Below are 288,358 nucleotides of genomic sequence, written 5' to 3'. Positions count from 1 at the left end.
GATATTGCTGGAATATTGCTAAAAGCGGCGTAAAAATATACTCACTCACTCACTTTTTACATACTGTTGCAGGAGTGACGGATTGTGAAATAGACGTAATCAGTTCAATTTTGAATTACATGTAAAACAAAATCGGTATTCTTTCTTTTGTCCTTGAACTAAATATGGATTTTTTTAGTAAAAACATGAACATAGTTAAGAAAATGCATATTATACAGAATATTTGTCACGTCTTGTCACGAATCATTGCGTGACCTGAACAAGTTGACATTCACCCGCGGCCGCGCCGCTCACAAACATATCCACTTTGTCACATTACGACATGAGATAAACATGTTATCTGACAAGATAAGACTAGAAATCCTCTATTTGAATACACATGAATATGTTCATTTCCATGTATCGTCAACAACTGGTCAAGTACACTTCCCGGTGAAAGAAGTGATTCACAACGAATTGGTTAGCGTGCACGTTGATGCTGCGACGAATTCCTAAAACTCTTGTTTTGTTCGAGGATTAAGTATTGATTATGATTAAATACGACACATCATCATCATCATCATCATCATAATAGTGAGTGAGTTGGGTTTAACGCCGCTTTTAACAGTATTACAGTTATATCACGGCGTGTCAGCTTAATGTGGGAGGAAAGCCCGGAGTGATGCAGGTCTCGGACGTTTACCACTTCGGTGAAACCCACGAGCACGGGTATGGTGCTGACAAACCTAGAAACATAATCGGGGCGAACCGGGATTCGAACCCACAATCATAGGTTTCTGGCGTGCCCAAGGGACGCAACTCTGCACAGCGAATCGCGGCGCCTTAGACGACTGGGCCACCCGTGTCCCCTTACAATATAATAAAATAGGTGAAGTTATTAAATTACAACAGGGTAACATCTATCAGTCTTAAATAGAGGTGCAAGCCAATAATAATGATGATAATAATAATAATAATAATAATAATAATAATAATAATAATAATAATAATAATAATAATAATAACCTGGAATATGAAGAGGGCGTCATGGAAAATGATAAATACAAAATCTTTTAGAATAGGCCCATTTACAGCCTTAGACGTATCCAGGCCAACAAACCTAAACTTGTCCTTTTTGATAAATCAAATGAAATCATTTATATCATTGAATTTTCTGTCCCCTTTGACAGTAATGTGATTGACAAGATTGACGAAAAACATGGCAAATATGCAGACCTCGCTTTCGAAATGTCACGCTTGCATCCAAATACAGGCTACACGTGGATTTCTGAGAGGCAGAATAAATCCCTTTTTCCCCCGCTTCAAAGCCAAAAGCCGCAAGCTTTTTCCGAGTCAATGGAAGCACAAGCTAACCTCAGCCTCAATAGAACAGCCGTTTCCTATCAATTTTGAATTTGTGTTAACTCATTTACAATGTCACATTAAAACGGGGCACGGGTGGCCCAGTCGTCTAAGGCGCCGAAATTCGCTGTGCAGAGTTGCGTCCCTTGCGCACGCCAGAAACCTATGATTGTGGGTTCGAATCCCGGTTCACCCCGATTATGTTTCTAGGTTTGTCAGCACCATACCCGTGCTCGTGGGTTTCACCGAAGTGGTAAACGTCCGAGACCTGCATCACTCCGGGCTTTCCTCCCACATTAACCTGACACGCCGTGATATAACTGGAATACTGTTAAAAGCGGCGTTAAACCCAACTCACTCACTCACTCACGCATAACTCCGGGCTTTCCTCCCACATTAAGCTGACACGCCGTGATATAACTGTTATACTGTTAAAAGCGGCGTTAAACCCCACTCACTCACTCACTCACTCACTCACTCACTCACTCACTCACTCACTCACTCACCCACTCACCCACTCACTCACTCACTCACTCACCCACCCATCCACTCACCCACTCACTCACTCACTCACTCGTACATGGGGTTTTACGCGTCCCTCGTTCACAACGCAGGCCTCCGACTCTTGGTATAAAACCCCACGTACCTCGAGTGATGCTGCTACGACTTAAGGTACACTAAACTAATTCTCTTTTCAACTGGATAGTAAGATTAAATCATCTAGACTTTTTTAAATACCAGTATCAGAAAATGTTACTCAGCAGACATCCCCAAGCATGTCAAAACATAATGTTCGAAACAATTTATGTATTGTGTGTATTCACGAATCACTGTCAATGATAGCACGAGGTATTCGTGTAACAGGACATCTTTGACCACAAACAAATATTTGAATTTGCTCAATACATCAACGGAGTTTATGATCCTGTCCTTACACTGATTCAAGTATGCAAAACAAGAACGTGTTAAGGATCATAGATATTTTGGGGAATATGTTCATGAACGTTTGTGCTCGGTGTTCATTATAAAAACTATCCCTTAAAGTATCCATGATCCCTAACTTTTATTGTTCAGGATATTATGGTATTACAGTAAACCTCGGTTATAACGAACTCAAAGGGACTTCTAATTTTAGTTCGTTATAACCGTAGTTCGTTATAAGCATATATACAGCATAACTACAGCAAATAGTCGGGACCAAAAAGTAAGTTCGTTATATCCGTCAGTTCGTTATAAGCGAGTTCGTTATAACCGTAGTTGACTGTACATGCTTATCATGCAATGGTGTATGGACTTCTGAGTTTAAATACCTATTTACATTGGTATCATTGTTCCTTGGGCTCTATGCTTGTTGAAATGTACCATTCATTATTTTCATCACTTTTTTGCCTTTTACGCCCTATAGAATCTGTTTCGGCAGATGATCGGTTAACCATTGGTCTTCAGCAACCCATGCTCGTCGTAAGAGGTGACTAACGGGATCGGGTGGTCTGGCTCGCTGACTTGGTTGATGCATGTCATCGTATCCCAATTGCGTGGATCGATACTCATGATATCAATCACTGGACTGTCTGGTCCAGACTCGATTATTTACAAACCGACGTCATATAGCTGGAATATTGCTGACTGCGCGTACACAACAAACAAACAAACAATGTTTCGGCAGATAATCAAGACTAGTTATTTCCAGGCTCTGACGTTTTGAATACAGATCTAGGTTTGTTTTAAAGCTGCAGTCTTGGTCGAATATAGAATATAGACACACAGATACATGGCTGTGATAAAATGTGGGTTTGTCATGGAGGTGAACGCATGCTCTAAAGAAACTATAGAATATACGAGAATAAACGTACTTCAGAGACCCGAAGCCTCATCATGGAAATACGACTTTGAGGGATAGCAGATTATGAGTGTATGGATCGATATTGCAAATATACACAAAAAGGTCTGAACCGTTTCCTAGGAAATTCCATTGCTGTAGATAAGAGAATCATGTATGCATGTTAGACATGATGACGTGTGTTAGACCTGATAAGTCACGCTGGACGCATATATGCCTGCTGAACGCATGTATTCATGCTTGACTTAAGTGTGCATGCTTGACTAATGTTTTGATGCTGGCCTCAAGTATGTATGTTTGACGTCATTAGTGAGTGAGTGAGTATGGTTTTACGCCGCTTTTAGCAATATTCCAGCAATATCACGGCGGGGGACACCAGAAATGGGCTTCACACATTGTACCCATGTCGGGAATCGAACCCAGGTCTTCGGCGTGACGAGCGAACGCTTTACCACCAGGCTACCCGACCGCCCCTTGACGTCATTAAGCATGCTGGACGCATTATGTCTGTTTGATGCAAGTATATACGTTGCAGCAAGCATACATGCTAGATGCAATGATGCATCTCAGAGGCAAGTATGCACGACGGGGGCAAGTATTCGTGTTAGAGGCAAGTATGCTTGACACAGGCAAGTATTGGTGTCAGAGGCAAATGTGCATGTCAGAGGCAAGTATTCGTGTTAGAGGCAAGTATGCTTGACATAGGCAAGTATTCGTGTTAGAGGCAAGTATGCATGACAGAGGCAAGTATTCGTGTTAGAGGCAAGTATGCTTGACACAGGCAAGTATTCGTGTCAGAGGCAAATGTGCATGTCAGAGGCAAGTATTCGTGTTAGAGGCAAGTATTCATGTTAGAGACAAGTATTCGTGTTAGAGGCAAGTTTTTCTGATAGAGGCAAGTATACATGTCAGAGGCAAGTATTCGTGTTAGAGGCAAGTTTTCCTGATAAAGGCAAGTATTCATGTTAGAGGCAAATATTCGTGTTAGAGGCAAGTATTCATGTGAGAGGCAAGTATTCCTGATAGAGGCAAATATTCGTGTTAGAGGCAAGTATTCGTGTAAGAGGCAAGTATTCATGTTAGAGGCAAGTATTCCTGATATAGGCAAATATTCTTGTTAGAGGCAAGTATTCCTGATAGAGGCAAGTATGCATGTCAAAGGCAAGCATTCATGATAGAGGCAAGTGTGCAGGGTAGATGCTTGTTAGAGCCAAGTACAAGTGTGCATGTTAGACGTAACTATGCATGTTAGAGGCAAGTATGAATGTTGTAGGCAAGTATTAATGGTGGAGCCAAGTACATTTATACATGTTAGAGGCAAGTATGCATGTCAGAGGCAAGCATTCATGTTAGAGGCAAGTGTGCATGGTAGAAGAAAGCATGCTTGTTAGAGGCAAGTACAAGTATGCATGTTTGAGGCAAGTATGCATGTTTGAGGCAAGTATTCATGTTGCTGTCAAGTGCATGTATGCATGTCTGAGGCCAAATATTCATGTTAGAGCCAAGTACATGAATGCATGTTAGAGTCAAGTACATGAATACATGTTAGAGGCAAGTATTCATGTTAGATGCAAGTATTCATGTAAGAGCCAAGTACATGTATACATGTTAGAGCCAAGGTAGTAGTAGTAGTAGTAGTAGTAGTAGTAGTAGTAGTAGTAGTAGTAGTAGTAGTGGATATGGTGATTGTAGTAGTAGTAATAGCAGTAGCAGTTGTAGTGGTAATGGTGGTAGAAGTGGTAGTAGTGGTAGTAGTAGTGTGATGGTGTTAATAGTAGCAGTAGGTGAAGTGGATGTGGTGACTGTAGTAACAGTAGCAGTAGTGGTGGTAGTAGTAAGGGTACTGTTAGTAGTAGTGGTGGTAGTATAGTAGTTGTAGTAGTAGTGTGGTGGTGGTAGTAGTAGCGGTAGTTGTTATGGATGTGGTGACAGCAGTAGTAGTGGTAGTAGTAGTGTGGTGGTGGTAGTGGTTGTGGTTGTAGTAGTAGTCGCAGTAGAAGTAGCAGAAGTGGTTGTAGTGTTGTAGTAATATTTGTCATGGTGGTGTTGGTGATGGTAGGGATAAAGGTGGTACAAAAGTTGTTTATGGCGGTAGTGGTGGTAGTAGTAGTAGTATAATAGTAGTTGTAGTAGTTGGTGTAGTAGTAGCAGTAGTAGTGGTAGTAGTAGTTACAGAAGTGGTAGTTATTGTAGTGATCGCGGTGGTGGTTGTAGTAGTAGTACAAGTTGTAGTTGTAGTAGTTGTTGTTGTAGCAGTAGTATGGAAGCAGTAGTGGTAGTTATTGTAGTGATCGTGGTGGTGGTTGTAGTAGTAGTACAAGTTGTAGTTGTAGTAGTTGTTGTTGTAGCAGTAGTAGTAGTATGGAAGCAGTAGTGGTAGTTATTGTAGTGATCGCGGTGGTGGTTGTAGTAGTAGTACAAGTTGTAGTTGTAGTAGTTGTTGTTGTAGCAGTAGTATGGAAGCAGTAGTGGTAGTTATTGTAGTGATCGTGGTGGTGGTTGTAGTAGTAGTACAAGTTGTAGTTGTAGTAGTTGTTGTTGTAGCAGTAGTATGGAAGCAGTAGTGGTAGTTATTGTAGTGATCGTGGTGGTGGTTGTAGTAGAAGTGCAAGTTGTAGTTGTAGTAGTTGTTGTTGTAGTTGTTGTAGCAGTAGTATGGAAGCAGTAGTGGTGGTTGTAGTAGTAATACAAGTTGTAGTTGTAGTAGTTGTTGTTGTAGCAGTAGTATGGAAGCAGTAGTGGTAGTTATTGTAGTGATCGTGGTGGTGGTTGTAGTAGTAGTACAAGTTGTAGTTGTAGTAGTTGTTGTTGTAGCAGTAGTAGTAGTATGGAAGCAGTAGTGGTAGTTATTGTAGTGATCGTGGTGGTGGTTGTAGTAGTAGTACAAGTTGTAGTTGTAGTAGTTGTTGTTGTCGCAGTAGTATGGAAGCAGTAGTGGTAGTTGTTGTAGTGATCGTGGTGGTGGTTGTAGTAGTAGTACAAGTTGTAGTTGTAGTAGTTGTTGTTGTAGCAGTAGTATGGAAGCAGTAGTGGTAGTTATTGTAGTGATCGCGGTGGTGGTTGTAGTAGTAGTACAAGTTGTAGTTGTAGTAGTTGTTGTTGTAGCAGTAGTATGGAAGCAGTAGTGGTAGTTATTGTAGTGATCGTGGTGGTGGTTGTAGTAGTAGTACAAGTTGTAGTTGTAGTAGTTGTTGTTGTAGCAGTAGTATGGAAGCAGTAGTGGTAGTTATTGTAGTGATCGTGGTGGTGGTTGTAGTAGAAGTGCAAGTTGTAGTTGTAGTAGTTGTTGTTGTAGCAGTAGTATGGAAGCGGTAGTGGTAGTTATTGTAGTGATCGCGGTGGTGGTTGTAGTAGTAGTACAAGTTGTAGTTGTAGTAGTTGTAGTTGTAGCAGTAAGAGTAGTATGGAAGCAGTAGTGGTAGTTACTGTAGTGATCGTGGTGGTGGTTGTAGTAGAAGTGCAAGTTGTAGTTGTAGTAGTAGTTGTTGTAGCAGTAGTATGGAAGCAGTAGTGGTAGTTATTGTAGTGATCGTGGTGGTGGTTGTAGTAGTAGTACAAGTTGTAGTTGTAGTAGTTGTTGTTGTAGCAGTAGTATGGAAGCAGTAGTGGTAGTTATTGTAGTGATCGTGGTGGTGGTTGTAGTAGTAGTACAAGTTGTAGTTGTAGTAGTTGTTGTTGGAGCAGTAGTAGTAGTATGGAAGCAGTAGTGGTAGTTATTGTAGTGATCGCGGTGGTGGTTGTAGTAGTAGTACAAGTTGTAGTTGTAGTAGTTGTTAGTGTACCAGTAGTAGTAGTATGGAAGCAGTAGTGGTGGTTGTAGTAGTAATACAAGTTGTAGTTGTAGTAGTTGTTGTTGTAGCAGTAGTATGGAAGCAGTAGTGGTAGTTATTGTAGTGATCGTGGTGGTGGTTGTAGTAGTAGTACAAGTTGTAGTTGTAGTAGTTGTTGTTGTAGCAGTAGTAGTAGTATGGAAGCAGTAGTGGTAGTTATTGTAGTGATCGTGGTGGTGGTTGTAGTAGTAGTACAAGTTGTAGTTGTAGTAGTTGTTGTTGTAGCAGTAGTATGGAAGCAGTAGTGGTAGTTGTTGTAGTGATCGTGGTGGTGGTTGTAGTAGTAGTACAAGTTGTAGTTGTAGTAGTTGTTGTTGTAGCAGTAGTAGTAGTATGGAAGCAGTAGTGGTAGTTATTGTAGTGATCGTGGTGGTGGTTGTAGTAGTAGTACAAGTTGTAGTTGTAGTAGTTGTAGTTGTAGTAGTAGTTGTAGCAGTAGTAGTATGGAAGCAGTAGTGGTAGTTATTGTAGTGATCGTGGTGGTGGTTGTAGTAGTAGTACAAGTTGTAGTTGTAGTAGTTGTAGTTGTAGTAGTAGTTGTAGCAGTAGTAGTATGGAAGCAGGAGTGGTAGTTACTGTAGTGATCGTGGTGGTGGTTGTAGTAGTAGTACAAGTTGTAGTTGTAGTAGTTGTTGTTGTAGCAGTAGTATGGAAGCAGTAGTGGTAGTTGTTGTAGTGATCGTGGTGGTGGTTGTAGTAGTAGTACAAGTTGTAGTTGTAGTAGTTGTTGTTGTAGCAGTAGTAGTAGTATGGAAGCAGTAGTGGTAGTTATTGTAGTGATCGTGGTGGTGGTTGTAGTAGTAGTACAAGTTGTAGTTGTAGTAGTTGTAGTTGTAGTAGTAGTTGTAGCAGTAGTAGTATGGAAGCAGTAGTGGTAGTTATTGTAGTGATCGTGGTGGTGGTTGTAGTAGTAGTACAAGTTGTAGTTGTAGTAGTTGTAGTTGTAGTAGTAGTTGTAGCAGTAGTAGTATGGAAGCAGGAGTGGTAGTTACTGTAGTGATCGTGGTGGTGGTTGTAGTAGTAGTACAAGTTGTAGTTGTAGTAGTTGTTGTTGTAGCAGTAGTATGGAAGCAGTAGTGGTAGTTGTTGTAGTGATCGTGGTGGTGGTTGTAGTAGTAGTACAAGTTGTAGTTGTAGTAGTTGTTGTTGTAGCAGTAGTATGGAAGCAGTAGTGGTAGTTGTTGTAGTGATCGTGGTGGTGGTTGTAGTAGTAGTACAAGTTGTAGTTGTAGTAGTTGTTGTTGTAGCAGTAGTATGGAAGCAGTAGTGGTAGTTGTTGTAGTGATCGTGGTGATGGTTGAAGAAGTAGTACAAGTTGTAGTTGTAGTTGTTGTTGTTGTAGCAGTAGTATGGAAGCAGTACTGGTAGTTACTGTAGTGATCGCGGTGGTGTTTGTAGTAGCAGTATACAGCAGTAATGGTTATAAGTCGGTAGAAGTAGTTACACAAGTGATAGATGTAGATGTAGTAGATACAATCAGTAGTCGTTGTCGTTGACGAGGGAGTATGGTCATATATAGCCCCGTGCTAAGACACACAGCAGCAGTGCTTGCCACCAGACCCGGTTGGGTCAAGGTATACCCCACTATATATAGGCTCTGGGAGGGAGACGTGACGAGGCGACCCTGAAGACTCCCACGCCGATGTTCTTCCCATGTCCTTCAAGGAGACAGTCCATTAGCGTCGTCTCTCGCCCCCACACAATAACAGCGAGGTAAACCTCCAGCTTGTATGTAGGACATCTTGACAGCTGGCTCGTTAGTTACTTGATCTTCCCGCTTTCTTGAACCTCTACGGTGAATATTACGGTTGAACGGCGCGTGGGAGTTTTTTGCCCCTTTCTGGTTGTGAAAAAGGCAGATCTGGGCATTGTCATATTGATCGGTTGTGGGTATCTTATCCAATCGGTTAGTTTCATCAATAGTATTGTCATAATTGTAACACGTCACCTTTCCCTTGTCGGGGGTTGCTGCCACCAGGATATGGCGCCATTGGTTGGCCTCAGATGACCTTTTATCAGACAACCTACATTAACGTTTGAGGATAATACCCGGGTGCACTGTGTCAAGGGTAAATGTACGCCAGAGAGCATACAGTGCGCTTAGGGACGGCATACTCAACCCTGAGAAAATATGTTACCGCTCGTTAATGCATACCTGCTTGTGAAGTTCTGGGCTAATAGATCCTGCGTTGTTCAGTACACCAACTTGAGGTTAGGGCTGTGATGTCAGGGTTTGGGTGTTAGGGGTGTATCGAGAGGGTTAGATGTCAAGGGTTGGGTGTGAGGGGTTCGATGTTTGTGAGGGGTTGGGTGTGAGGGGCAGGGTGTCGGGGATTGGATGTGACGAGTTGTATGTGAGGAGTTGGATATGAGGGGTTGGATGTGAGGGGTTGGATATGAGGGGATGGATTTGAGGAGTTGGATGTGAGGGGTTGGATGTGAGGGGTTGGATGTGAGGGGTTGGATATAAGGGGATGGATTTGAGGAGTTGGATGTGAGAGGTTATATGTGAGGGGTTGGATGTGAGGGGTTATATGTGAGGGGTTGGATGTGAGGGGTTGGATATGAGGGGATGGATTTGAGGAGTTGGATATGAGGGGTTACATGTGAGGGGTTGGATATGAGGGGATGGATATGAGGGGATGGATGTGAGGGGTTGGATATGAGGGGATGGATTTGAAGAGTTGGATATGAGGGGTTACATGTGAGGGGTTGGATATGAGGGGATGGATATGAGGGGATGGATGTGAGGGGTTGGATATGAGGGGTTGGATTTGAGGAGTTAGATGTGAGGGGTTGGATATGAGGGGTTGGATGTAAGGGGATGGATATGAGGGGATGGATTTGAGGAGTTAGATGTGAGGGGTTGGATATGAGGGGTTGGATGTAAGGGGTTGGATGTGAGGGGTTGGATATGAGGGGTTGGATGTAAGGGGTTGTATGTTAGGGGTTGGATATGAGGGGTTGTATGTGAGGGGTTGGATATGAGGGGATGGATTTGAGGAGTTGGTTGTGAGGGGTTATATGTGAGGGGTTGTATGTGAGGGGTTGGATGTGAGCGGTTCGATATGAGGGGTTGGATGTGACGGGTTGTATGTGAGGGGATGGATTTGAGGAGTTGGGTGTGAGGGGTTGGGTGTCAGGGGTTGTATGTGAGGGGTTGTATGTGAGGGGTTGGATGTGAGGGGTTGGATATGAGGGGATGGATTTGAGGAGTTTGATGTGAGGGGTTATATGTGAGGGGTTGGATGTGAGGGGTTGGATGTGAGGGGATGGATTTGAGGGGATGGATTTGAGGGGATGGATTTAAGGAGTTGGATGTGAGCGGTTGGATGTGAGGGGTTGGATGTGAGGGGTTGACTGTGAGGGTTTGTATGTGACGGGTTGGATATGAGGGGATGGATTTGAGGAGTTGGATGTGCGGGGTTGGATGTGAGGGGTTGTATGTGAGGGGTTGGATTTGAGGAGTTGGATGTAAGAGGTTTTATGTGAGGGGTTGGATGTGGTTGGATGTGAGGGGTTGGATATGAGGGGATGGATTTGAGGAGTTGGATGTGAGGGGTTGGATGTGAGGGGTTGTATGTGAGGGGTTGTATGTGAGGGGTTGGATGTGAGGGGTTGGATATGAGGGGTTAAAGGTAAGGAGTTGGATGTGAGGGGTTGGATGTGAGGGGTTGGATATGAGGGGTTGGATGTGACGGGTTGTATATGAGGGGTTGGATTTGAGGAGTTGGATATGAGGGGTTATATGTGAGGGGTTGGATGTGAGGGGTTGGATATGAGGGGATGGATTTGAGGAGTTTGATGTGAGGGGTTATATGTGAGGGGTTGGATGTGAGGGGTTGTATGTGAGGGGATGGATTTGAGGGGATGGATTTAAGGAGTTGGATGTGAGCGGTTGGATGTGAGGGGTTGGATGTGAGGGGTTGACTGTGAGGGTTTGTATGTGACGGGTTGGATATGAGGGGATGGATTTGAGGAGTTGGATGTAAGAGGTTATATGTGAGGGGTTGGATGTGAGGGGGTGGGTGTAAGGGGTTGAGTGTCAGGGTTTGGATGTCAGGGGTTGCATGTCATAGGCTAGATGTCAGAAGTTGTAAGTCAGGGGTTGTATATCATAGGCTAGATGTCAGGGTTTTGATGTCAGGGTTTTGGTGTCAGGGGTTGTATGTAAGGGGTTGTAAGTCATAGGCTAGATGTCAGGGTTTGGTGATAATTGTTGGATAAACCGAATCGGTCGCTCACTCATGCATTTAAAGTTGAGTGAAATGTCCTGGAAAACCATGTTTTGGATAATATTGCGGCGTCATACAATCTCTTTGTGGCCACACCAAGTGTGTCGCGTTCATGATCTCAATACCATCGTACATGGTTGACATCTTGTTTCAGTTCATCAACACTTGGAATACAAGCAGTTTCAAATGGGCAAAACAAAAATCCGTATTGCAAACCCACGAATATAATATTATCTATCAACCATTTCGTTTCAACACAAATCGTTTCCTTAATCTCGTTTGCATACATATAGGCTATGAGCGAAGTCTAGTTCCTCGTGTATAAGGGGCGGTCGGGTAGCCGAGTGGTTAAAGCGTTCGCTCGTCACGCCGAAGACCCTGGTTCGATTCCCGACATGGGTACAATGTGTGAAGCCCATTTGTGGTGTCCCCCGCCGTGATATTGCTGGAATATTGCTAAAAGCCGCGTAAAACCAAACTCACTCACTCCTCGTGTATGATCACTTACATATACTAGTGAACAAATCTTGTATTATTTAACAAAAATTCTAACCTGTTACAATTAGTTAGGATGTGTACAAGTCGACCTGGGCATAAACAACACGACTTTGGAATCACAAACAGACTTTCTCATTCTCAACTTTAAATGTTTGCAACAGGTGCTTTATCTATGTTGAAAATTTCAACCGACTCTTGACGTATACTTCAGAAGAAAATCGGTGAAATTGTTTTAAAATATCAAAAGTCAACGTAAGACCATCCGCCGAAATGAATTCCATTGGTCGTAAGAAGCAAAGTAGTTGTGGAAAAAATATGAATGCATCACTGAAAATCTGGGAACGAAGGGGTCACTGAAGAGTACATATTCCCATCAGCGTAAACAGTTAATTGTCATCATGTATAGCATTACTGGTTTGACGTCACAAGGCAAATTACGTCATAAGTTTATTACTTTGCAATATCCATAGTCTTTGTGATTGGTCAGGTTATGGAAGAGGGAGATATAGAAGTTCTTATCCAGTCGCCTTTACCGATTTAACACTTTGTGTATTCAAAACGTCAACGCCAGAGAAGAATCAGTCTCGATTATTTACCGAAACAAATTCGTGGGGCGTCAAATTCTATGAATGGATCACCGACAATCAGCGATGACACCAGGTGTCTTTCCCTACCGATAGCACCCGTCACTCACACAATTTTCATAAAAACGTTTTTGTTTGTTGATTAACGCCGCACCAAGCAATACCTGTAAACAATCGAGTCTGGACCAGACAATCCAGTGATCAGCCACGTTATCTGTCAAATGTTACACGTACACTTCAGAGAAGCAAACCAGACAATCCAGTGATTGACATCATGAGCATCGATCAACGCGATTGGGATCGATAACTTGCATCAATTAAGTCAGCGAGCCAGACCAGCCGATCCCGTCAGTCGCCTCTTACGACAAGCAGAGTCGCAGGCACATATAAACTCAAACATGTTCCCAAAATTTCGCAGTGATGAAGCAATATTCATTTGTACTTTGCAAACGGACATGTTTAAAGGATGTCTAAAATTCAGTGTATTCGTTCAAATGTAATATCCTCTGTCTGTGTACACCGACGCTGCTGTGTCAGATACTGTTCCATCATGTGCTACAACGCTATTTTGCCAATCAACCCTGTCCTTGCTGCAGGCGACCAGAGGTTACCAGTCAAAGAGTTCTTGTAAACAACGCATGAGTCATGTATAACTGGGATGCCTGTGCAGCGTCAACCTATCACGTGGGCGTGGGACAATTCCCTGGTAGTATTATGTTTTACTCGTTACGAGACGTTTGTCATGTATGTTAAATGGTTGTTATCAATAACTACCGTCTGACAACACTTGTCTCTCCAGTATGATACGGCATTATTATTTAACCCCTATTTTATATCTATAATTCATTTATTGATATCACAAATTCGATTGTGTCATATCTTAAATCCATTTTAAGATATTCTCAAATCCATTTTTAGATATCACAAATTCGATTTAGTGATGTCTTAAATCCATTTTAAGATATTCTCAAATCCATTTTTAGATATCACAAATTCATTTAATATCTTAAATTCGATTTTGTGATATCAATAATAATTTAATGATAAAAATTCGAATAATTTATTTGGTTATATCGTTAAGTGAACTGCTCGAGAGCGCATTAATACCGTGTCCTACTTGATGGACTCGATGTGAAGGCACCACAAGGCAACCGGCTAATAGGGAGAACGCGACGAATGCCGAGAGGAGATTCACACATTGCGTCCAATGTGACATGAACCCGATCTTGATTGTGGCGGTCGATTGTAGTTCGAAAATGCTTGAAAAAATACAAATTGTATGTTTGGCTCTGTTTGAAAAAAGTATGTTTTGAAGCGATGACTGCTGAATAATATGTTCTCTAACAAAAAAACCAACATAATTGCAATATCAGTAAATATTTCAGGAAGTATTGACGCGTGTAAATAGATTACGGGGTGTTTCATTCTGTATGTTCCCTGAGGAAATATTTCAAGATTCCAACTCAATGGGTATTCAAAAAAATCTATTTTGGATTCAGTGAAGTACTTATAATGTATATAACAGTAAATGCCTCACGGGCTTCCTGAATTGAAACTTAACCCTTGGTCCATTTGCGCCATTTGGAAATATGACATGTTTGTTTGTTTGTTTGTTTGTTTGTTTGTTGTTTTATGCCGCGTTCAGCAATATTCCAGCGGTCTGTAAATACTCGAGTCTGGACCAGACCAGCCTGTCATGAGCATCGGTCCACGCAATTGGGAAACGATGACATGCATCAACCAAGTCAACGAGCCAGATGACAGTTTACATCATACATTACAAGCAAATAACCCTCATGGTAATATCCCCATGTATTATATACTTACATGTGAAACACTGAGTTTTCCGAATTTGACAAAAGGGGTATTTTCATTGCAGTGAACATAACACTTGATATTTCACTGCGCTTGACGGAACTATTGTCTTACAAGAGTTACCTCCCCACAAATTGTCTCCCTTTATCGTAAATGTGTGGTCCGTACACAAACTGTTGACTTTCTTTTTACGTTAGTTCTTCATTGACGAGGCAAAATAATGACAGATAGTCATTTACACTTAGTGGCACAAGCCGAAACTCTCCCTGTTAGCATCCCCCTCTCACTGAATCTGATACTCTTCAGCCATGATCTTATCAGTAGTTTTCTTGCTCCAGTGAAGCAGGCAGGGGCAAGCCGGTCCAAGTCTGTTCACTTTGGGGCACTGATGGCATGGGCCAGCATGACACTCTAGGATTGAAACATAAACTCTCCAAGACAAAACAGTGAAACTACAGTGACCAAATCAACTCTTTGAAAAAAAGGTTTGGGGGTAATAACTAATAAAGTGTCTATTCACTGGGAACTGACATCACTTGACGAATATTTGAATTATGTTCAATGTGGTAAGCATTTATATATATCGGGTTTAAGCCCAATTAGGCAATTCATTAGCCATTACTAATGATGGTTTTGGGTTAGGCTCATACTTAGGTATGTTAGTAGACTAAGGCTTAGTCTTTGAAAATATTTAATTTTGATAGAAACCAATAACTCCAATAAATTGAAAAAGAGCCACACTGAGATGAGAGCTTTTGGAAAATGTAAGACTTGTTTCATGTTTTAGGGCTATAGCTTTACAGTAGAAGGTAGAAAGGAAACTAATAAGGTTCAGGTTCTGTGAGGCAGACTAGTGTTTTAGTAGTATTCTGTTTAACTTGCTCTTTCAGTGAAAAATTGAAAAATGGATTTATACCTGGACCAAATTTACAATATTGTCGCCACTACAAATAATGTTCAAAACTGTTTGACTTCCATGAACACACAAAGCCATTTAGAAAGTAGTCAAATGTAACAAATGTTATATTTGGGATAACACTCGTAGTCTAGATCACATACTTTGTGTACCCCTCTGACAAGTGTAAATTGGCAGGGTTCCCATGGCCAGTTTTCGGACTTTCACTTTTGTGGAAGCCTCGGTGGCTGAGTGGGTTAGATCGCTGACTTTGTACGCTGGCGATTAGGTGCCTCACTCTGGCAGTGTGGGTTCGAATCCCGGACTCAACTCAAAAAAGTACGAGAATCTGTACTCTAAAAAGAAAATATAACATTTGTTATGTTTGACTGCCACTTAAGATCATTAAATGGAGATGTCATATGCCTCAATAACTTCCTCAAAATCTAACGTAGACATGTAAAATGGTTCGTCAAACCTTTTTGAGAATAATATGATGGGTAAAATGTAAAACTTTATAATAAGTGGGTTTAGTAAGTAGCGAACATATTGCAAAGTTATACCCGTGCCAATGTACACTTGTCAGAGTGGTACACGAAGCTTGTGACTACCATTTGTCAAACTTTCATTGTTGTCCTATTACTAGGATTTGCACTTTACAGAGAGAGTTTTATTCCAAATATGACATTTGTTACTTTGTACTTATTTATATTTGTAAATACTCTTTGCCATCAAAGTTAGAAGAAATAGGGGTGACTATGGTATTTACATGAGAGGAAAACCAAGATGAAACTATTCCTATATAGTTTGTTTTAACTGAACTTCTCGCATCTACATGAATGTCACCAGAAGACCACGTGCACCATATGTACTGGGCAGTAACATGATGAACATTGTACCTGCAGGTTTATGAACACGCTTACAGCTCTTGAATGATATTTCTTATTATCTCAAATGTTGAATCCAGTTAGTATATACTGTTTCTGCTTCATGTAAAAAAGCGGCATTTTTTTTACTTGACCAGCGTGTGTTCATTCGCTTCCAACTGCGGTTTCGATAGTTTTCAAATGTATTTTTTAAACCTGATTTGGTATCCATACGTATGATACAGAATTTTAGTGACCCTAAATATATTTTGATACTTTTGTTTATATATTAAAGATTTTGCAAACTAATTTTATGGTCGCAAATACAAGGGGTGGTCAACCGCCCCTGTGTGTTAGTTAGGGAGAATTTACGTTTCAAGGTTTTACAATTGAAATGAAATAATTGAATTTTCACTCACACACGAAGAATATAATAAATAGGATATTCTATGTGCCACGCCACACGAAAAAATATCTCCTTACCCCGCCCCCCTCTGACGGTAATGAGAGAAACATGATATTTAACTTGACACGTGACATATCCTATATACAGCTGGGGAAAGATTTAAACCAAACCAAATGCAAAATATAGACCATGATTATAATTTATATTGACTAACATTTTTTCACATAAAATGATTTCTTTCTAGAGTTTTATGTGATGTGCTTAAAGGCAATCCAGCAGAAGTCACATTTTCCTTTTTAGGAGGAAGTACATCTTGACAGACAGATTTGCGAATATTCCGAAAAGGGAATCCACTTGTTCTGGCATTGTATTTCAAATGTCATCTATTAGCATATGTTACCCGTGAAGATCCGGGATAGAAGTCGTCTTCAGCGACCCATGCTTGCCGTAAAAGGCGACTATGCTTGTCGTAAGAGGCGACTACCGAGATCGGGTGGTCAGGCTCGCTGACCTGGTTGCTGCATGTCATCGCATCCCGATTGCGTGGATCGTGATGTCAATCACTGGATTTGTCTGGTCCAGACTCGATTATTTACAGACCGCCGTCATATAGCAGGAATATTGCTGAGTGCGGCGTTAAACAACCAACAAACATACTCACTCACTCTTACACGTAAATAAAAACATAGTTAAAACACACATGATTTGGCCTAGACAACTTTTTTAAAGATTACAAATTCCTACCTGTGTATTACAGGACTCTTCATTACACACACGCGTCTGGGTTTGTTCCTTCTTTCTTTTATATCTCTTGTTACTCTAAAGTATTCTGTTATATCAACCTCATTTGCTTCATATATTGCAGGAACATTTGGTCTTTCAGCTTTTGTTTGGAGTGACGATGTTGCTTTCTAAAGATACGTTTTGCTCTTTTATACCCAATGCATTCTGCATCCTCTATTTCATGGGATTAATGATTAGAGATCTATTCATCACGACGTTGTCGCATTGTATGATGCATCTAATGAAAACTATTTTTTTCATTTTTCTTTAAATGAGACTGGAATTTTAAACATGGCATACATAGTTTAGCAGCAGCATGTAACGATTGTAGGATATAGTCGTGATAATGTTCAATGTATTCACTAGGAGACGCGTACTCAGTCTCGTCAAACTGAGCTCATCTAAAATAGTTTTAAGTTTCATATCGGTATAACATACAGTCTACGTCATTAGCTTTACGCCAGTTAATGTGTTCACAGCCATAGTGGCGTGGACCGCCTCCGTGGTCTTGTGGTAGAGCGTCCGCCCGGAGAGCGGAAGGTCCAGGGTTCGATCCCGGGCCGCGTCATACAAAAAGACGTTAAAAGATTGTACTTGTTGTTACCCTGTCTGGCGCTCGGCATTAAGGGGCTAAAACAAGGACTGGTCGGCTCGGAGTCAGTATACTATGTCTGAGTGGGGTATTCATGTTAAACTGCGGCATGGTATCTCAGTGAGCTAGCACTATAAATCGGCATCAGTCCGGACTAGTACAAGCAGCCACACACACACATACACGTGCATGCACGTCGCTATATAAGTGCAATAATCTTGGACGCGACGTTAAACCCAATTTCACCTTCACCATAGTGGCGTGGCTGGGAATCAGTACTCAACATATGAATATTGCACAATAGTCAAATACAGAGTACTGAACTTCAGTATGTAATGTATAACCAACACCGTTACTAACCTGTCACACTTCTTAAAGTTTTAGACCCGTGAAGATCCGGGGTAGAATGGGTCTTCAGCAACCCATGCTTTTCGTAAAAGGCGACTATGCTTGTAGTAAGAGGCGACTAACGGTATGGGATGGTCAGGCTTGCTGACTTGGTTGATGCAAGTCATCGTATCCCAATTGCGTTGATCGATGCTCATGATGCCAATGACTGGTTTGTCTGGTCCAGACTCGATTATTTACATACCGCCGTCATAAAGCAGGAATATTGCTGAGTGCGGCGTTATACAAACAAACAAACAAAAAATCTAATTGTTTTACATTTGCTCGTGAGGGTGAAAGGGGTTACGATAGAAATGAGATTGTGTTCAGTAAATACGCTTTGCCGATATTTCGCTCTGTGTTTGAACATGGTTCCATGACGCAAGTCTGCATTAAAATCCCCTAGTAAAATTGTCTACCCCTTAATTAAAACATCTATCATAAATCTCCAGTACATTATTAAGTTCTTCTATGTACACACTATTTAATGCGTTGGGTGAGGGGAGGCGAGCACCGGTTACGTATGCAGGGCATTTACTATGAGGAGTTCAGCTCCAATGATATGCCTGCATGAGTGAGTGAGTGAGTATGGTTTTACGCCGCTTTTAGCAATATTCCAGCAATATCACGGCGGGGGACACCACAAATGGGCTTTACACAATGTACCCATGTCGGGAATCGAACCCGGGTCTTCGGCGTGACGAGCGAACGCTTTAACCAGTAGGCTACCCGACCGCCCCTATGCCTGCATGAAGGTATACTGTTTGCTGAGGTACTCGAACATGTACTTTTACGAATAAATATGCCAATACCAACTGCGCCTCTTTGAGATGAGTTGTTATCCTGACATTTAACGTGGTGAAACTACACTCCAATTCCCCGTCGTCTTGTCGGTGCCGTTTTAATTAGCCCGTGTTACCACCAGATGCCAATACGTGTCAGCAACCCAACAGAGGAGGCTTCGGATCACCTCGTTGACAGCGAGGGGAAATCCCCTTGAATCTTCGCATTTGATTGGATGAAGCTTACTATAACCTTTCACCTTGCAAAATCCGTCAGGGGGTGTGAATGTGTTAATGTGGTGTGCAGCAAGTAGTTGTTATTGTTATTGCAACAATGAAGTTAAGTTCATATATAGTAAACAGCAACGACCCTTATTTGTCAGTCAAATTGCATATAATTCAACAATTACTACTCCTTTGTTTGTCACCTGTGTTTATCATCCAAAACTGGCTCCCACAGGAGATATCGCTTGGATGAGATGAAGCGATATCTACACTGTAGATATCGCTGCAATGAAATTACATCACAATGCTTTGCAGACCATTGTGACATCACTGGTTACCATGACGTCACAATCAAATGACATCACTAATGGCTCTGCTACTGAAGCTGTTAGCAGTTCTTTTTACACTGAAGACGCTGCTAATTAATGTCTACAAATTGAAAAAGTTGGAAGAATGATGTTGGATGATAAATAAAATCTCACCCTAGTGTCTTTTGATATCAAATATATCAACACTCGTTAATATAAGGGTCAAATATCCTCGGCAAGCGTCGGAATTTTTCCACTTTTATCAACTCGTGTTGATATATTTGATAGCAAAAGACACTCGGGTGAGATTCTCTATTTCATGGTATTACCATACACCTGTGTGTTAGTCATTATTTACTTGTAGCTCAGTTGATGACGTTACTTTAGATAATTAGTGGTAGAACCACTCAGATTACCTGACAAAAATAACCTCAAATATGCCGGATATGCATAATATGCAAAATAACACAATAACGTTCACCCCTGTCTCTGAGGGTGTCAAGGATATTTATCAGTTAGTGATTCACATTTGGCATTTCTGTCTGGGGTTATTAATCTAAGATTTGGTTATTATTCCAGGTCTCATGTGGAGAATGTATCACGTGTTATGTTATATGCACGTGGCAGTGCCGCAGGAGAGGCATGGTCATTTGAGTAGGTAAAAAAACCATAGATCTTAGGATAAACCGACAATACGTTGATTGATTATTAACTGTTATCTTACACAGTTGCCTTGTCAAAATAAATGTTTATATATGTAGGTTTTACTAAAGCAGAAGGGATACACCTATATCTGGGCGTTAAGTGCCTGTGTGACAACAACATACTTGACTAGCCGACAATATTACTCATTATTATTTCAATTAATTCAATTGGTGATTTTAAAGAATCATGGACATCGTGAACTTATTTGTCACGTGTGTTATCTCAGCTGACCAATGAAACATCAATGTGAGACGACGACAGGTTATTATATCCACAAAAGCTTTACATATATTAAAATAGTACATTGTTACAAACACACCCGACATCTAATAAGTTTCTTTGTACGGCTCTAACTGTATGGGGGATATTGGTCCTTTATTTGGATATTGAAGGAGACATTTATCGAAGAAGGTAACTGACTAATAATTTCATATATTTTTCTCAGTTGTTTACGATATTTGCATTTTGTTTCATTCATTTGCTGTAGCAAGAACGCGATAGGTGTCATCGGTGATTGATAAAGTTTTTCCATACATAAAACATATCCGACAATTAATGGTTATAGTTTTGAATAAACTAATGTTCAAAAGAAACGATACCAACTATTTTTAAAATATTTTTGTAAAACGTGATTGATTTTATTTGAAAACATACTTAAACATATCCCACGTACCAAGCCAAATGTAATCGGTGGGAATAAACGGAAAACTATTGACAATTTACGTAAAAAACGTGCACTTCGCAAACGCGATGTTAGGTGCCGCAGCACGGACTGCACGTGCAAATCTACTGTCTGAAACGGCTGACTTGTGAGGAACACAACACCAAAAAGTAACACCAAAGAAATGGTACGCTTAATTGCGATAGAGAGGGAGATTGGCGCAACAGGGGGCGACGCACGCCGTCATTGCCAGAACGTTTTGATGCGCCCGTGTAAAAGTCACAAGGTTGATGCAATGGTTACGTCAGACAGGCCGGACAACAGACAAGGAGACGCGGAAGACCACGGGTGACTACGCCAATTCAAGACCGCTACATCCGGACAATTCACCTCCGAAACCGCTAACGGCAGTCACGGCACTGAGACAGGATCAGCCGACACACCGTGTACAGGAGATTACGAGCCCATGGTATCAGAGCGCAACGACCCTACCGAGGAGCGTTGTTAACACCTCAATATCTGACTTGCGCACGTGTTATGTTCTCCGATGAGAGCAGAATCTGTCTCTTCCGCAACGATGGACGGCAACGTGTTTACGGAAGAGTTGGTGAACGTTTAGCGCGAATTGCATTCATCAAGACAGGGCATTTGGAGGCGGAGGCGTAATGGTCTTTGGGGGATCTGCAGTGACTTGAAAACGAGTGAATGAAGTTTTGCGACCAGTTGTGGAGCCATTCATCAAGCAACAGCCCCGTGGAATTATTTTCCATCACGACCATGCGACGCCGCATACGGCATGGTTGACGCAGAACTTCGTTAACAACGCGAACATTGAGGTTTCACCATGGCTGTCATGATCGTCAGACATGAACCCCATTGAACATTTTTGGGACCACCTCATTCGCCAAATCAGAAATCGCCCAGTGGCTCCGGTCAAGCGTCAGGAATAGGAACAATGGCTCCTTGCGGAATGGCAACGTATATTAACGTGACATTATGAAGAGTTTTCAGATTTTTAGACACTTGCCTCGTCAAGCGTTATGACTGTGACTTTCATTGTTGACCCCACGCGTCTTTCTGGGCCTGTCCGTCTGCATGTTAGAGTTTGATTTAATGAATGTTTGGACACATGATGTTAAAAGATTGCTCTAATGAAATATGGTCCGATATGAATATTCTGCATGGTTATGCTTTTCTTCCATAACCTTTCAAACACTTGGTATTGTTTCTTTTTGACATTAGTGTATATACAGTAAAAGTTGCGACTAAAGTAACTCGAAATTAAAACATAGTATTTTTGATAAAATAATAATTTCACTGAGTAAAATCCTTTGAAGTTATATTTATTGGGTATTTTTAACCGAATCACTGGTAGATTAGTAGAAAATGTGCGTACATCTCATTGCTATTTCCAGCTTAGTTTACAGGAAAATGCACGCGGTAATCATTATTTCTGCATATAAAGCAATACCGAGCAGAACAGGTAAACCATCATATTTGGTCATAATTTATCTCAAATAACACATATTTATTGACCAAGTTCGTTTACCCGAATTCTCTGGAGGGATACTATGTAGTTTTATATTGTACGTAATATGATGTTGACAGATAGTCATGTATGCATTAATCAACAACCAAAACACATGTCAGTTTGGCTGTAGCTCGTTATTGTATACATGTACATTTGTATTTTCCCATTCTTCGATCCTCCCATAGGAGTCGCTTCTTGCAGCGCAGCGAAAATAGCGCTGAACACAAGTCGAACCAGTCGAAATTATAGTCCATAATACGCAAATTTTGAATCAGCTAATTCAAAACCAATCCACATTCCAAGACCTCCAAAGTTGGAGTGTTGTTTCCTTCTTTACATCATACAAGCCATAAAGATTCACGTTTATCGCCTAGACTGTAATAAAACCATAATGTCACAGCTTTTAAGTTTTGAACAAAGTCATGCGATTGAATGTCATAAGAATACGTATATATTTCATAAGTCTGTTATTGTTCATTTTCGGTATTAGTGTTCAAGCTCATCATCATTGTATCACACATTAGTCGGTCACGACAATTAACATTTCAGTCCAGAAGTAATCATCATCCAAGATGTTATCTGCACATTACGTTGAGACACTTATTCGAATGGTGTAGGTAGGATTGCGTCGCCCTTCCCAGTGTTTCACGAGTCTCACATTTGTAATCCTCTGACTGACTGACTGACTGACTTGCCGAACTAGGCTGGTATTATGCATTGTCCAATCAAAAATCGCGCAACGAAATGGAAATCCGGTTCGTGAACTGTCATGCAGATTTCGGTCGACTGCAGGATTTGCAAAGCATGTGCACCGCTAACTCGTTGTCAACAGATATTTTCCAAATCTTTTCATGTTTTAAATCAAGATGCTCACGTGATCTCATGCACTTCGCGATGTAAGACCCGTTTTATCACAATACAGATCTTGATTATCGATCAGATCGTCTTGACTTGGCGCCGCCATTTTGCATGAAGCAAATGCACGTGACACGAGAGGTGGAATCTGATTGGTCCATAGGAGAGGCTTAGAAGGGACATAACTCGTAATAGCCACTGGTGGCGCTACGATCGAGCCGTGGGATTCAAGCCCAGTTCGGCAAGGGTGGAAACTGGATTTTTATATTCAGTTAACTCCCTTGCATATGGAAGATGATTTGTAATTTTTACATCACGATTCTTAGCTTATTCACATATAGCATCTTTAACAACTTCAAATGGTTCTTCAGCTCTGACATCGCGTAGGACGTGGCGTTGTGTTTCTAATTCTCTAGACACCAGCAAACGTCTTTTCCCACTGAATGTTGATTGTATCATTTCTTGAATTTGTATTGTTTACAGGTTCAATCTAATTCATCTGGCAGTTGTGTTGAGTGTGCCTGCGTGGAAGTTGTTTGTTGTTGAGCACCGCACTCAGTAATATTCCAGCCATATTACGGCTGTGTGTAAATAATCGAGTCTGGACCAGACAATCCAGTCATTGACATCATGAGCATCGACCTACGTAATTGGGATACGATAATAAGCATCAATCAAGTCAGCGAGCCTGACCACCCGATCCCTTTAATCGCCTCTTACGACAAGCATAGTCGCCTTTAACAGCAAGCATGGGTTGCTGAAGACCTATTCTATCCCAGATCTTGACGGGTGTGCGCACAAGTACTCACTGTCAATATATAGATGATGTGCAGGCATTCATATTTATTATTATCCATTTCCACATATTGCTGTTGTATGCATCAGCCATATTTACTTCTGTCACATATAACAGTATAAACAGTTTTAGAGATGACATTATTCAGTTCAGCTACTCCATCACCTTCTTATATACTACTCAAGAGAAGTTAAGGATCACCTGATTCTTCCATATTACAATAGTTAATCTCTCATGCCATGACAGATTAACATTACCAATATGAAAGAATCGGGTGATCCTTAACTTCTTTTGAGTAGTATGATATTTTCGAAACTGATTATTGTCAGGTGTCATCGTGTCGTAAAACCCTTCTCGTCACGGTCCAGTGCATCTTCCCGAGGCAAGAGAGTTAACTGACTTTAAAAGTGGAAACTGGACTTTTATAGTCAGTTAACTCACTTGCCTCGGGAAGATGGGTCCAGTGATCTTAGGGCATCACCTACTTATCACTGTTCAGCGGTCTTCCGCTCGTTTTCAATTCTTAGACTTTGTGTTTGTTAGGCTATCGCTAGATTTTCTGTCTGTAAATTTCAATCTCTAGCAGTTTAATCCTATACTCTTATCATGTGTTGACTTGACATATGTTATCTCCCATGTGTGTGTTAGCATATTCACATGTTGAAAGTGTTTTAATAACTTTAATTTTCACGCAGCGGGATTATCTGGTACTACATAGATATTTCTCATGTATTTATAGTCATTTTGTCACCTTACTAATTGTACAAACGACCCGTGAAGATCCGGGGTGGAATAGGTCTTCAGCAACCCATGCTTGCCGTAAAAGGCGACTATGCTTGTCGTAAGAGGCGTCTAACGGGATCGGGTGGTCAGGCTCGCTGACTTGGTTGATGCATGTCATCGTATCTCAATTGCGTTGATCGATGCTCATGATATCGATCACTGGATTGTCTGGTCCAGACTCGATTATTTTCAGACCGTCGTTATATAGCTGGAATATTGCTGAGTTCGACGTTAAATAAGAAACAAACAAACGAACTATACAAACTGTACATATCTGGCTGTACATGTTTAATAGTACCTGTCGGTGGCTTATGTTCAGCCATTTATTGTGGCACCTATATCTCCAGGATTGGTTTAGTAGTTCGTGTTTTCCCTCCTTAAGAAGCAGAATTGTGATTGCTCACGAGTTTGGACAACTTTTTCGGAAAGCTAGCGGAGATTGCCCCCACTGTGAAAACCTAAATTAACACACACTAAGCATCACAGGCAAGATCTAAACAGGCACGCACAGGTGACTGAGAAGAACCTCACTTGCTTCACACATAGGTTAAAGTACTTTGGTCCATGCCGCAGAGAGTAGAGTGATGTGATACATGACCCCTACCAACAGGTTCTATTCTTAGCGTTAACTGATATTGGCATCACATGACTCAGTTTATGCCATGCAAAACTCTCATTTCCTTATCATCACCCCCGATGGGAATGTGGCTCAAAGAGCCTTTAATCTAACTATAGACATCGCCCTCACCTACATATCCTGTGCTCGATGATCTGACAGCCTGGAGCGATGATCCCGGGGCCTGCTGGAATGTCAGTTGTGTTCATATTTCCCTTGTGGTTTTGAGTGAATCCACCAATCACCTTAATTGTCATCATGCTGGAGTGTTGGTTTCCTGACATCGTTTATGTTACATCGGTTGGAAACATTCGAGATAGGGAAGCAGAACCGAAAATAAGTAGGCACTGTTAACCTGACCTCTTTAAATGACGTTTGTTTCTTATTTTGAGGGATCATGATATACTTTAACACAAAGGAAATTATGTTCCATATGCTGCATATATAAAAGCGTCAAAACCCTTTCCATATTCATAAGAAATGTCTGCTAAAAGTGCCTTCTGTTAGTATCGGGAGACCGCCTCCGTGGTATTCTGGTAGAGCGTCCGCCCGGAGAGCGGAAGGTCCGATCCCCGGCCGCGTCATACCAAAAGATCAAATAGACATCGCCCTCACCTACATATCCTGTGCTCGATGATCTGACAGTTGTCAACAGCCAGGCGATGATCCCGGCGCCTTCTGGAATGTCAGTTGTGTTCATATTTCCCTTGTGGTTGTAAGTGAATCCACCAATCACCTTAATTGTCATCATGCTGGAGTGTTGGTGTCCTGACATCGTTTATGTTACTTCGGTTGGACACATTTGGGGAAACAGAACCGAAAAAAAGTTTTGGTTTGGTTTGTTGTTTTACGCCGCACTCAGCAATATTCCAGTTATATGACGGCGGTCTGTAAAAAATCGAGTCTGGACCAGACAATCCAGTGATTGACATCATGAGCATCGACCCACGCAATTGGGATCGATGACATGCATCAACCAAGTCAGCGAGCCTTTCCACCCGATCCCGTTAGTCGCCTGTTACGACAAGCAAAGTCGCCTTTTACGGCAAGCATGGGTTGCTGAAGACCTATTCCACTCCGGAATCTTCACGGGTCCGAAAATAAGTAGGCACTGTTAACCTGACCTCTTTAAATGACGTTTGTTTCTGATTTTGAGGGATCATGATATACTTTAACACAAAGGAAATTATGTTCCATATGCTGCATATATAAAAGCGTCAAAACCCTTTCCATATTCATAAGAAATGTCTGCTAAAAGTGCCTTCTGTTAGTATCGGGGGACCGCATCCGTGGTCTTCTGGTAGAGCGTCCCCCCGGTGAGCAGAAGGTTCGATCCCCGGCCGCGTCAAACCAAAAGACGTTATAAGATGGTACTTGTTGTTACCCTGTCTGGCGCTCGGCATTAATGGGCTAAACAAGGACTGGTTGGCTCGGAGTCAGTATACTGCGTCTGAGTGGGGTATTCATGTTAAACTGCGGCATGGTATCTCAGTGAGCTAGCACTATAAATCGGCATCAGTCTTTACTAGTACAAGCAGTAACACACACACGTGCATGCACGTCGCTATATAAGTGCAATAATCTTGGACGCGACGTTAAACCCAATTTCACCTAGTATCGGGGATTAGAATATCAGTTGTGTTCCCATCAGTGAATTTTCTCTATGGAAATCTCAAACCGTCCTTAAATAACATGTGAGTATATGAGTGAAATTTGTTAAACGCCAGAGTCAGCCCTAATTTCCAAGTACATCCAGCTTGTAAATTAGTCGACTCTGGGTCAGTTTAACTTGTAAGTGAAAACATGAAAATCAATCCACGCCACCGGGTTACGACAACATTCAATCAGCCAAGCTACCGAGCCTGACCACCCTATCCAATTTACTCGCCTTATACGAGCAGCAATGAAAAGTCCTATCTGACACGAATTCCCACGAGTTCCCAAAATGCTGCATATTGGAGGAATATACCAACAACTTAATTATCTCAGCGACGCAAACATAGATGGTACAAAAGATTACATGCTTCATATTAGGAATGCACACGAGTGGGTAAAATAAACCAATACATTACAGTCAGTGCACGAACACATGGAAACACATTTCGTAACACATCCATAAAGAATTAGAGAACTCCAGTCACGGAGATGTCACACCAGATTGTTACTGCACGACGCGTTGTCCTTTCAACTACATAGTTAACTCCTATACATGCATGTCAGCCTTTCTGCTTCTTGTTAGCCTCCCTTCTGGAAGTTAGCCTCCTGTCTACATTTTAGCCTTCCCAGTATATGTTAGCCTCTCAACCTTCACGTTAGTCTCGATACTCTATGTTAGCCACCCGACTGGAAGTTAGCCTCCCGTCTACATTATTAGCCTCCAGGCTTTATGATAGCCTCTCACCTGCACGTTAGTCTCGATACTTTATGCTAGCCACCCGACTGGAAGTTAGCCTCCCGTCTACATTATTAGCCTCCAGGCTTTATGATAGCCTCTCACTTGCACGTTAGCCTCGATACTTTATGCTAGCCACCCATCTGGAAGTTAGCCTTCCGTCTACATTTTAGCCTCCCCGCTTTATGTTAGCTTCTCACCTGCACGTTAGTCTCGATACTTGATGTTAGCCACCCATCTGGAAGTTAGCCTCTTTACTTTATGTTAGGCACCCCTTTTTATGTTAGCCTACCATCTGCATGTGTAGCCTCCACATTTTATGATTGCCACCCATCTACACGTTAGCCTCAAGACTTCATGCACGGCTTGTTCCTATACAAATGACAGTAACAGCTTACGGTGCCAGTTTCACACTAAGCCACGACGACACCGTCATCCCCGCGATGGGAAACTATAAAGGCTAAAGAAGCATCTCCAAACAAATTATTCACTAAGTGAGAAATTCTAGCTCACATTTCCCTTGTGGTTTTAACTGTCATCAGGCCGGAGTGTAAGTGTCCTGAAATCGTTTATGCTACATGGAATGATTCCATTGGAAACATCCGAGCAGGGGAGTAAGATAAGGCGCTGTGAACCCGGCCTCTTTAAATGACGTTTGTTTCTTTGTTTCAGCATGTCATGATATACTTTGAAAAAATCACATTATGTTCCATATGCTGCACTACGGAAGGGCCACGTTGAAATTTTTTTTGTCTAAGTATCTCTTTCGTAGGACTTAGTATCTCCTACGTAGCACTTAGTATCTCCTACGTAGGACTTAGTATCTCTTACGTAGGACTTAATATCTCCTAAGTAGGACTTATTATCTCCTACGTAGGAGATACTAAGTCCTACGTAGGAGATAGTTATTCTAGGCCATACTAAGTCCTGCGTAGGAGATAGTAAGTCCTACTTAGGAGATAGTAAGTCCTACGTAGGAGATAATAAGTCCTACGTAGAAGATAATAAGTCCTACGTAGGAGATACTAAGTCCTACATAGAAGGTAATAAGTCCTACGTAGGAGATACTAAGTCCTACATAGGAGATAATAAGTCCTACGTAGGAGATAGTAAGTCCTACTTAGGAGATAGTAAGTCCTACGTAGGAGATAATAAGTCCTACGTAGAAGATGATAAGTCCTACGTAGGAGATACTAAGTCCTACATAGGAGATAATAAGTCCTACGTAGGAGATAGTAAGTCCTACTTAGCAGATAGTAAGTCCTACGTAGGAGATAATAAGTCCTACGTAGGAGATAGTTAGTCCTAAGTAGGAGATAATAAGTCCTACGTAGAAGATAATAAGTCCTACGTGGGAGATACTTAGACAAAAGAAACTTCACCGTGGCCCTACTACGCTTCCGTACTGCACAAATAAAAGCGACAAGAAGTAAGTGACATAAGAATTGTCTGCCAAAGCCATTTCCGACAATACCATTCCAAGACAATATCTTCTTTAAGCATTCCAGAGCAATATTAACTTTAGGCATTCCGAGATGATATCTTCTGTAAGCAGTTCAGAGCAATATTATCGTCAAGCATTCGACATGGCACTGTGAACCCGACCTTTGTTTCTTTGTTTCAGCTTGTCATTATATACTTTAATAAGAAACAAATTATGTCCCATGTGCTGCATAAATAAAAGCGACTAAACCCTTTCCATTTCATGAGAAATCTCTGCCAAAAGCAGAGTTAATTGTACGGTTGCAACTGTATCATGAGCATGTGTTTATGAATCACTATCAAATAGTAATGATACCAGGTTTTCGTGTTCAAAAGGTGTTCAAAAGGTGAGCGTATCCTGCCCCACCGGTGGCACCTGTCACAAACACATGTTAAGGCAAGTCAATTGTTCACCTGAAAAAACGGTAACATAAGATACATGTCAAAATAGGGAATTGCATAGGATTTCATTTTTGTTATTAAAAGCATGTCATTTTTGATGCAATATATACATTACATTATATCTTATATACTGTATATGCGGTGTGTATATTTCACAAGAAGCATCCATCCGAAATAAATAATTAAATTACCCAGAAAAGCAGAAGGAAAGCAATGTAGAAAGTGTGACACGTGTTTCCCATAGTTTCAAAAATTGTCGAAGCGATAGATCGTTACTATGCTCCATTGTTGACAACAATGCAATATGACGTCATGACTTAACAATGACGCCACAAACAGACAATGACGCCACAAATAGACTATGAGGCCACACGTAGACAATGACGCCACAAATACACAATTGTAAGTCAACAGTACAATATGGTCTGCTTCAGTAAAATTTCTTTGCTCAAAATGACATTGGGTTTCAAACAGAGGAGCCAACTTAAAACTCGTAGTCACAGGTAATTGTCCCAGGTAAATGAATGTTCTACGTCCTGCGGGAAAGTGTCTGTGTTTAACCCATTAATCAGACGGGACAGACAGTCAGCAATTCATCGTGCAATGTTGGATATAAGCTTCTGGTTATCACACTGGGTGTGTTTCAGCAGAATTTCTGCAAATGTTCGATAATTTAAATATGGTTAGGTCATGTCAGAATCTGCCTGTCGTAGGTGATATTGTAGGCTTCATTCATAACAGAATCTGCCTGTCGTGGATGATATTGTATGCTACATTCATAACAGAATCTGCCTCTCTTGGGAGACATACTATGCTTCATTCATAATAGAATCTGTCTCTCTTGGGAGACATTCCATGCTTTATTTATAATAGTATCTGCCTATCGTGGGTGGTATTGCATGCTTCATTCATAACAGAATCTGCCTCTCTTGGGTGGTATTGTATGCTTTATTCATAACAGAATCTGCCTATCGTGGGTGGTATTGTATGCTTCATTCATAACAGAATCTGCCTTTCTTGGGAGACATTCTATGCTTTATTCATAACAGAATCTGCCTCTCTTGGGAGACATTCTATGCTTCATTCATAACAGAATATGCCTCTCTTGGATGGTATTTCTGCTTCATTCATAATAGTGGGGCGGTTAAGGCTACAATTGTGCACTTTGGGTTAAAAGCACCAGACTTGGCACACTTATACATTGAACCATTCGGAACATTTTTGGATATGGATCCACCGCAGCAGACCCCCCTGGTGGTAGAAAATCCAAGATGGCTGAACTCTCTAATGGTATCAATATATACTCAATATATCATACTTATTTGATCCATTTATACATATATCCATACTAATGCATGCGGAATGAATTGCAGCAGAGCTGTATAAAATTCAAATATAGCTTGCAGCGCCCCCTGGTGGTAGAAAATCCAAGATGGCCACCAGCATGGCTGAAATCTCTAATGATATCAATCTATACTCAACACATCATAGTTATCTGGCAAATTTATACAAATTATCATTGTAATGTATTTAGGAGTAATCACAACAATCCTATATATAATTCAAACCTAGTATGCAGCACCCCCTGGTGGTGATGACAGTCAAAGATGGCCGCCGACATGGTTGAAATCTCTAATGACTTTAGTCTATACTCATTTATCATAATTATCTGGTCAATTCATTCAATTTATCACAGTATCTTTTTCAGGATCAATTGCAACAATGCTTTATGTAATTCAAATCTGGTATGCAGCGCCCCCTGGTGATGACGAATATCCAAGAGGGCCTCCAATATGTTTTAGTTATTTCTACAGCAGATATAGATATCATTTGGTATTGTTGGACTAAGGATAAGTTGATAAGTTTTGATATGATGAAACATTTCTAAGTGACATTGTATCAATTAATATGTAATGTCTATGATCTTTTCTCTTTTCTTGTCTACTGAGAAATGTTCCACCTAGTTTATATAAGATCACCCCAAAACCACTCATCTGGGAATGGATTCATATCTTAAAAGCAGGAATGTATGTAAAAGACATTATTGCCATGAACCTGTGACATTAACTTACTTCCGACTTAAGTAGGACCAGGAATATCAGTTAAATGTATGTGTTTACGGTTCCATAATTCACTTACAGTGAACACTTTCCTTCAAAGTATCACATAGCACTGTATTCAAAACAGGCAGTGTGAAGTTTACAAAGGCTTGCAAGACTTCTTACAGGTGTAGTATTAGTTTATAACACTTCTTTGTGCCTGACCAAGTGTTGTCTATTTGGGTATCCATATTTTCTGCAAGTCCTCTTCCAACCCCTGACTACAAGATTCTGTAGTGTAGGACGTTTGTCAAGCACCTGTCCCCATATATGCATTGGTGCTGTCTCAGAGCTGCCTCTTTGGGTTGAAAAGTCAATTGTCTGAGATCTTGAGAACAGAGATTTTGCCTTTCATTGACCTTCCAAATAAACCAGTGAGAACGACAAACCGCTCAAGAATCTGCATTGTGTTGTCAGAGATATCTGCTGATGATGGGAAAGCATTGGTGACTTCAGGAAATACTTGACACGTATCCCAAGCATATGAACCGGTGAAGGCATGAAATAGTGACAATGTTTTTGAATTCCGTGGGCCTCTAGAAGAACACTCTCGGCTGTTTCAGTCAATCCAACTGCACCTCCATCTCCTTTCATACGACACATTGAATTGTTCATGTGTCTGACCTTGTGCCACACAAGAGAATGTCCATTTAGTTTTGTGTGTCACTAAAATCCACCGGAACAATATTCGTGTTACAGCGGTGCTCGTGCTCTACTGTAAAAGGGACATATATGTGAAATGCAAGCCATTAATATAACAGCGATGCTGCAAACTTTTGGAAAACTGCTTTTTGAATTGGGTGTTCTTGTTCAAGAACAAGGGGCCAGTATTGAAACCGGCTGAGCAGCTTACTTCGGTGCACACCAGTTTCTGAAAGGATCTTCTGTGTTCGCTTCTGTTTCCTTATATCGCACATATGTCTGATGTTGGTAAGGTGGGTACACATGATGAAGGAATCAGCAAATCTGCCTGAGGCGATTCCAGCAGCACAGATTGCAGATTTCCATCTACTTCCTTCGGGACAGTTTCTGAGAATCCTGAAAGCAACTATTTCTATATGCAAATCTACCAAACACGATAAGGAAGTTCATCATATAATTTGTTTTAGCAAGTGTGTATAGTGGTTCATCCAAGGCAAGCACATGCATCTGACCAGGATTCAAATGCTCAATACCCTTTTTACCACATTAATTGAATGCTGTATCATAGCAACAGAGAGTGCACATTCCAGAACATTGGCATATGGGCAATTGGTTTTGGAGGCTATGTTTGTCTTGTTTTCCCAATACTTCCTTCATTTGATGTGACCAGTTTTACTCATGGTCAGGCATTGTGTTAACACTATCTACATCCTGGGTGAAAGGTCGTTTTAATTGAGGCACATAATTACCCATTTGCTAAAACAGGATGGGGGTACATTAGTATATACTATGGGCTGTTTGGAAATGATTTTCCTTGTTTGTGTGCTTTCTTCAGCCAAAAGAACAACATGTGACGTTCCTTCCTCTGTTGAACGCTGCTGCAATAGTGAAATGTTGGTACCATGAAGAACAGGGATTATGATAGATGTTATCTTTTGAGAATGTTGGTGGGTATACCACACCTTCGTTTTCATAAACACCACAAACGGTTCTATATCTGTTCAAATACACCATATTTTGAAATGTGTCAACAAGATACCAAGTAAACTGGGACTTTGTTTTACTCGGTCTCAGTGGTGTCTTTGTGTTGATGAGCTGGTGCACCTAGATTTCACGCATTGAAGACAAGATGTTCTGAGATACAGTAAACTACGTTTATAACGAACCCGCTTATAACGAACTGGCGGATATAACGATCTGGTTTTATTGGTCCAAGCCATTCGCTGTATAAATGGTGTATATATGTTTATAACGAAATACGGTTACAACGAACTAAAATTGGTGGTCCCTTTGAGTTCGTTATAACCGTAGTTTACTGTAGTTTGGAATGCTTGAAGATTGTTTTTTTCATACCTGGTCCTACAAATTTCATACTGAGTAGAGCTTTCAAAGAGGCAGGTACATACTGTTTATGGCAGTCAGAAGGAAATGTTCCTCTGAAAGTACTTTCAACCTAAATTACGTCAGCGGATAAGTGTTGCTACTTTAGTTAGCCTTCATGATTCAGAATCAAAAAGGCATGTTTCAGTGCTGGTCCAATATCTTTATCACATTCCAAGTTCAGTTACAGAATTTTAACTTCATGCAGTCTAATATATTCCGCAGATCTGCCTTACGGAATACAGATCTTGCTTCAAATGAATGAATTTTAGTACCAAAAGCTTATACATTCAGTAAAGCATTACTTGGAATTATTTTAAAGCCAGATTTGATTGAAATGATTGCAATGAGCAAATGATTCTGATATTGTGGACAAACATTTGACATTATTTGAAGATTTAGTCATTTTGGCGGCCATCTTGGATTTCCTTCGCCACCAGTGGGCGCTGCATATTAGATTCGAATGATAAACAACATTGACGCAATTAATTTCAAATAAATGACTAAAATTGACAAAATAATGATGATATATTGAATGTACATTCTCGTCATAAGAGATTTTAACCATTTTTGCGGCCATCTTGGACTATCTACCACCAGGTGGCGCTGTTGAGGCAGATCCATATGCAGAAATGTTCGGAATGTTTCAATGTAGAAGTGTGCCAAGTTTGGTGCTTTTAACCCAAAGTGCACAATTTTTACTAAAATCCAGCCTTAACCGCCCCACTATAACAGAATCTGCCTCTCTTTGGGGGACATTCTATGCTTCATTCATAACATAATCTGCCTGTCGTGGGTGACATTCTATGCTTCATTCACAACAGAATCTGCCTATCGTGGGTGGTATTGTATGCTTCATTCATAACAGAATCTGTCTCTCTTTTGTGACGGTGTATGCTTCATTCGTAGCAGGGGCGGTTGGGTAGCCGAGTGGTTAAAACCTTCGCTCGTCACACCGAAGACCTGGGTTCGATTAAGGGAACAATGTGTAAAGCTCATTTCTGGTGTCCCCCGCCGTGATATTGCTGGAATATTGCTACAAGTGGCGTAAAACCATACTCACTCACTCACTCACTCACTCATTCATAACAGAATCGACACATGAAGATCCGGGCTAGAATAGGTCTTCAGCAATTCATGGTTGCCGTAACAGGCGACTATGCTTGTAGTAAGGGCCACTAACGGGCTCGCTGACTTGGTTAATGCATATAATCGTGTCCCAATTGTGTGGATCGATGCCCATGATGCCAATCGCTGGATTTTCTGGTCCAGACCCAATTATGTACAGACCGCCATCATATAACTGGAATATTGCTGAGTGCGGCGTTATTCAACGTTGGTGATATTGCACGTTTCATTAATAACAGACTCTTCCTGTGTGGGTGGTAGTGTATGCTTAATTCACAAAAGAATCTGCCTATCATCGATGGTATTGTAGGCTTCATTCACAACATACTCAGCCTGCCGTGGGTGATCGTGTAGGCTTCATACACAACAGAATCTGCCTATCGTGGTTGGCACTGTATGCTTCATTCATAAAAAAGAAAAACACAACTCAAAGTATGTAATCATTTGTACAAAGTTCCCTTTTCATTAAAAAAGCAACGTCCTGATGGGAGAGAAGGCTTGTTGTTTGTGGAGGTGCGGCGTTGTCGTTTATAATTGCAGGGGCTTTCTTTGATCTGGCGTTTATAAATGTCACACGATCACGTGTCTACTTAGTCGCCAGCAACACACAGAGTAATGCCCAAAGCAAGATTGTAAATTAAATGTTGATGCACCTTGGAACATTTTTCAAGAGAACTGTGACTATCTGTTTGCTAAACAATTCCACAATGTCTACAAACGTTGTAATTCTTTCTTTTTATAGGGAGAGGGTCACTCATTGAGTGTTGTTCAACGCTGCAATAAGCAGTTTGCTTGTCCTGTGGCGACGGCCTGTTAATTAGCCTGACAAGGCACACCTTGGTTTCCTTTCCCTTTATGTCGAGCAATATTCTAGCAGCTCCAGCCTTTGGTGTCCAAATTCCATACTTTTGAGATACGACTCGTGAAGATCCGGGGTAGAATTGGTCTTCAGCAATCCATGTTTGCCATAAAAGGCGCCTATGCTTGTCGTAAGAGGCGACTAACGGGTGGTCAGGCTCTCTGACTTGGTTGATGCATGTCATCGTAACTCATTTGCGTGGATCGATGCTCATGATGTCAATCACTGGATTGTCTGGTCCAGACTCGATTATTTACAGACCGCCGTCATATAGCGGGAATATTGCTGAGTGCGGCGTTAAGCAACAAACAAACAAACAAACAAACAAACTTTTGAGATGCACTCGAATGTGCTCTTCATGTGAAGATTTCAAAGAGGATCATACGAGTCTCGCTCAAATGTTGTTTGATCAGGATTACAAGTTTTAATACCTCGGTAAAGCTTTCAAATGATGTATGATAGACAAATTTTGATTTGACGCATCAATGACAAAACTGATGTCCGATGCAATTCCCTATGTTGCCTTGTTCCTTATGCTCCGTGTTTTTGGTCAGATGGACTATTGACTTGTCTTTGCATGTGTTTCTGACGAATGCCACCGATGGGGCAGGATACGTCCACTTTTTTACAAACACCTGCTAACATCACTATTTGATAGTTATTCATAGACAGATGTACATGTTGTTTTTTTTGTCAGAGATCTCTTATGATTATGAAATGAAATTTGTCACTTTAATTTACAAGCCATGCCGTCGGGGTGCGATGACACACACATATTAGATATGGTGGCCAATAGATCCTCGTGTTTACATGTTCTATGACTAGAACACAGTACAAGGGCTTATTCTGCTTCGGGTTCCCCACTGGAATGTTTGTAATAGGTAGGACAGGAGAAAGGTATCATTAAATACTTGATGTATGTCTCCGTCGACTATTAGGAAAACATAATTTTGATAACAGTCTTACTGTGATGCTGAAATATTGCAAGTAGGCCAATATGAAATGGGAACAAACGCCTATGAATTTTCAGTTTTTTGTGAAATTGTTTAATCTTTTTCAAACAAAGAAAATGTTAAGTGGACTTTTAACGAGTGTGGGAGGTTCGGGGGAGGCTAAACTGTGTCAGAGTTTAACCTACTGACTTTTAGAAGTGGTAAGTCTGGAATTGTTTTTCAGTAATTACTTTGACATTTTCCATTATTTACCAATTTGCCCACGCTTAAAATCGAGACCATTATAAAAACCAATAAGTATTTCTTTTCGGGTTGTCATATCGTTGACATTCAGCCACTAATTTGAAATTAATCTCCAATCATTTTCAAAGCGTGTCTTATGTCATGAACAAAATGGTCTAACTCGTCTTGCTGTATTGTGACATATTATATCCCCAAGCAACAGTGCCAGAAAAGGTAAATATGTAATAAATATCCCCCATACCGACATCCACAACATCGCCATATATGGTATTGTCTATTTTGCCGCTGTGAAATCTCACCGTGGCTTTATAGGACAACCACAAGCGATAGCAGGTTAAACTCGTGACAGTCACGTGACGTCATCCAGCCTACTCACGTGCCGCTGGTCACCCGATCGAGGATGCTGCACGTGAATGAGTGACACACGCCTACGGGCCTCTCAAAGTAAACACAGCAGGGAGCTTGAACTGACGTGATGTCTTGGAGGGGAGGTTATTCATAGACTTGAGATGCCAATCAGCATAGGAAGTTAAAACAAACGTATAGTTTCATAGCGTTTCTAACAAGAATGAATGACTTAGACCACGAACAGCTGGTCAGAGAATGCGTAGGCGATGTTTTTCAGAGCATTCATATCTGTGGAACCGTCTGCCTCGTGGACAGATAACGCCATTGTGTCGTTGTTTTCGCAGGCGAAAATAGCACGTTCTGTTGGGAAAAATACATATCGAACTGTCACAGTTCCTGCCGCAGTCGACTGGAATGACAGAGAGGCTGATTTCGAAATACGCACTTGACAATTAATTTATTTTTTTCTTCAGTAAATTCTTTTGATAATGTTGTTTTTGTAAATAAGGAGCATGGTCTAAAGTCATTTAGGATAGTATATGTTTCATTTTGTCTTGGCTGCAAACGCAAGCATCTATATTTCTGTATATAATGATCAATGATGATGTTTACAAAATACTGAAAGGTTAAACCGAAGATTCGGGATTGATTCCACGTAAACATGGGCATCCGTCAGCGTTTAAATCAGTGGGTTTGGTTAAACGCCGCTTTAAAGAGTATTTGAGATGCATCGCGCATGCAGGCTTGATGTGGGAGGAATCCCCGAAGTGATGCAGGTCTCAGACATCAACCACCTAAGTGAAACCCACGGGCACTGGTATTGTGCTGATAAACCTAGACACATTACGAAGGCGAATTTCGGATTCCATCTCACGATCATAGGTCACTGGTACGTTTATAGGACCCAACGATGCACAGCAAATTGTGGCGCATCACACGACTGGGCCACCTGTGCCTCTTGTGAGCATGTATGTATACAAGTACTTACTGTCAACCAAAGTATGGATGCCCTGCATGAAAGGTTTGATCATGTTTACACTGAAAATGCCTCAACTAACACAACCATTATATGGAAGCGTCACTACATTAATTGTTTCATCAACTACTTGGTATAAACAAAATATATAATAATACCACACAAGGCTAGTATGTTAACTGAGTAAGAAATCTGCCAAAACCAAGCATCAATACTATCAAATTTTGACTTGACTCTGAAACCTGAAGAGATGCCCAGTCTGCTTTCGTACTGGGATCCAAAGCTCCATAATCATCCGTACAAAGAGAGATACAGTGATTGATCCAGCAAATATCCCACCTAATCCCTGTCTCAAGGATCAACCATAATCCTTAATGCAATCAATGAAGGACTTTCTTACATTCACAGTAAGTATTTGAGGCAAGTGGAATTAATACCATAAAATCTCCACTGAGTTTCTTGATTTTTTTTGCAATCTCAGAAAAGGAACTGGTTCAATTCTGTAAAAAGAAACATTTGATTATTTAACTTTGAACACCACTACCCAACACGACAAACGTGAGGGAAAAGTTTATTTCTGGATCCATGGGACATTTGTCACTAAACAATGCGACCCTAGATAAAGTTCAGGACCAATTGACATAAATGAAATTCAGTGTCAACTGAAATTGACTGGAAGAAAACATGTTGAATGCTGGACTTCTTCATGGATAACATCCATGTAAAATTTGGGGGTAGAAATTGGTAAATTGATGGGCAAATTGGTAAATAATGGAAAAATGTTTTCATGTAACATTTGTGAATAAGACATTTAGTCAAGAAGTAGGCATCCCCATGGGCATCAATTGTTCTCCCTTCTTGCTGATATACTTCTTTAAGCACAGGAATCAGCACTGCTGCTCGATTTGGTGTAATCAAAACAAGGGAATTTGGCCAGTACGTAACACTTAAGCTTCAGGTATATCGATAATCTGATATCGTTCAATAATGGTCAAATAGTCATTCCCGTTCCAAAGATATACCCACCTGGACTAGAAATGAAAGTGACCAGTGGTACCGTCTCATCTGTTTGATATTTAGATACATGCATACATCTCCACGAGACTGCATGACAAGAGGGATGACTTGCAGCTCCAGACCTTGGTGTCTACATTACACAACTGTTGAGGTTCAATCAAGTATGCTCTTTCTAACAAGATTTCAAAGAGCGCCATAGGACTCGGAAGTTGTTTTATCAAGGTTACAACGTTCAAGGCCCCAGGCTGACATGTTGAGGACATTTCCATTGTCAGTGACAAGAATGATGTCCGATGCAATTCCCCTGTTTGACTTGTACCATATGTTCCCATGTTTTTCAGGTGAACAATTGACTTGCCTTTGCATGTGTTTGTGACGGGTGCCACCGGTAGGACAGGACACGCCCACCTTTTTGTGAACACTTGTATCATCACTATTTGATAGTGATTCATAGACACATGCTCCTGATATAGTCGGAATCCTACAATCGACTCTGCTTTTGGCAGAGATTTGTTATTATGGAAAGGATTGTGTCGCTTTTATGTATTTCGTGACAGCTTACAGTTGGTTGAATAATGAACAACACATTTGTTCCTCTAGGATATTTGTGTTGCGATTATCTCATCGAGATATATCTGATATTATTCAAGCTTTCACAACTCTATGTATACATTTCTGTTTGTTTGTTGTTTAACGCCGCACTCAGCAATAATCCAGACGGCGGACTGTAAATAATCGATCCAAATTGCATGGATCGGTGCTCATGATGTCAATCACTGGATTGTCTTGTCCAGACTCGATTATTTTACAGACAGCCGTCATATAGCTGGAATATTGCTGAGTGCGGCGTCAAACAACAAATAAAAACGTTTTTATGAAAATTGTGTGAGTGACGGGTGCTATCGGTAGGGAAAGACACCTGGTGTCATCGCTGATTGACACAACTTTAGAGGAACAACTAACCATGCTCTTCCAACGAACGTTTTACGACTCCTACTGAAAACATGTTTGATCAAGGTTACAACATTCAAGGCCTAAATGAAGCTTTCAGAAGGTTTCAGGGATGACATTGCGAAGGACATTTACAAATTTGACGCATCAGTGACTAAAATGATATCAAAAGCAATTCCCCTTTTTGACTTTAATATGTTCATGTTAACAATTGACTTGCCTTTGAGTGTGTTTGTGACGGATGCCACCGGTAGGACAGGATGCGCTCCCCTTTTCGCGAACACCTGGTATCATAACTATTTGATTGTGATTCATACATACATGCTCATGATATAGTTGCAACCGTACACTAGGCTCTGCTTAGGGCAGAGATTTCTCATTAATATGGAAAGGGTTTTGTCGCTTCTATTTATGCAGCATATGGGACATAATTTGCCATTTTTTAAAAGTATATCATGACATGCTGAAACAAAGGAACAAACGTCATTTAAAGAGGCCGGGTGAACAGTGCCGTTTCGAATGCTTGACGGTAATATTAACACGGAATGCTTAAAGTTGATATTGCTCTGGAATGATTATAGAAGATATTGTCTGAGAATGCTTAAAGTTAACATTGCTCTGGAATGCTTATAGAAGGTATTGTCTGATAATGCTTAAAATTAATATTGCTCTGGAATGCTTATAGAAGATATTGTCTTGGAATGATTCAGTTAACATTGCTCTGGAATGCTTATAGAAGATATTGTCTGATAATGCTTAAAATTAATATTGCTCTGGAATGCTTATAGAAGATATTGTCTGATAATGCTTAAAATTAATATTGCTCTGGAATGCTTATAGAAGGTATCGTCTGATAATGCTTAAAATTAATATTGCTCTGGAATGCTTATAGAAGATATTGTCTTGGAATGATTCAGTTAACATTGCTCTGGAATGCTTATAGAAGGTATTGTCTGATAATGCTTAAAATTAATATTGCTCTGGAATGCTTATAGAAGATATTGTCTTGGAATGATTCAGTTAACATTGCTCTGGAATGCTTATAGAAGGTATTGTCTTATAATGCTTAAAATTAATATTGCTCTGGAATGCTTATAGAAGATATTGTCTTGGAATGATTCAGTTAACATTGCTCTGGAATGCTTATAGAAGATATTGTCTGATAATGCTTAAAATTAATATTGCTCTGGAATGCTTATAGAAGATATTGTCTGATAATGCTTAAAATTAATATTGCTCTGGAATGCTTATAGAAGGTATCGTCTGATAATGCTTAAAATTAATATTGCTCTGGAATGCTTATAGAAGATATTGTCTTGGAATGATTCAGTTAACATTGCTCTGGAATGCTTATAGAAGGTATTGTCTGATAATGCTTAAAATTAATATTGCTCTGGAATGCTTATAGAAGATATTGTCTTGGAATGATTCAGTTAACATTGCTCTGGAATGCTTATAGAAGGTATTGTCTTATAATGCTTAAAATTAATATTGCTCTGGAATGCTTATAGAAGATATTGTCTTGGAATGATTCAGTTAACATTGCTCTGGAATGCTTATAGAAGGTATTGTCTGATAATGCTTAAAATTAATATTGCTCTGGAATGCTTATAGAAGATATTGTCTTGGAATGATTCAGTTAACATTGCTCTGGAATGCTTATAGAAGATATTGTCTGATAATGCATAAAATTAATATTGCTCTGGAATGCTTATAGAAGATATTGTCTTGGAATGATTCAGTTAACATTGCTCTGGAATGCTTATAGAAGATATTGTCTGATAATGCTTAAAATTAATATTGCTCTGGGATGATTATAGAAGATATTGTCTTGGAATGAATCAGTTAACATTGCTCTAGAATGCCTATCGAAGATATTGTCTTCGAATGTTTAAGTATATGTTGCTCTGGAAAGCTTACTAAATATTGTCTTGGAATGGTTAAGTTAACATTGCTCTGGCAGATATTGTCTGAGAATGCTTAAAGTTTATAATGCTCTGGGATGTTTATAGAAAATATTGTCTTGAAATCATTAAGTTCATATTGCTCTGGAATGCTTTTAGAAGATATTGTCTCGGAGTGATTAAAGTTGATGTTGCTCTAGAATGCTTTCAGAAGATCTTGTCTTGGAATGATTAATTTGACATGGCTCTGGAATGCTTATAGAAGATATAGTCTTGAAATGATAATAGCTTTTACAGCTGGGGAATGTATTGTCACAGGAGGGAACAACCAGAATGTCGCGGTTATATCGAGGCCTTCTAATTATAGCTTATTGATTGATAACAACCACCGCTACAGCGGTCAAAACATGTAATACCCATATTCACTGCCAACCTTGACTGAAAGTCTCCCACAATACACATCTATGGCCCTTAGTATTCTTGGTCGAAAGCGTTGATCAAAGTATCCGTGTTTTGAAAATGAAAAATATACACGCCAAGTACAAATGAAGGTCATTCACGTCTGAACAGTATGAAACAGGGGGACTTCCAAGAACACACGACAAGAGATTTCAGTCCTTTGGCCACGTAAACAAGCGGATGACACGCAACGAACGGAAACAACTTGTGGGTGCAGATGTTTTATGGTCCTTCGTGTACCCCTCTGACATGTGTAAATTGGCACGGCTCCCATGGCCGAAAGCTATGAACACACAATGCCATTTTGAAAGTGAGGTGAGGTGAAATTGGGTTTAACGTCGCGTCCAAGATTATTGCACTTATATAGCGACGTGCATGTTCGTGTGTGTGTTTGTGTGGCTGCTTGTACTAGTCCGGACTGATGCCGATTTATAGTGCTAGCCCACTGAGATACCATGCCGCAGTTTAACATGAATACCCCACTCAGACACAGTATACTGACTCCGAGCTGACCAGTCCTTGTTTTAGACCCTTAATGCCGGGCGCCAGACAGGGTAACAACAAGTACCATCTTTTAACGTCTTTTGGTATGACGCGGCCGGGGATCGAACCCCGAACCTTCCGCTCTCCGGGCGGACGCTCTACCACTAGACCACGGAGGCGGTCCATTTTGAAAGTGGTCAAATGTAACAGATGTTATATTTGGGATAACACTTTCTGAGTAAAGTACAGATTCTCATACTTTTTAGGGTTGAGTCCCATTCTGGATTCGAACCCACACTGCCAGAGTGATCTGGACGGATCTGGACGACCAGTTGTCGGACTTTCATTTTTGTGGAGGCTTCGGTGCCTGAGTGGGTTAGATCGTTGACTTTGTGTGCTGACGATTAGGTGCCTCACTCTGGTAATATAACACAAAGAAAAGTTTTATTCGGCTATAAAACATTACCATCGTGGTATCTCCTAACAAATTCGTTCATCATCACCTTGACACTGGCCTCAATTAAAAAAGCACGATAACTAATGCTCATTTTTCATTCAACATTTCCAAAACGCGCACATGTAACTCCGTATAAGGCTTGCTCATAGTCAAATCGTGACGACATTTGATGGTATACGTCACCAGCATTCCCCCAGTGTGACGTATTAGACGTGGCAGTATGTGTGCACGTGGCAGTTCGCATGACCCGCTCTCAGTGACAGGAAACGGCAACCGCGGTGATATATGCAGGCGCTGTGTTTTACATACACGTGGGCGATGGTACTCGACAACAGGTTTCTCTCATTGTCTTGAACCAGCTATTAATACAGATCTCTCTCATGTGCCTCGTGAGGGTCACGTGATCTGATCAGTTGGTTGGTTGGAGGAATAGCGTTCACAATGCCAACAGGGATTGGGGGGGGGGGGGGGGGGGGGGGGGGGGGGAGTTGTTGGGGGTGGCGAGAAACAAACATGTTTCAAGAAAATAATGAGCGACCTCTTGCGTGTTAGATATATGCCTCATATATCAAAAGTGATTTGTCACAATTACAGACTGAAAAATGGCTCCGAACTTCATGTCAGGAGAACAAATATTTTAGGTATTATGTATAAGCCTTTCTCTAAGTGCAAGGACATGTCTATTACTCGTAATCCTCTGGGCAGTCGAAACCTTTTCTTGTTATCCGTAGTTAGGTGAGGTGGAGTGGGGTTTAATGTCGCGTTCAGTTTTATTTCACTTCTATAGCGTGGCTGCTTCTAGGAGTGAGTGAGTGAGTGGGTTTAACGCCGCTTTTAACATTATTACAGTTATATCGCGGCGTGTCAGCTTAATGTGGGAGGAAAGTCTGAAGTGATGCAGGACGTTTACCACTTCGGTGAAACCCACGAGCACGGGTATGGTGCTGACAAACCTAGAAACATAATCGGGGCGAACCGGGATTCGAACCCACAATCATAGGTTTCTGGCGTGCCCAATGGACGCAACTCTGCACAGCGAATCGCGGCGCCTAAGACGACTGGGCCACCCGTGTCCCCCTGCTTCTAGGAATCAGGACGTATGTCCGTTTCAGTGGTAGCGTACCAGGATACCATGCCACAGTTGAACATGAATACCACACTCAGACATAGTACCAGTCACGAGAGACAAATGAGGTGCACGGGGGCAAATTGGGTGTAACGTCGCATTTAAGATTATTGCAAGATTATTTATTTGAATATGAGTGAGGGGAGGGCGGGGATGTTTTAAAACAATCTATTTTCCGCAGCTACATCCAACTATTTATTTACTGAGCACCATTATACATTCTCTTTATTTTCACTATTAACACAAGCATATAGCGTTTGGGGTATTTCCGATTATTTCATTAATGATTCGATTTCAAGAAAATACAGTTATTAAAAACTAAAATTAAAAAGTCAAATAAACTTTTCATGTTTTCACCACTGCGAATAAACTATTCATTTGGGGCATATATATTCATTATAAAAACTGTGCCAATATTGATTCTGCTAGGTCCGTTACCCAAACCATGTATCGCGTTAATGGAATTTGATTTTAATGTTTCGTTGACATGACACGAGTCATCCTCGATGTTCCAGTGCAGCATATCTCTAGTATCATATATATCCTGGTACTATTCACAACCTTACCCTCGTTTCGGAAGTGACGTCACACTTTCTATCTCTCTTGTCACTAGAACAGATTTGCCCCTCTGAGCGTAATTTTAAAGGTGGTTATTTTTAGCCTCGCATCATTTGGATCGGTCTTATAATGACGTTATGGAATTGAATGGTTCCAGGGTGTTATGATAGAATGGGATATAATACACTGGATAATCGAGGATGCCTTACAGACGGATGATTACATATACAGTAAACTACGGATATAACGAACTCAAAGGGACCACTAAATTTAGTTCGTTATAACCGTAGTTCGTTATAAGCATATATACAGTATAACTACAGCAAATAGTCGGGACAAAAAAGTAAGTTCGCTATAGCCGTAGTTCGTTATAAGCATATATACAGTATAACTACAGCAAATAGTCGGGACAAAAAAGTAAGTTCGTTATAACCGTAGTTCGTTATAAGCGTGCTCGTTATAAACGTAGTTTACTGTACGGACTAATGACTTGGATATAATGAAGGAGAGAAAAGTCATGCACTGAAAATTTGAAAAGTAGAACGACGTGTAAATGGATCATCACAAAGTAAATCTTGAACATATTATCGGCTGAAAGTATCGAGTTCCCGGAGCTGACTGTGAAATCGAGAGTGCCAATTCATCATTAGTTACCTGGGGGGCAAAGGAAACTATACCTCTAAGTTGATTGTATCATATGTTTGATTATTAATTGAAAATATGTCTTACGTTACAATATTTGATTAAACAAATGAACTGTACTTGGGCTTTTTAAAAAAAAAAAATTTGATTTAAAACTTGTAAACATTGAAAACAAATTGGCTTAACACACAACTGTTGATAGGTATCAATACAATTGCTTTTTGTGGCACAAATTTACATTTCTAACATGGTAGGGCTCAAGTGGTTTCAAATTCATTTCTTACTTCTTCGCTCGTCACGCCTAAGACCCGGGTTCGATTCCGGACATGGGTACAATGTGTGAAGCCCATTTCTGGTGTCCCCCGTCGTGATATTGCTGGAATATTGCTAAAAGCGGCGTAAAACCATACTCACTCACTCATTTCTTACTTCAGTTTTCATTGACCCAATATATTTTTGCACAGAATTACCAAGCAACAGCATAGTTTATATCATATGTACAGCATGATTTATATCATATTACAGCATGATTTATATCATATGTACCGCATGATTTATATCATATTACAGCATGATTTGTATCATATGTGCAGCATATATTATATCATATAACAGCATGATTTATATCACATATTCAGCATATATATCATATTACTGCATGATTTATATCATATTACAGCATGATTTATATCATATTACAGCATGATTTATATCATATGTACAGCATATTTTATTGCATTACAGCATGTTTTTAATCATATGTGCAGCATGATTTATATCATTTTACAGCATGATTTGTATCATATGTACAGCATATATTATATCATATAACAGCATGATTTATATCACATGTTCAGCATATATATCATATTACTGCATGATTTATATCATATTACAGCATGATTTATATCATATGTGCAGCATGTTTACATCATATGTACAGCATATTTTATTGCATTACAGCATGTTTTTAATCATATGTGCAGCATGATTTATATCATTTTACAGCATGATTTGTATCATATGTACAGCATATATTATATCATATAACAGCATGATTTATAACACATGTGCAGCATGTTTACATCATATGTATTGCAGTGTATCTTTATCTTCAGTCACGTACTATGGGAAAGGGTTTCTAATCAGGAGGTAACACTACTGTGGAAGCCTAACTGTAGATCATATTTCAGGTTGAAACCTGTATCATAGAGAACAAATAAAGATCTAGAATGATTTGGCAAGTCTTGTGGGATTCTTTTAGATTTTGTTTTTATTTTGTAGAATTTTAAATAGTAAGACGAATAGTCGCGTTATATATACAGTAAACTACGGTTATAACGAACTCAAAGGGGCTACTATTTTCAGTTCGTTATAGCCATAGTTCGTTATAAGCATATATACAGCATACAGTAAACTACGGTTATAACGAACTCAAAGGGGCTAGTATTTTCAGTTCGTTATAGCCATAGTTCGTAATAAGCATATATACAGCATAACTACAGCAAATAGTCGGGACCAAAAAGTAAGTTTGTTATATCCGTCAGTTCGTTATAAGCGTGTTGGTTATAACCGTAGTTTACTGTAATGAAGTTTTGCGTCCGGATCAGACAAAGAAGTGATTGATAATTTGAACAACGATCCACGCCGTCTGTCTCTATTCACCCAGCAGTTGATGGGTACCCGAGATTATTATTATTTACAGAATTAAATAAAAAATGCAGCATAGAGGTTTTGGGTGATCCTGGCACAGTCAGGCCGGTTAGGCTCATCGTCAGTTCAGGGCCCTTGCCCCCTCTATACGAAGCCCAAACAGCGAATGGGACTTCTCCCAGGAGGCGCTGCCAAGTCAAACCCACCCAGACCTTTTCGGAGAATGCGAAGACTCCCCAACACTGCAGCCTTCTGCATTACCCAGGTTGTCAGAGGGGCTGTTTTCCTTGTAGCAAACCCGGGTGCGCTCCCGATGTCAGTCAACAGATTGGGAGGTACCAAACCTAAGGCACCGAGAACGATGGAGAGTCGGACAACTTGGTACTGATGCAAGCGTGACATTTCGAAAGCGAGGTCCGCATGCTAGTATTTGCCATGTTTTCCCTGAATCTTGTCAATCAGATTAGTGTCAAAGGGGACAGAAAATTCAATGATAATTTCATATTTACATTTTGATGCAAAATCGCACAATGACGGTTTCGAATGGGAAGCGACTGGTCCTGAGCAACAAACAGAAAACCTTCTGTTTCACTTTTCAGGCCAGCCGACTTCATCCAAGCGAAGGACACTGCAGGGTAAAATGTGACAGTGTTTTGTGGCAAAATGTGAAAAACGTTTTGTGGTAATATGTGACCGTTTTTCCATGGTAAATTGGGACAGGTTTTTGTGGTGAAAAGTGACAGTGTTTTGTGGATGTCAGTTGTCGAATGATGATACATTGAAATTTGCAGGATTTTTATATTTTGGGGCAAAAATCGTAAGGACTCGTAAATACTCGTAACTAACTCGTAACTATTCGTAACAACACGTAAACAGGTCGTAACTAACACGTAAAAGCTTCGATGAATAGTAACATTCCCTAATATACTCGTAACAATCCGTAAAAAGCTCGTAAAATGCCCGTAAGTTGCTCGTAGTTATCCCTGACAACTCGTAACAAATCGTGGAATTTTGCCGTAAATACATCGTAATAACTCGTAATAATCCGTAATAAACCGTAAATAGCTCGTAATAACTCGAAACAGCTCTGGAATCGGTTGTAAAAGTGGCCAAGTCGTAAGGATCCATGAATTTGTGCGATAAGTAAGGACTCGTAAGAATAATCCGTCAAGGGGGCATAGGGAACCTAACGCATGTCGTCGATAAGGATTTGACATCATATACGTTTATGTTTATGAAACGTGGGTGAACAAAACCATGCCACTGCCTACAAGTGGTTTCCAAATGATCAAGTTGATGCCCCAAACATACCGCCAGGAGAAAGGCAAACATATTTACATGCTGGCACTTCTGAAAACGGATGTGATTTAGTGTTTGGGGCAAAGTCTGATGATGGTGACTAACATCGCGAAATCATTCGTCACCACTCGCCCCTTTCCGTAACCTGCAAGAAGACTCGTCCCCCTCTCGATGAATGTTATGTGCGAAAATACGACAAACCAATCAGAATGCGCGTATGATTTCGAGTTCTTTGTCAAATAATCCCTCAGAAATAATTTTTGATTTTATATATGTTTCGCATCTAAAAATATACCCAAGGCACAGTTAAATGTGTTCAATCATACTGTATAATTCCGCATGTCCCGATGTCCTTTAAATTGCATCAGAAATATATATAATATATAGGGAAATATATGTGAACCATTACGCAACGAGTTGACAATTTATTTAGGTATGCCCGTTTGCACTAAGACGGAACCTAGTCGCAAAAATGGCCATGAGAGGGGCACGAGTCGCTATTCGGCTTGTCCCGGAATAACACGAGTTGGTCACGAATGATCGCGAAATGAATGGAACAACTTTTATGCATTGGGTCGAGCATCAACTACTGACACGACTAGATAACCCAAGTCTGATTGTTTGGGATAGTGTCCGTTACCATAATCTGAAGATTCCCGAAAAGATGCCTCCAAATATGGGTTCAAGAAAAACTGTCATGGAAAACTGACTAGATGACTACCGTACATCTATCTATCCATCGCAAGGGGATGCGGCAGAAAACATTTTTAGAAGATATATCTAAGGCCCAAGAATATCAAAAAGTGTGTCCCTTACAGTAGGAGTGATGCGATTTAATGATGATGTCAGCAAGATCATTGATTGGTTCGGTGTTGGTCCGTCAGCTGGAGATGTATCATAATGGCAAACCGACGTATGACAACCAGTATACTGTTACGAGAGCATATCGATCTATTCTTCTACGTCTTGTCTTGTCATTGGATGATATTGGAGCAGGAAGTATCAACTAAAGTGCTTTATGGGTAGACGATGCTTTTATGGCGTACTGTCATTTTGGAATAATTTTTTTGAACATTGTCCAAGCGTGGAGAAAGCTGAACGAAATGTCAGGACGGGTTTCTTTGTTAACACGTGTTAGTGTATGTTAGATTCTCCCGCCTTAACGGCAGAGCGGCGTGGCCATGCTGAACCCCGTGCTCGAACTTCAATGGTGGTGATTTGGAGAGTTCTTACAATAATTTTAACCAATTTTCTATTTGTACGCACGAAAACGGTTGTTGTTTTTGTCGTTGAGATGAAAGATTTCGAAATAACTCCTCATATTTCACGATCGTTTTGTTGCAGACCACACGAAAAGCCAACATCGTGTAACAGCCACTAAAATACATCCCCAAATTGAGTTTTGTTTGTTTGGTTGTTTGATGTTTAACGCCGCACTCAGCAATATTCCAGCTGTCTGTAAATAATCGAGTCTGGACCAGACATCGTGAGCTTGACCACCGGATCCCGTGAGTGCTCAAGAACAATATATTTATGTGCTCAATAACAACACACACACACACGCGCGCGCACACACACAAACACACACACACACACACACACACACACACACACACACACACACACACACACACACACACACACACACACACACACACACACACACACACACACACACACACACACACACACACACACACACATTTAGGGGGTTGCCATTTAGGCCAGAAGTAGGCATCCCCGTGGGCACCAGGTGTGCTCCTCCTCCAGCTGATCTGTTTCTTTATGCCTTTGAATAGGAATTTATGCTCTGATCGGTAATTTGGCCTATACGTTTAACTTAAGTTTCGGGTATCTGTTTCATATGAGTAACCTACCGGAACGAGATTTAAAGGAGACCAGTGAGACGGCCTCATTTGTTTCACATTCACATCCACGCATGAAGGTTGAGAGTAACAAAGCACTCGCCACAAGACAGTACGACAAGTGGGGTGACTCCAACGCTTCAATAGCAAACTTCCCCTTACTGTTGAGCAATATTCCTGCAATATTTTTGTTGAGCAATATTTTTGTAGCCAGCCAATTAAACGGTAATTAAGTATTGGATTACATTACTTAGAATGATGCCTGATAGATACCTATATCAGTGTTACAAAATGTTAAACGTACTTGATGATAATGGTAAAAATAATTGGGTTTCAGATGTGAGCAATATTTTTGTAGCCAGCCAATTAAGAGTAATTAGGTATTGGATGACATTACTTAGAATGATGCCTGATAGATACCTATATCAGTATTACAAAGTGTTAAAGGTACTTGATGATAATGGTAAAAATAATTGGGTTTCAGATGTGAGAAATCTATTATTTGTTGGTGGCTTTTCATATGCATGGATTTCCCAAGATGTGGGAGATCCACAGATATTTTCATTTAAGCAAAGACTAAAGGATATATTTTGTCAACAGTGGCACCAAAGTATTTCTGAATCACTTCATCTTTGCAAATACAGCAAAGTAAAATCATTGTTACAAACTGAAAGATATTTAACTTGTTTAAATGACAAAAGTTTAGTCAGAGCTTATTATAAACTTAGAATTTCATTGCACAATTTTAATGTAAATGTATATCGCAGGTCCAAAGACGGTGATACTGTGAACTCTATTTGTACAAACTGTTTATCCGGAGAAGTAGAGGATGAATGCCATGTCTTACTTATATGTGAAACGTATTCCCATTGAAGGTATAAATTTCTCCCCATGTTGCAAGGTATTTTAAAAGACCGTCAGTTAATGATAAATCTGCTAAACTCTGTAAAATCCTGATATAATCCATGCTGTTTCTGTTTTCTTAAAACATGTCTTATAATGAGGAATGTGTAACTTGATTTAAAATCTAATCATATACATCACGTGACAAATGTTAATATCTAATCTGCATTGTACTATGGGCCTTGATGCCTAAATTACTGAATTATCTGTCTGTCTGTCTGAATATTCCTGCAGCTCAACCCCTTGGTGTCCACAGTTCAGGTACAATAGAGCACATTTGTTTTATTCAATATACATTATTTCTTATGCATATTCTATGTTGATCTCCCTCAGACAAACCCTAAAAGTCAGCTCGTAACTTGATCAACGGCTACTCAGATGACAAAACACGTCATTACCAGAAGATATTTCGGGGCAGATTACGGTCACCGTGTATGTCATCGGAGCCGACTGGGGGAGCACTCATAAACATAAATTTCGGATAACAAACTAATATTCCTTAAGTTTTGAGAGAAACCCACACACTTAATTATGAAAGTGTTTACATTTTCAGAAGAAAGACACACCAGTTGTACAAATCGCATATCTACAGGGTATGGGGGCACCGATGTACACAACAAATTTGTGAACTAGAACGATCTTGTATAAACTCGTTTTATCGACTATAGTGATGCTGTTCTTTTCCAGCGATCGTAGCACTATGACGATCGAAAGTCTATGTTAAAGTATAGGTGTTACGATCACCTCAGCGCTACCATCGCCCCGTGGAAAACTCCTTGAAAATTTTGTCAGATTGAAAAATCGCAGATTTGCTGTCGCGGCGTACAGCAGCATGCATTTACTAATGCATGTTCGGCATCACGGACAGAGAATAATGTCTGTCCTTTTCAACACTCACTTTGGCGTTAAAAGGTAATCAAAATACATCACGCAGGCACGCAGGCACGCAGGCACGCAGGCACGCAGACATGTCGAGCCCTTGAACCCACAGTGAACCGCCAGATTGGATAGTGTTTCGCGTATGCCGTATACTGGTATTTTTTTCATTCTTTATCGTAAAATTCTTAGACGAAATGAAGAAAAACAAGCATATACTAATGAACAAATACATATCCAAAATATATTTACTTGTTTTGAAATATGTTTTCATTTCTTGATCATGCAAATTTGATGCATAACAGGTGCAGGTTTTGTCTAATTTGATACGCGATCAACCTAATCTTTTTTCAATTCAAGAATTACATGGTAAAAATTGTATTAATTTTTATGTTGAATCTAAAAAGAACCAAATTCTGTTTTACAAAATGAGATGTTTCTTACTGTGAACGAAAATTAGATGCGATATATTAATCAATATACCGATGTCGTCTTTCTCCGACGTCAACAAATGCATAAAACAAGCAATGACGTCAAACTCTAAGGTATCACATTTTCTGTAATTCATTACCTTCCTCAATAATTGGGCAACATAAGTCATTAAGGTGCATGCGGGGAATCTAAGAACTACTTTAAACCTTAGATAGGACCATCTATTTCTCTGTTGCCTTGTATGTTACGTTGCACGAGTTTATCATGTCGTAATTCTACTCCCTCTCAGTAGAATTTAATATTCTACATCGCTGCGTAAGTTTAAAGCTGGCTATACACTTTGGGCGCGGGTGGCCCAGTCATCTGAGGCGTCGCAATTCGCTGTGCAGAGTTACGTCCCTTGCGCACACAGAAACCTATGCTCGTGGGTTCGAATCCCGGTGTAGTAGGCTCAAACGACTCCCCCTTAATCTGACTCTAGAGTCATATGGGCCTAGGCTCAAATACACAAAGAAATAATTTCTGATTTCTAATTTCTCACTTTAAGGTAATTTGACGATACAAATAACCTCAAAAAAGGAAAATTATTAACATATAACATAAGGTAAAGTAATTAATTTATCTCATAAAATCTTATAATGCAAAAAATCTGGTAATTTCACAATATGTAGAAAAAATGGGGTGCAATTACCGAAATACTGTGCTGTATCGTGGAAAATATATTATTTGTGTACGATATTGACAGACTGTAGCACAATTAGTGTCAAAACATTTGTATTCTTCAAAACAATTGGGAGAGTCATTTGAGCCTAGGGAATTATCTCAGCCTACGACGGGGGAGTCGTTTGGGCCAAAGGGGAGTCATCTGAGCCGAGGCTCAAATGACTCTAGAGTCGTCTGAGTCTTGGGGGTCATTTGAACCTCCTACACCGGTTCGCCCCGATTATTATTTCTAGCGGTTTCAACACCATACCCGTTGTCGTGGGTTTTACCAAAGTGGTAAACATCTGAGAGCTGCATCACTTCGGGCTTTCCTCCCACCATAATCTGACCCGACGTGATATAACTGGAATACTGTTCAAAGCGGCGTTAAACCCAACTCACTCACTCACTCACTAGAGGTACACCTAGGGCCGCTACCGCAATTTTCGCACATTTGTCAGGTGAGATAAATATGTCATTTAACAAGAGATGAATGTCCCAATATATAACTCGAATTAATTTTACACTACTGCTGTCCATTGTGGATATGAGGACTCTCCCTCATGTCGGCTTAACAGTGATTGCAAGAAACCTCGAACTTCTTTACACTCCCCCAAAACTGGGTTATTGTTCATATTCAAATTGACAAAAAGAGCATAAATTGCCATCCGTCTTGATGTTAAACATACATTTAGTTAGTTGAATAATCCTGTGGATATTTCTGAACTGAAACCATTTCAAGTTGGAGTCGAAAGAAGTCTTAAGTGGTTTTACAAACATTCATCCTCAGACTCAGCGAGAACACATTCCTCCCACTTGAATTAAATTTGAGGTGAGTATAAGATGCATTCACACTTTCTAAACTTATAGCAATTTCCTGACAACAGGATTATCATCAAATTGAGCAAAAGATGTGGGTTTACATATTTTCAACTTATCTTGGTATTTCCCTACATCTTTGAGTAACACATGATAATTAAGGAAGCTGGCATAAGTCCAAAAGTGTGTCTGAATTGCTCAAGTCTTAGGTAGTTTCCTTCAGGGTTAATAAATTTTAGTACTTGGCTGACACCTCCATCAAATCACTTTGAATAGAAGACAATCATCAATGGTGATGTCTTTGTTGTAAAAGATAGGTTCCATAATAAAGTCATTAAATGATTCAGGCTGTATTTTCTGTGAATACTCATCAAAGGCAACTACAGAGCCCGAGCAAAAAACATCATTGATTTCTTTGAATGGTTTAGCTGGAAAAGCATTGCCAAATACAAATAGATTGTGACAGTGGTGTAAAGAAGTAAAAAACAACATATTCCATTTGAATAGCTCCGTTAGGCATTTGCCCAGTTTAAAAATTGAGTGGAATTCAGAATATATTTCAAATTTACAAGGCCTTGCGCATTTCAAAATTGAATTATATATTTCTTACACTCCGTAACCCTCCTGGTTATTTCCTACAAGATATTAATAAAATGGTATTAAAAGTTTTCTTTCGAGCGGAAAAGATTAAAAAAGCTTTTGTATGTAAACCTGTGAAGGGGGTGGATTTGTTATGTTTGATGTTCTTTCTACGAATATTCTCTGACGCTATCTTGGATGAGAAAACTGTTGGCCATCATATATATATATATAAACATACGTCAATTCTCTGACGCTATCTTGGATGAAAAAACCGTTGGCCATCATTTGGGATACATTGAAAACCATGGCTACAGCTGATCGGGATTCCTCTGCCTGCAAGCGGCCTATGGCGTTGTTTCTTTGCACTTCTGTTAATCTTAGCATGTTGTCACTGTTACTGACAAAACCGTTGGCCATCATATATATATAAATACATGTCAATTTTCTGACGCTATCTTGGATGACAAAACTGTTGGCCGTCATGTATATAAAATACATGTCAATTTTCTGAAGGTATCTTGGATGACAAAACTGTTGGCCATCATATATATAAAATACATGTCAATTCTCTGAAGGTATCTTGGATGACAAAACCGTTGGCCATCATGTATATAAAATACATGTCAATTCTCTGAAGGTATCTTGGATGACAAAACCGTTGGCCATCATATATATAAAAATACATGACAATTCTCTGACGCTATCTTGGATGACAAAACTGTTGGCCATCATGTATATAAGTACATGTCAATTCTCTGAAGGTATCTTGGATGACAAAACCGTTCGCCATCATATATATAAATATACAGGTCAATTCTCTGAAGGTAACTTGGATGTCAAAACTGTTGGCCATCATGTATATAAAAATACATGTCAATTCTCTGAAGGTATCTTGGATGACAAAACCGTTGGCCATCATGTATATAAAATACATGTCAATTCTCTGAAGGTATCTTGGATGACAAAACCGTTGGCCATCATATATATATACATGTCAATTCTCTGACGCTATCTTGGATGACAAAACTGTTGGCCATCGTGTATATAAGTACATGTCAATTCTCTGGAGGTATCTTGGATGAAAAAGTTGTTGGACATGATATACACTAAATATGATTTGTTAGTCAGGACACAGGAGCCTCACCCAAATGTTTCAACAAATTAAAATATGTGGTTTAAAACATATGTTGAGTTTCAAGCATTGGTGGCATATGACCTAATGCGACTTAGTTTCAATTATTTTTTTAGCATTTTTTTTTTTTGGCAAGAGAGCTCAAAATGGCTTGGGCCCTAGAGGTGTCCCTCTTTGGTGAAATCCATGACCACAGTATAGTTCTGAGGTGAGGTGAGGTGGGGTTAAACCGTCCAAATGCTGCACTTATATAGTGACAGTGTGTGTGTGTGTGTGTGTGTGTGTGTGTGTGGGTGTGTGTCTGCTTGTACTAGCCTGGACTAATGCCACTTTTATAGTGCTAGCCCACTGATATACCATGACATAGTTTAACATGTATACCCTACTCAGACACAGTATACTGACCGTCCAGTCCTTGTTTTAGCCCCTAAATGCCAAGCACCAGGCAGGGTAACAATAAGCACCATCTTTTAACGTCTTTTGGTATTTCAAATATATCATAGCATGTGAGTCTGATGAAATAAGCCCAAAGTATTGCAGGCATCAGTTGAACCCACCAGCATATTATGGTGCTGACAAATCTGGAACATTGAACCCACCAGCATATTATGGTGCTGACAAATCTGGAACATTGAACCCACCAGCATATTATGGTGCTGACAAATCTGGAACATTGAACCCACCAGCATATTATGGTACTGACAAGTCTGGAACATTGAACCCACCAGCATATTATGGTGCTGACAAATCTGGAACATTGAACCCACCAGCATATTATGGTGCTGACAAGTCTGGAACATTGAACCCACCAGCATATTATGGTGCTGACAAGTCTGGAACATTGAACCCACCAGGATATTATGGTGCTGACAAGTCTGGAACATTGAACCCACCAGCATATTATGGTGCTGACAAATCTGGAACATTGAACCCGCCAGCATATTATGGTGCTGACAAATCTGGAACATTGAACCCGCCAGCATATTATGGTGCTGACAAATCTGGAACATACTCAGGACAAACCTGGGATTTGAACCCTTGAAGATATATTTCTAAGGAAACTGCACAGCAAAAACAGCTTCAGTTGACTGGGCAAACGGTGCCCCCTCCAAAGTGAAGAATTTTCGTTGAATTCAATAAAGTTTGCCAAAATAGTGCAACACACATTTAGGCAAGTACTGTTTTCAGGAAAAATCGTAACCACCAGTCTCAATTTTAGATGACTAAGCCTGCCAAAAATTACCATATTTCAGGCAAACAGCCTATGAAAATTAAGGTTCTGATGTGTAGGTTTATTTTCTGTGTAGCTGTGAACTTTTTGGTTCCGTGTGACCCAGTTAGAAAGATCCTTTCTAACCTAGGTTTCAGATATCAACTCTGTGGACTGTTCTACCTGCATAGATTATTGATATCAACACAACAATGATTCATAGTTTATATATAGCATTTATTAAATCACAGTGGATTCAATACATATAGGAGGACAGGTTTAGCAGAGAAAGTTAAGAAACAGTGAAGTCCTCTACACCATAAGAGAGACAATATAAAGTTACTATGGTAATGTAGTGTGATGGTTTTGCCCATCTAGTTATCACAAGCAGGTCTTGAGACACTTAACTAAGTTCTAAACTAATCCTATTGTTTACAGTGTAATCATGACAGCGCCAACCTACACGGCTCAGTGGATCCAGACACAGCTAAAGGGATGCTACTTAAAGTAAGCTGTGGCATCTCAGATCACTGGATAATTTGAGCTGCTTGTAAACTAGTTTGTGCAAATCAGTGTCCATGTATTTACAGTGTTTACTATTTAATTCAGTACTGAAGCCATATCAATACTGTATGTTACCAAGTGGAGTAGGGTGCAAAGAAAGTTTCACAAACATTAACGTCTTCGATATTTCTGACACATCTTCAAATCACGGTAGTGACATTCATTTCATGATCCATAATGTACAGTCAATTACCGTGTCGAACTTATGGTTGTCTTGAAGTAAAAGCTTGGTCCCTTTGTATTCCTTCTTTATTCATAATTTTTATGTGTCAAACCTTGGATAACTAGTATTTACATAGGTCCCTTCACAAGGGTGTTTGACCGTACATAATTTGTAATGATAACATGTAGAGAAATTAAGCTCCACACTTTCCGAACAGTTGCAGCCAAGTTCATACTTAACGCTTCTATGTACACATAAAACAATATGTATTGTCTTAACCTTAAGAAGCACAGAATGAGTGTGGAATCACTGGGATATTCTGTCTTGGAAGTTCAACAGTGGTGCACGAAGCATGTAGCATCCCTCTGCACCATTGGTAATAGCACTTATTGCCCAGTCTATCGTCTTTGCCCAAACTTAATCCTTTCCCTTGCCAAGCCAGGTCATTGCCCTTGTCAAACCAGGTCACTGCCCTAGCCCGGACAGGTCACTGTCCTTTCAGAGATGGGCCTTGGTCAGACATGACATTGTCTTTTGAAAGTGATCTGATCCCAGAGTTAGGAGGATGGAGCTAGGTGAGGACCAGCTACATCACATGGTTATTGATATATGAACTACTGAGGAGCATATACAGTATTCCATAAGCTGTCACTATACCCTGTATCAAGACTGTGTGTAATTGTAGCACTGGAATAAATATTGGCAACCCTCCCTTCTCTCCAGAATCACTTTGTGGACAGATGTAGGTTCTCCAGGACAAAGTTGATGGCTGGTAGGGGATCAGACAAGGCGTGGAGACTGTCACGTTTCAGAGTCCACTCTGGTCGAATACGTCTCCGCTTGACTGGTGTAGGTAGTGGCAGTGTGGAGTTGAAGCTGCGTGTCGCAGCCATCTTGGCCTGGACAATCTTGTGACGTTCATCAACTTTGTTTTTGCGAGCCACCAGGCTCTGGATACTGCGGATCTTCTCCATGAGTTTCGTCTGTTGCAGGATTTCCTGGAGGAAGACGGGGAATATATAGATTCACGTACCACATTCAGTTAAATCCTGTGAGGGACTGGTCATTATTATGGAGCCTGGGATGGGGGGAAAGTGGCAACTCACGGAAAAAAATGACAGTGAAAGAGGGGGGTCTGTAAAATTCAACACATGTGTGATGTGATGTGATGTGATGTGATGTGATGTGGTGTGGTGTGGTGTGGTGTGGTGTGGTGTGGTGTGGTGTGGTGTGGTGTGGTGTGGTGTGGTGTGGTGTGGTGTGGTGTGGTGTGGTGTGGTGTGGTGTGGTGTGGTGTGAGTGGGTGGGTGGGTGAGTGAGTGAGTGAGTGAGTGAGTGAGTGAGTGAGTGTGAGTGAGTGAGAGAGAGAGAGAGTGAATGAAAAATGTTAAATGGTGGGGAGCTACAAATTTTACAACAAAAATATACAGTAAACTACAGGTAACAACGAACAAGGGGCCACTTTAAGTTTGTTATAACCGTAGTTCGTCATAAGCATATGTACAGCATATATACAGCAAATGGCCGGGACAAAAATATATGTTCGTCATATCCGTCAGTTCATTATAAACATAGTTTACTGTATATGCAAAGAGATTTCAAGATCAAAGGAAGAGGCTGTACAAGACTACCAAGTATTGCTGTATAGGGTTTTATCATATAGAATTTCAATAAATCTATATACAAAATTAATTTAGATGAAAAAAGAAATCCATTAGGGCCTTAAATGTACTAACCCTTCTACACTGAGTGTCATAGGAGGATCAGTTAGCACAAATCAGGGATTTAGTCTTAAATATGTTCCAGCTGTAGCAGCCACAATCATTCTTAACGCTTCTATGTACACATAAAACAATATGTATTGTCTCAGCCTTAGGAAGCACAGAATGATGTGGAATCACTGGGATATTCTGTCTAGAAAGTTCAACAGTGGTGCATGAGTCATGTAGCATCCCTCTGCACCATTGGTAATAGCACTTGTTGCCCAGTCTATCGTCTTTGCCCAAATTCAATCCTTTCTCTATATTGGTCCTATTATCACGTCATCTCTACAGATCCATAAAAGGTATGTTTTAACGCTAATTTATGAATGTTTATGCACGTTTGCTGCAACTTGGGTAAGACAACCCTCTGAGCTGAGCTAGCTAAATCCCTGCAAATAGCTCGCGTGGTATTTTACTTGCATGTATAATTGTGTTGCTGTGCGGGGAGTTTTGTTCAGGCTGCGTTATTCCAGGGCGTGCAACACGCAGCTGGCAGTGATCCAAGGTTTGTCAGAGTCATATTTGTTGCTGCGCTCAGCAATATTCCAGCTACTGACGTCACAAGCATCTATTTACGCAGTTGGGAGACGATAACAACGAATCAGTGAGCCTGATGTCTATCCATTAGTCGCCTCTTATGACAAACATGTTGAAGACCAATTCGAACCCAGATCTTCACGGGTCTTTCATCAATGTAATACAACACGTATTGATTTGTCATAATGTACAATGTTTCAAGAAGCCTCTGAGATAGATTTGATCAATGTGGATATGCTCTACTACTAAATGGTACATTGTTTTAAGGTACTGTACTCAGGGAATATACCTAACACAAATTACATAAGGTTCTTCCTTGTAACACGTTGTGTTCGAAAATCTTTTTTGCACATATGCCTTTAAGCAACTCTCTCTTAACTGATAGATCAGAGGATGCAATATGACGTATAACATATTTCTCTGTTCATAACGTCAGAGGTGATAATGTTACATTATCAGAACAAGTGATTAACTTCAGATCGTCAGTCGTTTTGACAGATTTTCCCCCCATTTTCTTTCTTAAACTGATGAACGATCCAAAAATAGCCAACACCTACTTTTTAACTGCTAACCCAGAATGACGGAGAGATCTGACATCATTCCTTTCTGCTGGTAGTTTTTTGTCTGATCTCACCGTTACAATTAGTCACGCAGCTGTCAAACACTGTTGGAGAAGTAGACAGCAATCAGAAAACTAAGAGCTAACCTGTCTTCTATGGGGATCCAGAGCTAGAATACCGAGAAGCGAGCAGGTCTTGGCAAAGATGGCGCTGCCTTTCTCTCGATAGATTTGCATTAGGTCCACGAGGATGTCAGTTGATTCAACGTCATGGACGGCATTCACAGTCTTGTCATACTGAAACAGGAGAGCAGTCGTATAACACTCACTTTGACAGGCTGCTAAATATTGCAGTATTGAGTAGGATGCAAATAATAAGCACTGGGTATAAACAGTATGTCTGTTTAGTTGTAGCATGAATATTCCATTTAACTAACGCTGCCTTAGTAATGAGAAATTGACAGGTTCAGGCAATGACTTCTTCAGCCCATCTATGTAACAATTCTATAGGCAGTGTTATGCAATCAAGTTCTTGAAAGTAGAGTAGAGTGCGCCACTGTCACCAGCCTCCCAGTGTCAAGTAGATCACAGTTGACAATATGGTCCCACCTGCGAGGCAGAGGACCCCCAACAATTACCTGTCCCCAACAATTACCTGTCCCAAGTAGCTGATAATGTCAGACAATTGTCCTTCAAGGAACAGCAAAATTTTCCATGACATCATAACATGGTCTAAGAAAGCAAATGTTATCACTTCTCAGTTCTGACAATGTCTTTTGTAAATCATGATTCATGTTGTGCGTGCGTGCGTGCGTGCGTGCGTGCGTGCGTGTAGTGTTTTGCGTGAGTGTGGCTGCTTGTACTAGTCCAGACCAATGCCAGTTTTCTATGCTAGCCCACAGAGACACCATGTGCCACAGTTCAATATGGACACATCACATTGACTCCATGCAGGCAGGGTAACAACAAGTACCATCTTTAAATGTATTTTTGTATGACACAGCCAACCTTCCACTCTCTTGGCACACTCTACTAGACCATGGAGGAGGTAAATAAATTTGTGTATGAGTTAAAAGACATGAAGGGAGGAATAAACAACTTTGACAAGCAACACACATTGGAAATAGTACTAAACTGGTTATGTGGGTGAAGACCAATGGATTCCCATGATTATAAGGTGAAGCGACTGATACTGGAGTTTGTGGTATCATTTTATGTAGGCGCTGTCCTTGGAAATCCCCACTAGACTGATATAAAAGCTAGTCAAGGGGAACCTTCAGATAGAACACAGCCTTGAGGAAACAAGCAGCCGGAAGAACAATCAGTCAAGTGCCCTCTGAGTATCTCCTTGTGAGGAAGACTTGTCACGATGATGTCTACTCCTCATCGAGTGCCTACAGTAGGCAGTACTAGACACTGCTGAAGTAAGCACGATGACTTGGCCAGGTGCAATTGGCTCTCAACAGCTTCCTGGTTCAATATACCTCTGATACTTTATACTAAGTGTGTTTAACAAGATCCTGTTTTGTTTTCTTTCTAAAATCTGTTTTGGTGGCATGTTTGGACATTACAGATGGAGTTATCCTCCTGGTTGACACAAAACACAAGTGAGATACAATGAATGAAATAACTGAAAAATATTTTAAATAACAGATGGTGTACAGATTGTTTGCATGACAAATCTTAGTCATTGTGTAATAAACTGTGCCCTTTGGGCATGCTCCTGTGTGTTGTGGAAAAACAATATATAAATAGCCTAATAATAAAATAATTATCATAATAATTATGATTATTAGCATCAACAGATAAAATAAAAAATGTAGCAAAGAGGGTTTGGGTGATCCTGGTACATGTATATATTATTATTATTGTTTTTAACTATGATGATGATGATAAAGACTGGGGGGGGAGAGGAAAGAGATAACATGGTGCATTCTATAAAAGATGTGCATGATGTCAGTCAGACCGCCGTCATATAGCTGGAATACGTTTTGGATGAACCTGACTTAAATTTGCACAGGAGAAGAAAACAAGGACATTAATTTAACTCCTACATGCTCGTAAATATAATTGACAAATCTCGCTGCTCTCTTGAATTTCGAGGAATGACCCTTTGTTCCTGTTACGGGTTGTATATCAACTGTATATCAAAGGGCAGGAGAGCAATTATTGCCAGGTTCTCTTTTCAACTCCAGATTAGATTTAAAAAAATATTTTGAATAATGGGCTACATGATCAGGGGGTACATGTATAGGAGAAGTTACAACCCAGTGGATCAATGAATAAAGGGGAGATACCAAACAGTTGGGAATTCATGTGCAAGTATGTCAGTTATGCTTGCAAACACAATAGAAGTCTTTCTTTCTCCCAGTTGAGTTGAGACGCTGACCCCTTTCCTCATCAAAACAGAATTAAAATATTATTTTCATTTAGCCCTAACTGACACCTTTTTTAAAAATGATTAAGACATCACTTTTAAAATGTTTCCTTTTTACTTTCCCAATATTATTAAACAAAAGAGTTAATATTTTACCTTGGCCAGGTTGAGGAGGATGTTGACGGAGTACTTTATCAGCTCCATGTGTGGCAGGCTGCGGTTGCAGCTGCGGATGAGGCGGTAGATGACATGGACGGCGTGCACCTCCACGAGACGCTGGCAACATCGCGGGGACAGTCGAGTAGCTACATCTGAAGGAGCAGGAGGAGGTGAGTGAAAGTGGAATCTAGTCACGATCTGGGAATCAGGCTGCAGTTGGCATATTAAATACATGTCAACGATATCTACATATCAGATAAATCAAATATAATACCATACACATTCAGATAAATTAAGAATATGAACTAGTTTTGGATATTTTACAAATGCTACAAACTGTTTCCAATATACAAATTATTAATTAATACAGATTGAAAATTGGAGCAATTAATTAATATTTGTCCTGTGGGATCAGAAAATGTATGGCTGTTTCAATCATCACGTTGTTCAACACTGTAGACATAACTGACAATTCTATTCTGAAGCAGTCACAGTTCAGGATGTGAAGGTTGATTTACTTCAATGTAAAACTGAAATACCATGTCACGCTTACTGATCATCAAAAATATTCTTGGAAATCAAATGAAGGGTGCACAGATCACCAGCCTGGGACCCCATTTCCATGAGCTGTAGTACTCTGAACTCAAAAACAGCAGTCCTGGATAGATGTGAGTAGAGAGATCTCTGAAGAACAGAACTATCCTGGGTCTGTTTCTATTCATGAAATTCCTGAAAGCCTTACAGATGCTTCCCCCATGTCTAACTGAGCTAATCCTATCCTGTCATTCCCCCACTAACTGCCTGTAAGAACCAGAAGCACAGCCACGTACCGAGATGCATGAGGGCTTCCAGGATGTGAGACAGACTCTTGTACTCCAGCAGGTAGTCCAGGGCGGACGTTGTGCGGTTCCCCAGCTTCTTGTCCTCGGTAGCATTCTGACTGGCTTCATGACACCGGGCCCTTGCTCGCCGGATCTTCTTACAAGTGATGCTCTTTCTGGCCCGATACCCTCGCCACACAGCCTAGCAACAGGCACACAACAGTCAACACACTTGTGGAAGTTAGTTAATAAGCAGGGTTGTCACACACCTTGATGGTTGTGTAGATGATGGTCTATTATCAGTGACTGATTGATTGGCTTCACTCTTCTGGTGTGGTTATCAAATCAATATAATCAATTATTATAACAATTACTTTTTCGTTGTGAAAAATTACATCATCAATCATCAATATTCAGCCAGTGATGTATTTCAGTATGGACAAAAGGGTCTTCATTTTAAGTCAAATCATTTGACATACAACTGTTATTGTTGTCATGTCATTGTTTGAATTTCACTTCAACACAACGATCAACATTCAGAATTGCTAAAATACTCACATGCAATTTTTAAAAAATCATAAATGAATCGTTCTACACTTATCACATTTCGAATTGGAAATGGAACCAACAAAACATGTGCTAGCCTTATCGCCACCACACACATAGTTCACCTGTGTCACTCCCCCCCACCCCCACCCCCATACCTACCTGTATATGGCTTCCTCCCACTCCTCTGCCAGTCCACCCACCCCCACAGCTGCAACCCTCCCCCCCCCATCAGTACTGTTGCATTGCATCAAGACACTGACCTGTATATGGCTTCCTCCCACTCCTCTGCCAGTCCATGCACCCACCCCCACCAGTACTGTTGCATTGCATCAAGAGACTGACCTGTATTCTGGCCACCTGTCTGTGGAGTTGGTGTTGTCTCTGTCTAACAAGCCAGTGACGCACTGCCCTCTGGATGACCACTGCTGACCTCTGCCGCGACGCCAACCACTGACGACACCGCCGCTGCAGCAGCACGGTACTCTCGTGAAGCTTCACGTAGTGCAGGCGTACCAAGAATGCTCGTACCCGACGCTGCAAACATGCGGGAGGGTATCCCTGATTAGCAAGACAGTCTCTTGAACAAAATGCATGTGATCAACAGTCAGTGATCTACTAGTATATGTCTGTGGTGGACACCACACTAAAATCCATAGATTTTATGAGAGCTTCAAAGACTGTAAACCCATGCTTCATTTGCAACATACACATGTAATGTCTGAACACCTTTCCTTGACAACTAGACCATGCTAACTTGGTCTGAAATAAATTGTTTTGATAGAAAAAAATCATCTCCATATAAACTGGAAAGGAGACCCAGTGATTGGGAGATTCAGGCCTGAGGAAAATCTAGACCTCTATCTGGGGATATAACATTACAGTACTATCTTGTCATACTGACATTGTTTACCTATTTGTTACAATGAGTGTTAATAGCTTTAACCAATGGTTGATAAAATGACCTAGTGATCTCTTAACCTGATCAATGAATGACCTTTGTGGTAACATTATCTACCCACTGCTGTATGGAGCTTAACGAGATCCAAGCCTGGCACCCCTGCCTACTGACACCCAAGTGTGAGGGTGTGACAGGACCCCTGATGGCTGGTGAGCCCGTCAAAGCAACTAGTCCATCATGTCTACTATTCTTTCACATTACTACAGTTAGTCAGTCACCATGCGCCATGCGCATCTCACTCTAGAGTCCTATGATGAAAGTCATCTTGTTTAAGTTGAGATAAAGATTAAGATGCTGCTGACACAGGCATAATACAACTGACCAACATAACTCCACTACCAGAACATTCTCAGGCTGTTATCCAATGTGTAGATTTTAAAAAGTTCATAAAGTATCAGTATTACGGTATTACTTTTGTAGGTCATAATCTTAAAACATATTACACACAGCACCTGATGCATGTTTCACTCAAGATATCTAGAAACAAAACCCTTTAAAGAAAACCATGTGAATCTTTGCTTGGTGTGTGGTATAATATGCCAGACAATAACAGAACTAAAATTGTGTGACAATGTGTTCGGTGAGGTTCTGCCATCCATTATATTATATATCTGTAATTCCAGCAGTGCACCAGTGACACTCACATTGGTTGGTCTGATCAAGAAGAGCAAGTGAAAAAGCTGCAGCAGATTCCTTGAGACCAGACACATATTTTAAGGCTGTTACTTCGGAAATACTGGGTGAAGGAAATAATCACCTAAAAATCAATTTACCCCAACATGTATTCCCTCTCAGAATACACATCAACCCGGGGGGAAAAGCGCTATCCTTTCGCCTTGAGCTCACAAGACACAAAAGGAGTGATTTCTCAAAGAAGTAATTAGTTTGGTCTGGCTTTAGATTTATTTTACAACCCCGATCAGAAGACTACAGTAACTTCCATGAAAGCAAACGTAAAAAGTAAGGGCTAGTCTTTTCCCTTCAACATGACTTAGCAAAAGTTACCAGAGACTGCCAGTGTGTATTAAAAACTGTCAAATCATGCTACTGGCCAACAAATCTTGTGATTCCGGTTGCTATGCAAGTGCTACACTCACCTGTATGCAGACGACGCTTGCTATCCTCTGTCGTGCCTGACGCAGCATCAAGCACTGTCTGTACCATGTCTGTATCCTGACAGCCGCAAGATGGACTCGGGCGCGTTGGGCGTACATCTCCAGCTGAGCTTTCCGTTCCGCTTGTAGCTTCTTTATGAAATAAACATGGAATCTTTTCAGCAATATTCCTGGGAAGAAACAGCATCCGCCTGGGAGGTCAGTCGGGTCCTCGACCAAACACTGGCTGTATAGCAGTGTCATTGTCAATGTAGATAGTACACTACTTGAAATAAATAAATAAATGTTCCAAGCACTAAGGATGATATCCTCTTTGAGGCTTGACTGCCAAACTCAACAATCTGGGAGAGTCACAAGCACTTGAGTCGACACGACTCAACAGTCTGGTCGAGCGTCAAACCACCAATGAAGATTATCTGCAACTAATGACCACCCACTTGGCCAACAGCTTTCTACTCTTATTTGTGCAGCCTAATTGGAGCACCAACTCTAAAGCCCAGCAACGGGAAGGTGTTGGAGGATGACTGATGCGAGTCTTACATGCCCTGCTACCATCAGTGTCTAACACCTGGTCGATGTTCAACAGGTGTGCTGTGTGTATCCCCTTGGAACAGTCTAAGGAGAATATGATAGCTCTCCCTCCATCCCTTGCCTTTAAGTAGAAGATAGAACGGCACAGATCATGTACACGCTCTTACACAAACGCAACCCTCAACAATAGAGATTAATTTTAACGACACCCGAATCCACCCAAGCATCTCAGTCCAGCCCTGAAACAAAGGCCCCCCTCCTCTTGAAGTCTTGTTTTGCTTTGCACCAATTGTGTTGTGATAGAACTCCCTTCCTTTCACCCTCACTGAGTGTAAGACACTGGACTCTACAAAGGCCCAATCCGCCTGGGGGCAAGGACAGCCCTGGGGGGTCAGTAATTACCATTAGAGGGGCTGGGCATCAGTAGGATAGCTCTCTCAGTGGCTGGCCCCTGAGTGAACATGATGTCTGGCAGAACTTTGTTCAACATGGATGTGACAGAACTCGTCAAAATAAACGAACATGTCTGGATTGTTTCTAGTCATGTTAATGAGGCGATGTGTGCTAATTCAATAATTACAGAGCAGTAAATAGCAACATCACATATAGATCATGGGTGGAAGTGTCTTGGAATTGTGTCATAATTGCCTTATTAGGGATGCCAATGTCGTAAATGTCGCAATTACTTCAGGAACTGGACTTGGGACATTCCTAATTAGATACTGAACTCTACCGACTGTGTAATGTCTTGTATCACTGCCAATAATCACAAGCCATTAAGAAGTCTAGAATATGGGAAGAATTTTCAAGGATTTATTCGTAGTTGCCTTGACACGAATTCTGCAGAGACTATACTCTATATCTTGAAGCTGTAATCACATTAATCACAGAAGTTTGAACTGATTCAAATCTTGGTTTGAAATTAATTTATTGAATTACCATATTCAATGTAATAAGCACCCACGGTGGTATTTGCCAATATATTGGTTAGTGAACAATCCCAATTAGCACCGCTTCCGATTGATCAATGAACACAAGACTTATTTATTCGCGGTTTTGAACACTGTATTCTTTCATATTTACTGCAGTACAAAATGGCATGACAGATTAACCCTGGGAAAAGGGATTGAATAGGGTGTTCTGTAATGTCTTTTGAGTAGTATATATGAAAACTATACAATTGAATCTGAGGCTGAAACTGTTGGATGTGTTATATTTATTGATGAACCGCAGAATCAAGTGATGTGTTTGATTGAAACAAGACTCAACAGCCTTTGTTTCCGAATAAACTCAGAACGATATAAAATATTGCCAAAGATGATCTTACATTTATTTGCAATAATTTCCTTTTTACTTCGCAATTAACATAATTACTCCATTATTTTGTATTTTCTTGGGCTATCTGCGTATAAACCTTTTGACCATGAAAGATTATAAAAATTTAACTTGCCTTATTTAAATGTCTTAAAAAGAAAACAGTTATGAAAAAAGTTGTGACTTCACACAATCTTTATTTTTATTATAATCATGATTCTTGTTAAGATTTTTCAGCTAAGGAATTAGTAATGAGAATTGTGTACACAGGGATACAATTACAAAACTACATGAGCCATGTCAGAGTGCATTGTTGATGTCAATCAGTGGATGTTGTTGGAAGTCTATGCAGCGCGCTTCAATTAACAATTCCCACCTGGACATAAGGAGATTACTCAACACAATCACTCACGGTGTAATCCAAACCCTCCCTTCTTTATCAGCAGGGATGGCGATGAGGCTGAACAACTTGGTGTCCCCTGGTGTGACCTCCTCCAAGAATCACATTATTTCTATAGCCATGTACAGTGATATAATCTGACATGCTTGAACAGCACTAGCACACTACTCAAAGACACAAGTGTGCACCATTGACTTAGGGGGAATTAGAGTGTAAGGTCTAACCAAAACAAACCTGGCAGAGATTTATCGAGGATTTTGTACCAAGTGCCTGTTGTAAATTGGAACTTAAAAAAATCAAAATTCTTGCATTCAGTGCAATCGTGTCAATCTAACTGACATGCAAACTGTAACAGACTTAGTTAAAATTTATGATCACTTTATATGGATACCTTATTTCAAATATGGGAATTTTACCAACATTTGCTGCAGACTTGTGTCTGAATATTGGCTTCTGGGTGAGAAGGTCTAAAAAAGCTTGGCAAGTGAATTTGCAATTTTATTATTTTTGTCTTATTTTTCTTCTGGTATTATGTAAGACTAATGGGTAAAATAGATACCTAGGCCACAACAGTAATATTTCTCGTTTTACAGATTTCTTTGTCATCATAGCAGGAGGTAGGACTAGGAATTGAAAACTGTTTTAAGTGTTGACATAGATGTGATTTCCCTTTCCAAAACAGCAACATGCTTATACAAAAGTTCAACATTAATTCTAAAAAAAACAAAAAACTTATTGCCATTTTTAGAAAACAACAACCTGCATACATATTTTTCGTTATATTTTCAGAAATTGTAGGACTGTAGTGTCTGTAAACAAGTACTAAAAATCACAGAACAAAACCATGTGATGATTATGTCATTGACATGCTTGTGACAACATGGAGCTGTGATGTTAACAGAGAGTCTTGACACAGGACACAGTGAAGGTGCCACACTTGGAGAGTTTGTACAACACCAGCCAATTAGCATGTCTCCCTGGGCAGCTGGGCCAAGCTGACACTCCACTTGTCCTCTGCTTCAGCAGACCTGGCACTTCCATAGAGGCTTGCTTGTACTTTTACTGTCTGCCCAATATGTTTTATATGTAATAGATTTTAGTGTAATCTTTATCATTTTGTAGATGTCTTTAGTGTATGTATCTGTGATAGTCTCTCGTAACTCTGCACAGGGGGGCTCATCATATTTACCACGCTGTATTTTTTAGTCGTTTTATAATACATGCATTGATTTATTATTTTATTTTATTTTTCAATGGATCTAATGAGGTGAGATCGGTCTGCTTGCTTTATTTCATTTGTTTGTATCAAACAGACTGAAAGCATAGAATTCCATGTCTTGCTTTCAGAGATATTTCCAAAATCATACATTCCAACAACTAATTGACAAAATTGAAACAATTTTGAAGTTAAAATTGAATCAGGGATTTATATGGGATTCCAAACTAAGTGCCTTTGACAAGGAAATTAAGAAAAGAAATATATTTTGGTCAAAATTAGATTTTTTAAGTTCTTCATGTTAAATTCAGGTCTTTTAATATTTGATAACATTACATTCAATACTGTAAAACACACCATTAAACCTTCTATTGGCCAAGGTATCAGGGAAAGTCGACACATTACATACAACTATACTACTAAGAAGTTAAGGATCACCTGATTCTTTTATATTACAATAGTTAATCTCTCATGCCATGACAGATTAACATTACCAATATGAAAGAATCGGGTGATCCTTAACTTCTTTTGAGTAGTATATATCAACATGAAGTGGGCAGGTCTTTATTCCAATTTAGATATTTCTTCTGACAGGCTTGGGGCTGAAATCTGACCTCTGAGCAAGTCTCGATAAATCCCTGGGCAAGAAGATTATTATCTGTAAAAGAAGCCTATACTTTATGTATTTAAACTTCATAAAAAAGCCCATCTAAACCATAGATTTGTTATTATAACTGATCTCATCATCCATGTTAATAACCCTGCTACTAAGACCATATAACATTCAACCCCTCCAGTTCACTAGAACAAGCACTGAAAGTGGCAAGCTTCTAAACTTGTGGTCTTGTTCTGACAAACACGATTATGGTTATAGTGATTGATTGATTGAATGGTTGATTGATTGATTATTGATTGGTTGGTTGGTTGATTGATTGATGTTTTACACATCAACAATGTTTGGTTGCGAGGAAAGTAACCAATAGGACGAGATGAAGTCAGAGATCTCGAGCAGTAACTTTCATTACCAGACTACTTGGGCCAACATTCTTGTGAGATGTGGCTGACATAAAACTCAGTTAATGACAACCTAATTATCTGTCAGCACTTAAAAAAGTATTTTAGATAAGACTAACTCTTCAAATGAAAAATTAAGAACAAAAATAATGAACTGTGTTCAATTAAAAGTATGCATATTGCAACCATTTACTACAAAATAGTTTTAGCTTAAGAGTCTTTATATTAGCAGTAGAAATTAGGTAGCTATTCCCAATGAAATCTATGCTTATAAGGCCATATATGCTTTTAGTTGGTTATCAAGACTGACCAACAAAAACAAGATTTTATCACTACTGCTGACAGTGAAAAAAATCAATCAATTATCTTTCAATATTTGTCACTGTTAAAACTTGTTGTTTTTTATGCATTAGAAGCAGCACTAATCTGGAAGTTGATGCCCTCCCCACCCCCGACTATCTACATTGAAGTTTAGGCCAACTATTTTTTAAACCAACTAATGAAAAACAGAAGGCATAATCGTTAAACACTTTTTGACTTAACCTCTAATTACATTTTTACCTAATGCTATAGGCCGTTTGGGCGAGATCTGCAGTTCAAAACAGGGTAATAAAACCACCATCACAATGTCTTGATTTGTCTTTGAAGTAAGCATTTTTGTATCTATCCCCATCAGGCAACCCAGTCTTTCTTTCCATACTGGGGGTAATAAAACCATATTGGTGTTAACAGATTAGAACGATGTACCTCACTTTTCAACCTTGGGGGCGGAGGACTAACAAAACAAGTAAATCCCCGATTGTGAAGACTTCAAAGTGGGTGATTATTCACTCAGCAACAGGTATTTACTGGTGACATAACCCACCACGCTTCACTGACCAGGCTCTATAGCTGCGGGAGAGCAGCAGGATGATTATCACAAGTGGTGTTATCTTTACAATCATCAAAGCAGGTCCCCGTGCAGGGATTTGTCACTCTTTGTCCTCAGAAAGCAGTGCCTAATGATTGATAGTTTGATCTTAGATCTTGGAGAGAGTATAGTTTAGGGAATCACTTCTCTGTTTAGATAACCTGAGGTTTCTAGCTTTGCCAAAGGTTCCAGATGCAATCAACAAAGCATGTTTTTGTTCCTGTGATGTAACAGGGGTTGTTTATCCAAGTCTGCAGCAAATGTCAGTAAAAATTACAAAATTGGAAATACTTTCCCCCAATTCATGTTAATATTACAGTCATACCAAATGTAATGGCTTAATTGAGGTGACTATATTCCACTCATAACTAATAAAACTTCTGAATGTACCGAAATAAGAATTTTCCCACTTTCAAACAAAATAATATTTCATTATGTCAAGAGCACTATTTGACATGTTGGGAAATCCCAGGGATGCATCTAGACCTGCTCAGAGGCCGATATTCGGCCCCAAGTCTGGAGCAATTGTTACTTATAATTCCCAAATTGGAATTAAACATTTCCCAGTTTATGCTGTTACAGCTATATAACCAATGTTATGGCTTTTAAAGGTGTCTTGTGATTCATTGATAACAGGAACATTATAAAGGAAGAGGCCTTAATTCTTAGTTAAACATAATGCATTGAATGCAATGTTAAAATTTAATTTTAAAATACCCCTGAATTTAGGAAAATAAAACTTTCAATTTTTGAACAAAAAGCAACTTTTTCCCAATTTGCTTGCCAAGGGCACTTAGGTTGAAATCCTAGATAAATCCCTTAATTCGAGATAAACTACAATCTGGGGCACATTTTGGTTGAACTTGCAGTTGGATTTGGGTCATGGATTTAAAAGATTGCCTTGTCTTCTGATGTCAAGTTGATGTCAAGTTGATGTCGAGTTGACGAGAGCACAGATTTAACAATGTAGTTCACGAGACATTGTTCGCTTTCTCAACAACAGACAGCTGGACTCAACGTGACAAGCAGGATGTCTATTCTACAGGAGTGTTGTTGAAGTAAATACTGGTTAAGACTAGCAATGGTAGTTACAATAACTTGCATGTGCAAATAATGACTTTAATAATATTGCCTTGGCATGATGTTTATAACACGAAGCCTGGGACTAATGTTTGTTTGTTTTCTGTTTGTTTGTTGCTTAAAGCTGCACTTAGCAATATTGCAACTATATGACAGCACTCTGAAAATAATCGAGTCTCGACCAGACAATCCTGTGATTGACATCATGAGCATCGATCCACGCACTTGGGATATGATGACATGCATAAACCAAGTCAGCCAGCCTGACCACCTGATCCCATTAGCTGCCTCTTACGACAAGCATAGTCGCCTTTTACAGCAATAATGGGTAACTGAAGACCTATTCTGACCCGGATCTTCAGCGTCAATGTTTGTTTGTGCACATAGAGTAGACAGACACATTGAAACAGAACACACCCAATGAAGAGAAAGCTTCAGATACTAAATCTGGGGATTCAGAACTTGATGAGGCTCTTATCCATCAATGAAAAGTGGGGACATTTTCTGAACTACAGCTTTACATTATATAGCTCATCTAACGTAGATAGTACTCATCAAGTTAGCACATTCACCATATCTGTCTTAGTCAACTTCTTCAAGTGACAACCAGTCATCCAGTGTAACTGTGTGGTGAATGACTTATAATTCCTAGATTCACAACCAATTTGTGACAATGAGTCTAACACAAAATTGACTGCAAGAATCAAATCCATTGCAAACTGAAAATACTGCAAATATTGGAATCTTTTATTGAAAAGCATTCATGCTGGCACACTTTACTCCAATAGGTCACACCAAAACATCTTTGTGAGTGCAGGGGACAAACACACATTTCTACCACTACTGTCTTATACAGCTCTCCTGTTACCCTGATGATATCAACATGAATATAATCAAAATGAAGACGACATCATCCATTGTTCATGTCACAATCGATAGGATGTGACATGATTCCAACAACGGATCAGCTGAGCTCATCTCCTACTTGAGATTAGGAAACCCATATTTCTCCACATTTTCTAAGATAAAAAGTGGCTGCTTGCAACTCGGAATTACGCATCATGTTTTATGTGTTTTAATGCTGAATGGCAGGAACCTACAAAATTAATTCACAGTTAGTCTGTAATTCCTCATAGCCTTTCAGTTTTATCTAACTATTTATTCAGAGTCAAAGATGACGAGGATGGTCTGGAATGTTACATCCTGGAATTGCAAGTTCACTTCATACAGACAGTTCATAAACTTAACTGAAAAAGCTTACTGAATAAATCTATTTTAATTACTTTTGAAATACACGAGTTGCAATAAAAATGATATGTAACAGGGATGAATGTAGTCATGTTTTTATTACTCTCTTAAACTTTGCAATTATCAAAGTTCCATGTCGATAAAAGATGTTGGTAAAAGGGTGTCATATAAATACAATATTTGTATCTGATGATTCGACGGAAGAGTGTTCTCTCAAAGTACAACCTGGTCAAAAAGTGCACAGCTTTCTCGGAGATGATTTAGGAAACAATAAGGCGCAGATTCTAAAACCATGTTGATAATAGCCTTTATATACACACCAAGTAGAAACATCTGCATTCAATGGAAAACCTAGCTTCAAACTTGGTTCAGTGAAGGTGAGGGGAGCCCATGAGACCATTGATTCATCAAGTCATGTCATGTTGGCTATGTGAGCGAGTTAATATTTAACATCACATCTGCAATATTTCAGCCATATCGTGAAGATGTTGGCTATGTGATTTCATGAGTCAGCAGATGGTTTAAATGTTATGATATGTGTTGTAATTACCGTTAGACTGCACCATCCGTTCAATTTCGGAAAATGAAAAACACAAGATTGCATGTGTTGACACGAGGGCAACATTACTATTTAATGTCCACTTGGTCCAAGGGGCGCTACTCTCATTTACAATACAAAGTTTAAGGTCGTAAGAAGACAAGGCGAAGCATGTTGTGATCTTTCGACTTAATACTCTGTTTATTAGTGTTACTCTGAACCTTGATAATTGTCATGATGCTTGCACTGCTATAAGGGTAACGCTATTTTTCAGGGCATTATCATTTGCAGAAGCCCGAGGTCTTCTTTTAACTTCCTGACGAAGGAGGGCATTTGAAAAGACCGAGGGCTTCTGCAAATGATAATGCCCTGAAAAAAAGTGTTACCGTTATTATAGCTAAAATGGATGGAATTGTTATCAAATAAAAAGAAACAGCAATATCGGTTTTGAAGCATTTACTGCAATCAACACGAATGTCACTGACCTACTTTTACAAATATGGAAAAGTCATAGAACAAACCAGATGACGTCACTATTCAACGTGACGTCACCTATCCCTATCCTATGATGTCACCTAACAACGGGCGTGATAATGGCCCGTCGTCAAGCAATATGAGGGCATTATCAAGTTACAGCTCATTTCTGATAACATGCGGGCAGTTTAATGATAATTCTATCCATTTCAGCTATAATATAATGTAAAGTGTGAGTGTGCATACTCTCCCTATTTCAAAAGTATTTGTTTGTGAGTCTGATAGATCATAGGCAGCTGCAAAACTCACAGAATTGACATTCAAGTAAAATGTCAATAATAATACAGTTTTGAGCTGCAGACATAGTGTGTCTCTGCAGCTCTGGTGTTTTGTGGAAAATAGTCCTGATAGTAGTGTCTATCTTCTGGATTATACATTTGGGAAGAGAGTCGATCTTGCAGTGCTACTGATGCTCCCATTTGAAAGGCCAGCAGATGCCAAAAATAGTCCAGTCCTCGGATGATGTTGTTGTTATTGTTTGTTGTTTAACGCCGCACTCAGCAATATTCCAGCTATATGACGGCAGTCTGTAAATAATTGAGTGGACCAGACAATCCAGTGATTAATATCATGAGCATCGAATTGGGATTGATGACATGCATCAACCAAGCCAGCGAGCCTGACCAACCGATCCCGTTAGTCACCTTTTACGACAAGCATAGTCACCTTTTACGGCAAGAATGGGTTGCTGAAGACCTATTCTACCCTGGAATCTTCACGGGTAGCTCACATTATGTAATTAATAAAGGTGTCTTGTTGTAAAATGGGTGTGTAATAAATTAGTTAAATTTTTCAAAAGTGAAGCAAAATAATTTATTCCCCAGTTCATTTCAGGCCAAATGAAATAGTTTCAAAAAAACAAATTCTATTTCATTGCAATCAAATTCATACCGACCTTTGTCCTTAGAAAAATATCTCATCTGGGTTTGTAACTGACAAATGTGTTTTGAATGTGAACATGGAGAGAAGGCATAGCAAATGAGTGTTACTCACCTGAAGATGAACTCTAGCCTTGTAACCACGGTAACTTCTCTGAAGACACACTGCTGCACGATGCTTCTGTAGTGTCTTTCTGAAGGTCCGTCTCACCATGTAGCCTCGCCAACTGCTCTCAATCAAGATGGCTGCCTGACAGGTCTGTCGGAAAGTCTTACGTATACAATGCATTCGGAATGTGGACTGAATTATTGTTGCAGATCTTTGTCTCTTCAGTTCTAGAGAGTGCCTATGCCTCTTGTACGCTCTCTGAATCAGTGTTGCCGATTTTTGTCTCTTCAGTTCTAGAGTGTGCCTGTACTTCCTGTACGATCTCTGAATCACACCGACAGCACGTCTCCGTCGAGCGACCACCCGACGCAGACCCTTAAACAGTAGGAATCTCCGTGCGTTTCTTTGTATGACAGAAATAGCTTGCAGCTTGTGGCAGTAGGCACACCTCGCCAGGAACCCTCGGATAACCGCCTGGACAAGGACGACTCTCTGTCTGGTCAAACAGAACTGTTTCTTCACGACAAGCATCCTGAACACGGACTGTATAGTAGTGGCTGCGATGTGTCTTTTTCCAACCTGTCTGTGCTTCCATTGTCTGTAGGCAGACTGTAGCACGCTAACCGACGACCTCATCTGCAAAAACTCTTTCCTTTGTTTCCGTGTTTGACATCTTCTTCGACACAGGACTTGTATCGTGCGAGCAGCTTGCTGTAAACGCTGATGCCTCTTCCTGTGGAGGAATGCTCTGACGCAAGCCTGGACTCGGATGATTTGACAGCGTGTGTGAAGGAAGTCCTGCCTAATCTGGTAACTCCTGTATCCCTGCTGAATGGTGATGGCCGCTCCTACCAGGATCAGGTACTGCTTGCGCTGGACCCGGGCGGATAAGGTCGACCTCCACTTATCCTGAATGACCTTCGCTGCTTCTCGCTGCTGGATGAAGGCTGACCTCTCCTTATAACACTGATACGCCCTCTGAATAGTCAGAGCTGCGGACTTCTGCTGCAGGAACCGCCTCCTTACTAGGAACATTTTCACCATTTTCTGAATGACGACAGACGCAGATTTCTGTTGGACAAACCTCTGTCTTTCCAACCCGGCTGCCTTGTTGTTTCTGTAGAGCTTCTGTAAGCTGACGACTGTGGCCCGAAGTTTGCGATATTGCTTCTGCTGTTGGTGTGAACGGAAGCCAGCTTGTATGAGAGTGGCACTCTTCTGGTAGAGTGCCAACCGACATCGGACAATGTATCCCCTCCATACAGCTTGTATTGTCATGGCTGCTCCCTTCATGATGAGGAACGCTCTCCGAGACCCCTGACCACATTTGATACTTCTGTACCACTGCTGAATATGACAAACAGCTTGTTTCCGCTCCCTGTAAAACTTCCTCTCTCTTATCATCCTCACACATGCTTGCAATTTAATTGCCGATTTCTTCATACACAAAAACTTTGATCTGATCAAATGTTTGCGAACGTGACTCTGAATAAGTAACGCAGATAGTTCCCTCCTAGCATCTCTCCTACAAACAGCAGCTCTGTAAGCAGTTTGTAAGGTGACCACTGCTTGTTTAATGTGTACATAGTTCTGTCTCTGCTGCCTGCCGGACAGCACAGCTCTGTACTGCTGCTGCACACAGATACACGCTGCTCTCATCGTCGTGAACCGCCTCCTCTCCACCAGCATCCTCCATCTGTTCTGCAGGACTACAGCAGCCCTGTCCATCTTGACATGCTGCTGCAGCTGCCTGTATCTCATCCTCTGCTGGTGCATCCTCACATGTTTCTGAATGGTGACGGCTGCCTGTCTGGTCTTTTGGAATGCCCTGTGACATATCCACGCCCTCACGGCAGCCTGCAGCTTGATCACATTATTCCTGTTGGTTACATACACTCTCCTGTCGAGCTGACCAGCTCTTAGAGCTCTCAATCTCCGCTGAAGGACGCAGGCGGCTTGGACGATTTGTCTATATTTACATCTGTCTTGATACATCCGAACACATGACTGAATCTTGACAGCAGCCATTTTTGTTTTCTGATACTGCCTGCAACATCTCTGCCCCCTAAATGCTGCCTGCAGTGTCACAACGGCACATCTGGTATTCTGGTACGCCTTCCGCACACACAGACCCTTCTTGTACGCCCTGTAATGATCCTGTAGCACGATACAAGCATTTCTAAAGGTGTGGTACTTCTTCATGGCATGAATCATTCGAACCCAGCTTTGAATCTTGACAGCAGCCATTTTTGTTTTCTGATACTGCTTGCGACATCTCTGCCCCCTAAATGTCGCCTGGAGTGTCACAACGGCAGATTTAGTTTGGATAAACTCTTGCCTGACACACTGGCCCACCTTATGTGTCCTGTAAAGTCTCTGCAGTAAAACACAGGCATTTCTAATGTTGTGGTACTTCTTCATGGCACGTACCATTCTAACATGGCTTTGAATCTTCACAGCAGCCATTTTTGTTTTCTGATACTGCTTGCGACATCTCTGCCCCCTAAATGCCGCCTGCAGTGTCACAACGGCAGATTTAGTTTGGACAAACTCTTGCTTGACACACTGACCCATCTTATTTGCCCTGTAACGTCTCTGCAGCAAAACACAGGCATGTTTCAGGTTGTGGTACCTCTTCATGGCCAGCACCATTCTAACCTTGCTCTGAATCTTCACAGCAGACCTCCTCATGATCGAGAACTGTTTCTTGATGACATAGCTTCTCCAGCCACTCTGGATGGCCATAGCAGCACCAATCATCACCTGATACCTTGTTCTCGCCTCCCTAGTAGCTCTAGTAGCTCTGTAGAAGCTCTGGATGACAAGAGCTGCCTTCCTCTGACGCATCAAGTCCTTCCTCTGATGCCAGCCTCGGACCCAGGCCTGAATGACAACTACACTCTGCCTCAGTGAGACAAACCTTTGTCGACTCACCAACATCCTCCACCACGACTGAACCCTCACAGCAGCAGACGTCCGATGGGCTACGTCAGACAAAAAGGCTTTCCTCTGTAGGTATCCTCGGGCATGACGCTGTAGACAGGAGACGGATGCCATTTTATTCTTGTACTGTATTTGAGCTTGCATCATACGTACATTCTTCTGAATGACCATCACAGCTTGTCTGATGGCGCCATATTGTCTCTGTGCTTGAAGTCGCCGCCAACATGTCTGAAGCCGCACCACGGCATCTCTCTTGGCCTGCATCTGGGACTGGATCTGTCGTTTGTTCAAGTGGAGCCTGGTGTAGTGTTGGAGGATGATAATTGCAGCCTTGGTACGAAGGAACTGTGCCCTGGCAGCCGTCCTCCTAAAGGATGTCTGTAGAGTCAGTACGGCTGACTGTGTGCGTTTGAACTCCCGTCGTGCCGCCTGACACCTATATGTAGCTTGGATGAGGGCAGCTGCTGTGTGTCGCCTCTCCATCTTCCTCTGCTGCAGCAGCTTCCACCAGCGCTGTACTGTTACACAAGCAGCTGTCTGTCGAAGCAGCACCTCCCGCTCATCACCAGCCATCTTGTGAAGCCGGTATGCACGCTGGAGAATTATCGCAGCTAGTCTCATTGCCTGGAATTTCACTCGATACTTGTGTCCACGGAAGTGTTTTTGGATGCAGATGGCAGCGTTTCTGTTGTGAGCGTACTCCACCCTCTGCTGGTAGCCCCTGAGATGAGACTGTAGAGTTGTCACTGCCTTCTTCTTAGTCAGGAAGTCTTGTCTTGCTGTGGTTGAAAGTTTGTTGGCTCGGACTCTCGCCTGTAGTGTGACTGCTGTTTTCCTCAACTGGAGATACTCCTTCCTCACCTTCTTCATCCTCACACATCCCTGCAGCAGGAGCACAGACCTCCTAAGATCCACCAGCTGCTTGCGACAGCTGTACCCTCGCCAGGCCCTCTGTACCACGCCAGCTGCAGCTGATGTTCGGGCTGTACGGCTGCTGGCAGCAGCTCTGAACGCTCTCTGTACAGTTATAGCAGCAGACCTCTTGGCCAGGAACACTCCTCGATCTTTCCGTGCTGTCATCCAACTTCCGAACCTGCTCTGAATGATGCCTGCAGCTTTGTGTTGCTTAGAAACACACCTCCTGGCCAGATGACCTCTTATATGAGCTTGAAGGGTCAAGGTTGATTTACGAAGACGTTGATATCGTCGTTTAGCAGCAAACCCAAGCATTGCAGCCTGCAACATACAAGAAGAAAGATTTGTTAGTACAGTGTCTTCAGATGATAGGGACTCCATATACAGAGAGGGCTGGACTCATGCCTCCTTCAACAACAACCCAGCAGTATCGGAGATCACTTAGTCTTGGCTTGACACATTGTACCCATATGTAGAATCAAACCTAGGTGGGACAAGTGAACACCTTAACCACTAGGCTTTCCCATCCCCTCCACACACAATCAGCCACTTGATTATTCTGTTTTTTGACAGGCTTTTGTAAGATAGGTGACCATTGCTGAATAAGCCATAAACAAACTTCACTTATTAACTCATACACAGAGATTTGAGATGTTCTAGAGATGGGGCAATCATGACATAAAAAAATACAATGTAACAAATTCTCCAGATTACAATAGTGGGGACAATTTTAGCAAATCTATGTAGGAATCATTTTGGGATAAATCACCTCCTGGGCCCACTTGCACAAAGCGATCTTAGTGCTACAACTATTGTAAGCCTATGTTAAAGTATGGGAGTTACGATCATCTTAGCGCTAAGATCGCTTTGTGCAAGTGGGCCCAGGTTGGTACAAAAGGGAATGGCAAAGTTCAAACCATGCAGCCATTGTTCCAAGGTATATAACCATAACCACTGGTTCTACACTGGTCCATTTTCTAACCTGAATCTTGGTGACAGCAACTCCCATGTTGGCGTTGTCTCGTGCCAGCCTCCGCAGTCGGGCCTCCGACCTGGCCTTGCGACCCCTCCATACAGACTGTACAACGATGGTTGCCCTCGTCTGTCTCTGTGTGTGTCTCCGCTGGAGGAACTCTCTCACTCGAGTCTGGATAACTTGTGCTGCTTTGATCTCATGCTGAAAAAGGAAAAGCAGGCATTAATCTACTGCTTGTCCTGAATGCATGATACTTCGCTTTACAGATTACATTAGATGTTGTGCTCGGAGTGCTATAGGCCTAGACTTACATGTTCTGCTTGAAGTAGTGCTGTGGGGAGCTATGGGCCTCAATTTACATGTTGTGCTCGAACTAGTGCTGTGGGGAGCTATGGGCCTAGACTTACATGTTGTGCTCAGAGTGCTGTAGGGAGCTATAGGCCTAGACTTACATGTTGTGCTCGGAGTGCTATGGGCCTAGACTTACATGTTGTGCTTGGAGTAGTGCTGTGGGGAGCTATGGGCCTCAATTTACATGTTGTGCTTGGAGTGTTGTGGGGAGCTATGGGCCTAGACTTACATGTTGTGCTTGGAGTAGTGCTGTGGGGAGCTATGGGCCTCAATTTACATGTTGTGCTCTAAGTCCTGTGCGGAGCTATGGGCCTCAACTTACATGCTGTGCTCTAAGTTCTGTGCAGAGCTATGGCCTTCAACTTACATGTTGTGCTCTAAGTCCTGTGCGGAGCTATGGGCCTCAACTTACATGTTGTGCTCGGAGTGCTGTAGGGAGCTATGGTCTAGACTTACATGTTGTGCTCGGAGTGCTGTGCGGAGCTTGTAATGCCTCCAGGCTATCTGGATGACCCGTGCTGCCCGTGACTCCTGTCTGATGTCCAGCAGTCGTCCACACAGGTACGACACATAGGTGACCACCACCTTCTCATCAGGGATGGTGTTGGACATGTCTACAGACTTCAGCATCAGGGGGATTCCACCGAGCTCAGACACCTGCAAACGAACGTAAAAATAGTCTGCTTTTATATGAGACTTGACTTGACAAAGTTATCTCTGATCAGCTTAAATTAAATAAAAAGAAAGGAATACACACATGATCTGACAGCCTTTTCACAAGAAAGTGAAATATTACTATATATCAGTCAAAATATAAAATCCCACCTTCTCATACAAAATCTTGAAGTTTTCTCTCTCGTTGGCGAGCAGCTCCTCGTACAGCTCAGGGTCATCGAGGCCTGTGTACGGCAGTCATAAAGTAAATGTGAGTCAAACGTTCTAATACATATCTCCTAATACACATCTGCTGCTAATACATATCTCCTAATACACATCTGCTGCTAATGCATATCTCCTATTACACATATCCTAATACATATATCCTAATACATATTTCCTTCTAATACATATCTCATAATCTTCTAGGTCAGCTGGTAATGGTCCAATTACATCAAGATCTACATGAAGTGATGGTAGCCAAAAATCAGGCAAGTAGACTCAGAAGTTTTACTGCATCATATTGTAAAACTAGAATGTGAGTGAGTTTGGTTTTATGCCGCTTTTAGCAACATTCCAGCAATATCACGGCGGGGGACACCTGAAATGGCCTTCACACATTGTACCCATGTCGGGAATCGAACCCTTGTCTTTGGCGTGATGAGCGAACGCTTTAACCACAGGGCTACCCGAACCCCCTTTAAAACTAGAGATACAGTACATAAAAATACACGCAATAGCTTTCAGCTTCTTGACAGAAAGGTCAAGCTGATAAGTATGTTTCAATAACAATGTATGTTTTTTACTTTTACAAGGACAAAGTATCATGAGGGTTCTGTTTGTACCACTGGAAATGTCAAATTGTAAAGTAATCCAGACAGGTTTTAAACATGTGGCTCAATAACTGTAGGTGTCCTTTCTTACACTGACATATTTGCAAATACAGAAGTCTGACAAGAATGAGTGAAAAGTTAGGGATCATGAATATTTTTGCGGATATATTTGTAGTGAAGACTGGGCTCAGAATTTTCTTAACATTATATATTCCCATTTTGGAATTTTTACTGACGTTGGCTGCAAAATAGGGGCTGAAAATAAGCCTCTGACAGGTCTAGATAAATCTCCATAAAATCTAAGGACTTTTAAAGACAGACCCAACCATTCTGACGCCTGCACAAACCATGTGTGCCATTCTTCATTCTTGAAGTCTTTGATAGGCATTTTGAAGTTGAAAGAACATGAATACATAACACTTGTTATGGATGAGAACTTCTTTTATTCTTTGAAACAAAATTTCGGAGCTACTTCTTTTCCGTGTGAAGGGACAAGAAGTAAGTCTGAAACAAGATTTCAAAGATTACAAGAAGCTGTTACCCATAAGAAAGTGTCATATATTCATTTATCATCCTTGTTGACGTTATGTGCCTTTCAAGTGCCAAAACATTTCCAGAATGTCTCATGCACATCAACTTGCAGCCTCACCTGAGCCATATTGGAAACTCCAGTCCTGGCTGAGGTCAAGGTCACATGCCGCCTCCTCCTTGTCCTCTAGGTCCTGTTGCCGACTCTGGGAGGTCTGGAAGCGGACCTGCGACAGCGGCAGCAGCCCGGGATGGTAGTGGTGCAGCAAGCAGCACAGGGCACGCCCATCCGAAAATGACACAGTGAAGTTCTCCACCTGCATATAGTGACAGTTTACAATGACTGCATGTGGACTGTACCAACACAGTGAGTGAGTGAGTGAGTGAGTGAGTGAGTGAGTGAGTGAGTGAGTGAGTGAGTGAGTGAGTGAGTGAGTGAGTGAGTGAGTGAGTGAGTGAGTGAGTGTTTTATCATTATTCCAGTTATATCACGGTGTGTCACCTTAATGTCGGACGAAAGCCCGAAGTGATGCAGGTCTCAGACGTTTACCACTTTGGTGAAACCCACAATCACAGGTATGTTGTTGATAAACCTAGAAACATAATTGAACCCACAACCTTAGGTTTCACCTGTGCCCCCGTACCAACACATACAATTACTTGTGGTTGATATCATGCAGTATACCTTTTTATCAATCTCATTAAAGTGATATCTTTCCCTCTGGTGAGATACCTCTCTCTGACAAGATCTGACAAATCTGGTCACAGAATACATAGACTGCCCAATCAAAATGAAGGATGCTTGTGGTTTGAGTCAAACTGTCAGCTTTAGACATCACTTTTAAGGCAGTATTACCGGATAGATATATGAAACTAGTGCTAAAAGAATATATTTTGTAGTTGATTGAAAGATACGAAAAATGATAAGAAAATGTAAAGTAACCACAACAGAGAGTGGCCATTATTATCCTCCATTAGGAACTGCCTAGTTACATTATTAATTTGATATAGAAATGCTGCTTCCGAAGGTTTGCTTGCTTGTACAAGAAACCAGAACATCCACACTTATTGGCTGATGAAACCGTCCACCTGCTGTGAATTAATGAGATTTCCTTTCACATTTTCTGTGTAGGACAAATCTTCACTGTGTGTGTGTGCGTGTACGTGTGCGTGTGCGTGCGCATGTGAGAGATACCCATGACATATATACTGCTCCAAAAAAGTTAAGGACCACCCCAATCTTTCATATTACTTTAGTTACATGCATGCCAGATTAACTATAGTATTATGACATGACAGATAAACTGCACACCTATGAAATTATTGGGTGTTCTTTAACTTCTTTTCAGTAGTATATATATACATGATGAGGCTTGAAAGCATGAAGTGATGCAGGTCTACCGGTACTTGTATCACTTTGGTGAAACCCACTGAACAGGCATACTGCTGACAAACTTACAATCCCAATCAGGGGCAAATCTGGCCTTCAAACTCACGATCACCAATCTCATAAAAATCAGATCAGCTAAACAAAGATCTGAGGACATCCCATTTCGGGTCACGTCAGAACAACCTTTCACCCGGCCAATCAAAGCGTCGCTTACCAGATCGTGAAAGTGACAGTCAGAATCTGTTTTCTTATCATGCAACCTTGAAAACGTTAAAACGGGGTATTCCGAATGACAGTTAGGTCCTTTCGACTGATTCCGTCAAAATTATCATCTATCTCTCGCTTCCGTGGGATAAACATTTGAATGGAGGAGGTGTTGCACAGTATGTGGGAAGCACAATTGCAACCATATATTAGACATTCTGGAATGTTTGTTTGTTCGGTTTTCAAAATTTTAATCGAGAACTGTGTCAACATATTTTTAAAGCGTAGTCTGAAATGGAAGTCGCCAGGTTGAAACGAGTGCGGTTAAGCTCGAGAAAGCTGCGTTCTAATTGGCTGATATCAACTTCTTGTTAGTCGTTTCAGTGGTCGGTCAAAGTTCGCGAAAGGTCGTTCTGATGTGACCCTTAATGGGATGTCCTCAGATCTTTGTTTAGCGGCAGCGAGAACTAAGATCTGATTTTAATGAGATTGCACGATCACTTGACTCGTCTGCCTTCAGGACACGACTCCCCACAGGAAAGGGTTGGGGATGTTCTGTGAATGTCTGACAGTGTACAACACACTAGCTGCAGCACCCACCTTGACCCCGTAGTGCAGACACACAACTCGACACCACTTCAGCAGCATCTCCAGCCTCTCGTTGTCTTGGCTCATCAGACCCCCGCTGTCTCGACGCGCTGCAGCACAAACACAGGTGGACATTGTCCAGGGTGAGTGAGTAAGTCACTGAGCATCGCTGTGCGAATAGTTATGACATGTTGTGGCAGGCTGGAGATATTTACCACTCTATTGAAACTCACTCGCACAGCTAAGAGGAAGATGTGTCAAATTGATCTACTACCAATGCATTGTGATTGTCTGTAATCAGATGGCAATACATTTATGACCAGTTGAAATATCAATAGCTTCGTAAGGGGTAAAAAACAAACAAACGTGTAACAGGATTTATCTAGGATTCCCATTGAAGGCAAATGTCCCAATATCTAACCACGATAAGCTACATATCCAATATATAACCCATGTAATGCTACATATCCAATATCTAACCCACAATATATTATACTTATCCAATATATAACCCGCGATATGCTACACATCCAATATATAACCCACAATATGCTACACATCCAATATATAACCCACGATATGCTACATATCCAATATATAACTAACGTTATGCTACACATCCAATATATAACCCGCGATATGCTACACATCCAATATATAACCCACAATATGCTACATATCCAATATATAACCCGCGTTATGCTACATATCCAATATATAACCCGCGACATGCTACATATCCAATATATAACCAACGTTATGCTACACATCCAATATATAACCCACAATATGCTACACATCCAATATATAACCCACGTTATGCTACACATCCAATATATAACCAACGTTATGCTACATATCCAATATATAACCAACGTTATGCTACATATCCAATATATAACCCACAATGTGCTACATATCCAATATATAACCTACAATATGCTACATATCCAATATATAACCAACGTTATGCTACATATCCAATATATAACCTACAATATGCTACACATCCAATATATAACCCATGTTATGCTACATATCCAATATATAACCCACAATATGCTACATATCCAATATATAACCCACAATATGCTACATATCCAATATATAACCCGCGATATGCTACATATCCAATATATAACCAACGTTATGCTACATATCCAATATATAACCCACAATATGCTACACATCCAATATATAACCCACGTTATGCTACACATCCAATATATAACCCGCGATATGCTACACATCCAATATATAACCAACGTTATGCTACATATCCAATATATAACCCACAATATGCTACACATCCAATATATAACCACGTTATGCTACACATCCAATATATAACCCACAATATGCTACATATCCAATATATAACCCGCGATATGCTACATATCCAATATATAACCAACGTTATGCTACATATCCAATATATAACCCACAATATGCTACACATCCAATATATAACCCACGTTATGCTACACATCCAATATATAACCCGCGATATGCTACACATCCAATATATAACCAACTTTATGCTACATATCCAATATATAACCCACAATATGCTACACATCCAATATATAACCCACGTTTTGCTACATATCCAATATATAACCCGCGATATGCTACACATCCAATATATAACCAACGTTATGCTACATATCCAATATATAACCCACAATATGCTACACATCCAATATATAACCCACAATGTGCTTCATATCCAATATATAACCTACAATATGCTACATATCCAATATATAACCAACGTTATGCTACATATCCAATATATAACCTACAATTTGCTACACATCCAATATATAACTCACGTTATGCTACATATCCAATATATAACCCACAATATGCTACATATCCAATATATAACCCACAATATGCTACATATCCAATATATAACCCACGACATGCTACATAAAAAATCAAAGCCATAATGTGTTACATAAACCAAAATCTAATCCATGATATGCTACAAATCCAATACTTAAGCCACAATATGTTACATAGCGATCACATGAGTGTGTGTGTGATCCTGATTCTACAAAACGAATGAGGGATCATCTGCATCTCCCGAGATAAGTCGTATTTGCCCAGCTAGATACATATGAAGTAGCAAAACATTTGCACCAGATGTCAGGATTTATCTTTAACTTTGTGTGTCTATACGTAAAACACAGTCTGCATTAAGATTCCCCATTCTTGTGGACAATGGGGTCAGTTTCATGTGTGGGCTACCTACCAAGGTTGTCCTCTTGTTTTATCTTGAGGAGTTTCTGCATGTTGACCTTGACCCTGAGTGACTGCTCGAGGAGGGATGTCTCCTCTCGGAGTTGCTCCAAGTTGATCAGCACATCAACCTGTACGGGGTGGAAGTTGGTCATGATCACACAGGGAAGACATTCATAAACACATGTAACAGATTCATAAACATGTGTAACACATTCATAAACACAGGTAACAGATTCATAAACATGTGTAACACATTCATAAACACATGTAACACATTCATAAACACATGTAACACATTCATAAACACATGTAACACATTCATAAACACATGTAACACATTCATAAACACATGTAACACATTCATAAACGCATGTAACACATTCATAAGCACATGTAACACATTCATAAGCACATGTAACACATTCATAAACACAGGTAACACATTCATAAACACAGGTAACACATTCATAAACACATGTAACACATTCATAAGCACAGGTAACAGTCGATACATGTCAGACATTCAAACATTCACATCTGAGAAACATACGATACACAAGTTGGTAAATTACAAACGGATATATCCCAGCCAGGGTCGTCTGTATTGCTAAGTTTGAAGGTCTTGGAGCCTAGGCTGAGACAGTGTTGAGACAGACCTATGTCTGCTTCGGTGAAATATTAGGAAATGTATCAAGAAACAACCCATTGATGAGACTGTAACACACCTGTCATGACATTACAAGACTGTCTCAACAGGCATGGCATACCAGTGACACAGTGCATGTACAAGGCAGCCAAGGCTGTCTGGCATTAAAACAAGATGTCACATGATCAGAATCTGTCACCGAGATGAAACTCAAGTAGGTAAAGTCAAGGGGACATAAGACACATATTCTTGACAAAGTTTGTCCTGATGTGGTGGGTACAGTGAGGTTAACCATGCTGCACTGAGGTTGTGGGGCTGTACTGGGGTTGTGGGAGCTACACTGATGTTGTGGGGCTGTAGTGAGGTTAACCATGCTGCACTGAGGCTGTGGGTGCTGTACTGGGGTTGTGATGGCTGTACTGGGGTTGTGATGGCTGTACTGGGGTTGTGGGGCTGTACTGGGGTTGTGGGAGCTACACTGAGGTTGTGGGTGCTGTACTGGGGTTGTGATGGCTGTACTGGGGTTGTGGGAGCTGCACTGGGGTTGTGGGAGCTACACTGAGGCAGTGGGTGCTGCACTGGGGTTGTGATGGCTGTACTGGGGTTGTGGGGCTGTAATGGGGTTGTAGGAGCTACACTGAGGTTGTGGGGGTTGTACTAGGGTTGTGGGAGCTATACTGAGGTTGTGGGGCTGTACTGGGGCTGTGGGGCTGTAATGGGGTTGTAGGAGCTACACTGAGGTTGTGGGGCTGTCCTGTGGTTGTGGGTGCTGCACTGGGGTTGTGGGAGCTACACTGAGGTTGTGGGGGTGTCCTGTGGTTGTGGGTGCTGCACTGGGGTTGTGGGAGCTACACTGAGGTTGTGGGGCTGTACTGAGGTTGTGGGGTTGTACTGGGGTTGTGGGAGCTACACTGAGGTTGTGGGGCTGTACTGGGGTTGTGGGAGCTACACTGAGGTTGTGGGGCTGTACTGGGGTTGTGGGAGCTGCACTAAGGTTGTGGGGCTGAAGTGGGGTTGTGGGAGCTACACTGAGGTTGTGGGGCTGTACTGGGGTTGTTGGAGCTACACTGAGGTTGTTGGGCTGAAGTCGGGTTGTGGGAGCTACACTGAGGTTGTGGGGCTGTACTGGGGTTGTGGGAGCTACACTGAGGTTGTAGGGGTTTTCTTGGGTTGTGGGAGCTACAATGAGGTTGTGCTGTACTGGGGTTGTGGGGCTGTACTGGATTGGGGGAGCTACACTGAGGTTGTGGGGCTGTACTGGGGTTGTGGGAGCTACACTGAGGTTGTGGGAGTTACACTGAGTTTGTGGGGCTGTCCTTTGGTTGTGGGTGCTGCACTGAGGTTGTAGGAGCTACACTGAGGTTGTGGGGCTGTACTTGGGTTGTGGGAGCTACACTGAGGTTGTGGGGCTGTACTAGGGTTGTGGGAGCTACACTGAGGTTGTAGGAGCTACACTGAGGTTATGGGGCTGTAATTGGGTTGTGGGGGCTACACTGAGGTTGTGGGGCTGTACTGGGGTTGTGGGAGCTACACTGAGGTTGTGGGGCTGTAATTGGGTTGTGGAGCTGTACTGGGGTTGTGGGAGCTACACTGAGGTTGTGGGGCTGTACTGGGGTTGTGTAAGCTACACTGAGGTTGTGGGGCTGTACTGGGGTTGTGTAAGCTACACTGAGGTTGTAGGTCTGTACTGGGGTTGTTGGAGCTACAATGAGGTTGTTGTGCTGTACTGGGGTTGTGGGGCTGTATTTGGGTTGTGTAAGCTACACTGAGATGGGGCTGTGGGAGCTACACTGAGGTTGTGTGGCTGTACTGGGGTTGTGGGAGCTACACTGAGGTTGTGGGAGCTATACTGAGGTTGTGGGGCTGTACTGGGGTTGTGGGAGCTACACTGAGGTTGTGGGAGCTACACTGAGGTTGTGTGGCTGTACTGGGGTTGTGGGAGCTACAATGAGGTGGGAGCTACACTGAGGTTGTGGGGGTTGTACTGGGGTTGTGGGAGCTATACTGAGGTTGTGGGGCTGTACTGGGGTTGTGGGAGCTACACTGAGGTTGTGGGAGCTACACTGAGGTTGTGTGGCTGTACTGGGGTTGTGGGAGCTACAATGAGGTGGGAGCTACACTGAGGTTGTGGGGGTTGTACTGGGGTTGTGGGAGCTACACTGAGGTTGTGGGTGATACACTGAGGTTGTGGAGCTACACTGAGGTTGTGGGGCTGTACTGGGGTTGTGGGAGCTACACTGAGGTTGTGGAGCTGTACTGGGGTTGTGGGAGCTACAAGGAAGTTGTGGGAGCTACACTGAGGTTGTGGGGCTGTACTGGGGTTGTGGGAGCTACACTGAGGTTGTGGAGCTGTACTGGGGTTGTGGGAGCTGCAATGAGGTTGTGGGAGCTACACTGAGGTTGTGGGGCTGTATTGGGTTGTGGGAGCTACATTGAGGTGGGGCTGTACTGGGGTGGGAGCTACACTGAGGTTGTGGGGCTGTACTGGGGTTGTGGGAGCTATTTTGAGGTTGTGGGAGCTACACTGAGGTTGTGGGGCTGTATCTGGGTTGTGTGAGCTACACTGAGGTTGTGGGGCTGTACTGAGGTTGTGGGAGCTACACTGAGGTTGTGGGGCTGTACTGGGGTGGGAGCTACACTGAGGTTGTTGGAGCTACACTGAGGTTGTGGAGCTGCACTGGGGTTGTGGGAGCTACACTGAGGTTGTGGGGCTGTACTGGGGTTGTGGGAGCTACACTGAGGTTGTGGGGCTGTACTGGGGTTTTGGGAGTTACACTGAAGTTGTCAGGACTGTACTGGGGTTTTGGGAGTTACACTGAGGTTGTCAGGGCTGTACAGAGGTTGTGGAAGTTATATTGAGGATGTACCTGGAAGTGAAAGATGAGATGCCATAGAATCTTGAGGGTCTTCTCACGATGTCCATCAACCACATCTCTGGCTCCAATTTTGCCACCTGAAAATGAAAGAGACTTGTAACAAGTGTGTCGTTTGTTTTCAGACTTACACAAATGTGTGAATAGTGGCTACAGAACAGAAGACAGGAAGGGCAAGAACTGATGTTGCTCTTCATTCATACTACAAAGATTGTTAAATCATGATAGCTTGTAAACATTTGAGTCTTGACCAGACAAACCAGAGACTGATATTACAAGCAATGCCCCATATCATCAGGGTACAGAGACATGCAATCAAGAACATCACCAATCGACCACCAGATCCATTTAGTCACCTCTTTAGACAAGCATTGGTAACTTCCGACCAATCATGCTGTCTTAAATCTTATTACTACATTATTGAGTGAGTGAGTTGGGTTTAACGCCGCTTTTGACAGTATTCCAGTTACATCGTGGCGTGTCAGCTCAATGTGGGAGGAAATCCCGAAGTGATGCAGGTCTCAGATGTTTACCACTTTGGTGAAACCCACGAGCACGGGTATGGTGCTGCCAAACCTAGAAACATAGTCGGGGAGAACCGGGATTCGAACCCACAATCATAGGTTTCTGGCGTGCCCAAGGGACGCAACTCTGCACAGCAAATCACGGCGCCTTAGACGACTGGGCCACACGTGCCCCCACTACATTATTGAATTGCATGCAATATCTAAATACCTTTGAAATATAAATAAGGATTTTAATCTTTTCCCAAATTTGCCATTGGGGACTTTCACATTTTGGAAAAAGCGCTGGGCTATTACCATCAACCTTGGCCACATCAAGTCCCCGCTCGGTCAGGGTGCGGAATACCATCTCTATGTTGTGAATCTTCTGTAGTCGGCTGACAGCTGGAGCTCGTAGGCACTTCACTAGATTCCACTCCCCTGTTAGGAGCTCCAACACTCGCCTATGCAAGAGGTTCAAAACACCACATGAAGCATAAATACAACACAATTTTTATAGTCAACTAGGAAACAAATGATCACTTCTCTTTGCTCTAGGTGTATGTTGTTTTTAGCATTCCAAAATATCCTGTGAAGGAAAAAGAAGGACATACTGAATCACATGGCACCCATCATGGGAATCGAACACAGGTTTTCGGCATGAGTCAGCGTCTTCTTATAATATTAAATGATATATTGTAGTTTTATTCTGATTGGTTGCTTTATATTTTAGCAATGTATGAAAAATGAAAGATTATTTCACAATATCTGTATACTTACGAAAGCCTGACACCATCCCTGAGGTCCACTCCAAGCTTGGTGACAGCGTAGTCGAACTCGTCCATGGCCGTCTGGACGTGGGACACGGTGTAGCCGAAGTACGCCAGGTGCTTGGTGACATCCCCCTCCCCACTCAGGTAGTCCCGGGAAAACTGAGTCAGCATGTCCTTGCTTGCCTGGGGAGATGTGGAACGATGGATGCTCAGACTCAAAATACATTCAGACTCATGGAGAGACAAGGGACTCTGGTCAGACGCACGGAGACATAAAACTATGCTCAGACCCACGGATACAAAAAACTACGCTCAGACCCCCCGAGAGACATGGGACTACGCTCAGACCCACCGAGAGACATGTGACTCTGGTCAGACCCACGGAGACATAAAACTATGCTCAGACCCGCGGATACAAAAAACTACGCTCAGACCCACCGAGAGACATGGGACTACGCTCAGACCCACCGAGAGACATGTGACTCTGGTCAGACCCACGGAGACATGAAACTATGCTCAGACGCACGGAGACATAAAACTATGCTCAGACCCGCGGATACAAAAAACTACGCTCAGACCCCCCGAGAGACATGGGACTACGCTCAGACCCACCGAGAGACATGTGACTCTGGTCAGACCCACGGAGACATAAAACTATGCTCAGACCCACGGATACAAAAAACCACGCTCAGACCCCCCGAGAGACATGGGACTACGCTCAGACCCACCGAGAGACATGTGACTCTGGTCAGACCCACGGAGACATGAAACTATGCTCAGACGCACGGAGACATAAAACTATGCTCAGACCCACGGATAGAAAAAACTACGCTCAGACCCCCCGAGAGACATTGGACTACGCTCAGACCCACCAAGAGACATGTGACTCTGGTCAGACCCACGGAGACATAAAACTATGCTCAGACCCACGGAGACATAAAACTACGCTCAGACCCCCCGAGAGACATGGGACTACGCTCAGACCCACCAAGAGACATGTGACTCTGGTCAGACCCACGGAGACATAAAACTATGCTCAGACCCACGGAGACATAAAACTATGCTCAGACCCCCTGAGAGACATGTGACTACGCTCAGACCCACCAAGAGACATGTGACTCTGGTCAGACCCATGGAGACATAAAACTATGCTCAGACCCGCGGATACAAAAAACTACGCTCAGACCCCCCGAGAGACATGGGACTACGCTCAGACCCACCGAGAGACATGTGACTCTGGTCAGACCCACGGAGACATAAAACTATGCTCAGACGCACGGAGACATAAAACTATGCTCAGACATGCGGATACAAAAAACTACGCTCAGACCCCCCGAGAGACATGGGACTACGCTCAGACCCACCAAGAGACATGTGACTCTGGTCAGACCCACGGAGACATAAAACTATGCTCAGACCCACGGAGACATAAAACTACGCTCAGACCCCCCGAGAGACATGGGACTACGCTCAAACCCACCGAGAGACATGTGACTCTGGTCAGACCCATGGAGACATAAAACTATGCTCAGACCCACCGAGACATAAAACTACGCTCAGACCCCCCGAGAGACATAAAACTACGCTCAGACCCCCCGAGAGACATGGGACTACGCTCAGACCCACCAAGAGACATGTGACTCTGGTCAGACCCCCGGAGACATAAAACTATGCTCAGACCCACGGAGACAAAACTACGCTCAGACCCCCCGAGAGACATGGGACTACGCTCAGACCCACCAAGAGACATGTGACTCTGGTCAGACCCACGGAGACATAAAACTACGCTCAGACCCCCCGAGAGACATTTGACTACGCTCAGACCCACCGAGAGACATGTGACTCTGGTCAGACCCACGGTGACATAAAACTACGCTCAGGCACACAGAAAGTCATGAAAGTACATTCATCACGAGAAATTAGAAGCCCTGATGCTAACTGGCTCCACCTCATGCACCTGATATGTCTGCAGAGAGGTATTGTATTGGAGCAAAAGATTGTAACTTAACGAGATTGAGCACCACACATTTTCCTCTATCTTGTGATGCCTTGACCTGCACCTCACCTTGACATCTGAATCCTTGCAGAAGAGGCAGGGGTCGTGCTGTATGAGGCGGGCGGTCTTGGCGTGGTCCAGGAAGTACACGATGAGCAGGAACTTCTTCAACGCATGCTTCGCAATGGCCTCGGCGTACCCTGAAACACGTGTTACGTGGATGAGGGAGCTCAGTTTAAACAGATTGTTGCGGAAGGAAAATCTCAAGGGATTCAGTGAATTTTTTCCCCACTTAACCGACTAATCCAAAGAAGTTGTGAACCAAATATACAAAAAGTCCTGAGCTAAACAAAATTATTTAATTGGTTAGCAAAACATCTATAAAACATAAAATCACAACAAGAATCATCAGGAGATGACATAACTTCTCAATCTGGTGCAATTTGGAAATGGAATTTGACTACTTTTCCACTTTTGGTTCATTGCCATTGGATAACATTTTGTTTAGCTCAGTGAAGAAAAAAAATAATGTACAGTAATTTTCAATATTTTGATATGATGAACACGTTGACCATTCCAGAACATGTAGAGTACGTGGAGGACATGGCTTACCGTCTCTGTAGAGGTGCGGCACGCTGGGGTGGGCATACTCCTGAGCAATGTCTGGGTTACCGAGGAGACGACACAAGATGTATCGAGACAGGCCAATCACATCACTGTTAGACTGAAGAGGCAGCACCTCACCATAGACAGTCTGAAACGTGGATACAAAAACATGATGCATACTTTTTGAAAACCTTCAGGTGATATTTTTAAAAACATTATTAAATAGATACGATTCTTAATAAAGGTAAAGTGATAAAATTTTGTTTTAGACCACATCTACAATCTTGCAGGCATTCATGCCAAGAAATATCTATAAATACTACATCTCAAAATAATAGTCATGGGAAAACACATACCGTATTCGACGTAATAAGCGCCCGGGGCGCTCTCAAAATTAGAAATAGGGGGCTCTTATTAGAATATAATTTTGGTGATATTAAAAACAAGTTTGAAAGATTGTAAATTTTGTGGTTAATGCTGACAGCCTGAAATAATTTAAAAAAGAAATCTGTGTGTATTATACACGATAGATATATTATCGAGAATTTAATTGCCCATAATTAAGGGTGCATATAACAAACGAGTGCGTATTATACACGAATAAATAGGTCTTGTGTACATTGATCAATCGGAAAAGGTGCTTACTGGGTTGTTCACTAGCCAGTATATTAGCAAATAACGCCGTGGGCGCTTATTAGAGCGGGGCGCTTATTACGTTGAATACGGTATTCTGAAAAGCACTGTATGTACAGAAAGCTGACTGTATGTTGACAAAAACTGTAATCCCAACTAGACAAGCTTGAACATCATGGCAACGTGTTTAAAAAACCATGTACCCCACCTTGTATGCAAAATAATTTGAAATAAAGTTTTACAAATCAATTTGGCTGACGCCTTGAAGTCTGATTACAAAGGACATCAAGTTTCTACCAAGAGAGCAACTGTTTACTCTCTCCATGTCTATCACAGTGACACTACACTAAAGTTAAGGTGGTCATCTTAACGATGAAAGTCTTTAACATGAAAAACAAAAGAAACCAAAAGAAAAGGGTTTAGGAATTTTTTTTCGAAGGTGACAGTGTAGGTAACAGTGAGTGAGTGAGTGAGTGAGTGAGTGAGTGAGTGAGTGAGTGAGTGAGTGAGTGAGTGAGTGAGTGAGTGAGTGAGTGAGTGAGTGAGTGAGTGAGTGAGTGAGTGAGTGAGTGAGTGAGTGAGTGAGTGAGTGAGTGAGTGAGTGAGTGAGCGAGCGAGCGAGCGAGTGTCGGGTTTAATGCCGCTTGGTTTTACATCGCTTTTAGCAATATTCCAGCAATATCACGATAGGGAAACCAGAAGTGGGCTTCACACATTCTACCCATGTGGGGGAATCAAACCGGGTCTTCGACATGACGAGAGAACGCTTTAACCACTAGGCTACCCCACTGCCCCAGGTAACAGGGAAAGAAAATTCACATTCACAGTACACATAACACCACATTTTGTAAACAGTTTAAATAATTCACTGGTTGTTGGGGATGAATGAATACATATTGTTTTCCGCCGCATCAGCAATTTTCCAGCTTTTTGCGGTTGTTCAGTTATAAAACCTCATATTGCTTCACATCATATATGGACACAGCATGTTTCGGGCAAACCAACAAAGGGCAAGTAAAACAGATAGTTCAAATGCTCTACACATGTTCCTGTTGTAACTGTCTACATGGTTTACGCCAGGGTGGTGATTACCTCGAGGCCGACCCGGAGCCACAGTGGGTTGTAGCAGAGCAGCATGTCCAGGATCCGCTGCTTGATGCCTGAAACAAGAAGTTTCTCTTGTAGAGCCAGTATTTGAAAACGTGAATCATCAAGTTGGAACACTATCTACCTGTATCATATTCATGATATATATATTGTAATGCTGAAGTGTGGTTATGTAATGACTTAAGATGACAGACACACTTTTTACAAATCATATCCCATGTTTAGACCGCTGACAGTCTGCAGGAATAGTTTAGCTGAGAGGATGTAAACTGGTGTAACCCCATCTGTACCAAGGTGTCACCCAGGGGTCTGGAAAACTTAAAATCCCAATCGGACATGTGCATTTAGGCCACGCCCCCTTCAAATAGCGTATTTTCGTACAACTTTTCACACACATTACAAGTTGTTACGTACAGTGTTCCCTCGTTATTGAGCGCTTTGATTATAGTGCGGTAAAGCATGGCTCCCAATCTTTAGTAAACTCAAGTTTTCCAATGACACAATGTTTTCCCCCATCTCAGAAAACATTATCAGCTGATCACCGCGATCACTAAACACCGGAAATACAAATCAACAAATATCCATCTGACTACCTGGCACCCCATCTCCCAACAGTCTACCCGACACCACATATCCATCTGACTACCTAACACCCCCTCTCCCAGCTGTCTACCCAACACCCCATCTCCCAACTGTCTACCCAACACCCCATCTCCCAACTGTCTACCCAACACCCCATTTTCCAACCTTCTACCCGACACCCCATCTCCCAACCGTCTACCTAACACCCCATCTCCCAACCGTCTACCCGACCCCCGTCTCCCAACCGTCTACCTAACACCCCATTTCCCAACTGTCTACCCAACACCACATATCCATCTGACTACCCAACACCACATATCCATCTGACTACCCAACACCCCATCTCCCAACAGTCTACCCAACACCACATTTCCTAACTGTCTACCCGAACCCCCTCTCCCAACGGTCTACCCAACACTCCATTTCCCAACTGTCTACCCGACACCACATATCCATCTGACTACCCAACACCCCATCTCCCAACGGTCTACCCGACACCCCCATCTCCCAACTGTCTACCCGACACCCCATCTCCCAACTGTCTACCCAACACCCCATCTCCCAACTGTCTACCCAACACCCCATCTCCCAACTGTCTACCCAACACCCCATATCCCAACTGTCTACCCAACACCCCATCTCCCAACTGTCTACCCAACACCCCATCTCCCAACTGACTACCCGACCCCCCATCTCCATACTGTCTACCCAACACCCCATCTCCCAACTGTCTACCCGACCCCCCATCTCCCAACTGTCTACCAAACACCCCATCTCCATACTGTCTACCCAACACCCCATCTCCCAACTGTCTACCCGAACCCCCATCTCCCAACTGTCTACCCGACACCCCATCTCCTTACTGTCTACCCGACCCCCCATCTCCCAACTGTCTACCCAACACCCCATCTCCCAACTGTCTACCTGACCCCCCATCTCCCAACTGTCTACCCGACACCCCATCTCCCAACTGTCTACCCAACACCCCATCTCCATACTGTCTACCAGACACCCCATCTCCCAACTGTCTACCCAACACCCCATCTCCCAACTGTCTACCCAACACCCCATCTCCCAACTGTCTACCCAACACCCCATCTCCCAACTGTCTACCCGACCCCCCATCTCCCAACTGTCTACCCAACACCCCATTTTCCAACCTTCTACCCGACACCACATATCCATGTGACTACCCGACACCCCCTCTCCCAACTGTCTACCCAACACCCCATCTCCATACTGTCTACCCGACACCCCCTTCTCCAAACTGTCTACCCGACACCACCCTCCCAACCGTCTACCCAACACTCCATTTCCCAACTGTCTACCCGACACCACATATCCATCTGACTACCCGACACCCCATCTCCCAACTGTCTACCCAAAACCCCATTTCCTTACTGTCTACCCACCACCACATATCCATCTGACTACCCAACAACCCATTTCCTAACTGTCTACCCGACACCCCCTTCTCCAAACTGTCTACCCGACACCACTGTCTACCCAACACTCCATTTCCCAACTGTCTACCCGACACCACATATCCATCTGACTACCCGACACCCCATCTTCCAACGGTCTACCCACCACCCCCCATCTCCCAACTGTCTACCCAACACCCCATTTCCTAACTGTCTACCCACCACCACATATCCATCTGACTACCCAACAAGCCATTTCCTAACTGTCTACCCGACCCCCGTCTCCCAACCCTCCATTTCCCAACTGTCTACCCGACACCCCATATCCATCTGACTACCCGACACCCCATCTCCCCACCAACCTATGTCTGCGTGCACCATCCTGTCTCTCCTGACCGAGATCCTTTTCTTCTCCACCTCATACTCCAGCTTCAGGATGACACTGACAGTTTTCTCCGACTGATACAACTGACATGCTGCGCGGCGGAGACGGTTGAGCCGGCGCCGGGCAGTGTAAGCTCGGATAGACAGCACTTCCTTCGTTGGTGCGAGGCAAGCGGAGGTCTTGATGTCCGTGTTGAGGGTACCAGCATCAACTGGAGTGACACACAAATATTTCTCAACACCCACGTCACTACTGATCGGACACATAGATACAATAGTCATGTGTACATCACAAAGGATCTTAAGCCTCTATACTTAAAACTTCAAAATTTCTTTTTCCACAACAGTAGGTCAGTGGTCAAAATAAAACTACAAATAAAATCTTGCACATATTAAACATGTTAAACATCTGGAAAAGTTAGAAAATAAGAGTTTACTTTTCATGACAAATCAAAGTATTACCGGTATTTGTTTTACATATTGTCCTGTTTTGAAGATTCTTTTTATTACTGAAATTAGTGATTTTAGGGTCTGTGGATCTGCAAACAAATTAATTAGATCAAAACTGCAAAGAATAATTTTGTCTGTCTACAGGATGACATGAATTAACCAAATGTAAACTTAACTGTATATATCAGACAGGCCATAGGTATTACTTCCTCCTGAGATGATGGAGAGATTCATTCAGTGATTTATTACTTATGTGAGTCGGGACCGATGAAAACTGTTTAAACAGCATCAGTGGAAATAATAGGCACACACTGGAATGATCTGCCATGTCAAATGCACCCTTTGTGTCAGATGAAATTACTTATTTTGAATATTTTACCTACTCATTAACCAGGTGGGTGAGGAGAAAAGGAAATGAACTGCACTGGAGTATCAGCACTACATCCACTGTACAGGGATTTATGTAGGATTCCTAACTAAATGTTGGCAGGAATAATTGGGCAAAAGTAATCATTTCTTAAAATTCGGAAATTTGTTAAAATGTTATTTTCTCAAATTAGGAGGTATTTTAAATTGTAACAATGTAACAGTGTAAAACTGCGAGCAACGTTTCAGTTCTCTTTATTGGTCCTGTTATCAGATACATATAGAATACTAAACGAGCTCCCGTGTAATACCACAACTATTCATGAGTTTCATAAAATTGGTTTTACACGGGAGCGAGTTTAGTATTTTATTTATTACTTGTCATTTACAACGTTTTGAGAATTATACTGTTGAGTATTAATAGGCTGACACCTACACGATCCACGGCATAGTCCAATTGAGTTTAACAGAATAATACTTCAAACACGTCAAAAGTTGAAATGTATGAATTTAATACCATACAACGGTCCACCTTTAGAATTCACAAAATTATCGTAGGGCTAAAACTATCGCAACTCACATACTTTAACTTAGACTAACGATTGTCGTTGCGCTACAATACGATCACCTTGTGGAACAGGCCTTGCACCTCAAAGTTTACAATAACGTCACAATACCCGATGACGTAATTTGTGGAATTGTGTTGCAAGATCCACCGGCGAAATAATGGCATGTGACGGCATGTTGAGAGCTTTCAACATTTGTTCATGAAACATGTTCTGAGAGTTCATAAGCACGCGTTTTGGTATTACACAATGTGTAATACAGCAGTATGTGTATTAAACGGTCGATATCTTCATGGGCAAGTAATAAATACAAGTTATCTCTATAAAGCCATACCATTGGTTATAACTACAGTAAACTAACTACGGTTATAACCAACTCAAAGGGACCACTTATTTTAGTTCGTTATAACCGTAGTTTGTTATAAGCATATATACAGCATATATATACAGCAAATGGACGAGATCAAAACACATTTCATTATATCCATCAGTTCATTATACATGTTATAAGTGTGTTCGTTTTAAACGTAGTTTACTGTATATTAAACTATTTTATCATTTAACTTAAGCATTTATCCATGACATAAGCTTATGACATAAAAACATGTATGTCATACCCCAATGACATAAGTATGCAAATTAGATATGCAAATTAGATAACCGAAAGAGCGAGCGGTTTGATTTGAAACTATATATCATAAGTGAAGTTACACCAGAGATATAATCAGATTACACAGAATCGTTGTTGTTACCGTTATTAAAGTTTCAATTATTCTGCAAAAGTCTGTTCAAGTATTTTGTTTAAAATAATCCGAGGAACTTTTTTTCTCAGCGAATTGTTTATTTTGGTTTACATGGCTATGGAAAACATGTATCACTACGCACGATCTATACCTAAGATTTCGACAAGTTGCTGATGTTAATGTTTAATGCAATTATTCCTTATTTTGGAAGCAAAAATGTGAAAATAATAAATAGAATTCATCACTCGTGTTTTTTAATATGGGAAATATCAACCTTGTCCCGTTAATCGGAATTTGCCTCGCCAAAGGCTCGGCAAATACCAATTAACTAAGACTCGGTTGATATTTCCCATATTAAAAAACACTCGTGATGAATCCTCTATGTAATTCCAATTTTGGGAATATGCACCTACATCGGCTGAAGACCGTGAGAAGGTCTATATAAGTCCCTGACTGTATGAGGACCAGTATTGTTTATTGTGAATACTGCAGTACGAACCCCTGATTTTGTTGACCACGTAGTTGTATTCATCAGGTGGCGTGAGGACGAAGTTGAGCCAGTGTACGAAGCCCCGGTCCTGCTTCTCCATCCACCGCTCGTCATAGTACATGTTCTTGGCTGCATATGGAAGAGGATGCCTTGGCATGCCTACAACACAGGAGGACATGTTCTTTACAATGTCAGCAACAGAAATGGAAATGTGCAAGGAAGAATAATTTTAATCAATGAAAACGGTTATTTGAAACGTTTGTCTTGTCATAATATACTGTCACCTTCAATCACACTAACTGGTCACTATAGTTAAAATGGAAGTCAATCAACCATGAGAGTTTCAACTGCGGCAATTCAGAAATGACTTGTGATTTTAGATGCATGAGATAGGGTTCCGTCCTTAAAATGGATGAATTCATTTCACCATAAGATAGTGAGTGAGTTAAACTTTAACATGTTTAATGTCACATCGGCAATATTTCAGCCATATCGTGACGCATTAGATATTTAAGCAGTTGCCCCTTTATTTTCACTGATATTGATAATTATTCATTTTCTAAATCGCCATGTTTCTTTTGTGAAGCAGATTGAGAATAAATCACTCACCTTGTTTTCCTTTCTTGACAAGAATCAGCTTGGACTGTGCCAAGCCTTTAACAGGAGGCTTACTTTTCTTGGTCGTCGCTGTTAACCGAGACAGGAATCCTGCAATATGTCAGTCATCAGCTTCATTTCTCACATGTTTATGAAAGAAGATACATATTATATGCAGTTGTAATGATTCTTCTTAAAAAAATTGGTGGAGTGGGGGTGTGTGGAAATATAGTTAGAATTGGGAGCAGTTTTAGGAAGATAAGGTGGCACCTATGAAAATGGTAAACTTTTTATATATATTGAGTTCTTATCATGCTTATTGCATATTAAAAGTCATTTCATTAAAATTGAATTTGGTGAAATAATATTAGATAGCCTATTATGGGTAGCAGGGATTTATCTATGATTCCGAAATAAGTGTTCTTGGCAAGCAAACTTGAAACAAATATTTCAAAAAATTATTTTGTTCAAAATAGGCAACAGGATCCCACAAACATTGTCAAATAGTTACCTGGAGTAGCTGATAATAACTAAATAAGTGAGTCTCAGTGTAATAACGAATGAGGGTATACGGGAACTGTAGCTCACAAAATGATAGCTCACCTGGTCTCTTGGGCTGAGTGTTCTCTGTTGGGTCAGACTTTGACCTCTTCTTGGAGTTCTGCTTCTCACCATTCTCCTTGTCATCTGTCACTGTCAGGGTCCGCTTCTTCGACATCAGATTCAGTCCCCGGGACAGGAGGGGTTTCTTTTCTTGACGCTTCACCTCAGCCTTCACACACTTGTCTTTGTCAGCTGTATCCATGGCGATGAACATCATTCTCCTATTCTCCTTTCCGTCTTTGACCGACTTGCTCGGTGATATATCAGACTTGACAGGTGTCGGTGAAACCTTTGATGCCCTCACCTTCCTCCTCTTCTTCTCTTCCTTTGGCTGTTCATCGGGTGTTGATTTCTTGCTTGCCTTCAGTAAGTTCATAGTTTCCTTAATCTCTGGGTTGCGAGGCTCCAGTCCAGTTTCCACAACCTTTTGTTGAGCGTGAGTGATCGGGGGAATATTTTCAGCATTTTCATTCCTTTCAAATACAGATTCATTCATGCTCAGCTCTTCCTGACAAACTGGTTCTTCAAATGTTTCCTTTGCTTCGTGGTCAGGTGTTTTTTCAAAAACATCAACTGACGTAGACAGGCTGCCATCATCAGATGTGAATTCATGCGTGATTTGAATCGGTTCGTTTTCTTTCTTTGATTCATGGTCAGGCAATTTATCAAATAGGTCAATAGATTTAGACCGACTTGTATCAGACATTTCCGATGTGAGTTTCCCAGCCTCCACAATCGGTTCATCAGTAACTTTCTTTGATCGGTCAGATGAGTTTTCAAACAGGTCAACAGATTTGGACTGACTTGAATCAGACATTTCAGACACACTTTTCCTTGCCTCCAACGAGTCCGCAGAGTAGACACTGCTAGCAGATGTGATGGAGGAGACACTTGCTCCTCGCTGTTCCTCCAACTCACCGACCACTAGACTGTCCTGTTCCTCATTATCCAACGGGGGAAACAGACGACGAGGGTTGGCAGACACGTCAAGGACTTTAGGCTTCAAGATGACTTGGGTTGACCTGCGCGAGTTCTCTGAGGAAGGACTACTTGGAATAGCAGTTGGTGTGACAGAGAACATGGGGGATGTGATGGTGTAAGAGTTTGAGCGAGCTCTTCCTTGAGGGCTGCTAGTGACTTCCCATGAGCGTGTCTGCTCCTGCATCGCCTGCATTTCTGACACATTAATAATTTTCTCGTAAGTGTCAACCTTCTTGAAACTGTAGTTGGCGTTCTCACTTTCAACAGCCGTACCCATTATCTTCTTCCTCTTGCAGTAGCCTTCTTTGGACTCAGAAACATTCACAAAGGTCTCTTCCTTCGCAGCAACAACAAACTGACCGTCTGCTTCGTCTGTCTTTCCCGTGTCTTTAACAGTTGCTTTGGTAGCCTCTATGAGGGCATCCGAGGGCCGGGACTTGGTGACGGTCAGTGTTATCCTCCTGGTCACCTCCACATCGGGACTGGATGGGATTCTACTCGGGGAACCGATATCCCTGAAGATGGAGGACAGGATTGGGCTTTTGCTGGGTGACATGGGGTCTGCTCCAAACAGCTTCTTGCCAGAGAATCTCCGGTTGTTTCCATTCAGAGATGGATCTTTAGAAAATATGCCACTAATACTTGCTTGAGTAAAGGACTTTGGTGTTTCATTGACTTTGGATGTCGTAGACAAGCCTTCCCCCGATACCGACTTGGGGATAACAGAGAGAGACGGACGCTCCTTTGTGACAGTCATTGACATCCGACCAACACAAGACTCCCCTACAAATACATTGTTAAACATCTTGGATGGAGAGCCAAATTCTACTTTTTCCAAACTGGACAATATCTGCTGTTCCTTCACCAAATCAGCTGTCATGGTTAATTCTGAATGGGCCTTTTCTGCATCATTTACGGAAGACATTCCTCGTACATCCTTGGCTTCTTCATCAGCAAACAATTGTTTCCCAGATCCCCTCCTAACATCTGACATTTCTACTGAAGGTCTTTCTTTTGTTACAGTTGCTGATGAGATTTGTTCAAGCTCAACAATTTTCGTTTTTTCATCAGCAAACAGTTGTTTGCCAGATCCTCTCCTAACATCTGACATTTCTACTGAAGGTCTTTCTTTTGTTACAGTCGCTGATGAGATTTGTTCAAGCTCAACAATTTTCGTTGTTTCATCAGCAAACAGTTGTTTGCCAGATCCTCGCCTTGCATCTGACAATTGCACTGAAGGCTTTTCTTTTGTGACAGTTGCTGATGAGTTTTGTTCAAACTCATTCCCATCAACAGCAAACAAACATTTCCCCGAAACTCTCCGTTCTTCAGTGACTTCCATGAAAGGTCTTTCTTTAGTGACAGTGGCAGATGAGTCCTTGACATCCTCCTCTGCGAACAACTGCCTCCCAGAAGACCGTTCCATGTCACTGGTCATCATGAATGGTCTGTCTTTGGTAATGGTGGCAGAGGAGTTCTGATTGCCAACAGACGCTTCAAACACCACATCATCGTCACTTTGGTTCTCCTTCATCTCAGCATCAGAAGCTTCAACACTGGTCAGGAATACTTCTGTTCTAGACTTCCTTGTTTTCTTCACAAGAGACTCTCCATTACCGCTGCTCCTCCGCCTTACCTTACTATGAGACTTGGACATCGTCTTCTGCTCCAGTTGACCAGCCTTGTGGATATTGGTGAACCTCTGAGACCTTGTCATCTTCTTTTGTCCTTTCGGAGGTTCTTGTTTTTGGGGAGACACTTTCTTTGAGACCTGTTTCTTCTTTGACACCAAGAAGGTTGCTCGTCGGGGGCTTGGTGCATTGGGAGCGCCGGAGAACATTTCTTTATCTGCTTTCTTTGAAACAAACGTTGCTCGTCTAGAAGATGACAGAGTTGGTGCAAACACTCCTGTCTTCTTTGTACAGTTTGTGGAGGTCTGTCTTGTTGTTTTACTAGCCACAGTAAACTTGACATTTTGTGTCTTCATGCTTTCTCGCTCAAGCTTCTTCTCATAAAGGCTTGTCCTCACAGACTTCAACTGCTTCACGATAATGTCATGAGGGACAGAGCCATTCAAGACCGATCCAGGACTGGGAATGCGAGAGAATCGACGATCATCAAGCGAATCATTTCTAGTCGAGCTAAGCTCTTCAAGAAACGAGTTTGGACTGATGATACTTTTTTCAAAGTCGTCATGGCTGAAATCTGGAGTTGTGTCGAAATATGGCTTCCCAGGAGTAGCACCAATTCCAGAGATTCTTGACGCAAGGGAATCATTCAGGAAACTGTCAGGTGACAAGTACCTTTTCTCCGATTTATCAGGATCGGAAATCCTTAGCGGACTCATCTTCTGTGGAGTCCATGATTTACGAGGCTTGCGAATAACACTTCTTCCCTCTGTATCCTTAGTCTCTTTCCTGTCCAATGGTTGCCGGAATACCAGTGAGTCATTCAAAAAACTGTCAGGCGACAAATACTCCTTCTGCGACTCAACCTGCTCTGTAGATCGTAGATCATTTGTTCGTGATGGTGTTGCTGTCTTCTGTGGGTCTTTCACAGTTTCTCGGACCTCAACGTCTATTATTTCTTTCCTATCTAAGACAGAGAACTTCACATCAGGGCCTCTTGGTTCAAGCTTCGCCATATCTTTTGTTTTTGCTTCATTGGGTCGGTTGATAACCACTTCTCTCAGAGGGGAGGTCTGCATGATAGAACAACAGGAATCCACAAGATGAATATTTTCACTCTCGGCAGTAGGAATGGGGCTGAAATCAGAGACGGGAAGTGTCGGGGAGCATCCTAAGTCAGCCATCTTGTTATATACACTTGATCGGCAGATGGACGAGTTGGCATCTTTAGTGATGGCTGTTGACTCCAGACGTGGTGGAGGGAAGGCTTGGTGCTGCCTTCTGTTCTCGTCATTCTGGTTTTGAACGTGGGTGTTTTCTTGAAGGACACGAAACTTCCCAGGAATGAATGGCTCTTTCTCAGCTTCCTGTGGGCTGTAGTTGTCACGGATACAGGCGAGCCCTGGAGTGTGGAGGATGGAGAAGGGGCGTTTTACTTTGGCACCAAGCAATCCTTTCTTCTGCTGAAATGGTAGAAGATTCTGTTACCGCCTTGCCAAGTTGGTGTACTTTTATGGCTACCATGATTAACTTTCAGTGTCATTCATTCTGTTCATTTACAAAAGCCACCATTTTTGTTTTTAGCTCCTCAAAGTATATCTCATGCATATAACAGGGAATAACAATTAACTAGAGTAGATCAACTCAGCCCCACAATCCTGTCAGAGTGTGATCACCTAAAATCTAGATGAATCCCTCTATACAATGTACACACAAATTCGCAGCTGTACAAAAAAAATATAAAATTATTGACACATTTATCCTACGAGCCTGAAGCATTTGCATAAATAAAATATTTTTTATTGACCCATGTATCCTTTTCATCCTTGTAAGTTACCAGGTTACATGAACCCAATGAAGATTCCAGGCTAGAATTGGTCTTCAGCAACCCATGCTTGTCATAAGAGGTCATGCTTGTCATAAGAGGTGACTAACTGACTTGTTTCAAGCATCCCAATAATCATTGCATAGATCAATGTTGATGTCAATCACTGCGTATTCTGGTCCAGACACTATTATTTACAGGCTGCTGTCATATAGCTGGAATATTGTTGAGTGTTGTTAAACAACAAACAAACAAAAACCAGGTTACATGGGGCAAGAACCAAACATATTTGTGTACAGCTACTAATTTCTGTAGCTGGGAATGCAATGAATTACATAATGGTGAGTGAGTGAGTATGGTTTTACGCCGCTTTTTAGCAATATTCCAGCAATATCACGGCGGGGAACACCAGAAATGGGCTTGACACACTGTACCCATATTGGAATTGAACCCGGGTCTTCGGCGTGACGATCGAGCGAACGCTTTAACCACTAGGCTACCTGACCGCCCTAAATACATAATGGCTTCAGTCTACTGACTCACACTTGGACAAAAACAAGCAAGACATAGCACTAACTGCAACTTAAAACAACTGCTGGACTATCAAAGAAATAGAATATTATATTGATAGGGTCTACATAATCATAATTAATGAACATGATGAAGAATATAGACCTATATTGATCAGGGTATTTATCCAGGTACGTGGGCGTTATCATATTTGCGGGATTTGAAAAATTGTCTCAGCAGTAGAAATTTTGTGGTAATGGTGATTTGGTATACAAAATATACATACCCCCTTTTTAGCAGGTTTCGGGGAATCAGCACAGCCGAGGAGAAAAGCCTGAAGCCGGTAGGCAGAATCCACCCTGAACAAAATCATTTCACGAACATTGCCATCTTCTTCAGGGGTCCAGGAAAATGTTATAACAACGCTATCTAGAGCTGGAACTGTAAACGATTTCGAGTCAACTTCAAATTTCTTTTTGTGTGGAAATTTCTCAATAACAACACTTTGCTCATAGTCGTGGACATTTTTCACAAGGAGGTGTCGATGTCTTGATTTTCCAAGTTTGATTTTACCGAATGTAATTTTGGGAGGATTCGTAAAGTGTGTCAACAGAAGGGTTTCCATATTTTCCATGCTTTTTCTTTTGCCACCTCCCGAGGAACGTCTTTTCTTCTTTTCACAGGCGATCTCTAATTTAGTTGCAGGTGGGGTTTCAAACCATGATTTTCTACTCCGTCGCCTGCTTGGCGTGGCTGTCTGCTCCAAGTCATCACATACATTGTTCAGCGATTGCCACGCCGAATCGACAGTAACACTACTAACGGGATTCTTATCCATGATGGCGGATATCAAATCTTATCTTCTTACCGTTTGTTCCATCTCTCCTCTAAAATCCTAACACACACATACCCATGTGTGTTGGACTTGGTGTTTGTGTTCGAATTTCGAACCGTTCTGCATGCATCCAATCAAATCGTATGTCTATTACGAATTCGACCAATCACGTGCATGTTTACATACAACCTTAAGGTCGGGCACCTGATCAGTCAATCAGTCACATGATCTGAAAATGGCTGACATTTTATCTAAACATTTCCCGTTAGACTGTCGCGGTTAAGATATATTGTTTATCTCGTCTCTTTTCGTCCTAATGGCCTGACATGTGCCATTTTATTTAGATCCATTTGAAGCTAAGCCGGATTATATCAAGACCATTATGGATATGCCCGTAAGTACATGTGGTGTTATTAATTAAAATATAACGATACTAATATAATCCAGTATCGATACGTGATATACTAAAGGACTATATTGATACCCATTTTATGTAGTCCATTGTGTTTCCGGTCTATGTCTACGTCAGTGTCGGAGATATGACATATCAGGTGGTTATTAGAGTAATAATTCGTTTGATTGATGAGTGCACCTTAAAAATGTTACTTTGATAGTCAACAAATAAAATGGTTTTGAATTGCGTGATAGGACTGTCAACTGACCCGATCCTGTGTCTATATTTAGAACTAATTAATATAGCCGAATTTTGCTTGTAAAATTTTTAACCACTGACTAATAGATATCCAGTATGTTCATCATCATGCAATCTGTCTGTGTCTGAGTTTCTGTGTCTTTACATTACAATACACAGACATACTTCTTCACGACCACGGAGCTGAAAAATTTCTTGTTCAAGAATCTTAACATATCAGGAGCCAAAGGTGAGTATTTTTAGAATAATATTATGACTTAATTATTACCTAGTTGCCATGTTGATTTACTTTTATTTCATTTGCATGGCTCAAGTATGAAGCATTTGTTATAAGTGTTGACAACATAAGATTTTTTTTATGTTGTTATTACTTGATATCAGACTATCTATTTATGTTATCTAGCTTGTGTCTGGACTGGCTGAAGAGCCATAGGCCTGCAAGAAATGTCAGTAAAAAGTTTCAAATATGAATTAAACATTTCCCATGTTTATAGGGAACAGGTCAAAAGGGCCACATTCACCCTATTGAAAACAGCCACAACAAAAAATTAAAAAGGTCACAAACCCTAGTCAAAATGGCCACACTAAAAAGTCAAAATGGCCAAACTAAAAAGTTAAAATGGACACATGAAAATGTATATTTCTATAAAGCATAAACATGATAAATAGTGTTATAATTTATATTTGTTTGTTCTATTAATGTCCTTAATCCAATTTAAGTAAACTTTGATACTGTGCTGACTGACCTTGGATCATTAGTGAAAGCTGTGTGTGTTGTCTCTACTAAGTTTTTGAAACACATACAGGAAACTATGGTTGAACAAACTCAATTGACCTCCAATTTTAGTTTGTAATAACCGTAGTTCGTTATAAGCATATATAGCATATATACAACGAATAGCCGGGATTAAAAAATAAGTTTGTTATATCGGTCAGTTCATTATAAGTGTGTTCGTTATAAACGAATGATATGATTCAGTGTCAGTGATGGGTATGGTCAAGGAGTGGAGCTTATGACTTGCATCACTTGCCACTCACCATGCCTGCTAGGTGTGAACAGTGTAGCCAAACTGTCGTAACTGAGTGTTTTTACATGTAAATAAGCTCGTTAAGCTTGGCGTCGAAAGTTGATTGATCATGTAGTTATTTCTAATTAGTGTTTTTACATGTAAGTAAGCTTGGCATGGAAAGTTGATTGATCATTTAGTTATTTCTAATTGAGTGTTTTTACATGTAAGTAAGCTTGGCATGGAAAGTTGATCGATCATTTAGTTATTTCTAATTGAGTGTTTTTACAAGTCAGCACAGCAATAATCAATTTGTGGGAAAGTTCCGTCTTGTGCCAACCCTGGTCAAGGAAGCCTCTCCAAGTGAGACTACTGCACAAGCACATCCTGGCATCTCGAAGGAAATCTATGTCCAGTTGAATTTCTACCCATTTGTGCAGATCTGAATGGCCCTTGTCACAGTGACGACTAATATGAAATCTAAAATGGAACTCTGTTAGTGCTGACCACCATCATATAGCTGAAATATTTAGCTGTGTAATCTGTTGGGCTCTGATGGGTACTCAGAGCTCCAGATAACCTTTTGAGCAATTGAGTTTTTACTCGACAGTTTCTATTTCAATTGGGTTATTACATTTTTCATTGGGTAATCAATATTTTTTCACTCGTCTATTCATCACTCTTTTGGTTTTTCCCCAAAATTAATAAACATTTTGAGATTTAAAAAAAAATGAAAAAATGTTTTAGATGTATACAACGGTTCTAAATATAGGCTTGACTCGAAAAGTAAATTAGTTCGTAATTGGGTTTCTGAAATTAGCTCCGTTGTATGCATGCTGAAAAAGCTTCATTGTGTATTTACGCATGCTGTTTTTATACATGTTTGTCATTTATGACATGTGTTTCTGTACGCAAGTTTATTGAAAGTAATTTGGTTTTGAATATTTTGGGGGGACATTTTACGCAAATACGCAGCTATCTGTGTACTAAAGTACTCAGGCATCGGTCGGGTTTAGATGGATTCAAGTCCTACGTCAAGGTGATAGATGTTATAGACATGGTAGACATATACAATTTTGGTAGACGTGGTTGAAAACGTAAACATAAACAAATAAACAAGGGAGATATGGTAGACATTGTGTACATGCTAGACAATGTAGATATTGTGTAAAAGGTAGACGTGGTAGATATTGTGTAAAAGATAGACGTAGATATTGTGTACAATGTGGATGTAGATATTGTGTAAACGATAGACATAGATACTGTGTAAAAGATAGATATTGTGTAAAAGGTAGACGTAGCTATTGTGTAAAAGATAGACGCAGATACTGTGTAAAAGATAGACGTAGATATTGTGTAAAAGGTAAACGTAGATATTGTGTAGAAGATAGACGTAGATATTGTGTAAAAGGTAGAAGTAGATATTGTGTGTAAAAGGAAGACGTGGTAGATATTGTGTAAAAGATAGACGTAGATATTGTGTAAAAGATAGAAGTAGACATTGTGTAAAAGATAGACGTAGCTATTGTGTAAAAGATAGAAGTAGACATTGTGTAAAAGATAGACGTATTTATTGTGTAGAAGATAGACGTAGCTATTGTGTAAAAGGTAGATGTAGATATTGTGTTAAAGGTAGACGTAGCTATTGTGTAAAAGATAGACGTAGATATTGTGTAAAAGATAGATGTGGTAGATACTGTACAATGTAGATGATGTAGAGAGCAATGCTAACCTCACACTGTGTTGGTCTCCAGGCTTCGTGGTGCTGTGTCTACTGACGTTCCTCATCATGGCACTTTTCGAGGGAGTCAAGCTGGTGAAGATTTTCTTCGAGCTGAAAGTGAAGCAGGATCCGCTGACATACAGTCAGACGGACAGCTCGGCTGAAGACAAGGAGGGCTTGTTATCCTCACTGATGTTCCCTGCTGACATGGGCCAGATCAGGAGGAGAAGGTGACTCTTCTATAAAACTCTTATTCCAGAGTTAGAAGTTAACACAAGCCTGTTGCCTACAGTGTAAAACAATCTCACACACTATGCTACATCAGATCTTACCATGGTTACATCGTCTAAATCTATACCTTCTAGTTATGGGTAGGGGTATGGTAGCTCTGGTGCTGCAATGTGTTGTGCAGAGTTATGTCCCTTAGGTACCTAAGAAATCTATGATCATGGGTTCAAATCATGGTTTGCTCCAATTGTGTTTCTGGTTTTGTCAATGGGTTTCATTAAAGTGGTAAAAGTCTAAGACCTGCATCACTTTGGCTTTCTTCCCACATTGAGATGACATGCTATGATGTAACTGAAATACTGTTCAAAGCAGCATTAACCTCATTTCACTCACTCACTCTCGTGATTGGTGGTTTGATGGTCAGAACTGATTTCAGATTAAGAATTTGAGGAGTGAGTGAGTGAGTATGGTTTTACGCTGCTTTTAGCAATATTCCAGCAATATCACGCAAGAATTTGAGGAAATAAGAGTCATGATGTATATACTTTTGATGATGATGATGATTATATTTCAGAATGAAGTACCATTTTCTGGGCTGCATGTCCCACATGTTCAACATGATCATCGCCTACCTCATTATGCTGGCCTTCATGTCGTACAGTGTGTGGGTCGGGATCGCCATCACGCTCGGTGAGTCTACCAGTAGTACAGTGTGTGGGTCTACCAGTTGTACAGTGTGTGGGTCGGGATCGCCATCACGCTCGGTGAGTCTACCAGTAGTACAGTGTGTGGGTCGGGATTGCCATCACGCTCGGTGAGTCTACCAGTAGTACAGTGTGTGGGTCGGGATCGCCATCACGCTCGGTGAGTCTACCAGTAGTACAGTGTGTGGGTCGGGATTGCCATCACGCTCGGTGAGTCTACCAGTAGTACAGTGTGTGGGTCGGGATCGCCATCACGCTCGGTGAGTCTACCAGTAGTACAGTGTGTGGGTCGGGATCGCCATCACGCTCGGTGAGTCTACCAGTAGTACAGTGTGTGGGTCGGGATTGCCATCACGCTCGGTGAGTCTACCAGTAGTACAGTGTGTGGGTCGGGATCGCCATCACGCTCGGTGAGTCTACCAGTAGTACAGTGTGTGGGTCGGGATTGCCATCACGCTCGGTGAGTCTACCAGTAGTACAGTGTGTGGGTCGGGATCGCCATCACGCTCGGTGAGTCTACCAGTAGTACAGTGTGTGGGTCGGGATTGCCATCACGCTCGGTGAGTCTACCAGTAGTACAGTGTGTGGGTCGGGATCGCCATCACGCTCGGTGAGTCTACCAGTAGTACAGTGTGTGGGTCGGGATCGCCATCACGCTCGGTGAGTCTACCAGTAGTACAGTGTGTGGCTCGGGATTGCCATCACGCTCGGTGAGTCTACCAGTAGTACAGTGTGTGGGTCGGGATCGCCATCACGCTCGGTGAGTCTACCAGTAGTACAGTGTGTGGGTCGGGATCGCCATTACGCTCGGTGAGTCTACCAGTAGTACAGTGTGTGGGTCGGGATTGCCATCACGCTCGGTGAGTCTACCAGTAGTACAGTGTGTGGGTCGGGATTGCCATCACGCTCGGTGAGTCTACCAGTAGTACAGTGTGTGGGTCGGGATCGCCATCACGCTCGGTGAGTCTACAAGTAGTACAGTGTGTGGGTCGGGATCGCCATCACGCTCGGTGAGTCTACAAGTAGTACAGTGTGTGGGTCGGGATCGCCATCACGCTCGGTGAGTCTACAAGTAGTACAGTGTGTGGGTCGGGATTGCCATCACGCTCGGTGAGTCTACCAGTAGTACAGTGTGTGGGTCGGGATTGCCATCACGCTCGGTGAGTCTACCAGTAGTACAGTGTGTGGGTCGGGATCGCCATCACGCTCGGTGAGTCTACCAGTAGTACAGTGTGTGGGTCGGGATCGCCATCACGCTCGGTGAGTCTACCAGTAGTACAGTGTGTGGGTCTACCACTAGTACAGTGTGTGGGTCGGGATCACCATCACGCTCGGTGAGTCTACCAGTAGTACAGTGTGTGGGTCTACCAGTAGTACAGTGTGTGGGTCGGGATCGCCATCACGCTCGGTGAGTCTACCAGTAGTACAGTGTGTGGGTCTACCAGTAGTACAGTGTGTGGGTCGGGATTGCCATCACGCTCGGTGAGTCTACCAGTAGTACAGTGTGTGGGTCTACCAGTAGTACAGTGTGTGGGTCGGGATCGCCATCACGCTCGGTGAGTCTACCAGTAGTACAGTGTGTGGGTCTACCAGTAGTACAGTGTGTGGGTCGGGATTGCCATCACGCTCGGTGAGTCTACCAGTAGTACAGTGTGTGGGTCGGGATCGCCATCACGCTCGGTGAGTCTACCAGTAGTACAGTGTGTGGGTCGGGATCGCCATCACGCTCGGTGAGTCTACCAGTAGTACAGTGTGTGGGTCTACCAGTAGTACAGTGTGTGGCTCGGGATTGCCATCACACTCGGTGGGTCTACCAGTAGTACAGTGTGTGGGTCGGGATTGCCATCACGCTCGGTGAGTCTACCAGTAGTACAGTGTGTGGGTCTACCAGTAGTACAGTGTGTGGGTCGGGATCGCCATCACGCTCGGTGAGTCTACCAGTAGTACAGTGTGTGGGTCTACCAGTAGTACAGTGTGTGGGTCGGGATTGCCATCACGCTCGGTGAGTCTACCAGTAGTACAGTGTGTGGGTCGGGATCGCCATCACGCTCGGTGAGTCTACCAGTAGTACAGTGTGTGGGTCGGGATCGCCATCACGCTCGGTGAGTCTACCAGTAGTACAGTGTGTGGGTCTACCAGTAGTACAGTGTGTGGCTCGGGATTGCCATCACACTCGGTGGGTCTACCAGTAGTACAGTGTGTGGGTCGGGATTGCCATCACGCTCGGTGAGTCTACCAGTAGTACAGTGTGTGAGTCTACCAGTAGTACAGTGTGTGGGTCGGGATCGCCATCACGCTCGGTGAGTCTACCAGTAGTACAGTGTGTGGGTCGGGATTGCCATCACGCTCGGTGAGTCTACCAGTAGTACAGTGTGTGGGTCGGGATTGCCATCACGCTCGGTGAGTCTACCAGTAGTACAGTGTGTGGGTCGGGATTGCCATCACGCTCGGTGAGTCTACCAGTAGTACAGTGTGTGGGTCGGGATCGCCATCACGCTCGGTGAGTCTACCAGTAGTACAGTGTGTGGGTCGGGATTGCCATCACGCTCGGTGAGTCTACCAGTAGTACAGTGTGTGGGTCGGGATTGCCATCACGCTCGGTGAGTCTACCAGTAGTACAGTGTGTGGGTCGGGATCACCATCACGCTCGGTGAGTCTACCAGTAGTACAGTGTGTGGGTCGGGATTGCCATCACGCTCGGTGAGTCTACCAGTAGTACAGTGTGTGGGTCGGGATTGCCATCACGCTCGGTGAGTCTACCAGTAGTACAGTGTGTGGCTCGGGATTGCCATCACGCTCGGTGAGTCTACCAGTAGTACAGTGTGTGGGTCGGGATCGCCATCACGCTCGGTGAGTCTACCAGTAGTACAGTGTGTGGGACGGGATCGCCATCACGTTCCGTGAGTCTACCAGTAGTACAGTGTGTGGCTCGGGATTGCCATCATGCTCGGTGAGTCTACCAGTAGTACAGTGTGTGGGTCAGGATCGCCATCACGCTCGGTGAGTCTACCAGTAGTACAGTGTGTGGGTCGGGATCGCCATCACGCTTGGTGAGTCTACCAGTAGTACAGTGTGTGGGTCGGGATTGCCATCACGCTCGGTGAGTCTACCAGTAGTACAGTGTGTGGGTCGGGATTGCCATCACGCTCGGTGAGTCTACCAGTAGTACAGTGTGTGGGTCGGGATTGCCATCACGCTCGGTGAGTCTACCAGTAGTACAGTGTGTGGGTCGGGATTGCCATCACGCTCGGTGAGTCTACCAGTAGTACAGTGTGTGGGTCGGGATTGCCATCACGCTCGGTGAGTCTACCAGTAGTACAGTGTGTGGGTCTACCAGTAGTACAGTGTGAGGGTCGGGATTGCCATCACTCCCGGTGAGTCTACCAGTAGTACAGTGTGTGGGTCGGGATCGCCATCACGCTCGGTGAGTCTACCAGTAGTACAGTGTGTGGGTCGGGATCACCATCATGCTCGGTGAGTCTACCAGTAGTACAGTGTGTGGGTCGGGATCGCCATCACGCTCGGTGAGTCTACCAGTAGTACAGTGTGTGGGTCGGGATCGCCATCACGCTCGGTGTGTCTACCAGTAGTACAGTGTGTGGGTCGGGATTGCCATCACGCTCGGTGAGTCTACCAGTAGTACAGTGTGCGGGTCGGGATCGCCATCACGCTCGGTGAGTCTACAAGTAGTACAGTGTGTGGGTCGGGATTGCCATCACGCTCGGTGAGTCTACCAGTAGTACAGTGTGCGGGTCGGGATCGCCATCATGCTCGGTGAGTCTACCAGTAGTACAGTGTGTGGGTCGGGATCGCCATCACGCTCGGTGAGTCTACCAGTAGTACAGTGTGTGGGTCGGGATCGCCATCACACTCGGTGAGTCTACCAGTAGTACAGTATGTGGGTCTACCAGTAGTACAGTGTGTGGGTCGGGATCGCCATCACATCAGTGAGTCTACCAGTAGTACAGTGTGTGGGTCGGGATCGCCATCACGCTCGGTGAGTCTACCAGTAGTACAGTGTGTGGGTCTACCAGTAGTACAGTGTGTGGGTCGGGATTGCCATCACACTCGGTGAGTCTACCAGTAGTACAGTGTGTGGGTCGGGATCGCCATCTATGGTAAAGATGACAATATTTGTGTTATCCACACAGTCTGGTGTGGGCTACTGGGTGTTCGTCTATGTTAAAGATGACAATATTTGTGTTATCCACACAGTCTGGTGTGGGCTACTGGGTGTTCGTCTATGTTTAAAGATGACAATATTTGTGTTATCCACAGGGTCTGGTGTGGGTTTTTGGGTGTTCGGCTATGTTAAAGATGACAATATTTGTGTTATCCACAGGGTCTGGTGTGGGCTACTTGGTGTTCGTCTATGTTTAGATGACTATATTTGTGTTATCCACAGGGTCTGGTGTGGGCTACTGGGTGTTCGGCTATGTTAAAGATGACAGTATTTGTGTTATCCACAGGGTCTGGTGTGGGCTACTTGGTGTTCAGCTATGTTAAAGATGACTATATTTGTGTTATCCCAAGGGTGTGGGCTACTTGGTGTTCTTCTATGTTTAGATGACATTATTTGTGTTATCCACTGGGTCTGGTGTAGGCTACTGGGTGTTCGGCCATGTTAAAGATGACTATATTTGTGTTATCCCAAGGGTGTGGGCTACTTGGTGTTCTTCTATGTTTAGATGACATTATTTGTGTTATCCACAGGGTCTGTTGTGGGCTACTGGGTGTTCGGCTATGTTCAACAACATATGGTAGAACGATACAGAAAACTGAACCAACTGCAGATGATGTCAATAAAAGATCACGAGCGTGAGGGCTACTTGGTGTTCTTCTATGTTTAGATGACATTATTTGTGTTATCCACTGGGTCTGGTGTAGGCTACTGGGTGTTCGGCCATGTTAAAGATGACTATATTTGTGTTATCCCAAGGGTGTGGGCTACTTGGTGTTCTTCTATGTTTAGATGACATTATTTGTGTTATCCACAGGGTCTGGTGTGGGCTACTGGGTGTTTGGCTATGTTCAACAACATATGGTAGAACGATACAGAAAACTGAACCAACTGCAGATGATGTCAATAAAAGATCACGAGCGTGAAGAGGAGTGTGCAGCCATCAACACTACAGTACAGCCCGAACATTGTCACATTTGACGGGCCGGGGCTATCTCAGGAAGGGCGGGGCTTAGGATGATTGGCAGCTTATTTCATAAGTACTATTCATACTTAGGCAGATATTTTGATAAGAGGACAAATTTTATGATATTGATAATTGTGATAGTTTTAATTTTAATTTATGAAGTATGGGTGTATGGGTTATGAGACAGGTGATAACAATGAAAGAATAAAATGAATGAGTCACATGAATAAGGAAGATGTTGAAATTAGGAATCTACGTGCTGCGTGTTAAAAGTAGGTGTCAATTGTCACATTGTTTCATGTCAACCATTTTATGTTTTTCCTTAGTCTGTTATCAGAGCTACAGATAAGCTGTGTATTTGCGTAATATACCCCCCGAAACTATTCAAAACCCAATTACTTTCAATTAACTTGTGTACAGAAACGCATGCATTAAATGGAAAACTCAATTGTTTGAAAACAGCTCGTGTACATACCCAATGAATCTTTTTCACCATGCGTACAACGGAACTAATTTCCGAAACAAAATTACAAGCTAATTTACTTTCCGAGTCAAGCCTATATTTAGAAAAGTTATATACATCTAAAACATTATTTCATTTTTTTTGTAATCTCAAAATACTTACTCATTTTGAGAAAAACCCAATAGAGTGATGAATAGATGAGTGAAAAAATATTGGTTACCCAATGAAAAATGTAATAACCCAGTTAGAAGAGAAACCTTTGAGTAAAAACTCAATTGCTCAAATATTTATCTGGGGCTCTGTGTCATACAGCCCCTGAAACAAAATAGACCATGCAAGTCTATAATAGTGGCAAGTCTAGATTACTGTAGTATTTGAAAATGAAGAGTCTCTGGGCTCCTTTTTACTATATTTTGGTAAGACAATTTAACAACTGTTAATTTCTGTAAGTTCATTACAGAGACTAGATGTTCGTCTAGTTTTTCCTTTCACAAACGGAATATTTTTTTCAGTATTACTTTTGCATGCTCTAGTCATTTGCAGGCTGTATAATCATCTAATAATAACAATACATTGTATGGACTCCACCAACACTAGAATACTCATGGAGTCCACTACGGTACTGTACAGTCCATGCTTTGATGATCTTATATAAATATATACTCATTATAATTGGAATATTACAATTACCATATTCGATGTAATAAGTGCCCTGCTCTAATAAGCGCCCACGGCGATATTTGCTAATATATTGGCTAGTGAACAATCCCAATTAACACCACAAGAATTATGTACACAAGACTTATTTATTCGCGTATAATACGCACTTGTTTGTTATATGCACCCTTAATTATGGGCAATTAAATTCTGGAAAAATATATCTCGTACGTAAACATTTCAGGCTGTCAGCATAAACCACAAAATTTATCTTTCAACTCAGTTTTTTTTTCACCAAAATAATATTCTAATAAGAGCCCCCTATTTCAAATTTTTGAGAGCACCCTGGGCGTTTATTACGTTGAATATGGTACTCTCTGTATCGGTCCTGGTATATTCTTCTTGAATTCTCGTGGAATCCCCTGCGATACTGTAATTACCTATCCATTCTTTGATGATGTTATATAAGTATATACTCATGATAATTGTAATATTACAGTTATTCTCTGTATCAGTCATAGTACATTCTACATCACACAAAGTGTTACGATCAATATCAAACCCAGCTCAACATTTGCAAATAATATTGTCAGAAATGTAGATGATTCGCAGTCGTCATGTTAAATGTAATTAATACATTAGGTAACCATGGCTATATGATTAACACTGCATATATGGTAGCATATTCCATTAAGTTTTAAAATTATTACAAAAAAATTTGAAATGTTATTTTTTAATTATAGTTTATTTTCCACCTACTGTCCAGGAATTTAAGCAGGATATAAAAAGTGTGGCCTTAGTAGACATTTAAGACAATATAGATCAGAACGTGCATTTTTGGGTTTTGTACACTGCTTTGGTAAGAAGGTTTGAGGTACATGTAGTTGTGGAAGCATCATTGAGCTAGAAGTCCTGAGATAGCCCTGTAGGTACCGTTGATAACGAACACGGGTTTAAACAAACACTACCAGGTGTGGGAGACACTTGACACAAGAAAAAGATGGAAAAGGATTTGTGACTTTGTGTGGGTGTCGGATATGAAACTATCACTGAAATCTCATGAGAAGTGCACTTGTGAGCCTCATCAGGAGTTTCATACCACAGAGAATGCATGGCTCAGGTGTCTGGGTGAGTCTTGAGGGATGCTGTATATTACGTGTATGTGGTGAAGTATATTATCAGGACATGCCATAGAGCCACCACAGAATGTCACAGAATGTCACAGGACAATGAATATACATTGCAAGTGAATCCGTGGCATATGATTGGCTAACCAAGTAAGTTTTGTTTAGTTTGTGTTTCCATAAGCCAAAAAGGAATTAGGCCATGCCAACTAATTGAATGATGTTTCATTATTGCGCTGAACGCAGTCCCTAATTTTGTTCTGTTGTCTACATTTTTTGTGTGTTTTAATGATTAAATAGCAAACTGGGAGATTTTTGCATTGATGGAGTTATTAACATAAAAAACGGTATGCGTAAATTATAATACTACTCCTGAGGAAGCTTGTTAATTTCACAGATCTTATGGCCCTGTGAGATCCGGGGTAAAATAGGTCTTCACCAACACATGCTTGCCGTAAAAGGCGACTATGTTTGTCGTAAGAGGCGACTAACGGGATCGGGTGGTCAGGCTCGCTGACCTGGTTGATGCATGTCCGTGTATCCCAATTGCGATCAATGCTCATGATGTCAATCACTGGATTGTCTGGTCCAGACTTGATTATTTCCAGACCGCCGTCATATAGCTGGAATATTGCTGAGTGCGGCGTTAAACAACAAACAAACGAACAAAAAGAAAACAAGTTTTTAGTAATTTCCCACCTTGAATCGTCAGGTGAATGAAGACAGCACCCAGATTACTAGGATCCAGATAAACAAGGTCCCATGTTATTGTGTCATGGAGAATTGCATTGTGTTGGTATAGTCATTGTAGAGGTGAATATCAGCACAAGATGGTCTGTACTCCATTTGCATTACTCACAGTGTAAATAATGATTGAATGACATTCCTGCTCATTTACCTGCAGTATTTATTGATAGCTTTACCCAAGTTTCCCTAACATCTATGTCTTCCGTAATAATGCTGTTCAGACAATGCTGATCAGGTAATGCTGTTCAGACAATGCTGTTCAGATAATGCTGTTCAGATAATACTGTTCAAATAGTGCTGTTCAGATAATACTGTACAGATAATGCTCTTCAGAGATTGCTGTCCAGATAATACTGTTCAGAGATTGCTGTTCAGATAATGCTGTTCAGATAATGTGGTTCAGAGATTGCTGTTCATATATTACTGATTAGAGATTGCTGTTCAGATGATGTGGTTCAGAGATTGCTGTTCATATATTACTGATTAGAGATTGCTGTTCAGATAATGCTGTTCAGAGATTGCTGTTCTGATAGCACTGTTTCGAAAATGAAAACGTTTGAGAGTTTGTTGTTTTGCAGAGTATTTTGTTTGGTTTGCTAGATTTATTACTTCAAGACATCTATATATTTATTTATGTGTTTGAATCACATGATTGTTTTAGGTTTTCTAGTCAACGTTGTATGCATGCATGGGAATAAGGAATATTTTCATGTACAGCATTTTTGACCTGATTTCCTTATATGTCCATGATGTATGTTGTCACTACTGGTGACAGTTTGATTTGTTTTACCGGTACTAACTCTTTCATTGGTTCTGTCGAATGTAATGGAGAGTATTCATCAGAAGTTTCCAGTAAAACCTTGTTTTTTTTAACAACAGCCATGACTTTTTTGTAAATATTTTTGGTGTGATTTTCTTTCCTGTCATGATTTGCTTAAAGCTTAATTTCACTGTTATTTACCAGCAACCATGGTAACCTGAATTGTTATGTTGTGCTGCTGAAGTTGTTAAGCTTTAATTTGTATTTTATCCTTGTTCGTGATGGGGATCATTTTACCAGTTTACATGTCTTTATCCAGTGACTTATATTTTACTACGCACCTATACCATTAAATATTTCTTACAATAATTGTGTTCTTGTGTTCTTCTGGATATAAAATTCATTAAGATTGAAAAGATATTAGGGGGACTACTGTCAAATAAATTAGGGGTAAGAACTGGAATGTACTCGGTGTAATAGGGGTAAGAACATCGAGCTACTAGTGGGAATACTGTCAAATAAAGTAGGGGTAAAAACTGAAAAGTACTTGGTGTGTTAGGGATAAGAACATCGAGGTACTAGTGGGAATACTGTCAAATAAACTAGTGGTAAAAAATGAAATGTACTTGGTGTATTGGGGGTAAGAACATCGAGCTACTAGTGGCAATACTGTCAAATAAACTAGGGGTAAGAACTGGAATGTACTCGGTGTATTAGGGGTAAGAGCTGCTAGTAGGAATACTTTCAAATAAACTAGGGGTACAAACTGGAATGGACTCGGTGTGTTAGGGGTAAGAACATCGAGCTACTACTACTAGTGGGAATACTGTCAAATGAACTAGGGGTGAGAACTGGAATGTACTCGGTGTATTGGGGGTAAGAACATCGAGCTACCACTACTAAAGGAATACTGTCAAATAAGCTAGGGGTAAGAACTGGGATGTGTAAGAACATTGACCTACTAGGGGAATACTGTCAAATAAGATGTAGATCTGTAATCGCCTTGATCCCTGTCACAGATCTGTAATCTCTTGGATCCCTGTCACAGATCTGTAATTGCCTGGATCCATGTCACAGATATGTAATCGCCTGGATCCCTGTCACACATCTGTAATCTCTTGGATCCCTGTCACAGATCTGTAATTGCCTGGATCCCTGTCGCAGATCTGTAATTGCCTGGATCCCTGTCGCAGATCTGTAATCGCCTGGATCCCTGTCACAGATATGTAATCGCCTGGATCCCTGTCACAGATATGTAATCGCCTGGATCCCTGTCACAGATCTGTAATCGCCTGGATCCCTGTCACAGATCTGTAATCGCCTGGATCCCTGTCGCAGATCTGTAATCTCTTGGACCTTATATATATGTTCCTCATGTATATTCCTGACCACTCCATTTCTGATAGATATGGAAAATACAAAGACACAGAAATTATAAAAAAGTTTTTTTAAAGACTAATACAGAACTTCAAAATTAAACAAAAGGGTAATGTTATCTTTTAAAATGACACTTTATAAAATACTTTGTATATAGTCACAGGGCACTGCAAACACCTTACAAAGAGAAGGGAACCTCTCACAGAAGTAAATATGTACATGGCACTGTAAACATGAAACATTTCTGTAAATTCTGCATTGTCTTTATCACTAAACCGATGGACTCAAAACCACTTCACGATAGCTACAGTACAAAACTGTTAACTTGTAAACATAATTTTGTTTGTTTGTTTTGTATCGACCTCCCCAAGTTATTTCGTTGGATAGGATATCGGTAAAACATTAAATAATTGTAGTCAAGGTATAGCTTTTTTCACAGTACGACAGCTCAGCGTGAAATACGAGATCATCACGACCTTCGCCACGTGATGTCCTAAGAAAAAAGTAATTATCAACGATTACTACACGTACGTTTGCTTCGGAACTTGATGAGAAATAGAATTATGTTTATATAATCATTATCTCACAAAACGATTCAAATCTGTCCGTCATCAGTCTCGCTTCACCGAAATCATGTATTCTTCTGAAAGAAAAATAGCTGTTGTTGTTTTCAAACAAAATTAAAAGTGACTCCGATTAAATGCGACTTGTTGCTCAATGTTACGTGTGTCAAGTACTTCGTTCTTGTGAGTTAGACAATGAGCAGGAAATCTTATCATGTACACGAGATTAGTCACATGTCACTGGCCCTTGACATTATACACCAGCCCTTGACATAATACACCAGCGACGATCGTAGATACAATAAATGACAATGCACGGAGGATGGAGACTGATTTAGGGAAGGGGGTTGGGTTGTTGTCACTTTCAGGTGCCCGGGGATAAGCTCGTTCATGTATGGCTGGGAGCGAATGTTGCGTCATCGTCAATGATGCTGATGGTGATCATGATAATGTTCATGATGTTGTCGGTGTAACGAGCGATTCTGGTACATCCAGATTTGCATTCGGACACACCTGGACCTAGAGAAACAACCCGATTATGGGAATATCGATTCACAGTTAGATTTGGTAATGTTCGAATGTTAAAAAAAAACCCTCACGAAAGTTTCTAAATCAGCTTTTGTTCACATATGCTCTAGCATCACCTATACGTTAGGTGTTGTATGTCCCCAAACAGCGATGAAATAACAAAACAAAAGATAAGATCTCATTTATTTATCCGTAATGACACTCAAAACATATTAAAAAGTTTATCCTGTTTCTTCAATAATGCAGACCCTGTGGACCCTTATCACACTGCTAAGTGGCACGGGTGGCCCAGTCGGCTATGGCGCCGCGATTTGCTGTGAAGAGTTGCGCCCCTTGGGCACAGAATGGACTTGTCCGACATTGCGGGGGTCGGATTCTATTGCGGAAGTCATAATTATTTAAATACGGGTAAATGTTTTTAAAGCTTTTAATTTTTTTAATCATCCTTAAAGAGGCTGTTCATAGTGTTTATTCTCCCTGCAGCGTTTTATTGTACTTTTGTATTTTTCTTAAAGTTTCCACCCTTGCCGAACTAGGCTGGAATTTTTTAGTTATATTTTGGCTGGACATACGAGTGAATGCATTGTCCAATCAAAATCACGTAACGAAATCGACTTCCTGATGCGTAAACAATGTGGGTAGATCCTGGACTTTTCTAGTCAGTTAATCCTTTGCCTCGGGAAGATGCCTGTAACTTGACCAGTGGCTATTGTTTGTTAAGTCCACTACGTGGTTTCAGTGCTATGAACCTATCTATCGTTATACATCTTTGTTATATTTACTTTAATGAGTTGCAATGAGGTCGACAGAGCTGTCAGATCGCTTTATTGTTCAACACAACCGCCTAGGGAAGCGGTTTAACACCGTGAAATTCTTCTTCCGTGATTCCCGGTCAGAATAGGTCCTCAACAATCTATGCTGATCGTAACAGGTGACCTCATGGATCGGGCAGGCACACTCAGAGATCTTTTTGCGTTTCATCATACCCCCGACGGTGTGAGTCGTTGCTCATGATATCCGTATCTGATCACTTGGAGGCTGCTGTCATATAGCTGGAATATTATCAAGTGTGGCGTTAAACAACTAACATTAAACTTGCATGATCGAAAGTCTAACTCATGATGTCATAGATAAAAAAACAACCTAGTCAACGCCTCTTCATGCACGTCATGCGCGTGCAGATCCAGGATAGAATAGGTTTTATAGCAGCCCATGCTTGTCATAAGAGGCGACTATGCTTGTCTTAAGAGGCGACTATGCTTGTCTTAAGAGGCGACTATGCTTGTATTAAGGGCCGACTATGCTTGTCTTAAGAGGCGACTATGCTTGTCTCAAAAGGCGACTATGCTTGTCTTAAGAGGCGACTATGCTTGTCTTAAGAGGCGACTATGCTTGTTTTAAGAGGCGACTATGCTTGTCTTAAGAGTTTACTATGCTTGTATTAAGAGGCGACTATGCTTGTATTAAGAGGCGACTTACGGGATCGCGTGGTCACGCTCGCTGACTTGGTTGGTGCATGTCAATGCTCACGATGTCAGTCACTGGATTGCTTGGTCCTGACTCGATCATTTACAGACGCCGTCAGCTTGAATATTGAGTGCGGTGTTAAACAACAAACAAACAAAACAAAAAATACCTCCGTCATATAGCTGGAATATTGCCGAGTGCGGCATTAAACAACAATCAAACAAATTATGCACGTCGTGTATGACACTCGGCAAATACCAGTAGAAAGGTAGAAACGTGATATTGAGTGAGTGAGTATAACCACTATGACCCCTAGTTCATAAGTATTTACATGTATTCCTCCCACCCAACAAAAATATGGTTCTTTCCTTTTCATTATTTTGTATGGGGGTTGGGATGAGGGATTGATAGGGTGAGAATGAACCCACAACTGGAAACCCTTGTTAAATCTCATCGTGGGTGTAGATATCGCTACAATGAAATTGCATCACAATGCTTTGCAGACCATTGTGACGTCATGGTAACAATGACGTCACAATCAAATGACATCGCTAGTGGCTCTGCTACTGAAGCTGTTTGCAGCACTTTTTACACTTAAGACACTGTGTATTACTGTCTAAAAACTGAAAAAGTTGGAAGAATGATGTTGGATGATAAATAAAATCTCACCCTCGTGTTTTTTTTATATCCAACATATCAACACTCGTGGATAAAAGTGGAAAAACTCCTCGGTAAGTCTCGGAGTTTTTGCACTTTTATCAACTCGTTTTGATATATTTGATATCAAAAGACACGAGGGTGAGATTCTCTATATTCACAACCGGGTGGCAATTCAACAGTTTTACGGTATAAGTCGCCTATAAAGAGACAACAGACCTGCTGGAATTTGGACCGAGCAACTCGACCTATCTCAACATAAAGTTCAAGATGGCGAGCCCGTTCTCTCTAGATAATCCGGTGTTTTCCAAGTTTGCCTTCTACTCGACGGTGGTACTGTCCAAGACGCTATGTATGGGTGAATTAACAGCTTTATATCGAACGCGAAGACAGGTATGTCATACAGCTTGCTCCTCATATCGCCGCCATACTGCATTTTCTTGTGTGTTGCGCTAGCGCTGAAGGTCATGGGTATATAACGTTCAAGTTGTTTTAACACAAGCAGGAACAGGTTTGCAGCATATATATAGTGCATCGTTAAACTGGGTTCAGGGTTATTCCCTTTTCATGGTTCATTTATCCAGAAATTGTAAATCATGACGATTTGACTGGAAACCTTACTGTCCGGATAAACAGGTCTGGGTTGTATAAAGATGACATTTGTGTCCTAAAAAGTGGGACTATGTGTCGACAGGTCTGTAGTATTGCGCCAGATAACGCGATAGCCTGCAATAGGTTTAGTCCTTGAACTGAGCATGACTTGTAAAACTGGTTCGCAAATAACAAAGAGAGTGTAAGGTCGAGTTACAGTAATTGTTGTGAGGCATGTAGCCTTGCTCCAAGGCTGTATTGAAAGAAAAGTCCATGGATGTGTAGTAATTCTACCCTCCTAATAGGCAAGTCTAGATATGTGGACAGTACACTCCTTATAGGGACAACGTGTTCTTATTATTTACATAATTATGATTAAACTAATAATGATTGCCTTAGAGACTTGTGCATGTCTATGAGGCCTGTATCACGACGCGGCAGAGCAGAGAGCTCGCAGTAACACAAGTCTTGACGTTTGTCAGATAGGTCCATATCATAATATAATAAACACATAATACACTTGGAACACAAAATCCGCTCTTAGTGTGAGTGTGTTGTCTATATACTACATTTGGTTTTCATAAGGGAGGGGTTCCGAACGCCCCCTTAGGGTCCGCCTATGGTGCTGACAATCAATTAAAGGATTCTTGCCGGTCTCGTGGATTTTGAAATTTTGAACTCTCGGCCTGCGGATCCTGCTAAGGGACGCAACTTATCAACTCGCAATACACAGCGACTTGCTACAGATCCAGCACAGGAGTGTAGCACAACACTGAAGAGCTCTCCGACACACAACATGCGTAGCCAGAACACAACATGCCACGTTATGAAATAATGCACACGTTGAAGAAGGCGTTTTTTCAATATTACACTGCTTTGTGGTCACGTGAATTGTCATGTTTAAAATTGAAGGGGTTATAATAACAACTGGCCAGCTCCATGCATCCCATTTGTGTTTTAATAAATAAGGATTTATTCTCACTTTGTTTCTCCTCGAAGAAATATTTTTTTCATATATTCACTCGTGGGGATTCCGGATAAGACTAGAGGTCCCCAGCAACCTATGCTTGCCGTAAAAGGCGACTATGCTTTGTCGTAAGAGGCTACTAACAGGATCGGGTGGTCAGGTTCGCTGACTTGGTTGATGCATGTCATCGAAACCCAATTTCGTGGATTGATTCTCATGATATCAATCACCGGATTGTCCGATCCAGGCCCGATTATTTACAGACCGTAGTCATATAGCTGGAATATGGTTCATATATATTAAGCGTTGATAAAGAAAGTAAAACACAAAGTTTTGTGAAAATCACAAGTTATATTTTTAGCTAAAATTCAGTTATTGCCAACATTGACATATTATCGATTTCATACTAATGACTGTACTTCATAAGTATTCACCAACTGTGGAATACTAACAACTAGGACTATTTTACACGTACCTTAAATGTTGAAAGATAAATAAGCAGCATGCAGTCGAATATAGACTATATTTATGTATATGAGAATATGGAGGACTAGTAAATACAAAACTTCGGGTCGCAGTGCATTGCTGTGGGTTTAGTTTTTAGTGAACTCATTGATTGGATTTGTTTCCAGGCGTTTGCTAATGAAGAAGATGTTGCACTATTCGCCAGATCTAAGCACACGGAGGCGACAACAACGGACGTCAGCGTGGAGAGGGTCAGACGGTAATGAAAAAAAAATCCATAAGTTTTGAGGCACAACCAACCAAACCCTCCCCCCCACCCTCCTGTATACCTGAGTTTAGTGGCCTCTTTTGTCACGCATTCTTGTGTTTTGCCCTGCTTTTCAAATCTGTCATTCTATATATAATACGCACTGCACGAGATGGACTTACCACTATTGCCGGTCACGATGAAACCCTACCTTGTGGGGAGACTGGATGTATTTAGTAACTCCCAACAACATATAATCATATGAATGAAAACAGGATCGGTTTAGTTTAGTTACTACATGAAATATTTTGAGAAATCAGGTAAGTTGGATTTTGTCGGATGGAAAACTTTCAGGGCCATTTCCCCCCAACACACACAGGGTCAAATCACATCACGAGACAACAGTGTATTGTTTCCGTCATCAGGACGGCATTGTTTACGTCATTCGAATCTTATTGTGACGTGAGGTCACACTAGAAACTACGTCACGGCTGAAGATTGTTGACGTCATTCGACAAATTGTGGTTCCGCTGCTGTTGCGACTTGCTGTCCTTATAAGAAAACATTAAAATTCGCCTCTGTATGTAGACATCTTCCTCGGTAATAAATAGAACATTATACTCGTGCCTAAATTCCGGTATTCACCGTGCTCTCGCTCGGGACATACCGGAATTCTGACACTCGTGTAGGAAACATAGACATGAACACAAATATAACTTATCATCCAAAACTGGCTCCCACAGGAGATATCGCTTGGATGAGATCAAGCGATATCTACACTGTAGATATCGCTGCAATGAAATTAAATCCCAGTGCTTTGCAGACCATTGTGACGTCATTTTACCATGACGTCACAATCAAATGACATCACTAATGGCTCTGCTACTGAAGCTGTTAGCAGTACTTTTTACACTGAAGACACTGCTAATTACTGTCTACAAATTGAAAAAGTTGGAAGAATGATGTTGGATGATAAATAAAATTTCACCCTCGTGTCTTTTGTTATCAAATATATCAACACTCGTTGATAAAAGTGTCAAAAATCCTCGGTAAGCCTCGGAATTTTTCCACTTTTATCAACTCGTGTTGATATATTTGATATCAAATGACACGAGGGTGAGATTCTCTATATCCTCTATACAAGGACGATATTACGAGGTATAACCTGGCCGGAAGAACAAGGGCATGACGTCTGATTTTAAGTATATTTGGATACTCTAACTGTGCACAGTCTGCAACCTGCTAGAATTACACACTCGATTGTCATGTATGATATGACTGAAATAGCTGAGGCGGAAGTCATTGACGCAAAACAATTTGGACACAGCAGCGACTCAGTTTACTGGCCTACCAGTATGGGGTTTAAGAGATGACTCAGGTAAAGCCTGGTAGGAGTTCCGCAATCTCGAGTCCCATGGAGAGAATAGGCGAATAGAGTCAGGCTCCATGTAGCGACCTTGACCTACGACTTTATCAAATCTTTATTGAACCTACTGAGTGAGTGAGTGAGTGAGTGAGTGAGTGAGTGAGTGAGTGAGTGAGTGAGTTTGGTTTTACGCCGCTTTTAGCAATATTCCAGCAATATCACGGCGGGGGACATACTGCCCAAAGCGGCGTCACCAAACTCACTCACTCACTCTGTTCTCAGATGCCACCTGAAAATGATCTCAAGAATGTCCTGCCGTTCGCTGTGCAGAGTTGCGTCCCTTGGGCACGCCAGAAACCCATGATTGTGGATGACGTTTCTAGGTTTGTCAGCACCATACCCGTGCTCGTGGGTTTCATCGAAGTGGTAAACGTCTGAGACCTGCATCACTTCGGGCTTTCCTCCCACATTAAGCTGACACGCCGTAATATAATTGGGATACTGTTAAAAGCGGCGTTAAACCCAACTCACTCACTCACCCCTGCCGTTCGTGCTGGTCGGTCTGATGTACGTGTCTACCAAACCCAGATTTTCGCGGCGTCTCGCCTTCTCAACGCCGTAGCGTATCTCATTCCTCTTCCCCAAACCAGCCACGCTGCCACGTACCTCGCGGGGTATGGGGCCACCTTCTTCATGGTGTACAAGATCATCAAGGTTATCTACTGAACGGGGACTACGTAGCTTGATTGTTTGACTAGATAATCTGTTGAATGGTTCGTGTCCTGAGAGACGACCATGCAACTGATTCACAACGCAGTCTTGTGGCCTACATACCTACAGGGGGTGATAATGTTCGTTCACCAGATGTCCATTTATGTCATCATTGTCTCAAATGTAGACTATTAAATACTTATTATTAACAGTTTGTGTCTTATGAAATCCGTCTCTTGTGAAGCATGTCCGTTTACTTTGCCGGATTTTACTACATTGTAAATTGTTAATAAAGCATTGATTGGTAATCATCGGTGTTAAGAAAACAATGTTTGATATTCATCTGTGTTAAGAAAGCAATATTTGGTAATCATATGTGTTAAAAGGCAATGTTTGGTAATCATCTGTGTTAAAAAGCAATGTTTGGTAATCATCTGTGTAAAGAAAGCAATGTTTGGTAATCATCTGTGTTAAGAAAGCAATGTTTGGTAATCATCTGTGTTAGGAAAGCAATATTTGGTAATCATCTGTGTTAAAAACCGATGTTTGGTAATCATCTGTGTTAAAAAGCAATGTTTGGAAATCATCTGTGTTAAAAACCGATGTTTTGTAATCATCTGTATTAAAAAGCAATGTTTGGTAATCATCTGTGTTAAAAACCAATGTTTGGTAATCATCTGTGTTAAGAAAGCAATATTTGGTAATCAATCTGTGTTAAAAACCGATGTTTGGTAATCATCTGTGTTAAGAAAGCAATATTTGGTAATCAATCTGTGTTAAAAACCGATGTTTGGTAATCATCTGTGTTAAGAAAGCAATGTTTGGTAATCATCTGTGTTAAGAAAGCAATGTTTGTTAATCATCTGTGTTAAAAACCGATGTTTGGTAATCATCTGTGTTAAGAAAGCAATATTTGGTAATCAGTCTGTGTTAAAAACCGATGTTTGGTAATCATCTGTGTTGAGAAAGCAATATTTGGTAATCATCTGTGTCAAAAACCGATGTTTGGTAATCAGCTGTGTTAAGAAAGCAATGTTTGGTAATCATCTGTGTTAAAAACCGATGTTTGGTAATCGGATTGAGACAACTGAAACTCGCACACCAGACAACGTACATGAGATAGTCCCTCATGGTTTATTCTCCCTGTAGTGTTTTATTAAGAAATAAACGACGAGTGGGAATTGTATATTTCTTATATGAGATATCAACATAATGTACGGCCTCTTGAAGAGTGATGATAAAATGTGCAAGCTTCAAAATTATTTACACGTATTTTAATAATGATGACGCCCTCAAAAGAATCCGCGCTCGGCAATGTCGGATAAGTCCATTTTATGCACAGGTGGATATTTCCCGCATATTCTCACAATCCTCACATCGATTACCTGCATCTTGTCTCCCAAATACCGGTTGCTATATCACTCCCGATTTTGGATGCGATCGTTCGGCCATCGCGTTTATCTGCGTTGTCCAGCTACATCTATGGGGAACCAGTCACTAGACACTCCTCTCTCAAAAATAACATCGTCCAATATATGACGTCGCGAACGTTCGAATCTCCAGAAATAACGTCATGACATATCAATGTTTTATCGTGAAATAAACCACGCCTCGTTCTTCATTGTTCTTTGCCAATTATCGCGCAGCTATCTTATATTGTACGATAAACAACCCCTACTTTTTTAATTCTTAAGTAAGGACGATATGTAGGAGGTATAACCTGACCGGGAGATGAAAGGCATGACGTCTGGTTCTAAGTAGATTTGGATACTCTTATTGTGCCCGCGGTCTGCAACCTGCTAGAATTACACATGTATGATATGAATGAAAGTCATTGACGCAACACAATTGGGACACAGCAGTTGTCTAAGGCGCCACAATTCCCTGTGCAGAGTTGCGTCCCTTAGGTGCACAATAAACCCATGACTGTAGATTCGAACCCAGAATCACCCTCATTATGTTTCTAGATTTGTCAGCACCATACCCGCTAGGTCATCCGTTTCATCAAAGTGGTAAACGTCTTAGAGACTTCGGTTTTTCCTCTCACATAAAACGGACAGGGTAAAATACCGCCCAAAGCGGCGTCACCAAACTCACTCACTCACTCACTCACTCTGTTCTCAGATGCCACCTGAATGATCTCGAGAATGTCCTGCCGTTCGTGCTGGTCGGTCTGATGTACGTGTCTACCAAACCGGGAGCTACCGAGGCGACCCGAGTGTTCCAGATATTCGCGGCGTCTCGCCTTCTCCACACCGTGGCGTATCTCCTTCCTCTTCCCCAACCCACCCGAGCTGCCACGTACCTCACGGGCTATGGGGCCACCTTCTTCATGGTGTACAAGATCATCAAGGCTATCTACTGAACGGGGACCACGTAGCTTGATTATTTTACTTGATATTCTTTTGAATGGGTTTGTGTCCTGAGAGACGACAATGCAACTGATTCACAGCCCAGTCTTGTGACCTACATACCTATAGGGGGTGACAATGTTTGTTCACCAGATGTTTATTAAATAATTGTTATGAACCGTTTTCGTCTTATGAAATTCGTGTCTTGTCTATAATGTCCGCTTTATGAAAGCAGTGTTTACTTCGGCGGCCGATTACATTGCAGTTGGTTGGTTGGTTGTTTAACGCCGCACAGTCCAGTAAATAAATGAATCTGGACTAGACGTTCCAGTGATTGATACATTATGAGCAACAATGCACACAGTTGAGTTACATCTACTTACTTTGGTTTGGTTTGTTTGTTTGTTTGTTTGTTGTTTAACGCCGCACTCAGCAATATTCCAGCTCTATGACGGCGGTCTGTAAATAATCGAGTCTGGACCAGACACTCCAGTGATTAATAACAAGAGCAGCGATCCACAAAATTGGAATCGATGACCTGCATCAACCAAGTCAACGAGCCTGACCACCCGATCCCGTTAGTCGCCTCTTACGACAAGCATAGTCGCCTTTAACGGCAAGCGTGGGTTGCTGAAGACCTATTCTAATACACACACACACAATGACGCACACACAATACATGACAGGCAACGTTTATTACGTTTCGTTATAGATTGATACAGATGAAATAACCCATCCTGGGTAATTATCCAGCACTGTATGCCTATACATTCTCTCATTAAATAAACCGGAGCAATTCGCTACTTAACTTGGAAAGTGAAGTCGCATATCTACAGTTCTCCTGGCTTTTTGTTGTGTCAGGTGATTCGAATCTGATTCAGATAAAGCTAGAGTGACGAATGGCTTTCGGGTATTTATATTAACAGAATGTAGATATACTGCACTGGAATATCAAGGATGCTAATGATCGGACATCGATACTAATATAAAACACAAATCTTTGATTGGACTAAACACTAGACAGTAATGCCGGACAAACGATAACATAATTCTTGGAGGATTGTTGTTTTGTTCTCTATAAACAAAATGCTTGAAACTCGTACCCCAGAAAACGTACATGTGATCGCCACATACTAGCCTCGCCCATAGTGTTATGCTGAGTCGCCACTGCGCCGGAGTGTGGGTTCTATGACGTTGCTATTTGTAAGCTTGTAAGCTTTTTTTCTCTATATTTTTTTTATAAATAAAGTCATTTATCATATACTTCAGTGTGAAAGACTGAGTTTTCCGAAGTTCAGAAAAGAGATATTTTTATTGCAGTGAACATAAAACTTGATATTTCACTGCAGTGAACAAAACACTTTGACGGAACTATTTTCATACAAGAATTAACTCCCCTTAAATTGTCTCCCTTTATCGTAAGTGTTGACGTCCTTATTACGTTAGGTCCTCATTGACAAGGCAAAATAGTGACAGATGGTCATTTATGGAGTTAATATCACTTTTTGCCGTTTGTTATTCTCTGGAAAACGCTTAGTTATAAACTGTTAATTACTCACTGAATTCGTCAATCGAGACTGTTGGTTTCGCAAAGGGCCATTTTTGTTACTTGACCAGAGTGTATTCTTTCGCTTCCAACGGCGGTCTCCTAGTTTTCAATAATATTTTTGGTTAAAGTTGATTTTGTATATAATCATATCGAAATGTATGACAAATAATGTTCGTGACCCGAAATATGTTTTGGTACTTTTGTTTTGCAAACACGAAACTCCATTTTCAGTCGCAAATACAATGGGTGGTGAACCGTCCCTGTGTGTTACGCCGCTTTTAGCAATATTCCAGCAAGATGACGGCGGGGGATACCAGAAATGGGCTTAACTCATTGTACCCATGTCGGGAATCGAACCCGGGTCTTCAGCGTGACGAGCAAACGCTTTAACCACCGGGCTACCCGACCATCTTGGATTTTTACTGACGGTATACGGGCTCATGTGGGGTTAGTAGTTCTGCTCTGTGATTGGTCTATCTCACTTTGAGGCATAATAAAGATAAATACGATTATCACGTGTATCTTGAGCTATATGTCCAACTGCACGTCAGTGTAGAGGCGTATACGAGATAAGGATGTTTACTGTAAATACGGTTTAAAAAGACGGCTATTGGTCTATATATGGCCATTAGAATGCTCGGCAGTGTAGAGACGTACATGAGATAGGCGTATCTGGTTAATCGCTGTCAACACGGGTTAAAGGGCAAACTATGTGATTTTGACAAAATAGACAAAATAGTTTTCTCCGTCAGCACTTGGAAACCTACCAATTTGGACCCATACCAGAGCAGCCAATATGTCCAGTGACACATCATAAAATGATGTAAATAATTTTGGAAAAATCTGAGGACATTTTTTCCCAGCATGTTTTGGAACAAGTACTAAAATTCAAAAATATCCCAGGCCCCGTGAGAACATCAAATGATCGTCCTCTTTCTACGTATACATAGAGATATACATGTCCAAGTAGAGGGCGTGTTAAAAGTTGTCGACAACGTCGCATTAGAGGGTTCCACAGATGATGACACGGCCGACCATGATCATGTTGACGACTGCCCCAACGCCGAAGGCCAGGAATCTGATTGGCTGCGGCAGTGGGGCGAGGTAGGCGACGGTGTGGATGAGGCGTGCCGCTGTGAACGTCTGGAAGAGGCGTCTGGCGACGTGGGGTAGGGGATCCGATAGGACGTACAGCACGCCAATCACAGCGAAGGGCAAGATGTTCTCAAGGTCATTCTGATGGCATCTGAAAAAAAGATGACACGTTTACGGTTCGTCCCATAGAGGAATAGAACCCAGTTGAGATTCAGGGTTAGAATCGTCCACAGCAACCTATCCTGGTCGTAAGAGTCGTGACTTGATGGGCCGGGTGGCCAGGCTCGCCGGTTGGTTGTCATCGTACCCACACGGCGTGGATAGTTGCTAATAGCATCAATCACTGGAATGTCTGGTCCAGATTCGACTATTTACAGGCTGCCGTCATATAGCTGGAATATTGCTGAGTGCGGCATAAATAAACAAACAAACAAACAAACAAACAAGAAGGAAAGAAATCTCATGAATGAGTGAGTGAGTTAGGTTTAACGTCGCTTTGAACAGTATTTCAGTTACATCACGGCGTGTCAGCTTAGCGTGGAGGACAACCCGAACTGATGCGGGTCTGACACATTTACCACTTTGGTGAAACCCACGAGCTCACACGTGCTGACAGACCTAGAAACATAATTTGGGTGAACCGGGATTCGAACCCACAATCAAATGTTTCTGGCGTGCCCAAGACAACTCATGAAACTACCAAGAGATTGGCTAGACATGGAGTGAGATTGCTTTTGTTAACCGCCGCTTTGAACAGTATTCAGTTACATGCCACAGTTACATGGCAGGAAAGCCAAACGTGCTGCAGATGGGGGATGTTTTCGACTATGATCAAATCTGTTAGAGCTTGCTTGTCGAGAACTCAAAGGTCATGGTTTGGGACCCACGATCAGCAAATCCTGGCACTGCTTAGTAACACTCTAATCTACTGGGCAACTCAGTTTCCCGTAAACAGGAGAAAAACAACACATATATATATATATATATATATATATATATATATATATATATATATATATATATATATATATATACATATATATTGAACTACTTTATAAACGCAAAATGTCGGTATCCATATATATGTATGTATATAGAGGTCGTCATGAAAGACACTTCTAAAACCTCTTGTGCTCGATAGGGACTTAAGCACCCGCTCCCCTACCCAACCCAACTCCCGCTATACACACACCCACACACACACACGCTCCCAAACATACACACGCACACACATACACACCACAGGTCTCATTGCTCACTCCTGAATCCCGAAATTCCGAACAATACTTAACACAAATTTCAGCATCGTGATAAGGGTTTGATTTGAAGTTACATCGTATAAAAATATCGATAAAATTATATATTTATATATGTAAAGGATTGTTTACGTACACCATTATCAGTTTTATATATACGTCCCGTGTACCTCATAGCTGTGTCCCAAATACGTCTAAAAAGAGCCACGAATCCCGCGTACCAAGGGTTGGTTGGTTGGTTTGTTGTTTAACGCCGCTCTCAGCAATATTCCAGCTATATGACGGCGGTCTGTAAATAATCGAGTCTGGACCAGACAATCCAGTGATTGACATCATGAGCATCGATCCACGCAATTGGGATACGATGACATGCATCAACCAAGTCAGCGAGCCTGACCACCGGATCCCGTCAGTCGCCTTTTACGACAAGCATAGTCACCTTTTACGGCAAACATGTGTTGCTGAAGACCTTCACGGGTCGCGTATTAAGGGGGTTCGCAGCCTCAGAGGTGTACTTCAAGGGTCCATTGCAAAATTGGGGTGGGAACACTGGTGATGGAGGAAACATTGTTTTTAAAAGTAGTGTAAAGGGCCACCCTTAAACGTACCTCGATATCACCGCTTAGGTTTAGCACTACCAGAATCAGTGAGGTATGTTTGACGCTATGTACAGTATTTCAATAATACCACGACATGCCATCTTAATGTGAAAGGAAGCCGAAAGATGAAGGTCTTCGACGTTTACCACTTTGGTAAAACTCACGAGCACGGTATGGCGACCACAAAATCAGTAATTAGGACGAATCTCAGATTCCAAACAGGGCATGGGATTCCAAAGGGACGCAACTCTGCAGGCGCCTTAGACGACTGGGACACCGAGTCCGTGAATAGATAGTTATTGGCGTAAGCAGGATTGATATGCAATGTACCTTCGAACTCTCTCCACAGTTTGGTCGTCGAAGTTGACTTTGATGCCAGGTGCGCCCAACTTCAGGTCCTCTGGGTTGGAGAAGGTCTGGAAATATCGCCACACAAGTCGTGATTATACACGGTATATTACTTACATAATAACATTTTATATTATTTTCACGTCTGTAAATAATTGTTTTACTGAAATAATAACTATACCTAATATTGTAAGTGATGAAGAACAGCGCAACTGTGCCACGAACACGCAAACGATAACGCATAACAATGTTAAGGTATTAATTATGACGAACCTTGGGACGCTTGTCAGAGTTACGTCCCCTTGGGCCGCCACTCATTTACATATAACTAAAAATAACTGCTGCCTACGGCAACTTGTTCCAGTGAAGAACAAATTACACAAGAAGCCTGGAGTATCTTTTTTCCAGTTATATTTAACGGAGTGGACCAACCGAGGCATTTTTTAACAATATACCTTGGAGTTTGTATTATCAATTTATTTTTCACCTAGAATGAAACATACGGGCCAAAATGTGGATATTTTACTAAACCAAAAGGGCTACTTGGTGTATTGCGTCCCTTGGGCACGCCAGAAACCTATGATTGTGGGTTTGAATCCCGGTTCGCCCCGATTATGTTTCTATGTTTGTCAGTACCATACCCGTGCTCGTGGGTTTCATCGAAGTGGTAAACGTTTCCTGCATCACTTCGGGCTTTCCTCCCACATAAGCTGACACGCCGCGATATAACTGTAATACTGTTGAAGGCGGCGTTAAACCAAACTCACTAAAACACTCTTCAGTATGACTAGCGAACACTTTAACCACCAGGCTACCCCACCACCCCATGAAAGCAGTGGAAAGACTATGCATCCCAAGAACCATTCTACCTATTTGGGCATTTGAAATAAGTATTTCTCTCATAAATTGGCAGTCAGATTACAGATACAGGCTATGCTACCACAACCACTTGGCGATGAGGTGAGCGGGTGAGGTGAGGTGAAATGGGATTTAACGTCGAGTCCAAGATTATTGCACTTATATAGCGACGTGCATGTACGTGTGTGTGTTTGTGTGGCTGCTTGTACTAGTCCGGACTGATGCCGATTTATAGTGCTAGCACACTGAGATACCATGCCGCAGTTTAACATGAATACCCCACTCAGACACAGTATACTGACTCCGAGCCGACCAGTCCTTGTTTTAGCCCCTTAATGCCGAGCGCCAGACAGGGTAACAACAAGTACCATCTTTTAACGTCTTTTGGTATGACGCGGCCGGGGATCGAACCCCGGACCTTGAAGTGAGCGTCCTCACTTACCACTTTTCATTTAATAGGCATGGTCCGTCTCCAAATATGTTTACAATTTCCAAACATTGACAAACATGTTCCGTAACCTAAATCATTCCATGATCATATCTTTCATTTCCTCTCCGATCCCATGACGGTTATCTAGCTCCTGGAAATCATACACGCTGCTATTCTATCACAATTGTCAACACACTCTAATTCATGGACCCGTGAAGTTCCGGGGGGAGAAATACTTGAATAGGTATCCAGCAACCCATGCTTGCCGTAAAAGGCGACTATGCTTGTCGTAAAAGGCGACTATGCTTGTCGTAAAAGGCGACTATGCTTGTCGTAATAGGCGACTATGCTTTCCCTAAAAGGCGACTATGCTTGTCGTGATAGGCGTCTATGCTTGCCGTAAAAGGCGACTATGCTTGTCGTAATAGGCGACTATGCTTGCCGTAAGAGGCAACTAACGTATCGGGTGGTCAGGCTGGCTGACTTGGTTGATGCATGTCATCGTATCCCAATTGCGTGGATCAATGCTCATGATGTTAATCACTGGATTGTCTGGTCCAGACTCGATTATTTACAGACCGCTGTCAATATGGAATATTGCTGAGTGCGGCGTTAAACGACAAAGAAACAAAATAAACAAACGAATGTACTTTTGTTACACCCCTACTTAGAGCAACTTCATTAAGCAGCATGTGTGAGCCATGTTTTAAGTGTTCTTTCCAGTCACTAGAGACAATAATAATGTTTAAAAAGCTGATGCGCTTAATGCTGAAAACATACCTTAGTTGCCGTATTTTTCTCGAAAAATGTATATGTATAAAAATCTGAATAAATTACAAGTCCTCCGTTAAACGATCAAAATAGACTTGATTTATAAAAGCTGGATTTATCTGTCTCTCATTTGTCGATTCGTCATCACTCGCACATCTCCGTCACCAGCAAGTCATCATTCGGCTTGTTCGTCAATTACACAAGCTGGTCACGAATGACTGACAGTGATTGCGGAGTTGCATCAAGCGCATGTAAAAGCCTAAAGAAATCATAGTTGTCTGCCCTTGGGTGGAGACGGTATATCATGGTGGCAGGTGGATAGTTGGACAAAGAAGTTTCATACAAGCTTCTGACCACATACCTCATTCTTCATTCTGAACAGCGCCGTCAGTGGACTCATGAGGACTGTTTTCCCGATTAAAATCGAGCCATAGAAGGCAAACTGGGAGAACACGGGGTTATCGATGTAGCTCAGTTGGTCAGCCATGTTGAATGCGCTCATGCAGAAATACACTGAAATGTTCCCCTATGCTGATTTGGGGCACGCGGAAGGTATGGGTGCTGGGAACGAACGCTGCGCACGGTATAGGTAGCATGATCTGTTAGGGGTTCGCAAACTGTTGGCAGACTGTGAGGGTTTGGACACGCCTGGCTTGGTATTGTGAATAGCAGGATACATATAAATCTTGAAAGTTGAAACCTTGACAGTGACATAAAGAACTGCCCAAGTCCCGAGCTGCATACCGCGCATCCTGCAATAAGCGCTCTCCTTGACTAAACGCCATGTCAACGATTCCCGAAAGTAATAAGCTTAACGTCGCACTCAGCAATATTCAAGCCATATGACGGCGGCACATTAAAAAGCTGACCAACTTCTGTCCATTTGTTAATAAATTGACAACAACATCAAATTATTAGGTTATATTAGGAAGTTATTTATCTCTTCTTTCATTTGCATTGCATTCCTATCATTATCATACATTATATCACATCATATGTTTTGTTTGTTGCTTAAAGTCGTACTCAGCAATATTCCAGCCATATGATGGCGCTCTGTAAATAATCGAGTCAGGATCAGACAATCTAGTGATTGATATCATGAGCATCGATCAACGCAGTTGACATGTTTCGACCAAGTCATCGAGCCTGACCAACCGATCCCGTTAGTCGCCTCTTTATACGCCTGCTTTAAATATACATGTACCCCTGGTTAAATATTAGATGACAACAAAGATTTAAAACTTAATACAAATGAATAGTGCTACGCCTACCTAATCATCTTCCCGAGGCAAGAGAGTTAACTGACTTTAAAACTGGACTTTGATAGTCAGTTAACTCGTTTGCGTCGGGAAGATGCTACCTAATAAAATATACACGAATGTTTCGGTTTAATGCCGGGTCTAAGAGCTTCCGAAATAAGCCAATCTCACTGTGTTTATTCAAGTATTTACAGTATTTGTTGGTCCAACTGAGTTCGTACAGCGTGTTTTACACACTGGTCATGGTTCGGCTGGTGGTATCCGAACTACGGTGCAGTGATGACTCAGCGTTACAGCACTGTCACAAGCTAATTTACATATCTAATTTGTCATTGTAATCAGAGTAGCAAGTCATAATGGAAGTAGATTAGTGGATTTCCAGATTATGATCTTCTTGCCCTATACGTACACAACGTTTCGGGACTACTTTTTGCCTCTTCTTCAGGTAAATGACACGGTGGGAGGACATGGCATACATAGAGAATACAATGCTCTATTTAATACCGAAGAAGATGTCTACATACAGAGCGAATGTTAGTGTTTACCTATGAGGACAGCAAGTCGCAACAGAAGCGGAACCACAATTTCTCGACCTCACGTCACAATAAGATTCGAATGAACGTCCTCCGGATGACGGAAACAATACACTCTCGTGACGTGACATGACCCCAGGGCACATATGATTTTTATGATATGTAATAAATACGGGAACAATTGTTTACCTACATTTTATACCTACGTGGGCAAACATATCGGGGTTAATAAAAATACCATTTATTACCAACGAGGGCAAACATATCGGCGTACATAGATAGAGGTTATCACGCGAGTGTGTTTGGGGATAGTTAATATCCTGTATTAGGAATACATAGTGTTTATTCCTAATAAAGGATATTTACCATCCCCAAACACATAAGCGTGATAACCTCTTTATCATAAAATGTCATTCTTTAATTCTGTGCTTGAAAATCGCTTTCCCTCTCTCAAAAACATTTCTTAAACGTTGCGAGTTTTCCTGGAATGCGCGCATTAATATTTATTACGTCAGAGGGTAATTGATGTGTATAGTTCCAACTGAAATCTGTTTCTTATACAGTGGCGCAGCAACACATACGCAAAACAACAATTGTTTTTACTTGCATTTCGCGGCAATCCATCGGTCTCTCCGCTAGAGTAACTGCCCTTTGTCAAAGGGAAGCTACTCTAACCCTAGTCTATGAGACGTCATGGCCACGTTCAGACGTTGTTGACAGTCGGCCTGTCCTGTCAAAACGTTAAGCAGTGCAATCAGATGTACACACAGCAACAAAACGAAACAAGGTAACAATTCAAACATATTTCGGCCAAATCCAACTATTTTAATTTGTGGAAAAGGTTTCAAGCCGCAGAGTCCTACAAGCACCGATATAGCTACTGATCCCGCTTGGCTAGGCCTAGGGCCCTTGCAAAATTGTTTCGAAATTTATATCTCCAAAGTTGCCAAAACTTATAAAATGCCTTAGCGACGTCACAGTTAAACACTGATTTTAAGTATATTAGACTGTTCTTTTGATAATGATAGCAATTATCTCTGTAGTTAATCCAGATTCCCGATGGTTAATTCTGACTCGATTGCCGAATGACAAGGGCGACGCCATGTTTGTTTATAAACACTGAAAGTAGTCCCTACTTGGCCTTTGATATTTGCATCTCTATCCGCATATGACCCCAGCGGATATCGTTTTTATCCGTTGGCTTTCTCCTGCCGAGAAACCTACCCATTATATGATAAAAAAATCATATCTGCCCTTGGTTTATATCATGCCACGAGACAACAGAACATTGTTTCTGTCATCCGGACGGCATTGTTGACGTCATTCGAATCTCATTATGACGTCATAGCTCTTAGATTGCTGACGTCATTCGACAAGTTTTGTGCCCGCTGCTGTTGCGACTTGTCCTTTTAGGTAAACACTAACATTCGTCTCTGTATGTAGACATTGTGTTCATGTCATACTATATTTACGACACTCGCTCTCGCTTGGGAAATACCGGAATTTAGACACTCGTGTCGTAAACATAGTATGGCATAAACACTCATGTAATATCCTCTCTATAGTCCATGCACACACAGAGTGAGACATAGAAATTTGAGTAATGTAGAGATACATAAAGATTGTTATACAATTTAGAAGAATTGATGGAAATGGCAGTTGTAATAGGAGAGCGGCTATGTGTTAAATGAGCTGTATCAAAATGAAATGCCCCATGCACTCGGGAGGAAAACACTGATCACGATTGATAGATGACTTGGCTCGTCTGGCGTGGATCGCTTCTAGATCCTTCTTGCAGCTTGCGCTTCCTCCAGTTGTGAATGTTTGTACAGAGGAATTAGTGTGTTGCCAGGAGATGGAGAGGTTGAGATGCTGACGATGTGATCTGATAGGGATTGTACAGGTCATGTTTCTGGATCGAGGGCTTACGTTGTTTAAGGCGTATGTCTGCAGGTCTGGATGTTACACATTATAACTGGTACACATTCCCTCTCGGATTTGTCCGCCGTTGTACAGAATGTAATATAAATGACCTTGGAGATTTACATCCCCATATTCTATTTTCTCCTTACTGTCATTCTTTTTGGTGAGTGAGTGACAATTCCAGCAATATCACGGCGGGGGACACCAGAAATGGGCTTCACACATTGTACCCATGTCGGAAATCGAACCCGGGTCTTCGGCGTGACGAGCGAACGCTTTAACCACTAGGCTACCCCACCGCCCCCATTCTTTACGGAAGATATATGTGCACATTACATTACTTTGAATAATGTAATACAAGTAAAACCCTCAATGTATACTGATAATCAGACCCCATGGAACCTAATTAAGCAAGATTTCTAAAAGATATCTTGTTTTTAAACAGTAGGTATGGCAATGAACTATTGTTGAGAAAATTTTCTGTAACAGAGTGATTGGTGAGACGCTTCAGTTACTTTTTACGATGTCCTTGGCTTACTCTTCACACCTTGTATATGTTATGTCATTAGCATAAGTTTGTATTATCCTCCAAACAAGATTTACTGTATTAAAATGTTTTTATTATAGAGATATTTTATAATTGAAAATGGTAAAATAAGCAAAATAATCACAAGAATATCCCTGTTCTGAGTGAATTTCCTGGCGCTTCAGTGAACCTGTTGCGCCCAGACCAGACGCTCATCTCTGGTGACCCCCGTCGTGATATTGCTGGAATATTGCTAAAAGCGGCGTAAAACCATACTCACTCACTGTAACATGACAACAGGAAAGTGCCGTCCACATATTAGGTGGAAATGTTTGGCCTCCAACATCCAGAACCTGTCTTGAGCATTCATTTCTGAAGGTTGTGTTAATGTTCTTCAGATCGACCTTCTCCACCACCCCACACCCCAACTCCCCTCTAATTAAGGTAGCTTTGAACATACGTCCAGTATTGCTAGAGCCCGATTGGTTGAATTTGAAGTTAGTATCAACTGGAATAGTTTTTGCCTTGAGCAGCTGTAACTATGTTCAATGTATTGGCCTTGTCCTTCCACTTCCACAAAGTGAGAGCTGTTAGTTTTTTGGGTTCGTTAAGGCAAGTTTGTTCTTCGCTAAGTCAACAATAATAAGATTCATTTCAAATAAAAAAATAATATTAACACTATAATAACAATAATTATAATTGCCACTCCGTGGTGGTCATAGAAAGGGAGGATTGAATCCCCTGAACCAAACGTACCCCTCCCCGAAGCTGGTTAAGACTGGGTTACAGAACGACATGAAAAAATCATCTTTCAACTCGGAATCCCAATAAGGCTCCCTCCAGTATACAAACCAACCAAACTGGAGATGGGACTTGCCCCAGGGGGAGGCACAGAAGCCATCCAAGAATACCTTGGACGTAATAACTAATGTCCACACTTCTTGAGTGTGTGAAAGCAACAGGATGGCCAGGAATACCACAAATAAATAGCAAATTACTGAGGCAGCATTGGGATAAGGCCATATCCGAGAGCAGACTATTCTGACCAGTTCCGGCTACTAAAGCTGTACAGTCGCGAGCTTACTGCCAACACGCGTCAGGTGCCTTTACGTGAACCCTCAGGTCAGTAGCAGACCCGAAATTGCAAATGAACGTTCTCATTGTTCTCCCTAAATTACCTGATGTTGTTGTCTCTGATGACCAACACATGGCTCACAACATGAAATTCCTGATGGTGGCCTCGACGATTTTGAGTTTTCTCCGTCTCCCGACATACTCCTGTCAGTGATCTTATTGATAACCCCTTGTATATTTTACTTATGTCATGTTATAATCAAATCTGCGATTAACCGATTGAGTAAAGGAGGACAATGAAACAATTTAACCCATCATTTCCACAGAATCAACTTGACAAATCCAATAACATTCAGTCGCTCTTATTTCGGAATGTTCTTTGCATGGCATTAACTGTTGCGTGTATGCTGCTCGATCACCGGAGGAACTTCCTACCGTTTCCAAAGACCATGAACCACAAAAGGGGAATAAACAAAATCACCAAAAGAAAACCGGTTCCAAATAAAACTAAAGGAAACAAGAAAGATATATCCTGGATAACACTTTGCTTGAAATTACGTTCCTTGGGGTAATCAATGTCAAAATAAAACAAAATACAAGACAACTAAGGAGAAAATTCTAAATCAAAGTTAAAGGTTTCGGACACAAAGAAAGAGAAAGTGAGATAAGAAAAATAATTTCATAAAACAAATTAAACCGTTGAATCTAATGAAAATCAGTTTTACAGGCAATTAAATGCAACCAATGGCAGTGATGAGAAAAGACCCACCACGGATTCCAGTGAAAGATTTTGGAAGAGTTGTGGTCTCTACCCAGGAACTGCAACCTCAATGTAACCATGGACAGAAGATAACAATAATAATGTACATGACAAAAGAAAGTCACCATTGTTGAGTTTCATTACACCTGTTTGCCTGACAAATGTAATTAAAAAGTCCAAATCTAATACGGCGCCAGGGCCTGATGGTATTCGAAAACGGTTTTTGAAACTGTTGTGTCAAAACGCTATTACTTAACTGTTTAAATTCTCATGTCGATACAGAGGATATTCCGCTTTGGTTGTGCAAAGGTCGAACAATACTTTTCCCAAAGAAAGGTGATTTGACTGATCCCCAAAACGCCCGCCCTATTACTTGTCTGAATACACAGTACAAATATTGAAAGGGTGTCATCATAGAGCGTTTCAAGCCATTATTTACATGGAACAGAAAGGAGGCAGAAAGGGATGCTTGGGTTGTAAGGATCAATTGCTGGTTCAGAACATTATCCCCCAAGAGGCTAAAACTTACCACCATATCCTCTCAATGTGTTGGATAGACTAGAGAGAAGTTTATGATTCTGTGCCTCACGAATGGATTTTGAGGTCATTGGAATGTACTGACCTCCCCGCGCGACTACTTGTTTAAGTCTTTAGTGAAATGCTGGTCAACTCAACTTGAGATGTATTCGCAAGGACAGGTGGTGCCTTCGGAAACCATTTCTATTAGAACATGAATATTTCCAGGCGATCCTTTCAGTTCTTTGCTTTTCCGATTGTCACTAAATCCTTTAAGATTTTGCTCAGCAAAGAGGAAGGTTATCACCCTGGACCTCCTCAGCACAGGTCCCCAACACCCCTTACTCAACTCTTTTACACGGATGACCTTGAACTTATTGCCAATGGAGATTCCACAATAAAAAACAGATTCTCATTGTCGAGTCCTTTTCTAATGTAAGTCTCATAGTCTCTCTCTCAATAATTTGTACCGAACAAACAGTTGAACCACTAAAATGTCTTTATCCACGAAGCCACCCAACCTCCCACCATTTACAAGTTAAATGCTCTTTGAACAGCAGTCCAGTTATATCACAACGTGTCACTTTGGTGATACGAGCACGGGTAAGATGTTGACAAACCAGAGATCATTATCAGGGCGTTCTCTTGACATGTCTTAGGGAAGCAGGGGAGGCAACTCTGCACAGTGTATAACTGAAATACTCTGCAAAGCACTTTTGTATCTCACTCACTTTAACCCGGGATTCAAACGCACGATTTAAGTTTCTGGTACGACTAAGGCGCTCGACTACGGCTTAGCAAATTCTGGCACCTTGGACGACTGGGTACTGCTGTGGTATCGGGCAATACGCAACAGCATTGTGTACCCCTAAAACATACTCATACTTTTTTCATTTTGAACTGACTTCAAAAACTCGAGAATGTCCCTTACAACATTCCATATAAAACACTTGTATTTTGAAATAAGTGTTTACATTATCAAAAAAGCATGAGTGTATTTTGGGGTTAAATAACGCTGTTGACTGCTGGCAAACACAGCAGAGAGTAAAGTTTTAAACTCGTGGGCGTAAGAAGTTTCCAGGAGAATGGAACATGCACGTACACGCTTCTAGCCACCCTCAACCGTTAACCATAAGCGAGATATATTCTTAAATATAATATAATATTTTCAACTTGACATTAAGCCGTATTCAATGCCTTGCATGTAAGTTGTTATAATACTACGGCTCAGCAAGCCAAGCTAACGTACACCAAATGTTTGTTTGTTTGTTTGCCTGTTGTTTAACGCCGCACTCAGCAATATTCCGGCTATATGACGGCGGTCTGTTAATAATCGAGTCTGGACCAGACGATCCAGTGATTGACATCATCAACCTCGATCCACGCAATTGGGATCGATGACATGCATCAACCAAGTCAGCGAGTCTGACCACCCGATCCCGTTAGTCGCCTCTTACGACAGGCATAGTTGCCTTTTACGACAAGCATGGGATGCTGAAGACCTAATATTCCCCGGATCCTTACGGGTCCTCGCACCAAATGAGCTAAATCTATACCTAGAGCCGCTGGAACGGGAGGGATCGACCATTTTATATTCTTGGGGTAGTGGGCTGGGTTTTTATCGAAAGAAATATATTGTACCTGAAAATGTTTGAATTTTTTAATTTTGCTTCAGGCCTTTGAAAAAAAGAAAGAAATTGCTTGCCACAAAAATGACATTGTTGCAAGGTGTTTTTCTTAAAAAGAATTCAGTCTCATAGATTTAAATGGAATAATATGTGTTTTATTTCAACTCAAACTACCGATGCTAGTAGTCATCGTTACAGGAGACTGGCTCTTGTGAACTTATCCAACAGCTGGCTCGTGGCGCATCACTGGATTGTGTGTAGACTGTCTCCCAGACCCTTGAGAATAAATAAATAAAAAAGTCCGACTTAAGCCTAGAATGATTTGGCAAGTCTAGATTACTTCAGCTCCAGACATTAAGCATTGTTCTCGGAACCATTTGGATTAGAATTGTTTTTAATTTGTAGATATATATTCTAAGTTACGAAAACTTTATATCTGGGACTAAATGTCAGTCTAGATTGTCTTGTCCGGACTCGATACAGCCGTCATATAGCTGGAATATTGCTGAGTCGAAGTCATTTGGAATACGTGTCGAATTATCCGAAGATGACAGAGTGATAACTCGAATCTGCCTAGACCTTAAAGGTAAATCTTATTAAACTTATACAGGTGATACGATTTTACTATATTTCGTCTGTACAACATCTGTTAATATGTACATATAAGATTCATGAAGGTGTCAACACCCTCCCCCCTCCCAAGAACCCCCACTATTACTTACACTTATCTCAAAAGCATTGAGCAAATGTTTACGTACATCATTATTTTATTTTTAAATTATGTATCTCCATATCAAATACGATTTTATTTGCGTCCCGCTCACTACACTGCTAACTACCGAATACTCTAAATAGATCCACGTACCGAAAGGGGTTGGCAGGATCATTCATTTGTGTGCGATGCCAGGTGATTTTAAAATTAGTTCCTATTTAACTGAATTCGTACACTGAGTGAAACACGTTTCTGGTGTTCCCCGCCTTGATGTGGCTGGAATATTGCTTGAAGCGGCGCAAAACCAAACTCACTCACACGAAGATATTGCAAACGTGCAACTCCCTACGATAACTTATGAATAAACCACGGCACAGTCGATAACAGCAGGGGTGGTAGTTTTGCTCGTGGGCAGCACGGTGGGGTCCACGTGGCGCATTGACGAATACACGCAGTGCTTGAAATGCACGTGCATTGCGTCACTCTCCACGTCAGATTGCTTCCGGTGCACGCAGAACGCCAACTGTTCCTAAAAGTTGTGTTCCATGTGGATCCCTGTCGAGTTGTTTAGCGGTACTGGATGATTGTGATTCTGTAACAAATTCCGTCATTGTCTGTTTAAACCTTAAATGTGATGATTATAAATCGCACGTTGAGACAAGTTACAGTTGTGTATCGCCTCGGTGTTTAGAAGACATGCAGTCACTCTGCGCTCACCCTTATCTGTGTCGAAGGCCGTAGTTAACTTTTTTTGACAGCAGGGGGCAAATGTTTTTACAAGTATCACTTTTCCCCAACTTGATTCAAATAAAACTGTTTTCTGTAAAAAATCAAACTAATCAAAATGGCTGGTGTATTTGACAATCCCGTGTTCCCCTACTTTGCTTTCTATATTCACAGTGTTTATTTAAAAAACAACAATGAAATGTGTTTTGTCACAGCATTTCACAGAATGACTAAAAAACCTGAAAGCGCACATTTTGTCTTGTAAGCCCAACCAGTTGAATGTCACTCTCCAGATATTTGATCGAATACTTCATGTACCAAGTTACCCAGCTATACTCCATGTTGCCTGGTGCAGACAAACAGAGACCGGTCTTCTTTTCCAACACCTTTCTGTGCAAGTGCACGCATCGCCCGGGGCTGTCAGTCGAGGGCGTATTTTGTGGTGTGCCATTCCTTTTGCCGAAGAGCGTAAAATAAATAGATTACTTTTTTTACATTAATTTTGAAGTGGATTGTTTACATTATTCTTGAAGTGGATTTTTCCCAAAACATGTATTCTTGAAGTGGATTTTTCACATTATTCTTGAAGTGGAGTTTTCACAATACATGTATTCTTGAAGCGGATTTTTCACATTATTCGTGAAATGGATTGTTTAAATTAGTCTTGAAGGCGCCTTTTTACTTTTCACATAGTAATTCTGGATTGACGACACTTTTAGCAATATTTCAGCAATAACAGGGCGGGAGGACATCAAAAATGGGCTTCACACATTGTACCCATGTTGGGTAAATAATCGCGACAGAACCAGACAATCCAGTGGTTGATGTCATGAGCATCGATCCACGCAATTGGGATACGATGACATGCATCAATCAGGTTAGCGAGCTTGACCACCCGATCCCGTTAGTCGCCTCTTACGGTAAGCAGAGGTTGTTGAAGACCTATAAAATAGTTCTTTGGTGTGGTATTCTCTACACTAGAACTGGGGGCACGGATGGCCAAGTCGTCTAATGTTCCGCGATTTGCTGTGCAAAGTTGCGACCCTTGGGCACGCCAGCAACCTATGATTGTGGTTCGTTCGAATCCCGGTTCGCCCCGATGATGTTTCTAGGTTTGTCAGCACCATACCCGTGCTCGTGGGTTTCATCGAAGTGGTAAACGTCTGAGACCTGCATCACTTCGGGCTTTCCTCCCACATTAAGCTGACACGCCGTGATATAACTTGAATACTGTTAAAGGCGGCGCCAAACCCAACTCACTCACTCACACACTACACTAGAACTAGTTTGATTGCCGATTCTGGGACAATCAAGTAACAATTAACTACCATTATGTGTGTTGAGGATCTATTCTGACCCGCATTATCTACGGGGAGACAAGCATTGCTGTTGAGGACCATTTAGTACCCCGACGGCGTGAGACGGTGCTCATTGTATCAGTCACTGCATATCTTGTCTGGACCAGACTCGATTATGTACAGACAACTTTGAAACTGGAATATTACTTAGTACGGCGATAAATAAACAAACAAAAAAAGAAAGATTTAAGACAACATGTGAACTATTTTGCGTCCAATGGATTGTGTTTAAATCAGAGGTAATGAAAGTGGATAGCAAATGTGATTATACGGGTTATATTTTGTCAAGTCATGTGATTACACATGCAGTCACGTGGGTGTCCGACAGCGCTCACTGCAAAGCGTGTTTTAGTTGTTGAGAAATCATTCAGAATGGCTGGTGTGTTCGACAATCCCGTGTTCCCCTACTTTGCGTTCTATGCCACAGTGGTGGTCTTGAAAACCATGGCAATGACTTTGGTCATTGCATTTCACAGACTGACCAAAAGGGTAAGTGCATATCTTATTAAGAAGCCTTGATTAATGAATTTGGCGAGCTAATGGCACTATTGGAGAATTGGACCGAGTATTCTACTTTCGAGGATGTTGCCTAACTTCGCAGTTAGAATGATAACTACTCATCCAGATACAGTCTGTATTGCCTAATGAAGTCACACCAGCACAGATGGATACATTTAGTAGCACCTGTCGATGAGTGTAAGGGGGGGGGGGGGGGGGGGGGGGCACGGGTTGCCACATTAAGCTGACGCCACGATATAACTGGAATACTGTTAAAGGCAGCGTTAAACTCACTCACTCACTCACTATGCAGTTTTGAATCACAGTACATCACTCAACTGTGACTTCAGCTGTTAACTCCAATTCGACCATGAATTTTGAAATTACTCGCTTCTGATTGGTCAGTCAGAGGCTATCAAATCACAATAAACCCCCTCTGATTCAAACAGCTGGTTTGACAGCCGCACCCCCGCGGAAGCCAATATTCATAGAATATTACTTTTTTCAATCCTTGGGAGTATTCCAAATTCGCGTCGGTTCCAAATTCAACTTAGCGCGGTTAAATCTACAGGTAATCTAGCTCTACATTGAAAACACATTAGTTTCTCCCCTAATTAGTTATTATTAATATATTCAGTGGTTTTCAAACATGTTTAAGCTTTCATCTTTATTAATAATGTATTTCACCAAACCAAACATGTTTATGTGATCACATTCAAGCTAAGGGATGTCGCTTCAGCTAGTTCACATGGAGGTTCACATTGTTAGGTACCTCATCACTAAGGCTTTGCTGAAAGAGTAATCTCCATTTAAACCTGTCATTATTTGGCTTTTTTGTGAACACGTGCCTCTGGAGCAATGCTTGTGTGCAGATATCTGAAACATTAGCGTACGCACATTTCATAATAACAACTGATATTGATACCTATTCGCTGCCCTCGTTCTATGCCACAGTGGTTGTTTTACAAACCATGGCAATTAGTTTTGTCACTTCATTTCACTGAATGACCCAACAGGTAAGTTCGTATTTTGTTACGAAGCCTAAACCAATGAATGTTGCGAAAGAGCGCCACACCTGCGAACTGTGACCGAGTATTCAACCGCTGAGGATTTTGCATACTCATGCAGTTAGAATAATAACCATGCATCCATATCAGTCAATTTTGCATGAGGGAGCCCAACAGACACAAATAAATATTCAGCAACAACTGTCATATGTAAGCTGCGGGTGAAATTGCGCCAAGGGCTCAGTCAACTGCAGACATAATTGCGCAATGTCATCGGCGTTATACCGTAAAACTGCCACAAACGAGATTAGCATATTAACTATTTTGAATCACAGTATATCACTAAACTGTGACTTCAGCTGTTAACTCTAATGAGTTATTATTAATATTTTCAATGGTTTTCAAACATTGTTTAACCTTCCATTTTTATTAATAACGGATTTCACCAAACCAAACATGTTTTTGTGATCACATTCAAACTAAGGAATGTCGCTTCAGCTAGTTCACATGGAGGTTTAATGTTTGTTTGGTGCCTCATTACAAAGGTTTTGCTGAAAGAGTAATTTGACATTAAACCTGTCATTATTTGGCTTTTTGGTGGACACATGTGCCTCTGGGGGAATGCTTGTGTGAGGATAGCAGAAACATTAACGTACCCACATTTCATAGTAACAACTGGGGGGCACGGGTGGCCCAGTCGTCTAAGGCGCCGCGATTCGCTGTGCAGAGTTGCGTCCCTTGGGCACGCCAGAAACCTATGATTGTGTGTTCGAATCCCGGTTCGCCCCAATTATGTTTCTAGGTTTGTCAGCACCATACCCGTGCTCGTGGGTTTCACCGAAGGGGTAAACGTCTGAGACCTGCATCACTTCGGGCTTTCCTCCCACATTAAGCTGACACGCCGTGATATAACTGGAATACTGTTAAAAGCGGCGTTAAACCAAACTCACTCACTCACTCACTAGTAACAACTGATATTGATACCTTTTCGGTGGCCCTGTCGGTTTGTGACAATGTCGACTCTTCATCTCGCATACTCATGCGTTACAATGTATGAAAGTGCAGACACTATAAAAAACGACCAATTACATTATACAAATGGTTATAAATAGGACATTGGTATTTTAATACATGAAATTGAATTGAACCTTGTTCAAATGAAGCTGTTATATATTATCATAATTACGGGTGTTATATGATACTCAACACATATGGACCCGGATCCTCCACGAGGAGACAAGCATGGGTGTTGTGGACCCATTCTGACCTGGATCCTCCACGAGGAGACCAGCATGGGTGTTGAGGGTCCATTCTGACCAAGATCCTCCACGAGGAGACCAGCATGGGTGTTAAGGACTCATTCTGACCTGGATCCTCCACGAGGAGACAAGCATGGGTGTTGAGGGTCCATTCTGACCAAGATCCTCCACGAGGAGACCGGCATGGGTGTTAAGGACCCATTCTGACCAGGATCCTCAACGAGGAGACCGGCATGGGTGTAGAGGACCCATTCTGACCAGGATCCTACAAGAGGAGACAAGCATGGGTGTTGAGGGTCCATTCTAACCAGGATTCTCCACGAGGAGACCGGCATGGGTGTTAATTACCCATTCTGACCAGGATCCTCCAAGAGGAGACCAGCATGGGTGTTGAGGACCCATTCTGATCAGGATCCTCCACGAGGAGACCGGCATGGGTGTTCAGAACCCATTCTGACCAGGATCCTCCACGAGGAGACCAGCATGGGTGTTGAGGACCCATTCTGACCTGGATCCTCCACGAGGAGACAAGCATGGGTGTTAAGGGTCCATTCTGACCAGGATCCTCCACAAGGAGACCAGCATGGGTGTTGAGGGTCCATTCTGACCAAGATCCTCCACGAGGAGAGGAGCATGGTTATAGAGGACACATTCTGACCAGTATCCTCCACGAGGAGACAAGCATGGGTGTTAAGGACCCATTCTGACCAGGATCCTCCACGTGGAGACCGGCATGGGTGTTAAGGGTCCATTCTGACCAGGATCCTCCACGAGGAGACCGGCATGGGTGTAGAGGACCCAGTCTGACCTGGATCCTCCACGAGGAGACCAGCATGGGTGTAGAGGACCCATTCTGATCAGGATCCTCCACGAGGAGACCGGCATGGGTGTAGAGGACCCATTCTGACCAGGATCCTCCACGAGGAGACAAGCATGGGTGTTGAGGGTCCATTCTGACCAGGATCCTCCACGAGGAGACCGGTATGGGTGTTAAGGATCCATTCTGACCAGGATCCTCCACAAGGAGACCAGCATGGGTGTTGAGGACCCATTCTGACCTGGATCCTCCACGTGGAGACCGGCATGGGTGTAGAGGACCCATTCTGACCAGGATCCTCCACGAGGAGACCGGCATGGGTGTAGAGGACCCATTCTGATCAGGATCCTCCACGAGGAGACAAGCATGGTTATAAAGGACAAATTCTGACCAGGATCCTCCACGAGGAGACAAGCATGGGTGTTAAGGACCCATTCTGACCTGGATCCTCCACGTGGATACAAGCATGGGTAGTAAGGACCCATTCTGACCAAGATCCTCCACGAGGAGACCGGCATGGGTGTTCAGAACCCATTCTGACCAGGATCCTCCACGAGGAGACCAGCATGGGTGTTAAGGGTCCATTCTGACCTGGATCCTCCACGAGGAGACAAGCATGGGTGTTGAGGACCCATTCTGACCTGGATCCTCCACGAGGAGACAAGCATGGGTGTTAAGGGTCCATTCTGACCAGGATCCTCCACAAGGAGACCAGCATGGGTGTTGAGGACCCATTCTGACCTGGATCCTCCACGAGGAGACAAGCATGGGTGTTAAGGGTCCATTCTGACCAGGATCCTCCACAAGGAGACCAGCATGGGTGTTGAGGGTCCATTCTGACCAAGATCCTCCACGAGGAGAGGAGCATGGTTATAGAGGACACATTCTGACCAGTATCCTCCACGAGGAGACAGGCATGGGTGTAGAGGACCCATTCTGACCAGGATCCTCCACGTGGAGACCGGCATGGGTGTTAAGGGTCCATTCTGACCAGGATTCTCCACGAGGAGACCGGCATGGGTGTAGAGGACCCATTCTGACCTGGATCCTCCACGAGGAGACCAGCATGGTTATAGAGGACACATTCTGATCAGGATCCTCCACGAGGAGACCGGCATGGGTGTAGAGGACCCATTCCGACCAGGATCCTCCACGAGGAGACAAGCATGGGGGTTGAGGGTCCATTCTGACTAGGATCCTCCACGTGGAGACAAGCATGGCTATAGAGGACCCATTCTGACCAGGATCCTCCACGAGGAGACCGGTATGGGTGTTAAGGACCCATTCTGACCAGGATCCTCCACGAGGAGACAAGCATGTTATAAAGGACAAATTCTGACCAGGATCCTCCACGAGGAGACAAGCATGGGTGTTAAGGACCCATTCTGACCTGGATCCTCCACGTGGATACAAGCATGGGTAGTAAGGACCCATTCTGACCAGGATCCTCCACGAGGAGACAGAGATGGGTGTTGTAAAGGATCAAAGTGTGTCCAGGATCCTCCACGAGGAGACAAGCATGGTTATAGAGGACACATTCTGACCAGGATCCTCCACGAGGAGACAAGCATGGGTGTTAAGGACCCATTCTGACCAGGATCCTCCACGTGGATACAAGCATGGATGTTAATTTTAAGGACCCATTCTGACCAGGATCCCCCACAAGGAGACAGGGATGGGTGTTAAGGACTCATTCTGTCATGGATCCCCCACGAGGAGACCGGCATGGTTGTAGAGGACACATTCTGACCAGTATCCTCCTCGAGGAGACAAGCATGGGTGTTGAGGACACATTCTGACCAGGATCCTCCACGAGGAGACCGGCATGGGTGTTGAGGGTCCATTCTGACCAAGATCCTCCACGAGGAGACCAGCATGGGTGTTAAGGACTCATTCTGACCTGGATCCTCCACGAGGAGACAAGCATGGGTGTTGAGGGTCCATTCTGACCAAGATCCTCCACGAGGAGACCGGCATGGGTGTTAAGGACCCATTCTGACCAGGATCCTCAACGAGGAGACCGGCATGGGTGTTAAGGACCCATTGAGACCAGGATCCTCCAAGAGGAGACAAGCATGGGTGTTGAGGGTCCATTCTAACCAGGATCCTCCACGAGGAGACAAGCATGGGTGTAAAGAACCCATTCTGACCAAGATTCTCCACGAGGAGACCGGCATGGGTGTTAATTACCCATTCTGACCAGGATCCTCCAAGAGGAGACCAGCATGGGTGTTCAGGACCCATTCTGACCAGGATCCTCCACGAGGAGACAAGCATGGGTGTTAAGAACCCATTCTGACCAAGATCCTCCAAGAGGAGACAAGCATGGGTGTTAAGGGTCCATTTTGACCAGGATCCTCCACAAGGAGACCAGCATGGGTGTTCAGAACCCATTCTGACCAGGATCCTCCACGAGGAGACAAGGATGGGTGTTAAGGACCCATTCTGACCTGGATCCTCCACGAGGAGACAAGCATGGGTGTTCAGGACCCATTCTGACCTGGATACTCCACGAGGAGACAAGCATGGGTGTTAAGGACCCATTCTGACCTGGATCCTCCACGAGGAGACAAGCATGGGTGTTAAGGGTCCATTCTGACCAGGATCCTCCACAAGGAGACCAGCATAGGTGTTGAGGGTCCATTCTGACCAGGATCCTCCACGAAGAGACCAGCATGGGTGTTCAGAACCCATTCTGACCTGGATCCTCCACGAGGAGACAAGCATGGGTGTTAAGGACCCATTCTGACCTGGATCCTCCACGAGGAGACAAGCATGGGTGTTAAGGGTCCATTCTGACCAGGATCCTCCACAAGGAGACCAGCATGGGTGTTGAGGGTCCATTCTGACCAAGATCCTCCACGAGGAGAGGAGCATGGTTATAGAGGACACATTCTGACCAGTATCCTCCACGAGGAGACAAGCATGGGTGTTAAGGACCCATTCTGACCAGGATCCTCCACGTGGAGACCGGCATGGGTGTTAAGGGTCCATTCCGACCAGTATCCTCCACGAGGAGACCAGCATGGTTTTAGAGGACACATTCTGATCAGGATCCTCCACGAGGAGACCGGCATGGGTGTAGAGGACCCATTCTGACCAGGATCCTCCACGAGGAGACCGGCATGGGTGTAGAGGACCCATTCTGACCAGGATCCCCCACAAGGAGACAGGGATGGGTGTTAAGGACTCATTCTGTCATGGATCCCCCACGAGGAGACCGGCATGGTTGTAGAGGACACATTCTGACCAGGATCCTCCACGAGGAGACCGGCATGGGTGTAGAGGACCCATTCTGATCAGGATCCTCCACGAGGAGACCGGCAGGGGTGTTAAGGACCCATTCTGACCAGTATCCTCCACGAGGAGACAAGCATGGGTATTAAGGACCCATTCTGACCAGGATCCTCCACAAGGAGAGAAGCATGGGTGTTAAGGACCCATTCTGACCAGAATCCTCCACAAGGAGAGAAGCATGGGTGTTAAGGGCCCGTTCTGACCAGGATCCTCCACGAGGAGACAAGCATGGTTGTAAAGGACCCATTCTGACCCGTATTCGCCATGAGGAGACAAATTCTTGAGCATGCGTGGGGAGTAGTGGTGTCAGTTTTCTATGGCTACTCTCCCATATAGTTGTGATAACTGTACATCCTTCAGTGTTTAGTTTACAAAATGTAATTTCAAATTGTCCGTTGATAATTCTACTTCCCATACATTGAAGCTGTGGGGTACAGGCAAGTGGTAAAGTGACGCTTGAAGACCCGGGATCGCTTTTGAGGATGGGCACACGGTGCGAATCTCGTTCTTCGTGTTCCCTGCCGTGATATTGCTGGAGTATTGCGGCCTCACAACGCCATTAAAAGATACTCGAAACATACATCGACAAGATTACCGTAGTCATCAAATATCTCAAGGTATCTCCATTAAACTGTATGTTTTCTTCTCAGGCTCTTCTCTTGTAGACCGAAGTTTAAAACAATTTTAAACTTCAGAATTAAGTGTCACTGAATGGAAACATTTACACAATGTATTGACGAATATCTACACTATGCTCGAAAGTGGATCGGGTGGTCAACCTCGGTGACTTGGTTGATTGCATGTCATCGTACCCCGACGGCGTGATACGCTGCTCATTGTATCAATCACTGGATATTTTGTCTGGCCCAGATTCCATTATGTACAGACAACTTTGAAGCTAGAATATTGCTGAGTGCGGCGATAAATTAACAGGCAAAGACAGAATGAAAGATTCAAGACAATATGTGCAATCAGAGACCAAAGATATTTGATGGTCTCTGGTGCAATATATTACAACAAATGGAATGTTTTTTTAAATAAGAGGTAATGAAAGAAGTGCAAGGTGTGACTATGAATACTTAAATTTCTCTCTCGCTCGCGGAGCCACGAATTCACAAATGTGATTAAGCAGGTTATATCCTTGTCCTTTCGCGTTATAACACATGCAGTCACGTGACTGCCCCAGCGCGCTTACCGCAAAGCATGTCACAGTTTTTGTGTCGAGAAATCGTTTTGCATGGCTGGTGTGTTTGACAATCCCGTGTCCCCCAACTTTGCGTTCTATGCCACAGTGGTTGTTTTAAAAACCATGGCAATGAGTTTTGTCACTTCATTTCACAGAATAACTAAAAGCTACATGTAAGTGCATATTTTGTTGTGAACTGCGAAGCCGGAACCTATAAATGTGGCGAGGTAACAGCTCCACACCTGCCGACTATGACCGAGTATTCAACCACTGTGGATATTGCTTCATTTCGCAATGATGTTCAGTCACCCATATATTATCTATATTGCATAAGGGAGAGCAACAGACATATACACGTATAGCAACAACTGTCAACGCCAAGTGCTCAGTTATTTGCAGACGTATTTGTGCAATGTCATCACCGGTATACCGTAAAACTGACAAAAAATAGATTAGCATGAACATAATTCTTGAATCACAGAACACCGTAAAACCGTGAAATACAATTACAGTAACTGTATTTTGTAGGGAATTGTGTTCAATCATATGTTGATCTTAATCTGTGTAAATTAACTTATATAGACCCCTTTGACGACTGTACTTATCGTAAGAGTTTTTGTTTGTTTGTTTGTTTGTAAGAGGCGACTAACGGGATCGGGTGCTCAGGCTCGCACACTTGTTTGTTGCATGTTGGCGTATCCCAATTGCTTGGATCGGTGCTCATGATATCAATCACTGGATTGGGTGGTCCAGACTCGAGTATTTGTGTGTGTGTTAGGGCAAGTGTGTATGCAAGGTCAAGTGTGTATGCTAGGGCAAGTGTGTTTGCCAGGTCAAGTGTGTATGTAGGTCAAGTGTGTATGCTAGGTCAAGTGTATATGCTGGGTCAAGTGTATATGCTGGGTCAAGTGTGTATGCTAGGTCAAGTGTGTATGCTAGGTCAAAGTGTGTATGCCAAGGCAAGTGTGTGTGCCAGGTCAAGTGTTTATGCTAGGTCAAGTGTGTTTGCTAGGTCAAGTGTGTATGCAAGGAAGATCGGCACTTGCGCACGTACCATCTGTGCAGCAGGCGACGGAAACGGCAGCAACGGCGTGAGGACACCGTATCAGTCGATGCATGGTGCTACGACGTCTACGTGAAGCAGATATTTGAGCTCAACGTCCCTTCCGTGGAATGGCATTGATCCGGAAACATCGACGTCGAAGACTGCAATGGGCCAGGACAGTAGGACGTCGCCATATCCGTGATTGGCGGAGAGAGCTTTGCTCTGACGAAAGCAGGTTTCAACTGTTTCACGAGGTTGATCTCGAGTATACCGTCGCATGGGGTGGGGTAGGGGGAACGTTTGGTGCCAGGCTGCATTCAAGACGTTCATCCCTATGGTGGTGGTAGTGTGATGGTTTGGGGTGGAATTTGTGGCAACCAACGAACGAGACTTGTCATCATCCGTGGCAACGTCAAGGGCCAGGGCCAGCGATACAAAGAAGATGTTCTTCAACCCGTAGTGCTTCCATTACTTCGCCAACAGCAACAGGGAACACTCCTGCGGGATGACAACGACAGACCACACACTGCAAGGCTCGTCCAGGACTTCTTAAATACGAACAACGTCAACGTTCTTCCGTGGCTCTCATCTGACTTGATCCCAATTGAACACTTGTGGGATCATCTGAAGCGTCAGATCCGAAGACGTCCACACCCACCAGCAAACCAGCAACAGCTTGCCGCCGCTGTAATAATTGGATAGAATCAGATTCCCGATTACGTCATCAGGCGGCTGACAACATCAATGAGACGGCGAGTCTGGGCGTGCATTGGTGCTCACGGTGGTCATACTCGTTACTGAGCGTACCAGGCGGCCGTTAAAGACCACAAACCTATCAAGACAGTACCTGGTTGACTCTGATCATTCCAGTGAACTGTGATCTGACCACCCCCATGTTCATGTGAACGTCATGTACACGTCACCTGTTTTGAGTTTCAAACTACAATTGTGCATGGACTATCGCATGTGACCCTATTAACGAATAAAACAAAGTTACGTGAACTTTATAAACAGTTGGATAGATGCAATCATTTTGCTAACACTCCAATAGTTTGAGTATGGGTGCTAAATCGTCCCATCGTTTTCCTTGAAAGATTCCCCTACCATAGTATAGCAAAGTAAAGTGAATATCACTTGAAGATTAGTTTGAGGCATTAACTTGATCGAATTTTGTTTTAAGTAGGAGAAAGTCCGAAATCTCGCGATTATTTTCGCACTTGACCATCAGACATTGGTGTATACTTTCTTTTGCCCACTAGTTCATATTCCGGATTGCTTAATAATGCATGATTGATGTTTCTTTTTTCACAGGTATATATCAATCCCGAGGACGCATCCGGCCTGGGAGCACCCAAACCAACGACACATGAATCAGTTGAGAGGGTCCGCCGGTGAGTGAAATAATACTTTTTAAGTTGTGAACTCATCTTCGTCTCGAAGAATGCCTACAGCCCTCTTGTGACACACGTAACTCATATTATATTATACTCATCAATGATATGAGATATGTCGTGACTTAGAGACGGGCATATCACATGGGGTGTAATATCCAGGCCCGTATTACACCCCCTGCCGGGTGAAATGTCAAGTCAAATTATTTTGAATGGGCTATTGATATCAGTCTGGTGGTAGAAAGTAAGAGTTATGTCCCTTTGTGCGTCGTCTGCTCGGCTAACTGTCACGTGACAATGTCTTCCAAACAAGGTGAACACATTCTTACGGACTTTAGACAGAACAGAACAGACGGACAGAATTTAGAGATTTTTTGTGAATGGATACATTTTACCAGTTGATGTTGTGGTATGTGATAACAAGGCTGATTTTGGGGTCTGAGGTTGATATGGGATAAGATATGAAAACTGAAATTTTATAACCTCTAAGTACTATGGTGGTCTGTCGTCACAAACAAATCATTACAAAAAGATTTTGAAATTATAATTTGGACAGTAAATACTCGAACACAGCAACAATTATTCTTTATTCTCCTTGGATGTGTTTTTCCAAAGAAATTGTTTTAAACTAAAGAGCTTCGACCGACCACTGTCTTAAGGTTATTAATAACAATCGGTGTAAAACAGGATGAAAAATAGTTTCGGTAACCAATAAATTCTAGCTTCATTTTTCATTGTTAAATGATAAACTTTTAAGATATAATTTTAATCTAATAGTTGGGTCTGATTACACCTCATCCCACGTGCAACAAGCATTGGCCTTCGTCTGTTTCAGGTGCCACATGAATGACCTTGAGAACGTCATCCCCTTTGTTCTGATTGGTCTGCTGTACACAGCAACAGGCCCAAGTCTCGGCTCCGCTCTCCTGCACTTCCGCATTTTCACAGGTGCCCGGTTTTTCCACACCATCGCCTATCTGTTACCCCTGCCTCAGCCATCACGAGTCCTTGGTTTCCTCGCTGGTCTCTTGGCCACAGTGTCCATGGCTTGGAGCATCTTGTCTGCTACTAAATATTAGCTCCCCCATAAGCTATCATACTGTAGGATGTAAGGCTTTAGAAAATGGTGGGAAATAATAAATTGATTGCTTAAATGGCCTTTAAAAGAGAACTGTGGATGAGTACCACATTGTACATGGCTCCAGTTGCAAGGCCTTTGTCCAGACAGGAAGTGGACACCATGGAATCTACCCTTTCTTCATCAATTTCAGATGAAGAACTCAATCATTATGTGACATGTTGCAACAAATATAATAGTAAATGGACCAAGGTTTCACTAACAAATGAATTCTTTGAATGATGGTTCGAACCTGTAAATTGTTTGTTCATTTTCTAGGCACTAGTGATGTAACGATACGGCATTACATTTTTGTATGGTGATACAAGTCCCACGATACAATACATAGATTCACAACCCCTGTATCGCAATACATGCAGAACATTTCATTACAAGTTGTATTGTAAAACGATGGGAATAATAACAGAAACTGTTCAGCAACCTGCTTTCAGAGTCTCTGGTATTTCCAGTGTGGCTGTAAGTAGCATAACATCCCCTGTGTCCTCTAACCTATATGTTTCTGCCCTACAATATCCCATCTCCGCTCCATGAAAACTAAAAACAAATGATTCAGGGTTGTGATTCACCTGCAAAGTACTGTAGCGGGATACGAATCGTATCGCACCCATAATGTCGGGATACGAATTGTATCGCACCCATAGTATCGGGATACGAATTGTATCGCACCCATAGTATCGGGATACGTATCGTATCGCTGCCCCACCGTACCAATACACCTGAAGTCGGAATGTGACATGAGATGAGTGAGGGACCAAATATTTGATGCAATAAAAGAAAATATTCACTGCATGTCCCGGTAAAGGATGTAATGTTGGTAAAAACAATCGTTTGGCTTTCTACTTTGAAATCAGGGACAGAACAGTGTTCTGTCGATATCTAACAGAAACGTGTAATTTGTGGCTGTGTTTTCATGGAAGGTTCTTAAGTGTGTTGTACTATCACTTTGGTGATTTTGTTTTTATTAGATGATGTTAGAGATGTAAATTTTATTGGCTTTATTAAAGGTTTGAACAGTACTGTTTTCATTGTTTGATCTAATCATGTTCCATATATGCTGCAAATTTGTGTTAAATATGCACAGCAAATCACATTACCGTAATTGTCCTAATAAACGCTCCCAGGCGTTTAGAAACTTGACAAAGAGGTACGCTTATAAAACCCATACACAAGTTCAAATTGTTTCAATTCAAGACATCGAACGGTAATGAATAAACTGTCTGTGATCCATTCCACAAATCGATCTTATCTACGACTATTGTAAGTCTATATTGAAGTATGGGAGTTACCAGGGAAATCATTGTCAATACTTCACAGCTATGCATACACTGTTTCTCATCTCCCATAAATACCAAAGGCCGCTTTGCAGTGCAGTCACCATTTGTAACCTGGGCAAGCGGATTCCGGGGTAGAATAGGTCTTCAGCAACCCATGCTTGCTGTAAAAGGTGTCTATGCTTGTCGTAAAAGGCGACTAACGGGATCGGGTGGTCAGGCTCGCTGACTTGGTTGATGCATATCATCAATCCCAATTGCTTGGATCGATGCTCATGATATCAATCACTGGATTGTCTGGTCCAGACTCGATTATTTACAGACCGCCTTTATATAGCTGGAATACTGCTAAGTGCGGCGTTAAACATTAAACCGACCAACCAACCAACCTACCTGGGCAAGCGAGAAGGTTTCTGCCAGTGAGTGTCCAGACAAGCACTGGGCTTACATCACACACATGGCCATGTTTCTCACTTCATAACTTTGCCTGTCTGCTCTGTACAGTTTTAACTGAGAGCAATGACAGGGTGCGCACAAGGAAACCCACGCGTACTGGCATGATGCTGACAAACCTTGAAACATAATCTGGCTGAACCAGGCTTCGAAACCACGATAATCGGTTTCTGGCGTGCCAAAGGGACGCAAATCTGCACAGCAAATTGCAGCACCTTATATGACGTGGCCACACGAGCCTCTCTTGGCTGAAGGAGCCCCGTAGTGTATACCAACCCGTGAAGTAATAGCGATGAGGATAAAGCTGTTTCAGGAATTGTTACAAACAGTTTGAAAGAACAACTGGACACATTTGGCATTTATAAAACTATAAAAAATATTTTTCTTACAAGGGAACAATGTGTAGTGCAATATATTTGAGAGAGAAGCTTTTACAGTAAACTACGGTTGTAACGAACTCAAAGGTACCACTAAGTTTAGTTCGTTGTAACCATAGTTCGTTATAGACATATATACACCATAAACACAGCAAATGGTTTGGACAAAAAAACCAGTTCGTTATATCCGACAGTTCGTTGTAAGCGTGTTCGTTATAAACGTAGTTTACTGTACGACATTGACATTATGCTGAATATACTAACATTGACTTGGGAGTACATGTATTAATAAACATAATAATTACTACATACAACGGCTCACGTTCCATTATCTTTAGACTGCCAGGGGTCAACCTGATAACGCACATGGGGCAAGACCCGCATCTCTCAAGATGCTGGTCAGATAGAGTTAGACAAACAAATGTAAGACGTTCATTTTTTTATTTGTATCTGCAGCTGTTTATCATCCACCCTTATCAAATCACCCGTACCACGTATACATTCGTTGCATACTAGCAACTGGTGAACTATTATTCTTACTAAACTTCACTTATAAACACCTTTATCATCAATAGCTCGGTCAAAACTAAATTGTATAATTCTGTCTAGAAAGCGCCACCAAAGTTACAACTTAACAAAGATAACAACTTTATCGTCAGTTTCATCAGTCAATTAAATTATCTGTAGCAGCTAGAATGGGTATAAATACGGACGACAGACAGTCACAAATCATTCTATGGCTGGACCCGTGAAGATTCCGGGATATAATAGGTCTTCAGCAGCCCATTCTTGCCGTAAAAGGCGACTATGCTTGTCGTAAAAGGCGACTAACGGGATCGGGTGGTCAGGCTCGCTGACTTGGTTGATACATGTCATCGATCCCAAAATGCGTGGATCGATGCTCATGCTGTCAAACACTGGATTGTCTGGTCCAGACTCGATTATTTACAGACCGCCGTAATATAGCAGGAATATTGCTGAGTGCGGCGTAAAACAACCAACCAAACCATTCTATGGCTGTCTAACAAATTGACTATTTATTCACTCACGTCTTGTGTTGTTGTGTGGGTTGGTCGTGTACAGTGAGCTGAACTCTCGTTTTAATAATAGTTTCCGACCTAATATGTTATCTATTAGATCGTCCGTTGTTAGATGTTGATGTAGATGAAGATATATAGCTCTGAACGATTTGTAAAAAATATTTTAGAGTCAGCTGATTGTAAGAAAAAATGTGTGTCAAATATCCATAATACATCCTATAGAATAATATTAAATGGTGCTTGTAGATCTGCTAAACGTCCCTGCAGGAGAGCACTTCGACAATTCAGACGACATAGAAATGGACATTCCAGAAAACAATATTGTACTGTTTGGAATAAATATAAGCAAACATGTCGGAGATATAGCTTTCAATCTCGGCAACAGAAAGTTGATAAGGTACTTGTATGCGAATCTCCGGACAACCCTACAGATTTTTTGAAAGAGATACAAAATATTAACAGATATATTAATATTACAGATACAGATATATGTCATCATGAGTATTATACTGATATTGATCGATGTATTCTTGATGCCAATATCACTGTTGAGGAAATTATTGATGCAATTTATTCTCTTAATGGAAAGTCCAAGGAGCTGGAATATTGCTGAGTGCGGCGATAACTACGACAAGTGTCGAGTGGGGCGATAACTACGATAAGGCTGAGTGGGGCGATAACTACGATAAGGCTGAGTGCGGCGATAACTACGATAAGGCTGAGTGCGGCGATAACAGACAAACAAACATAGAGCTATTGACGACAATATATGTGCAATATATTCCTACTAATTGACAGGTTTTATAACAGAGGTTATAAAAAAGGTGTTAGATGTAAGCATGCATATCTAAACTTCTACCACCGTGCTCAATCGCGGAGCCATGAATTCACAAATGTGATTAAACCGGCTACGTCCCCCCCCGTGTGATAACACACGCAGTCACGTGACCGTCCCGGAGCGTTCACTGCAAAGTGTGTCAAAGTTGTTGTGTTGAGAAATCATTCAACATGGCTGGTGTGTTTGACAACCCCGTGTTCCCCTACTTTGCGTTCTATGCCACAGTGGTTGTTTTAAAAACCATGGCAATGAGTGTTGTCACTTCATTTCACAGATTGACCAAAAAGGTAAGTGCATATTTTGTTACGATGCCTAAACCTATGAATGTGGCCAGGTGATCACGATAACGACAATAACGCCACACTTGCGAACTTTGACCCAGTATTCTACCACCGAGGATTTTGCTTGTTTTCCCAGTTAGAATGATGACCCGTCAACCAGATATAGTCTATATTGCATAAGGGAGACCAACAGTCACGCCGACATATTTAGCAACAACTGTCAGTGTGTGCAAGCTGCGGAAGGGTTCGGTTAATTGCAGACGTATTTGTGCAATGTCATCACAGTTATACCGTAAAACTGACAAAAACTAGATTAGCATGAAACTTATTCTTGAATCACAGTATCTCACTAAACTGTGAGAGATAATAACATTATCTATAACGTATTACTTATTGTGGTGTTCAATCACATGTTTACCTCATTCTGAGTAAAATAACTCGAGGGGGCAGTGGGGTTGAGAACTGGTCAAAAGGGCCACAGACGCCCTAGTCAAAAGGTCCACACTAAAATAAGTCAAAACGGCCACACTAAAAAGTCAAAACGACCACACTAAAAAAGTCAAAACGGCCAATCTAAAAAGTCAAAACGGCCACACTAAAAAGTAAAAAAGGCCACACTAAAAAAGTCAAAACGGCCACACTAAAAAAGTCAAAACGGCCACACTAAAAAGTCAAAACGGCCAATCTAAAAAGTCAAAACGGCCACACTAAAAAAGTCAAAACGGCCACACTAAAAAAGTCAAAACGGCCACACTAAAAAGTCAAAACGGCCAATCTAAAAAGTCAAAACGGCCACACTAAAAAGTCAAAACGGCCACACTAAAAAAGTCAAAACGGCCACACTAAAAAAGTCAAAACGGCCACATGAAAAAACATATTTATGAAGCAGTATCTCATGCATGGTCATGCATTCTACATGTGTGTGGAAATCCCAGTCTAATTAACTGGTGTCAGCTGTGTATAATGATATGACTCAAGTGCCAAGACAATTTAATGGTGTGACATGGGGTTGAATGTCGCGTTCAAGATTATTGCACTAACATAGCGATGTGCATGTGCGTGCGTGCATCGTTATTCCCTTAATGCTGAGGGCCAGACAGGGTATCATCCAGTATCATCTTATAATGTCTTTTAGTATGAAATGCTTGGGATGGAACTCCCACCTTCCGCTCTCCAGGCAGACATTCTCTTCTGTAGTCTGCGGCATGGTGAATTGTCCCAAATTTATTTCTCGTATGCATGTCATGTATGAACGTTGGAATGATTAAAACTAATTAAATTTAAACATGAAAATAAACCCTTCAAAAAAGAAGAAGCGCAAAACCAGATTTATGCGAGGTAGGAAAATACATTTATAAGAGGAACCGTACCATGTATTGAGCTAAAATGTTGTGGAGAGAACACTTGGTGAGTGCAGTCATCTGAGTTATCGGTACATAGGAAAAGTCCAAGATGAAGGTCAGCTACCATCAATAACGCATATACCCCCGTTGGAATCGATAGCGGCCTGACATCTCCTGCCCATGGAAAAGACGAGTATGCGAATCACATCCTGGGGAATGGAAGCGCACTCGGCCTGCAACGCAAAAGCCACATGCTGCAACGTCTGGGGCTCTGTTGTTGTAGTGTAGACAGGCTCTTGTGATCCGTGCTGTATGCGTCGAGCGTTGTCCTGCTGGAATACACCGTTGCCGTTGGCTGCAATTGGGACGGCGTGTGGTAGGAAAATTTCGTTGATGTATCGTTGAGCCGTAAGATTGCCCTGGATATGGACCAAGCCTGTCCTGCCATGATGAGAGAGCCCACATCATAACGATACCCCCACCTAACCTGTCCACTTCCTGTACGCAGTTTTCCGTCTGTATCTCCGAGCTCTTCCATCGCCTCGACGGAGGAGAAATCTTGATTCGTCGCTGAACCAGACATCTCTTCGTCGCAGTTGAGGCCATACCCAGTGTTGACGACACCAATGAAGTCATTGTGGACGATGCTGATGACTCAATATGACGCGTCGAACTTCCAACAGGACGTCTTGCTTGTGGACCTGCTGCTCTTAAACGGTTTTGTAAGATCCGGTCGGAGATTCTGCGCAGTCCGGGTATTTGGGATGGGGTTGAGGTGGCTGTGGTCGTCCTTTCACGGGCAGTTGGATGTACCAATCTTGGGCGGGGGTGGTTACTCTTGGTCGTCCCGACCTTGGCCGATCACGTGTTGACCGATGCTGTTGAAACCAATTCCAGGGCTCCTTTAATAACTGTTATGTTTCAGTAAAATTATGTACTTTTCAGAGACAAGATGTTAAACCAGAAACAAAACACAGAAATATAAAATATTATGACGACTATAGTTTGCTGGGTATCTATTCTAACCTTGAATTCACACAGACAGGTCAAGTATGTATGCTGGGTCATGTGTATATGCTAGGGCAAGTGTGTATGTTAGGGCAGGTGTGTATGCTGGGTCAAGTGAGTATGCTAGGGCAAGTGTGTATGCTAGGGCAAGTGTGTATGTTTGGGCAGGTGTGTGTGCTGGGTCAAGTGTATATGCTGGGTCAAGTGTGTATACTAGGCCAAGTTGGTCTGCTGGGTCAATTTGGTAAGCCTGGTCAAGTGTGTATGCTAGGTCAAGAGTGTTTGCTGGGTCAAGTGTGTATGCTTGGGTAAGTATGTATTCCAGGTAAAGTGTGTATGCCGGGTCAAGTGTGTAAATCGGGTCAAGTGTGTATGCTGGGGCAAGTTTGTATGCTAGGATCAAGTTTGTTTGCTAGGTCAACTGGGTCCAGTGTGTATGCTGGGTCAAGTTTGTATGGTAAGGTCAAGTGTGTTTGCTAGGTCAGCTGGGTCAAGTGTGTATGCTGCGTCAACTGGGTCAAGTGTGCATGCTGCGTCAAGTGGGTCAAGTGAGTATGCTGGGTCAAGTGTGTATGTCAGGTCAAGTGTGTATGCCGGGTCAAGTGTGTATGACAGGTCAAGTGTGTATGCTGGGTCAAGTGTGTATGCTGAGTCAAGTGTGTATGACAGGTCAAGTGTGTATGCTGGGTCAAGTGTGTATGCTAGGTCAAGTCTGTATGCTGGGTCAAGTGTGTATGCCAGGTCAAGTGTGTATACTGGGTCAAGTGTGTATGCTTGGTCAAGTGTGTATGCTAGGTCAAGTGTGTATGCTTGGTCAAGTGTGTATGCTAGGACGAGTGTGTATATGTTGTCAAGTGTGTATACTGGGTCAAGTGTGTTTGCTGGGTCAAGTGTGTATGCTAGGTCAAGTCTGTATGCTGGGTCAAGTGTGTATGCTTGGTCAAGTGTGTATACTGGGTCAAGTATGTATGCTTGGTCAAGTGTGTATGCCAGGTCAAGTGTGTATGCCAGGTCAAGTGTGTATGCCGGGTCAAGTGTGTATGCTGGGTCAAGTGTGTATGCCGGGTCAAGTGTGTATGACAGGTCAAGTGTGTATGCCGGGTCAAGTGTGTATGTCAGGTCAAGTGGGTATGCCGAGTCAAGTGTGTATGCCAGGTCAAGTGTGTATGCTGGGTCAAGTGTGTATGCCGGGTCAAGTGTGTATGCCGGGTCAAGTGTGTATGACAGGTCAAGTGTGTATGCTTGGTCAAGTGTGTATGTTGGGTCAAGTGTGTATGTCAGGTCAAGTTTGTTTGCCGGGTCAAGTGTGTATGCTGGGTCAAGTGTGTATGCTGGGTCAAGTGTGTATGCTGGGTAAAGTGTGTATGCTGGGTCAAGTGTGTATGCTGGGTCAAGTGTGTCTACTAGGTCAAGTGTGTCTCCTGGGTCAAGTGTGTATGCTGGGTCAAGTGTGTATGCTGGGTCAAGTGTGTATGCTGGGTAAAGTGTGTATGCTGGGTAAAGTGTGTGTGAAAGTTCAAGTATGTATGCTAGGGTCGAGTGTGTATATCAGGCCACTTGTGTATGCCTGGTAAAGTGTGTATGCTAGGGCAATTGTGTATGCCTGGTCAAGTGTGTATGCTAGGTCAAGAGTGTTTGCTGGGTAAAGTGTGTATGCTGGGTCATGTGTGTGTGAAAGTTCAAGTATGTATGCTAGGGTCGAGTGTGTATATCAGGCCACTTGTGTATGCCTGGTAAAGTGTGTATGCTAGGGGAATTGTGTATGCCTGGTCAAGTGTGTATGCTAGGTCAAGAGTGTTTGCTGGGCCAAGTGTGTATGCTTGGGTAAGTATGTATTCCAGGTAAAGTTTGTATGCCGGGTCAAGTGTGTAAATCAGGTCAAGTGTGTATGCCAGGTCAAGAGTGTATGCTGGGGCAAGTGTGTATGTTGGGTCAAGTGTGTATGCTGGGTCATGTGTGTGTGAAAGTTCAAGTATGTATGCTAGGGTCGAGTGTGTATATCAGGCCACTTGTGTATGCCTGGTAAAGTGTGTATGCTAGGGCAATTGTGTATGCCTGGTCAAGTGTGTATGCTAGGTCAAGAGTGTTTGCTGGGTCAAGTGTGTATGCTTGGGTAAGTATGTATTCCAGGTAAAGTGTGTATGCCGGGTCAAGTGTGTAAATCGGGTCAAGTGTGTATGCTGGGGCAAGTTTGTATGCTAGGATCAAGTTTGTTTGCTAGGTCAACTGGGTCAAGTGTGTATGCTGGGTCAAGTTTGTATGGTAAAGTCAAGTGTGTTTGCTAGGTCAACTGGGTCAAGTGTGTATATTGCGTCAACTGGGTCAAGTGTGTATGCTGGGTCAAGTTTGTATGGTAAGGTCAAGTGTGTTTTCTAGGTCAACTGGGTCAAGTGTGTATGCTGCGTCAACTGGGTCAAGTGTGCATGCTGCGTCAAGTGGGTCAAGTGTGTATGCTGCGTCAAGTGTGTATGCTGCGTCAAGTGTGTATGCCAGGTCAAGTGTGTATGCTAGGTCAAGTGTGTATGCTTGGTCAAGTGTTTATGTGAGGTCAAGTGTGTATGCCAGGTCAAGTGTGTGCAAGGTCAAGTGTGTATGCCAGGTCAAGTGTATCAATGTGTCATTGATGTTTCTTTGTCACAGGTATTTGCAAATCCTGAGGACACTGCGGGCATGGGAGTGAAACCATCGACACATGAATCAGTTGAGAGGGTCCGCAGGTAAGTGAAATAATGATTTTTAAGTTGTGAACTCATCTTTTCGTCTCGAAGAATGCCTACAACCCTCTTGTGACACGTTACTAATATCATCGTTTACTCATCAATGTTATGAGGTATTTGCATGTGTGATAGAACCAACATGGATACAGTCATGATGTTAGGGTATATGATAAAAAGGTTATTATATGGCAGTTTTCATATCATACCCCATATCAACCCTCGACCCCCAATATCAGCCCTCTGGCCTTCCGCCCTCGAGATGATGGGGGTGATATGAAAACTGCCATTTTATTACCCCTAAGTAAAGGGTGGCTTGTCTTCACAAACAAATCATCACAAAAAGATTTTCAAATTTTGATTTGGCCAGTAGAGGCTAGAACAAAGCAACAATTATTCTATATTCTCCTTTATGTGATTTTCCAAAAAGAATCTTTTAGAGCATATGGATTGACCACTGTCTTAAAGTTATTCATAGCAATCGCATCTTCCCGAGGCAAGAGAGTTAACTGACTATAAAAGTCTAGTTTCCACCCTTGCCGAACTAGGCTGGAATTACTTGGCTCGATCGTAGTGCTACCAGTGGCTATTACCATTTATCTCTCTTCTAAGCCTCTCCTATTGACCAATCAGATCACCCCTCGTATCACTTGCGTTTGCTTCCCACAAAAAGGTGTCGCCCGGTCAAGACGATCTGATCGATAATCAAGATCTATATTGTGATAAAACGGTTTTTACATCGCGAAGTGCATCAAATCACGCGAGCACCTTGATTAAAAACATGAAAAGATTTGGAAAATATCTGCTGATAACGAGTTGGCGGTGCACATGCATTGCAAATCCTGCAATCGACCGAAATCTGCACGAACCGGATTTCGATTCCGGTGTGCGATTTTGATTGGACTATGCATAGACTCGTTAGTCCAGCCAAAATGTAACTCCATAATACCAGCCTAGTTCGGCAAGGGTGGAAACTGGACTTTTATAGTCAGTTACCTCCCTTGCCTCGGTAAGATGTAGCAATCGGTGTAAAACAGGGAAAAATAGTTACGGTAACCGATAAATTCTAGTTTTATACGAAGCATCATTTCATTGATTATGATAAACTTTTAAAATATAATTTTAGTCTAATAGAAGGGTCTCATTCAAACTCATCCCACGTGCAACAAGCATTGGCATTCGTCTGTTTCAGGTGCCATCTGAATGACCTTGAGAACGTCATCCCCTTTGTTCTGATTGGTCTGCTGTACACAGCAACTGGCCCAAGTCTCGGCTCCGCCCTCCTGCACTTTCGCATCTTCACAGGTGCCCGGATCTTACACACCATCGCCTATCTGTTACCCTTGCCTCAGCCATCACGAGTCCTTGGCTTCTTTGTTGGCATCTTGGTCACAATGTCCATGGCTTGGAGCATCTTGTCTAATTCTAAATATTAGCTCCCCAATAAACTGTCATACTGTAGGATGTAAGGCTTTGTAAAATGGTGGGAAATAATAAATTGATTGCTTAAATGGCCTTTAAAAGAGAACTGTGGATGAGTACCACATTGTCCATGGCTCCAGTTGCAAGGCCTTTGTTCACACAGGAAGAGGACACCATGGAATCTACCCTTTCTTTAGCAAGCTTAGATGAAGAACTTAATCATTATGTGACATGTTGCAACAAATATAATAGGAAATGGACTAGTTTGTAACAACCAAATGAATTCTTTGAATGGCACTGCGAATCGAGACGCATAAGAGAGAGAATGTTCATGGATGTCAACTTCTGTATGCTGAGGAACAACATTTCGGAGGATATGCTCTCTGCATCTCAGCATACATTCACCTGATGGAGTAGGCATATATTCCGGAAGGCTGTGTTCTTCATAATGAAGAAATTGACTTCCATAAATATTCCTCCCTCAAATGCACAATGTTTCTCAGACTCTTGCCAGTCATTTTATATTCAGTCTGAGTTTACCTTTCTTTACCAAAACATTGTGCACCCGTTGTATAGCAATACATACTATGCATTTCACAGAGTCTCTAGTGTTTCCCGGGTGGCTGTAACTAGCATAACATCCCCTGTGTCCTCTAACCTATATATGTTTCTGCCCTACAATATCCCATCTCCGCTCCCTGAAAACTAAAAACAAATGATTCAGGGTTGTGATTCAACTGCAAAGTACTGCAGCAGGATACGAATCGTATCGCACCCATAGTATCGGGATACAAATCGTATTGCACCCATAGTATCGGGATATGAATCGTATCGCACCCATAGTATCGGGATATGAATCGTATCGCACCCATAGTTTCGGGATACGAATAGTATCGCACCCATAGTATCGGGATATAAATCGTATCGCACCCATAGTATCGGGATATGAATCTTATCGCACCCATAGTATCGGGATACGTATCGTATCGTTTCGTATCGCTGCCCCACCTGAAGTCGGAATGTGACATTAGATGAGTGAGAGACCAAATATTTGAGGCAATATTCACTGCATGGCCTGGTGAAGAATGTATTGTTGGTAAAAACAATCGTTTGGCTCCTACTTTGAAATCAGGGACAGTTCAGTGTTCTGTTGATATCTAACAGAAACGTGTAATTTGTGGCTGTGCCTTCACGGAAGGTTCTCAAGTGTGTTGTACTATCACTTTAATGATTTTGTATTTATTAGATGATGTTGGAGATGTAAATTTTGTTGGCTATATTAAAAGTTTGAACAGAACTGTTTTCATCGTTTGAACTAAGCATGTTCCATATGTGCTGCATATTTGTGTAACAAATGCACAGCAAATCACATTACTGTAATTGCCGTAATACGCACCCCCGGGCCAGACATCGAACGATGATGAACAAACAGTCATTGAAACTAAAACCTTTCTGATAATAGTTATGTGTTCCATTCCACAAATCGATCTTAGCGCTACGACTATTGTAAGTCTATATTAAAGTATGGGAGTTACGACTGCCTTTGCGCTAAGACTGCTTTATGGAATGGGGACCTGGCATGCTTCTCTTTGTCTGTCTACTCTGTACAGTTTTAATTGCAAGCAATGATGGGGTACGTACGAAGAAACCCTCGAGCACGGAAATAGTGCTGACAAACCTAGAAACATAATCTTGATGAACCAGGATTCGAAGCCAGGATCAACGGTTTCTGGCGCGCCAAAGGGACGCAATTATGCACAGCAAACTGGCATAAAAACTATTTTAGAATCAGCTGATTGTGTTAAAAAATATGTGTCAAATATCCATAATACATCCTATAGAATAATATTAAATGGTCAGTGTAGATCTGTAAGTCAATGTAGAGCGTGTCGACAATTCAGACGTTACAGAAATGAACATTCCAGAAAACAATATTGTACTGTTTGGAATAAATATAAGCAAAAACGTCGGAGATACGGAGTTCGGCAACATAAAGTTGATACAGTATGCGAATCTCTGGGTAACCCTCCAGAGTTTTGGACAGAGATTCGAAATATTAACTTAAAGTCTTACACCGACTGCAAAATAATCCCACCGATTGGTTAACTCATTTCAAAGATGTCTTCCATACTGCTGATATGGTTGAGAACTTAGCCAGTTCTGATACAGATACAGATATATGTCATCATGAGTATTATACTGATATTGATCGATGTATTCTTGATGCCAATATCACTGTTGAGAAAATTATTGATGCAATTTATTCTCTTCAGAATGGAAAGTCCCCTGGACTAGATAATCTTCTTTTTGAAATGCTTAAATGTTCTAAGGAAATAATACTGCCGTTTTTTCGAAATATTTTTTAAATAAGATATGTGCAAGTGGCCGTTTCCCTAATATATGGTCGAAATCTATAATTGTACCTCTCCACAAAAAGGTGATACTAATAACCCAGATAACTATAGAGGAATCTCCCTGAAATGTATCCTTATTAAAGTCTTTACATGTATTTAAATAAGAAACTTACACTTTGGGCAAATATGCATGAGCGACAGAATTCCGGAAACGCAAGCTGGTTTTCGAAAACATTATTCCACTACTGACCACACGTTTACATTTCTTGGTATTGTTCAGAGGTGAGGTGAGGTGAAATGGGGTTTAACGTCGCGTCCAAGATTATTGCACTTATATAGCGACGTGCATGTACGTGTGTGTGTTTGTGTGGCTGCTTGTACTAGTCCGGACTGATGCCGATTTATAGTGCTAGCTCACTGAGATACCATGCCGCAGTTGAACATGAATACCCCACTCAGACACAGTATACTGACTCCGAGCCGACCAGTCCTTGTTTTAGCCCTTAATGCCGAGCGCCAGACAGGGTAACAACAAGTACCATCTTTTAACGTCTTTTGGTATGACGCGGTCGGGGATCGAACCCCGGACCTTCCGCTCTTCGGGCGGACGCTCTTCCGCAGACCACGGAGGCGGTCGGTATTGTTCAGAAATATCTATTAAGTCGTAAGAAGAAGCTTTATGTAGCATTCGTTGATTTAGGGAAGCTTTTGATTCTGTTAATCGACATAAATTATGGCTCTGTTTGAAACATACTGGCCTGAAGGGTAAATTGCAACAAAAGTTAAAAAGTATAAACACAAATGTAGGAGCATGTGTACGATTTGATGGTCAGTTAACATGATATCCCGACTGTCCTCTTGGTTTGAGACCACCTCCGTGGTCCAGTGGTAGAGCGTCCGCCCGGAGAGCGGAAGGTCCGAGGTTCGATTCCCGACCGCCTCCTATCAAAAGACGTTAAAAGATGGTATTTGTTGTTACCCGGTCTGGCGCTCGACATTTAGGGCCTAAAACAAGGACTGGTTGGCTCGGAGTCAGAAAACAGTGTCTGAGTGGGGTATTCATGTTAAAATTGCGGCATGGTATCTCAGTGGGCTAGCTCTATAAAATCGGCATTAGTCCGGACTAGTACAAGCAGCCACACACACGTGCATGCACATCGCTATATAAGTGCAATAATCTTGGACCCGACGTTAAACACATTTCTTGGTTTGAAACAAGGCAGCTTATTAAGTTCTATGCTATTCTCATTTTTTCATTAACGAGTAAACGTAAGATATTGTTAGACAGGGGAAACGCGGTGTTCAGCTGTCCCCAGATATTTTAGAGTTACTCATGCTATTGTTTGCTGATGATGGTATACTTGTATCAGATACTGTGACAGGGCTTCAAAACCAGCTGAATATCTTAGAAAAGTTTCCAGATGAATTGATATTTACAGTAACCCTAGATAAAACAAATGTGGTCGTGTTTAGGAGAGGTGGTCAACTCGCTAAGTCCACCAAATCATGTCAATAGAGAAAGACTTTACTATCTGTTTATGATTGATTAATACAGAAATTCAGGGGGTCCAGGGTCCAGGGGGTCCAGCGGGTCCAGGGGATAGGGACCTTTCACCCCTTTAGAAAACCAAATGTAGTATGTTGTAGGTAGTAAAATTATCTGAGAGAGTATTTTGATATTTGGACCCCTCCCTTTTCAAAATGCTGGATCCACCCTTGAATTGTTTTTCCTCTTCCGCCCTTCTCTTGCCGTCCGAAGAAAAAAATATTTTTAAAAAAGTCAGAATACAGTACTAGTCACTAAATGGAAACATTTACACCATGTATTTGTATTATAGACAAGTCCGTCGGCGTTCAATATTAGAGTAGATCCCGTCTGAACTATGCTTGTAAGAGGCGTCCTAATGGATCGGGTGGTCGGGCTCGGTGACTTGGTTGATTGCACGTCATCATCCCCTGACGGTGTGGTGGTGGAATGGGGTTTAACGTCGCGTCCAAGATTATTGCACTTATATAGCGACGTGCATGTACGTGTGTGTGTTTGTGTGGCTGTTTGTACTAGTCCGGACTGATGCCGATTTATAGTGCTAGTGAATACCCCACTCAGACACAGTATACTGACTCCGAGCCGACCAGTCCTTGTTTTAGCCCCTTAATGCCGAGCGCCAGACAGGGTAACAACAAGTACCATCTTTTAACGTCTTTTGGTATGACGCGGCCGGGGATCGAACCCCGGACCTTCCGCTCTCCGGGCGGACGCTCTACCTCTAGACCACGGAGGCGGTCCATCCCCTGACGGCGTGAGACGCTGCTCATTGTATCAATCACTGGATGTTTTGTCTGGCCATTATGTACAGACAACTTTGAAACTGGAATATTGCTGAGTGCAGCGATGAGGCTGAGTGCGGTGATAACAGACAAAAAACAAAGACATATTTAAGGCAATACGTGCAATATATTCCATGGGCGGATACAGCTTTTTTGAAAAGGTGTGTGTGTGTGTGTGCACAATTAAGATCCATATATTGTCTTTGGTGGTAATTTATACAGAAATAAAGATTGTTTTCGAAATAAAAAGGGAGGGGTGCGCCCCCCCCCCCCCCCCCCCCCCCTCTGTATCCGCCAAAGTATTCCTACCAATGGAATGTTTTTATAACAGAGGCAATGAAAGGTGCTTGATATGAGCATAACAATCTAAATTTCTACCGCCGTGGTCGCTCGCTTAGCCATGACTTCACAAATGTGATTAAACCGGCTATGTCCCCCATCCGGATGTGTTGTAACACAGTCACGTGATCGTCCCGGAGCGTTCACTGCAAAGTGTGTCGAAGTTGTGGTGTCGAGAAATCGTTCAACATGGCTGGTGTGTTTGACAATCCCGTGTTCCCCTACTTTGCGTTCTATGCCACAGTGGTTGTTTTAAAAACCATGGCAATGAGTTTTTGCACTGTATTTCACAGATTGACCAAAAAGGTAAGTGCATATTTTGTTACGATGCCTAAACCTATGAATGTGGCGAGGTGATCACGATAACGACAATAACGCCACACTTGCGAACTTTGACCCAGTATTCTACCACCGAGGATTTTGCTTATTTTCCCAGTTAGAATGATGACCCGTCAACCATATATAGTCTATATTACATAAGGGAGACCAACAGTCACGCCGACATATTTAGCAACAACTGTCAGTGTGTGTAGCTGCGGAAGGGCTCGGTTAAATGCAGACGTATTTGTGCAATGTCATCACCGTTATACCGTAAAACTGACAAAAACTAGATTAGCATGAAACTTATTCTTGAATCACAGTATCTCACTAAACTGTGAGAGATAATAACATTATCTATAACGTATTACTTATTGTGGTGTTCAATCACATGTTTACCTCAATCTGAGTAAAATAACTCGAGGGGGCAGTGGGGTTGAGGACTGGTCAAAAGGGCCACAGACGCCCTAGTCAAAACGGCCACATCAAAAAATATATTTATGAAGCATAAATACGATGCATGGTCATGCATTCTCCATGTGTGTGAAATTCCGAATCTAATTAACTTGTGTCAGCTGTGTATACTGATATCACCCAAGAGCCAAGAGAATTTAAATGGGGTGACATAGGTTTTAACGTTACATTTAGGATTATAGCGATGCGTGTGTGTGCGTGCAGTATCATCCAGTATCATCTTATAATGTCTTTTAGTATGACATGCTTAGGGGTCAAGTATGTATGCTGGGTCAAGTGTGTATGCTAGGTCAAGGGTGTATGCTGGGTCAAGTGAGTATGCTGGGTCAAGTGTGTATGTCAGGGCAAGTGTGTATGCCAGGTCAAGTGTGTATGCCAGGTCAAGTGTGTATGCTAGGTCAAGTGTGTATGCTAGGTCAAATGTGTATGCCAGGTCAAGTGTGTATGCCGGGTCAAGTGTGCATGTTGGGTTAAGTATGTATGCTGGGTCAAGTGTGTATGCCGGGTCAAGTGTGTATGCTAGGTCAAGTGTGTATGCTTGGTCAAGTGTGTATTCCAGGTCAAGTGTGTATGCTGGGTCAAGTGTATGCTAGGTCAAGTGAGTATGCCAGGTCAAGTGTGTATGCTGGGTCAAGTGTATGCTAGGTCAAGTGTGTATGCTTGGTCAAGTGTGTATGCCAGGTCAAGTGTGTATGCCGGGTCAAGTGTGCATGTCTGGTCAAGTGTGTATGCTAGGTCAAGTGTGTATGCCAGGTCAAGTGTGTATGCTGGGTCAAGTGTATGCTAGGTCAAGTGTGTATGCCAGGTCAAGTGTGTATGCCAGGTCAAGTGTGTATGCTGGGTCAAGTGTATGCTAGGTCAAGTGTGTATGCCAGGTCAAGTGTGTATGCTGGGTCAAGTGTATGCTAGGTCAAGTGTGTATGCCAGGTCAAGTGTGTATGCTGGGTCAAGTGTATGCTAGGTCAAGTGTATATGCTTGGTCAAGTGTGTATGCCAGGTCAAGTGTGTATGCTGGGTCAAGTGTATGCGAGGCCATGTTTGTATGTCAGGTCACACGTGCATGCTAGGTCAAGTGTGTATGCCAGGTCAAGTGTGCATGTCGGGTCAAGTGTGTATGCCAGGTCAAGTGTGTATGCTGGGTCAAGTGTATGCTAGGTCAAGTGTGTATGCTGGGTCAAGTGTGTATGCCAGGTCAAGTGTGTATGCTGGGTCAAGTGTATGCTAGGTCAAGTGTGTATGCCAGGTCAAGTGTGTATGCTGGGTCAAGTGTGTATGTCAGGTCAAGTGTGTATGCTGGGTCAAGTGTATGCTAGGTCAAGTATGTATGCCGGGTCAAGTGTGTATGCTGGGTCAAGTGTGTATGCCAGGTCAAGTGTGTATGCCGGGTCGAGTGTGTATGTCGGGTCAAGTGTGTATGCCGGGTCAAGTGTGTATGCCAGGTCAAGTGTGTATGCCGGGTCAAGTGTGTGTGCAAGGTCAAGTGTGTGTGCCAGGTCAAGTGTGTATGCCGGTACAATGCCAGGTCAAGAATGTATGCCAGGTCAAGTGTGTATGCTGGGTCAAGTGTTTATGCTGGGTCAAGTGTGTATGCCGGGTCAAGTGTGTATGCCGGGTCAAGTGTGTATGCCAGGTCAATGCCAGGTCAAGTGTGTATGCTGGGTCAAGTGTGTGTGCCAGGTCAAGTGTGTATGCCGGGTCAATGCCAGGTCAAGTGTGTATGCCAGGTCAAGTGTGTATGCTGGGTCAAGTGTTTATGCTGGGTCAAGTGTGTATGCTGGGTCAAGTGTGTATGCCAGGTCAAGTGTGTGTGCTGGGTCAAGTGTTTATGCTGGGTTAAGTGTGTATGCTGGGTCAAGTGTGTGTGCCAGGTCAAGTGTGTATGCCAGGTCAAGTGTGTATACCAAGTCAAGTGTGTATGCTGGGTCAAGTGTGTATGCCAGGTCAAGTGTGTATGCCAGGTCAAGTGTGTATGCCGGGTCAAGTGTGTGTGCAAGGTCAAGTGTGTGTGCCAGGTCAAGTGTGTATGCCAGTACAATGCCAGGTCAAGTGTGTATGCTGGGTCAAGTGTTTATGCTGGGTCAAGTGTGTATGCTGGGTCAAGTGTGTAAGCCGGGTCAAGTGTGTATGCCAGGTCAATGCCAGGTCAAGTGTGTATGCCAGGTCAAGTGTGTATGCTGGGTCAAGTGTGTGTGCCAGGTCAAGTGTGTATGCTGGGTCAATGCCAGGTCAAGTGTGTATGCCAGGTCAAGTGTGTATGCTGGGTCAAGTGTTTATGCTGGGTCAAGTGTGTATGCTGGGTCAAGTGTGTATGCTGGGTCAAGTGTTTATGCTGGGTTAAGTGTGTATGCTGGGTCAAGTGTGTGTGCCAGGTCAAGTGTGTATGCCAGGTCAAGTGTGTATACCAAGTCAAGTGTGTATGCTGGGTCAAGTGTATATGCTGGGTCAAGTGTGTATGCCAGGTCAAGTGTGTATGCCAGGTCAAGTGTGTATGCCGGGTCAAGTGTGTATGCCAGGTCAAGTGTGTATACTTGGTCAAGTGTGTATGCCAGGTCAAGTGTGTATGCTGGGTCAAGTGTGTTTACTAGGTCAAGTGTGTATGTCGGGTCAAGTGTGTATGCCGGGTCAAGTGTGTTTGCCAGGTCAAGTGTGTATGCCAGGTCAAGTGTGTATGCCAGGTCAAGTGTGTATGCTTGGTCAAGTGTGTATGCCAGGTCAAGTGTGTGTGCCAGGTCAAGTGTGTATGCCAGGTCAAGTGTGTGTGCCAGGTCAAGTGTGTATGCCAGGTCAAGTGTGTATACTGGGTCAAGTGTGTATGCCAGGTCAAGTGTGTATGCCAGGTCAAGTGTGTATGCCAGGTCAAGTGTGTATACTGGGTCAAGTGTGTATGCCAGGTCAAGTGTGTATGCCAGGTCAAGTGTGTATGCCAGGTCAAGTGTGTATGTCGGGTCAAGTGTGTATGCTGGGTCAAGTGTATATGCTGGGTCAAGTGTGTATGCTGGGTCAAGTGTGTATGCCGGGTCAAGTGTGTATGCCAGGTCAAGTGTGTATGCCAGGTCAAGTGTGTTTGCTAGGTCAAGTGTGTATGCTGGGTCAAGTGTGTATGCTGGGTCAAGTGTGTATGCTAGGTCAAGTGTGTATGCCAGGTCAAGTGTGTATGCTAGGTCAAGTGTGTATGCTTGGTCAAGTGTGTATGCTTGGTCAAGTGTTGATGTGAGGTCAAGTGTGTATGCCAGGTCAAGTGTGTATGCTAGGTCAAGTGTGTATGCCAGGTCAAGTGTGTATGCCAGGTCAAGTGTGTATGCCAGGTCAAGTGTGTATGCTTGGTCAAGTGTGTATGCCGGGTCAAGTGTGTATGCCAGGTCAAGTGTGTATGCCAGGTCAAGTGTATCAATGTGTGATTGATGTTTCTTTGTCACAGGTATTTGTAAATCCTGAGGACACTGCGGGCAGGGGAGTGAAACCATCAACACATGAATCAGTTGAGAGGGTCCGCAGGTAAGTGAAATAATGATTTTTAAGTTGTGAACTCATCTTTTCATCTCGAAGAATGCCTACAACCCTCTTGTGACACTTTACTCATATTATCGTATACTCATCACTGATATGAGGTATTTGCATGTGTGATAGAACCAACATGGATACAGTCATGTCACGGGATGTAATAACTGGACCCATCATACGTATTACACACCCTGACGGGCTGGTATGGCTGGTCATTGCATTTTGAATGGCCCATTGATATCAGCCTGGGTGGTAAGAAATTAGAGTTATGTCCCTTTGAGTGTCTGCTCGGCCAGCTTTCCCGTGACAATGTCTTCCGAACAAGGTGAACATGTTTTTACGGACAAACATGGAATTTGGAGATGTTTTATGAATGGATACATGTTACAGTTTGATGTTATGGTAAATGATAAAAAGGTTATTATGTGAGTTTTCATATCATACCCCATATGAACCCTCGTCCCCCAATATCAGCCCTCGCACTGAGATGGTTGGGTGATATGAAACTACCATATTATGATCTCTAAGTAAAGGGTGGCTTGTCTTCACAAACAAATCATCACAAAAAGATTTTCAAATTTTGATTTGGCCAGTAGAGGCTAGAACAAAGCAACAATTATTCTATATTCTCCTTTATGTGTTTTTCGAAAAAGAATGTTTTAAACCAAAGAGCATATGGACTGACCACTGTCTTAAAGTTATTCATAGGAATCGGTGTAAAACAGGGAAAAAATAGTTACGGTAACCAATAAATTCTAGTTTTATACAAAGCAACATTTCATTGATTATGATAAACTTTTAAGATATAATTTTAGTCTAATAGTAGGGTCTCATTAAACCTCATCCCACGTTCAACAAGCATTGGCCTTCGTCTGTTTCAGGTGCCATCTGAATGACCTTGAGAACGTCATCCCCTTTGTTTTGATTGGTCTACTGTACACAGCAACTGGCCCAAGTCTCGGCTCCGCCCTCCTGCACTTCCGCATCTTCACAGGTGCCCGGATCTTACACACCATCGCCTATCTGTTACCCTTGCCTCAGCCATCACGCGGTCTTGGTTTCATTGTTGGCATCTTGGTCACAATGTCCATGGCTTGGAGCATCTTGTCTAATTCTAAATATTAGCTCCCCCATAAACTGTCATACTGTAGGATGTAAGGATTTGTAAAATGTTGCGAAATAATAAATTGATTGCTTTAATGGCCGTTAAAAGAGAACTGCGGATGAGTACTACATTGTCCATGGCTCCAGTTGTGAGGCCTTTGTCCAGACAGGAAGAGGACACCTTGGAATCTACCCTTTCTTTAGCAAACTCAGATGAAGAACTCAATCATTATGTGACATGTTTTCAACAAATATAATAGTAAATAGACTATGTTTTCACTAACAAAAATGAATTCTTTGAGTGGCATTTAGAAGTGATAGACATAAGAGATGGGGTATTTATGGATGTCAGCAGTATCCTTGCTCACACTGTTTATGACCCAAACAAAATAACAGTACTGAGTCATTGTCTCACCCTTATTCAGCGATATTCATACTGATTCTGTAATGGCAAAGGATTTACCAAGAACTTCTTTTCCTTCAGGGGATTTTGTTTTCAGAAAATTTGTTTTCATTTGAAAGGTGCCTTGAACCTGCAAATGTTTTGTTCATTTTCTAGGCACTAGTGATGTAACGATACGGCAATACAGTTTTGTATGGTGATACAAGTCCCACGATACAAAACATAGATTCACAACCCCTGTATCGCAATACATGCAATACATTTCATTACAAGTTGTATTGTAAAACGATGGGAATAATAACAGAAACTGTTCAGCAACCAGCTTACACAGATTCTTTAGTATTTCCCGGGTGGCTGTAAGTAGCATAACACCCCCTGTGTCCTCTAACCTATATGTTTCTGCCCTGCAATATCCCATCTCCCTCCATGAAAACTAAAAACAAATGATTCAGCCTTGTGATTCACCTGCAAAGTACTGTAGCAGGATTTGAATCATATCACACCCATTGAATCGGGATACAAATCGTATTGCACCCATAGTATCAGGATAAGTATCGTATCACTGCCCCACCGTATCATTACACCTGAAGTCGGAATGTGACCTTCAATGAGTGAGGGACCAAATATTTGAGGCAATAAAAGAAAATAGTCACTGCATGGTCTGGTACAGGATGTATTGTTGGTAAAAAAAAATCGTTTGGCTTCTACTTTGAAATCAGGGACAGAACAGTGTTCCGTGGATATCTAACAGAAACGTGTAATTTGTGGCTGTGCCTTCATGGAAGGTTCTCAAGTGTGTTGTATTATCACATCTGTGATATGTTTTTTATTAGATGATGTTAGAGATGTAAGTTTTATTGGCTTTATTAAACGTTTGAACAGTGCTGTTTTCATTGTTTGATCAAATCATGTTCCATATGTGCTGCATATTTGTGTTAAATATGCACATCAAATCACATTACCGAAATTGTCCTAATAAACGCTCCCGGGTGTTTAGAAACTTGACAAAGAGGGACGCTTATTAAATCCATACACAAGTTCAAATTGTTTCAGTTCAAGACATCAAACTTAAATGAACAAACTGTCTGTGATCCATTCCACAAATCGATCTTAGCCCTGGACTATTGTAAGTCTATATTGAAGTATGGGAGTAATGATCGCCTTTGTGCTAAGATAGAATGGGGCCCTGGCAGTCATGTTCCTGTCATGCTGCTCTTTTCTGTCTGTAACACAAAAAATACAGAATTCCTTGGAAAGTCTTAGTAGAGGTACCTATGATATATGATAATTTTCTGATTTGTCTTGAGGTTAGTCAGGGGGATCTTATTGTATTACATACGTCGAATACAGTACCCTATTAATGTCAAGATCGAATACCATCTCCATCACCTTGCTTACGGAATACCACCTCCAGTTCTGAATACCAACTGCACCCAAAATGCTATAAGTGATGATGATTAAAATCAAAAGTGGATCGTCAAGACCATTGGTAAATAATAGCAACCAGCACATTATGCATTGCAACCCTGGTGGGATTCAGGGTGGGAATTGGACCCCGGCAACTGTGCTGGTCGAAAGTGGCGACCAAATGAATTGGGTGGATGCTGAATTGCTTGATTATGTGTCATCATAGCCAATTGGCGTCATCTTCCCGAGGCAAGAGAGTTAACTGACTTTAAAAGTCCAGTTTCCACCCTGGCCGAACTAGGCTGGAATTCCTGGGCTCGATCGTAGCGCCACCAGTGGTTATTACGAGTAATGTCCTTTCTATGCCTCTCCTATTGACCAATCAGATTCAACCTCTCGTATCACTAGCATTTGCTTCAAACAAAACGGTGGCCCCCAGTCAAGACGATCTGATCAATAATCAAGATCTATATTGTGATCAAACAAGTCTTACATCGCGAAGTGCATCAAATCACGTGAGCACCTTGATTAAAAACATGAAAAGATATAGAAAATACTTGTTGACAACGAGTTAGCGGTGCACATGCTTTGCTAATCCTGCAGTCGACCGAACTATGCATGACACTTTACGAGCCGGATTTCGATTTCGGTGCGCGATTTTGATTGGACTATGCATAGACTCGTTAGTCCAGCCAAAATGTAACTCCATAATACCAGCCTAGTTCGGCCAGGGTGGAAACTGGACTTTTATAGTCAGTTAACTCACTTGCCTCGGGAAGATGATTGGCGTAGTTTGTTTCTCACAATAGTATCCAGACTCGAAATTGAAACAAATCTTTTTCTTAACTTGCCCTTGTATTTACTTTCTGCAATAAGTAATAGGAAATCTTTGTCAATACTTCACAACTTTGTATACACTGTTTCTCTATGTCTTATAAATACTTAAGGCCACTTGATAACATGTACCAAACCCCTTTGCCTGTCTGCCCTGTATGACCGTCTCCGTGGTCTAGTGGTAGAGCGTCCGCCCAGAGAGCGGAAGGTCCTGGGTTCGATCCTCAGCTGCGTCATACCAAAAGACGTTAAAAGATGGTACTGGTTGTTACCCTGTCTGGCGCTCGGCATTAAGGGGTTAAAGCAAGGACTGGTCGGCGCAGAGTCAGTATACTGTGTCTGAGTGGGGTATTCATGTTAAACTGCGGATGGTATCTCAGTGGGCTAGCACTATAAATCGGCATCAGTCCGGTCTAGTACAAGCAGCCAGCCACACACGTACACACACACACACACACACACACACGTGCATGCACGTCGCTATTTAAGTGCAATAATCTTGGACGCGACGTTAAACCCAATTTCACCTCACCTCTGCCCTGTACAGTTTTAATAGCAAGCAATGATAGGGTATGCACAAAGAAACCTGCAAGCAAACCTAGAAACAATCTGGGTGAGCCAGGATTCGAAACCACAATCATCTGTTTCTGACGTGCCAAAGGAACGCAATTCTCCCAAGCAAACTGCGGCACTATGCACAAAGAAACCCGCAAGCAAACCTAGAAACATAATCTGGGTGAGCCAGGATTCAAAACCACAATCATATGTTTCTGACGTGCCAAAGGAACGCAATTCTCCGAAGCAAACTGCGGAAATTTATACGACTGGGCCACACATGCCCCCTCATGGGTGAGTGAGTTGGGTTTAACGCCACTTTTAACAGTATTCTAGCTATATCACGGCGTGTCAGCTTAATGTGGGAGGAACACCTGAAGTGATGCAAGTCTCAGACGTTTACCACTTCGGTCAAACCCATGAGCACGGGTATGGTGCTGACAAACCTAGAAATATAATCGGGGTGAACCAGGATTCGAACTCAGGATCATAGGTTTCTGGCGTGCCCAAGGGATGCAACTCTGCACAGCGAATCGCTGCGCTTTAGATGACTGGGCCACCTGTGCCCCCCATCTCTCATGGGTGAAGCGACATGTAGTGTATACAAACCTGTGAAGTGATAAAGCTGAATCAGGAATGGTTAAAAAAACAAAGGTTGAAAGAACAACTGAACACATTTGGCATTTATAAAACTATAAAAATTTATATTTTCTTACAAGAGAACAATGTGTTGGGCAATATATTTGAGAGAGAAAATATTACGATACAACAGCAAACTAAACAAAAATACAGTGACATTGACACGATGCTGAATATCTTGATACTGACTTGGGAGTACATGTATTAATAAACATCTACCTTCTACATAATTACTACATAATTACTACATCAAGTGGTCAGAACAAATACACCTCGGGTAGTACATTACTTAGATAATGCAGTAACTACTTGTATAACTGAAACAAGTTCAACTGAACGTGTAATAATACTAACTATGGCGACAAATGTATCAAAATATTAATTGACACTGATGTTGAATATATCTTACAACATCTATATAGGAATAACATATCTGAAAAAATATATTCTTAAATAAGTATCAACATTGAATTAACATAATCAAGTAAAATTGTAGCCACCAAGCCAAATTATCCTGAAGTTTGAAGACCACAAGGGAGAGCACTCTGGTATTGTTGTCGGTCATATGGACATCCTGATGCTGTATTCAACCAGAGACCATATAATAGATTATATGGTCTCTTATTCAACCCAACACTTATCGAGTTTTAAATGGTATGTTGCAATGGGGATAAAGGGGTGCCATTGCTGAGAGTAATTTTGTTGCATGCGATATATGTTTTTTTCCCCATTACATTTCACAGAGCAATCTTTAATAGCGCTAAGAAGATTGTAACGTCAATGCTTTAATGACGTCTTGACAGTCGAAGCACCAAGATTGCTTTTGGGAACAGGGAGCAAGTGTTGGCCAACAAGCGTATGTTGTTGGTGGTTTCACATTCGTTTCAGTTTCCTGGACATTTCCTACAAACCCACCGATATTTCCAGCAAAAGTCAAGGAGATTCAGAAAGTCAGGATTTTGATTTCTGACTTGAGGCTTCAGAAGCCATCAGTCTGAAAAGATGTTGAAACAGCTATAAACGATACTGATTTCATGTTCCTGGACAGCATTGTGAAACAGAGAAGACCATTCCAAACTTGTCCAAGTTTGTCAAATTATCTTATGTTAGTTTGCAATGTCAGTTTTATAACAAACTAACCTAAAAATGTCCTTTTATGCAATAGTGAACAATATTTAAGCTATATTACAGCAGACCATACATAATCACCCAGGGTACTCACAACCATCCAGGTCAAAATTCTTCAACCAGATCCTCAATTTGGTTTGCTCATAATGCGCCAGGGTCTCACTACCCTGGGACCAGAGGCAGTGCGCTCATTAGGTTGAATACAGTACACTGATATCACAATAAATAGGACGGGACCTCCACTTTGATTCTGCTTAAGTCTGGTAGAGTGACAAATAATCAGCAAACATTAAACATACAGCTTATGTGCATGGCTAGCGTTGGTGAGTGAGTGAGTGAGTGAGTTTTAGGGATCCACCATAGATGGGTTTTTTTAAGCTACAGCTACAAAACCAGATATTTGTTTATTGAAACTATGAGTTAAAAGAATATTTAGAGACAATTTACTTTTCTGGGTAAAATCCCAGCCCATTCTTTGACTTTAAGATGACATTATAAAAGGTGATTGTATTTTACTGATCAGAAGATAAGATTCCTTGCTTGAAGACACTGAAAACTAATGGGTCAGTCAATGGGATCCAACTAGTTCCTGTCTACTGAAGCCTTAAAGCTACCATGTGATATTGCTGAGTAGTTGTAGTAAGGAGCTGGTGATTTAGAAAGTCAATGTTGAAGTGAATTGATGAAGAATGTCTTTGACAAAGAATTTCAACAATATTACAGCACAATTATGCAAAGATATAAGGAAGCGGGATATGAGATTCAGCGCCACTGTTCACTGGGGAATAAATAGGAGTATTCCACAATGTACCATTGTTCATTGGATTACACTGTAGCAATGACTGGTATAGCAATGCAGTATTCTATGATCTCAGATCAATAAACTTACTTGTTTAGTCATAAAACTACGGTTCAAATTTAGGAAAGTAATTTTTGGATTGTTTTAAAAAGTTGTTTCATTGAAAGAACTTAACATGTTTTCATTTTTTAATAGAATGATTCCATCAGAAATGCAATTGGTCTGGCCTGACAGTGTAACAAAACATACCAAAACATCCAACATATTTGACATATTTGACAGAGCATTGTATACAGGGAGCCTTTTGTATTCCACATCTCTCCCCGAGAAGAGTGGGTATTTATCTTATTTAAGTGCGTATAATACACAAAAATGAGGTAATTTTCGCCCATTTCTTATTGTTCTGTTTACAGATTACTTAAATTTGACCTAAAATAACTTAGGGTAGCTGAGAACAAAACATTGTATACAGATCACACATATAGTTGAAGAGTGAAACCCCTTGTACAGTGAAATCCTTGCGTCAAGATCCTGCTTATCTGGATATGACACTAGACATTACTCATCATGTCAACATGAAGGACTTTATTATCTGTTCAATGATATATAGGTTTATTCATAGTCAAACACCGTTGTGTCAAAGTTAAAGGGTTATCCGGGGTTCGACACAACCAAAAATTATGAACAATGAAGGAATATGTAGACACCATGCTTTAATTTGAGATACCCAAAAGTTTGACACATCAAAGTTCGACACAATGGTAATACAGAAATTCATTAACCTTGATGTTTTCTCAGGAATGTCATCTGCATCAAAGGGAGATCACTGCATATTCAACAATTACAAATAAACTTTCATTATGTCAGGCATTAAATTCATTCTGAAGATTCTGTATTTGTTTCCTGGTTAGCCTGTTAGACCAATCAAATGGTTTACTACATCATGGAGTGAGTGAGTATGGTTTTTACGCCGCTTTTAGCAATATTCCAGCAATATCACGACGCGGGAACCAGAAATTGGCTTCACACACTGTACCCATGTCGTGAATCGAACCCAGGTCTTCGGCTTGACGAGCGAATGCTTTAACCACTAGGCTACCCAACCGCCCCCTACATCATGTAAAAACCAGGACTTTCTAACACTAGGTCACTGCTTAACAAAGGACATCATCAGTACTTCCTGGATATGTATACACTACGTTCCTCCTTCAATACGTTAGTCTGATGTGATGTAGCTGTGACACATGTCTTTAGTTAATCAGCTAATGAAACGAGGCTGTGTAGAACGGATGGAAGCCAATGAGCTCACATCACTAATACTTTAGAAACTAGAGCCGAGTATTGCCTTGGACCATACGATACGATTCGCATCACAACTGGTATCTACTGGTAACACGATACACCACATCTACAAGAAAGAAATGATGAAATCACTGAAATACATCTCTGAAACCTCGTTCTTTATTCATTTATTTATTTTTATCTCAAAAACTTTAACAAAGAAAACTACAAGAACAAAACAGTTTTGAACAAAGGGATGGTTATTAAATGTAACAGTGAGTTGGAATGTCATGTTCTGCCATGCTTACAGATGGCGCTGTGCTACTTCTGCCATTATGGGAGGTAACTCTCTACAAGTTCCTGTCCAATTTATATAGCGCATCATGATCTCACAAACTGACAATTCAAGCATCGTGTATACCTAAGTATCGATGATATCATAGCTATCGGTGAATCGTTACTGAAACTAGTGAAAACCCAACCATTGCTCGACATTGAAGAAATGACAATACAAAAGGAGTGAGTGAGTGAGTGAGTGAGTGAGTTGGATTTAATGCCGCTTTTGACATTATTTCAGTTATATAGCGGCGTGTCAGCTTAATGTGGGAGGAAAGCCCAAAGTGATGCAGGTCTAAGACGTTTACCACTTCGGTGAAACCCACGAGCACGGGTATGGTGCTGACAAACCTAGAACCATAATTGGGTTGAACCAGGATTCGAACCCACAATCATAGGTTTCTGGTGTGCCCAAGGGACGCAACTCGCGGCACCTTAGACGACCATTGGTCTGAGTACTCACTAGTTACCCTTTGCTCAAGCCAGGCTCACTTCATTAATAATAGCACCACAAAGTGGTCGTATGTATTGTGGAGGTGGAGGAGTGTAGTGGATAAATACCCATGACGTATTGATGATAAACAAAGGATATACATGGTAGTAATGAGGTAGTACAAATGACCCAGGACATCGACGGCAGACATGTCAGCACAGTGCTGCCATAGCATCTGAATCAAGGAAGCCTAAAATTTTAACTTTTGAACACTTCAGACACTTAAAGAGAGACATTAGATGAGAGACACGAGGATATTAGAAGGAGACGTGGACATTAGACTGGAGTGAGTGAGTGAGATGGGTTTAACGCCGCTTTTAACAGTATTCCAGTTATATCACGGCCGGTCAGCATAATGTGGGTGGAAAGCCTGAAGTGATGTAGGTCTCAGACGTTTACCACTTCGGTGAATCCCACGAGCATGGGTATGGTGCTGACAAACCTAGAAACATAATCGGGGCGAACCGGGATTCGAACCCACGATCATGGTTTCTGGCGTGCTCAAGGGATGCAACTCTGCACAGCGAATCACTGGACATTAGACACTAGACATGTCGGACATTAGCAGGGAGCTGTAGGACATTAGACACTAGACATGTCAGACATTAGCAGGGAGAATTGAGACAACAGCAGGGAGATGTGGGACATTAGACACTAGACATGTCGGACATTAGCAGGGAGAATTGAGACATCAGCAGGCAGATGTGGGACATTAGATGGGAGACATGTCGGACATTAGCAGGGAGCTGTAGGACATTAGACACTAGACATGTCAGACATTAGCAGGGAGAATTGAGACATCAGCAGGCAGATGTGGGACATTAGACGGGAGCTGTAGGACATTAGCAGGGAGCTGTAGGACATTAGACACTAGACATGTCAGACATTAGCAGGGAGAATTGAGACAACAGCAGGCAGATGTGGGACATTAGACACTAGACATGTCGGACATTAGCAGGGAGAATTGAGACATCAGCAGGCAGATGTGGGACATTAGATGGGAGACATGTCGGACATTAGCAGGGAGCTGTAGGACATTAGACACTAGACATGTCAGACATTAGCAGGGAGAATTGAGACATCAGCAGGCAGATGTGGGACATTAGATGGGAGACATGTCGGACATTAGCAGGGAGCTGTAGGACATTAGACACTAGACATGTCGGACATTAGCAGGGAGAATTAAGACATCAGCAGGCAGATGTGGGACATTAGACGGGAGACATGTCGGACATTAGACAGGAGGCATATTGGACATTAACCTCAATCTGAACAGAAATATAGCCTTAGCTGAATGCAGACATTGCACTAGCATGTTTAAAAGTATATACAGTAAACATTGCACAAGGGCAGTTTCGATAATAGCACATTCAGCATGTACTCTTTGAGTGATACACTTCAATGAACAATTAGTTTTTGTACGTGAAATATTTACAGCTGGTTGGCAATAAAGATATGTGCACATTATGACAGAATTCCAGCAAATATACAAAATGTGTACATCCACTGGTTCGCTAAACAGAAACATGGCAGTGTATAAACCTCACCAGTCTTGCAGTTTTAAAAGAACATCACCTGTCTAGCTGATTCTATTGGGATAAACAGATCCAGTCTATACATGGAAAGTTCTTTTGAGTATTTGAATTGGGCTCAAATTCAGGCAGGATTTCTGTGAAAAATCAGGGCTGGTATGAAAAAAGAATATTAAAAATATTTTAGATTATTTTTTGAGTTCATCCAAAGCTTTACAGACATGTTGACATATGAGGTAGGCTGTCACTTAACCTATTGTTACACTGTAGATTTATTCACCGCCAATCTGCCACCCAATCTAAGCAGTGGCCACTAAATTACATTTTGATGTTGGTGTTCTCTATGTGGGCTGCTAGTTTGATGTGAAGTCACCTATACCTGTTGTGTAATGGCAATACTAATTAGTTATAGAGGGGACACAACAGCTGGTTCAGTAGTCCTTGAGTATTGTCTATCTGTTGAAGATGAACGATTTCTGATTCGAAAAGTCTACTGCAGCCATCACCATGGCAACCTAAAGATGAACTATATTCAGATGTTAACGAATTCATCAATCTTTACAACAGAGTCAATTATTGAACAATATCCATGAAAATCCTTTTAAAGATCAGATGACACAAAACATCACTTATGAAAACAACATTTGTTCTTGTGTCACACACATTCATGACAAACATCCAAATCTAGTTCACAGAATGTGTCTTTTTGGGGAAAATAAGACACATCTGAACCGGTAATGATTCAGTTATGGGAAGAAGATACTTGCTGTGGAAGAAACAATACCATATTGAAGTTGTCCTTTTGTAAAAATTTGCACAGCGAATTAGGAGGAAAAACAATAAATCTCACATTTTATAACAAATATGTTCTTTATTTCCAAGTTCACCAAACCATCCTTATTTTCAAGTCACTATTCCTATGAAAATAAAAGTGTTTCCCTTATTAGAGAAATATTTATTTACAAACTGAAATATTATGATCATTTCATAAATTGTATTCTTTAGTTAGTGCTCAGCATGATATCTGGTGATGCTCTTCAAAAGCCAAAAAAACATGCTCCGGAACAGATACTGGAGCTGAAGTGTTACAAACTCAACAAAAAACGATGACATTTCCCTCCAACTTAGACAATTCATGAGATAAACCTATGTCAAGTTGACAAAGGCTGTGTGAATTGTGGATAATTAAGTATGATGATTGTGTTCGACGATCAGTTATGTAAGAAAAATCATGTCAATGGTTTTGTTAATGAGGACAACAAGCTCACCTCTCACAGATTGAGATCACGCTCAAGGAAACAGATCACAGATAGATATCATGTGCACAGTAGGTTAAGATCCAGTCATAAGGATTCCTTCTCCAAACATAACAATATAGTTAACAATAACAAGTGGAGGAAGTATGAACCCCTCAAATCTGAGGGGTTCAGAACACCAGAGCATGTAGTTCTCCATCTCAGCAGTAATGTACAACAACTGTAAGACAAGCACTGTTAATCCTTGTTATATTGTTCACATATCCTGCAAAATAATTTTCACTCACTTAGCATTCATATTCTTTCCAATATGACAATTGTAATAATTTAAACTACTCAAAAGAAGTTAAGGACCACCCGATTCTTTCACATTACAATAGTTCATCTCTTATGCCATGACAGGTTAACCATAGTAATAACAACTGGGTGGTCCTAAACTTCTTTTGAGTAGTATAGATAAGTATGAATTAATAAAAATCCATACACGGAGAACGGTTCAACCGAAAGGAGACATCAAAACCAACAGACAGACGAACACACGTTAAAGTTCGATATACTCTGCATTTGAATGAAAGACAGCAGAGTATAGACTTACACATAAACACAAACATGATTTTCCAAAAAAACAAATCCCTGAAGCCGTACCTCAAATGTTTTACCCTGACTGGGATGACATTGGAATACCTGCAAGGTGGGTGGAGAGAGAACACTGCTTCATGTCTCCTTGTAGCAAGCAGACAGAGAGATGCTGAGTTGCGTAGGAGGTGTATTTGAATTCCTATGGATAAAATGAGTCTGACACTATGGACATGAAAAGTCCAACACTATGAGCAGATAGAAATCACTGGACTGACGACGTCCTGGAGTGCTGTTGCAGATGCGGAGTCAAATCCTATGTCATGGAGACACCTAGAGCTTTGCGGACTTGTTCATACACAACATAGCTGATGCTGACGGCCGGTGCCACCTTCATGAAGTTGGGCGTGATGCCACGATACAGGCCGCGAGGACCTTCCTCACGTATAATAGTCCTAAACAATCCTGTCATATTATCTGGAATCCCGCCCTTCACGTCGGCCTTAGCTGCAACAGAAAAGCATGGAGTGAGTGAGTATGGTTTTACGCCGCTTTTAGCAATATTCCAGCAATATCACGGCGGGGGACACCAGAAATGGGCTTCACACATTGTACCCATGTCGGGAATCGAACCCGGGTCTTCGGCATGTCGAGCTAACGCTTTAACCACTAGGCTACCCGACCGCCCCAGAAAAGCATGGAACTCATAAGTGAGTTAAAATTTAACTTCGCAACTGCATTTTTTCAGCCATAAAGCGACCTCAACTTTAAATATAGCAAGTCATATAAATAATCCAAGTTATACTGTAAATCGCGAAATTAACGCGAGTGTGAATAAAATACGATAAATGCGAGTTGTCTTTGCTCGCATTAATAAACATCACATTTATATCAACAATAACACAATTTGGTTAGCAGAAATACCAACTTAGACATACGCTAAAAACAAACAACTATGTATTCCACATCATTGTTTATTGAGCACCACTTGTAACAAATATATAAACAATGTCATTCAAGCACTAATTACATCCTGTGAATTGTCAGTGCTGGGGCCAAAGATTTAACTTGAGTTGGTTCAATTATTGTATTTCCTGTGAACTTCCTTAATGCCAATTAACAGAATAAACTCAAAAAGTATATGTTGTTCTTAGGAAAACACTATGTATTGTTTTAGCGGAAGTACTCTACTCAGCAGTAATAAGCGGTGCTATTTGGTGTGTGATTGGATTAAGGTCAGGTTGGATTAAGGTGAGGATCTGTCTCCAGGAAAATCTTTACTGTGGAAAGACTGTGTTTATCAAATTTAGTGTGTAAGGGAGATAATCGCATACTAGTCAAAAACATGGAGTAAGATGTAAAACTGGAAATGAATTGAAACCAATATTGTTCCTATTGTCATAAACCATACTCGTGTTCATTCCACATTTTGGGAAAATTTGTTTACCATTTTAACAAAGACATGATAATTTTTTGCTGCTGTTTTCATGCTTTGCATCAAAGTGTTTTTTGCTTTTGTTTTAGTTTCTTCCACCTCTGCCTCGGAAGCCGAACATGGAGATTAAAAACACAGAAAATGCTATGGAGCAACAGTTACCTTGTGCCTGTAGTCTTGTTCTAACCAGAGCCAGGGGGTAGCTGGCAAGCTGGCCACAAGTACTGCTGGTAGTTCCACACGCCAGCAATACAAAGATGCCTGGGTCCTTGTTCTTATTCCTTGCACTGTATGACTTCTTCAGTGTCTGCAGATATAAACAGTATCAGTCACTGTCTGTGGAAACTTACCCCAGTGTGTTGACACCGTCATCTCACACAAATCTGCCTGACTCAAATAATTAGATTTGTTAGGTGAGGTGAGGTGAAATGGGGTGTAACGTCGTGTCCAAGATTATTGCACTTATATAGCGACGTGCATGTACGTGTGTGTGTTTGTGTGGCTGCTTGTACTAGTCCGGACTGATGCCGATTTATAGTGCTAGCACACTGAGATACCATGCCGCAGTTTAACATGAATACCCCACTCAGACACAGTATACTGACTCCGAGCCGACCAGTCCTTGTTTTAGCCCCTTAATGCCGAGCGCCAGACAGGGTAACAACAAGTACCATCTTTTAACGTCTTTTGGTATGACACGGCCGGGGATCGAACCCCGGACCTTCCGCTCTCTGGGCGGACACTCTACCACTAGACCACGGAGGCGGTCAGGTTTGTTAGGTCTTTATTGAGGAAATAACATATTTTTAGAATAAAAGTATCATTTATACTTATCCTGACTCATACTTATTGCTTATCTCATCTCATTTTCGAACGGTAGTGGAAACTTCTTGAACAGTGTTCCGAGAACAATGAGTGAGTTGGGTTTAACGCCGCTTTTAACAATATTACAGTTATATCGCAGCGTGTCAGCTTAATGTGGGAGGAAAGCACAAAGTGATGCAGGTCTTAGACGTCTACCACTTCAGTGAAACCCACGAGCACAGGTATGGTGCTGACAAACCTAGAAACATAATCGGGGCGAACCGGGATTCAAACCCACAACCATAGGTTTCTGGCGTGCCCAAGGGATGCAACTCTGCACTGCAAATCACGGCGCCTTAGACGACTGGACCACCCATGCCCCTGGTGCCAAAATGATGATTGACGGACTACAGCATAACAATAACAAGTCTATTTCTAAGGCGCTGTTCTCCATTCACTTTGTGGTTGCTAAAAGCGCACACAAACAGTTGTGATATTTGGAAGTACTTATTAAAAAATATATGTCTTGAGTTTGGCCTTAAAAACAATCTACAGTTCAATCAGTAGAGGGTTCCACAGGAAAGGAGTGAGTGAGTATGGTTTTGACGCCGCCTTTAGCAATATTCCAGCAATATCACACTGGAGACACCAGAATGGGCTTCACACATTGTACCCATGTTGGGATTTGAAGCCGGGTCTACCTGACCGCCCCCCACAGGAAAGGAGCACAGTGTGGACCCGATTTTGTCCAAAGGAAGTGAGGCTGATATTAAGAACAGAGAGAAGCATCCTTTCAACATATCGCAGATTGCTGGGGAACTATATTCTTATCATGCTTATAGGAATCCCCACTGATAGTGAACAAGTCCTTGGTCTTCAGAGAAGAAAGTCGGTGGTTCATATACCAGCTAGATTTAAAATCTGTTTTGTTTGTTTGTTTATTCGTTGTTTAACGTCGCACTCAGCAATATTCCAGCTATATGATGGCGGTCTGTAAATAATTCAGTCTGGACCAGACAATCCAGTGATTAATATCATGGGCATCGATCCACGCAATTGGGATTGATGACATGCATCAACCAAGTCAGCAAGCCTGACCGCCCGATCCCGTTAGTCGCCTTTTACGACAAGCATAGTCGCCTCCTACGGCAAGCAAGGGTTGCTGAAAACCTATTCTAACCCGGATCTTCATGGGCCATTAAAAATCTGTACACAACCACTATTGTGTTTATTTCTGAAGCACTATAGGTGAAACAGCAAGGTCACGATACGTATCACGATACGATACCTATCGCATATTTATGTCAAATGGCATGGAAACTTCCTGACAATAAATACTTCAGAGCAGTTTCAAAAGGAAAAGCTAGCTGTAGACACATGTTCGTCATGGCGATTTTAAGCTACTTTAACTTAAAACACTAATCACAACACATTTTGAGATATCTGACCGACAAAAAAGCCAGGAGTCAATAAACAAATAGTGAGTAATTTATTAAGCATATCATCATGTATCAATACAGAAAAAAAGTATCGTATCACCACATGAAAACTCACAATGCACAGGTGCACCGATATATCGATTCACCCCAACAAAGCACTAAAGGATAGAATATTCATAACTCTTACCTCATAAATAGCAAGATCTATTCCAGCATATGGTATGATTCCTAGCAAGTTTGGGATGTACCCCTTGTAGAAGGCCTTGGCGCCTTCATGTTTGAAGATCTTCATGGTACAGTCAAACACACCATTGTACTGTCCCGTCTTCCGCAAGGCCAGGCGAGTCTTCAGGACCTGTACATAGGAACCAAGTCATGGAATAACTCTTCCGATGAAACTAACATGGATCATTCACACCTTGGCTGAACGCCGCTTTGAACAGTTTTTCAGTTATATCACGGCATGTCAGCTTGATGTGGCAGGAAAGCTTAAAATGATCTTACATGGATCTTACTTTGGAGAACTACACAAACCAAGGAAGATAATCAATGAGCGAGTGAGTGAGTGAGTGAGTGAGTGAGTGAGAGAGATTTAAAGTCACGTTGGCAATATTTCAGCCATTATGTGACTTGAACAAGTTATACAATATTAATAAAAACTGTTATAATAACTAGCTATATATCACAGATTGACTTAAAACTAGTTGTAGAACATTAAAAATATCTGATTATTGGGGTACGACACAATATAAAAATGGGGCTATAGATCGCCAACAAGGTTAAAATCACCATACTAGGGACCAAGGGGACTTAAATGCTACAATACTTAAAAATAATGCGATCCAATATAACGTGCAGTTACTTCCCTTTTCATGTGCACTGCTTTACTGCAGGAAAACGAACAGATTATAACAATTAAACTTGGCCAATACAAATTTGAAATTTGAGATAAAACATCACTAGACATGATGATTTACCGATTAAATTGTATTTCCTGTTCTGATTGGCATTGTTTTATATGCAGAGACTAAGATTATCGTTTGTCTTATCTCGTCTCGTAAACTAAGCAGCAATCAGCTGTACACGTTTCTCGGATCTATTGGTGATTCGGTCAAAAATTACCCAATAATATAACTTTAAAGAATTTTGATACAATGAGCGGAAGAATTGTATCTGAAACTACAATTTTATCAAGAATAATTTATTCCAATATCATGTTACCATGTACTATATACATGTGAAATAAATTAATAACCATAAGCGTAGATCTTTGGTTCAGCTGATCGCTATTGCCGGATATGTTTTCATATGGAAGAATTTGACCAATCACTGTTGATGCTCCCGTGGTCGTGTTTGCGAAAACTTAATGTTGACATATAATAGTATTACTACATCAAATATGACTTTCAGCGATTCAATGAATGGTATATGATATATATATCCATACTCTATCCACTAAAGTTTGTTTCAAGGCGTCAATAGTGGTAATATGACTGTGGTTGCTGTAAATAACGGTGAGTTGTGTGATCTTCCGATCACTTCACATACCATTTCGCCGAAATGAATTGACACAATATTGAATAAAATTAATAAAATAGATTACACATATAAATCCAGAAATATTATGAACTCTTTTTACAACCAGACAGTGTAATTACATGATTAATTGCGTATTTCAGCATGCATTTACCGACATGGTATTTCCGGTATAACGTGCTCACAGTAATGTGTCTGTGTTGGAGAAAAAAACCCATAAAAAAACCCTCTTCAACCCTGTGTACAAGACGACCCCCACCCCCATTTGAAAGCCTCCTAATTCTAGTTATGAAAAACTCGCCTTATACACAGCGATGTACCGATTTGGATTCTTACTAGTTTGTAGGCCACAACCAAAAATAAAAGGCAAAAAAAAGCTGCCCGTCCGCACGATATTTTCAAAAGCTATTGTCCCAGAACCAATTCTTTTTTTTTTTCAGCCTTACTGAACTTTGCATAAGCCACTCCATAACACATACTGTGCTTTTTAAAATGTTGAACGTATTAATCATATTCTTTTATCATGATGAGTAAATTCTTTATGAAATTTTCTAGCTTTTCCAACGAACCCTTAAACCAGCATGCACTATAAGGGTTTCTTAGCTACCCATTTTTATCTCTTCTGATCAGAAAAAAGGCTTCTGTACGTATTCGTGCTAGGAAATTCCCAAGGGTTTCCCCAGGAATGTGGAAGTAGTCCGTCAGTGTTTACGTCATTTCAACAACACGGTCTCGTGAAAAACGTATGAACGTCATATTGTGTCGTTCATACACTTATGAACGTCAATTACGCGTTCAGGTGACCGACCTCTCGTCAAATTGAAAAGCTGTCAACTTCAAATTAAACAAAATATTTTAAAGTGTTTGACAATACACCTGCCGGCTGGGGACAACAAGAATGGGGTTCACACATTGCATCCATTAGCATGATTAGGGCAGACTATTGGAACTATTTTCACTATTCCGATTGTATTGCAATAGTAGCCCATACAATTGCAAAACTATTGAGACAGTATAGAATCAACTTTAAGTATTGATGTTTGTATTTATCAATGTAATCATGGCAATGGAAATGAATCAAGTATTGCGGACAATGTCAAAGCCAGACATTTTCTTCCTCAAACCAAAGGGAAGTAACTCTTATCTCAAGTTGGTGTAATCCCTGTGAACCAACCACACAGGCAGGTTTGAATCTGCATAATGATACTATTGGCATTTCAAAATTCCTATCGATATAATACTACTGTAGGGTAAACAACAGTTCACTAATTTGATATACCGTATTTGACGTAATAAGCGCCTCGCTCTAATAAGTGCCCACAGCGATATTTGCAAATATATTTGATAGTGAACAATCCCAATTGGTATCCCTTCCGATTGATCAGTGTAAACAAGACTTATTTATTCGTGTATAATACTCACTAGTGTGTTATATGCACCCTTAATCATAAGGGCAATTAAATTCTGGAAAATATATCTGTTATGTATGATACGCACATACTTTTCTTTGGTATCATTTCAGGCTGTCAGAATAGACCACGACATTTATGATCTTTCAACTCTGTTTTTTCTCTCACCAACATTATATAAAAATAAGAGCCCCCTTTTTCTAATTTTGAGAGCGCCCCGGTCGCTTATTACGTTGAATACGGTACTACTATATCATTACACTCCTGGTATCCATGTGGCACATCAAACCCAGGTCTTCAGTGTGATGAAGCAATGCTTTAACCACTCAGCTAGTCCAGAGCTCCAGATAAGCTTTTGGTGTTGTGGGTATTTTACCCATGCATTTTAAAATCATTGGGTATCAGTAATTCTATCTGCGTATTCAAATTTCTGTTACCCACTTGTTACTTTTTACACATGTGGGTTTTTAAGTTTAATATTTAAAAACACTATTCATCTAGTCCCTGCAAACTGGTGTCGTGTGGGTTCGAGAGCTTTATAGGACTCAAAAATACCACGATACTTCCACAAGAAAGTGTGATGGCAAATGATCATGATGTAACTGTCATCGTGGAGTTGGCAAGGTTGACAGAATGCCCGTTTATAATTTCAAAATAAGTTGCTGATTTGCTAATCGAAAACGCAGGGTTACTTCACAATATTTTGATGATACGCACAAGTTTTATTTTTGTAGCGTATCTGTAATGTTCGTTGCGTACTTGATACGCTTGGATTATATTTTACTGTGTATTTCTGCATTTCTGATGCGTATTTCACGCAGATACGCAGCTTATCTGGAACTCTGTAGTCCCATACAGAACCAGGCAGAGGTGTGTGAGAAGTCTCACCTCCATGGGGTAGATGATGGTTTGTGAGATAGCCCCAGCAGCTGATCCGGACAGAAGTCTCTCAAACACATGAATATCTCGGTTTGAATCTCCTTTGATCCAAGTCTTGATCTGGAAACCACAACACAGATTATCATGGAGATTCAAAACATCTTTCAACTGTGGAGTTAGCTGAATTGTCATCTGTCGTTTACCTTGCATGTAAATTGTTCTTATTAAAAGGAATAAATTAACAGTGAACAGGTCAGAACTTGTTCAAGCAACAGCTCACACAGCAACAGTCACAACAGCATCCTAATCCAGGTCGTCAGAATTTTTTCAATCTTTTAATTTATTTCAAATATTCCCCCCCACCGCCAAACATGTTTCCACAAGATGCTTCTTATTAATTGTAATCCACTCCAATGTAAAAATATAATACTTCATTAGATCCCTTTCATTTTGTGATATCTAGTATTAATTCATCAAATTCTGCCTTAACTTATTGCAGCAAATCTAAATTACAGAATTGGTATGTGTATTCTCAAAGTTCAAAAATTGTATAAAATTGACCATTATGGCCCTGAAAGAAAATCACTTGAACCATCAATCTTCCTCAGGAGTTTAAACAGGGAGTAACCATGGTAACTGAATGTTGTTTAATGCCAGTCAGCAATATTCCAGCTCTATCATGGCATTCTGAAAAATAATCGACATGAAGTCTAGACAAACCAGTGACAAGCCACAGAAACAGTCAAGTCACAACACCCGATTGTCTGAAGTCAGCTGTGACAAGCATCAGATACCAGGGAACTATTTTTCCCTGAATCCCCAGGAACTAGGGCTGGTGGATAAAATTTGAAATACAGGCAAGTATGTTCCAGTGTCAACTCTGGCACAATGGATGAAAATATTTACATTTACACTTCTAATTAGTATTTGCAAGTGTAGCAGTCACTAAAGCCGACATTTATGAGTTTTTTTTAACTTTGTGTGACTTTGATCAATACTTGTATTGGGACGTAAGAAAATTGTGATCCACCGATGCATGGGATAACGTCTCATTACTACCAGGAGGCCCTAATGATGTTGAGTAAGGAACTGGTGACTTACTTGTTCATATGCCATGAACTTGAGTGCTGATTCAGGTGCTATCTTGATGACGTTGATGCCGTTGCCCCTCCACATGGACATATATCCCCCCTCCTTCAACATGTGCTGGAAGCCAGACTTAATACTGATGTTCTTCCTGGACCCGTGAACCTGGAGATGATCAAACACATTGCTGTGATAGGTGTAATGCATCAACGAAGACTTGGAGCATCACAAATATGTCACGATACGAATGCCCAAGTTGATGAGACGTATACAAGAGATCCCTAGGCAATGTTTTGTTTGTTTGTTGTTTAATACATCTTCCTGAAGCAAGGGAGTTAACTGACTGTAAAAGTCCAGTTTCCACCCTTGCCGAACTAGGCTGGAATTTCCAATATGACAACCGTCTGTAAATAATCGAGTATGGACGAGACAATTCAGTGATTGACATCATGAGCATCGATCCACCCAATTGGGATACGATGACATGCATCAACCAAGTCAGCGAGTCTGACAACCCAATCCCGTTAATCGCCTCCTACGACAAGCATAGTCGCCTTTTACGGCAAGCATGCCATGACAGACTAACTATAGTCAAATGAAAGAATCAAGTGTTCATTGATCTCCTTTGAGTAGTATACTTATGTAAGAGTTTTTGTTACCTTTACCAGGTGTTTCTAGAATCAAGAGACTTCTCATAAAATCCCGTTGGCATTTGCACAATTTTTATTTTCATATTTTTCTTATCCATCGATGATAAAGCAGATGGGCAAATAAAAACATTTTACATATTCTGATTGAGGCTTTTGGATCTGGTAGGTCAAATCCAAGTATTGAAAATTAAGAGGGTCGCTAAAACAACCCACCTGAGAAGACCAGTTGCCTCACCTGCAGTAGAATTTTTAACCTATCTAGCGGAGCAGTTGCTGTCCTTGACACTGCCCCTGCGGCCCCTCCTGCCACCAGGTGGCGCCACCACATCCCAGTCTGCAGTTCCTTCTCCGTGAAGTCATCTGGTACCAAGCTGTTCTCACCAATGTCGATAATCTGCAGTCATACAGTTTCAGGTTATTTTCAATCCTAATTCACCATTTATCATTTAAGTTTCCAAAAGTTCCTACTGACTTTCTCTCAAACAATGATTCATTCTGTGAACGTTGGGCACAAACATAAATTCCAGTTAATAACTCAATGGCTCAGCTTGAAATACGGGATATTTTAAATTAAGCATTGCTTTATGACAGACATATTTGTAATAAAAAGTACTTACAAATATATAGAAGAACAATCAGTATTTCTACAAAAGATTCACAGCCGTCTATAACTGGACTGATGCAATATCCTGTAGAGTTACATGACCAAACTGTTTATGAATTGTGACCCAAGACCAAGCAAATATATCATGTTATCCAGGATATCAACTATAATAAATATAGATGATCCAGTTTGGGCCAAACAAATATCTCAGGGCCCCATTCCACAAAGCCATCTTAGCGCTAAGATGATCGCAAGACCCATACTTTAACATAGGCTTGCGACTGAAAGTGCTAAGACCACTTTGTGGAACGGGTCCCTGTTGTCTAGTTATTTATATGTGATGAAATATATACCTTGGAAAGTGAGTGAGTGAGTGAGTTGGATTCAATGCAGCTTTGAACAATATTCCAGTTATATCACGGCATACCAGGTTAATGTGGGAAGAAAGCCCAAAGTGATGCAGGTCTGACGTTTACCACTACGTAGCACCTGAATAGGGGTATGGCGCTGACAAACCTAAAAACATAATCTGAGCGAACCGGCATTCGAACCCATGATCATAGGTGTATGTCATGCCCAAGGGAAGCAACTGTGCACAGCGAACTGCGGCACCTTCAAGACTCATGCCACCACACATACCCTGATACAAATAATAATACAGCACTTATGGTGACAAGACTGCACTCGGCACTGCCGCTATGAGTGTGTACCCACCGATGAATGCCTCCAGTAGTGCAGGATGTCCTTGAGGCTCTGGCCAGGAGTCAGCAGCAGAAACTCCCGCCACTCATTCCAGTCAATTTTCAGAGTTCCATCTTTGTCCATTCTGGAAGTTATGGAGGTATAATACTAACTTTCGGTTGTTAATTACCACTGCGCTCAGAAATATTACAGCTACATGATGTAGACTTGTAAATAATCGAGTCTGGACCAGACAAGCCAGTGATTGACATTATGAGGCACACTAAGTGTCTGAACATACCTCATGAGCAGTTTCTCAGCTTCAGCCGTGTCAATGTGAACGCCAAGTTTGCGGAATGATTCCCGAATCTCAGAAACATCAATTGTACCTGCACAATACAAGAACAGAGAAAGACATTAACAGTGAGGAACGATATATATACTTGTTCGAAGCAATCTGCCCCAATTAAAAACAGCTTGTGAGAGAGCAAACATTCCTATTAACAACAAAGTATTCAAAACCAGTAATGTTTTTATTTGCATTCGGTTAAATGAAATTTACAGTTGCCAAACATGCCAAATCTATGTTTGAAGCCTCTAAATTGAAAACACATGGGTTTTATCTCCTAAAAATATCAGAGCCATTTCTAGCTGATGAAACTGAGCCAAGAAATTCTGCAAGAACATAACACCTTATTATCCTATACTATCTCCCGTATAAGGAGATATTGCTTACTTGGGGAAAAAATCTCACCACTCACTGGTTCATTGACATAATCAATTTACCAAAGTGTTCAAACCTAGTCCTCACATATATATATATATATATTATCATTTCAGACTATGTTTTAATTGGGAACACATTTTCATTACTAAGCTAACTCCATCATATCAGTGACATACAACCATTGAAATACCCAACTCTGTTGTTAATGAGAACATGAACGCAAGGCAAACGCACCACCTGTGATGTTGTAGCACAGCAACCTTACAACATGATGTCCTATTACTACAGTGACATATACTAGTATTTAAAATAAAAGTCAATACAATTACAGATTTTATTGATTGTATTACAGTGGTATTTCTCAACAGATTCAACTCTTAACCAACTCGGGGCGGTCGGGTAGCCTAGTGGTTAAAGCGTTCGCTCGTCACGCCGAAGACCCGGGTTCGAATCCCGACATGGGTACAATGTGTGAAGCCCATTTCTGGTGTCCCCCGCCGTGATATTGCTGGAATATTGCTAAAAGCAGCGTAAAACCATACTCACTCACTCACTCTTAACCAACTCTTTACACAAACCTGATCCATTGCTAGATTGAGCTTAAAAGTTATGTTGCAAATACAATATTGCAGAAGTAATTTCACATTACTTTTGTACTTATCAATGTATATGTTAGGCCCTTAAAATTTCATTACAATAAAATATTTGCATTTTGAAATGTTCTTTGGCTTTGAAATCCCTCAACTATTTTATTTTATTGTAAACATCACCTCATCAAATAGAAACCTTTTTTTGTTGTAATTATTAACTCAGTATGATATGGGATCATATATCATAATAAATCTGCTAGACAAACTGATCCCTAATCAACTTGTGTTGATACAAGCAGTGGGGAAAATCTTAAGAACCAACCCTTCCTAATTTACACATACAGTAGACAATGGTTATAACGAACTCAAAGGGACCAAACGCGTTTAACACTCAAGATTATTGCACTTACATAAAGAGCAAGTAAGTATGTTTTTACCCTGCTTTTAGCAAAATTCCAGCAATATCACGGCGGGGGACACCAGAAATGGGCTCAACATATTGTACCCATGTGGGGAATCGAACCCGGGCCTTCGGCGTGACGAGCGAACGCTTTAACCCCTGGGCTACCCGACCGGCCCCTTACATAAAGAAGCAGAGGAAGTAATCAAAGGGGCTGTCAAAGAACTTTTTCCAAAGAACTATTACAAAACATGCCATTGGATAATCAATTTCGGTTTCTGTATTTCAATAGGAGTATGTCACATTGTACGTCTTGGAATATTGATACAGCATACAATTCAAATAAGGTACAAGGGTACATGTGTATTATCATGATTATACAAGAAAACATCAGTCTACAAATAGTTTCTCATAGTGAGTGAGTGAGTGAGTAGGTATGGCTTTACGCCACTTTAAGCAATATTCCAGCAATATCATGGCGGGGGACACCAGAAATGGGCTTCACACATTGTACGCCTGTCACGCTGAAGACCCAGGTTCGGTTCCCGACATGTGTGAAGCCCATTTCTAGCGTTCCCAGCTGTGAAATTGCTGGAATATTGCTAAAAGCCGCATAAAACCAAACTCGCTCACTCGCTCGCTCACTCAATGACAACGGGGAAATGTTTCACAAATCTGTGTTGCTTCAAATATCTCACCATCTTCGTTTGTGTCAATCTTTTTGAAGTAGAGTTTGAGATGTTGTTCATGCTCCCGAACATAGTTGACAAACTCAGAGAAGTCAATTTCTCCATCCTTGTCTTTGTCATATTTCAAGAACAATTTCTGTAATAATAGAGATTATGAACATGTTTATGGTGAATCATGCTCCCAACACAGCATTGGGCCTCCTTCTGATGACTGTCAGTAGCAAACGTAGGGGTAGAAACTAGCACTGATATCTCAGACTCAAGTTCCATGAAAATGTACATGCTTAAAGAAGTCCAAAGTCTCTGAGCAATGAACATGATGAAGATATTAGGGGAAGGTTTGATTGTGATCATAAACTTGATAAATACACAAGTAAAAAAGGGGTTATGAGGTGAGGTGAGGTGAGGTGAGGTGAGGTGAGGTGAGGTGAGGTGAGGTGAGGTAATGATTCATAGTGCTATCCCAATGCAACGTTAGTTTCTACCCCGATGTTAATCCACTGTCCTCAGTGTCACCACATGCTAATCATTCATTGTAATAATGTAAGATGAAAATACCATTATTTGGAAATGACATTTTAACATGTTAAAAACAATAATGAAAATGAAACACAAGTCGTTATTACCATTCTGAGTGTTAAAAATCAATGCATATGAAACAACATCAGGAAATGACAGACACGTATAATCACTAGAAATCATGCATATATTTTCCTACATTTCATGCAATATTTATTTCAACCGTAACCGTGATAACCAAACCACTTGTGCAACAGTGTACTGGATCACATACATACCTTTGTTGTAATACTATCATCAGTATACATGGTATATCTCACAGGCTTGTGTACACCATGTTTCTCCATAACCAATGAATAAATATAGCCACTATGTACCAGTGCATATGTTCAGTTATACATTAACTAGTTCACTGGACCGGCAGCACTTAAAAATACTGGTAATTGAATGTTTTGAACCAATAAGGTTAAATTTTACCTGTACATGGCCTATTTGACCGGTAAATTCCTGGCCATTAGTTGTAAGGTTTAATTTTACCTGTACATGGCCTATTTGACTGGTAAATTCCTGGCCATTAGTTGTAAGGTTAAATTTTACCTGTACATGGCCTATTTGACTGGTAAATTCCTGGCCATTAGTTGTAAGGTTTAATTTTACCTGTACATGGCCTGGTAAATTATAAGCCATTTGTGGTACCAGAATGAAACAGTGTGTGGATCTACTGTATGACAACTAATGAATTTAGGCAGTGCATAATCATATGAACCCTACTCCGTACAGCAACCTTTTGTGAATCCTACCATTGCCTGACATTGAGGCAATGTGTAGAGCCAATGGTTGCAAGGCTGTGATCCATGTCATAAAGGTTATGAATTTAGAAACATTGCCGATTTTAATCCCTCTTGATGAGAGGAGGTTGTAATTTGATTCATTGGTTAAAATGGCACTACACCATATAGTTGCCATGCATTCATCAGGATAGAGGAACATCGTCTGCACAAGTCTGTGAAGTCTTGACAATGATGGTATACATTTTCAATTTATTCCATCACTGGGTTAATCAGATGCTAATCCTAATATATATGACAATGGTATCTCTTAATTCACTTTGGTGTGAATGACACGTGTAAATGTCGATTGCAATAAATGAGAGTAAAGACTCCATGCTTGTATTCATCCCTCGTCTGCAACTGTGTTGCAGCAGCTGCAGCAGGAAGTGATGAGCTTCCGTGCGTGACTCTATCTCCATATCATCCATACTGTACATGCTATAAGCCAAGTTATAATGTTCTAGGTCTTCCAAACTAAGGGAGGTCCCAGGGTGCATGACGTTTGATATAATGGTATTGGAATATAGTAGGGCTGGGACGAGTCCAGATTTACTACTCGGGTACCCGCCACCCTATTACCCGGCCCTACCCGGCTGCCCGCTATAGGTCTCAAGAGTTGGGTACAAAATGTCCAAATGGGAATTGTTTTACCGCAGCCCTATCAAAAACTATTTAGATACATGTATAAAACAATCTGATCATGTATAATCTGCAGTTGATAGACGCTTTATCCTTAGTTGAACATATCAGGCCAGAACGAATGCCTGCATAGTGAGAAAGAAATGTGAACATTAGCTATACTTGTAGTGTAGCCATTGGGTTTCATTGTTAATGTCATTAACATGATTAAACAGTATGTCACCTGACTAACCACGGGTCCAGGTAGTCATGTAGGTACCCGGGTCCTACTCAGGACCCACCCGACCCGAGTACCCGAGTTACCCGTCCCAGCCCTAGAATATAGGGTCCCTTAATTTTTGTTTTTTTCACACTAGGACCTCAACAAGGAAGTTCTGGAACTCATAATGTTCATGCAAAATTTCGAACACCAACATGGCGCAATTATACATGACAAACCACCAGTACATGGAAGCCTTGATCACACTAATTTGATTCATACATATCACTCATACTCCACCACTATGTCCTTTAAGTAATCGTTGGTTGTTGGTTGGTTTGTTGTTTAACGCCGCACTCAGCAATATTCCACGCAATTGCGATCAATGACATGCATCAACCAAGTCAGCGAGCCTGATCACCCGATTCGGTTAGTCGCCTTTTACGACACGCACAGTCACCCTTTACGGCAAGCATGGGTTGCTGAAGACCTATTCTACCCTGGAATCTTCACTTGGTTTATGAAAAAATTGAGCATGAGCAACGATCCATGCCATCATACCTGACACCCAATCAGCCAGGTGACACATCTTTACTACCCAATCAGTGTTAGAAATAAGTGCCTGCCCGTAGGCCCGTGGCAGGTAAATCTTGTGTTAGGCCCAGTTTCAAATTTGTATCGGTACTTATGGCCTGCAGTAAATTCAGGTTTTGTTTATTTGTCACAATAGCTACAGTTTTTTAAATCAGGGCCTGAAGAGTTTAGTCAGGGCCTGCAGCTTCTAAAGTCTGCGAGTCTTAACGGCAGCCTGGCAAATTGTTTTAGTTCAAACACTGCACCCAATCCAGACTAACATTTAATTTCTGAAATGAACATATGTTACAGAAGAAAAACAGTTGTAAATTATAGTTATAAAGTATAACAAAAAGGAGCCCAGAGACTTTCTTCATTTTCAGATTAACTGATACTGCAGTAATCTAGACTTGCCAAAATTCTATATTGCACGGGCTGTATTGGATATATTTGTTTCAGGGTCTGAACGACAGACTACCCCCAATCCTTATTAGTTGTTTAACAACAAACATGAGCTACAGCGGACATGTGCTGCCCCAGATCACCATCCAATAAAACCAGGAAACACTGATGATCATTTGCTGTCCAAACACAAAAGTTGCCAAGAGTGATTATTTATTTTCATATGATTAGCATGTTAGTGTAAAAATTTTAATATCAAATTTCATTCATATCTTTGCAGCAGACTGTGTAGGATATATGAAGTTTGATGCACATGAGATAATAAGTGTATATTTACCTCTGATAAATTTAAATAAATAAATAAATAACATAATTGTTCTTCCAAAGATTCATGAAACTTGGATGCAAGTGTGCAATGAATGTACCTCCCTGTATATTTAACATATAACTCAAGACATTCTACTTACCTATGAGACTGGAACATCAAGCCATATAATTGAAAATTTTACATTAAATTGTACATTTATATACTTATCCTATCTTACATTATGGATTTCTCCTTCTTCTTTCGATGTTGGTGTGGAAACATCAGAGAACAAAGTTTCCAGTTTCAGAAAACATGACACCTGAACACATCCCACCATCACCATGGCCAGTGTACACAAACAAATGGGTCACGCATTGTAATCCTGTACATTGTGACGATACACAAGCTGAACAACTGACTTCACCTGACATATCTTTAGCAAGGACCATGACTCTATATTTTGCAATAATTTGCATCACCAACTTTCGAACTTAGTCTTTGACAAGTATCTCCTGGCTAAGCTTGCAAAGTTTAATTCATGTAACTACAGCAGTTTCTGAAAAAAACTTGTCCTTATTTCAAGCAGTATGCACTAAGTTGAAAAGAAAAGAGCAAGGGCCATAACTCTGTAAAAGATGAATTTTAGACACCAATTTTCGAACCCATTAAAGATCATGATCAGTAATGTCTGTGTGTAAAATTTCATTTCTCTAACTAAAATAGTCTTAGAGAAAGTTTGTCCTCTTTGAGAAGCGGGCAGACAGACGAACGGATGAACTCCATTCCTGTATCCCCCGCCCCACTTCATGGCGGGGGTAATAAATAAAGGACTGACGGTCCAATATTTATAGCGATTCTGCTGAAGATGAGCTGATGTCAACTGTTGAGCCAGGACCAAAAGACTTGTGAAGGTTCCTTACTGCGAGATGTGTAGCCAGAGTGGAACCCTTAAGCTGCCGTGTAGACCTCAAGTGCTTTAAGTATTGGCAACATGTGGAGAAGCAGTGGTCAGTGTGGTGATATCACATGCACGACAATAACCTTTCGAAGACCTTCCACTTGTGCACTTGTGATTGTCCAAGGCCTTAGTGGAGGTGCAATGAGCTTCAGTCATGGTCTTCGCTACTCTTTTTGTATAACCTTTGGCGATGAATGATTTGGGGAGTTGAGTCATGGGGGTGGGGGGAAGGTGTAAGCCTAAATTCTCTCACATAATGTATGCAGAGCGTAGAAGGAATATGTACAAGGACATTCTGTGCAAGCCGGGTGTTTGTCTGTATCTGTTACCATATCAACTGGAGGAAGAGGCTCACAAACAAAACAAAACAAATGTATTCTCTATGTTCAAACACATCTCCACACTGGTGATAAGAAAGGGAAGGATATGTCAGGTGAGTTTGATAATTGGTGCCGTAAATCATATTTTTACAGAGTTATGGCCCTTGATAATGATATGTCAGCTAAAGTCAGGTGATCAGCTTTAGTAAAGTCGCTGTGCAAGGGATTACAATATGTGCCACAATCAGACACATTTGTTTGGGTGTACAGTATAGTGACCACTGAACTGCTGGGACCTGTTTGGGTGTAATCAGGTAATGTTTTCTGATGCTGGAAACTTTGTTCTAGGGAGCTTCCACACCAAGAACGAAAGGAAGAGACATGCATAGTGTGAAAAAGGATAAGTTCAAAATTTCTTATATTATCACACAAACCAGGGTAATTTTATACTCAAATCAATTTCAAATCACATTCTCCCAATACATTTGAATAATATCCCATTAATATACATTAAAACACAAAAGACACTGTTATCATGGTTATAATGTCATAAAGTAATATATTCTTCTCTATTTCCTTGCACTTAAAGACTTAAAATATACAGGTGTTTTATTAGAATTTTAAAATAGTTTCATACTCTGAAGCTCAAACTGACAGGAAGTATAAATTTCAAAATCTGTCCAGCAAAAATTCTTATGAAATTTGGTGTTCTTTACATTGTGAAGAAATGCATGTTTTTTTCATTCCACATTAAATTATCAACCATTGATCTGATTTTCATTAAAAGTATACACTTAACCAAAAATTCATTTTTTTCTAAATGTAACACAGCACTGACTTAGTTCGAGTGATACATCTTCTGCTTTCTCTAAACTGTTTTGAATAGTTGATTTACAACAAGTTGAACATGACATCAAAACATTGCATATTTATTAATTCACGCCCACCTGTACCCACCTGTGACTACAACAAGTACCACATCATCGTGTGCAAAGTGATGACAACATAACACCACAATAAACAATCCTACTGTACAGCGACACTGATCTCAAGCTGCAACAACTGGTCTAGTGATTGTCCCGAACAGAAATATTTAATATAAGCATTAGTTTTTAAGGAGTTCCTGAAACCAAGCTTGACCAGCTGACTTACTCATAGTTACCATGGTAACAGGTCATGGTCAGATTAAACCTTGCCACATAAAAGAAACGGGTCCTGCATCATTTTCAGTACATTTTAATAGGAAGATTAATAGACAAACAAATTTCACAAGATTTCTGCATTGGACTTGTGGACTTGAGTTTCAGACTGGAATATATTTTGATGGGTATCCACCAAAACATTTATCTTGATTATCAAATCACCAAAACATAAGATGTTGCAAATACAAAATGTTCAGGCAACTCATCAAAAACCCACTAATACTTATGCATAGTGTGTGATAATAAGTCTTTTTTTTAAGCTCTACTTACTTGGTCCAAAACATTTATTGTGAAGTAGAATCACTGATTTTGCAAGACATATTCTCATGTATCATTAAACCTGATCAACAATTTTATAAGGTCTTGTATGCTCTGGAAAACAATTTTTAATAGTGTTTTACATGTTTAATTTGAGTATTTTTAAAATGCACACTACAGTGAAAGAGAAAAGCATTACAGACATTTAACAGATAAGCCATACATCAGCACACCAAACGAAATAGCTTCTTGCTGGTATTTGATATTAATGTGCAAGTGTCCATGGCAACAAAGATTAAGACTAATGTCTCAGGTAGTGCAGTGGTGAAACGATCAATACATAGATAGCCATGATAGCAGGGGTTGTTATCAACAAGGATCAAAAGATGGAGATAAGACTGGGATAGCGGTTAGTCTTCAACTTGAAGAGACTCTAGCTTGAACTTCTCACGCAGGATGCCAACCTAAATATACTGACCATTCCCATATACACCCAGGGCTGAACTAGCAAGTTTGATGTCATAAATTACCTGAAAAACACGCATTACACTGGGAAGCCTTATTTGTACAGTCTGTGCCCAAATCCTTCAAGTCTTCTTGCCCGAACTTGGCTCTCAGTATACTTTTTGTGTTACTGAACAGATCTTTTTGTTTGTTGTTGTTTAATGTCGCATTCAGCAATATTCCAGCTAACTGATGGCAGTCTGTAAATAATCGAGTCTGGACAAGACAATCCAGTGATTGATATCATGAGCATCGAACCACGCAATTGGGATACAATGACATGCATCAACCAAGTCAGCGAGCCTGACCACCCGATCCCGTTAGTCGCCTTTTACGACAAGCATAGTCGCTTTTTACGGCAAGCATGGGTTGCTGAAGACCTCTTCTACTCGGATCTTCACGGGTCATCAGGATCCTGGTCAGGTGAGGTGACTAAACAGGATTGTATTGGTGGCTAAAGTCACAGGCTATTTGCATGTGACCAGTGATGATAAAAAAATAAATCACTGCCAGGGATGGAAATTAATTAATAAACCAAACACCTCCACAGGGCTGGTGGGATTTGTCTTCTACCTTTGTCTACTAGCCCTGCAAAAGGTTACTAGTTCCTATAAAATAAGAGTTCAGTCTTTCATGTGCCATAAAACACACTTAGACATTAAGACCTGGTCAAAATAAGTCACTGTGCTGGTATTCTCGCATCCATTCTGACACCATCATCATGATCATTAAAGATTGTATGAACTCAGTAATGCGAATGTTATGTATTATGAGAAAGGCTTTGAACATTGTGCTGAAAAATCCTGGTTTACATTCCCATACGATTGTTATTGATCAGGTGAACTCGAAAACTGTAAACATTATTCATTATGAGAAAGAATCAAAACCTTGTGCCTAATGTCTAGCACAGGAAATTGACAGGGGGGATCTAGAGGACAATAGATACTTTACAGCATGTGTCAAAAACGTATAGCCTCCACAGGCTAATAGAATTATAATGTTACCGGTATTACTTATTAGCCCTAGGTAATAACTAGTAGACTCAGACTAATGGGCTAGCATTAATTTCAATCCTTACACTGCTTTTCACTTTGTACACTTTTTATTTTTTTTTATTTAGAGTTTGCAGATTTGTAAACCAAGTTTTAAAAACAGGCTGGCCTAAAGGCATAACCTCTATCGATGTACCGAGTGGGCAATGGTGGGAAACTTGACCATATTAATGATCCTGCAAATTCAATAAAAAGCACTAGCCTGGGTTTCATATTATCCTTCCATCAATATCTGTGTCCCACAATGTGAGGTCCCACAATGTGAGGTCCCAATTATTAAATATACCAAGCAGGTAATTGATCATTAAGTTCTGTAGTAGATCAGTTGATAACGTACAAAAAGGTCACAGTTGACGAAATGTGACGTCAGACTTCAGGAACAAAACACATTTTCCAAATAAATTGATTCAAACATCACATGATAGTGATGATTTTAAGTTAACTTTCCTACTGCTGCAATTAGGGCTGTTACGATTCACTCGCGTATTCGGTGAATCGAACCATATCCATTCATGAATTGAATTCGTTATTCGTGGCCACTAGAATCGAATATTTATGAATATGCAAGCATATGCATTTACATAAAAAAAATACCCATAAGAACATATTGTACGCATAGGTTTCTTCATAAGACAACACTCTTATACTATTTAATTTGACAGTATTGTGGTCACTGGTCATTGTTGCATTTGAGCAGATACTAGGACCTGGATAAATGCAGTATATAAATGAATAATATATTTAATAATATATTAAAAATTAACAAACCATGTCTAATAATTTATGTTGTTGTTGCCTCACTGTACATGCTGAATATGACAAATGATACATCAACTGCTGACTTGTTATTGTATTCATGAATTATTATTCGTATTCGTTACCCTATGTTCATGATACAAATCGTATTCGCCTCATAGTGTATTTGTTGCAGCCCCAGCTGCAATACATTTAGAATTTGCACTTCTCCTTCTCCTTGGCTAACACATGTACTTTTTGTAGTGACATATATCATGTATATTCACAGTCTTGATCAGTTATTTGTTGATGAATTGATACAAACAGTAATTACGTGTGTAACGTGAGTGGGTAGCCTTGTTTGGATAATTAATGTAAGGGCCAGAATAGAGTCATTATAATTATATGTATCAGTGCCCCCTAAAACGTTCCACCTATCCAAGTTCGCTAGTTAAAAATATGTGTTGCACACACTAAAGTGTAAATAAGAGCCTTAATTACTTTACAATGTATCAATATCTCTAGCACGTATAACATTTTATTTAAACTATAATTATCTATTACGACTAAGTTACAAAACTTATGCCACAGCCTCAAGCAAAATCAAACATGAAACCTCTACCTTTTACCTCGCGCAATGACATCATGATAAGTTAATAATCACTAATCATGCTAATTGGCACCAAGTCTGTTGTATCTCATGTATTATGAGTTGTGATTTTAAAATTAGTCAAACTTGAAAAGATTAAATGAAGTGATAATAATTGTTAATTAAGCCACAATAGCAGTATATTTGATAGTGAGTGGGTTGTGTAGTTCTGGTACAACCGATTACTTCTGACAGTTGGTTATGAAATCTAAGCTGTTTCCCATTATAGCGACAGGTGTGGCTTTTGTCAGTCTTAGCTCTATGTATTTTCTATCCTTCCTATGCATGAATGCTACGATTAGGTCAGTAAAACAGGCTGCATATATTAGGGCTGGCTAAAAAGATTGATAATCGGAATTATCATTGATGGGAAGAGTGAGTGAGTGAGTGAGTGAGTGAGTTGGGTTTAACGCCGCTTTTAACAGTATTCCAGTTATATCACGGCGTGTCAGCTTAATGTGGGAGGAAAGCCCGAAGTGATGCAGGTCACAGACGTTTACCACTTCTGTGAAACCCACGAGCACGGGTATGGTGCTGACAAACCTAGAAACATAATTGGGGCGAACTGGGATTCGAACCCACATTGATGGGAAGAAATATTAATGATTATTGATATGAAATTGTTGTCATGTTAATAAGTTCCATAAACTATAGTTATGAAATAAAGTTGAGATTTACTCAAACCGACTTTGATCATGTCAGTTGTCGAAGACAGAAAGCAACTGTTTTATTAAATCTCAAATACCCACAAAGTAATCCATGCATAAATGTGTCACTATTCACCAGTGGGGTGAAATATATTTTATTTCTTTTGGGATTTGCTTAAAATTACTTCTCCGATATTTATTGATAATTGATCAATATTTAGTTAGCAATTATCAATATCTATGATCTATATCAATAGCCAGCCCTACCATCAATGAGCATACACAGTGTTCAGGGGAATACATGTTGTATAAGGCTATTACTAGTATTAGGCATGATGTTCAAAATTTATTGTTCATTTTGAAATAAATATGTGTGACAATTTCACAATATTGTTTGTAATTTGGTCACATATGCTGTAGGTTTGTACATGCATAAACAGGCAATTATGAATATGATTAATTGGTTGTTTGACCAATTAAATTATAGGCGATGTTGTTCATGTTTATGGACAAAATATGTAACACATTTCACATCATATTGGCGAAATTTGTTTCCAAACATGAGTCGACCAAAATCAAAATGGTAGACATCTCTGTGGTATGTAACCATGGTGAACATCAATCTTGAGAAAACAGTGATGCCAGTCATGTTAACATGGTTAAGACTATGTGCTGGTCCACCACAGGAAGGGAGGGGAGATAAGTGGGAAAACAGTTCCTTATACCAAACATTCTAAAGGGAAATCCAACCCCATGTCTGTCAACAATCAACTAAATGTACATTTATTATTTTTACATTGATTTATTTAGGGTTTTGAACTAAGTGTCCTTCAAGGCACATTCATGAAATTGCCAAAAATATATTTTGTCCCAAATTGGGAGTATGTTGAACATGTTGAAGAATTGATTTTTTTTTTTTCAGAATACAGAAATATTTCACCACTTCACGGCTGCATTCATCAAAATTAAATTAGATTAAATATTTAAAGCTCTCGTCTCTATTGGTATAACCAAGAGTCATCACCATAACCATAATAATAATCTGAATCATTGGAATAGGGAAATTTGATATTTTTACTTCGACTTGCTGTTGGCATAGCACCCAATAACGTCCAGTGAGAATGCCTAGATAAATCCCTTATTAACAGACACTGACTATAATTTATCTATTAACATCAAATAGGACTCAGTGCATATACAGCAAATAACAAGCCTATGTGAATATGGAGAGGCATTGAGTGACACATTCATTATCATTTGATAATGTTGAGTGAGTTAGGTTTAACGACGCTTTTAACAGTATTCCAGTTATATCAAGGCGTGATGCAGGTCTCAGACGTTTACCACTTCGGTGAAACCCACGAGCACGGGTATGGTGCTGACAAACCTAGAAACATAATTGGGGTGAACCGGGATTTGAACCCACAATCATAGGTTTCTGGCATTCCCCAAGGGAGGCCACTCTGCACAGCGAATCGCTGCGCCTTAGATAGATAATGGACCCGTTTGGGATCCTGAATTCCTGATAGATAATCCACAGGTGGATCCAGAGAGGGGATGCAGGAAGAATGTGCACTGGTGACCAGCATAGCATGTACCTCCAGCTTTCCAGCTCCTGGATCCGCCTCTGGAATCCATATCACAAGTTGATAACCTGCCTATATGTGTCAGCAGGGTCAGTGGACCAGCACATCTGATATGGTTTCAATACATTCCACAGCACAGAATATGTGTACATGATACATGGGCTTCAAAAAATAATTTAGCTACACCTAAAACAGGCAGATACATGACCATGATGACTAAGCATGCTAAGTGGATATTCTAAAATATACTCAGAATAAATTCCTCTTTTATCATGGTACCTCATACTTTTTCGTAGCCATTTCCACAACTTCTACATCTGCAAGACTATCTTGACTTGGGCATCTGGCTTTATAGCACCAAAAAATTACACCCATTAGCCATGATTGCCAAAAGGATATTATCTACCTTGGGATTATTGCCAAAATATTTTACCATGTTTAGTCTGAGGAAATTCTGAAATCACCACCGACCACAATTCACATGATTCTCATTAACAAAAATGAAGTTACAATGAATGAATCTTTGCAACATTTCTAGAAACCCTGCACATGATAGATTATGATGGGATGAGTGAGTGAGTGAGCATGGTTTTACGCCGCTTTTAGCAATATTCCAGCAATATCACGGTGGGGGACACCAGAAATGGGCTTCACACATTGTACCCATGTCGGGAATCAAACCCGGGTCTTCATCGTGACGAGCGAATCCTTTAACCACTAGGCTACCCGACCGCCCCTATTATTGGATGAAGAGGATATTGACAGTTTGTATAGAGAAGCTAACAGCTAGATCAGCATATCAGTATTAAGTATTAATGATCAGTATTAAGAGAACCCTAAGACCAGTGAATAGTATGAAGAGCTGTGTGCTAGTTGAGCTGGATGCTGACTCAACAGTTTCGCCTGTGCATTTCGACATGTGGTTGATGGGTTATCATGAAGGTTAATACTCATACTGCTATCTCCTCATCCCTTCTCATCCATTTATCATGTGCTATTGGATACATCTGTCAGGGTTTCTGTATGATTCACTTCTACATCACTCATGCTCATTACGACAGGGACGATACACCAACTGCGATTCAATGCGTATCACGATACCTTGCTCACGGTCGGGTACATATAACGATACTAGCATGTGCTGTTATCTGTGGTGCGTAAGCCATCTTTTGCATAGACAGGATGGCTAAATACCTGGCACACAGTTTACAGTTGGCATTGTCAGGTATCGCACAATGAATGAAAATATTTAAATTTCACTACTGGTTAATGTCTGGTGTAACAGTTATAAAAGCAGACATTTAAGGTAAGAATAAATATGTTTTACTTAGTGTGTGATTGTGATCGATACTTGTATCGAGAATTATAAAAATTGTGATTCGCCTATGCACCTGGGTATCGTCCCACCACTAATACTCATTGCCCATAAATCTTAAAATAGAATCTACCTGTACTTTCCTTACATGCCTCAAACTATATCTACTTATTTCATCAAAAGTGAACTCTCAATTTGTATTCCAGATCAAAATGGAAAACTGGGAGTGGTTTCGCAGTCGCCATCACGGTTAAGAAAATTAGTGTAAATTGAGTTATCAGTAACCATGGTAACTGATCTATTTTTGTGCATAAAATAACTTGAACCTGCAGATGCATAGTTTGATAATTCCATTAAAAATTTTGAGCTAGTGAGTTAGAGAGTGAGTTAGCATGACTTGAATCAAACTTGCTAGAACTGCCAATTTGCCTGAGATTACCTACCTCTCCCCACCTAAGAAATGATTGATTGAGTGAGTATGGTTTTACACCGCTTTTAGCAATATTCCAGCAATATCACGGCAGTAGACACCAGAAATGGGCTTCACACATTGTACCCATGTAGGAATCGAACCTGGGCCTTCGGCGTGACAAGCATACACTAATAAACGAGAGTTAATCCTACCATGCCTACTATCAGTAGGCTCTACTTCACTGTACTTCACTGTCATTCATGCACATGCTGCTTCTTTCAAACAAGTACCAGGCACTTCACCATTTCATCTTCCCTATAACTTAAACTAACCCCAAATACTCCTTGAAGCTCTGACAATCAACAAGTCGTCAAACACACAATTATGACTCCAAAACATTCTTTCAGAAGAAACTAATGCAAAGTCTATATCTGATTTACCGAAAAAACAACTAATCATCTAATCTAATCCAATCAACTGTTTTTTATGAATTAATAAAATTGTTAACACAGATTGAATTAAATCATATTGATCATGTTGATATATATAATTCATGCAAAACCTATTGGTGAACTGAATATACATCCATGCAATATATGCATACCAGAGCCCACTTGCATGAAGTGATCTTAATGCTACAACTATTGCAAATCTATGTTAAAGAATAGGAATTACAACTGTCTTAGCACTAAGATCCTGCTGTGCAATCGGTCCCTGAAGTGCAGCAACTGTCCACTGCAATTGTGCATCACTACCAATGTGCAGCTCTACCAAGAGGTACAGCGATATAGTAAGATAAGGTTAATAGAACCGTAGTTTGATATATATACCTTGATTATATAGTCAAATAGGCAGAGGTGGATAGGCACAGTGCTCTAAACTAAGACCAAAAGCTAGGCTAGTATCTAACCATAGAATACCATGATAATAGGGAATTAGTCAACGAACATAACTATGCTGGTTAGCATTGACTAGTCACAAATATACCTGTGCATATTCCTTCTGAAAAAATGGAAACAAAATAATATACCAAATGCCTTAAAAACCTTCAAGCAAAACATGAAACAAAATAAAGAGGATGAAACTGGAATATGAAAGTTGGAAAGAATAAGGAGAAGAGACCATTTTCATAATTCATAAACAACATGTAAATTTACATACAACACAATGAAACATGCAAACTTGGGAGCACCCAGAAGGATATTACGGTGACACTTTTTCAATTTTCTTGTATTATGGAATTTGACAAATCCGAGCTAAGTGCTTGAGAGAAAGATTAAAAATAATTTAAAATGATTTTTATCTGCCCGACTTGTCTTTGACCAGTTGTTTGATAAAAAAAAAAATCTAAAAGAAAACTGATTTATCACATTTATTTTAGTTTCCCGCAATAAAATTTTATAAACTTGATAAAAAACAATTCCGCTTCATGTTGATACAGTCGTAAATACATGAACATCATGTACATGTTACTGCCAAAATATGTAACATCCTGCACTTTAAACATAATTAGTATTTATATTTTCAAACAAAACTCAAACAACTGAAACCACTTTGTAATGTTTATGCCAAATAAAACTAAAAATGTATCAAGCTACCCAAATATATTCTTTCTGTTCATTTTACTTTTTTTCTACCCAAGACAATCATGCCAATTAGCAAAAGACTGTAAACTATGAAATTAAAAAAGTGTTTCCGAAACATCTGCTGGGGAATATTTATTGATTTCACCTAGCTGTAGCAGTATAAATGTTTACACAGCTCTCATAGATGGTCGGTGTTCATGTTGTGTGAACTAGATTCCATGCAAGAATTATGTTGTCATGTTTCGCTTTCAATTAAATTGTTTCTTAACTGACAAAATTGACAAAGAATGTTTTAATTATGTATGTCATATTAAACTTTAAAGCAACAAAACATGTATGATTTTTCCCACTGGTTTGACAAACTCTATCCAAATATCACTGAACAGAATGAAATGTGTACAATGTACATGGTGCAGATATCGCTTTGGTCAAAGTCCATATCTGACAAATTTTTTGTATATCGTAATCCATTCAAGCTAATTCACACCTTACATTGACCCACTCCAACCTACAATTTCACCTGAACTCTATCAACCATACACTAAACAAGTACGTTACCATGACAACATACAGTGGCCTCTACATACCTGCCAAGTGAGAAGTATTATTGTAACCATCATTTTTTATCCCCGGAAAGCTTGTGGTACTTTTGACTTATTATGCCCTTGTATTATCCCGGTGGGTATTATTTGGGTGTGTGGCATGCAAGGTAGATCTAATACATTCTTATGTATGAAACTGCCACTTCTAGATGCAAAAATAATGTAAACTGTAGTCTGTAACTTTCAGTATGTGTGACCTATCTATATATGTAGGTAATCAGGTTGTCGTACTTAATCATCAACCGTCAGTTCTACACCTTTGAGACTGACTTTTAACAGACAAAGTCCAATCTACAGAAATGTCCTAAAATTTCTAGTCCTTGTACCCCAATTGCCTGAAATTTATTACTGTGTTTTATAGAGGTAGAAATAAATCATAAATGATAATTAGCCAACGAGTATCAAGAAAATACTAAACAAGGGCACCTCCTAAAATGCCTGAAATTCTACTTACCGTCAGGGCAACATTAAGTTAAAAATTGAGCTGACAGGTTACTAAGTGCAAATTTCTGCCCCTACATTTTGCCCTACATACATAAATATAACAAGCATGGCCAACAGATTGGCCTATGCAACAAATGCTCTATGCTATCTACATGAAAGATATTGACCCAAGAAACAGAAACATTATGCATAAGGTATTAATACTATTCCTTGATTAAAAATATTATTTTAGGCTAGCCTATCCGTAAACCTGTCCACGACACCTTATTGGCGTTTCCTATTAGTTATGGTTCAGTGCATCTGGATTAGAGGTGGACGTGTGTTAGTAAATGCATGTGATATATTGTCACTGTGCGTTCTCATATTGTGTGGAGCACTAGGTCTTATATTGTGAGCTGATACATTGCGAGCAGGCTATGGTTTTAGGCTGGCGCAGTGGTTCAGTTAGAAGTTGCGTTGCAATCATTCTGGCAAAATGAATCTTCAATGAAGCGTAACGTTTGTGTTGCTCCGAATGCATGGATTGTGCTACCTATGACAGCCGACCTATATATGACCTTGCGATAAACTAACTACACAGTGACACTGTCAATGCCAACCTGAGCATGATCTGGGACTTGCGGCACATTCATCGTATCCAATGCACTAGTCAAATCGTCTATGTCAATGCGACCATCTTGGTTCACATCCAGCTTTTTAAACAGTTCTTTGAGCTTTTGGCCATCCTCATCAGCTGCCTTACTGGCCTCGCTTTGCTCTTCGGACGGCATGGTTAAATTTCAGCAGGTGATCACGACAGAGAAAGTTGACAGTTTCCGTCGTCTTCTTCCATGGAACAACTCGCAGCGAATGTAACAGCTCAGCAGCTAAAAGGCGGCGTGTGATTTGATTGGATAAAATTCACTCACTCAGCGCGCGATACAATTTATACTGTTTTTTTTTGTCGGTAATCTTGTTACAGAATATAATAATGTAGGTATCGTATTTCTAGTTCTCTAAACATACAAGTTTCGACCAAATAATAACTTGCATTTATTTTTTTCCATTTGTCATATGAATATATGACAGCAGAGAGACACAGACCATTAGAGATATATACACCTGTATCATGTTTTGACATTTCTTGCTAATCAAGACTCTCAGGTGAAGTGAGAGTACACTATAGAATATGTAGAAAGACTGTAAATTCAGTGGTCGAAACTGATCTTTTCACGTTCACATGAACGAGTTCATGCAATTGCAAGATCTACATGGTGAATTATTTAGATCTAAAATGATAATAATAATGATTATTGACATAATTAATTGAGTGCTTCCAAGAATTCATTGATATCAAGGAGTGTGGGAGGGAAGCCCAAAGTAATGCCGGTCCCGCACGGATTCCACTTTAACAGAACCCACCGGCATGGAACTGACAGACCATGGTTCGTAACCTGGTCGAACTGAGCCAGCTGATCCTAGCACGTTTAAGGGACGTAACTCCAATAAAGAACAGTGACCATGCATATATTAACCTGTCAGATTTGTTCCTAGGTGCGGTGAACGTAATCCCTCGTCAATCTACCGTTTAATATCTCTTCTTCCACCACTGCTGGCTACACGCGTCGTCCCGTCAGAAAAGTCTGCCACTGTGCGATGTAGGATTTACACTTCTCTATGTCCGACTGGCAATTAATATCAAGACATATTTTACATATACATGCCACATATCAATTTGGTTCTTAATTACTTACCTCCATAGCGTATACTTAATTTCGTCGACAGTGAACTTTGAATGATAGGGCTGGGACGGGTAACACGGGTACTCGGGTCGGGTGGGCACAGAGTATAGGACCCGGGTACCCACAGGACTAACCGGACACGTGTTTATAGTCACGTGGTATATTGTTTAATATTGTTACACCATAAGTGACTAATGTTTGCATTTCATTTTGACTATGCACACATCCTCCTGACCTTTTATGTATGAATAAAGATAAAACTTCAGTCAACTTCAGTTTATGCATGACGTGTATCTAACTACATTTTGCCAGGGCTACGGTCAAACTATTCCCAGTCGGACATTTGGACCTATCGCTTGAGACCTACAGCAGGTACCCGGGTAGGGTCGGGTAATAGGGGTGGGTGGGTACCCGGGTAGTAAATTTGGACTCGTCCCAGTCCTATTGAATGATGCCAGATCGAAAACCAAAACCGGTTCGGGTTTTCGAAAGCAAGAGGGCGGTCTCCTCGGAAACAGCACCGGGTTTGAATTATCACGAAATAAAGTATACGTATTTGTAGGTTAGTAATCCAGAAGACTAGAATGTAAAATATTCTATCATTTATAACCAGTCGTGCCCATTTTCAGTGTAAGTTCAAACGTTATTATTCACAAATTGAAACTGAGAGGTGAGGTGAAATGGACTTGAACATCGCATTTAAGATTATTGCATTTTATATAGCGACGTGCATGCACATGTATGTGTTTGTTTGTTTGTGTGTGTGTGTGTGCGTGTGTGTGTGTGTGTGTGTGTGTGTGTGTGTGTGTGTAGTTGTTTACACTCGTTCGGACTAATGTCGGCTGTAGGGCGCTAGCCCACTGATATACCATGCCGCACGAATACCCCACTCAGACACAATATATATATACTGAAGCTGAGCCCACATTTTATCCTCTCAATGCCGAGCACCAGGCTGGGAAACAACAAGTACCATCGTCTTTTGGTATATCACGGCCGGGAATCGAACCTACGACCTTCCGCTCTCCGCTTTCAATATGAAACTGAGTCATTGTTTCGGGGTATAATTCACATGGGAGAATCGTGAAAACACCCGGGTCCTACATTTTGAACCCCTGATTTCAGGAGAAAAGTTGAAGACGAGCCCATGTGAAGTCATACAACATGTCATGATGAATTACCTGGTATTTGCGTGTTTGCTAAACAGTTACCTGTTGGACTCATGTGTCAAGTTTATCGTCGTTGTCTGTAGTTATTTTATACACTGCATCAAATTTGAAGTAGGAAGTTTGAAGAGCAGTAGGCAAGCACGATTCCCACATTTAGACGACGATTTGGATAAAATCCACCACCAGATCTGTTACATGTATTTTGTAAATTAATAATTTTCGATATATAACTTTATATACTACTAAAAGTTTGCTAAGGATCAAGTTTTGGCGATATACAAAAATATCCAACAAATTAAGGTTGAAATATCACGGTAACCCCAAAAGGACCTTAATTCCACGATGAACGGATCGGACAGAGAGAGGCTTGCAGTCGAGGTGCTTGATGACTTGTGTTTGGATGTATCGTGATAGAATCGTTGCTCATTATCAGAGAGCACAACAACATTTCCTACTGAGGATTAAAACAACTGAATGACCCCTCAGCGTAAAAGACGCCATTTGATGACCGAAGAATAAGGCGGATGCATAGGCACGCTTGAAACTGAGTCAACTCAACGCCACGTTGCAAAGGTCTTTGATGTCTACCAATGTGGGATAAGCAGGGCATAGAATCGATATCAGACGTTTGGATCAGCTACCCAGCGACATGCAGGTGGTCGACAGCTCTCCACCACATATCGGGAAGACAGGTTTCTCCTGACTGCGGTAAGACGTTGTCACTTCGTGACTGCCACCACACTCCGAAATGATCCGCGGAACGCAAGTGGTCTACGGTCACGGAGGGCATGCATTCGCACTCCGCTGACCTCATCGTCGTGTTGCCTACTTACAGGAGACCATATATTGCATGGAGTTGCCAAAATGTTGTCTTTGGCTATTTCAACAGATGCGCAGAAGTTGACGTATTACCTTTAGAAGTGGTTATCTTTAGCAAACTTTAAGTAGTGTATGTTTCATGAGGAACAGGCATAATGACCTAATTGAATTTTATTTATTAACAGAGACAAATGCAAGCACTTGTATTACGCTCCAAATTAGCACTGGTATCGTAGATCTTACATAAAAAAGAATAATTACGTCTATAGGGAAATGTAGCTAACACTTCACACAATTATGTCCATATTGGACACTGACACGGTCTTGAAAGGAGGAGCAGATTCGCAAAATCTTTGTTACATACTTTACATGCCTGTGTCTCCTCTATCCGAGTTAGAGCGGTCGGGTAGCCTAGTGGTTAAAGCGTTCGCTCGTCACGCCGAAGAACCGGGTTCGATTCCCGAACGGGTACAATGTGTGAAGCCCATTTCTGGTGTCCCCCGTCGTGATATTGCTGGAATATTGCTAAAAGCGGCGTAAAACCATACTCACTCACTCACTCCATCCGAGTTAGGCTTTAAATACCTTATTACAATGAGTGCAGCCCCCTGTTAGGCCTTGATGGACTGATTGTGGGTGCTGTTATAAGTACCACACGACAGAATAGCATTGTCCATGTGGGTTGTTTCGCATTTCACGGGAGAGATCCCTTGATAACAAACTTTGTCACACTGAAAGTGTCCACCAGACGGCGTTTTATAAACAGTCGGTTTAATCAAAATGCGCATTACACTGTTGTTGTTTTCTCGGCCGCGTCACGTGACGAAACTGGTGTGGACGTTTGGACATCAACGAGTGAGTGAGTGAGCGAGTGAGTTGGGTTTAACGCCGCTTTTAACAGTATTCGAGTTATATCACGGCGTGTCAGCTTAATGTGGGAGGAAAGCCCGAAGGGATGCAGGTCTCAGACATTTACCACTTCGATGAAACCCACGAGCACGGGTATGGTCCTGACAAACCGAGAAACATGATCGGGGAGAACTGGGATACGAACCCACAATCAGAGGTTTTTGGGATTCCCAAGGGAGGCCACTCTGCACAGCGAATCGCGACGCCTTAGATGAACAACTGGTTCCAGAAATTCCCGGATGTAACGTTCACCATTGAGACTACCCCGTATAGTAACAAGGTCGTGCATGCAATCGTGGGATATGCACCCCCATAACATCACGGAGCCACCACCAAACGGAACAGTTGGTTTAATGTTCTCAGTGTGTATGCTATACCTTGGTGCCTCCACACGCTCGTTCGGTCATCATTCACATGCAGCTGAAACCTGCTTTCATCTGACCAATGGATACGTCTCCATGTTCTAAGGTTCCACCCTTGATGTACCAAACACCATTGTAATCACAGTCTCCGATAACTTTGTACAAGTAGGGGGCGTTTGAAGACTCTTCGGGCCCTCATTCCAGCAGCTCTTAAACGATTCCGCAACGTTTGGCAAGACAGACGTCTATGAGGTAACCAATTACGTGCTCGTCGTAAATGGATTTCTTCGCACTAACCGCAGTAATATCCTGTTTTCACGTCCTGACTTCACAGGAGGGCGTCCTGTACGTGGCAGGTCCTTTCCCGAATTGACATAGGCGTGTTTTCGCACTAGTCGGCTGATTACTGAGTAATGATAACCCAGTTGACGTCCAATCGCATTGGAAGACATCCCTGCGGCATGCATACCAATGATTCTCCATCTTAGTGCTTCACATAATCTCCTTCTTGCCATTTTCAGACTTGACGATGACACATATCAGTTTACACTGTTTTGAGTACATACTTTCCTTAGCTGAGTGCTGGGGAGGCATGCTTCACGTGCAAAGCACGGGGAAATTGGGACGTCACCATCACGCATGAACGGTCACATTATTGGGACAAAACAAAATTAATATCATAATTAGTATTGACATCAGCATTAAGCATTATGGTAGTGTATTATCATACATAATATTAGGGGGTGATTGTATTTGGGGGTAAAGTTGTTACCGTATATATTTTGACGTTCGACGTTATTTACTTGGAATTGTTTGTTTTTGTTGTTACTGTTCCCCTCAATGTTGATGAAATAAGTGAGTGAGTGAGTGAGTAGGGTTTTACGCCGCTTTTAGCCATATTCTAGCAATATCACGGCGGAGGACACAATAAATGCGCTTCACACATTGTACCAATGTCAGGAATCGAAAGCTGGCCTTCGGCGTGACGAGCGAACGCTTAAACCACTAGGCTACCGGACCGCACCTGAAATAACTTTGAACAGGAATATTGGAACCGCAGGTTTGCACTGAGAAAAGGAGGACCGTTTCTCCCATGTGACAATTACAGTTAGATGCATCTTGAAAAGAAATCTTGCGTTAACAGGGTGTTGTTTGAATGAGGCGAATTGTATGATATCAATAACTCATGTATTAATATCAAAATTCGTTTTGTAGATGTAATTCAACACGTGCACATATATTGATATCAATTCAATTCTTTATTCTTCTGTATTTCTGTGGCTCATATAAAAGAATAATTATATATAACAGCAAAGAGAGATCAGGTTGGTACACGTATAGGATATTAATAATCTATATGTACTGATTGCTTTCACAGATGAATGCATGTTGTATTTTATGACATTATGTTTTCAAATATTGATATCACAAATTCGATATCTAGATGTGAATAACACCGGCGTATTCTCAGACAACAACGAATGGAATTATTGATATCACAAAATTGAAGCATGCTTAATGACAGAGTTACAAAATTGAATTTTTTAATATCAATAATTCACACGTCTTGGTTCATGAAATTATCTAATTCCCCCTTAAAGTCGTACCGTTTTTAAAGCATTTTTTAAAAGATTGAGCAAAGGAAGAAAGCGGCAAATAAAATATACACGTTCTGATATGATCTCTGTAGATCTCTGTGTAACCATACTCTGGTGTAGTTTCCGAGTTAGAGAATGGGTCCCAGCAACAATCGAAAACTGTCGTAAGAGGCGACTTATGGACCAGATTCCGTGACTTGGTTTATTGCATATCATTGTACCCTTACGGCGTTGATGTTCCAAACTAGCATAACCTTTAACACGTACATTTCAACTGTAGGACTATGTTCCAGACATGCCCTTTACACGTACATTCCAACTGGAGGACAATGTTCCAGACAAACATAACCTTTAACACGTACATTCCAACTGTAGGAGTATGTTCCAGACATGCCCTTTACACGTACATTCCAACTGTAGGACTATGTTCCAGACAAACATAACCTTTAACACGTACATTCCAACTGTAGGACTATGCTCCAGACATGCCCTTTACACGTACATTGCAACTGTAGGACTATGTTCCAGACATACCCTTAACACGTACATTCCAACTGTAGGAGTATGTTCCAGACATACCCTTAACACGTACATTCCAACTGGAGGACAATGTTCCAGACATACCCTTAACACGTACATTTCAACTGTAGGAGTATGTTCCAGACATGCCCTTTACACGTACATTCCAACTGTAGGAGTATGTTCCAGACATACCCTTAACACGTACATTCCAACTGTAGGAGAATGTTCCAGACATACCCTTAACACGTACATTCCAACTGTAGGAGAATGTTCCAGACATGCCCTTTACACGTACATTCCAACTGTAGGACTATGTTCCAGACATGCCCTTTACACGTACATTCCAACTGTAGGAGTATGTTCCAGACATACCCTTAACACGTACATTCCAACTGTAGGACAATGTTCCAGACATGCCCTTTACACGTACATTCCAACTGTAGGAGAATGTTCCAGACATGCCCTTTACACGTACATTTCAACTGTAGGACTATGTTCCAGACATACCCTTTACACGTACATTCCAACTGTAGGAGTATGTTCCAGACATACCCTTAACACGTACATTCCAACTGTAGGAGAATGTTCCAGACATACCCTTAACACGTACATTCCAACTGTAGGAGAATGTTCCAGACATGCCCTTGACACGTACATTCCAACTGTAGGACTATGTTCCAGACATGCCCTTTACACGTACATTCCAACTGTAGGAGTATGTTCCAGACATACCCTTAACACGTACATTCCAACTGTAGGACAATGTTCCAGACATGCCCTTTACACGTACATTCCAACTGTAGGAGAATGTTCCAGACATGCCCTTTACACGTACATTCCAACTGTAGGACTATGTTCCAGACATACCCTTTACACGTACATTCCAACTGTAGGAGTATGTTCCAGACATACCCTTAACACGTACATTCCAACTGTAGGAGAATGTTCCAGACATGCCCTTTACACGTACATTCCAACTGTAGGACTATGTTCCAGACATGCCCTTTACACGTACATTCCAACTGTAGGACTATGCTCCAGACATGCCCTTTACACGTACATTTCAACTGTAGGACTATGTTCCAGACATACCCTTTACACGTACATTCCAACTGTAGGGCAGTGTTCCAGACAGGCCCTTTACACGTACATTCCAACTGTAGGAGTATGTTCCAGACATGCCCTTTACACGTACATTCCAACTGTAGGAGTATGTTCCAGACATACCCTTTACACGTACATTCCAACTGTAGGACTATGCTCCAGACATGCCCTTTACATGTACATTCCAACTGTAGGGCATTGTTCCAGACAAACAAAACCTTTAACACGTACATTCCAACTGTAGGACTATGCTCCAGACATGCCCTTTACACGTACATTTCAACTGTAGGACTATGTTCCAGACATACCCTTTACACGTACATTCCAACTGTAGGGCAGTGTTCCAGACATGCCCTTTACACGTACATTCCAACTGTAGGAGTATGTTCCAGACATGCCCTTTACACGTACATTCCAACTGTAGGAGTATGTTCCAGACATGCCCTTTACACGTACATTCCAACTGGAGGACAATGTTCCAGACAAACAAAACCTTTAACACGTACATTCCAACTGTAGGAGTATGTTCCAGACATACCCTTTACACGTACATTCCAACTGGAGGACAATGTTCCAGACATGCCCTTTACACGTACATTCCAACTGTAGGGCAGTGTTCCAGACATGCCCTTTACACGTACATTCCAACTGTAGGGCAGTGTTCCAGACATACCCTTAACACGTACATTTCAACTGTAGGAGTATGTTCCAGACATACCCTTAACACGTACATTCCAACTGTAGGAGAATGTTCCAGACATGCCCTTTACACGTACATTCCAACTGTAGGGCAGTGTTCCAGACATACCCTTAACACGTACATTCCAACTGGAGGACAATGTTCCAGACATGCCCTTTACACGTACATTCCAACTGGAGGACAATGTTCCAGACGTGCCCTTTACACGTACATTCCAACTGTAGGGCAATGTTCCAGACAAACATAACCTTTAACACGTACATTTCAACTGTAGGAGTATGTTCCAGACATACCCTTTACACGTACATTCCAACTGTAGGACTATGTTCCAGACAAACATAACCTTTAACACGTACATTCCAACTGTAGGACTATGCTCCAGACATACCCTTAACACGTACATTCCAACTGTAGGAGTATGTTCCAGACATGCCCTTTACACGTACATTCCAACTGTAGGACTATGTTCCAGACAAACATAACCTTTAACACGTACATTCCAACTGTAGGACTATGCTCCAGACATACCCTTAACACGTACATTCCAACTGTAGGAGTATGTTCCAGACATGCCCTTTACACGTACATTCCAACTGGAGGACAATGTTCCAGACAAACAAAACCTTTAACACGTACATTTCAACTGTAGGAGTATGTTCCAGACATACCCTTTACACGTACATTCCAACTGGAGGACAATGTTCCAGACATGCCCTTTACACGTACATTCCAACTGTAGGGCAGTGTTCCAGACATGCCCTTTACACGTACATTCCAACTGTAGGGCAGTGTTCCAGACATACCCTTAACACGTACATTTCAACTGTGGGAGTATGTTCCAGACATACCCTTAACACGTACATTCCAACTGTAGGAGAATGTTCCAGACATGCCCTTTACACGTACATTCCAACTGTAGGGCAGTGTTCCAGACATACCCTTAACACGTACATTCCAACTGGAGGACAATGTTCCAGACATGCCCTTTACACGTACATTCCAACTGGAGGACAATGTTCCAGACGTGCCCTTTACACGTACATTCCAACTGTAGGACTATACTCCAGACATGCCCTTTACACGTACATTCCAACTGTAGGGCAATGTTCCAGACAAACATAACCTTTAACACGTACATTTCAACTGTAGGAGTATGTTCCAGACATACCCTTAACACGTACATTCCAACTGGAGGACAATGTTCCAGACAAACAAAACCTTTAACACGTACATTTCAACTGTAGGAGTATGTTCCAGACATACCCTTTACACGTACATTCCAACTGTAGGGCAATGTTCCAGACATGCCCTTTACACGTACATTCCAACTGTAGGAGTATGTTCCAGACATACCCTTTACACGTACATTCCAACTGTAGGACTATGCACCAGACATGCCCTTTACACGTACATTCCAACTGTAGGACTATGTTCCAGACATGCCCTTTACACGTACATTCCAACTGTAGGAGTATGTTCCAGACATGCCCTTTACACGTACATTCCAACTGGAGGACAATGTTCCAGACAAACAAAACCTTTAACACGTACATTCCAACTGTAGGACTATGTTCCAGACATACCCTTTACACGTACATTCTAACTGTAGGACTATGTTCCAGACATGCCCTTTACACGTACATTCCAACTGTAGGACTATGTTCCAGACATACCCTTTACACGTACATTCCAACTGTAGGACTATGTTCCAGACATGCCCTTAACACGTACATTCCAACTGTAGGGCAATGTTCCAGACAAACAAAACCTTTAACACGTACATTCCAACTGTAGGACTATGTTCCAGACATGCCCTTTACACGTACATTCCAACTGTAGGACTATGTTCCAGACATGCCCTTTACACGTACATTCCAACTGTAGGACTATGTTCCAGACATGCCCTTAACACGTACATTCCAACTGTAGGGCAATGTTCCAGACAAACATAACCTTTAACACGTACATTCCAACTGTAGGACTATGCTCCAGACATGCCCTTTACACGTACATTCCAACTGTAGGGCAATGTTCCAGACAAACATAACCTTTAACACGTACATTTCAACTGTAGGAGTATGTTCCAGACATACCCTTAACACGTACATTCCAACTGGAGGACAATGTTCCAGACAAACATAACCTTTAACACGTACATTTCAACTGTAGGAGTATGTTCCAGACATACCCTTTACACGTACATTTCAACTGTAGGAGTATGTTCCAGACATACCCTTTACACGTGCATTCCAACTGCAGGACTATGTTCCAGACAAACATAACCTTCAACACGTATCTTCCAACTGACGGACAATGTTCCAGACAAACATGACCTTTAACACGTACATTCTAACTGTAGTACAATGTTCCAGACATACATAACCTTTAACACGTATCTTCAAACTCGAGGATAATGTTCCAGACAAACATAACCTTTAACACGTACATTCCAACTGTAGGAGTATGTTCCAGACATACCCTTTACACGTACATTCCAACTGTAGGACAATGTTCCAGACAAATATTACCTTTAACACGTACATTTCAACTGTAGGAGTATGTTCCAGACATACCCTTTACACGTACATTTCAACTGTAGGAGTATGTTCCAGACATACCCTTTACACGTGCATTCCAACTGCAGGACTATGTTCCAGACAAACATAACCTTCAACACGTATCTTCCAACTGACGGACAATGTTCCAGACAAACATGACCTTTAACACGTACATTCTAACTGTAGTACAATGTTCCAGACATACATAACCTTTAACACGTATCTTCAAACTCGAGGATAATGTTCCAGACAAACATAACCTTTAACACGTACATTCCAACTGGAGGACAATGCTATGTTTCTGACATTGCCAATTTTTCCGAGACTGGCAATAGATGGTTTCTGTGTGAAGGGCGGGTGCCACAGGGAGAGGAGGACTTGCTAAGCCCTTTTGCGAACACCTGGTGTCGTCACTGATTTCAAGCGGTCCATTGAATATAAGTTTCATCACTGTTTTGCCAGTTACGCCCTATGGAATTTGTTTCGCCAAACAATCGTCTCTGGCGTTGACACCTATTTCTGGAAGTAATGTTACTATCTGGGTCCCGTTTGACCCGCACCCCCACCCCCTCGTAATTCTGAATAACAAGATACAACTGGCCATTAGTTGCATTCTATATTGACATCGCTTGCTTTACATAAGAAAGTCATTTCGCAGATAAAATATATTGTTTCATCTTTCCTTATTCTACATTCAACAAATAATAATAATGATGATGATGATGATGATGATGATGATGATGATGATGACAATAATAATAATAACGATAATCTAAGAGGACGAGAGTGGTGGGAGGAACATGATCAGAGGAATTTGTATATCATTATTACACGTGCAAGATAACTTATTACTTAATGCATAATCAGATCTCTTACCAGTTTTACCTTTGACGCTACTTAGGAAGCGGATTGCCGTGTGGTATAAGGTGTCTCAATTCTCTGTGCAAAGATGCGTCTCTTTGGCGTATCAGAACGTATGATCATGGGTTCGAAGCCAAGATTCGCCCGGATAGCATTTCTAAGTTGTTAAAGACCACATCCATGCTTGTGGGTTTCACCAAAGAGGTAAACGTCTAAATAATAACAATAAAACGTCAAAACCCTTTTGATATCCAATAGAAATCTCAGGTTTCTTGCATAACTTCAGTCTTTCGTCCTTCGTCAAGCTGACACGACTTTATATGGCAAAATACTGCTCAAAGCGGCGCTAAACTCACTTATGTGATAGTAATAATGATTTCCCGCCTATAGTTGTTCAAAGGGTTCACAAACGTTGACCACATCGATTCCAAGCTGTAAAGATTGATTTGTGACGCGCGTTGTCATTTATTCAATATAACCATTGTTCGTATAATCATTACATCCTTGATCAGTGTATAACTCAATGCAAAGACGTCTGCAGTGGACAATAGTGACAGTGGATGTTTTGAGCTGTTCAAAGGCTTTCGAACTCGACAGCAGCAAAGACATGATTAGTGCCACTACCAGCGTACGCTCGACCGCGTTTACCCTTGCCTTCACAAACTTGATGTTCAATGGGTTGGTACCTATTGACGATGTGGTCTCAGTTTCCAAATGTTCCATGTATTGTCTGCAAGATATGGGATGTTTGGCTATATTCTACAACAACATGGAGAAGAAGTGCTACTTGGCCCCGAAACAGTATCAAAGTGGAGCGGCCGGTTTGTCCTTAAAGCAAGGAACCATGGTCTACCACAGGAATCCAGGTGAGCCTTATAGCTTCAGAAGTTAAAGGGGGCGGTGGGGCAGCCCAATGACTGAGGTCTCTACGCCGAAGATCCGGGTTCTATTCCCAATACGAGTACAATGTGTGCAACAAATTTCTGGTATCCCCCGTCGTAATATTGCTAAAAGCGGCGTATAACCTCATTCACGCACGATGGCCTTCTCCGGATCCGTAAAAGCATTCTTCCCCTCATCACTTTCAGAGTGACTTTAACGCCATGTACGACGACCTTCTCCCTGAAGGCTTTCTATCCCTTGTCACCCTCCCAGTAGACCTCTAACGACATGTACGATGACCTTCTCCGTACTATCATTCTTCCTCTTGTCACCCTCCCAGTAGACTACTAACGATATGTACGATGACCTTCTTCGTACTATCATTCTTCCTCTTGTCACCCTCCCAGTAGACTTCTAACGACATATACGATGACCTCCTCCGTGGAATCATTCTTCCTCTTGTCACCTTCAGAGTATACCTTTAACTACATGTACGATGACCTTCTCTGTACTATCATTCTTTCTCTTGTCACCCTCCCAGTAGACTTCTAACGATATGTACGATGACCTTCTTCGTACTATCATTCTTCCTCTTGTCACCGGGCGGTCGGGTAGCCTAGTGGTTAAAGCGTTCGCTCGTCACGCCGAAGACCCGGGTTCGATTCCCGACATGGGTACAATGTGTGAAGCCCATTTCTGGTGGCCCCCGCCGTGATATTGCTGGAATATGGCTAAAAGCGGCGTAAAACCATACTCACTCACCCACTCCTCTTGTCACCTTCAGAGTATACCTTTAACTACATGTACGATGACGTTCTCTGCTCAATCAATCTTCCTCTTGTCACCTTCACAGTAGACTTCTAAATCCACGTACGATGACCTTCTCCATGGAGGACTTCTACCCCTTCTCACCTTCACAGTTGACCTCTAACGTCATGTACGACCAACTTCTCAACTTGATCAACTTACAGTATACTTCTAACGCCATGTACGATGACCTTCCCCTTACAAGAACGCTTCCTCTTGTCACCTTCACAGTATACTTCTAACGCCATGAACGATGACCTTCCTCGTACAAGAATGCTTCTTCTTGCCACCTTCACATTATTCTTGTAGCGCCACCAGTGTCTATTGCGAGTTATGTTCTTTCTATGTCCCTCCTATTGACTCATCAGATTCTACCTCTTTTTCAGTTGAATTTGGTTCAAACAAAATGGCAGCGGCCAGTCAAGATGCTCTGATCGATAGCCAAGATCTTTATCTCTAAACGGGTCCTACCTCTCGAAGTGTATGAAATCACTTGAGCACCTTGATAAGAAACATGAAAAGATTTGACGGTACACACCCTTTGCAAATCCTGCAGTCGACGGAATTCCGCACTTGAAATCCATGTTGTTTATAAACCGGATGTCTAGTTCGTTACGCGATTTTGATTGGACAATGCATAGACTCGTTAGTCCAGCCCAAACTCCGGAATTCCAGCCAAGTGGAACTGGACTTCTATAGTCAGTTAACTCCCTTGCCTCTGGAAGATGTCTCCATGCAGGCATTCTTCCTCTTATCACCTTCATAGTAGATTTCTAACAACATGTACTATGATCTTCTTCATACAAGATATCTTCCTCTTGTTCCCTACACAGTAGACTTCGAACGCTATGTCTGACCTTCTCCGTACAAACATCCTTTCCCTTGCCACCTTTACAGTAGACTTCTTCTGATTACATGTACGATAACTTCTCCGCGCAAACGAATTATTTAATTCACATTGATATCCAAAACGCATTCTGTCATTAGACAAAATACCTTATTCGTTTTCGCCCAATTCCGTTTTTTGATCTTTCTGATGTATCTGAGATTCGTCATCGGACGGGCAATTTAACAGGTACTAGAAACTGGGGTTAAGTATTTACTGTTGACTTCGCAGGTTTGGAAAGAATAAGAATTCAGTCATAAACAGAATATCATGTTTGTGTTTATACCTCTTCATTTATGTCGTGGCTATTTTCTTCATCTGTTGAAACGGTGGTGGGGTGACGTAGTGGTTATTAAGTTCTTTAGCTCCTTACTCAAGTCCGACACTCGTCTCCCCACATGTTTACACTGTGTTGAATATTTTTAAAAGTGACGTACTCACTCACACACTCTTCTGTTGTCAGATTTCTGCCCAATCTTGTACGGCTACCAATGGTCGAGTGACGGGTCTACATGCTACAGATACGGAGATCATTTGACCTGGAATGAAGCTAGTGCCGCGTGCCAGGAACAAGGCGGACGTTTGATGCAAGTCGAGACAGCTCATAAAAACAGCGTCATAGTAGAGATCATCGAGGACAATAACGCTGGTACAGTATATTTAGGATATACTTCATCCGACATTCAATAAGTCAATTGTATTCGGTCATTGGCCTTGCCCATTGGCTTTGTCCATTGGTCTTGTCCATTGGTCAGACACAATAAAATTTTCGGCCACTCTCCTTGCCCATTGGCCATAGACAAACGTTTCAGCTTATGGTTATAGTTTGTTGGTGTGTTGTTTAAGGCCGCTCTCAACATAAATGAAAGAAAGTAATTGATATGATCTATTATAATAAAACCGACAAAACTCTTTCTATTATCAAAACAAATCTCTGACAAAAGCAGAGACGATTGCACGATTCCGACTGTATCGTGAACATGTGCAAATAGTCACTGGGGGCTAAGTCTGGGCTGTAGGGTGGATGATTTAACTGTTCAACCCAGTAACTATTTCCTGTTCCGGCAAATGAAATCTGCCTTACGTGGAAGACGCTTCCAGGATGATGGGGACATAAAGGCTGCCACAGAGGCGTCGTTAGAGGGCCAATCTGCGGATTTCTATAAAAGTGGTTTTAAAAGCTTGAAGGACAAATGGAATAAATGTATTGAAAAATAAAAGTGCAAAAGATGTTCTGCGACTTGGTTTTATATTGAAGTTGCAAAACTCATTGAACGCCCCTCGTACTTCAGGCCTCGAAATTACACCAATCAAAGCCTACGGCGATCTAACAATGTACAGGTGAGGGAAGCAGCGCCTTACTTTACTATCAATTAAGGCTTGTATATTCCTCCTAGCCGTCGCCGTTAACGCCTGTTTATCAAAACACATCGAACCAACGGTCCCATTTCAAATACACATATAGCGGTGTAATCTCACAAGATGCAGGGTATGTTGGAAAGATGAAAGGAGGATTTCGATCTTTTTCGATCTATTGACGTTCACCATAACCGATAAAATGATCACTGCAACTTCCTTGCCCCAAATACTCCGGAGCTACCTTGGTGATAAGAATACAAGCACACCTATGTGCAAAGCATCAAATACCTGAACACTAAACGTGCTACCCTTACAGTCCTTTACCTACAACAACCTTACCACCTTCGTTTTGTGCAGGGGGCACGGGTGGCCCGGTCGTCTAAGGCGCCGCGATTCGCAAGAGTTGCGTCCCTTGGGCACGCCAGAACTATGATTGTGGGCTCGAATCCCGGTTCGCCTCGATTATGTTTCTAGGTTTGTCAGCACCATACCCGCGCTCGTGGGTTTCACTGAAGTGGTAAACGTCCGTGACCTGCATCACTTCGGGCTTTCCTCCCACATTAAGCTGACACGCCGCGATATAACTGTAATACTGTTAAAAGCGACGTTAAACACAACTCTCTCTCTCTCTCTCTCTCTCTCTCTCTCTCTCTCTCTCTCTCTCTCTCTCTCGTTTTTTGTGCACATGGGTCAAGTTTAAAAGATATGACTTGATGATCAGGTCTGGTAGCTTGGTCGACAGCGTGGTGTGCACCACAACGCCGCGTATAGTTACTCGAGATCACTGGATTGTCTTGTCTAGACTCGACTGCTTAAATGCCACCGTTGTATGCCAGGAGCATTACTAGTTTATGTTTTATGAAAATCGTGTGAATGTGGGTGCTGCCAGTAGAGCAGGAAATGACGTCCCTTTTGGCCAACACCTGGTGCCATCACTGATTTTTAGTGATTCATTCACATACAGTAAACTACGGTTATAACGAACACGCTTATAACGAACTGACGGATATAACGAACTTACTTTTTGGTCCCGACTACTTGCTGTAGTCATGCTGTATATGTACTTATAACGAACTACGGTTATAACGAACTAAAATTAGTAGTCCCTTTGAGTTCGTTATAACCGTAGTTTACTGTAATATGTATCACCACTTTGCCTTTCATGCCCAGTGGATTTATTTTGGCAGATAAGCGGGACAGATTATTCTTTGGCGTTAACGTACTGAATGACAAGGGCCTATATTTGCCGATGGGTTATGCATGAAGGAAATGAGGAGAACCTTTTCCATCATTATGGAAGTTATCAGATGTGTTTATTTGAATGAGAAGAATTAAACTTTGATCATTTCAACAACCGCATGTCTGATACTAATGAAAGCACGTTTTGTAAGCGTTCTGTGAAAATGTGTCAATAAGGTTGATTTTAGAGGTGAGGTGAGGTGAAATGGGGTTTAACGTCGCGTCCAAGATTATTGCACTTATATAGCGACGTGTATGTACGTGTGTGTGTTTGTGTGGCTGCTTGTACTAGTCCCGACTAATGCCGATTTATAGTGCTAGCTCACTGAGATACCATGCCGCAGTTTAACATGATTACCCCACTCAGACACAGTATACTGACTCCAAGCCGACCAGTCCTTGTTTTAGCCCATTAATGCCGAGCGCCAGACAGGGTAACAACAAGTACCATCTTTTAACGTCTTTTGGTATGACGCGGCCGGGGATCGAACCCCGGACCTTCCGCTCTCCGGGCGAACGCTCTACCACTAGACCACGGAGGCGGTCGTTGATTTTAGCGTTTCACGGGCGAGTTATTAATATTTGAGCAAGTCTCTGATCATGGTGATTTTCTAAGGATGTAACCAAAACAGCATAAATGTATGGTAAAATCATCTTAGATTGTCTCTTTTGCATCCATTTTAATCATGTCATGTCAGTTGTCCAAATCTTGCAATACTTAGTGTAAGAAAGAAAAAGACTAGTTATCAGCCATATCGAATGATAATGTTCATGCCAATAATTCATTTCCGGTGGTCCGAAAGAGGCCTTATTCTACCTCCTTCTGTGTGAGTAAAGGTAAACATAAAATAGTGTAAATAGTCAATTTACATTATTTCATTATCACACTCCAAGGTGATCTATTCATCTGTGATATTTTGTGTGTGGACAAGATGAAATCGACACCCTCTCATCGTGTTTACATAGTTTGGAGGCATCGTCATTGAAGGATCGATAACTCCAGTGGACAGCTGTTTGCTGATATCAATCGAACAACCTTCACCCATTTTTCTCAGAAAGGTATAAGTAAATACAGAGGCGAAGAAGGTGTGTTATTACCCTTTTATAAGCACCCTTTCAACAATATTATTGAGACAGGTCAATTACCTGGATTATGGCATATTGGACTTACATTCCCATTACATAAATATGGCTCGACGGAAGACGCATATAACTACAGAGGCATTGCCATATAGATATTATGAATAAAATATGCATATCAATTATAGGGTTTCTACTCAGCAGATAAAAGAATGTGAAATAATTTCAAGGCAAACAGGTAAAATAACGTATTCAAAGAAGCAGAGTATAAGGAAATTTAGAAAAATTCCTGTCATTGCACTGTTTAAGATTTTTGATGGTTAGTTCAAAGTTAACAAAGAGTTCAAATTGAATTCCTCCTGGCCAGGATTGTGATCCTATGATACTTTGTTCTTAAGATCACATAGATGTTCTTAAGATTCATATTTCAAATAGGGCCAGACCAATTAAAGTCTTGCTGAATATAGTCTTTGGACACAAATTGGCTGGATGTAGAGGGAAAATGTATAAACGAAACAATGCCCGGATCAACAACAAAAGTTACGGAATTATGGGCTCAGAAATATGGTTGAGCGAGGAGGAAAAACATCAACCTTGAAAATGTTAAATATTTGACTCATGACGTCACTGCCCATAAAACAGTTTTTTTCAAATCAAAGAAGCAAAACGTCTTGACGTTGTATATCAGACCCGGTAGGGCATGTTACCACGTCACTCAATGACAAATCACCATGCCACTTGTGTCAATAAGCTTCATTGAAGCAATTTTCTTAATTAGTAAGCTGTCCAGTTTTATGACCGTTCAGCTGAAAGACCTTGTCGACATTGTAAATAAACATACCGCTGAGACGAGATCAGGGTCACGCGAGGATGTCAGTATGTCCATTTATTCCTGGTATGTATGTGGTTATAATGTGATTTTATTGCTACTATACTAGCTCCGGTTGGGATTAATCAACACCCGAAAACAGCAATCAACCATATCAATATTCTACCGTCAGTTGACGAGGTGTCACCATTAACTGAAATCCATATCTTGATCACTGACCATTTATGCAAAGTGGAAGAACGCGGTATTCAGTCACAAAAATCAATAAATTTTCAGCCAACGATTGTCTTATGTACAACCAATAAATACCGCATTCAATAAACTAATCAATTTCATTAGTGAATATACAAATACAAATGTTCGAATAAATATGATTGGTTGGTAGAGTGCAAGTATGTTGTTGATATACATGCGTGTTGGCCCATTGTCATATTTTCTTATAAAACAGAACCTTGTAGTTATAAACATGATAAATATTTGGAGAAAAAAGTTTGTTTGTACTATTTTTCCGAGATAAGTTTTATCAACGGATAATGATACTATTTCTTATGGGACAAATTTATACCAGCAGATTATTGCACTTATTAGAGTCAGTGTGTTGAATGTTATTTTATGTAGCAACGATAGATATCAACACACACTAGGCCTCATGTCTAGAACAGAAAACACTCTCCTGAATGTATTGTTTTTATTTTCCAATTAGGAAAATTGTTTACACTTGATGACAACTCTTATGATATACACAAAACATATAAATTGATAGGATTTCACAGAACATCAAATTTGCTTGAATAATCGTCTGCTGCCTTGTAGTACATGGAGACCCGTGAAGATTCCGGGGTAGAATAGGTCTTCAGCAACCCATGCTTGCCGTAAAAGGTGAATATGCTTGTCGTAAAAGGCGACTGACGGGATCGGGTGGTCAGGCTCGCTGACTTGGTTGATGCATGTCATCGATCCCAATTGCGTGGATCGATGCTCATGATATTAATCACTGGATGGTCTGACCCAGACTCTATTATTTACAGACCGCCGTCATATAGCTGGAATATTGCTGAGTGCGGCGTTAAACAACAAACCAACCAACCAAATCGTAGTACATGAAACGTAAACAAACAAGACGGGAATTCTATCTCCGATAAAGTGAATGATCTAGTCAAGATCGAAGGGAATCTGTTTGGAAGTGTTGTAAACATTATACAACCATTGAACTGGTTCAACGTTTTTGTTGTCAAAACAGAGATAGGTGAGCTACAAGTCCATGATCATTGGCTATATTTTCTCCCAATAAAAAAAGTTTCTTCAACGTCTGCCATACCCCCTCACCAAAATCTGTCCTTTGAGCGACTGACAATTTCCTGGATTGTCCTTACGACACCCCGGACATAGCCAAGCCAAGCCAAGCCAATAGGTTTGTAGAAGTCAACGACAGTGACATTGCCAAGCCAAGCCAATTCTTGGAGGACAATGAAAATGTCAACACAATCAAAAAGACCGCCCTGAACATGAAAGTTGTGAGATCCTTCCTTGCCGATAAACTGAATTAGCAACGCCCAGTGAAAACATCCTTCCCTTTGAACTGAATATGTCCTGATGTAAATTTTTGGTTTGGGTGAGAAGACTTTAGCTAACTTGTTGGATTAAGGGGAAGTTTGGAACGACATTTGAAGGAAATAACTATGGCTTTACTCTTTCAGATTCCAAATACGTTTCGAAATTAAGGGATGTCATTAAATCTAAAACTAAATCATGAAAGAAACAAGGGAAAGGAAACCTACCTTGTCGAGCTGAGGCTATTTCTGACAATGAAATCCAATAACTAAAAGATGGAGGTCGGTACGAGTTCACGGGAATACATAATGAACACGTTATGGTGGAACAACACCATATATTTCGTTTTGAGGTCAATTACTCTGGATGTCACAGTGAAACGCGATTCGGAGAATCATGAGTGTCGTTAGTATGTTGAACGGCAAACTAAAACCCGAACCGGTGTCGACCCAACAGGTGTTCCTGCTGTTACACCGAGAGCATGGTGGTCAGGTTTGGTTTAACGTCGCGTCCAAGATTATCGCACTTATATAGCGACATGCATGCACGTGTGTGTGTGTGTGTGTGTGTGTGTGTGTGTGTCTTCTTGTACTAGTCCGGACTGATGCCAATTTATAGTGCTAGCTCACTGAGATACCATGCCGCAGTTTAACATGAATACCCCACTCAGACACAGTATACTGACTCCGAGCCGACCAGTCCTTGTTTTAGCCCCTTAATGCCGAGCGCCAGACAGGGTAACAACAAGTACCATCTTTTAACGTCTTTTGGTATGACGCGGCCGGGGATCGAACCCCGGACCTTCCGCTCTCCGGGCGGACGCTCTACCACTAGACCACGGAGGCGGTCCCCGAGAGCATGGGCCCTGTCGTGGTTTTCATACACTTGTGAACAGTAAGTGGAAGTTCGTTCCGTAACTTGGTGCTGCAAAAACACTAGTCACTTCGAGGTTTCCAATGTTTGCATTTGACACTGACTGTTGTTTTAAAACATATGTTCACAAACACAACTTAACGTTTAGAAGAATCCTTTAATACAATTTGTTGAAGTTGACATTGTTGAAATCGCAAGTTTTTCATTTTCACTCTGTAAATATGTAAGCTTGCTTTTAGCGCAATGACGACCGCTAATCGATAATCAAGATCCATATTGTGATAATACGGGTCCTACATCGCGAAGTTCATCAAATCACGTGAGCACCTTGATTAAAAACATGTAAAGATTTGGAAATTATATGTTGACAACGAGTTGGCGGTACACATGCTTTGCAAATCCTGCAATCGACCGAAATCTACACGACAGTTTACAAACCGGATTACAATTTCGTTGCGCGATTTTCATTGGACTATTCATAGACTCGTTAGTCCAGGCAAAATGTAACTCCATAAGACCAGTTTAGTTCGGCAAGGGAGGAAACTGGACTTTTATAATCAGTTAACTCTCTTGCCTCGGGAAGATGCTGTCACGGCGTCTACCTGGAACAGTGGCAGTTAGAAAGATTTTGTAGCTGGTGTATCAGTTTGATTCTCTTGACTGGCATGGACAGCTGTTGGTGGAATCCGTTCCTGTTTGTACAGCATTACTCAAGCGTCCAAGCCACTTGTACTCCAACTGTACAGCTGGAGACTTTAGATCGCAAGCAGACTTCCCTGGCCCAACAGTTTCGGTAACAGGCAAGAGAACTTTAAATCAGACAAAGGTTGCACATAGGTATAAGAAGCTTGCAATCTGGGTAGCCTCTTCCTTGACTGACTGATGATGATATAATCGTTGCCAATGGTTTCTTCAAGAGTCCTTACAGGTTCAAAGCACGATCAGGTCAGTGTTGTCAAAATGCTGGAATACTGAGGTCCTTATCCCATTGATTGAACTTTTCTCAGCACGTGTTTGATGATTGATGTTGTCCACATATGTTGTTAAACAAACCAATCTTCAAGTCGGTTGGACACACTGTGTTCAATCTTCAAGAGTTTTTCAACCAGTTCACGCTTGTGTGTCTTGTTGTGAAGGAGGATCCCTAGATACACAGGCAAAGGAGGCCTTCGAAGCTTGTTATGGAGTATTGGTTGCATTTTCGTTGGCGTATGTCTTGTTGTGTCAAATGTAGTAACTGACACATGCTAGGAGTGCTTGGTTCGATGGTTCAACCGGCTGTGCGGTAATACTCGCTCCATACTGAACCACGGCCACGAGGGTGAGCAAAGCCGAAGGAACTGCTTCAACTTAACAGTCTTCGGAAAAATTGGCATCAAAAGATGTTGATGATTTGATCATTTCTTTCCGCACTATTCTTGCTGCCTGAGAAAGGACGAATGCATTGCCATCAGTGTGAATGGCCTTCCTCAAAGCTGTACCAACATCACCGTGGGAAACTAAAAGAGGGTCGCTTCCTTCTTTTGAAGGCCTACGACTAAAATGAATGCGATGTTTAAACCTTGTTGAGTGTACTGATGGAGAATCACTATAAAGTTGTGAAAGTCTGTCACTGTACAGCTCTCTGTCAGTAAGTGCGTCTTCAACAAATTCCGCAATTTCTGCATAATGTTTTGGCATAAATGGCCTCTATTTTTTTACCCTCCCAGATCATGTTTTATGTCTGAATGTCTGACATTGTTATACAGGACGATCAAACACTCAGAGTGGTACTTTGCCTCACCAGCCAGAAGGTCCCTAGACGTTTGCTACCTTTGCTAAGATAAGATCATCAAGCAGCATCTACGAAGTCTCTAGATGTTCATTTTGGTCATTTCCTCATGCAGTGGATGAGATGTATTTGATGGTTTAAGAAACACACATTATCCATGGTTATGTTGGCTTTGGTGCCAGGCACCACGTGCTTTCTTCCCACCAACATCAGCACTGCTCCTCTTCTGATCTCGTGTTAATTTGCTGTATGAAAGGTTGGAATTATTTTGAAATTTAGCTCAATGTCACACCAATGCATTGTTATACCATCCCCGTCATTTGGCCATGAGAGTTCAAGATATCATCTGCAAATAACACATTTTGACAAGTCAGTTTGTACAACGACAGGAACAGATTGTGTCATAGGCCTCATCAACTAAACTTTAGAGTGAGTGAGTGACTGAGTTTTACGCCGCTTTTAGCAATATTCCAGCAATATCACGGCGGGGGACACCAGAAATGGGCTTCACACATTGTACCCATGTCGGGAATGGAACCCGGGTCTTCGGCGTGACGAGCGAACGCTTTAACCACTAGGCTACCCGTCCGCCCCCTTAACTTTAGAGGACATATGTAGATAAGTTATCTACCTGGGGGAAAATCCAAACATTTAGCATTTATACTATCTCTTAAGCTGTATAAGTCGAAATATGCAGTTGAAATGATACTAGCTTATATGTATGTTTTCTGTGAACTCTTGGGGAACGATTATGGTTATGGTTCCACAAATATGTTGTGTTTTTGTCTCTGGAACGTGTGGAATGGGCGCCATTTTGACAGAAATGTCTGCCAAGGTCACAGTAGGTCAAATATGAGATGGCACCATATCCAATTTTTATTTTACTGACGAGGTTAACATTTGTGCTAAATTTCCGTGGGACTTGTGTCGATACGTGTGCTCTGCCAAATGTTGACCCAATATATTGAACACATTTTGCATGTTGTTCACACGTTTCTATGACAACTACTTTTGTATGCTTTGCCCTGAGTACATCCGCATGCGTGATGGAGTAAATTGTAAAATGAAATATCAACAATCACTAAGTAGGCAAACATTTGTCATCTTGGCAATTCAATAGGACAATTGACGAAACTGCATCACATTTATTGAACACACTAGGTTTCTTGAACTCATTTTCTATGTTTCAATTTCCTTGGAGCACGGGTTCCCAATCGTTTAGACCCTAAACACGTTTAGCTGTTAAATTCAATCCCGAACTTCAATGCTACCTTTGGAAATATTTTCAAATGACACCGATCTCGTTTGAAAAAATGTCTATGGCACGTTTTGTCTCATGTGAACGAGATAAATGTGTTTCGTCTGAAAATGAAAACAGGATACGACTTACATTGAAACTGATATAATTGAAATATGTATATCATTTGCGGTGCTTAACTCTTACCCAGGTGGGGCGGTCGGGTAGCCTAGTGGTTAAAGCGTTCGCTCGTCACGCCGAAGACCCGGGTTCGAATCCCGACATGGTTACAATGTGTGAAGCCCATTTCTGGTGTCCCCCGTCGTGATATTGCTGGAATATTGCTAAAAAGCGGCGTAAAACCAAACTCACTCACTTACACTTTCCCAGGTGTTTATATGTAGGTGCATTCTAAACTCTCTGCACAAGCAAAGCACAGGAGAAACAAACACCGTGACCAAATAGTATCTAATCATTGGCAGGTCCGTCTTTACACAAAACGTTGTAAGGAAGTATTGTTGCCAACATGGCTACTTTAAATTCCTTCTGTCTTCAGGTGGCATGCTGTTTGTCTTCTTCGGGATGGTTGACTATGAGAGCGAGGGCACTCCTCGATGGGCTGACGGTAGTCAAATCTCGGGATATGAAAACTGGGCTCCCGGTTCACAGGACAGTGCTCAGGAAGAGTGTGGCATTTACCATAGGAAGAACCCGTCACAGGAGTTACAGTGGGAAGACCAGTACTGTGCAGCTAACTACGACTACATCTGTGAGGTTGTACTGGATTAGGGGAGAAGGGACATGAAGCACCGAGTCTTGTACCATAGAGCTGTTCAAACGTAGGATGACATACACCTTTGAAACATACCAAACCCAAACCCACTACAGCTCCACCATCGCTCCACCACAGCTCCACCACAGCTCCACCACAGCTCCACCACAACGCCACCACAGCTCTACCACAGCTCCACCACAGCTCCACCACAGCTCCACCACAGCTCCACCACAACGCCACCACAGCTCTACCACAGCTCCACCACAGCTCCACCACAGCTCCACCACAGCTCCACCACAGCTCCACCACAACGCCACCACAGCTCCTCCACAGCTCCACCACAGCTCCACCACAGCTCCACCACAGCTCCACCACAACGCCACCACAGCTCTACCACAACTCCACCACAGCTCCACCACAACGCCACCACAGCTCCACCACAGCTCCACCACAACGCCACCACAACGCCACCACAGCTCCACCACAGCGCCACCACAGCTCCACTACAGCTCAACCACAGCTCCACCACAACGCCACCACAGCTCCATCACAGCTCCACCACAACGCCACCACAACGCCACCACAGCTCCATCACAGCTCCACCACAGCTCCACCACAACGCCACCACAGCTCCATCACAGCTCCACCACAGCTCCACCACAACGCCACCACAGCTCCACCACAGCTCCACCACAACGCCACCACAGCTCCACCACAGCTCCACCACAGCTCCACCACAACGCCACCACAGCTCCACCACAGCTCCACCACAGCTCCACCACAGCTCCACCACAACGCCACCACAGCTCCACCACAGCTCCACCACAGCTCCACCACAACGCCACCACAGCTCCACCACAGCGCCACCACAGCTCCACCACAGCCCCACCACAGCTCCACCACAGCTCCACCACAACGCCACCACAGCTCCACCACAGCGCCACCACAGCTCCACCACAGCCCCACCACAGCTCCATCACAGCTCCACCACAACGCCACCACAGCTCCACCACAGCTCCACCACAGCTCCACCACAGCTCCACCACAACGCCACCACAGCTCCACCACAGCTCCACCACAGCTCCACCACAGCTCCACCACAACGCCACCACAGCTCCACCACAGCTCCACCACAGCTCCACCACAGCTCCACCACAACGCCACCACAGCTCCACCACAGCTCCACCACAGCCCCACCACAGCTCCACCACAGCTCCACCACAACGCCACCACAGCTCCATCACAGCTCCACCACAGCTCCACCACAGCTCCACCACAACGCCACCACAGCTCCACCACAGCTCCACCACAGCCCCACCACAGCTCCACCACAGCTCCACCACAACGCCACCACAGCTCCATCACAGCTCCACCACAGCCCCACCACAGCTCCACCACAGCTCCACCACAACGCCACCACAACGCCACCACAGCTCCACCACAGCTCCACCACAGCTCTACCACAACGTATTTGTGACGTTATTGACATCCTCGTAGAGACATTTTCGGATAGAAAAACGCACAAATTATACCACGATCGCATTAATGTATTTAATATATAGCACATCAAACAGGGCCTAGATTTTCGAAACGATCTTAGCTAAGATAAATCTTAACTACTTACGTTCAAAAATAAGATATCTTAAGACTAAGATAAGATAGATTTTCGAATCAATCGTAAACCTGTCGCAGATCGCTCAGAGCTACGACACCTATCTGTAGCGGGGAAATAGCTCGAAGTCGTCAAGCGTCTCGAGGGGACGAGTTCTGTCTCGGAATATCCTCGGTCTTGTCATCAAATCATTGTCATCTTCATCATGAAAAATGTCCAGAGCAAAGTATACCGCCATCTTGGATGAGGATAAAATAAACTTACGACAGGTATAGGGCTATCTTAGATTTACGACAAACTTAAGATATCTTAGGGCTACGATAGTTTCGAAAATAGGCTACGATAGCCTACGATTTCCTTACGATACCTTAACGATAATTTTAGGGCTAAGATCGTTTCGAAAATCTAGGCCCCGAGGTTTTGCACTAACATTAACACTTCAGAAGGTTCACAGACTTTCTTGTATTTTACTCCGTTTTACCCCGGAAAACTGTCCATTAACTTGAAACCAACATCCAATCAACATGTCTCTTTTGACCGGGAGCTAGGCATACAGCCACATTCAAAATTGTTACGTGGCCCGAACAATGAGTGAGTGAGTTGGGTTTAACGCGCTTTCAACAGTATTCCAGTTATATCACGGCGTCTCAGCTTAATGTGGGAGGAAAGCCCCAAGTGATGCAGGTCTCAGACGTTTACCACTTCAGTGAAACCAACGAGAATGGGTATGGTGCTGACAAACCTACAAACATAATCGGGGCGAACCGGGATTCGCGCCCACAATCATAGTTCTGGCGTGCCCAAGGGACGCAACTCTTGCGAATCGCGGCGCCTTAGACGACGGCCACCCGTACCCCCTCTTCCGAACAAGCTCTCGATATATTTAATTGAACCTGAAGACTGTTATAAATGAACCGAACGCTCAAAAGATGAAATACTATTATATGTACTCCTGCCAGGTCACCCCATGGTTATTTGACGTCATCCTATTGTTTTTACGGGACGTGTTTTCGTAAAATGACCTCCTCGCAGGGACTTTCTGCAGCATGTATTCCGCTGTTCCCCTAGAAGCACCTTTAGTGAAAGTAACACATGGCAATCAGAGCTGTTATGTATTGCCCTACACTGTAACATACTCTGAAAGTGTTTTATTTTGTCGGATGGGAAACTTTTAGAATTGTTGAAACTTAAAGAATTTTAGAACTTAATCCGACATCGAAGCTTTGGACGGCTCACTCGGCCCTGTTCGGATCCACTGACCGTTGGTTCGAATCTCCTATTTACCGCGTGTTTTGTCGTTTATGTTTTATCTGTCAGCACAATATACATGTTTATGTACATGTTGGATCTGAAGGTTCTGGGTTCGAATCCCATTTATCACACTTAGTCGTCACACTCACCATAGATTGAGCAGGAACAAAAAATAAACCTCTTTCGTCAGTGTCTTTAGCCGGCCAATATTGACTTTAATTTCTGAAATTCTTCCCTCAATATTTTAAGTTTATTTATCGGTGCACTATAGCTATTATGTAATACCTCCTTTTCCTAGTACAAGAAACCGCCCATGGCAGCACGCGAGCCCATCAATCGTATTTGCGCTTGAAGCTAAATTGTCCTTACACTTGCAGGCGTTATTTGATTTCAATACACCCATTTCAAGTGACCCTCGTGAAACCTTGTTAATCCGGAGGGAAATATGCCCTGTTCACACTCACTTACTCAACCATCCACCCACCTAGGACCCACCCACCCACCCACCCACCCACCCACTCACTCACTCACCCACCCACCCACCCACCCACCCACCCACTCACTCACTCACTCACTCACTCACTCACTCACTCACTCACTCACTCACTAACCCACCCACCCACCCACCCACCCACCCACTCACTCACTCACTCACTCACTCACTCACCCACCCACCCACCCACCCACCCACCCACCCACTCACTCACTCACTCACTCACTCACTCACTCACTCACTCACTCACCCACCCACCCACCCACCCACCCACCCACCCACACACTCACTCACTCACTCACTCACTCACTCACTCACTCACTCACTCACTCACTCACTCACTCACTCATTCACCCACCCACCCACTCACTTACTCACTCACTCACTAACCCACCCACCCACCCAACCACCCACTCACTCACTCATTCGTCTTTGTTTCGAGTTTTTTAGTCAGAATCTAATTAAACTGAATAGCTATAACGATCTTGGAGGGAAGGACGTGGTCGGATCTGATATTTTAGTGTTACCTTTGAAATATTAGTATGACAATTATCAGACATGTTGAAATAGCTGAAAAGAACTCTATTGTCTTTACCACACGTGTAGGTGTGGACTCAAGTATACAAGAATTACTAAAATGATTGCCAAAAGGCTGATTTTTTCACTCTTCACATATATTCCAGCTATATATATCGGCGGTATGTAAATGATCCAGTCACCGATCCTGTCAGGCGCCTATTTGTTCGCTTATTAAAACTGAAATAAACTTATTACCTAAAAAAGTGCTATTGTATCTTTTACATTTGATTGGGGTCTTTCAGACATTTTAGACCCAAAACACGTTCAACTGTTAAACACAATCCTAAACATGTTTAGATCCTATACATGTTTAGACCCTAAAGCGTAAAGATTATGGTACAAGTAACGCGCTTAGGTTTGAGTTTAGGATCTGAACACACTTGTACAATGTATTGGCTCTGATTAATATCTATCTAACAACTTCGCCTAATACTTCATTGTTCTCTATGTGTTGTTCCGTTGTCATGGCAGAATATGGTGCCATATATAGTATCATGACCTAGTTGTTTTAGTATTGGTTGGAAGAGCGTGATACTCAACATTTTGTTTTCAATTTGCGGATGGGATTGTGTATTCAATGGGTGGAAAATGAAACATTTGAATAGAACAGAGCCCTCGGTTCCCGGACATTGAATACCAAATAACACAAGCATCAGAATACCCAGAATATGTATCTTCTATATACACGCGATACATTATTGAGAAATTTGTAAGTAGCCGAAAATCGGGTACATATTGTTTTGAGCCGCCGTCAGTAATAATCCAGCAATTTCACGGTGAACTGTAAATAATCAAGGATGGACAGTATCTCCAGTGGTTGATATCATGAAGAAAGTTCTGTGCCGTTGGGGTACGCTGACGCTCACTCAGACGGGTAACACATTTTAATCATCCTCACTCGTCAGCTCTAAACACAAGCCTGGTACCAGAGACTTATTCTACTCTGGAATTTCCACGTGTAATCAATAAGCAGGGTTAAAATCTGACAGTTTTCGTCCACTAGTCCTTATTATGATAACAAAAAGTAAAACCCTTAAAAAGGGCAAAATTCTACTAGTCCTTATGATACCTTTACCATTGGGCAGTTTGGCAAGGACTATAGGACTAGTGCCAATTTCTAACGCTGATAAGCCAAGGCAAGAACAACAAACTTGAACATTGTTGTTATATAGAATACAATTTTATTTATAAAGAACATCAAACTTGAACATTGTTGTTATATAGAATAAATTTTATTTTGAGGGACATCAAACTTGAACATTGTTGTTATATAGAATACATTTTATTTATAAGGAACATCAAACGTGAACATTGTTGTTATATAGAATGCAATTTTATTTATAAGGAACATCAAACTTGAACATTGTTGTTATATAGAATACAATTTTTTTTATAAGGAGGACACTGGGAAGTTATAACCCCCATAGATTTGTAATCAACCGAATGTTCCTGGAACCAAACTTCGGATATTACGAGCTGATGTGGATGGTTCGTATTAAACGTAGTTTAATTACCCTAAGGCTTCACGTGGAGAGAGAGATCATGCGTCGTACAAGGTTGATCTCGTGTTATGTGTTCTGATTGGATAACCATGACCTCGCTAAAATTACATATATAGGTCACACTGCAAGTTTTTCGACACTTTATGAAAAAAGAACCGACTGTTATTTCGCTATGCATTCTAAATTGACTATTTCTTGGTGTGATACCACGGAACACTCGTTCGTTTCAAATTTATATGGTGTCTAACGAGTATTTTTGCCTGTACCGAAATATACATATTTGTATCTGATAATACACAAAGCCTTTTAAGATTATATCAGTGCATCAGTAAGAAAGTAAGAACTACTACTACTACTACTACTACTACTACTACTACTACTACTACTACTACTACTACTCTGCTGCTGCTACTGCTACTACCTCTACTACTACTACTACTACGACGACGACGACGATGACTACTGTTACTACTATTACTACTTCTACTACCACTACTACTGCTACTACAACTACTACTACTACTACTACTACTACTACTACCACTACCACTACCACTACTACTACTGGGCGGTCGGGTAGCCTAGTGGTTAAAGCGTTCGCTCGTCACGCTGAAGACCCGGGTTCCATTCCGGACATGGGTCCAATGTGTGAAGTCCATTTCTGGTGTCCCCCGCCGTGATATTGCTGGAATATTGCTAAAAGCGGCGTAAATTTACTCACTCACTCACTACTGCTACTACTACTGCTACTACTACCACTACCCCGGTCAATAGATCAGTGTGCAACATTGCATCCACATCACCATGTCATCCCACCCATTGTTTGTCAAACAATGTAGTCGGCATACACAGCCCGAGGGTATGTAACGACGAGCAGTCGTCTGTAGTCGCTGTACAATGGGGGAGTGCATACGTTTGGGTAAGGCTACTTTGAACAGTATTCTACCTATATCAAGACGTGCCTATTAAATGTGGGAATGTGTTCAGTTCTTTGTCATCTGCTTGGGCGTAAATTTGTTTTAAGATTCGGTTGGTTTTGTGGGGGAAAGTGGTTGTCCTGTTGTACGTGCAAGGTGCAGTAAAGTAAATACGACAAAATCCTTTCCACATTCATAAGAAATCTCTGCCAAAAGAAGAGTCGATTGTGCGATTTTGACTATATCGTGAACATGTGTTTATGAATCACTATCACAGAGTGATGATACCTGGTGTTCGCGAAAAGGTGAGCATATCCTGACTCAGAGGTGGCACCCGTCACAAACACATGCAAAGGCAAATTGATTACCTGAAAAATTACGGGAACACACCGTACAAATCCAAAAAGTGAATGTATCTGACATAATGATTGTCACTGATGCTTCAAATTGGGAAAAGGGGCGGTCGGGTAGCCTGGTGGTTAAAGCGTATGTTCGTCACGCCGAAGACCCGGGTTCGATTCCCGACATGGGTACAATGTGTGAAGCCCATTTCTGGTGTCCTCCGCCGTGATATTGCTGGAATATTGCTAAAAGCGGCGTAAAACCATACTCACTCACTCACTCACTCAAATTGGGAAATGTCCTTCACATGCCTGCCATGATAGATTTAATGAGGTCTTGAATGTTGTAACCTTGATAAAACAACTTCGGAGCAAAGTTGAAATGTAAACATCAAAGGTATATATTTCTGGAATATTTCTCGACATGAAGGGAAAGTTAACTATTGTAAAGTTGAAGTCATCCCTTCATATAGTCTTGTGGAGATCTAGAGTGTTTTGTCACTTTGAATCTTTATGCAAGAACTTATGTATTACTTCTGCCAGGGGAGGCTTTCGTCTATGGACAGGATGTTTGTGGAGATAACATATTTACTATACCTTTGATCAATAATAACGTATCTTACAGGAATACAGTTCCTTGCTGACGAATATTCGTCGTTGCAGCTTGTAGTTGTTTATTATTGTTAATTCCCCAAAGATCGAGCGGTTGTGGAAACAAAACATTTGTTTTTGCTCTTGTCGATTGAATCCTTCCATAAAACATAAGACAAGGTTTCGCATTGAATAGTAAAGACTACCATTTTGTCAATCATGCTTATAACCTTCCCATTCTTCTCATTTGTTAGATCTCTGTTTAAAGGGTGAAAGATGAATCTCAACCACTCAATTATAAATTACAAAAATCACATTACAACCTAAAAGTCAAAGTGTTTAACAACACGTGATAATCCGGAAAACGTTCAATATGTTCAATGTATGGCTAAGATTATACTTTTACGAATGAACATAGCAACGTTTACTACTACTACTACTACTACTACTACTACTGCTGCTGCTGCTGCTGCTGCTACTGCTGCTACTACTACTACTACTACTACTACTACTACAGGCACTGCTGCAACTACTACTACTACTACTACTACTACTGCTGCTGTTAATAAAGTAATCGCGACCCTTCCATTCTTATCTTTCAAGCAAACGTTACGTTATTTGAATATTAAGACGACATAAATACCAGCGACATTTTGTATTATGCGTCAGTACAGACAACAGAGTATCACAGGCTGCACTACACAAGCCGCCGAGGTTACCTGAAGCAATTCAAGGCAATAGAAGGCAACTCGATGCAGTCACCCAAAGCAATTCAAGACAATAGAAGGCAACTCGATGCAGTCACCCAAAGCAATTCAAGGCATTCTGATGGAATGACCAAAAACAATTCAAGGCAATCTAATGCAATGACCCAAAGCAATTCAAGGCCATCTAAGGCAATGACCTAAAGCAATTCAAGGCAATCTAATGCAATGACCTGAAGCAATTCAAGGCAATCCCAAAGCAATTCAAGGCAATCTAATGCAATGACCTGAAGCAATTCAAGGCAATCCCAAAGCAATTCAAGGCAGTCTAATGCAATGACCCAAAGCAATTCAAGGCAATCTAATGCAATGACCTAAAGCAATACAAGGCAATCTAATGCAATGACCTGAAGCAATTCAAGGCAATCTAATGCAATGACCTAAAGCAATTCAAGGCAGTCTAATGCAATGACTTAAAGCAATTCAAGACAATCCCAAAGCAATTCGAGGCATTTTAATGCAATGACCTAAAGCCATTCAAGGAAATCCGGAAGCAATTCAAGGCAATCTGATTCCATGACCCAAAGCAATCCATGGTAATCCGTAAGCAACTCAAGACTATCTGATGCAATGACACTAAGCAATCCAAGGCAATCCAAGGCAATGATCCAAAGTAAACCACGTTTGGAAATATTCCTGAAAAAGAAGACCCAATTGTCATTCCTCAGATGTTCATTCCAAGGGTCCCTGGAAAGTTTTGTACATCTGGACACCGGGTGTTTGCTGAGCTTAATGGACACGGACTATCACTCTTGTAACACTGTTTGCAGTTCTTAATGTCACTGTACTCCAGGACCACATTGGTTACATACGGGTGTCGTCCTTGTTCCCACTGTTTTCTGTCAGAGCAACCCCCTCGTCCCTCTCACGAATTACGTCGACGTTCTTCAGGGAAACATTTTCCTCTTTCTTCGCCGTGCAACTGAAACAATATAAGGTCCTCCGTATTATGTCGTGTATTTCTTCGTGATCAGCTACTGACGGAGCGATGGTGGAAAGTAAATATCCTGTGTCTGCGTGTGCCTGTCTGTCACTCTATGTAGAACCAAACTGAAATACCATATCAAGATAAATGCCAAATGGTTTACAACTCATTTTGACAAATAATTAATTTTATACTTGTGTCCAGAAGTGCATGTGCTCCTAAACTCTCTGTTCTATCTTTCGAAGTGCTGAGGTGGTAAATTGGGTGATTTCAAGATGGAAAAACGCAACCACAGACAGAGTTACTTCCTTTCCTCATGATTCCAAAACAATCCAATGAAGGTTTGGGGGTTTCATTTTGAAACGTGAAATTTGTGCATTTTCTTTCCCGAGCTGGATGAAATATATTCAGAGAGCGAATGCTTATTAAATAGTTGACATTACAAGGGTTTACTATTACCCCCCCTCCCCCCCCCCCCCCCCCCCAACTCCCATGTTGCAATACCAACAAAAGAAATATCTATACATATTACTTTATATAGATGTAATATGTATCTGTGGAAATACATGGCAATATTACATAATCTTATCTCGTTGTAGTGCCACGAGAGTAATAATTAAACAAACTCAGATTGCAGCTATGTCTACATTGTCTCTGTAGCTATGTCATGCAGATAAATAGGTACATGTATATGCAGTACCCGATGTAGTGCCATAGAGGGAAATATACGAAATAGAGTACACATAGTCCCCGTTGTAGTACCATGGGAGAAATAGTTAAATGAATTGAGTTATGTTTGTTTGTTGTGTAACGCTGCGCTCAGCAATATTCCAGCTATATGACGGGTCTCTGTCAGTAAATCAAAAGGCCGGACCACATATTATGATCATCGATCTACAATTGGGATCTGATGACCTGAATCAACAAAGTCAGCGAGCCAGACCCCCCGATCCCGTTAGTCGCCTCTTGAGCCAAGCACAGTTGCCTTTAACGGCAAGCATGGGTTGGTGAAGACCTATTCGAACCCGGATCTTCACGGGTAGATCAGCGTTATGACACACGTTGAAGTGCCATTGGAGGAATAAGTAAACAGATGTACACTTGTCCCCGTTGTAGTGCCAAAGGGAGAAATATCGATGTAGTGCCATAGAAGAGAAATGATTTAACAGATTAGTGCTATGTACACGTAGTCCCCGTTGTAGTGCCATGGAAGAGATAACTAACCAGATAAGTGCTATGTTCAAAAAGTCCATTTGTACTGCCATAAGTAGAAATAATCAATCAGATTAGTGCTATGTTCTCTAAATCTTCGTTGTAGTGCCATGGGGAGAAATAACTGAACAAATTAGTGCTATGTACACGTAATTCCCGTTGTAGTGCCATGGAAGAGATAACTAAATAATTTGTTACGACACACGTTGCAGTGCCATAGGGAGAAATAACTAATCATATTAGCGCTCTGTTCAAAAAGTCCCCTTGTAGTGCAATAAGGAGAAATAATTAATCAGATTAGTGCTATGTTCACTAAATCTTCGTTGTAGTGCCATAGGGAGAAATAACTGAACAAATTAGTGCTATGTACACGTAATTCCCGTTGTAGTGCCATGGAAGAGATAACTAAATAATTTGTTACGACACACATTGCAGTGCCAAAGGGAGAAATAACTAATCATATTAGCGCTCTGTTCAAAAAGTCCCATTGTAGTGCAATAAGGAGAAATAATTAATCAGATTAGTGCTATGTTCACTAAATCCTCGTTATAGTGCCATAGGGAGAAATAACTAAACAGATTAGTGTTATGTACACATGTTCCCGTTGTAGTGCCACAAGGAGAAATACACGGCACAGAGGTTTTCAATCAATCCAAAGTTATCCAAAGTTGTGGCTATGCGAATAAGGCAATGCATAAGGAAATGCAACTCTGTCGTACGAATGTGAGTTCGCATAATCGGTCCTGTTGTACTCACCGTTTGATGACCACAGCCGCAACGACACACACCACAATGATACAGACACAAACTGCGACGATCAGATAAATGGCTGAAACAGATACCGGGAAGTTTTACACGCCGGGGGATAACAGCGAAGAGCGCTCCACCTGTTGATCAGACGTATAATGTATAGTCATATCTAAAGCTCAATAGCGAGTTGACTGAAAAACGTAATTCAAATTTTCAAACAATTTACATAAATGGATTTTTGCTGTGAGTTCTTGTGGCGAGGATTGTATTTGAACTGGTAACATGATAGTGTGTGTATTCCAGTTTAGTGAATAATGACGATTAATAAATGATTGAATAAAACGAAACTAGTTTAACACTCGACTGGAACGTTGATGACATGTGGAGGCATGTAATGTATAATATTTTAGGGGAGGGTGGGTGAAATAGATTTGTTTTTTCTCTTTTTGCGTCGTCAACAAACCTTTGTTTGACATTCCTGGACTACCCGTGGATGATGAGGTAGTTGTGCTTGTGTTCGTTGTGGTCACGGGCAGCGGAGTTGATGAGGACAGTGGAGCTACAACAGGAAGAAACAAGTATAACAGGATACAAGACACTCATTCCATCAGGATGTATGTTACATATTAGGGTAGGACAGGCTTACCATGAGTTAAAAAGAAACGGTACATTTTTCTGTTTCCTGTAAATCAGGAAACAAACGTTTTACAAGAACCAGCCATTGTTAGTTTTAAATGCGTATGGATAATAATCTATTTTTGTTCAGAATACAATTGTAAGAAATCGCGCAGAAAGAAAAAAGGCTCTTTCAAATATTTAAATTTTTTCCTCACTTAAAAAATGGATTTCCTAGCGAAAATACCACTTTCAAAAGATAAGTCTTTTCAGGTTGTTTCCAAGGTTGGAAATGTTGCTGTTTCTTCACATGCCTATTACTAAGTCTGGTGAGACTATGTAGAGGGAGGGTGACTGGCATTAAATTATCACCTTGCCAAGGAGAAAGGATTCCTTGTTAAATAGATATGCAGTGTATAATCCAAGTCTAATGTAGTAAGTTAGTCATGTTCGAGGCCGCTTTAGTAATGTTCCGGCAATATCACGACTGGGGACACGAGAGTGAGTGAGTGAGTGAGTTGGGTCTAACGCAGCTTTTAACAATATTCCAGTCATATAACGGCGTGTCAGCTTAATGCGGGAGGACAGCCCGGAGTGAGGCAGGTCTTAGACGTTTACCACTTCGGTGAAACCCACGAGCACGGGTATGGTGCTGACAAACCTAGAAACATCATCGGGGCGAACCGGGATTCGAACCCACAATCATAGGTTCCTGGCGTGCCCAAGGGACGCAACTCTGCACAGCGAATTGCGGCGCCTTAGACGACTGGGCCACCCATGCCCCCGGGGACAGGAGAAGTAGGGTTCACACGTTGCACCAATCTATGTGTCTTGATGAAGTAAGGTAAAATATATCTAACTTACAAACTGAAGTGGCTTTGCACGGGACATAGATTGCACGTTTATCTGTACCTGTATAAACATAAACATGAATATAAACATTTGTATAAATGTACAACCATGATACATGTGTTATGAGTGAGAGAGTGAATATGGTTTTACGTCGCTATTAGCAATATTCAAGCAATATCACGGCTGGGGAACACCGTTAAATGGCCATGTGTTATGACATATGTAACTGTACCATGCTGGATATGTTTAAACTGTTTCAAAATCCATTTTTTATGGCAACGACTGTGCCCCCTCCCACAAATCCTTTCGATTTTGCCGCACTCAGCAATATTCCAGCTATATATCGGAGGCCTGAAAATAATCGAGTCTGGACCAGAAAATCCAGTGACTGATATTATGAGCAACGCTCTTCACCGTCGGGTACGTTGACAATCAACCAAACCGAACATCGTGCCTGAGCACCTCGGGACTCATACAAGTCTTTGTTAAAGTATCCCTGTATCGTTGCTTGACATAAGGATCCATACCGAAACGTCGCCATTTAAGGAAAATAAGAAGCTGTACCGATAAATTGTGTCTACTGTGCTGTCATGGGATGTTACATAACAAAGTTAATCAAAATAAGTTACTAACCATTCTTTGGCAATTCTTCCACTGCTGCAAAAACAAATGATATAGATCTATGAGTTGATGGTCGATAATTTGCTTCAGATTATTTGATGACATGATGTTGTGGTTTATGGGACTCATTACAGTTGATCATGCATCATGTCTATATATCTCTAAAATACGAAGGATAATGAAATAACTCACAAGCATTCCGTTTGCAAAGATAATGGTGTTGTTCGCTGCAGTTCACGTCGGTGAATTTGGATAACTTCAGGATAGAACAGTTCCTTCCTTGTTTTTGAAAAAGTGAATAACAGTATGCAAGAATTTATAACATATATCGAACGGTGAACGTACAGACTAACAGAGGCAAAAGGTATTGTGTGTGGCAGCCTTGTACGCCAGACACACTGAACATACATACTGACATAGGCAAAGGGGGTTGTGTGAGTCAGCCTTGTCCGCCAGACACATTGAACATACATACTGACATAGGCAAAGGGGGTTGTGTGAGTCAGCCTTGTACGCCAGACACACTGAACATACATACTGACATAGGCAAAGGGGGTTGTGTGAGTCAGCCTTGTACGCCAGACACACTGAACATACATACTGACATAGGCAAAGGGGATTGTGTGAGTCAGCCTTGTACGCCAGACACACTGAACATACATACTGATATAGGCAAAGGGGGTTGTGTGAGTCAGCCTTGTACGCCAGACACACTGAACATACATACTGATATAGGCAAAGGGGGTTGTGTGAGTCAGCCTTGTACGCCAGACACACTGAACATACATACTGACATAGGCAAAGGGGGTTGTGTGAGTCAGCCTAGTACGCCAGACACACTGAACATACATACTGACATAGACAAAGGGGGTTGTGTGTGGCAGCCTTGTACGCCAGACACACTGAACATACATACTGACATAGGCAAAGGGGGTTGTGTGAGTCAGCCTTGTACGCCAGACACACTGAACATACATACTGACATAGGCAAAGGGGGTTGTGTGAGTCAGCCTTGTACGCCAGACACACTGAACATACATACTGACATAGGCAAAGGGGGTTGTGTGAGTCAGCCTTGTACGCCAGACACACTGAACATACATACTGACATAGGCAAAGGGGGTTGTGTGAGTCAGCCTAGTACTCCGGACACACTGAACATACATACTGACATAGGCAAAGGGGGTTGTGTGAGTCAGCCTAGTACGCCAGACACACTGAACATACATACTGACATAGGCAAAGGGGGTTGTGTGAGTCAGCCTTGTACGCCAGACACACTGAACATACATACTTACATAGGCAAAGGGGGTTGTGTGAGTCAGCCTAGTACGCCAGACACTCTGAACATACATACTGACATAGGCAAAGGGGGTTGTGTGAGTCAGCCTTGTACGCCAGACACACTGAACATACATACTGACATAGGCAAAGGGGGTTGTGTGAGTCAGCCTAGTACGCCAGACACACTGAACATACATACTGACATAGGCAAAGGGGGTTGTGTGAGTCAGCCCAGTACGCCGGACACACTGAACATACATACTGACATAGGCAAAGGGGGTTGTGTGAGTCAGCCTTGTACGCCAGACACACTGAACATACATACTGACATAGGCAAAGGGGGTTGTGTGAGTCAGCCTAGTACGCCGGACACACTGAAAATACATACTGACGTAGGCAAAGGGGGCTGTGTGAGTCAGCCTTGTACGGCAAACACAGTGAACATACATACTGACGTAGGCAAAGGGGGTTGTGTGAGTCAGCCTTGTACTCTGATCACAAAGGACCATCAAAAGTCCCAGTCGTTTCAGTGTCATACTTGTGAACCAAACCAACAAGATCTGTCAATGTCACTTCATAAACATTAGGGATCCAATATCCTTTCCATTGTTTTGAAGTAATCACCCATACCTATTATTTATTTCGAGGTCATATGTAAGTGATTGATAAGAGGCTCATATAATCGCATTGTAAAAGATGGAAATATGACAGTTTACCACTAATCCATATTGATGTATGGTCTTCTTGTGCTTCGACACTAAACTCCCCGCCTATTGCTAAATCATCGATGCTGAAAAGTTGCATTCCCTGGTCGAGACACTTGGCTTCGGCTGTTGAGAAGTTGGCGGGATCGCAAGAAGACTGGAAAGCTAAATGTTCTGCATACAAATGGACAGAAAAGGTTCGTTCAATTTTTTGGAATACTTTGAATGAAATGCAAATAAACATCAAGCTCGGAGGAACTGCGGGTTGTACAGTATGTCCCGAATGAATAAATGGTGTTAGAGAGGGACTCACAGCATTCATTCACGAGGGACAGATAGTTCCGATAGGTCTTTATATCACATTGTCATCTTAAGATTGAAAATAATGAAACACGTATAAAATATCAACCACACAGATAAACTTCACTAAAAGAATTTTGTTCGGATGATAATTCAATCAATTTGTGAACCATGTTTTGTTTTCAACAATTAAGCAATGTGGAGTCATATGGCTTCAGGGGGCACGGGTGGCCCAGTTGTCTAAGGCGCCGCGATTCGCTGTGCAGAGTTGCGTCCCCTGGACACGCCAGAAACCTATGATTGTGGGTTCGAATCCCGGTTCACCCCGATTTGGTTTCTAGGTTTGTCAGCACCATACCCGTGCTCGTGGGTTTCACCGAAGTGGTAAACATCTGAGACCTGCATCACTTCGGGCTTTCCTCCCACATTAAGCTTGACACGCCGTGATATAACTGGAATACTGTTAAAAGCGGCGTTAAACACAACTCACTCACTCACTCATATGGCTTCAACTGATGAAACAGCCATGAGAAAGACGCATATGTGCAAACATCGGAGAGTTATTTCGCCCCATCTTTCTACCTTAGGTAATATTCTACTGATTGTTAAATACAGTGTATGTCAGTTATATCAAAAGGAGCTACTTATTAAAACATCTAGTGAGCTGTTCGTAGACATACAAGCATCATGATTGACGTTTAGTTTCCTAAAGGTGCAGTTCGTCATTCCGATATTGTTTCAGGAGACACCGATGACGTGGTGCATTTGGTTACACGATCTGCCTGGGTATCATCGTACAATTACTGTGTAAGCCCGACCCCTCTCTTTGTGCATGGATATATCTGTTATATAACACCTTACTTTTCATTGTTTATTTCTTTCTCAACCCTCCTATACAAGAGACGATCTAATAAACGAATGTTCAAACTGCGTTTTGCAATTTATACTTTTATTGAACACTCTGTTGCTCACCTGTCTGTCTCTGGAAACTGTATTTGATCAGGGGTGTGTATGGTTTTACGTCTCTTTTAGCAAATTTCAGCAATATCACGCCGGGGGACACCAGGCTTTGATCAAAACATTCTTGACAGGGTGAACAAAACCCAAAATACATGTAATCCTTACAGCACGATATTCAAGTTGCATCTTAGTACATGGAAACAGGGCAGAGGCTCAAAAGTCAAAGGTTGAAATTGGGTTGTTTATCACAGTACTCATCCCATATGGCTGCCATGGTCAAAGTTCACAACGGGGGACAAGGTTAAATACGCACAAACACAATTTGTTTAGTTCATCACGTATCTACTACATAGGAGTGAGTGAGTGAGTTTGGTTTTACGCCGCTTTTAGCAATATTCCAGCAATATCACGGCGGGGGACAGCAGATAAGGACTTCACACATTGTACCCATGTCGGGATTCGAACCCGGGTCTTCGGCGTGACGAGCGAACGCTTTCACCACTAGGCTACCCGACCGCCTTTACTACATAGGACAAATCAAGGCTCAGAAATGACAGAAATAAACGTTTCAAAGTCAAATCGGCTCGGAATTCTGTAATTGTAAGCGTTACCACGTAACCCTACTACTCGGACAGTGTACACAGAATTAACGTTTAACAACCCAGAGAACCCAAAGGTCAAAGGTCACAGTGTGGTAAAGAATTAAAATATGCTAAATCATAGTCACCATCATGATAATCATCAGTCGTTAAAACGAATTCCCTGATTAAAGACACACGTCGTATGTGTTTCTGCAGCCATATGGGAACAATTTGCGATGCCCATTTCTAGTATCCCCCACTAACCCCAAGAACAGTTTAGACGGTACAATGGTGATTATAGCGGTGAATGTGTTGATAGCGGATCCTGGCACGACGAAGGTACACAACTGTGCATTTACACCTGTCATAAAGACATTTGGTTAAGTAATTAAGGAATAACTACCGAATACGATTATATTCTATGATATTGTCAAATTGTATATCCATTACGAATGGGTTTATTGTATATTAATTGCAATACTGATTCAATTTATTTATTATTGTTTATTCAACTAACCCCTTTTATAGAGTAATTGGATATGCAGAATTGCAAGCTCAATATTTAATGCAAATGCATATGTGACGATCCTAGCGAATAGAAAATATCGCGTGACCAACAAATCCTTCGTAAAATCGCAGTTGTTTATAAAATTATAATGTTCGACACTTGACTGCCTAGATTTCATTGTGGTTTTGAAATATGATTTTTTTCAGTTCAGACTCCATTGCAATAGATGTGTGATAATTAGCGATCTATAGAACTGATACTTCTTTAGACGTTATAAAGACACCAATGTTAAATCCATGCTTATGGTCTGTGTTGTTTGTTTGTTTGTTTGTGTGTTGCTTAACGCCGCGCACATGACGGCGGTCTGTAAATAAACAATCCAGTGATTGCCATCATGAGCACCGATCAACGCAATTGGGATACGATGACATGCATCAACCAAGTCAGCGAGCCTGACCACCCGATCCCGAATGCTAATGAGTTTGCAAACAATATATTATAAATATAGATATTACAAAGTCGTGTTCCTCGTCAAACATATTTACACAGTACGCATATATACTAGCTCTATGCTAATGAAGCTAGTATGCGTACTGTGAAAATATGTTTGACTAGGAACACGACATTGTGATATTTGTTATAATATAATGTTTGCAAGCTCTGGAAACTACGCAAAGTATCTATGTATCTATGTTTGTCAATCATACAATGTTTAACACAACAAAATAATATAAATATAAATATAAAAATATATATATATATATGCATACATACATACATACATTAATAAATACCGACAAAAACATTTCCATAATCATAAAAAAATCTCTACTCAAATCAGAGGGCATCGGGCGAACACTACATATCATAAGCATGTGTTAATGAATCACTATCAGATGGTGAGGACATCAGTGTTTATCAGCTACCACCAATGAAATGTAATAAACACTATGGACCAATGACCGTTCAGTAAACGAAAATAGTTACATGATTAATTGATTGAATCAGTTTGGTATGTGTGCTCTGTTGATGTTACGAAACCCTTGTCAGAGTCACGTCCCCCCGTCGATAAAGCTAGGGAAATAGAAACATTATGACACACGTTTTCGTGAAATAAATGAGCGAGTGAACAATATTCCGTTTATGTCTCGGCGTGTCAGCTTGATGTGGGAGGAAAGCGAAACAGGTTGAGACGTTTTCCATATTGCTGAAACCCACTTGTATGGTGCTAACAAACGTAGATATATAATCAGGACGAACCGCGATTAGAACTCGCGATAATACGTTTCTGGCGTGTCTGAGGGACGCAAGTCCACAAAGCGAAATGCGGCGCCTCAGATGACTACTTAGTTGTATAACTTGTACACCATGTACACAATGTTCTAATATTTCATCGATACCAGCACAAACACAAAGTGAAAAAACAGAAGAGTTGGTTTGTTGTTTAACGGCACACTCAGCAATACTCTAGATATATGACGGCGGTCTGTGGTGATGGTGAAATGGGGTTTAACGTCGCGTCCAAGACTATTACACGTATATACCGACGTGCATGTTCTTGTGTGTGTTTGTGTGGCTGCTTGTACTAGTCCGGACTGATGCCGATTTATAGTGCTAGCCCATTGAGATACCATGCCGCAGTTTAACATGAATACCCCACTCGGACACAGTAAACTGACTCCGAGCCGACCAGTCCTTGTTTTATCCCCTTAATGCCAAGCGTCAGACAGGGTAACAACAAGTACCATATTTTAACGTCTTTTGGTATGACGCGGCCGGGGATCGAACCCCGGACCTTCCGCTCTCCGGGCGGACGCTCTACCTCTAGACCACGGAGGCGGTCGACGGCGGTCTGTAAATAATCGATGGATACGATGACGTGCATCAACCGAGCCTGACCACCCGATCCCGTTAGATCTTCACGGGTCTCACGCAATTGGGATCGATGACATGCTTCAACCAAGTCAACGAGCCTGACCACCCGATCCCGTTAGTCGCCTCTTACGACAAGCATAGTCGCCTCTTACAGCAAGCATTGGTTGCTCCGGATCTTCACGCGAAGGAAATAGGGACAACCACAATACGTAATCTCTGCTAAAAGCAGAGTCAACTGTGAAATTCCGACATGTTTTTTATGAATCACTGTCAAATAGTGATGGTACCATAAGAAAGGTGATGCCAAGAACGGACAGACGTAAGTCGAAGTACCTCGGTAATAAACACCCTCCCAATGACAAGCCATCAAAAGAATCAAAGTCACATTGTCATGTGTACATACCATTCTGACTTGTACACGCATGCCAAGAAAGAACCAGAAGCAGGGAAGCAGCGTTACCCCACCGTAGGATCGTGAGAGCTCCGGCCATGATCTACTTCTAGCAACAGCTACAAGCACTCGACTGTCCCACCACTGAATTACATGTCCGGGTATGGCTGTTTCCTGCTTCACTCAATTGTATCGGTAACCCACACCATTGTGACCGTGAGTCAGATTTAAACTGTCACTTGAAAGAAACATGACTCCGCTCGATGCGAAACTGGGTCCATGTTTCAGAATAAGTGAGTGACAGAGTATGGTTTTACGCCGCTTTTAGCAATATTCCAGCAATACCACGGCGGGGGACACCAGAAATGGGCTTCACACATTGTACCCATGTCGGGAATCGAACCCTGCTCTTCGGCGTGACGAGCGAACGCTTTAACCCCTAGGCTACCCGACCGCCCCTTACTACACACGAAGCAATACAATGTACAGGGGACACGTGTAAATTGCTCCACCTTAACGCAAAGAAAGGTAGTAAGGGGGGGAGTCGGGCACGGATGACACAATCGGTTTAAACATCATAATTCTCTGTGCAGGGGTACTTCCCTTAGTCGCGCAAAGATCCGCTGATCGTGGTTTAGAATCCCAAATTCGCACTGATTTTAAGTTTCACTACTGTGAAATGGTAAGCCTCAGACGTTTCCTCCTTTGGTGAAGCCAACGAGCAGGGGTTTGGTGTTGCCAAACCTTGAACTCGGGGATTCGAACCCACGTTCATAGGTTTCAGGCGTACCCAAGGGACGCATCTCTGCACAGCGAATTGCGGCGCTTTAGATGACTGGGCCACCCGTGCCCCCGTTCACTAAATAAACAAACTATTTTAGTAATCTTATCATTTACAGCTTATAATTTGTATAGGACAGAGGGTTTGGGATCTCTACTGTAACTTTATATAATAATGTACTACTAATAAGTGCACATGCATTTATATTTACTTGAATCCTACCTTTACCGCTAATTGGAGAAAACGTGTTGATCAATGCGGCATATAACAATACCAAAATCCCACCCATTGTCTAACACTTAACAATACATATAGATGTACGTATACATAGGCAGATTAAAAATACTAATTTTTGTCTTAATATAAGCATGTTTATGAATCACTATTAATTAGTGATGATGCCAGGTGTTCGCGAAACGGTTCCTCAAAAGGAGAGGGGGCCCGAGCGTATGTATGCTAAAATTGCTCCATAATAACATATTTTGTAGTTTGGTTAAACAAATAGATTAAAATAATATCCTTCTTAGATCAGTGTTTTCATCATTTCAGGAATACAATCTTGTCAAAAACGTATACTAGTAAAGTAAAGTACTAGTGTGACCGGCCTCTCGTGCAATGGAAAAGCCGTATATCGTGTAAATATCAAAATGTGTCGTAAAAATGTGTAGCTTATTACCGCAGCTATATGTATGTAATTACCCAGCTATATGTAATGTAAGTAACCGAGTCTGATCCTGATCAATGGTTGATGGCCTACTGTAAAATTTATGGGTTTATGTGCTGCAATCTGATTGGTTATAAATCGTTGATAATTTAAATGGGATTCGAACACCCTCCTCCGCAGTGATGACTTAGCATTACCCCACTACCACAAGGTAACAGACGACTAACGAGAACGGGTGGTCAGGCTCGCTGGCTTAGTTGATGCATGTCATCGTATTCCAATTGATGCTCATGATATCAATCACTAGATTGTCTGGTCCAGACCGCCGTCGTTAAGATGGATTATAAAAGAAACAAACAAAACTACCACAAGTTAATTTTAATATATAAGGTGACCAGACGTGTATCTCATTTGTAAATGTAAAGTATAAAACGTCACAACCAGAGACTAACCAGTCTCGATTATGCACCGAAATAGAAATGTCCTTATTCTAAAGCAGTCCGGCATAATGAAAGCCTGTCCTACTACAGCTGCCTGTCCTACTACATCAAAGTGACTGTATCGCCAGCTACCCGTGGATTCTGATGTCTGTGTTCATTCTGTACAACCACTGCAAACATAGGGGTAAAACTAGACTTGCACAAGTCTCTAAGTCCATAATTAGCAGTTTACATAATCATTTTCTAGACTATATAAATAATAAGAACAAGTTGTCCGTACAAGAGACTGGCGTCCTCAGATGTACCGCTTATCTGGAGGGCTGGTGGGGTAGCATAGTGGTTAAAGCGTTCGCTCGACCCGCAGAAGACCCGGGTTCGTTTCCCAATGTGGGGTAAAATGTGTGAAGCCCTGTCTGGTGTCATCAGCCGTGATATTGCTCGAATACTGCTAAAAGCGGCGTAAAACCATACTCACTGACTCACTTATCCGGACTTGCCTTTTTGGTGGATTGATTACTACACATCCATGGACTTATGTTTCAGTACAGCCTTTGAGCAAGGCTAGGATAAAACACGCACATGGAAATGGTTCCTCATGGTGGAGTATATATTTTCTCAATGAGAGTTCACCCATGTCATGACATGTGTTTAACTTAATGTGCCTTTGCATGTGTTTGTGACGGGTACCACCGATGAGGATGGACACGCTTTTCCTTTCGCGAATACCTGGTGTCATCACTATTTGATGGAAATTCATAAACACATGATTTCAAATATCGGCTTTATTTCATTACAGACATTCTACTGAAAAACGCATAATATTCAACAACTTTGATACAATATAATACAAACATTGCAATATGTTGCAAATCACATACAATCCAACATAATCCGACTGAATCCCACACAACACATTACAATCAAAAGTAATCTACATACGTAAATACTGACGAGTGGTCACTCCCACATTGAAAATTTATCCATGTTCGATACAATCCTGGAATCCAAGAGCATAAACCCACGTGACTGTCGACTTCAGGCGAGATTGAACTATTTTCTACAGACATACAATACTAATGATAGAGCACCCATTTCACTTGATCTTTCTTAACAACAACAACAACAACATCGTAAACTAAAGTATAACACTAAGAATATAGTTTACATGTGTTGAAAGAAACAATTCAAGGTTAACAATCATCAACAATAGTACTACACACGAGTGAGTGAGTATGGTTTCACGCCGCTTTTAGCAATATTCCAGCAATATCACGGCGGGGGACACCAGAAATGGGCTTCACACATTGTACCCATGTCGGGAATCGAACCCGGGTCTTCGGCGTGACGAGCGAACGCTTTAACCCCTAGGCTACCCGACCGCCCCTTACTACACATGAAGCAATACAGTGTAGAGGGGACGCGTGTAAATAGCTCCACGTTAACACTAAGAAAGGTAGTACTTTGACTATTGTATGTCTTGTTCTTGTATTAACGCCACAAACAACAATATGCAAGCTAAGGAGGCATGTAGATAATTGAATCTGGGCCAGACAAACTTGTGATTGATATTATGAGCAACGTTCAATTCTGTCACAGTACAATGACACACAGTCAAGCGAGTCACCGTGCCTGCCACCTGATCAGAAATAGCCGCATTTTACGACAAGCCACAAACTGTTGGAACGTCTTCCATTGACGTTTATCGAGAATATCATGTTAAACTTAGGCTAGATAATACAACCTTCTGAAACATTATGCGGAGTCAATGCACACTTGGTGATAGGAAACAGTATTTCAGACGCCTCTTCTGTTACCTGGAGGGGGACGCGTACGGATGGCACAATCGGTTTAAACATCATAATTCTCTGTGCAGGGTTACTTCCCTTAGTCGCGCAAGGATCCGCTGATCGTGCTTTTGAATCCCAAATTCGCACTGATTATAAGTTTCACTACGATGAAATGGTAAGGGTCTACTTTCAACGTACATAAAACTGACACGTCGAGATATAACTGAATACTGTTCGTTGCGGTGTAACACGCAACTCATTCCCCATTCATTTATCACTGTCGGCCAAACGGACCAGAACAACCACTTCATCAGCTCAGTAACGTCTCCTGTGTCTTCGATGGGAGCATCGCCTTTCAACTCCTATCCTCTTCCCAATATCTGGAATGAGAATAATGTCATTAATTGCAACAACTATTAATAACAAAAGATATATAAAAGTAACACAACTAAAAATCATATCATTATTTGATATTCACACGAGGCTATTCATATCACACCTATTGCCACATCTTAGTCTGCTTAGCTATTCACATATCTGCCCTGAAAAAAATATTTGGAGAAGTTCTTACAATGTTTCACGAGGGATAGATAATCGATCATTCTGAGTACGTTATTCTAGGTATTAGTGTCCACCATATTTATTTTCTAAAGAAAAAGAATAAAACGGTCAATCCATTGTTGGAGCGGCGTCACATTAAACAATGGATGACGTCATCCACACATACTTGCGACAATGCGTTGATATCTATTTAATTAAAAATCAAAATATAGGATATTTACTCGAAGTATTCATTTACAAAAAATACCACTTTAGTAATCAAGGGTGTCTGTGAATTATCAAAATCCCATTCTTAAACGTGGCCCATAACCCTAGAATCGTTTAGCATGTTTAAGAAAATATGAAAACACGAGCGCCGTATACTTGTGTGTACTGTATTCACCCGACCTTCACCTCAAAGAAATAAGCTGAATATGTACAACGACTTCACTGTATGCCACCTTTCACAAAGGTCGTGTTCACTGTTTGTTTGTTTGTTGTTCAACGCCGCACTAAGCAACATTCCGGCTAGATGACGGCGGTCTGTAAATAATCGAGTCTGGACCAGACATTCCTGTGATTGACATCATGAGCATCGATCCACGAAATTGGGATACGATGACATGCATCAACCAAGTCAGCGCGCCTGAATAAGGTAATGTAATCTATCATGATACATACCCGCGAACATAGAGGGGAAGGAAACGTTAAGATCAAATATTACGATTTACAACCTGTATATTCAGAGGCAAAACTAACTGTGATAATTAACTAATTCTGTTAATCACATTATGTAACATAAATGTATAAATACAAACGTCAATGTAAGTGAATACTAGTACACCAGTCTCACTTTTCTGCCAACACAGTAAGAGTATGGAAAGAGCAGTTCGGCAAGCATGGGTTACTGAAGACCTATTCTACCCCGGATCTTCACGGGTAGGCAAAACTAACTGTGATAATGAACTTATTCTGTTAATCACATTATGTAGCATAAAAGTATAGATATAAACGTCAATGTAAGTGAATACTAGTACACCAGTCTCAATTATCTGACAACACAGTAAGGGAAAGAGAAAGAGCAGTACGGCAAGCATGGGTTACTGAAGACCTATTCTACCCCGGATCTTCACGGGTCACGTGTTCATTAACAACACGTGGCCGGGATGTTCAGAAGAGGATTTTCGTTCAATCAGATAGGGTATATATGCATAAATGTGTCATGAAAAAAATCAAAATCAATATTGACAATTTGCGTATTGTTATTTGTTTAAAACACTACACGCTTCTAGGTTCACTGGCGACGTTTGAGGGTGATTATTGGTGCATTGTAAACCTATAGAAAGTGTGTTCATTTTGATTGGCTAATTTGGGTCACATGACCAAATGTCAAAGGGTGAAAATATGATTTGCATTCCCTGAAGCTAGCGACCGAATCACTGTGTAGGAATAATTACTCAGCATTTTTGCATACTAATTAACATGGACGCCATGGCTCAGCTGACTCAGGAAATTAATTTCTCGCTGCCTTCAGCAGAAGAAATATTTGCAGAAATGAATGAATCTGTTTTGCAACAACTCTTATCTCTTATATAAAATTATAATGAAATAATTACCAAAATCACAATCACCATAGCAACAACAGAACGTTCGATGTTGACGCCTCACAACCGAGTAAGTACGAGGTGTTAAAGAGTGCGCATGTTTTTTTCTAAATAAAAAAATAGGTTTACAATATCGATAAATATTATGTGTGTGTCTATTTCCGGGATTTTATCGAGTATTTGCATCTTGGAAATTTTCATTCGAGCTCCTCAAGCTAACGCTTTCGGGTCTCCAGATGAATTTCCAAGATGCAAATGATAACGCGCATATATTTGTGATCATGGATGTGATATTTGTCATATTGAATTCTGCGGGTACAAATACCCTATTTTGATATCAAGACATACATGCAATAACGCTGCGAATGGTGATTTCGAAAAAAGTAAAAAGTACCGATATTTACACTGTACCAAAGAAGTTCTTTACAATAGTGAGTGAGTGAGTATGGTTTTACGCCGCTTTTAGCAATATTCCAGCAATATCACGGCGGGGGTCACCAGAAATGGGTTTCACACATTGTACCCATGTCTGGAATCGAATCCTGGTCTTCGGCGTGACGAGCGAACGCTTTAACCACTTGGCTACCCGACCGCCCTCTTTACAATAAGTTTGCATTGGCTTATATGGATACGAATAGTATCGCATATATTCGACTTCAAAATGAGGGCTGAATAGCAAGGACATATAGATATGTTATGTCCCTTGGGCATCCAAGGAGTTAAAAGTGGGCTCGTACGAACCGCAATTTTGCTTTTTTCCGAAACTTGACTGACTTTCTTCACTTCTTTATCAGATTGACTTTTGTCATTGTTGGCCAGTTTATTCTGGGAAATGCAAGTATCAAACACAAATAGATTCAAACTTAAAAACGAAACCCCCCTTACCATTTAGAAAGCAGTAGACAACAACGCACATCCCCACCAGCAGGATGCAGGCAATAGATATGACCAGAACTGGAAGAAACAAAGGGATGATACTTCGGAAACACCTACTTAGTTCCACTTAAAATAGGAAACGCTTGCTTCTACATACTACTTAAATACAACACGCTTACGTTTGGTGGAAGTTTTAGTACACACGAGGGGGCACGAGTGGCCCAGTCGTCTAAGGCGTCGCGATTCGCTGTGCAGAGTTGCGTCCCTTGGGCACGCCAGAAACCTATGATTGTGGGTTCGAATCCCGGTTCGCCCCGATTATGTTTCTAGGTTTGTCAGCACCATACCCGTGCTCGTGGGTTTCACCGAAGTGGTACACGTCTGAGACTGGCATCAGTTCAGGCTTTCCTCCCACATTAAGCTGCCACGCCGCGATATAACTGGAATACTGTTAAAAGCGGCGTTAAACCCAACTCACTCACTCACTAACTCACTAGTACACACGAACTCTTACTTCTAATACATTTACAAATACACATGGTCTTCCTTCATTCGTTTCATAACTATGATCAGTTGCCATTCGTTAATCTGAAGGCTACCAGTCGGATTAACGGGATTCAAACTGGTGGCCCTGGCGGCGCTACGATCGAGCCAAGGAATTCCAGCCTAGTTCAGGAAGGGTAAAAACTGGGCTTATAAAATCAGTTAACTCCCTTGCCTCGGGAAGATGCCGTGACAGAAACAATGATGAGGCATTTGTTGGCTGTTATCAAGAGCGTTGTGGCCCAGTCGTCTAAGGCGCAGCGATTCGCTGGGCGTCCCTTGGGCACGCCTGAAACCTATGATTGTGGGTTCGAATCCCGGTTCGCCCCGACCATGTTTCTAAGTTTGTCAGCACCATACCTGTGCTCGTGAGTTTCACCAAAGTGGTAAACGTCTGAGACCTGCATCATGTCGGGCTTTCCTCCCACATTAAGCTGACACGCAGCGATATAACTGGAATACTGTTAAAAACGGCGTTAAACCCAACTCACTCACTCACTTAACTTAAAATTAATTCTTGCTGTTGATTTGTTAATCAAACACACACTTTGAGCTGATAAGTTAATAGCCATACTTAGTGTTGATATGTTAATCCAATGCACACTAAGTGTTGATGAGTTAATCCAATGCACACTAAGTGCTGATGAGTTAATCCAATGCACCCCGAGTGTTGAAGTGTTAATCATAGGCATACTTAGTGTTGATATGTTAATCCAATGCATACTAAGTGTTGATGAGTTAATCCACTGCATACTAAGCGTTGATCAGTTAATCATAGGCACACTTAGCGTTGATATGTTAATCCAATGCATACTAAGTGTTGATGACTTAATCGAATACACACCGAGTGTTGAAGTGTTAATCATAGGCATACTTAGTGTTGATGAGTTAATCCAATGCACACTGAGTGTTGAAGTGTTAAACATAGGCACACTTAGTGTTGATATGTTAATCCAATGCACACCAACCGTTGATGAGTTAATCCACTGCATACTAAGCGTTGATCAGTTAATCATAGGCACACTTAGCGTTGATATGTTAATCCAATGCATACTAAGTGTTGATGAGTTAATCCAATGCACACTAAGTGTTCATGAGTTAATCCAATGATTATTAAATCTGATGTGAGACTTAAATACACAACAAAACTTCAGGACACAGTAAAATAACGACTAAACTATACACATATCAAAAAGCATAAAATACTATTCACACTGACGTCTGATGCGTTAATGCTACATCCTTATTACGGATGCGCTTATGAAATACAAACTTAATTTTGCTAAATTAAGCAAATACAACACATTATATACTAAAGTAACAATACATATCGATGCGTTGATTATTTAAATTATGCAATTACTTCTGCTGTGTTAATGAAATACACAATTGTCATAAAAGAATTTGTTAAAACATCGACATTAAGATTTGAAGCATTTATCAAATTCACTCTTACTTCAAAATTAATGCATTAACGTATCACACATGCAAACCTATTGCTCAAGCATTGAATAACTGCACAATTTCTTTTCATGCTGTGATGATACATGTAGACACTTCACACGTGTTAGTGAAACACACACTTACGTCTTATGTGCAAATTTCACACAAATTTCACACAAAGGTTTTAATGGAATCTTACTTCCCACGCTTTTAGGAAATACATACATGCGTCTCATGGGTTTATGGATAGTGTTTTGTCGAGTGACATGAGTTTAGGAAATGAAGACCCACTTTCGTGCTTTTAGGAAATATAAACATACTTTTCATGCTTTGAGGAAATTTAGACATACTTTTCATGCTTTAGGAAATTTAGACCTACTTTCGTGCTTTTAGCAAATATAGACATACGTTTCATGCTTTTAGGAAATTTAGACATACTTTTCATGCTTTTAGGAATTGAAGACCTACTTTTCATGCTTTTAGGAAATTAAGACATACTTTTCATGCTTTTAGGAAATGTAGACATACTTTTCATGCTTTTAGGAATTTAGACACACTTTTCAAGCGTTTAGGGATTACACACTTACTTCTCTGTGGTAGTCTTGAAGTAAATTTAGCGTTCGCTCATTATGCCTCACATGGGTACAATGTGTGAAGCAAATTTCTGATGGTCCCCGCCGTGATATTGCCATGTTCACTCGTTTAGGAAATACAACTTACTTCACACGCATTTAGGCAATACAAACATACGTTCCATTCATGTAGGCATTACACACTTGCTTTTCATGCGTTAAATGGCATAACACTTACTTGAACACGCGTTTAGTATTTACACACTTTTTATCATACGTTTAGGAAACACACACTTACTTTTCATTCTTTTAGGAAACTTAGAGCCAGAAGAAGAACCTGATCCAGAAGAAGAACCTGAACCAGAAGGGGAACCTGAGCCAGAAGAAGAACCTGAAAACAGAAGAAGAACCTGAAACCAGAAGAAGAACCGGAGCCAGAAGGGGAACCTGAAACCAGAAGAAGAACCTGTGTCAGAAGAAGAACCCGAGCCAGAAGAAGAACCGGAGCCAGAAGGGGAACCTGAAACCAGAAGAAGAACCTGTGTCAGAAGAAGAACCAGAGCCAGAAGAAGAACCGGAGCCAGAAGGGGAACCTGAAACCAGAAGAAGAACCTGTGTCAGTAGAAGAACCTGAGCCAGAAGAAGAACCGGAGCCAGAAGGGGAACCTGAAACCAGAAGAAGAACCTGTGTCAGAAGAAGAACCCGAGCCAGAAGAAGAACCTGAAAACAGATTAAGAACCTGAGCCAGAAGAAGAACCTGAAACCAGAAGCAGAACCTGAGCCAGAAGAAGAACCCGAAACCAGAAGAAGAACCTGAGCCAGAAGAAGAACCTGAAACCAGAAGAAGAACCTGAAAACAGAAGAAGAACCTGAAACCAGAAGCAGAACCTGAGCCAAAAGAAGAACCCGAGCCAGATGAAGAACCTGAAACCAGAAGAAGAACCTGAAACCAGAAGCAGAACCTGAGCCAGAAGAAGAACCTGAAACCAGAAGAAGAACTTTTAGCCAGAAGAAGAACATGTAACTAGAAGAAGAACCTGAAACTAGAAGAAGAACCTAAAACCAGAACTTTCATGAGTAGTATACATTCTCTGAACTACAAACTTGATTACTCTATGGTGGGCTTCGCTCCTTAGAGCTCCTGTGATATAAATACATGGGCAAAAGTACAATGACCATTTAAATGATAAATGAAATATATGACACATCTATCTCCATACCAACGTGGCATGTTTACAGCGTATACAATATGTGTTTACTGGGTTTAACGGTCTTTCCAGTGATGCGAACTGCTGAGTTCTGTATTTCTGCAGGTTTGTGTTTTTTCCATGTGATGTTTCGAAAAACAAAGTGTTTCAATAGACCACCATAACTAGCACTAGTCGTCCAGCAGAGCTGATGTTGCTTCGTGGGACAAGATGCCAAGGTTCTTCCCTCTGGTGAAACTTGAATCATCGACTCCCCAACGAGGAGGCTGGTCTGTGGTTACTCTTTTCCGTGTCAGTTTTATTCCAAATCAACAGCATCCCGCTGAACATCCTTTAGTTTTAGTTTGTTGTCCGTAACCCAGTACATGACACGAACGAGTATGGTCTCGAGTTCTACCCGCAGTCACCAAGAAACTAAGAATTAAGTATGTACCACCAGCCGGTATATGCATATGTTTGTTGTCTAACACCGCACACAAGTGACAACCCAAGTGACAACCGAAGTGACATCCAAAGTGACAACCAAAGTGACAAGTGACAACCCAACTGACAACCTGACTGACAGGCCAAGTGACAACCCAAGAGAGAAGTGACAACCCAAGTGACAACATAAGTGACAACCCAAGAGACAACCCAACCAAAGTGACAACCAAAGTGACAAATGAGAGCCCAAGTGAGAACCCAAGTGAGAACCCAAGTGACAACCCAAGTGACAACCCTACTGACAATCCAAGTGACAAGGGACAACCGAAGTGACAACCCATTTTCCCCCGTGGGGATTCCAGGTTTGAACTGTTCCCTACCATGTTGGTCGTTAGGGGCGACCAAATGGATCGGGTGTCAGGCTTGGTAACAGTGTTGGTGGATTGCATGGATCGTTGCTCACAATATCGATTACTGGATTGTTTGGTCCAGACTGGATTATTTACAGGCCGCCGTTGTATAGCTGGAATATGAGGGGTTAAACAAGAAACAATCATCATCAGTGTTCAATTATATTTACATGGTTGTATATAACATGTTCGTATGCCTATGGTAACATGCCTCACGACAATTGTACACTACTTATGCATAGCTCAGCGATACATGTATGTAAAAGGAACATTCAAACACCGGTACGAACCTGTATCTGAGTAGCCTCGTCTTGGGGGAGAAACTGTGGTTACTCTGGTCCTCGGGGGAACTGAAATAAGGGAGTATTTAAAGTAACAATCCAGCAATAGTGAGTGAGTGAGTGAGGGGGTTGGGTTTAACGCCGCTTAGAACAGTATTCCAGTTATTTCACGAACGTGTCAGCTTAATGTGGGAGGAAAGCAAGAAGTGATGCAGGTCTCATCGACGCATCCAACGAGCACGGGTATGGTGCTGACAAACTTGGAAACATTATCAGGGCGAACCAGGATTCGACCCCAAAATCATAGGATTTAGGCATGCCCAAGGGACGCAACTCTGCACAGCGAATTGCGGCGCCTCAGACCACAGGTCCAACCGTGTTCTCTCAGCAATATCACCGGTTGGGACTCCAGCAATGGAGCTTCAAACAATACATCATCCCTTCGGCTTGACGAGCAAATGCTTCTACCACAATGGGACCACACATTCCTGGATCTGAAAAGCAGCTGCAACTAAGACTTACCAGTATATCGCTAGATATCTAGGTTGTTTGTAGTTCAATTTTCAGAACAAATAAAAAAATTTTTACAGTCTTTATTTTAGACATTAATAACAAAGGGGCTTTTAGATGCGTGTGATGTGGCCTACACAGGTGGGTATATTTACGATCCCACAAGGCGATAAGTCCGTTTTCCTCGTTTAGACAGGTAAGTTCATTCATTGATTGGCCAGTTGGTTGGTTGGTTGGTGGGTGGGTTGGTTGGTTGGTTGGTTGATTGGTTGGTTGGTTGGTTGGTTGGTTGGCTGGTTGGTTGGTTGGTTGGTTGGTCGATTGGTTGGCTGGTTGGTTGGCTGGTTGGTTGGCTGGTTGGTTGGTTGGTTGGCTGGTTGGTTGGTTGGTTGGCTGGCTGGTTGGTTGGCTGGTTGGTTGGTTGGTGGGTGGGTTGGTAGATTGGTTTGGTTGGTTGGTTGGTTGGTTGATTGATTGGTTGGATTTAACGCAGCTTTTGACTGTATTCCAGTTCTATGAGGGTGTGTGAGCTTGATGTGTGAGGAGAGCCCGAAATGATGCAGGTCTCAGACGTTTACCACTTTGGACCCAGACTGGACTAAGTTCTACTACTTGTCCATATGAATGTAAACGATAAAATGAAGATTCTGTGTTAGAAACGGTCTTTATCAACCAATGCTTGTCTCCCGACTAATCGGTGGTCAGACTCGCGTGTTGTCATTGTATCCCAATTGCTTATGATGTCAACTACCAAATTGTCTGGACTCGATTATTTATTATTTGACTACCCGTCATGTAGCTGAATTATTGCTGAGTGCGGCGTTTAACAACAAACAAATGTACTCACGGCGGGTAGATATAGCTTGCATTGACTGCTCACATCTTCTATAAGGCGGCTCTTTACCTGAATAAAAAGTTAAAGTTCCATATAAATTCACCCTGATGGTGTAATTACATAGATGAGAGAAACATATGCTGCATTTGTGACTCCAGCTGAAATCTAAGATAGATCTGATAAATAGTTACATTGAGTGAATATAGCCAAGGCAAGCACGTTTCCTGCCACATCACAGAAGGGGGCACTAGGATGTGAGTGAGTTGGGTTTAACGCCGCTTTTAACAGTTTTCCAGTTATACCGCGGCGTGTCAGCTTAATTTGGGAGGAAAGCCCGAAGTGATGCTTGTTTCCGACGTTTACCACTTTGGTGAAACCCACGAGCACGGGTATGGTGCTGACACACATAGAAACATAATCGGGGCGAACCGGGATTCGAACCCACAATCATAGGTTTCTGGCGTGCCCAAGGGACGAAACTCTGCACAGCGAATCGCGGCGCCTTAGACGACTGGGCCACCCGTGCCCCCGGCACTAGGATGGGGTTCACATATTGTATTGTATCAGTAGAAGAATCGAGCCCGAGTCTTCCCGCAACAAGTGAACCGCTAATAACCAAGTTGAAGAGGTGAAACATACAAAGAATCTCACCTGAGTGTCTTTTGAAATCAACACGGGTTGATAAAAATAATGAAATTCGAGTCTTACAGAAAATCCCGCGTATTTAACTTTCATGGACAAAGTTTCCTATATTTGATGCCCAAAGGCACTCGGGCGAGATTCTATTTATCCTCCAAAACCAACTTTTCAGTTTCTAAACACTGATAATCTTGAATATGAGAAGTATCGCTTCGGTGACAGTGGGATTGGTAATTGTGACGTCATGATAACCGACGACGTCACAGAAGTCTGCAAAGAACTGTGATGCAATACGGTAAACTACGGTTATAACGAACTCAAAGAGGCTACTAATTATAACCGTAGTTCGTTATCAGGATATGTACAGCATATATAAAGCAAATGGCCGGGTAAAAAAATAAAATAAATTCATCATATCCGTCGGTTCGTTATAAGCGTATTTGTTATAAACGTAGTTTTCTGTATTTTGAAGCGACATCTCCTTGCTTGATCTCATCCAAGCGATCTTTCCTGTTTAAGTCAGTTTGGGATGATAAATGGTATACGTTATAAGAATTGTTACGCGTTAACAAGAGAAGCGGTATCAGTATCTCACCCCATTTCGTCCATGTCGATTCCGGGTCTAGTGGTAAAAGAAAGAGGGCACGAACTGTACTTTCTAAGTATTACATTGCAATATCAAAAATCGTTTGCTTAGATGAAACACGTTGAATCAAATTTCATTTTCATAAAAAGAGATACGTTAAAGGAGGTTTTTAATATATAATTTCCCGTTATATCACAGCACGTCAAATTAATGTTGTTGGAGTGTAGTGCATGTCCTACATTTTACTGCTTATAAATATAAAATTGTCAATGCAAGAGAATAACCTGACTAGATTTTCTGCCGAAACAGATTCCACTTGGCGTAAAGGCCACACAGCTGTGGAAATTATTTGAATGAATCACTAAAATCAGTGATGACACCAGGTGTTCGTTAAAAGGTTAAGCACGCCCTGACCTACCGGTAGCACCGCCATTCTTACAATTTGTATAAAAATGTAAGTATTTGTTGCCTGGCGCAGCACAGAAGTTTTCATGATTGTACTTACCACCATTCAAACGACAAACAAAGTGCTGTGCTTCACTACAGGTCATGTTTTGCAGAAGAAGTGAGTGTGACAACAGCCAGCAATCCTGGTTCTGCACGTTTTCCTTTTCTGAAATTCAGCAGCCACATTCCCGTCATTATTGTTACAACAGTCATCTTGACAAATGTTAATGAGTGAGTTTTTAGCAATATCACGACGGGGGACACCAGAAATGGGCTTCACACATTGTACCCATGTCGGGATTCGCACCCGGGTCTTCAGCGTTACGAGCGAACGCTTTAACCACTAGGCTACCCGACCGCCCCCACCATGGAGGAAAAAGGCCCTAGGCGATGCAGGTCTTGGACATTTCGAACTTTGTAGTGAATGAGCTTTGAACAGTATTTCAGTTCTATCACAGCCTGTCACTTTTCATGGTCCAAATCATGTAGCGCAAACCCGCAGGCACGTATATGGTTCAATCAGCCAGGCCAGACGATCCTGACACATCTAAGGGACGCAAATCCTCACAGTAATGACTGGGCAGTTCGTCCCCATTTCAATGTAACATAACACCTTTCATCGGATGAGTGACACGGGAGTGAGTGAGTGAGTGACTGAGTGAGTTTGGTTTAACGCCGCTTTTAACAATAGTCCAGTTAAATGACGGCGTGTTAGCTTAATGTGGGAGAATGATGCAGGTCTCAGACGTTTACCGCTTCGGTGAAACCCACGATCACGGCATACCATGTCATATCATGTACTGGTGCTGACAAACCTATAAAAATAATTTGGGCGAACCGAGATTCAAACCCACAATCATAGGTTTCTGGCGTGGCCAAGGGACGCAACTCTGCTCAGCGAATCGAGGCGCCTTAGACGACTGGGCCACCCGTGCCCCCGAGTTATACAGGAAACGAAGATAAAACTGATATAAAATATAACGCACGGTATGTTTTTTATATACCCTACTGCCACACACTTACCTCCCTTTTTCGGAAATGTCGCGATGAAACCACAGCGGCACTCTACAGTTATTACGCAAACATAACGCATTTATTCCGCGTATTTCCATTATATTTCCGCAAGGGCACCGCAATCGTTTCGTGGAAGATTAGCGGTGGTGTGCGGAACTGTACGACGATAAAAGAGGTACGTTGTTGTGAGCAGTAGTGTATTTTATACATCTCTTCGTGGAAACTATTTCTGATTGATTGCCAGACGGATAAAACAAGGTCGATAAAGCTCTTCACCCCTGTTCCTGTGATCGATCCATATGAGCTGATGTTCCTCCGTGGCCTTCGACTTGATGTTTAGCCCGTAAGCCTGCTCGAGATCAGACAGGCTGAACATCGCCCCTCCCCTGATACTGCAGTGTGTGACGGCTGACGGCCAGGACATTCGTTCACAGGAACCTTCAAAGATGATTGGGCCTACAAAACAAGGAATCCAGCTACTTATGGTAACAATAACGATGATTTATAACAAGGATAACATTATCTTACCTACGCTACTACTGCTACTACCACCAATGCTACTACTACTCCTACTACTACTACTACTACTACTACTACTACTACTACTACTACTACTACTACTACTACTACAACATGTACCACTCAGTACTACCACCTACTTCTACGACTACGTATACCACCACCACAAGAACACCTAGAACAGCAGCAGCAACAACAACTACTACTGCTACTACTACCACTACTACTACCACTACTACTACTACTGCTACTACTACCACTACTACTACTACTAAAATATTACTGATAAGAAAATATGCAAAAACAAATTAATACACAACATAACATAAGCTAAGCCTGACCTGGCATGAACAAAAAGAACCTAGCCCCCTCCAAAAAACTTGATTAAACCCAAAGAAATACCCCCCCGCCCTCTAACCCCCCCCCCAAAAAAAAACAAACAACAACAAACAACAACAACACAAAACAAACAAACCCTAAACTAAAAAATCCAAACCCAAGAACAAATAAACAGAAGACACCTAATTCCCACACGAGAAAATGAGGCACAGATTTAAATAGTGGAAATAATAAACGGGTCAACGGGACATACACGTATCTCTTACAACGCTGTAGGCGACGGAGAACACCAAGTCTGAAAGTGAAAGTCGCCAATTTCCCGCCGAAACAATAACATCAATGCCATGACTCATGCACTGGTGCAGGACAGTGAGCGAGGAATTCATGCAAACTGCCGGCCAAAGGGCAGTATACACCTGTGTTTGATGGGGGCTACAAATTTAACAAACAAGAAATGGTTATTCAATGGTGATGTATTTGATACGGGTATCATGATTGTGTTTTGGACATTACGTCATTCAAATAGGACAGAGTGAGTGAGTGAGTGAGTGAGTGAGGATGGCTTTACGCCGCTTTTAGCAATATTCCAGCAATATCACGGCGGGGGACACCAGAAATGGGCTTCACACATTGTACCCATGTCGGGAATCGAACCCGGGTCTTCAGCGTGACGAGCGAACGCTTTAACCATTAGGCTACCCCACCGCCCCAAAATAGGACAGAAATGAAGCTGATGTAAAGAAGGGTCAAGGGTATTTATCCTACTAGAATGGAAATATTACACCCTGGATCATCGAGGATGCCTGCCACACGGATATAAGGCGTCAAAATGAATATTATACATATACATTATATATACGTTATACGTGTATGTGTGTTTGTGTGTGTGTGTGTGCGTGTGCGTGTGTGTGTGCGTGCGTGTGTGTGTGTGAGTGCCTGCGTTACTACTTATGCATATATATATATGGGGTAATACTTACCGAAGTTGATACTGTATCCATTCCTCCCCAAAATACACGTCAACACTACAATAGTCGTCCACTGTTTTACGGAGACAGGCGGTGTTCCAACCATGCTTCACCCGGCATTAAGAGCTATACATATGACATTATCTTTATTGATAAATTAATTTCCGTGGTTGCAGCAGTTTGTCATTCGGTAGAAACCACACGGTAAATGTCTGTGTATTGCCTTGCGTGTACCCTTTGTTGCCCTGACGAGGGTGTACGGGGCGGAAGTGTTTAGTCACATTGTGGCATGACTAATGAACATACTGGAATGGGGTTAAACGTCGTGTCCATAGCATGTGCACGTGTTTGTGGATGTTTAGCTGCTTGTACTCGTCCGGACTAATGTCGATGTGATCTTGCTAGCCCACTTAGATACCATGCGGTAGTTTAACATGGATATCCAACTCTCGCTCTCCTCCCCCCCCCCCCCCCCCCCCCCCCTCTCTGTCTCTCTGATGTGGCTACTTGTATGAATTCCATAGTCCACTGAGATACCATGCGTTAGTTTAACATGGATATCCAACTCTCTCCGCCCCCCCCCCCCCCCCCCCCCCCCCCCCCCCGCCTCTCTCTCTCTCTGGTGTGGCTACTTGTATGAGTCCCATAGTCCACTGAGATACCATACCGCAGTTTAACATGGATATGCAACTGCGTGTGTGTGTATGTGTGCTTGTACTAGTCCAGGCTATATAGTGCTAGGGATACCATGCAACTTCGTATTTAATTTTTTAATTTTTTTTAAAGATCTTGAATAGAACGTTAAACCCAATCTCACCTTATTGCAGTGTATGGATGTGAAATAGCCACTCACAATGAACATTTCAACATTTCAAGGGTCAACATTCTGAAAGACGAAGTCTTCTGACAGGTGTATAGAACTTGACATCCACTTAGTGTTGACAGGCCGAATGTAAGCTGATGACGTCACAGATCTCGTTATAACGTGACTACTCACTATCAAAATGGATGTTTTAAAATTAGTGCCGTTCGAAAACAGGGTTCTAAGATATAGGATGTGTATTGGCCCATCCCGTACATCCAGAAATAGTTAATAAATCCCCACACTCAGAGCAATATACGTAATAGCACGTCCATCATGGCGCAACCATTAC

General features: G+C 41.6%; 14 protein-coding genes and 1 long non-coding RNA gene across 23 annotated transcripts; 9 read left to right on the top strand and 6 right to left on the bottom strand.

Moving 5' to 3' along the window:
- Positions 1-57,524: 57,524 nt before the first annotated feature.
- On the bottom strand, positions 57,525-109,504 carry LOC124120369 (abnormal spindle-like microcephaly-associated protein homolog). Of its 2 annotated transcripts, none has more exons than XM_046483174.2 (24): positions 108,853-109,504; positions 103,623-107,694; positions 103,032-103,130; positions 102,432-102,581; positions 99,786-100,019; positions 97,403-97,470; positions 95,684-95,825; positions 95,141-95,271; positions 93,083-93,258; positions 92,621-92,766; positions 91,794-91,879; positions 88,291-88,408; positions 86,043-86,140; positions 83,970-84,165; positions 82,656-82,729; positions 82,287-82,487; positions 81,486-81,680; positions 76,652-80,824; positions 66,856-67,005; positions 65,143-65,334; positions 64,261-64,453; positions 63,428-63,582; positions 61,042-61,191; positions 57,525-59,033 (listed from the first exon to the last, which is right to left on the bottom strand). In XM_046483174.2, the coding sequence occupies exons 1-24, from the start codon at positions 109,402-109,404 to the stop codon at positions 58,761-58,763; spliced, it is 12,024 nt and encodes a 4,007-aa protein (XP_046339130.2). In that variant the 5' UTR covers positions 109,405-109,504; the 3' UTR covers positions 57,525-58,760. The 2 variants fall into 2 exon arrangements, with proteins under 2 accessions (XP_046339130.2, XP_046339131.2); XM_046483175.2 differs by having other exon boundaries at positions 103,623-107,691.
- Positions 109,505-109,584: 80 nt separating this feature from the next.
- On the top strand, positions 109,585-119,656 carry LOC124120370 (probable low affinity copper uptake protein 2). Of its 3 annotated transcripts, none has more exons than XM_048389591.1 (6): positions 109,585-109,793; positions 110,202-110,282; positions 112,815-113,013; positions 113,586-113,701; positions 118,429-118,533; positions 118,713-119,656. In XM_048389591.1, exons 1-6 carry the CDS (start codon positions 109,784-109,786, stop codon positions 118,874-118,876), a joined length of 675 nt encoding a protein of 224 aa, XP_048245548.1. In that variant the 5' UTR covers positions 109,585-109,783; the 3' UTR covers positions 118,877-119,656. The 3 variants fall into 3 exon arrangements, with proteins under 3 accessions (XP_048245548.1, XP_048245549.1, XP_048245551.1); XM_048389592.1 differs by having other exon boundaries at positions 109,585-109,795; positions 110,213-110,282; XM_048389594.1 differs by lacking the exon at positions 118,429-118,533 and having other exon boundaries at positions 109,589-109,793.
- A 5,591-nt stretch (positions 119,657-125,247) lies between these two features.
- LOC124120389 lies at positions 125,248-126,608 on the bottom strand. The gene is made up of 2 exons (XR_006858821.2): positions 126,561-126,608; positions 125,248-126,133 (listed from the first exon to the last, which is right to left on the bottom strand). It is a non-coding gene; the product is annotated as an uncharacterized LOC124120389 (long non-coding RNA).
- A 782-nt stretch (positions 126,609-127,390) lies between these two features.
- On the top strand, positions 127,391-134,081 carry LOC124120372 (microsomal glutathione S-transferase 1-like). The gene is made up of 3 exons (XM_046483183.2): positions 127,391-127,598; positions 129,396-129,487; positions 133,677-134,081. Exons 1-3 carry the CDS (start codon positions 127,476-127,478, stop codon positions 133,915-133,917), a joined length of 456 nt encoding a protein of 151 aa, XP_046339139.1. The 5' UTR covers positions 127,391-127,475; the 3' UTR covers positions 133,918-134,081.
- Positions 134,082-136,334: 2,253 nt separating this feature from the next.
- Positions 136,335-141,375, bottom strand: LOC124120371 (microsomal glutathione S-transferase 1-like). The gene is made up of 3 exons (XM_046483182.2): positions 141,171-141,375; positions 138,733-138,818; positions 136,335-136,698 (listed from the first exon to the last, which is right to left on the bottom strand). Exons 1-3 carry the CDS (start codon positions 141,309-141,311, stop codon positions 136,455-136,457), a joined length of 471 nt encoding a protein of 156 aa, XP_046339138.1. The 5' UTR covers positions 141,312-141,375; the 3' UTR covers positions 136,335-136,454.
- Positions 141,376-152,149: 10,774 nt separating this feature from the next.
- LOC124120376 (microsomal glutathione S-transferase 1-like) lies at positions 152,150-164,478 on the top strand. The gene is made up of 3 exons (XM_046483186.2): positions 152,150-152,313; positions 162,245-162,324; positions 163,160-164,478. The coding sequence occupies exons 1-3, from the start codon at positions 152,197-152,199 to the stop codon at positions 163,401-163,403; spliced, it is 441 nt and encodes a 146-aa protein (XP_046339142.1). The 5' UTR covers positions 152,150-152,196; the 3' UTR covers positions 163,404-164,478.
- On the top strand, positions 160,727-183,434 carry LOC125376834 (collagen alpha-2(IX) chain-like). The gene is made up of 5 exons (XM_048388986.1): positions 160,727-160,864; positions 171,212-171,246; positions 182,183-182,337; positions 182,392-182,535; positions 182,662-183,434. Exons 3-5 carry the CDS (start codon positions 182,241-182,243, stop codon positions 183,234-183,236), a joined length of 816 nt encoding a protein of 271 aa, XP_048244943.1. The 5' UTR covers positions 160,727-160,864; positions 171,212-171,246; positions 182,183-182,240; the 3' UTR covers positions 183,237-183,434.
- LOC124120377 (microsomal glutathione S-transferase 1-like) lies at positions 167,563-175,506 on the top strand. Its single transcript, XM_046483187.2, has 3 exons — positions 167,563-167,728; positions 172,714-172,790; positions 173,980-175,506. Exons 1-3 carry the CDS (start codon positions 167,612-167,614, stop codon positions 174,221-174,223), a joined length of 438 nt encoding a protein of 145 aa, XP_046339143.2. The 5' UTR covers positions 167,563-167,611; the 3' UTR covers positions 174,224-175,506.
- On the top strand, positions 179,347-185,914 carry LOC124121600 (microsomal glutathione S-transferase 1-like). The gene is made up of 3 exons (XM_046484621.2): positions 179,347-179,536; positions 183,441-183,517; positions 184,405-185,914. Exons 1-3 carry the CDS (start codon positions 179,420-179,422, stop codon positions 184,646-184,648), a joined length of 438 nt encoding a protein of 145 aa, XP_046340577.1. The 5' UTR covers positions 179,347-179,419; the 3' UTR covers positions 184,649-185,914.
- On the top strand, positions 179,545-182,043 carry LOC125376835. The gene is made up of 2 exons (XM_048388987.1): positions 179,545-180,599; positions 181,664-182,043. The coding sequence occupies exons 1-2, from the start codon at positions 180,283-180,285 to the stop codon at positions 181,857-181,859; spliced, it is 513 nt and encodes a 170-aa protein (XP_048244944.1). The 5' UTR covers positions 179,545-180,282; the 3' UTR covers positions 181,860-182,043.
- An 8,971-nt stretch (positions 185,915-194,885) lies between the features above and the next one.
- On the bottom strand, positions 194,886-225,378 carry LOC124121615 (calcium-binding mitochondrial carrier protein SCaMC-2-like). Of its 2 annotated transcripts, XM_046484646.2 has the most exons (11): positions 225,134-225,378; positions 222,890-222,904; positions 208,805-208,931; positions 206,691-206,778; positions 206,423-206,534; positions 205,340-205,498; positions 204,470-204,619; positions 203,378-203,488; positions 199,732-199,899; positions 197,464-197,608; positions 194,886-196,373 (listed from the first exon to the last, which is right to left on the bottom strand). In XM_046484646.2, exons 1-11 carry the CDS (start codon positions 225,302-225,304, stop codon positions 196,183-196,185), a joined length of 1,437 nt encoding a protein of 478 aa, XP_046340602.1. In that variant the 5' UTR covers positions 225,305-225,378; the 3' UTR covers positions 194,886-196,182. The 2 variants fall into 2 exon arrangements, with proteins under 2 accessions (XP_046340602.1, XP_046340603.1); XM_046484647.2 differs by lacking the exon at positions 222,890-222,904.
- Positions 225,379-237,380: 12,002 nt separating this feature from the next.
- LOC124121597 (alpha-N-acetylgalactosamine-specific lectin-like) lies at positions 237,381-250,197 on the top strand. The gene is made up of 3 exons (XM_046484618.2): positions 237,381-237,723; positions 239,896-240,081; positions 249,928-250,197. The coding sequence occupies exons 1-3, from the start codon at positions 237,381-237,383 to the stop codon at positions 250,158-250,160; spliced, it is 762 nt and encodes a 253-aa protein (XP_046340574.2). The 3' UTR covers positions 250,161-250,197.
- An 18-nt stretch (positions 250,198-250,215) lies between these two features.
- LOC124121605 (extensin-3-like) lies at positions 250,216-251,643 on the top strand. Its single transcript, XM_046484629.2, has one exon. It carries the CDS (start codon positions 250,216-250,218, stop codon positions 251,641-251,643), a length of 1,428 nt encoding a protein of 475 aa, XP_046340585.2.
- A 4,578-nt stretch (positions 251,644-256,221) lies between these two features.
- On the bottom strand, positions 256,222-269,932 carry LOC124121602. 2 transcript variants are annotated; one of them, XR_007219370.1, is made up of 9 exons: positions 269,787-269,932; positions 265,172-265,333; positions 263,364-263,450; positions 263,184-263,207; positions 262,563-262,610; positions 261,547-261,642; positions 261,090-261,162; positions 258,424-259,118; positions 256,222-258,369 (listed from the first exon to the last, which is right to left on the bottom strand). XR_007219370.1 is itself a non-coding variant. In XM_046484624.2 (8 exons), exons 1-8 carry the CDS (start codon positions 269,872-269,874, stop codon positions 259,001-259,003), a joined length of 696 nt encoding a protein of 231 aa, XP_046340580.2. In that variant the 5' UTR covers positions 269,875-269,932; the 3' UTR covers positions 256,222-259,000. The 2 variants fall into 2 exon arrangements, 1 of the variants encoding a protein (XP_046340580.2); XM_046484624.2 differs by having other exon boundaries at positions 256,222-259,118.
- A 185-nt stretch (positions 269,933-270,117) lies between these two features.
- LOC124121613 lies at positions 270,118-287,524 on the bottom strand. Of its 4 annotated transcripts, XR_007219427.1 has the most exons (10): positions 287,217-287,513; positions 285,655-285,834; positions 284,423-284,530; positions 283,927-283,953; positions 282,705-282,761; positions 281,357-281,416; positions 279,323-279,415; positions 276,476-276,544; positions 273,097-273,826; positions 270,118-270,286 (listed from the first exon to the last, which is right to left on the bottom strand). XR_007219427.1 is itself a non-coding variant. In XM_046484642.2 (9 exons), exons 1-9 carry the CDS (start codon positions 287,308-287,310, stop codon positions 273,762-273,764), a joined length of 753 nt encoding a protein of 250 aa, XP_046340598.2. In that variant the 5' UTR covers positions 287,311-287,513; the 3' UTR covers positions 272,427-273,761. The 4 variants fall into 4 exon arrangements, 3 of the variants coding, with proteins under 3 accessions (XP_046340598.2, XP_046340599.2, XP_048245587.1); XM_046484642.2 differs by lacking the exon at positions 270,118-270,286 and having other exon boundaries at positions 272,427-273,826; XM_046484643.2 differs by lacking the exons at positions 270,118-270,286; positions 276,476-276,544 and having other exon boundaries at positions 272,427-273,826; positions 287,217-287,515.
- Positions 287,525-288,358: the final 834 nt, after the last annotated feature.

The sequence above is a fragment of the Haliotis rufescens genome, unplaced genomic scaffold (genome assembly GCF_023055435.1).
Source record: "Haliotis rufescens isolate VD_foot unplaced genomic scaffold, xgHalRufe1.0.p SCAF_8, whole genome shotgun sequence".
Taxonomy (NCBI): Eukaryota; Metazoa; Mollusca; class Gastropoda; order Lepetellida; family Haliotidae; genus Haliotis; species Haliotis rufescens.
This window is presented reverse-complemented; position numbering and strand designations above follow the sequence as displayed.

Bases quoted from the DNA above. Each gene is read 5' to 3' on its own strand.
- LOC124121605 (XM_046484629.2), top strand. From the start codon at position 250,216: ATGACATACACCTTTGAAACATACCAAACCCAAACCCACTACAGCTCC.
- LOC124121613 (XM_048389630.1), bottom strand. From the start codon at position 287,310: ATGGTTGGAACACCGCCTGTCTCCGTAAAACAGTGGACGACTATTGTA. The intron at 285,835-287,216 runs GTAAGTATTACC...CTTGTTTTGTAG, and splicing joins TGGATACAGTATCAACTTCG to GCCCAATCATCTTTGAAGGT. The intron at 280,006-281,356 runs GTTCGTACCGGT...TTCTGGTTTCAG, and splicing joins ACGAGGCTACTCAGATACAG to GTTCTTCTTCTGGCTCAGGT.
- LOC124120369 (XM_046483174.2), bottom strand. From the start codon at position 109,404: ATGGATAAGAATCCCGTTAGTAGTGTTACTGTCGATTCGGCGTGGCAA. The intron at 97,471-99,785 runs GTTGGTGGGGAG...TTCTTGTTTCAG, and splicing joins GATGGTGCACGCAGACATAG to GCATCAAGCAGCGGATCCTG. The intron at 88,409-91,793 runs GTACATCCTCAA...CACCCCGTACAG, and splicing joins ATCTCATCTTTCACTTCCAG to GTTGATGTGCTGATCAACTT.
- LOC124120376 (XM_046483186.2), top strand. From the start codon at position 152,197: ATGGCTGGTGTGTTCGACAATCCCGTGTTCCCCTACTTTGCGTTCTAT. The intron at 152,314-162,244 runs GTAAGTGCATAT...CTTTTTTCACAG, and splicing joins TTCACAGACTGACCAAAAGG to GTATATATCAATCCCGAGGA. The intron at 162,325-163,159 runs GTGAGTGAAATA...CGTCTGTTTCAG, and splicing joins TCAGTTGAGAGGGTCCGCCG to GTGCCACATGAATGACCTTG.
- LOC124121615 (XM_046484646.2), bottom strand. From the start codon at position 225,304: ATGCCGTCCGAAGAGCAAAGCGAGGCCAGTAAGGCAGCTGATGAGGAT. The intron at 206,779-208,804 runs GTGAGATATTTG...TGTATTGTGCAG, and splicing joins GATTGACACAAACGAAGATG to GTACAATTGATGTTTCTGAG. The intron at 203,489-204,469 runs GTAAGTCACCAG...TGTGGTTTCCAG, and splicing joins AGTTCATGGCATATGAACAA to ATCAAGACTTGGATCAAAGG.
- LOC124121597 (XM_046484618.2), top strand. From the start codon at position 237,381: ATGCAAAGACGTCTGCAGTGGACAATAGTGACAGTGGATGTTTTGAGC. The intron at 237,724-239,895 runs GTGAGCCTTATA...TTCTGTTGTCAG, and splicing joins GGTCTACCACAGGAATCCAG to ATTTCTGCCCAATCTTGTAC. The intron at 240,082-249,927 runs GTACAGTATATT...TTCTGTCTTCAG, and splicing joins CATCGAGGACAATAACGCTG to GTGGCATGCTGTTTGTCTTC.
- LOC124120372 (XM_046483183.2), top strand. From the start codon at position 127,476: ATGGCGAGCCCGTTCTCTCTAGATAATCCGGTGTTTTCCAAGTTTGCC. The intron at 127,599-129,395 runs GTATGTCATACA...ATTTGTTTCCAG, and splicing joins TATATCGAACGCGAAGACAG to GCGTTTGCTAATGAAGAAGA. The intron at 129,488-133,676 runs GTAATGAAAAAA...CTCTGTTCTCAG, and splicing joins AGCGTGGAGAGGGTCAGACG to ATGCCACCTGAATGATCTCG.
- LOC124120370 (XM_048389591.1), top strand. The intron at 113,702-118,428 runs GTGAGTCTACCA...TGTTATCCACAG, and splicing joins CGGGATCGCCATCACGCTCG to GGTCTGTTGTGGGCTACTGG. The intron at 118,534-118,712 runs GTGAGGGCTACT...TGTTATCCACAG, and splicing joins GTCAATAAAAGATCACGAGC to GGTCTGGTGTGGGCTACTGG.
- LOC124120371 (XM_046483182.2), bottom strand. From the start codon at position 141,311: ATGAGCGCATTCAACATGGCTGACCAACTGAGCTACATCGATAACCCC. The intron at 138,819-141,170 runs GTATGTGGTCAG...CGATATTTCCAG, and splicing joins TGTTCAGAATGAAGAATGAG to ACCTTCTCCAACCCAGAGGA. The intron at 136,699-138,732 runs GTACATTGCATA...TCTTTTTTTCAG, and splicing joins ACTGTGGAGAGAGTTCGAAG to ATGCCATCAGAATGACCTTG.
- LOC125376834 (XM_048388986.1), top strand. From the start codon at position 182,241: ATGCCAGGTCAAGTGTGTATGCCAGGTCAAGTGTGTATGCTGGGTCAA. The intron at 182,338-182,391 runs GTCAAGTGTTTA...TGTGTGTGCCAG, and splicing joins GGGTCAAGTGTGTATGCTGG to GTCAAGTGTGTATGCCAGGT. The intron at 182,536-182,661 runs GTCAAGTGTGTA...TGTGTTTGCCAG, and splicing joins GGGTCAAGTGTGTATGCCAG to GTCAAGTGTGTATGCCAGGT.
- LOC124120377 (XM_046483187.2), top strand. From the start codon at position 167,612: ATGGCTGGTGTGTTTGACAACCCCGTGTTCCCCTACTTTGCGTTCTAT. The intron at 167,729-172,713 runs GTAAGTGCATAT...TCTTTGTCACAG, and splicing joins TTCACAGATTGACCAAAAAG to GTATTTGCAAATCCTGAGGA. The intron at 172,791-173,979 runs GTAAGTGAAATA...CGTCTGTTTCAG, and splicing joins TCAGTTGAGAGGGTCCGCAG to GTGCCATCTGAATGACCTTG.
- LOC124121602 (XM_046484624.2), bottom strand. From the start codon at position 269,874: ATGGCCGGAGCTCTCACGATCCTACGGTGGGGTAACGCTGCTTCCCTG. The intron at 265,334-269,786 runs GTATGTACACAT...ATTTGTATGCAG, and splicing joins TGCGTGTACAAGTCAGAATG to AACATTTAGCTTTCCAGTCT. The intron at 263,208-263,363 runs GTGAGTTATTTC...TTGTTTTTGCAG, and splicing joins TCTTTGCAAACGGAATGCTT to CAGTGGAAGAATTGCCAAAG.
- LOC125376835 (XM_048388987.1), top strand. From the start codon at position 180,283: ATGTATGCTGGGTCAAGTGTGTATGCTAGGTCAAGGGTGTATGCTGGG. The intron at 180,600-181,663 runs GTCAAGTGTATG...GGTCAATGCCAG, and splicing joins AGGTCAAGTGTGTATGCTGG to GTCAAGTGTGTATGCTGGGT.
- LOC124121600 (XM_046484621.2), top strand. From the start codon at position 179,420: ATGGCTGGTGTGTTTGACAATCCCGTGTTCCCCTACTTTGCGTTCTAT. The intron at 179,537-183,440 runs GTAAGTGCATAT...TCTTTGTCACAG, and splicing joins TTCACAGATTGACCAAAAAG to GTATTTGTAAATCCTGAGGA. The intron at 183,518-184,404 runs GTAAGTGAAATA...CGTCTGTTTCAG, and splicing joins TCAGTTGAGAGGGTCCGCAG to GTGCCATCTGAATGACCTTG.